The sequence below is a fragment of the Anastrepha obliqua genome, chromosome 5 (assembly GCF_027943255.1).
Source record: "Anastrepha obliqua isolate idAnaObli1 chromosome 5, idAnaObli1_1.0, whole genome shotgun sequence".
In the NCBI taxonomy this organism is placed as follows: domain Eukaryota; kingdom Metazoa; phylum Arthropoda; class Insecta; order Diptera; family Tephritidae; genus Anastrepha; species Anastrepha obliqua.
The window spans coordinates 83,688,868-83,932,660 of record NC_072896.1 but is presented as its reverse complement, the minus strand read 5'-3'; the positions used below and the strand labels follow the sequence as shown (position 1 = coordinate 83,932,660).

General features: G+C 36.3%; 8 protein-coding genes across 15 annotated transcripts; 5 read left to right on the top strand and 3 right to left on the bottom strand.

Moving 5' to 3' along the window:
- Positions 1-292: 292 nt before the first annotated feature.
- Positions 293-62,037, top strand: LOC129247490 (ATP-binding cassette subfamily G member 4). Of its 3 annotated transcripts, none has more exons than XM_054886629.1 (10): positions 293-613; positions 42,169-42,854; positions 48,479-48,596; positions 48,717-48,906; positions 48,977-49,122; positions 54,682-54,923; positions 55,039-55,322; positions 55,385-55,553; positions 60,836-61,092; positions 61,165-62,037. In XM_054886629.1, the coding sequence occupies exons 2-10, from the start codon at positions 42,611-42,613 to the stop codon at positions 61,594-61,596; spliced, it is 2,082 nt and encodes a 693-aa protein (XP_054742604.1). In that variant the 5' UTR covers positions 293-613; positions 42,169-42,610; the 3' UTR covers positions 61,597-62,037. The 3 variants fall into 3 exon arrangements, with proteins under 3 accessions (XP_054742604.1, XP_054742605.1, XP_054742606.1); XM_054886630.1 differs by having other exon boundaries at positions 293-665; XM_054886631.1 differs by lacking the exon at positions 293-613 and adding an exon at positions 702-1,028.
- An 11,626-nt stretch (positions 62,038-73,663) lies between these two features.
- Positions 73,664-86,535, top strand: LOC129248854 (phospholipase A1-like). Its single transcript, XM_054888466.1, has 3 exons — positions 73,664-73,841; positions 85,249-85,498; positions 85,740-86,535. The coding sequence occupies exons 1-3, from the start codon at positions 73,664-73,666 to the stop codon at positions 86,533-86,535; spliced, it is 1,224 nt and encodes a 407-aa protein (XP_054744441.1).
- Positions 86,536-95,053: 8,518 nt separating this feature from the next.
- LOC129247908 (sodium/hydrogen exchanger 8) lies at positions 95,054-98,469 on the bottom strand. Its single transcript, XM_054887273.1, has 2 exons — positions 97,475-98,469; positions 95,054-97,383 (listed from the first exon to the last, which is right to left on the bottom strand). The coding sequence occupies exons 1-2, from the start codon at positions 98,302-98,304 to the stop codon at positions 96,090-96,092; spliced, it is 2,124 nt and encodes a 707-aa protein (XP_054743248.1). The 5' UTR covers positions 98,305-98,469; the 3' UTR covers positions 95,054-96,089.
- Positions 98,470-107,855: 9,386 nt separating this feature from the next.
- On the top strand, positions 107,856-131,440 carry LOC129249485 (S-adenosylmethionine synthase). Of its 4 annotated transcripts, none has more exons than XM_054889332.1 (8): positions 107,856-108,181; positions 108,559-108,736; positions 119,119-119,196; positions 122,002-122,124; positions 122,277-122,389; positions 126,801-126,944; positions 129,715-130,250; positions 130,344-131,440. In XM_054889332.1, the coding sequence occupies exons 2-8, from the start codon at positions 108,604-108,606 to the stop codon at positions 130,447-130,449; spliced, it is 1,233 nt and encodes a 410-aa protein (XP_054745307.1). In that variant the 5' UTR covers positions 107,856-108,181; positions 108,559-108,603; the 3' UTR covers positions 130,450-131,440. The 4 variants fall into 4 exon arrangements, with proteins under 4 accessions (XP_054745307.1, XP_054745308.1, XP_054745306.1 ...); XM_054889333.1 differs by lacking the exon at positions 122,277-122,389 and adding an exon at positions 125,822-125,934 and having other exon boundaries at positions 107,869-108,181; positions 108,515-108,736; XM_054889331.1 differs by lacking the exon at positions 122,277-122,389 and adding an exon at positions 125,822-125,934 and having other exon boundaries at positions 107,871-108,181.
- A 4,779-nt stretch (positions 131,441-136,219) lies between these two features.
- On the top strand, positions 136,220-144,329 carry LOC129249484 (cyclic GMP-AMP synthase-like receptor). The gene is made up of 4 exons (XM_054889330.1): positions 136,220-136,473; positions 137,297-138,003; positions 138,076-138,280; positions 143,809-144,329. The coding sequence occupies exons 1-4, from the start codon at positions 136,302-136,304 to the stop codon at positions 144,141-144,143; spliced, it is 1,419 nt and encodes a 472-aa protein (XP_054745305.1). The 5' UTR covers positions 136,220-136,301; the 3' UTR covers positions 144,144-144,329.
- A 5,658-nt stretch (positions 144,330-149,987) lies between these two features.
- On the top strand, positions 149,988-157,808 carry LOC129249483 (cysteine-rich with EGF-like domain protein 2). 3 transcript variants are annotated; one of them, XM_054889327.1, is made up of 6 exons: positions 149,988-150,309; positions 150,399-150,717; positions 150,861-151,049; positions 151,197-151,433; positions 151,739-152,245; positions 157,384-157,808. In XM_054889327.1, exons 1-5 carry the CDS (start codon positions 150,142-150,144, stop codon positions 151,981-151,983), a joined length of 1,158 nt encoding a protein of 385 aa, XP_054745302.1. In that variant the 5' UTR covers positions 149,988-150,141; the 3' UTR covers positions 151,984-152,245; positions 157,384-157,808. The 3 variants fall into 3 exon arrangements, with proteins under 3 accessions (XP_054745302.1, XP_054745303.1, XP_054745304.1); XM_054889328.1 differs by having other exon boundaries at positions 151,739-152,101; positions 157,384-157,438; XM_054889329.1 differs by lacking the exon at positions 151,739-152,245.
- A 19-nt stretch (positions 157,809-157,827) lies between these two features.
- Positions 157,828-163,331, bottom strand: LOC129248853 (ionotropic receptor 21a). Its single transcript, XM_054888465.1, has 7 exons — positions 162,888-163,331; positions 162,546-162,827; positions 160,865-161,199; positions 160,632-160,793; positions 160,181-160,563; positions 158,949-159,141; positions 157,828-158,875 (listed from the first exon to the last, which is right to left on the bottom strand). The coding sequence occupies exons 1-7, from the start codon at positions 163,329-163,331 to the stop codon at positions 157,828-157,830; spliced, it is 2,847 nt and encodes a 948-aa protein (XP_054744440.1).
- A 6,290-nt stretch (positions 163,332-169,621) lies between these two features.
- Positions 169,622-207,509, bottom strand: LOC129249482 (mucin-4). The gene is made up of 13 exons (XM_054889326.1): positions 206,923-207,509; positions 203,796-203,992; positions 200,292-203,444; positions 198,411-199,074; positions 195,978-196,024; positions 194,744-195,262; positions 185,873-189,193; positions 178,480-178,581; positions 178,209-178,402; positions 177,748-177,976; positions 172,634-173,071; positions 171,794-171,992; positions 169,622-171,719 (listed from the first exon to the last, which is right to left on the bottom strand). The coding sequence occupies exons 1-13, from the start codon at positions 207,298-207,300 to the stop codon at positions 171,552-171,554; spliced, it is 9,609 nt and encodes a 3,202-aa protein (XP_054745301.1). The 5' UTR covers positions 207,301-207,509; the 3' UTR covers positions 169,622-171,551.
- Positions 207,510-243,793: the final 36,284 nt, after the last annotated feature.

Below are 243,793 nucleotides of genomic sequence, written 5' to 3'. Positions count from 1 at the left end.
TTAAATAAATAAAAATATAAATAAAAAATAAAAGGTAGTTTTTTATTGCTTCTTTTCATAAGTCCCAGCTGTTCAGGAAAATACCTACAAGGTATGACAATTTTGTTTCTGTTTTTTTTTACACATAAAACTTAAACTCAAAAGTTAATGTCACAAAAGCCTCCCTTCGGCTTGCTGGGTAATTGTGATTACTCATTCCCGTTGATTTTGTTGCTGCCATTACGGTTCCCATTGCTGTTGCCGCTGCTGCCGCTTCAATTGGCAGTTGGAAAAGATACTAAATAAGCGAGCTTTTCAGTTTGATTTTTCAACGCGCAACGAGTGAACGCGCTTGACAAGGCACTGCGTCACCAATCGACCCACCGACCGACTAACTGTTAGCATTTAGTTTTGTGACTTAGCTGACCGATAATAAATTGATACGCGCCACAGTCAATATTTTATTCGCGTCTGTATCTCCAGAGTGTAGCGTCCACAAAGCGCGCTTTTTTCGGGTACAAATGAACTCAACTCTTGCCTGCTGGTTACATATTTATTTACTTCCGTAATATGAAGATAAGCAGAATTCAGTGTTGAGTGATAAGAACGATGGAGTGAACAAAACTTGATAAAGGTAAAAAATGGATCATCACTTGACATCTGCACATGCATACATACATACATATGTAAGCGCGTATAGTACATACAAATGTTTATGAAACAAAGAAAACACTCAACTCTTATTATGTCTGTGCCTTTTTATTATCAGCAAGTCTGCCTAAGCTGAACTCAGTGTTCTCAATAGTGCAAAAATAAGTTAAAAAAAACACAGTCATGCATATATGGTCTCCAATTGCTGTTCCCCTAAGCTACACAATAGTTTATTTGAATACAAAAGGTTTCTTATAGAATTGCAAAAAACAACAACACTCCAAGTGCGCTTATGACATATGTAAATTTCGTAGTGAAATATCTCAAATCAAACAAAAACATAAACGGAACTGCAATTTCTATGCAGACCCTTTCGTGCTGTTCTTTCTCTGTGTCGAGTAAGTAAAGCAGCGAATTTTTTTATTTTATGTATTTAATTAATTTAAAGAGGCCACTTTTCGTATTAAATTATCTTACTGCGAAAGTGGTGTTCAATTAAATGAGAAATGAAAATAATAAAATAATATTACAAAATGTTAATAATAAAAAAAATAGTTAAAATAAAAAAAAATATCCAGTCAATATTTAAAATATAAAAATAAATAATTAAGTAATTAAAATAATTGGAAAAAATTATTGAAATAAATAAAATTATATTTTAAAATGTTAATAATAACAAATAAATAATAAGATAAAAAATAAATAATTAAATATTAAAAATAAAATAAAATATTAAATAATATTTTAAAATGTTAATAATAAAAAGCAAATAATTAAACACAAAATATTAAATAAAAAATTAATATAAGAAGAAATAATTAAATAATTGAAATAAAAATATATAATAAATACTAAAAATAAAAAATAAATAAAATAATACTTTAAAATGTTAATAATAAAAACTAAATAATTAAAATAAATAAATCAATCAAATTAATTAAAAAAAATTTTAAAATGTTAACAACAAGACATAAATAATTAAACTAAAAAATAAATACTTAAATATTTAAAATGTAAATAATAAAAAATAAATGTCTAAGATACAAAATAAATAATTACAATATATAAAATGAATAAAATAATGTTTTAAAATATTAATAATTAAAAAATGTATAAAAATAAGTGAAATATAAATTAAATCAATCATAACTGTAAAGTGAAGTTTAAATTTTTTATATATCACATTATTTTATTTTAGCGAAAACACAATGCACATTAAACAAATGTTTTTTAAGAAAATAATTTTAGAAAAATATGTAATTGAATAAAAATATTGAGACTTTTTTTTTAATAAGATATAAAAAATAACATTTCTGAAAAGTTTCGGCACAACATAAATTAAAAAAAAGTTGTTAAGGAAAAAGGTTTGCCTGAAAATATTAGCGAAAAATGTGTTGAAATAAAAAACACAAATCAAAAAAAAAATTTTAAGGCAAAAAGGTTTGCCTGAAAATATTAGCGAAAAATGTGTTGAAATAAAAAATACCAATTAAAAAAAAGAAGTTTAACAAAACATGTTTTGAAAAAAAAAAACATTAAATTTTTTTTACTAAGGAATTTCGACAAAAAATATAATTGAACAAAAACAAAAATGCTTAAAAAAACTAAAAACTTTTGAAAAAAAAACAATTTAAATTAAGTTACAAGAATGCTTTTCTGAAAAATTACAAAAAAACACATTTTAAGGAGAAATTTTTCTCTAACGAAATTAGCGAAAATGTGTTGAAATAAAAAATGCAAATTAAAAAACAAAATTTGTTAAGCAAAACATGTTTTGAAAAAAAAACGTTATAAAAAACTTTTTCGACTAAGGAACTTCGGCAAAAAATATAATTGAATAAAAATATTAAGAAAATTTGTTCAATAAAATATAAAAAATAACACAAAAAAAGTTTTGGCAGAAAATATTAGTGAGCGGAAATGTTTGAAAACATTAAAAAAAAAATTTAAAAAAAAAGTATAAAATTCTTACAAAACTTACAAAAATCGATTCAATTATAAGCCAAAAAAAACATATTTTTACCAAAAATGGTTTGCCAAAAGGTGTTGTCGAAAAAAAGTAAAACGATAAAAAAAAATTACTTTATTAAAAAATATAATTAATGTTAATATTTTCATTAAGAATACTTGTTTAAGAAAGCATAAAAAATAACATTTTTTGTTAAGAAGTTTTGGCAAAAAAAGAAAAAATAAGCAAAAATATCTGGAAAAGTTACATATTATTGAAAGAAACATTTATATTATATAAAAAAAATTACAAAAAACCATTACAGTATGAACAAAAAGAAACAAATATTTTTGAGAAAAGTTGTTTGCCAAAGGTACTAGCGATAATGGTTTGAAAAAAACCAAGCAACAAACGAAGCAAATAAAAAAAATTTTTTGGACAAAAAATGCTTTAAAAACAATGTTTCGAAAAAAGGTATTCGCGATAAATTTTTTGAAAAAAAAAAACAAACACGCAACAAATAAAAGAAAAATTGTTTTTTACAAAAGGATATTTTGAAAAAACAAAATTGTGTTAAAAAAAACGTTTTCAATAAAATTTTTTTTAAATTACAAAACAAATTTTAAGATGACAACATTTTTCGAAAATGCTGAACACTTATCGAATTGGTCATTCATTATACGAGTATCGTTCACTTCGTTCCTTCCACTAATCCTCTCTCGCTAATATTTTATAGCGCGCAAGGTATTCTTTTCATGAACAAACAAACGATATTTCAGATGTCGAAAAAAAAATACTCCAGTGCACAATATACATACATATACGCACATGTGCATGTAGTGGCATACCAATTTCGTTAGCATTTCACAAGGAAAATATGCCAAGTATGACAAAGCACATTTATGTACATATATGTGTGTGTATGTAATAGTTTTCAAATGTATAACACAAAAAAGGCATTTATGTTCTCAAAATAACTATTTCACTTTTAGTGGAGTGCCCGGGGGTTTTGACCTCGGATCTCTGAGGGACTGAATGAATTGCCATGTAACCATCAGGATTTTCTTTTGTATGCTCTAAATTGTAACTTCTACCAATATTATATTGTGCAATTAATTTTTTCATTGTTTAAACAAAAAAATATGAAAAATTAATATATTGGAGCATAATATAATATTTAGTTGGAAATAATTTTTTTTAGTTCTACGTTAAATTTTACTTAAATAGATAAAGAAATACATCTTCCCAACGTTATATATTATTGGTTATATTATGGCTGGAAGTGGGATAAAAGAAGTTCTTTCTACCATTTATGCAGAAAATACGATTGATCACATAACGTCAGGACGTGCCTATGCTAGAGCAATACGTGCTCATACCTTATTGCAGCAGGCTTTATCACAATTAATTTTTGAAGATCTTAAGGAAAATAATGCGGATTTTTTAAATGTATTGAATGACGAATAAATATCGATGATTTTTGAAATGTTCAATTACAATGAAATTACAGAAAATCAAGGATTTCAAATGCTGAGTAGAATTTTTGAAGATAAGTTAGTTGAGCTTGAAAATAAAGATAAAACATCAAAACTATGTATTACGTATTTTCGAATGGTAACAATATTGAAAGACTTCATTGCTGCCGACCTTATGGGGGATTGGAATTTACACCTACATAGTACTGAGCTGATGATTCCACTATTCGACGCATCAGGACATTTTCCCTATGCGAAGGCTGCACAAATTTATCTGCAAGATATGAAGGAATTACAGTGTAAAATGGATCCAGCAGAGTTCGAAAAATATACAACAGGATATTTCACATCTAGGCGATCAGATATTTTTTTTCTGGTATTGCAAGTGATCAGACTTTAATGAAAGGAATAAGCGTCGAAGGGGGTCCTTTTGAACGAGGTGCCACTGAAAGTGTAGTTTATAAATGGATCAGAGGAGTTATTTATAGAAAAGATATTATTGAAAGCATAGTAAATTTTTGTGACATATCTTTCAATAAAAGTCATCAACGCAGTGATTCTACAGATGCTAGAATTGAAAGGGATGGTATCGATGTAAAAAGATTGGTAGACTTTTTCAAAGAACACAGTCCTTTTCCTGATACAGATGCAATTATGTCAATTGCCACTGGAATTACCGGTAATAAAAGTATAAATTGTTACAATGCTTTTGAAGAAGGTTTAAAAGTTATGAAGAAAATCGAAGGGAAAAATGTACGCGAATTGAAGTTATTAAGGAAAGATAAAATAAATTCTCTATTGGCTAAAAATAATAAAATAAAAATTCATGACAATGTTATTCCCGTTGATCCATTGTTGCTGTTTCAACGTATTTGTGTGTTGAAAAAAACAGATTATGAACTAAAAACTTATATGAATTATGAACTGGCACCATATCCACTTGCTCTGTTTGAAGATGGCCAACTGCGAAAAACAAAAAAATCAACTTTCTACGAATTATTCCCAGAAATTCAGATTAATTTGAAAAGCTTAGAAAATGTTCATTATGTTATTGATGGAGGCATGTTGTTATATCGTTGCAAATGGCAATTAAATGAAACATTCAAAATGATATGCGAACATTACGTAAGATATTTGAGGAATAATTATAATAACGCATACGTAGTATTTGATGGATATAAGAAGCACGGTATTAAATCTGCTGAAAGGAATCGTCGCGCACTAAAAAATATAAGTACAGATATTGAATTTGATGAAAATATGCCGTTAAAAATCGCTCAAGATAAATTTCTAACGAATAAAAAACATAAATCTCGCTTAATCGAAATGTTAAGTATAAAATTAGCTGATAACAATATTTTTACATGCCAAGCGGAAAGCGATGCAGATAAAATAAATGTTGATACAGCAATTAGTTTAGAATCTCAAAATATTGTTGTAATTTCTGAAGACATTGACGTCTTGGTTGTGTTAACGTTATTGGCGCCTACTGATCGTGAAATATATTTTTTAAAACCATCCCGAGGCAAAGTTAACCAACAAATATTTTCATTGAAAAGTTTAGAAAAATCTCTACCAGCATCTAAAGAACATGTTCTATTTTTACATGCTTTCACGGGCTGTGATACTACTTCTGCGTTTTACAATAAAGGAAAAATTAAGTTTATCAAAAATTTTGAGAAGCGGAATGATCTACATGACTCAGCAGCAGTATTTAAAAATGTACATGAAGATGCAAATAATATATTTCAAGCTGGTATTACATGTATTTTGGGACTGTATGGTGGTTCGGCAAAAATTACAGATTTGAATACATTCAGGTTCAATTATTTCATCAAAGCAACTGCCAAAGACACAAGTGTTCTTTTATCTTCGTTACCTCCCACATCTGATGCAGCATTTGAACACTTTAAAAGGGTTTACCTACAAATTCAGATGTGGTTAGGGAATGATTTCATCATCGAAAATTGGGGATGGAACTATTCCAATAATACCTATCATCCAATATTTACGAATCAATTACCTGCTCCGGAAAATTTATTATTATAAATGTTATTTTGCAATTGCAAAAAAGGATGTGGAGCTGCATGCGGATGCCGAAAAAGTGGATTATACTGCAGTGTAGCATGCCTACAGTGCAACGACGACAGCTGTCTAAATGTAGCGCCTATGATTAACATCAGTGGAATTGAAGATGATATTTGAAAAAATGTAAATTTTTCAATAGACAAATTTTTTTGTTAATTCATTTTTTTCTTTTAAATAGTCATAATTTTTTTGTTTTCAATAATTAATTCGATTTTACTTTTATGCTATAATAACAGAAAACAATTATTTATTTTTTTTTTGTATGCTAATTATTTAAATAAACGAATAGTTTACATAATATTTTTTTTTTAACATTTATTTATCCATAATCTATTTATTTTTTCATTTGCTTCCACTTCTGTTACAAAAACAACAAATTCTACAACGTTATTTGCATTATAGCACATAAGTTATTGCAATCATAAATTTTTGCTATTTAAAAATCAAATGCACAACTTTTAAATAGGTAGAGATTATTATTTATGTTATTCACAACACATTTTCGCAAAGATAATTTAATTTCATCTAGTCCCTGAGACATCCTAGGTTTTAACGTTTTTATCGCTCCAGACACTCCACTATTTACTAGAAAGAACGCACTCCGAGGCCAAAAGGTGCGAATTGGATGCTCAAATTTACATAGACAGTTCAGCGTGGAGGAGAATTCATTTATTACATTTTCGTGTTCATTTAATTGAATTTACAAATATTTTTACTTCAAAATTGCGTATAAACACAAATCGAACAAAGATTACTAATCTTAATGATCAGTAGTCATTTCATGCGCCAAAAGGGGTTCACCAGAAGAATGAGCAGGCATTTCGTGGTACTCTAGGAAATGGAGGAATCACTGCCAAACCTTTGCATTTTGAATTAAGGGAATTTTTATACAACAGGCACATATTTGTAGCCACGTCTAGATTTACATATATAGAAGAGTAGTGACGCCATAGACAATCAGCAGCCAATGATTTATAAGTAAATATATGCAAATTTATATAAACAAACTACAACAGAGCTAAACTTCCGACAAACAACGTTGACGCGAAAGTAAAGAAAAAAGTGTTAAAATCACGTTCCTTTATGCTAAGTTTCCACCGCAGCCGCTATCGTGTTCTCTGCCGCTATCGTGTTCTTAGCGCAAACACGAAACAAAACTCCTGTCAAATCCCATACAAAATTAAAACACAACTCCATACCTAAACTCACTTTCAAAGCGTGTTTTGTGGGTTTGCGTCTAATTTAAAGCGTGTTTTGTTGGGTTTGCGTCTAATTTAATTATTAAGTGGTGGCAATGTTGCTCATTTTCCTCATTTATTATTGCATTCTTATCGAAACATGGCAACAATGATCACCATTCGGAATTCACAGAGAGGTCGTTGGTTCGAATCTCGGTGAAAGCAAAATTAATAAAAACATTTTTCTAATAGCGGTCGCCCCTCGGCAGGCAATGGCAAACCTCCGAGTGTATTTCTGCCATGAAAAAAATCTGCTCATAAACATATCATAAAACAAAATGAAATAAATGTATAAAAAAAAAAAAATTTTTTTGTGATTCGAACCAAGGATTTCGGATCGGAAGCCCACATTGCTAGCCGCTGGGCTATCGCGCTGTGCTGTCGCCGCAAAATAATGTATCATAAATCTGCTTACCATACCAAAGACCATACACTTTGCAAACACATTTCGGTGGAAACAGTTGACAGTTCTCCCAAACACAACTCCTGCAAACACGGTGTTTGCTTTTGGTGGAAACGTAATATTACATTGAAATCTTGGCAAGCAAAAACTACCAAAATCAACAGCAATTAAAAATTGCGAAACGGGTATTGGAAAATACTACGGCTAAGAACACCCGTTTGAAAACTAAAAATATTAGCACTTAAGTGTTTTTTTGTGATTTGTGATTTGTGGTAACAGCCAATTAAAGTATCGGGTCAGCCCATAAGTTCGTGCGTTTTTTAAAGGTGGTTTTAAAATTAATAAAAAAGATGTTTAAAGTATTTATTAATCAATCATATATTTTGCTTCATTATTTACAATGTCTTCCCAACGTTTAGGCACATTTTTAATTCCCTGCTCAAAAAATTTGTTGTCCTTGGAACCAAAATACGCTTCGATATCCCTTTTTATAGCTTCTTTTGAGGAGTAGGTCTTGCTACTCATATGGGATTAAAGTCCACGGAAAAGATGATAATCACAAGGTGCAATATCCGGAGAGTATAGTGGATGCGGCATTAGCTCCCATCCGAGGTCGTTGAGCTTGCCTAATGTTTGCCTTGCGGTATGAGTTTTTGCGTTGGCGTGGTGAAACAAAACTTTGCGTCTATTCACTAAAGACGGTCGATTTTTTTTTAAGTGCCTCATTCAGATTTGACAGCTGATGGAATTATAATCAGCAGTTATCGTCTGTTTTGGTTCCAGAAGTTCATAATAAACAATACCGGCCATATCCCACCAAATAAACAGGCGAATCTTCTTGGGGTGAAGGCCATCTGGGGGACCATGAGGGGTCGGTTCTGGTGTTTCATCTTTATCTAACCATTGGCGTTTGCGAACAGGATTATTGTAAAGGACCCATTTTTCAACACCAGTAACAATACGGTTCAAAAAACTTTCACTTTCAAGCCGTTGCAGCAGCTGAGAACACACATTCACTCTCTGCTAAAGGTTGGCGACGGAATGTCTATGCGGAACCCATTTTCCCAGGTTTGAAACCTTTCCCAACTTAACCAGGTGCCTGTGAACGGTTCCATGCGATGAATCTAACCTCTGAGCTTTCATATCGACTGTCAAATTTGGCTCTGCGTCCACGAGTTCGAGCAAGGCGTCGGAGTTAAAGACTTCAGAACGACCAGCGCGCGGGGCATCCTCCACGTCGCAGTTACCACTTCGGAATTTGAAAACCTCTTTTGCGCAGTCTTTACACACACGGTATCCTCTCCGTGAGCAGCGTATATTTCTGCAGCAGCAGTTGTTGCATTTTTACCACTTTTATAAAAAATATACAAAATATGCCTCTTATACGCGTTCGAAGATTCCATTTTATTTTTTAACAACAAGTGCTTCTATCCGCGATTAAAATCACTTGTTGAATGCACAATATTTCAAAGAAAATATAAATAGTTCCGTTATATTATATTCCACGAATAATTTTTTGTATGCAAAAATCGTACAAAAGTGAAATTATGGGTAAAATGCGCACGAACTTATGGACTGACCTGATATTTCCAGTACTCAGTTAAACCAAGCATTTTTATACATTTTATAAATTTTACGTAAATATTTTATATTATATATATTTTCTTCAAAAAAAATTAGGTAACTAAGTGAATAAAAACTCTTGCATTTAACTGCGCAAAATTAGCAGCCAGGTGGTAAGGCAAAAAATCGAGTTGAGGAATATCTAAACAAAAACAAAATAAAACTTAAAGTTATGAACTAACTAGGAGAAATTATGAAATAAAAAATATATAAATTTACATAAACACTACTGCTAAATAAACTAATCGGACAACGAACTTTATATACCTAAGCTAAGCGTCGATTTTCAGTGAAATTTAAGTAGGGCAGAGTCATAAAAGAACATTTCTAGCTTGAAGATTAATTTTTATACGAATATATAAGTGCACGCGTTATCTGTATAAACAAGGGCAGACTGATAAGTTGATTAAATAATTTTTTGGTAAATTGATTTTTATTTTTCATCGACGTCTTTCGGCGCTATACATTTGTACCAGTGTTCAATTTTTGAGTGCGTTCCAAAAAAATTTTTTTTTGTTTAGATCTCCATTTATTTCATATTTACTGTCATAACAATAACAATAAGTACTATTTTTACCTACAATTAAAAGAACAATAAAAAATTAACAAAATAAATTTAAAAAATTATATTTTTTTCATCTATCCAAAATATGCTTCAGTTCCCATGTGTTACCACCGAGTAGTTTTTTCATGAAAAATAATTTTTTTTTTTTTAAATAAATTTTCGCCAAAAAACCCGAAGGTCTTAGCTGTTAGTACCAGCTTTTTTAAATTTATTTGTAAAATTTTACAAATTTTGGCGACAGACAATAATTGCAAGAGGCCAACTCTGGAGACTACGCTGGATGAGGAGGCGTTTATGTGTTTGGTCCACAATGAGCAAACGTCTTACCCACATAGTGGATGGGTAGCTTCTTCATATAAAATTTTTGAATGTAACGCGTTCTCACACGTTCTCTTAACAAATTTATTGAGGAAAATGGGCTCAGAGAAATGCCCTAAGTCCAGGAGGAGCGCACAATAGTTCTCTCAGGTCTCAGTTCTAAATCTCCTCATAATAACAATAATAATAATGTTGCATTGGTGCCATGAACTTTACCCAACCACACTTTGGTTTTTTCGGTTTTTCACCTTTTATTAGTTGTTGTTGTGCAATCATAAACATTGCCCATACATATACGAAGAATGCTGCTAGACTGACAGTCCTTGGCCGGATATAAGCCCAAGTCGTTCCGGTAATGTAGAACCGACTGTCGTGGGAACGATTCAAAGATTCGATTACTACATGAAATTCTTCTTTTTTTATTTTCACTCAAACTGAAAAGTTGTTTTCTTTATACGATTGCTACAAAAAAGTGAAATAGAAGAGTATAAATAGAGTAAAAAACGGAGCATCACACTTCGACCTTAACATAGCGTTTACACGGGACAGTTTTGCAAAGGCAATGCCAATCCATTCACACTTTTTACTAATACATTCACAATTATTCACAAAGTCTTCGTCCCTGTCTCTAATTTTTGGAAGGCAGTAAATTTGGCAAATGATTTGGCGTAACTCGCCAAATCGGTGACGTAATTCGTGAAAGAGAAACGACACTAATGGCGATTGCTTAAAAGTGTATTGCCGCTACAACGCAATTGAGATCCCCCTGACTACCTGCAGTCTGCTCCTGGAAAGATCGGCATCGCGCCAACTCAGCGAGCGTTGGGCAAGTACAAAAACTTATAAGGTCGCGAAATCCTTCTGGTCACGTGTGGACTGTGGGCGCTCGGGCGAGCTTCTGAGGTTGACAAAATATCAGCTCTCGAATCTCGTGGGGTTTTCTCACAGATCACTATGCGCGAGGAATGCATGCTGTGAGGCTTGGAACTACCTTAAGTCCCTTTTGCGACGGATATATGGAGGATGAGGTGGAATCATCTCTGCACCTACTCCTTAGCTGCCCTGCTCTGGCGGGGCTAAGATCCAGGCATCTTGGTTCTTACTTCTTTGCTACGCCTGCTGATATAGCTGGCGTTGACATTAAAAATCCACACACTCTAAACCCACCCTCCTAACCATCCCAGCGCCACCTCTCCGCGCTCTCTCCCTGCATCCTATCGGTCTTCCTCTTTCACCTCACCTCCTTAATAATGGTATCACAAAGGACGAAACCGTTTTTTTCTTCGTCCAATTATGCTCATTCCTTGGGCAACCATACCAACCTAACCTATAAAGCAAACAATTGTTTTCCTTTTTGGCGTATTTTCAATTGTCTTCGGAGTAGTGCTTTGTGTAAACCCTAGGTAAGATCTTTTGTATTCGCAAGGTGTTGCCCCTAAAGCAGCCGATTTTTTTTTACGATTTGATGGTTTGAATGTCGAAATGCTCTGGTACTTGTTGTTGCTTTGTTTGTTTGTTCACATTCCAGTTGAAATTCTAACATTCAAACCTCCAAATTTTAAAAACAAAATATATGTGAATGTTGTTGTTACTCTTGTGGATTTCCCTTATACGAGTATATATTCGCCTTGTAGTGCAAATAATATGGCTCAAACTCTGGCAGCTGGCTGACACATAAAAAATGCAGTTTAGAAGGAAACTAAAACTTCTATTTTAATAATAGCATCTCAGCCCGCTTCGATGGTGGTTGTTAATTCTAAAAAATAATCAAAAAACTATTTCTGAGGTGATTTCTGTATGCCAAAGAAGTATTTTTTTATACAAAGCAAAGCGAGTAAGATATGAAAATAAATCGCATAACCACTGCTCGCCTTTCTAGTGTTAATCACGACAGTGTTTTCCAATAAAGTTATAAAGAACTGTTGATTTTTCTTAAACCAATTTTACTTATTTTCGAAGCGCCCTTTAAGCTCCTATAAGTCATTACCAAAACTCAGCTCGCTAGCAATTTTTTCGCTAAACCTTTTTTTATAATTTCTGGTCCTGCGCATTAAAATACGCCTGTAAACAGAAGAAGCAATTAAAGCATTAAGTCAAAATAATGACTTCATATTTTACGAAAAATATCTTTTGTTCAAGTTTTAAGATATTTTTAGCTACTCTTGTAAGACATAAAAAAGTGCATTAGGGCTTTTGTGCGTTTTTGGCATTAAACTGACTTATGCAACTGGTTCGTTTTGAATATAAATTTCAATTATTGTCTAGAATTGTAACAATAATTAAAAATACGCATTATTACAGAAAAAAAACTTTCGAAATCCTGTTTCTCGGTGATTTACATTGAAATTTTTAATACAAATTTATTAGCACAAGATTTTTTTATTGTCACCCAACCAGTATTTTATAATATTTTAATTGCGCTAATGGCAAAGTTAGACGTTTTTTGTAAGAAAACTTTTCGGCATTAGCTGGCCTTGATATTTAATTGCATTTGAAAATTAAAAAATATTACTTTATAAGGTTCATACCCAATTTAAATATACGAGTAAGTGCACTCCCATATCGAATAATTGTTAATAATAAAATTTTATTTTACATTTATTTAAGAACCATCAGTTAAGATTCGTAAACTTGTTGCTTGCAAATGGTAGCCAATTTGTTTGATTAAATTTTCTCCTTTGAAAATTTCGTATACGACAACCAAAAGCTGTCAACGAGGGATTTTACTTATTTACCTATGAAATGAAACTTTTTTTTGAATTTCAAACGTTTATTAAAAAAAATTGTTACAAATTTAATCTTCAAAACGCCATCGCTAGCGGCACATTTTTCCCAACTCTCAGGCAATTTGTGGATGCCGCGCCAAAAAAATTGGCCATCTTTGGCCGCAAACCAATCAGCGAGCCATTTTTTGGCTTCTTCGTGAGAATTGAAGCGCTGCTCGGAAAGTGCGTGGCCCATCGATGTAAACAAATAATTATTTATTATAATAATAATCGGAAGGCGCCAAGTCTGGCGAGTAAACCGCATGCACCAGCGGTTCCCAATCGTACGTCTCCACCAATTCCCGGGTCGCTCTTGTTCGTTGTGGCGGTGCATTGTCATCAAGAAAAATTACTTTGTGACGCACTGTTCAAATTATTCAACTGTCAAATTAGTCAACTGTTTCACCTGGTTTTAATAGCTCGTACCAAATCATACCACCCTGATCACAGAAAACACACAGCATTGCCTTGCGGCCGAAGCGATTTGGTTTGGCCGTTGTTTTTGGCTTGTGGCCGGGCGGACCATACGATCGTTTACGCTTGGGATTGGAGAAATACACCCAGTTTTCATCACCCATAACGATTCGATGCGATTCGAGACTTCCTTTTGAACCGGGAGAGCAGCATTTCACAAGTGGTTTTTCGGTCCTCTTGTTGCCTTTCAGTGAGTTCATGCGGCACCCATCTTCCGGCCTTTAAAATCATGTCCGTGTCTTTCAAACGTTTGGGAATGGTTTTTTGGGTCACTCCCAACTGCTCTGCCATCATTTCTTGCGTTTGACCATCATCTTCATCCAACAATGCTTGCAATTCGACGTCCTCAAACTTTTTCGGTGGCCGGCAACGGTCCTCGTTCTCCACGCTAAAATCACCATTTTTCAAACCAACTGAAGCACTGTGCTCTACTTAGAGCATGCCCACCATAAGCTTCTATAAGCATTTGATAAGCTTGAGAAGCGTTTGTCTTCAATTGATAACAGAAAATCAGGGATGTCCGCAAATCGTAGTTTGAAGGCAAGAAATTCGACATTTTTAAGAGCGACAAAAATGCATTTTTGTATGAAACTTAAGAAACAATGAACTGAATATTATTGACAAATGACAGACGAAAAAAACAAGACATTTGGGAAGGTTTAAAAATACTCCTAGCGACATCTGTGGACTAATAGCTGAAAGTCTCATTTCATAGGTATTTCCGAGGCTGTGAATTTGACGGTTCATTAGCAATTTTTTTACATCGGTGCAGTCAATAGTGACTGATATTGCATCGTATATAAAGTGGCTCACCACTTATTTCATGCAGGCGAACTACTAAAATGCTTTATTTTGAAAGCTAAAACTTAAAAAAAAAAATTTAAGTATCAAATAAGCTTTTTAAGCTTTAAATAAAAAATATAAAAAACAGAAACACAGAACGGTTCAAAATTTTATGCCACAGCTTATTTCTTGCAGTATTCATTTTTTCTTAAATTTAAGTTAAATTAAGCTAATGATTTAAAAATGATTCAGTACTTTGTGTGGTATCCCTTGGGTTTATTAACAGCTTTTAACCGTTCCGATTTTATTCCACTCCTCCAAAATTACGGTTTTTATCTGATCTCTATTGCTTATGTGAGGTGTGCGGATTTTTGTTTCCAATAATGACTATACATTGATTTTCATGTCAGGTGATTGAGCCGGGAGTTGCATTAAATGTGGACAGTTTCATATGAGCCATGCCTGCACGATTGCCGCTTTATGTTTAGGGTCATTGTCCTGGTAGAAACGGAAATCTTGAGGTATTCCAAGTTTCGCAGCACTTTGGAGTAGATTATTTTTTAGAATATTGAGGTACATTGTTTTGTCCATAATACCCTCGACAAACACTAAATTTACTACTCCGACTGCTGACATACATGCCCATACCATTACACTGCCACCACCATGTTTCACAGTCGGTTTTACGTTGCTTTTGTGGAGCTCTGTATTAGGTTTCCGCCAGACGTAAGACATTCCATCTGAACCGAATAGGTTGAATTTGGACGCGTCAGAAAATATTACCGTTTTCAGAAATCAAAATCTTTAATTTCGAGCTCTCTGGTGAAGTCAACTCGGCGCAATTGATTTTTTTTTATTTATGAATGGCTTCTTTCGGCCTACTCGACCATCAAAGTCCTTTTCACGTGGTACCCGTCGCACTGTTTTGACGCAACATGATTTGCCCACTTCCTGCTGAATTTCGTTTAGCAGTTTTGAAGCCGATAGCATTGGGTTTTCTTTATTTTTCGAGCAATTAAACGGTCATCACGTTCGTTTTATTTGGGGCACATCAGCCTTTATTTTGCACCCGATTTTCATGAACGAAGCGTTGAATGATACTTTGTACTGTAGCACTACTCAAACAAACTATTTCCGCAATTTTTCGCTACGACACTCCGCTTTGAAAATGCTTGATGACCAGTTCTCGCTGTTCAATCATAGTACGTCGGCCCATTTTTTATATATTTTTATATTGGCCACTTGGCGATCACAAACATACTAAAAATTGCATAGAACAATAAATATCGTTAACCAAGCAACTAGCCGCCGCCACAACATAAACAGGTGCTTGCATGAAATAAGCTGTGAGCAAAGATACCGAGTGGGACTATATTTCCACGAAAACTGCTCTACTCATTATGTTAGCAAATCATTTAACTAAATATTTACATTAAAATTTAAATTGCGACAATTTTTCATTCTGCAATAATTTAAATTCCTGAACTGAAACTGCATGAAATAGCTATGAGCCACGGTATGTAAACATTAAGCTTTGAACAAGTCGTCGGATCGCAACTGATAAAGCATTGATAAGCATACACCACTGTACGATGGCAAGGGACTGTGAAAATGCAAGGGGGGAAAAACAAAAAGTTTTATCCCACCTACCCTGCATACATATTTGCCCTATCAGCTACCTGGTGGAATTGATTCCTTATATTGAAAAATACTTTGCTGCAAAAATAACACAAACGCATTTGTATGTCACGTCCTTCATTTCAAATCAATCAACTTTATTTTGTGAGGTTAGGTTGGTATGGTTGCCCAAGGAATGAGCACACTTGGACGAGGAAAAAACGGATTCATCCTTTGTGATAGCATTATGAAGGAGGTGAGTTGAGAGAGGAAGACCGATGGGATGCGGGGGAGGTGGTGCTGGGATGGTTAGGAGGGTGGGTTTAGAGTGTATGGACTGCGAACGATGACTGTCCCACATTTGCGTCAACCGCTTTGTGCTACTCATGAAATTCATCAGATTTCTAATGTCAACGCCAGCTATATCAGCAGGCGTAGCAAAGAAGTAAGAGCCAAGATGTCTGGCTCCGTCAGAGCAGGGCAGCTAAGGAGTAAGTGCAGAGCTGATTCCACCTCATCCTCCGTACATCCATCGCAAAAGGGACTTGAGGTAGTTCCAAGTCTCACAGCATGCATTCCTCGCGCATAGTGATCTGTGAGAAAACCCAAGAGATTCGAGAGTTGATATTTTGTCAACCTCAGAAGCTCGCCCGAGCGCCCCCGGTTCACACGTGGCCAGAAGGATTTCGCGACCTTACAAGTTTGTGTACTTGCTCAACGCTCGCTGAGTTGGTGCGATGCCCATCTTTCCAGGAGCAGACCACAGGTAGTCAGGGGGATCCCAATTCTCTCCTTTCGCGGGGAGATCACCTCACATGTAACTTGTCTGGCCAACTCATCCGCCTCGCAGTTTCTCGCAATTTCGCTGTGACCAGGAACCCAAATGAGGCTAATGTGAAATAATTCGAACGCAGTCGAAAGTGAGGTCAGGCATTCCCTGACCAGTTTCGAGTGCACCGTCACTGGCCCGAGGACCCTTATTGCCGCTTGGCTGTCGGAGTAAATATTTACTTTCCTGACTGTTAGTACGCATGTGAGCAGCCAATCTGCTGCCTCCTTGATTGCGGCTACCTCTGCCTGGAACACACTACAGTGGTCCGGCAACCTGAATTTGGATCTGATGGGTAGCTCCTCGCAGAAAACTCCTCCGCCAACCTTTCCTTCCAACATCGATCCATCCGTGAACAAGTTCACCAGACCTAGCCTCCGGTCCACTCTTCCCTTGATGGAATATGAGTGGAGAAGGTTCCGATTGGACTAAGCGAGGGTATACACTGATCCATTGATGGAATATGAGTGGAGAAGGTTCCGATTGGACTAAGCGAGAGTATACACTGATCCGTTGACAGGGGGATGAACTCGAAGTTTCCCTGATTCCAATGAGTGCCGACCTCTGAACTCTCTCCAGCTTCTTGACCAATGTCGTCCTCTCTAGTGAGTTCCACCAGACTATGACTCCATACAACAATATAGGCTTTACACTATTTTGTGAGAGTTTAGCTTAAAGCTGCTAACACCAAATAAAATCTATAATATTCTAATCGATCTTGAGGACTTTGAAGAAATTATGTATTTTTAAAGGACATTTACTTTGTCCCTGAACCAAGGCAGGTCTCAAAGAACTCTAGAAGCTTTCATCTCCTCTAATGTCAATTCTTCTCGAGACATGATTGGTCACGTAAAACAGTAAACATAGATGCGAATAAATGAACTTAATCAGTTGTACTGAAAATATTCTGCCAACAAACACAAGTATCAGGTCAGTCCATAAGTTCGTGGGTTTTTTAAAGGTGGTTTTAAAATTAATAAAAAAGATGTTTAAAGTTTTTTTTAATCAATAATACATTTTCCTTCATTATCTACAATGTATTCACAACGTCTAGGCAAATTTTTAATTCCCTGCTCAAACAATTGTTTGTCCTTGGAGCCAAAATACGCTTCGATATCCCTTTTTATAGCTTCTTTTGAGGAGTAGTTCTTGTTACTCATATGGGATTGAAGTCCACGGAAAACGTGATAATCACAAGGTGCAATATCCGAAGAGTATGGTGGATGCGGCATTAGCTCCCATCCGAGCTCGTTCAGCTTGCCTAATATTTGCCTTCCGGTATGAGTTTTTGCGTTGGCGTGGTGAAACAAAACTTTGCGTCTATTCACTAAAGACGGTCGATTTTTGTTAAATGCCTCATTGAGATTTGACAGCTGATGGAATTATAATCAGCAGTTATCGTCTGTTTTGGTTCCAGAAGTTCATAATAAACAATACCGGCCATATCCCACCAAATAAACAGGAGAATCTTCTTGGGGTGAAGGCCATCTGGGGGACCATGAGGGGTCGGTTCTGGCGTTTCATCTTTATCTAACCATTGGCGTTTGCGAACAGGATTATTGTAAAGGACCCATTTTTTATCCCCAGTAACGATACGGTACAAAAAACTTTCATTTTCAAGCCGTTGCAGTAGCTGAGAACACACATTCACTCTCTGCTGAAGATTGGCGACGGAAAATCTATGCTGTTATTTCGCGCATTGGCTACTCCAAAGCGCGAGCGTATCAACTCCTTGGCTGTACGAATTTCTTGCTCACATTTACATGTTTGCTTGGATTCTGTTTTTTTTATTAAGAATGAGTACAAAGTGTATTATTCATACATATATAGGGTGGGCCATGTAAAATTTGCTTTTTGAATCGGCTATAAAAAAAACACTAATCAATATTTTTTCCAACTTTTTATTTTGATGATTGAACATTGTCATTTATGAATAATAAATAATATCGTTATATAATATAATATGATTGCCACGACTGGCTTTACAGTATGCCTTTCGATCAACCCAATTTTTAAGCACATTTTCGATTTTTTGGCCTCCAATTTTATGAATAGCAACTTCGATTTCGTGTTTTAAAACATCAATCGTCTCTGGATGGTTCGCATAGCATTCGTCCTTAACAATTTTGCTTAATGACGTAGCCACCGATGTGAAAATGAGCTTCATCAGAAAAGATGATTTTTCGGTAAAAATGCTCATCTTCGGTCACACGATTTTCTGCCCATTGAGCGAACCAAAAACGCATGGGAATGTCATTAGGCTTCAGTTCTTGCACCAATTGAACTTTGTAAGCCTTCATACCGAGGTCTTTATGCAAAATTCTCTTGAAAGAAGTGCGTGAAATGTTCAATTCTTGAGAACGATGACGAGTTGAGGTTGTTGGATGTTCACGCACATTTTCGGCTACAGCAGCAATGTTTTCGGGTGTACGCACTATAGGAGCACGTTCACGAGTTGTTTTATCCATTAACGATCCACTTTCAAGAACTCGATTAACAAATTGATCCACAAACTGTCTTCTTGGCAAATCTTTTTTTTGGAATTCTTTTTTTTCAAATTTCTCACAGTTTTAGTATAAGACTCACCACTTTGGAAATAGGTTTTCAATATTTCCCAATTTTGTTCAATCGTATAGCGTCCCATTTCGTAAATGTCAAACCTTTAAGTAAATTATGAATACATTTGACATGTCATTTGTGTTACCATTCTCAAAAAAATAGGTGGTTCAAAAAGCAAACGCTATATGGCCCACTCTGTATTAATAAAGTTTTTCATAATCTATAATAATTTGTGAAATGTCTTAAAATTATATTTAGAAATGATAGGGTATCAAGATTTATGCTGTGCACTGTATGTATTATATATATGTACTGGTATGTCCATGCGCAGATTGAATAAGTGATTTTATTTCGCTTTTTATGATTAGTAATGACACTTAGCATATTTCAGCACGAATTTCTACACTGCAATTTTTTATTCGTTATCGCTATTTCTTCGCTATAACTAAGTTAATTTATTCTGTTATTCTATTATTCTTTTTTATTAACTCTAATAAGTTCCTTGCCCCTTTCTAATCACGTATGCATGTACACGCTCATAAGAGTACATATGTATGGGTGCATTTGAAATGTGTCTAAAGCGGCATAAATGACAGTAATTAGTGTAAAGCATGGAAGTACTTATTATGTATCATACCTACACACACTATGACAACTACATGACACTACGACAACTTGTGCATTTAACAGCATTTACGCCGATTTGTCATGCAGTCAGGCAAATGCACTTTTTCACACGAGTTTGCTAGTTTTTTCCTTAATCTGTAATTTTGCAGTAGCTGTTCACCTCCGAGCGCTTAAATTAGTGAGTCTATCGAGTATTTCAAGAGCTTACAGCTGGAATGCTTATTTGCTTGTCTCTGTTAAGTTTCTCTATTGACTTATAAGTCATAAGATACGTACGTGTCGGCTGGTAGGAGTGAGAGAAGGAGTGTTAGACGTCCTATAAGTCAAAATTGACAAATATTTCTATAAATCAAATGACACGAGTATGCAAACTTGACACTGCCTCAATTGTTTACTGATGATTCGAACTAACTTTTGACAAAATTGCAAGATTGACTCATGTCAACTCGTAAAGTTAGCACCTCGCTCTGAGGATAATGTTAACTTGTTTTTAGTTTCATATTTTTGTGGCACTTATCATTATTAAACTTAGCGTTTGATTCTTGACTCACCAGGCTGAGGTGAAATTCATATGCAACATCAAGAAGTCAAATTTAAGGGTAAAAAAGAGTAAGAAAAGATTTAATATTTTTAGAAAACAAATCAAACTACGTGGAAAAAATACAAAATAAAAAAATATTCATTGTGCTTCACATTTCTCAAACAAATTGAAGCGAGTTTGTGGTCAAATTGACGCAAGGCACTGATGTGTGTTAAGGGATAAGCGCATCACCTGGATATTCACAAAACTGAGATAGGGAGTAAACTATGAAATCGGTTTCAGTATACGTAAGAAGAAAGTATGAAAGCAAACATTTAATCCATACAATCAACAACCACTTTTTACTGCATGCAATTGATAAAAATCTTTCTTAAAGCCTCTTACTTTTCATTACTTGAGGCTGACCATTGTTTAAAAATTTCCCAGCAGAGTCATTGCAAAGATTTAAATATCCATTTAATTATATTTTGGCATTAAAAATAAATTACACCGCCACTCAAAAACTTTATTTGAAATTACAGTTATTTTATTTGGAAAGAAATTAGCAATAAACATCGCCGTTAATTGTTTTGAAAGAAATTAACTGCAAAAGTTGGCTAAGCAATACATAAATGAATGAATCAGCAATTAGTATTAAAACGTCATTAAGCAGTTTTTATAAGTACAAGGTGGCGCAAAATTAATCATCTATTTTGTTTGTATTATTTTTATTTATTAGAATAATATAAAATATTACACTAACTTAAAAAAAGAGCAGACTAGCTGCTTGGGCCTTCGGTGCCCTTTTTTACTAAATAAAACACTTATTTGTGTGATGGAAATTTTTATATTAGACCTTTACGCGCTCCATTGCTTGTCTGTTTATATACTCCAGCTGCTCTAGTTCAAAAGTGTCAAATAGGATTGCATGCGACACCATTTGCAAAAATTATAAATCTTCCGATAGGGCGATTAATTTTGTGCCACCTTGTGCAAGTAGGTATATGCACAGCATTTTTGACATCTGAAGTATAATATGATTATTTAAAAAAAAATTGAATATTTTTTCCAGGGTTACTGGAAACTATACAAAATTGAAAAAAAAAAAATATTTTTAAATTTTTGGACATTTGTGAAGGGAAATTAAAAGAGGGCATGAAAAATAGAAACAAAATTTTTTTAAATTATTTTTTTTTTCTTTTAGTATCATTTTGTAGACATGTGGATATTAATTAATATCGATCTGTAAATATTTTATACAAAAGTGAGTTTTACGGAAAAGTGAATTTTTCCCATGGAAATGCAATTATAATTTCCAAGGTGTTGACGGTCAGGTAAATATTACAAAACAAAAATACAAAAATATAGGTCACTCATTTTGTGTCATTAAAATTAAATTTAGTGTATAGCATCAAGAAAAAAACAAACATTTTTTTTGACTAGCCTAAGTAATCCAAAAATCTACTCTACTGAGCGAAAATAGTTTGAAGTAGTTTCTCTGTTTGGCGTTAGGAGTTGTTTCGCTTGTCGTTGATCGATACAATCTCGCCAGTGTTCAGTGAATTTATTCTCCTCCCGTTTTCTAAGGCATTCTCCACATAAGACTCAGAGCCAATTAGAGGCCTGTTTCCCCCTTTCTTAGCCAGATGGTCCGCTATTTCATTTCCCTCATATGCCTCATATCCAGGAACTCAAGAGCCGGTAATTCTGTGTTTAAGTTCCCTAATGAAATTCATTTACCATTTTTGAGGTTATCGCAGTGGATAGAAGGGCTTTCAAAGTCGTCGGACTATGAGAAAGTACGTAAATGTGGGTTGCTCTCATTTTTCTATGCAGACTTTCCCTCGCACATATCTCGATGGCATGTTTTTCTGTCTGAAAGATTGTTGGGTAAAAACCCATTTGAATGGATTTTCCAATTTTTTCATTGCAGCCGCTTCCATTCCATTAAGGCTTATCCAGGAGCTAAGCATAGAGGGAAGAATAAGGCACCCTGGTGGTCACCCAAGTCTGCTCAACCTATAGGGTATATTCAGAAGCCAGACTCCAGCTGGACAGAATCCAGCGAAAAATCATTATACTTATTACTAAATGCTCACTTTGCAGGTAATTTAGAGGAAGCGATAACCGCCAATATTCCAACTTCCGATGCGGTACTAGGTGCCGATATCCTCAACATTGTCACAGAACTCAAGATAACCTGGGCTGTAGAAAACTTCCAATCATATAAAACAACAGGACCAGATGGAATAATCCCTGCGCAACTACAACAAACATTGGGCAACGATATGAAATGGCTGATAACCATATTCAGAGCAACATTACGACTAAATTACGTCCCCCTAAGGGGGAGGGAAGTCAGGATGTGTTTCATACCAAAGGCTGGTAGGAGCTCGCATACGAAACCTAAAGGCTTCAGACCTATTAGCCTTTCCTCATTTCTATTAAAGACGTTAGACCGATTAATAGACGCCTTTATAAGGGAAAACTTGACACAGCGAAATCGGCACTTACGTTAAAAGAATCTTCTAACTTAGCCACTAACAGAAGGGGTCACGGAAGAATACTAGACGAATACCCCTTTCTACATCAAACGACATACTTTTGTGGCTCAATAGAGTCGCATTTAAACACATCCTTTACCCCAACTTTCCCAACGAGAGAAGGTTGGTACAATGGGGTAATGGACAGCATCTACACTGATGGTTCCAAGCTAAATGATCAAGTAGAAGGAATGAATGCCAACATCTTATTCCGGTTACGGGATTACTGCAGTGTATTTCAAGCTGAAATTGTGTTGTGTGTCCTGACCACAAGAGATATAATCATATATTCAAATAGCCAATCGGCCTTGAAAGCTTTAAAATCACCTAATATTAACTCGAAGACAGTAAAATAATGTATCGACGTTTTGACAGAACTATCACAGTACTTGTAATAAACCTGCTCTCGGTGCCGGGTCATAGAGACATAGAAGGCAACTGCAAAGCAGATGAACTAGCGAGATTGGGTACCACATTACCGATCCAACCAGACAAAGCGAACATACCTACACCTTTAACAACTTGTAAGATGTTTATAGATAAACACACTATCAGTGCTGCCAACAGGTTATGGTCTCAGTCCCTGACCTGTGCAGCTAGTAGAATGACGTGGCCGGATTGGAACATGTTCCGCACAAACCGACTGTTGAAACTAAACAGGAAAAACATGAGAAATCTTCTCGGGGTCCTAACAGGACATTGTCTGATTGGTAGGGAGCGCCCTATAACGATGCAGAAGCTGTAACGACATTGAAGAAGAAGAGACATAGAACACTTTCTAAGCGGGTGCATAGATGAAAAAGTTCCCTGAGTAACTTGGCAGAAGTAGCCAACATAAAAATAACAAGTCTTGTTAGATTATTAAAGCCACAGGTTGGTTCAATGAGGACAATGTAGAGTGAGGAGAGTGGACAGCCCTGGTGGTATCACAATGGGCCTACAACAGATCTAGGTGTGTCAACCGACAATCACTATACCGACCTACCTACCCTTCCATTCCATTACACTTGCAATGTTTGCTGAAGTTGCCATTCACACAGCTTCAAAGTTCTCGTAATAAATTATAACTGTTTTTTTTAGTAATTTATTGATTTTCTAACTCGGAGATATCAAGAGAGACATCATCGAAAGGCTGTCTAAAAAAAATTTGTTTAAGATAAATCAAACTTGAAAGGCTTTGTACGTGCATTTTACACTTTTATTTAACGCAAATGCTGCATTTTAATCGTGTCCAATCAAATAAAATTTATCGATTATAGAAATAAAAAAATTTGCAAGTTCACTGAATTTGCGTTAATTTACTTGTAAAATTACAAGTGCACACGTGCGCATTTATTTAGTATAAATTATTAGACTGCGCCTAGAAGAAGAAAAAATTGAAACAAGCAGAATCACGACTAAAAAATTTTCGCAATGTTAATTTTTCACCATTTTCTACTTCCACTTGTTTTTTAATTTTACATTTTTTGACAATTTATCCCCTAAAATTTAAGAGTAACTTACCGAAATCATTTGAAGTTGATGCTTTCCTTGTCAAGAGCGATAATTCTATCACGCAAATCGATGAAGAATTTTAAGAGTATCTTTACCGTGATGCCATTTTAGAGGGCTAATAGAAAGAAGTGGAAAAGGAAAGTGTGAAATAAGGATCAGTTTGTGAACAGCAAAGAAAATTTAGTTATGTTAATGTAAACATTGGATGTAATGGAAGTGAAAATAGAAGAGCAAGATATCAACAGCTGACTCTGTCAAATTCAATGAGGAGCCTTTAGCCAGACCGTGAGATGCTTAAACTTTTGCCCTTTTGCCAATTTCGTGCTTGTAGTTTTGTAGCCCATTGAATTTTTATTTAATAAAGTGTAATTTAGAAGTGGCGTTTGATTTGAGCGTAATCGCGGAAACCGACAGAAGGTGGCCTCTGACTACTAACAGCAGAATCTCCAAAGCGCTCTGGCCAAAACTGAATCTTAAAAGGACAAAATGTCTGCTTGAATTCAACAGATCAACTACGAGCGTCCTCAAAGGTATTATAACGGGTCAGTGCACCGTTGGCACCTTAGCCTGTAGAATGAGTGTGCCTCACAATGACTTTTGCAGGAATTGTGGAGATGAAGAAGTATTTGAGTCGGTACAACACCTCCTCAGTGAATGTTCTGCACTTCAAAAAAGCTGTGGAAAATATCTTGGCGATTATTTCTTTGAAGACCTGAGAAATTTATAAAATGTATCACTGGAGGAACTGGTCACCTTCCTAAAAAAATCTAAGTGCTTTAAGCAACTTAGTTAGAAGATGGAAATCAAATGCAGGTATCACAAAAAGCCCTAAGGACTTAAGTTGGAAGTGGATCAAAATAGTTTTGATTTGTGACACCTCTTTTTGGCTGCATTTTCTCAATATAAAAAAACTTTGAACATTAAATGAAAGAAGTGCAAAAAAAAATTATCAAGAATCAAAGCTAATTTGAGACACTTAAACTGAATTTATGCCAAAATTGAATGAGCTGCAAAACTGCACCACCTATTGCACTTATTTAAGATGGGATTGCTTAAATAAAACTCGATTTGTTTATCCTCGTCCCACGTGACGGTTGCCAGAGAAAAAGGAAAAGAGACCGAGAAGATGGCCGACTTGATACATGTAGCAGAGTACTTCATATATCTTAAAATTTAATTACTTATACGAACACCCAGATAACCTAGAGTTATATTAATATTTACAAAACAGTTTTTTTTCTGACTAAAATGTTTAAAATTTTTATAATATTTGGATGCCAATTATTTATATTTTTTTTACTTTTTACCAAGTTTGAAAATTTGCGTTGTATGACTTTTGTTGTAGTATGCACTATACTTTTTTCAAAAAAATTAAAAATAAAAAAATAGCTAAAATTTTGCAATATGTCACGCTGCTATTTTTATGAACTCAGGTGTACGTTTTAAAATAAAAAAATATATTTTACATTCACTTTTTAAAGCAACAAAGCAATTTGTATGCAATGTGACTTGAATAAAAAATCCAAAGGGCAGCAGTTAACGCTTTCATTCAAGTTAACTGAATACAGTGGAGACCCTAATTGATTTTATTTAGTTGTCATTCATATATTTCAAACATTTGTTTTATTATTATTAAACTGAATATCAACTAGCTACTTTTTTATAATAATAGGTGAATTAATTTAATAGCAGCTTTGAACTTTTCATTTATGAGCCAGAAGGCTGTAAAAATGTATATAGCAAAGGAAAAAAATGATAAAAAATCAACGGGATTTTGCAGTAACTTCAAATTTTCGCTTTATTTATTAAAATTTAATAAGCTATTAAACTACATAACAAAATTTTTTTTAAAATCCAATTAAAAACCATGGGATTGGAATGAAAAGTTTGTAGAATTTCGCAAATTTTTTTTTTAAATGTTTGAAGTTTGGATTTGTATAGTTTTTGTTAGACAATGAGCTATAATTAAAAAAAAAAACTTAATATTAAAAATAAAACAAAACCATTGTCAAAATTGGTCAAATTATTGATGTCCTATCGGTTATTGCGAGCTGATGCAGCCGATATGGCGGCTTGCCTCTGTTTTCAAGCAATGGAAGATTAGTACCCTTTCTGGTTAGCTCATCGACCTTGTAATTTTCTTCAATATTTTCAATATTTCTATATCCCGGAATCCATATAAAGCTGACCTTTAAGACGGTGCTAATATCATTTAGAGCTGACATTCATTCCTGAGCCTTTTGATCTTTGTATAACTGTCTCCCTTGATTTTATGGCCGCCTGGCGGTCCGAAAAGATATTAATCATAGTTTTTATTACGGGGTGTGTGTTAAGGTACAGTTACCTACTTTATGGCTAAGATTTTTGCCTGGTAGACGCTTCAGTAATCCGGTAATCGGACAATAATTCTAATCCCAATTCTTTTGAAAAAAACTCCATAGCCTACTTTTTTGCTAGCTTAGACTCATCCGTGGGAAAATGTATGCTATTTCCCCCTCTCGATATTCTTTGAGTTTGCCACTCTCTTCTTGACAGGGACGCCTGTCGAAAATGGGTTTAGGGAAAGAGTAGTCGATTTCTTGATTAGAACTAGTCATAAAATGTAGTATAGAAGCGTGGCCGAACCGCCGAGTATTCCATAGCGCCATACTAATAAGTCTAAGCGCTGAAGCGGCGGCCACCAGTTTTCCTACCAGATTTAGAACAGGCAGGTTGACTAGCACCTCGAGCGCTTTATTAGGGGTGATGCTTAAAGCGCCGGTGACTCTTAAACCAACATCCAACGGCCCGTACTATATATTAATATTTTTATTCATTCCATTTGATAAGTTTTTAGAAATTGTGTGACACATTTTTCTCAGTGTGATGTTTATTCTGCATCCTGCAATTGACAACTGATTGATATGTAATTAACAGTACTCGTAACTGCATACTTACTTTACGAGTAAATTAGAATAAAATATGTTGCACTTAATTTATTTGAATTCTTAAGTGAAAGGGCGTAGTTAAATTTATAAATGTAATTGCTTCGAATTACAATCTCTGTATAGAATCTATTGAATAATCACTTCAAATTTGCATGCTAATCAGAGTAACTACTGGATATATCGCGAGTGCAAGAAAGCAATAGCGAAGTTCACAATTGAGTGCAAATAGTCTGGCAGGATGGCGCGTGTGAACATAATTGTTGGCTGCGATGTCAATTTATTTGCATTTGAGTGTGCTCTCCGAGCTGTTTCATACCAAACGAGATTTCATACAGGGTGACTCGCTGTCGTGTGACTTCTTTAACCTGATGTTGGAGAGGATCGTATGAGCCGCAGAACTTAATCGCTCAGACACAATTTTTTATAAGAGCGTATAATTGTTGGCGTATGCCGATGATATTGACATCATCGGCCTTAACAACCGCGCTGTTAGTTCTGCCTTCTCCAAACTGAATAAAGAGGCAAAGCGAATGGGTCTGGTGGTGAACGAGGACAAAACGAAGTATCTCCTGTCATCAAACATACAGGCGGCGCACTCGCGTATCGGCACCCACGTCACTGTAGACAGTTATAATTTTGAGGTTGTAAAAGACTTCGATTATTTAGGAACCAACATTAACACCGATAACAATGTCAGCCTTGAAATCCAACGTAGAATATCTCTTGCCAACAAGTGCTACTTTGGACTAAGTAGGCAATTGAGCAGTAAAGTCCTCTCTCGACGAACAAAACTAACACTCTACAAGACTCTCATCATGCCCGTCCTAACGTATGGCGCAGAAGCTTGGACGATGACAATGATGACATCCGATGAAGCGACGCTTGGAGTGTTTGAGCGAAAGATTCTGCGAAAGATTTTTGGATCTTTGCACGTTGGCAACGACGAATATCGCAGGCGATGGAACGATGAGCTGTATGAACTTTACGAAAACATAGACATAGCGCAGCGAATAAAGATCCAGCGGCTACGTTGGCTGGGTCATGTCGTCCAAATGGATACAAACGCTCCGGCTCTGAAAGTATTCGATGCGGTACCAGCTGGTGGTAATAGAAGAAGAGGAAGGCCTCCTCTGCGTTGGAAAGACCAGGTGGAGAAGGACTTGGCTTCACTTGGTGTGTCCAATTGGCGCCGATTAGCACGAGAAAGAAACGACTGGCGCGCTTTGTTAAACTCGACCAAAATCGCGTAAGCGATTTTTGCGCCAATCAAGAAGAAGAAGTGTGAACTGCGCTATTAGTCGTGTACAGTAACATATGAATGTAAATGAGAATTAAAATGGTATGCCTATGAGTACTGCAAAATTCTGAAATGAAAGAAACAAAAAATTCCTGTTCGTAAAATTTTGACATTTTTTCGCTCTCAAAGTTATAGTTTCATAACTGTTACACAGGGACTTATTGAAAACTTTGAACTATTTATTTTCTTAATTAATTTAAATAATTTCTTTATGAAAACTAGGTTCATTCTCCTAGAAAAACTTCAAACATCAGGTTTGAAACCTGTACAAAAAAAATTAAAAAAAAATTCATCAATCAGAATTTGTAGAAAAATTTTGAGTTTGCAGTTTTATAGCTATTTACTTGAGTTTTGGCATAATGAAGTGCACGTTTGATTTTGATTCGCTTTGATTTTTTATAATTTTTTTTGCTCATGTTATTGGGTGCTTTCCTCCATATAACGAATGCTTGACTTTTTGCTCTTCAACTGATGTTAAGATTCTTTGAAGTATAAATTTGGTCATTTCCAAAAATCATGGATGGTCCTTTTGCTTTTTGACGCTTTTTGGAGTCTTGAAGGAATACATATGCCTATTTAGAGTGAGTATTTCGATCAACAACAGACCAAATCTTTATGCTATAGCAAAATCTTGAAAAGTGTTGAATGCAACTTAGACGTGCACATCCTGTTTGTCGATTTTAAGCTAGCGTTCGATGTTGCTATTGCTAAAGCTCATCCTGAGCTGTTATCGCTACTCGATGATGATGATGACGATGTATAAGTATGTACGTAATGCTCAATTATCGGGTGTTTTTTTATGAGCTTGAAAACTTAAAATGATAATACAAAACTGAACTTATGTTGGTGTGAATTTTTTATTACGGCTAAATAAAGAAAGAAGAAAGAAAGAAATGTCGCGGCAGGCTAATCACCTACCCTATCAGAAAGCAAAATTGATTAACAAAACCAACGCAAGACTGAGTCTTGTCGAGGCCCTATGCTCCCGAGTAGAGTTAACAAGGTAAAAATATAAAAATAAAGAAGCAGGGCCGCCATTGGCTCTATGAACTTCGCGAACAGACATAATTATTTCCAATTTTCACAATAAATTTCCACATTTGAAGCGTTTTTCTGCACAGGAATATCAGAACATTTTGCCATTGTTAACTCGGTAGTTATAGATAGTATATCGATAGTTCTCATGCAGCTAAAAAACAACCGATAGAAGAAAGTTATGAAGTGTTTTTGAGCTTTATTTGTGATTATACATAAGAGGAATTAGAAAGTGTTTTAGTTGAAATAGTTTAAAAGTAGTTAGAAAATAGAAATAGTTAGAAAAGTTGAAATAGTTAAAAGTAATAAAGGGGTTTCTAATAACAGGTGTTACACGTGAATGAATGGATTGCACTATCGAGAGATGATTAATGATTTTTTATGGCCGGAGTTGGATGGTATTGATCTGGACAACGTTTATTTTCAACAAGACAGCGCTACGTGCCACACAAGCAACGACTTGTGACTTTTTCCTTTGAGGCCACGTGAAACCGAAGGTCTACGCTAATAGCCCAGGATCGATTCAAGACCTCAAAGATGGAATTCGTGAGGCTATCGAAGACATAGGGCAGCCACTTTGCAATTCGGTTATGGAAAATTTCATGAAAAGGTTATTGTCCTGTAAGCGTGGTCGTGGTGGTCATTTGCCTGATGTTATTTTCCACTATTAACGGCTTACCTTCCTCTTTATAATGAAATGAACATCCGATCATTTATATTAAAAAAAATAGCATTTTTCCTTGAATATCAAAATGACACCTCTTATTAAAAACTCCTTTATCATGCGATAAATAACCCAAAATGCGATAAGCCAACAAGTAAATATTCAAAGATTTTTTCTTAAAAAAATGTTTACATATTTTTCCCCATAGAAAAGTTAAATATTTTGGCCACAAATATTTATACATAAATATGTCTTCTTCATATATTTTTCAATAAATTACTAAAAAATTAAAATTCAGTCACTAAAGAAACGTTTTATGCCATTAATAAAGGGCTTCTAAAGAAACATAAAAACCCGATAAAATTCTAAAATGATTCACCAAAGCACCAAAGATTACTCAACTAGAGTCAAGTAATAAAATGCTCTAAATGTAGCGGATTTAGGGGAGTATTTTTGGAACAATTTGCTAGATTTATTACAGTGTGGACGCGTATAAAACAAATAACCTGCTTATGACCAAAAAAAAGAAGCTTTTATGAATTTTTAATAGGAAAATATTTTAGAATCTTTTTGGTTAGACAAAAATTTTTATGGCTTCATCTTCATTTGTACGTAAAATCCATAGAACGTCACGAAGGCATATCTTCAACAATCGACACTTAATGTGCACCATAAATCAAAAATTTACCCGTCATTAGCGATGGCGATACTTTTTCCACGTGTCTGTCAAACTTTTTCCAGAATACAGAATGATGATTTTTTAAACGGAAAACTCGATTTAGAATAGTAATTTCCAGTTGAAAGTCATCGTTTGCGTTTCGTTTAATTGGCAGCTACAATGTTGCATAAAATATGGACAATTCACGCGACGCCAATTTGATGTATATAATCATAATCGACAGAGAAAGAGAGATAGAGAGAGAAAGGGAGGGAGATTTCGAAGTTATTAAAATTCTTAAACGAGTTGACTTAGCAATTACAATGAAACGTACGTAATTAGTATATGCGAACTTTCGATTCTTACACCACTTTAGTAATAAATTAGTAAAGTAGAAAAAAACAAGCATTCACGTGCATTTAAAATGCAGTACGACTGGTAATCAGCGATGCAAAGGTATATACAACAGTACTGTATTTCTCGTAATTTTGCCATTTATAAGGCACTTTAGAAGCAATACATTAATATCAGCTGGAATTTCTGAACGATTTTTTTAAGAGGTACAGGGTGTTTTTATTGAATTTGAATTGTGTTTCATTTTTCTGCTCAAGTTACTTAATACTCGTAATACAAAAAAATTGGCTGGTTTTCAAAACTGTTTTGTCTACTTTTTCGCGCTTCTCATAAATATTTTGAATAAGAAAATTTAAAATAAGTTAATAGTATAAACTTAAAAATACAAAGAATAATTGGCGGATATAACTTCGTTCGAATGCCTGTTCCTTGGGCACATTGAACTCTCGTGGCATCCAATTAAAATTATCAAACGGCTATTAAGATGAGTCTATGCAATAGACTTCGAACATCGTTCGTTTTTAATGAAAACCTACCCTTCAGTGATGGTTGATATTGCTGCCAAAGGGCTGAACGGCTTGCTAAAACTCGCGAAGACGTGCATTAAGAATTGCATAAAAGAATATCTTCAACTCCAATACGTAACGCTGTTAACAGAATGGACCCTAGAGATGTTTTTACAGATGAGCCAACACTATTTAACCTGACCTGCCGTTCATTGAAATAATTTTGAAATTCAATAAAAAAAATGAAATAAGCATCATGGAACACCCTGTCTGCTCCAATTTTTTTTCGGGGAAAATTTTTGGTAGTTTAATATTATTCTTAATTTCGTAAAATAACTTTAGAACTCAGATATGAATCATATTAATAGCAATAAAATAAAATAGAAATAAAATGTTCTTATAAACATTTTTAAAAAATATTTTTTATGCTAAATACGAAAATATTTTTTGCTGTAAAAAATTTGCAAAAAATTTCAACATTGAATAAATCTCAATTTAAAAAAATAATTTTTTTTTTTATAGTCCCCATTTATTTTATACATCTGTCCATTGACATAAAGTATGTTGTTTAACAATTTGGTCAGGATTTATATATTATACATCGCTTAATGGCCAGTGTCAAAAGCGATAAAATTAAAATAAACGAAATAATATAATATACAATAATACAATTCAAGTTTCACTTTACATGATTACATTTTACAACTATTTTAACTATTGTTAATTATTTATTTTTACATATTTATGGTTTTTTAGCATTTATCATACTAGGTCGCTTGGTCGGGTTGTCTTTAAACGCTTTTTTGCGTTTCTTTCCCTTTCAAGAAAGTTGTTGATTTCTGCATTACTGTATGTGTGTATTTTTTCAAAGTGCCTTGTTGTTATCTTTTTGATTTCTTCGTCTACTCTTGTTATATTAAAAGTCCTGTGGATGTCATCATTTTTCGTGTACCTGTCAGACATGGTCAAAATTCGAAGAATCTTAGATTGCTGTCGTTAGATTTTTTCTATATGAGTTTTTTTAGCCGTAGTCCTGTAGTCCATATAGCCAAATTGGCTTAATCATAGTTTTGTACACTAACAGCTTGTTCTGTATAGTGAGTCTGGATTTAGAGCAGACTAACCAATGAAGTTGTCGAAGTTTTTCTTTTATTGGTTTGACCTTTTGCTTTATGTGGTGATTCTAATTTAGTTTGGAGTCCAAGTGAATTCCCAGATATTTAGTAGTTGATTCTAATGCAATTGCTTTATCATTTATTTTAATTGGAGCTGCAGTAAATTTTGTTTTATTAGTAAATATAACCTGTACGGTTTTGTCTTCATTTATTTTTAGGCACCAATTATCGAACCATTCCTTAACTGCGTTTGTGTATCGCTGCAGTTTTTCAGTAGCGATAATTAAGCTTTTGTCTGATGCTAATAGTATTGTATCGTCTGCGAACGTAGCAATTGAAGAATTAGTTTCGTCAGGAGGTGGTATATCTGCGGTGAATAAAACATATAGTAGAGGGCCAAGAATGCTTCCTTGCAGAACTCCAGCAGTTATTTGATGAATATCTGAACATTGCTTGTCATATTTAATATAGAAGCTTCGGTCGGTTAGGTAGATTTTTATGATGAGATAGTAGTCAAAAGGTAGCATTCTTTTTATTTTGTGGAGTAAGCTTTATTGCCACACTTTGTCAAACGCTTTAGCTACGTCCAAAAATACTGCGGCACAGTATCGATTGTTTTCAAGGTCTGATTGGAATTTATTTGTAATTCTATGGATCTGTTGAATAGTCGAATGCTTTTTTCTAAATCCAAATTGATGATCCGGTACTATACGTTGTTGGTCTAGAAATTAGCTATTTCGATCATTCAAAAATTAATAAACGAAGATATATTTTACTTTAAAAAAATTTTCAAAAAATGTCAACATTGAATAAATATCAATTTTATAAAAAAAAATAATTTTTTTAAATTTATTCGGCTTATATATTGATTGTATATATATTTTTACAGTATATTTATGCTAAAAAATTTGAAAAATGTAAATGCTAAAAAAGAAGATATTTTGCTTTAAAAAAATTTTCGAAAAGTTTTTACATTAAATAATTCTCAAATTTATAAAAAAAAAATTTTAATTTTTCAAAAATGCTTCTTTTTACTTCTTTTACATAAATTCACAAATACACTAGTTTACAGAAAAATTAACGACGAGTTCTATAATATTTGGATTTCTTGCCATGAAATCGTTCATATTCCTTTCTACTTTTTTGGGAGTTTTCTTAGAGATTTTTTGTTGTTGTAGTGAGCCACTTAGACAGATTCAGCTTGTTTTATTATAGTACAGTATTATAGCATTGCAACATTAATGAATATGAAAATCGAATTTAAAAAACTGATTAATCTCTATGACGTAGGTGGTCGGTTCAAAAATGCTTCCCTTACACTTTCTGGGAATGAAATAATCACTTCCCTGTCCGCATATAATGCGTTTTGTGTTTCTGTTTTTTTTCTGATACGCTAGAAAAGATCCATTTATGTCATAATATATAATTTTCGTAAATTATTTTGTATAGATTTATATTATTTTGGTTACAGAGAAACGAGTCAAATATGGCTCATGAACTTATTTCAAAACGCTCTCGTGAATCACATATGACTCATTGGACAGGGCAGTTGATAAAATACAATCGGAAAAGAAGAACTATCAAAGTCACAATATACTTGTATATTCATTTTTTAGTTTTCCGCATTTGTTTATAAATTTTATTAAACAATGGGTGAGTATTTCAGGCCGATAAAAAATTGTGTATAAATGCGTAAAAACGAATCGGCAACTGCGGCTTTTAACCAAATATATGAAATATGATCCAGTCAAACTTGTGTTTAACGGAATTCTGCATTACAGGGTTTTATGTATGTATTACGAATCAACCTTTACCCTGCATAGCACTTATTATTTTTATATGCTAAGCCTCATCTTCGTTGATTAGAGGACGCCTATTTCAGTTTAATGAGCAGTGCTTCCGGTGTAAAATAAATTTGGACTTTTTTATAAGTTTAATTATGTAATTGATTTATTTTTGTATATATTAATAGATTTTTTCGGTGTTTATACGAATTTTTTAATGCATAGATTAAATAAGCAAATAAATCCTTTTTTGACCAACTTTAACTTACAAACTCGCGTCCTCGATTTGACAAAGAAGTGCAATCTAGGGTTGCGAAAGCTGTCAGTTTAATTTGCTTTTAGTTTGTGTTTTTATTGCTGTATCGATCTGTTTGCTTCTTAGAAAAAAGGTGAAAACGTGTTGTTCACTTCAAAATAACTGATCACTTCAAATAACAGATTTATGGAATGTATTGTTTTTCTTCTTTTTCTCTATAGTTTTCTCCATATTATTATTATTTTCACGATTTCTCGAACTATTTTTTCGTTACAAGGAAGTTTAACTGTAGTACACCATCAGTATAAAATTTAAAAATTGTAAAAATTTCAAAATAAAAGGGAGAGTTTAAGAATTAATCGAAGCTTCGTAGTTAGTTCATATATTTTTTTTTATTTTAAAAAGATATTTATATATATACAATGGGTACTTTTGAGTACAAGAACATATGACTATAATGTTGATATGTAGTCAGTCGGAATAAATTACATTAAGTATATGAGGGCTCATTTTTCTTCCTCTTTAATTCAAAGGGTTCAGGTTCAAAAGTTTTATTATAAAAATAACTAAAACTTCAGTAGGCACTAATTATTTTCAGACTCGAGAGAGTACTTATGAAAATTCATTTAAAAGCATTTCCCTATATTTGAGACAACAGGATAAATATTTATATAAAGCTCTATAATTACAGTCATTCTAGATATAATATTTATAATATTAAATAGATCTAACGTCTTTTCACCAAAATGCTTTAAACGAAAATTTTTATAAATTGAGCAGATGCCTATGACGTTTTGGATGTTCTCAGGGACACCCAAGTTACAAACTGTGCAGGCGGTCGAAAGAAGACTTCGTCTTGCATGAAAAATTAAGCTAATAGCGTCACTGAAATATTTAATATCTCTAAGTTTTAAGTGGTGTGATTCCGACTTAACAGCGCAGAGTCCAGAAAAGCAAAAAGTTGTTTATTCTTAAGTTTGTCTAAAAACGAAGGTATAAAGGCAGACAAGGACTCAGTAGTAAAAACATTAAAAAGCTCTATATTTAACATTATGCTGGATTATTTGAATATTGATAAACTGTGATATATATTATAAACTATCTGTCTTAGCGGCAATTTCCAACAAACCTCTACTATAACCCATTGGAAAGTACGCTGCATACAGCACACTTTTAAGCATATTTTCTGCTTAAAAAAAATACGGACGCATATTTCACAACTCTAGCCTGCACCACAAAAATTTACTACATTTTTTTTTTCCTGACTAAATAATAAAAACTCACAGTTTATAATTTGTATATTAACACCAGCCCATTGTTAGTCGTGTCGCGTGTGCTACGTGGCGTATGCGTAACCGAAGGAAGATTGCTGCATAGAATATTTGAAATTGCGAGCGTTAAGCAACAAATATCTATCAAAATACAATTAAAATTGGTATGAAAATAGAAGAAAAGTACTCACCGACAGTAGTTTATTGACCTCTGAGCAGCGCCAGAGCAAATTGCACGTACACCACTACAGAGCTCGCTTAGAAATGTGTATACGTTTTATTACAGCAATTATTTCGCTTTTTATTAGCAAATCAACACGCAAATTTTAATTGTCATACCAAATATATATGTTTGTGTGTATTACATGGAGTAGTATGAAATGCATTTCCGCTCGACAATTGACTTGCTCATACATAGTTATGGTTGTTTGTTTATATTGACGAAGTGCAATTTTACAATAGGGTGGGACGATTTTTGGTTGTTAAGGCAAAAAGCAGTTGAAGAAATCAAGTGAAAGTATTAATATCGTGCACGCTGAGTTTTGAAACTCAAAATACTCTTCACAGTGTGAAAGCGAAATTTCTCAATTATACCATACAATAGGGTGGTTCGATTTTTGAGTGGCATGGTATAATGCATATAACATTTCTGAACGCGAGATATCCTTCACAGAATAAAATAACCTCAAAATCACAATTCTGCTTTAACATTTTTATGTTAACTTAAAAAATTTTAGTTTTAAATTAAAATCATTTTTAATACATCTATTTTGGATTGAGGTAACTCGCTGATAGAAAGATTTTTTTTTTTTTTGTTTTTTTGAAAATCCACATTCTCAAAGAGGTTTTTCGGTCTGTAGTTTCATTGTGATTTGAAATTATATACGTATTTTTTTCTTTTTTTTTTGCTTAACAACTATTTGCAACATACAAAACGAGTCGCCTTAATGGACTCATACAAAGGGTCATTAATTTAGAGGTATCGCATTTTAAGTTGAAGTACAAAAACGAAAATTGATTGGGCAATTTTTAATATTTTTGTCTAGCACCATTCATGACACTTATTTTTTAAAGAGGATCCCTTTCAAATGTTCACCGCAACTGCACCGTATTTCGACCATCCGTAAACATCAATTTGAATGACTCGCTGGAGATCTTCGGTCGGTATCTCGTGGATAACTTTACTAATGTTGACTCCCAATGCCTCAATCGAGGCATTTACACTTCACATACACCCACAAATAGGAGTCCAAAAGTGTAATATCACACAAACTTGGTTGCCAATCCACTGATCCGAGACGAGCGATAAATTCCTCACCGAAACGACAACGCAGTAAATCCATTGATCCATTGTGTCACGGGTCGAATGGCAAGTAGTGCCCCCCGTCTTGTTGGCACCAATGCACCAAATGTTGTTAAGATCACGGGCTACAATTTCCGACATCAAAAAGTCGTTTATCATGGCGCGATTGCGTTCGCCATTCACTATTACATTGGCAGCAGCCTCGCTTTTGAAGAAATATGGGCCGATGGATTGGAGGAATCCATTGGCATACCAAAGGGTTATTTTCAATGGATATAATAGCTGTTCTTGAATGGCTCTTCAACTCTAATACGACAATTTTGCTTACTGACATAGCCATCAAACCAAAAACACTGTGCGACAATTTTGGGGTCATCAAAATCAAACCACACCGGACCTTTTTTTTCTGAAAATATACCTATTCAATAGCAAAACCCTCGCTGTGTTTTTAAAAGTTAGCTCGATTTTTTTTTTTATAGCGTTTTGAAGTTTTATATTTTCATGAGATTTTGGAGTTTTACCTGTACGCTAAATTTGACTTATAAATCGACCTTTGTTTGATTTAATTGATTTATTTTGTCATAGGTTGATGCAGAAATTTCGTACATGTACAAATAAACTTATTTTGAGAAGAACCTATATCTCAATACGCAATTTTGAATACCAAAATTTCGAAAAATTGTATGTTTTTACCATTTTTTACTGTAATTATGAAAATAATTTTATACGTAACCACCCGTTATACACATTTTCAGATTTTTCTATTTTTGCTAGTATTTTTCCAGATACGGTTTTCCAATGAATATTGGATGTAACAAAATGTGGTCGTGAGTAGTGAAAAGCAAGATTGGTCTCACAAGACTTTTAGCCTGTTAAGTACATAGAAAAGTGGCTAGCACACATTCCAAAATAAAAAGTATAAAGAAGGTTGTAGTCTGTCTTATCAGGAAATGTTTGTTTTAGAAATTCCAAAATTTGTTCCCAACGATTTTACCTGTTCTAAGATCGCAGCAGTCTTGCGAGATCAGGTTCGTGCATAACAACTCCTAAAACACATTTGACGCGCTAAATATTTTGTGAACAATACGTCTCTAAGGTTTTAGTACGTAAAAATTCTTTATTTTAATAAAAAAAAATAAAAAAAAATTATAAGCATTCAAGTCTATATTCTTTTTACTTAATCTATTAAATATTTTTACCTACAGAGTTTTTAGATATTTAAAAAAAAAATTTAAAGAAGAGTATAAAAAAATTATTTTTATGAAGAAAAATCTTGTTAAAAATTTATTCTTTTAGAAAATAACAAACTTAAAGTTCAGTTTTATGTTTTTATCTTATAAATGACTTTTTTAGTACATTTTGCAACATTTTTGCTAGAAGAAATTGTGAGAAATTTTAATTATTTTCATAATTACAGTAAAAAATGATAAAAACATACAATTTTTCGAAATTTTGGTATTCAAAATTGCGTATTGAGATATAGGTTCTTCTCAAAATAAGTTTATTTGTACATGTACGAAATTTCTGCATCAAGCTATGACAAAATAAATCGATTAAATCAAACAAAGGTCGATTTATAAGTCAAATTTAGCGTACAGGTAAAACTCCAAAATCTCATGAAAATATAAAACTTCAAAACGCTATAAAAAAAAAAATCGAGCTAACTTTTAAAAACCCAGCGAGGGTTTTGCTATTGAATAGGTATATTTTCAGAAAAAAAAAAGGTCCGGTGCGGTTTGATTTTTGATGTCGCACTGTGAAATAGGCCTCATCGCTGAACAAAATTCGGCGAGTTTTTCAAGAGACCAGCGACTGAAATTATGACACTTGGGAAAAATCAGCCAACTTCAAATCTGGGACTACCTAGATTTTATACCCTTTCAAACCAAGATCTTTGGTAAAATCGCCCAAGTAGTGCCATAAGTTAGGACAAGTTGTTGAGATCGGCGATGAATTGATTCTTCCGGATCTTCGGCAAAACTCTGATTTACAGCGGCAATATTCTTTTCACTTCTGACTGTACGTGGTCTTATCAGTCTAGTGTCATTCAGTAATGCAAAATTATTCTCAATTTGGCCGCTGGTTTGCCGAATAGTGCGTTCGGTAGGACGATTAGGTCGTCAGCAACGTCGATTTTCGTAGTAAAAGTCTTTCCCTAATGAAATGTCAATCAATACTGAAAAAAATAATGTATTTAGTTTGATAGTAAGAAGAAGAAACCCTAGGCCGGATCGATTTGTGGGGAGGCAAAAAAATCGCCCATTGCTCTGTGAAAATCATGTTCTAAGGATCAAAATAAATGTTTTCTGATGCCCCCCAATTTGGGTCGAACTTTTTAGTTTCTTTTCTCATGTTAAGGCCAAAACTGGTGATATTTTGAAATGATTGTATGGGAAACCCCCCAGGGGAGTTCCAGGGGGTGTGCCACTGGCATGGGTGGATCGGCCGTCCAAAGTTAGTGGGGGTCGGTCATAAATTTGGACTCGATTGGAGCACTCTAAATAGGTCAAAGTGTGATTTTTTGTTCGACCCAAATTGGGGGACATCAGAATTCGTTTTAGAGGTTTGGTTCCTTCGGCAAAGTTTCTTATTTTGATCCCTAGAATACGATTTTCACAGAGCAATGAGCGATTTTTAAATCGACCCGCCCTACTGATCACTCTTTACATGTATGCCAAAAGCACTGGTTTGCAATCTTTCACTTCCACAGATATTTATTTATTTATTTATTTATTTATTTATTTATTTAAGTCTATGAATTACAATCCTTACAGACTATGATACAAAAGTTGCTTAGATTAAGCTACAAATATATTATATGTATTTAAAAACTATACTAGCTACTAACTAACTATAATATAGAATTCAAAAGATTTAAAAGTGCTGTTCTTGAAAGCGAGAAATCAAGAAGAACATCATTATGAACGGCATTTAATTCCCGTAAAGCACGAGTAATGGGAGCATTGCTGGCATACGTAGTTTTAAAGTTACCCCCATAATAAGGGTAGAAGTTCCTAAGAGATCGCTGGGGAACATTAAATCGAATTCTTTCCAATAAGTAGGGACTATCAATTACTCCAGTAATAATATTATGAGTAAAAGACAGACACAGTATAGTGCTACGAATCTCTAAGGACTTGAGACTTATAAGCATGAGACGAGCAGAATATGATGGCATGGGATCAGTAAAATTCAGGGACCGAAGGGCATATTTGAGAAATATTTTTTGCACACGTTCGATTCTATTAATAGCTTGCTGACTACAAGGTCTCCATATAAAAGCAGCATATTCTAAGTGAGATCTAACAAAAGATGTATACAGTAACTTAATGGTATAGGGATCAGAGAACTTAGTGGCGTTCCGTCTGACGAAGCCCAGCATCGAAAAAGATTTAGAAGTAATATAATTTATATGGTTATTAAAAGAGAATTTGTTATCGAAGATGACGCCAAGGTCCTTAAACTCACTAACACACTGCAGGACACATGCCGAGATCCTGTACTTAGTGCACAAAATATTAGATGTTTTAGAGTAAGATATTTGGAAGCACTTCAGCGAAAGTCGTGAATTCTGGCACCAGAAATAAAGCCTATTCATATCGGCTTGAAGTTTAATGGCATCCTCTTGCGTCTTGATCGCTGAGAAGATCTTAAGGTCATCAGCATAAAGTAAAAATTTAGCAAATGTGAAACAACTTTTGATGTCATTAATAAATAACACAAATAAAAGCGGTCCCAAGATACTTCCTTGCGGAACACCTGAGATGGCAGCAAAGGAAGTAGATGAAATACCATCGATTGTTACAACACAGCGTCTATTGCTCAAATAAAAGTTTATCCATTGCAGAAATGTAGAATGAAAGCCAAGACTAGCTAATTTTTTAACTAAGATTCTATGAGAAACTTTGTCGAAGGCTTTCGAAAAGTCGGTGTAAATACAGTCGACCTGGAAGCCAGCGGAGAAAGAATCAATGCAGTATTCACTAAAAACGGCCAGATTAGATACTGTAGATCTGTTAGCAATAAACCCATGCTGATTAGGGTAAATTAAAGATTTAACGGCAAAACTCAGCTTTGCATAGACCGCATGCTCAAAAATTTTGGAGATAGTCGACAGCTTAGAGAGAGGTCTATAATTTCTAACGTCATTTTTATTGCCACTCTTAAAGAAGGGCGTAATGAAAGAGAGTTTCCATGCGTCAATGAAACACCCCGACGATAAAGATTTGTTGAAAATAATTTTCAGGGGATAGACGAAGGCCGGACAGTTTTTTATCAAAACTGCTGAAAGTCCATCAGCATCAGTTTGAGAGGATGATTTCAATTTAGTTAAAGCATTACTAATATCCTCAGAAGAGAGGCAAAGACCTCCATTTACACTAAATGACTGCAATTAGAAAAGTAATATAAATGCATGAGAACTCAATTTCCTTCAACAGCGAATAGCATTTTTCCTGTTTTCAATACAGAATTGTTTCTTCTGCTTCTTCTTTTTTTAGCACATAAGCAATTACAACAAAAGAGGTCACTTCGAAGCGAAACTAGCAGGGTGCTGCAATCCATTCGCGCTGCAATCGACGTTGCTGTAGGAAATTATGACAAGGCATTGAAAAGTGTCGGCAACTATCAATAAGCAACAAAAGTCACATATGTAAATGTGTGTGAGTGTGTGTATAAGCATACATATGTGCTCGTACTCAATCATATCAAGCGCAATAGTGCAACAATCAACAGGCATATCAGCAGTGTGCAAGCTGGTTTAGAAGAAGTCGCGTATTAAAGTGCAATCATAGCTATCAAACAACAGCAACAACTACAATAACAATACCAAACCACAATAGCGTAGTCATAAAAGCGTTCGCCACCTTAACGCTTGCGGCGTTACAGTCACTTCAACCTTAAATCACAGCCACCGACAAGTCACAGCCAAGCGACAATAAGATGGATTCAACAACGGACACCGGGTGCAGTGATTCCTATAACAGCTATGGCAAATCACACTCCAGCGGCACTTCGCTCAACTACAGCAGCGACATAAATGCGATTTGTGTCGATTTGGGCGATAATAACGGTTGCGACGGTGATAATATTTCATGCAATGGCCTAAAGTATCTGCCAACTTGGCCGGCGATTAATTTGGAGTTTCGCGACTTAACGTACGAAGTGCCAGATGTCCACACAAAGGGTGAGTAGGCGAAGTATTTAATGTGCAGTTAGTTAATGTGAAAATTATTAGTATGCGCCTATGTGTAGAGTAGTCAAAGGCAAGGCAGCAAATCTGGAGATAATAATTGGTTTTTTTTATAATTTTATTATATATATTTTTTTTAATTTTTTTTTATTATAGACATACAAGTCTCTGCTGGAAATTTTCCTAATTTCTATTGTTTGTAAGGACTTTTTGTTTTCAATGGAAATTTTTGCAAAACGGTGATGCGAAATGTGAATTAAATAAATTTTTGTTTAACATTTGCTGCTTAAAAAAATTTCTAAATATTAAATCTTAACAAATAAACTTCTTTTTATATTTTCATTTATATCTGAGAAAGCAAATATATTTTAAAAGAGGAAAAACTCGAATCTAATCAGATTAGCCCTTCATTTGAAGTGTCCAACTGGAGCCGGTTAGCTCGAATAAGAAACGACTGGCGCGCTTTGTTAAACTCGGCCAATCAAGAACATGAATCGTCAGATTATCGTAAAAAATATCACTACATATAAAATTAGTTCTTCTGAGTAAATAAAAATACAAAGGAAGCAGTTTACTCTCAGAAAAAAAATTGTATTTTAACTTCCTTTACCTGTTTATGTCAGGCCATCAATTAGTAAGATTATTAGCAAATGTGGAGCGACTCAATGTCAACTGATCCAAGTATTTTGGGTATTGTAATCAATTCTTTTAAAAATTTCTTCATTTGTAAACCTGAGAATAACAGGAATTATACTGGAAAACTTTTTGCAAAAGTTCTACATTCTTGAGATTTATGTATTATTGAAAATTTTGATATAGAGTTTTTTCAAGTAAAATATCTTCGATTCTTTTTAACATTTTCATAATTTTTTTATTTTGCGATAATTTGAAAAAAAATGTTTAGGAAAAAAACTTTAGGTAAAAAAAATTTTTTTTTTGGCAACTAAAAAAAATTTGGCATAACAAAAAAAATTTGTTTGTAAATTTTTATTTTGGGAAATTTACTTTTGAAAATTGTTATATTGTATATTATTATAATTTGTGACTATTTTGTTTGTTAATAATAACTTTTTTTTGGAAATTAAAAACAAAGTTTAGAAATTAAAAAAATTTAGAAGTTCAAAACAGTTTTTTTTGGAAACTATTTTTTTCCAATTCGTGATAATTTTTAGAAATTTAAAAAAAAATTTTTGTAAATTTTTATTTAGGTCAATTTCTTTTTGGAAATTTTTTTTTCTAATTTATGACAATTTTGTTTCTTAATAATAATTTTTTTTTGTAAATTAAAAATGTTTTAGAAGAAAAAATTTTTTGGGAATTGGTTTCTGGTTCCTTTTAGGAAATTTTATTTTGGAAATTGTTTTTTTCTTTTTAATTTTTTTTTTTCAATATTTATTTTGGGAGCTTTCCTTTTGGATATTGCCATATTGTAGTTTTTGAAAATTTCGTTTGTTAATAAAATTTTTGTTTGGAGATTTAAAACAAAATTAAGAAATTAAAAAAACAATTTTTGGAAAGAAAAAATTGTTATGGAAATTTTTTTGGATTTTTTTATTTTTGAAATAATTGGTTAGAAATTTTACTATTAATTAGGGTACTTTACACAGAATTCTCCTCAGACTAGTGCAGCTTCAGCGACTGAGTGCTAATGTTTTAATGTTCTAGGTTCATGCGGTAAACGGTGTTTAGGCTAAGATTCTTTTCTTATTAGCTGCATCCGCGGCAATTTTGTTACTAATAGAGATCGAACGGAGGACTTAGCAACACAGTCCGCCATAGTGTGAGTCCAATAATTAATTTTACGCTTTATTTATGGACTATTTTTAATTTAAATTTTTTTTTACATTTATTTCATGTTATTTTTTGAATTATTCTTTTAAAGCCCGAACCCACAACTATTGCTGATAGAACACTCGCAATAGGAATAATAATAATCTCTTATAAATTATTACAGTACCTTCCCACTTACTACTATCCGAAGTTCAAGTATTTATATAAAGATTGCACAGTAAGTCGTCCTATTATTGACTATTTGCTGACATCACTAGATGATCTAAGTACGGTGTTGATTTGGATTTGAGAATATTTCCTTTCTCCACCCAGCAATTTGTTTATTTTCACTATTATTGGCAGTCTAAGGTACTCAAAACGCTTTACAGCGATTTTATCTTTGAGGAACGTACAATTATTCCACAATTACGAATATAAATGAATAACCAGTCATTAGTCAGCCTGTTTGTGCAGTCTTTGTTCATGACGTTCCATTTCTAGCAAAAAAAAAAGTTAACAAAAATGTTTCAACTATAGCCGTACATTTGAGTTGAGGCGATTACTAATGTAGCGACAGCAAAAGTAACGCCTACATACATATGCTCATAAGCACGTGTTCATATGGCAATGGCTATGCATTGACAGAATGTATGTATGTAGAGCACGAAATGCTTCAGATATACTTGGAATGACCATCAGTACTAGTGCTCCACTTACTGCTGATTTGCACCTGTAATAACTACCGACACATTTATTGTGGATTACGCCCAGTCAGTCTACTTGCATAGTTTTATTTAGATATCATACCAGATGCTATCCACTGCTCCGTCCGCGGTACATTATTTCATTTCACATAACACTAACACCTTTTTGTCCAAAATTGTTTTCCCTTTATCCCCATCGGCCGCCGTAGCCGAATGGGTTGGTGCGTGACTACCATTCGGAATCCACAGAGAGAACGTAGGTTCGAATCTCGGTGAAAATCAAAATAAAGAAACACATTTTTCTAATTGCGGTCGCCCCTCTGCAGGCAATGGCAAACCTCCGAGTGTATTTCTGCCATGAGAAAGCTCCTCATATAAATATCTGGCGTTCGGAGTCGGATTAAAAGTCTAGGTCCCTCCATTTTGTGGAACAATATCAAGACGAACACCACAAATAGGAGGAGGAGCTCGGCCAAACATCCAAACAAGGTGTACGCGCCAATTATATATATATAATATATATATATATACATATATATCCCCAAATAAAATGAATTCAAGCCTTGTTTAGTGTGTTTCTTAAATTTTTTTTTAAATTTTCAAGCAAAAAAATTATTTTAAGTATACTTTTTTCCTAAAAAATAAACTTTAACGAACAAATTTGTCCAAAAAATATGAATAAAAAAATTTCCAAATATTTTTTTTTTTTTTATTAACATTCAAACATTATTCAATAAATTTCAAAATTTTAAAATTTTTTAATGCCATATATTCGGATAAAGTACATTTTTAGCAAATAAAAATGACCCGAATTACAAAAAAAAAATAGTTCTAAAAATTAAAAAACTCCAAATAATATATTCGGATAAGATGCAGTTTTATATCAGCGAATAGTTTAGTAAACAAAACTAGACTTGTCACAAATAACAAATAAAATAATTTTAAAAATGTTGAAAAAAAATATATAAAAAATTCAAGAAAACATTTGTTTTGAGTAAATATATTTTATCCTAAAACAAAATTGTTACAAATCACAAAAAAAACAATTTCCAAGCATAAATCCTCCGAAAAGAAATTTCCCAAAAAAAAAAACTTCCAAAAAAAAATTCTGAAAAATTTCCAAAAAACTTTTTAATTTCTAATTTCAAAAAATTCTGAAAAATGTCCAAAAAAATTTTTAATTTTCAATTTCAATTTTTTTTTTTTATTTCAAAATTTTTTTTAACCTAAAAATTTTTTTTAACGTTCCAAAAAAAATTAATATAAGTGTTTTTTTTCCAAATAACAATAAATTTCTACAAAACGGAATGTCCCAATTTACAAAAAACAAAAATTTTTAGTATAATAATAAAAAAAAATTTAAGTAAACTTTATCCAAAATTATTAAATTTTTTAAAACCATAGATGCATTTTTACCTCAGCGATTATTTTAACAAACCAAATTGTTACAAATTAGAAAAAATTTTGAAAAATAAAATAAAAAGGTTTTCATACAAAGTTGTCAAACAAAATATTTTTTTTTGTAAATATATTTTATCATCAAAAAAAAATTCTGAAAAATTTCCAAAAAAATTTTTCATTTTCAAATTCAAAAAATTCTGAAAAATTTCCACAAAAATTTTTAATTTTCAATTTCATTTTTTTTATTTCAAATTTTTTTTTAATATATTTAAAAATTTTTTTTAAAGTTCCAAAAAAATAAATTTAGGTATCCATTTTTCCAAATAACAATAACTTTCTACAAACGAAATTGTCCCAGTTTAAAAAAACAAAAATCTATACTAATATTATAAAGAGGAAAACTTTGTTTGTTTGTTTGGTTGTATTTAATATAATAATAAAAAAAAATTTTAAATAAATTTTAGCCAAAATTATTAAATTTTTTAAAACCATAAATTCAGATAAGATGCATTTTTACCTCAGCGATTACTCTAATAAACCAAATTGTTACAAATTAGAAACATTTTGAAAAATAAAATAAAAAAAGTTTTCAAACAAAACATTTTTTTAAGTATATTAAATATATATTTTATCATAAAAAATAAACTCTAATAAACGAAATTGTCACAAATTACAGAAAACAAAAGATTTGTCCAAACATATTGAATAAAAGAAAGTTTACAAAAAAAATTTTTTTTGAAAAATTAAACAAAAGTTCCAAAACAATTTTTTTTTTAATTTTTGAAAATTAAAAAACTTTCCGAAAAATTCTTTTAAATTATGTTTTATCCTAAAAAAATAAAAATTAAAATGCTAAAAACATTTATTAAAGTATTTGACTTTAAAAATCTCAAAATTGTAAAATTTCTTCAAAATACTATCAGTTTGCTTCTTTTTATGCTTAAGCTTACAAATAAATCTATTTCAGCAGAATTTACGACAATGTCCCACATGACATGGAACCGCTCATATGTATTTCTGAAATATCATAGGTAACGGTTGAGCTGCTCCAGCGCTAGCCAAGGTAGCCATTTGAATTAAGTTTATTTCACATTGAATCGGAAGGTTTAATAATAATAATACCAATTGGCACCTACACCCTTTATAAGGTGCTTGGCACAGCTTTTCCTCTTACACGTGATGTGCAACTTGATATTTTCCCACAAATGGGATGGAAAGGTTTACTCTTTCTAATGAAGTAAAAGCCATTGAAAACTGTCGAGCAGAGTTTTGTACAGCGTTTAAAAAAACTAGTAGGCAGTTGTTCCACTTTACGCCGCAATATATGAAATTGTCCAATTCGTGGAACTTATTAGCAAATCAGCATTCAGCTTAGGTATAATTTATTATTACCATAAAATTAACTATAAACTTATAAGCCTAATGCACTTCCACCTTCGGCTATTGCTAAGAAAATTCTCAGAACTATTATATTTATGCGGAATTGCGGAATATGAATGGCAAATTTATTTTATCAGTTTTATCAACGTAAAATTTTGCCCTGCCACGTAAATGAAAAAAGGTTAATTTTATAGCTAACCGCCCCTTAATTACACGCTTTACTACTTATTGTTATTATCCCTTGCAACAATGCAACAGCATTGCAATTAGCATATTTCAATAAATTATTTTTCGATATTTCATATTCACATCGATTGACTTTGTAAAAACAACAACAACAACAACAACACATGCAACACAAAGGTCGTAAACAGTTGCTGCGCAGCATCAACGGGCAATTTCGTGCGCACGAGCTAACTGCCATTATGGGACCATCGGGGGCGGGGAAGACAACACTATTGAATCTGCTAGCCGGCTATGGGTATGTAACAGGCAATGTTAACTTAATTACATAGCATGATTTCACCTGCCACACATACATTTGCATTCTGCTTTATTGGGTACTAATTTGTAAATTAATAATTTATGTATTTATCGGCAGCGCAAAGAAAACATCGGGTGAAATACTTGTCAATAATAGTCCACGCGACATGAAAGTTTTCCGCAAAATGTCACGCTATATCATGCAAAACGACATACTGGATCCACATTTCACTGTGTTGGAGGCGATGTTGTTGGCCGCCAATCTGAAGTTGGGCAACGAATTGAATAACGAGCAAAAACTGGAAGTGGTGAGTTGGAGATGATTATAACTTTTGCATCAAATAAATATAAATATATAGTGAATGGAATCACTTTCAGATCGATGAAATACTCAGAATGTTGGGTTTAAAGAAAGCGGAAAATACCAGTACAATGCGGCTGTCAGGTGGCGAAAAGAAACGTTTATGCATAGCATTGGAATTGGTGAATAATCCACCGGTATTATTTCTCGATGAGCCCACGACGTAAGTTGATCAGTTTTTAATTTAATATTTAATACACGAATGCAGTGGTGAAAGACGCTGGTACATAATAAGTGCCTTCGATTCGCCACGTCTCTGCTCCCTATGTTTTGGCTCCGCTCGCTTGACGAAAAATTTGCATGTAAAAGCAACAACAAAGTAATCGAACAAGATTTGCCCCAACGAGTATGGTTATACCTAAATTTTTTGTTTTTTTTTTGTTTGGCGGTGAGGTTGGTTTAAATTCTTTCGCAGCGATGTTTTAAGAAACCTATGCTCAATACTCTTCAACATAAGTTTCCATTTCACGCTTCTTTTTTCGGATAGTATCCTCCACGAAACTCGCGACGGAATTCCATTTTTCTTCGCCTATCACGATCACTTCTTCAGGTGTAAATACACCAATAGCTCGTTGTAGAGCTGTTCTCTCTATGTTCCACCTCTCGCATTTAAAGAAGGTGTGGGCCGCATCATCATACTCAATATCTCTATATATGCAATTTGGTAGGCTCACTTTTCCCATTCGCCACAAATACTTGCGAAAGGACCCATGTCCGGACAAAACTGTGTGAGGTAATAGTTAACCTCACCGTGATTTCTTTTTACCCACTTTTTTAGATTGGGTATTAGTCTCGCCGTCCATCTACCGTACCGCTCAGAGCTCCATTTTGACTGACTAATATCAGAGAAGCATGGTACTGGGATTCCTGTGTTTTTTGCCTCCCATCTTCGTTTGCGCTCTTGTGTTAGAATATCTATAGGGATGGTTCCGCTTATAACTAAAACCGCTGCTTCAGATACTGTTCTGAATGACGAAGACACTCTGAGAGCGCAGGTGCGTTGCACAGATTACAGAGTTTTCCGCCGGCATTGCACCCTTAGCGAATCTGCCCATATTACGCATCCGTATAAAAGAACCGAGTTCGTCGTCTCCATGAAAAGTGTTCACTTGTTCTGCGTTGGATCTCCATGGTTTGCCATGAGCTTACTTAACATGCCGCTGCAAGGTTTGGCAGCTCTAATTGCACTCCTATGTATTTGACCACTCTTTTTGTTGATAAAGTGGCATCGAGTACTTGAATATCTACTTCTAATGGGATACATCTGTTGGCTCTGTTTTTTCTGTGGCCAGCTTTAATCCATGGTCCTCTAGCCATGTCTGAACTCGAATCATCACCTGATTTACCTTCCTTTTGGCTTCGTCGGTGTTTCGAGCGATTATTACAGCTGCGATGCCATCTGCGTACCCCACTAAGTGCACACCTTCAGGAATCTTAATGCGAAGGATTTCATCGTAGCTTATATTCCAAAGTTCAGGTCCGAGTATTGATCCTTGGGCCGCACCTGCTGTAATTTGTTTAGTCTACATCCTTCTCGCGTTTCGTATAAGAGCATGTGGTTGCTCAGATAGCTACGAATAATCTTCAGTAGATTATTCGGGATCTAGAATTTTACCTTTAGGGCTTCAATTGCATCTTCCCAGCTTAGACTGTTAAAAGCATTTCTAATGTCTAGAGTGGCTAGTACTACTAAGCGTTTGGAGTATCAATTACCTGCCTGGACATGTTCTACGCTAGCTATTACATCTTAGATGGCTCCTAAGGTAGATCTGCCACTTCTAAAACCATGTTGCCTGTCAGACAGGCCACCACTAATCTCTACGGATTCGCTAAGCCTAAGGTTATACCTCATAGAACGGATACATATTAAATCACTATCTTTGCCAACTCTTTTTGAAGAAAGTTTCATTAGACCGAGTTGCAGAAACAAATGTTTCCGTATATGAACGCGGTCTTACTAACACTCATTAAGTGCTTCTAAACAGTTTGACATTTTCGAGATAGATGAAAACCAATAAATACTAAGGTATTCAGAATGACGGGAGGAATCGATTTGCCTATCCATCCATGAGTTCATGTGTAAGATAGTCCGAGTGAAAAGTGCGATAAGTAAACAAAACTTGATAGACAATTTGCTCTTGGCGTAAAGTAAATTATTAAAGAAGATGAACCAAATTGGACACTAACCATGCCCTGCTTCCGTGTAACGATAATTTTCAATCATGCAAAAAAGGAAACATCCTTTATCGTCTCCGCCTTTTGATCTTGATTATCTATTGTCAATTAAATTGGGGGCAACTAAATAGAAATTCTGATCCGTGGTTACTAATCTGATCTTTACAATGACGTGCACGGATCATATTAGCCAATGCATATCAAATGTACGTATACGTTGGGTATAACGTCTATTGGCGTAACTGAAACTGTTAATTTCAAAATGTCATAAGTTTTTTTTAAAAAATCGTACAATAATTTAAAAAAATGGGTTTTAAAGCTAAAGAGTTGTACTATGCGACCTTTTCGTCGAAAATTGAAAAAAAAAATTTCTATCCCAAAAAAAATTATCAAAAATGGCTAAAATGGCCATTTTTTGACCTTTTAGGCTTCATTTACCAAAAATCCTGACTTTATGGAGCATTTTGAAGGTCAGATTCGTTTTCAGCGCACAAAAAACTACAAGAAACAAGTACAGCCATTCTAGAAACTGAAAAAAGTTAAATTTCGCAGGCCTGTGTAATTAAGCAAACAAAATTGTCACAAATTAAAAAACCCAACAAATTTTCCAAAAACTATGGAACCCGTAAATAAAAAAAATGTAGGCTGGAAAATACTACGATTTTCCCAAAAATCTAATATAGTAAACAAAATTCCAAATAAAAATTCCAAAACAAATTTACAAAACCAATTGTTTTAATTGTACTTTTTTTCTAAAAAATATACTTTAACAAACAGAATTGTCGAATTACAAAAACAAATTTCCAAAACACATTTCCAAAAAAAACATTTTTAAGAAAAATTTTTCACAAAACAAAAATAAACTTTAACAAAGAAAATTTCACAAATTACAAAACCCAACAAATTTTCCAATAATTCTGAACCCGTAAATAAAACAAATGTTCTTCTTCTTCTTAATTGGCGCGATAACCGCTTACGCGATTTTGGCCGATATTAACAAAGCGCGCCAGTCGTTTCTTTCTCGTGCTAACTGGCGCCAATTGGACACACCAAGTGAAGCCAAGTCCTTCTCCGCCTGATCTTTCCATCGCAAAGGAGGCCTTCCTCTTTCTCTGCTACCACCAGCTGGTACCGCATCGAATACTTTCAAAGCCGGAGCGTTTGTATCCATTCGGACGACATGACCCAGCCAACGAAGCCGCTGGATCTTTATTCGCTGCGCTATGTCTATGTCGTCGTAAAGCTCATACAGCTCATCGTTCCATCGTCTACGATATTCGCCGTTGCCAACGTGCAAAGGTCCAAAAATCTTACGCAGAAACTTTCTCTCTAACACTCCAAGCGTCGCTTCATCGGATGTTGTCATCGTCCAAGCTTCTGCGCCATACGTTAGGACGGGCATGATGAGCGTCTTGTAGAGTGTTAGTTTTGTTCGTCGAGAGAGGACTTTACTGCTCAATTGCCTACTTAGTCCAAAGTAGCACTTGTTGGCAAGAGAGATTCTACGTTGGATTTCAAGGCTGACATTGTTATCGGTGTTAATGCTGGTTCCTAAATACACGAAGTCTTTTACAACCTCAAAATTATAACTGTCAACAGTGACGTAGGTGCCGATACGCGAGTGCGCCGACTGTTTGTTTGAAGACAGGAGGTACTTCGTTTTGTCCTCGTTCACCACCAAACCCATTCGCTTTGCCTCTTTATCCAGTTTGGAGAAGGCAGAACTAACAGCGCGGTTGTTAAGGCCGATGATGTCAATATCATCGGCATACGCCAGCAATTGTACGCTCTTATAAAAAATTGTGCCTGAGCGATTAAGTTCTGCGGCTCGTAAGGTGCTCTCCAACATCAGGTTAAAGAAGTCACACGACAGCGAGTCACCCTGTCTGAAACCTCGTTTGGTATCAAACGGCTCGGAGAGGTCCTTCCCAATTCTGACGGCGCTGCTGGTGTTGAGCAACGTCATCTTACATAGCCGTATTAGTTTTGCGGGGATACCAAATTCAGACATAGCGGCATACAGGTAACTCCTTTCCGTACTGTCGAATGCAGCTTTGAAGTCGACGAAAAGTTGGTGTGTGTCGATTCTCCTTTCATGGGTCTTTTCCAAGATTTGGCGTATTGTGAATATTTGGTCGATGGTAGACTTTCCAGGTCTGAAGCCACACTGATAAGGTCCAATCAGTTGGTTGACGAAAAAAAATGTTAAGCTGGAAAATACTACGAATTTCTCAAAAACCCTGGAAAAAAAATTTACAAAAACAATTTTTTTAATCATACTTTTTTTCTAAAAAATATACTTTAACAAACAGAATTGTCAAATTACAAAAACAAATTTCAAAAAAAACATTTTTAAGGAAAATTTTTCACAAAAAAAATAAGCTTTAACAAATAAAATTGTCACAAATTACCAAAGCAAAAATTTTCCAAAAATGTTTAATAAAAATATTTAAAATGGAAAATACTGCGATTTTACTAAAAAAAACAGTAAAAACCAAATTCCAAAAAAAGGTCCAAAAACACTTTTTTCGTGTGTATACTTTTTTTCTAGAAAATATACTTCAATAAACGGTATTGTCAAATAACAAAAAAACATCCAAAAAACATTTCCAAAACAAAAACTTTTTAAAGGATACTTTTTTCTAAAAAATAAACTTTTACAAACAAAATTGTCACAAATTGCAAAAACCAAAAATTGTCAATCAGAAAATAAAATTCGAAACAAATTTTTTTAAGATAAAAACACCTTCCCAAAATATTCAACATTGAATAAATATCAAAAGCTGGCGCAGTAACTTATAGTTCCTCATATGTATATCTACCCGGTAATTCATTCACCAGGGAGACGAGCAGGAGGAGCCAGAAAAGTGAAAGAAAACCTCAAACTGAATAATCGAATATGTCTACTCATCGACTGCAAGCAACTAATCGATTATGAATGCGTAGCCTATTAATGATATCCGCTTCACTTTAGAAACAAATTTTGCTATTCGATTTACCGATTGATCGGTAAGTAGGGAAATCGCAGGTAGTGATCACATCCGAATAGGTTCAGCATGATTCGGTAGGTTCAAAAGGCAAGGTAGGTTTTCGGTAGGTTTGCTAAGCAAAGCAAAACTGTAAGAGTCACTTCAGCTGCCACGTCATAGGAAGCTCAGCAGAAGAATTGCGCTAGCTCATTAACTTAACTTAAGCTCTTCTAACCAGTCGTTCCTCAAAAGGCAAGGAAGTAATGTGAGCGCTGGTTGTGTTGAATTTTTTTTTTATATCAGCAACACAATCGCAGTTTGAAGCGACCTCTGTTGTAAGCACATCCCCTCTTACGTCAGCAAATCAGTTGATTTCTTAAAAATCGTCAAGTAGTCCAAAGATGGTCACACCTTCTGAATTTTCTGCACAGTGTTCAAAACCTACTACGTACATAAGATCATCAATTAACAGAAGAAGTTGCTTTAGATTTATTACAATTTTTAGCCGGGTATTTAAAACAAGATTTCGCTCGAGGCTCTTCTACACTTGTTTAATATTATTTTTCCTCTCTTTCCAGTGGTCTCGACGACATCTCCAGTTCTCAGTGCATAACACTCCTTCGCGGCATTGCACATCGCACTGGACGTACAGTTATTTGCTCGATTCACACTCCGTCCGCCAAAGTGTTCGATATGTTCGACAAGGTTTACATATTAGCCGAGGGGCAATGCATTTATCAGGGAGCGGGCGCAAATATTGTGCCTTACATGAAACAAATTGGACTGACATGTCCGCGTACTTATAATCCTGCCGACTTTGGTGAGTTTCAAAGCATACTTTAATCTGGAGCGCTAAGAATAAGAGTGCCCATACAAATTATTAAATAATTTTTAAATTCTAAGTTAATAATATTTTCATTCCTTCTCTTTTGCAGTTATCGAAGTTGCCTGCCATGAATATGGAAACCAATACCATGAGCCAATGGTTGCCGCTGTGAAAAATGGCAAGGTTTATCGTTGGTCGCCACATCAGGAATGCCGGCAACTCACATCGAATGCCACCAATAAATCAGATACCACCTCCGGTGCCTCGTCCTTCGATGAGTTGGAACAATTCGAAGAGGAAATCAATCCGAAGCTATTGAAGCAAAAAGCCTCGTGGTGGATGCAATACCGGCTGCTGCTGGTGCGCATGATGGTGCAGATGTGGCGCGATAAGGTATGTAAAGGGAAGTGATAGCTGTTAGCTTTCAATTATTAACTATTCTCTACTCATTCCAGTCCTACATGAAGCTGAAATTCTACATGAATATCGTCTTGGGGCTGATTGTTGGTGGCATTTACAAAGGCATTGGCGATGATGCCTCTAAGGCGTTCTTCAATTTTGGATTTGTCTTTACGATAATTATTGCGTATTTATATCTGCCGATGATGCCTGTATTGTTACAATGTAGGTGACATCTTTTAAGCTAGAAAGTTAGCATAGTCTGTATATAGTGTGAACTTAAAAGTAACATCATCAAGCTTGCGAAGGGCGGCAAAAAATGTTGGGGAATGAGGTGGAAAGGGGAGGGATAGTTAAGTTGAAGATGAATACAGATCTCAGATCAGACAGATCTCAGATCAGTCAACCATACTTCGGTAAGACAGGCTTCGCAACATGATTATTGGAAATGGGCGGGTTACCTTTTTTCCTTAGATGATGTGTTCTTTTGTCCTACTGCATGGACTTCTGCTTCGGAAACCTGAGTTTCATCTTCGGTCCCAAACCAATTCATAAATCGCTCACCTTTGTTTATCTTCCAGAACAAGTTTCTCTGTTTTTTCCATATCGACTGAGAGCGCCGCCACAATCGAACGACCTGGGCGCTGATCGACTTCAGTTGCGTGTCAGCCTTGCTTGAATGATTTGTGTCAGTTATGAATCAATGTATTTCCTGGGTAAGGGTCCCCGTACCGTCCTCAAACAAACAGTCGACGCTCTCGCGTTTCGGCACCCACAACAGTTATGATTTCGAGGTTGTAAGAGACTTTGTGTATCTAGAAACCATTACCACCACCGATAACAGTGTCAGCCTTGAAATCTAAAGGAGAATCTCTCTTACCAACAAGTGCTACTTTGCACTGAGTAGCCAATAGTAAAGTCCTCTCTCGACGAACAAAAGTAATACGCTACAAGGCTCACATCATGCCGATCCTAACGTAAGACGCAAAATCTGGGAAGATGGCAATTTCCGATGAGGCGTCTCTTTGAGTGTTCGAGAGAAAGGTTCAGCGGAAGATTATTGGAACTTTGCACGTTGGCAACGGCGAATATCGCAGGCAATAGAACGATGAACTGTATGAGCTTTACGACGACATAGACATAGCACAGCGAATAAAGATCCAGTGACTTTGTTGGCTGGGTCATGTTGTCCGAATGGATACAAATGCTCCGATTTTGCATGTATTCGATGCGGTACCAGCTGGTGGTAGCAGAGGAAGAGGGAGGCCTCCTCTGCGTTGGAAAGATCAGGTAGAGAAGGACTTGGCTTCACTTGGTGTTTCCAACGGCGCCGGTTAGCGCAAGAAACAAATGGCTGGCGCGCTTTATCGAAGTCGGCCAAAATCGCGTAAGCGGCTATCGCGCAAATCAAGAAGAAAAAGAAGAAGGGTAATACAGGGTGGCTGATGAATTTTGCTACATTAAGAAACTCAAATAACTTTTTTTTTAGTGTATGGAATTCATTTATTTTTTTTTCAAGTTGAAGGTCATTAAATTTTATTAAATGTAACTTAACTAGTTTTAAAAATAATTGAATTTAAATGCCCCCATGCTCGTTGACACAAGTGCGGCATCTTAGTAAAAAGTTGTTCATTGCTGCTTTGAGAGTTGCGACAGGAATAGCCGCAATTGTTGCCCGAATGGATTGTTTTAGTTCATCCAAATTTGTTGGCTTTGTTTTATAAACTTCTTGTTTACATAAACCCCACAAGAAAAAGTCAGGTGCAGTAAGGTCAGGCGACCTGGGGGGCCAACGAAATTCGGAGTTTCTTGAAATCAGTTTATTGGGAAATTTTCGTCGCAACTCTGTCATAACAGTCTGGGCTATGTGAGACGTTGCCCCATCTTGTTGAAACCACACAGAGTTGAAAGGAATTCTCTTTCGGCGTAGTAGGTAGGTAGGTAGGTAAGATGGCAAGAGTACCCCAGGTACACTACAAGTAGCACTTACGTGCCGTTTTGATACCATAAAGTGGACCACTACCTGTGAAAGGATTAAGGTAGGAGATAAGCCCGTCTACAGCCATCCAGTGCTGTTGATGTAGCGAAGGAGAGAAAAGGGATCTAGGCTGGAGAATTTCATCAAGTCATCCCCAAAGGGGACGCTGAGGAATCTCAAGCGCCTAGCCGCCAAGGCCGGACATCTGCAGAGAAAATGTTCCACAGTCTCTTTCTCTGCAGGATCCCCACAGCTTCTGCAATGGGGGTTGTACGGAATTCCAAGCTTCTCCGCGTGAGTGCCGATCACCCAGTGGCCAGTGATCACCGCAATGAGTTTGGAAATTGAATGGCGGGGAGTTCCCATCACCTTAAGCGTTCTGTTTATGTCATATTGAGGCCATAGTGCTTTTGAAATGGCACACGATGAGACAGACCTCCATCTGTCTTGCGCCTTTCTTAGAAAGAAGTTGTGTAGTTTCCCTTTAACGACGGCCAAGGGGATGCCGATGTCTGAGAAGAGGGCAGCTGGATTTGGTTCTGCCGCCCCCTTCCTGGCAAGCTCATCGGCAATTTCATTTCCCTCTATATTCCTGTGCCCAGGAACCCAGATGAGGGAAATGTTTCCTGCACGTTCGAGGCGTTTAAGTTCCTCCTTGCAGGAGTTCACGAGAATAGAGCTGCAATTCGGCGACGACAGTGCCTTGATTGCAGCTTGGCTATCGGAAAAAATTTTAATGTCTCCCTCCCAGCAGCGATCCCGAAGCATTTTGCATGCCTGCAGGATCGCGAAGACCTCTGCTTGAAAGACGCTGCTTGTCTCCGGCAGTTTATAGGAGACCGAAATGCTGGCTGATTTGGAGTAGACCCCCGCTCCCACTCCAGATTCCATTTTGGATCCGTCAGTGAAAACAGAGGCATCTATATCCGCAACAACTCTCCCCTCTTTCCAATCTTGCCTGCTCGGAAAGATAGCCCTAGCACAACCCTCAAAGCACAGTTTGCGGATGGAGAGGTCGGTGCGAATATCAGAGAGGGAAGGGGAGATCTGCTTCAAGATGCTGCTATGCCCTACCGGGAGTTGTCTCCAAAGGCCAAACTCCTTCAGTCTAATAGCACTCTGAGCAGCAATGGACTTAACCTGCAGATCCACAGGAATTAAGTGGAGAATAACGTTGAGCGCAGCGGTGGGACATGTCCTACAGGCACCAGTGATGCCTACACATGCAGTTCTCTGCACTCTCTCTAATTTAGTGAAGTTGTAGCCCTTCTGAAGAGCTACCCACCAAACTAGGCAACCGTATGTTAAAATTGGCAGAACCACTAAGTTGTACATCCAGAGTACGACACGTGGCTTGAGGCCCCATTTTTTGCCGAACATAGATTTACAGGCGTAGAGGGCTATATTAGCCTTCTTAACTCGATTCTCTATGTGCGGCTTCCAGTGGAGCTTGGGGTCAAGTATTACACCAAGATACTTGACTTCCGATGAAAGTGTAAGACACTGGTTGTTAAGTCTAGGAAGCTTAAAGGGTAGAGGCTTGTATTTTCTGGTGAATAGCATCAACTCTGTTTTGTCAGAGTTGACCCTGAGACCGCAACTGGCGGCCCATCTGCTGAGTGTAGCCAGTGCTCCTTCCAGAATTTCAGCCATTACTGATGGGAAGGGACCTGAGACCATCAGGACCAAGTCATCGGCATATGCTACCACCTTTACCCCCCCCCCCCCCCCCTGTTTAAGCGAGTTAAGGCTTCATCTACAGCTACTAGCCAAAGGAGAGGCGAGAGGACGCCGCCCTGCGGTGTGCCCCTATGTACGAATCTGGTGATTCTTGCCCCTCCTGCCACCGCATTAATTTCCCTACTACCAAGCAGGGACGAGATCCAGCGGTAGATAGGTCTTTCCACCCCTAGCCTGTTTAGAGCCGTGACAATTGACTCCGCCGTAATATTATTAAAGGCGCCCTCTATGTCTATAAAGGCCGCCAAAGTGAATTGTTTCCCCTCCAGAGATTTCTCTACAGTCCCTACTACCTCATGTAAGGCTGACTCGGTGGATTTCCCTTTCAGGTAAGCGTGTTGGGCTGGAGAAAGTCTGGTTTCACAGTGCTCTCGGATGTGACAGTCGATCACTCTTTCAAACACCTTGAGAATAAAGGAGGTAAGACTTATAGGTCTGAAGTCCTTGGCCAGGACGTGGCCCCTCCTTCCTGCCTTAGGAATGAAGACCACTTTGGTTTTCTTCCAGCTAGCAGGGACGTGGTTCAGCGAGATACACGCCGAGAAGATCTTTTGAAGAACGGGAACCACCACGGTCTTAGTTCGGCGTAGTTCTGGATAGAAAAATTCTTTCAGCATTTTCAAATAACGGTCTCCAGTAACCGTAACGGTGTGACCATTTTCTTCAAAAAAATAAGGCCCGACAATACAGCGTGAAGAAACCGCACACCACACGGTCACGCGAAGAGGATGCAATTCCGTCTCGTGGAGTATGTGTGGGTTAGAAGTACTCCATATTCGACAATTTTGTTTGTTCACATTGCCGTTTAAGTCTAAATGGGCCTCATCAGACATGAAAAGGCAGTTTAACATGTTTTGGTCTTCTTCCACCATTTGCAGGATCTTCTGGCAAAATTCCAAGCGAATCGGCAAGTCTGCTGCATTCAGTTTGTTAACCATTTGAATTTTGTAGGGAAATAAGTCTAAATCTTTGTGCATTATTGTTTGCAAAGACTGTCGGCTGACACCAAGTTGAGCAGATAAGCTTCTTGTTGAAACCCTTGGATTGCTTTGTATAGCTGCAGCTACAGCAGCGATCGTTTCCTCCGTCCGAACTGGTGGGTTTCGATGATAAGGCCTTCTTGCGACTGTTTCTTGCTCAGCAAAATTATTCACCAGTCTCATTATGGTCCATCTGCTCGGGGGATCGCCGCCAAACATCCGCCTGTACTCTCTCTGTACCAAAACTACGGACTCCAGTGCGTGATAGCGGCGGACTATCCAAATTCTTGTTTGCGTGTCCCAGTTATCCATTTTAATAAATTTTAAAGATCAATCTGCAAATTAAAATAAAAATGGAACAGATAACTTAAAAAGAAAAAAAGTTATTCAATTTTTTTTTGGTAGCGGCTTTCATCAGCCACCCTGTAGATAGCACCTCTTTCGGAATGATTTGTCTTATTTTCCTCGCACGAAAGGCCATTTTTTCCATAGTTAATGTTTTATTTTCGCTTGAGTTGTTAAACAGGTGATATCTCAAAGTTGAAGGCGTCAATTTGACTGAAACTTAGTAGCTATAATAGAATTTAGTCGCCAAGTAGCGTCAAGCATGAAAAACCCAGTCATTATCCCTCCAAAGCCTCCACTACGTGAACTTTTTAACCTCTCCTTCTATACACCTCTCCTCCAACACATAATTTTATGAAATAAACTCAACATGGTGTTACTTTAAAGTCGACCTTCTTTGTGACTTGACTACGACTATTCGTTCGTCTTTACCTCAAACTAAGCCGCTCTTCTCTTTTCTCCAGTTCCCACAGAGATGAAATTTCTAAAACGCGAATACTTCAATCAGTGGTATAATCTCAGTTCGTATTATGCCGCTTTGATCTGTTCCAAATTGCCTTTTATGTTCTTGCTGGCCACCATCTACCTCATCATGGTGTATCTAATGTCCGGTCAACCATTAGAGCTGTTCCGTTTTTGTATGCTTTTCTTAATCGCTTTTCTAACCGCCATGACTTCGGAGAGCTTGGGTCTACTAATATCGTCGCGTCTAAGTTTGGTGGTAAGTAACTTCGCCGCTACATTTCTTCATCATTCAAATTATCAATCCATATCACACACACTTCTCTTTCAGAACGCCATGTTCATGGGTCCAGTAGTTGCGGTGCCACTCATTCTACTCTCCTGCTATGGCATTGGTTATGGCAAAGCTGTCTATATACATCCTTTGATGCGCTATCTGATGCAACTGAGCTATTTGCGTCACGGCATGGAAGGCCTGGTAGTCGCTCTGTATGGTTACGATCGTGAGGATCTACATTGTCCAGATACCGAAGTATTTTGTATGTTTAGGAAATCGCAATTCTTGCTTATGATTCTTGGCTTCGAGAATCTCAACTACCTGTTCTCGGTGTGCTGTTTGGTGATTTTTTATATAATTTTTACGCTCGCCGCATATCTTATGATACGTCATCGTCTCTCGCTGCGATCCTCCAACAATGTGATCATCCAATATGCGAGTCAATTCTTGGTGAAGCATTTCAATTTTGCTTCTTATAATTACTAACGGCGCATAAATACGTATTTAATTTTTTTTTTCTTAAATGCTGTACAAAGAATATTTATTATGTTATTGACTATATGACCATTTAGGGAATGCTTGAGAGGGAGTAGTTAGCATAGGGTAAAAAAAAAGAATATTTCTGATAAAATACTACTTAAGTATTTAGAATAGTTATTTTGCCATAAAAACTAAATCTTCGACTTGTGATCAATTTGAATAACTTTTTAAAGTTTTTTATAACTACTTGTGTGTATGCGCATACATATTTTATGTATGTATTAATGATCTTTAATAATTTTAAGCTGATGTACTTTACGATTGCTTAACCCGGTGGATTACAGTGATATTAGAATTAATTAAAAATTACTAATAAAATGTAACATTTTTAATTCGAAGAAAAGTGTTTAAGTAAATTTTGTGGAATATTTGAAGTAAGAAAGCCATTTTTATACAAATTATGGATTATTTTAAAATAGAAAAGTCTGGCATTAGCAGATTTTTACTATATTTTTATTATATTAGGTGTGCAACTAAGTTCTTGCTGTTTTTTTTTTTTTGATGAAAATATAACTTTATTCTGAAAAAATGGTTACAAGTGAATCATTGAAAGTATTGCCCATCGTTGGTTACTACTTTTCCCCATCTTTCTGGTAGATCTCGTATATCGTCGTGGTAAAACTGTACATCTTTCGAGGCTATCCACGGATCAAGCCATTTTTTGATGTCTTCATATGAATGGAACTGTGAAACTGCTGGTCAGCTAGACCATGTGCCATCGATAGGAACAGGTGATAATATCTGGAGATTTGGAAAATATGGCGGGTGGGGTAGGATTTCACATTTCAGTGTTTCCAGGTAGGTTTTAACGGGTTTGGCAACGTGACGCCGAGCATTGTCAAGCTGTAGGATCAGTTTTTCATGCCTCCCCGCGAGTTGCGGGCGCTTCTCGCGCAGTGCTCGGCTCAATCGCAACAATTGAAGTCGATACCGATTCCCAGTGATGGCTTCGCTCGGTTTTAACAGTTCATAATAAATAACACCAAGTTGGTCCCACAAAATACATAGCATTCGCAGCGTGAATATTCGGCCGAGGTGACGACGTAGAAGCATTACCGGGCAGTCCTCATGACTTTCTTTTCTTTGGACTGCTGTAATGAAACCAATTTTCATCACCCGTTACGATGCGATGAAGAAAACCCTTCCTTTTTTGCCGCTGAAGCAGTTGTTCACAGGCGAAAAAACGACTTTCAACATCCCTTGGTTTTAACTTATAAGGAACCCAAGTCCCCTGTTTCTGAATCATTCCCAAAGCACCAAATCATGCAATCGCTTGGAAATGGATTGGCGGGTAACTCTTAATACTGAAGCAAGCTCTTCTTGCGTTTGACACGAATCCTCATCCAGCAATGCCTTCAATTCAGCGTCTTCGAAGGTTTTTGGCCTCCCTTCACGAGGACGGTCGTTTAACACTAAAATCACCGTCTTTGAACCGACGGAACCAATCTCGGCACATTCTTTCACTTAAAGCAGCGTCTCCATAAACTTTTTGTAGCTCTCGATGCGTTTCAGCCGCCGCATTTTTTCGAATGAAAGAAGAAAATCAAGACTTCTCGCAAATGACGATTATTCGGCACAAAATCAGACATTTTCACAAAACCAAAAGTGTATAATACCAACACAAAATCTCTAATGTGTCGAAGCAGTTTGTTTACCATATATCTAAGCTTGGTTTATGATGTTTAGGTAATGTTAGAATCGACTAGCACACACTTCTGGCGACTTCGTTGCGCACCTAATTTAAATGTAAAGCAAGATTCAATAGGGGCAATTTGTATTTAATTAAAATGCACACTGACATTTTTTAATGATCTGGCAATATCATTCAGAGCGGATATTTTTAACAAGGGGCGTACCAAATTAAGAAAGACATTTTTTTAAATTATTATTCACAGGCCCTTCGAAGGAATTCGTAGAAGGGAGGAGATTTCTCTGTTCACATTGTGTAGAATTTTGTGTAAATATCTTGACCAAACTAAGTGAAGTCTCTTGACCATGTAAGTTATGTTAGGTTATGGTGGTAGTCGGTTTGTACGACCGAGACACTACCGATCCGATACTACTGTGCGACACGGGAACCTCACATTTAGTTTTTGTTACGGCATGCGTATTTGGCTACGTAGACACTTCTTTTATAGCTGGTTGAAGCGCTCGTTTTGGAAGTATCTACTTCTGAGTGGCAAAAGTGCTTTAAAAAATGATTCAAGTGAATGCAGAAGTGTATTGACCTCCAGGGAGAACATTTTGAAAAACAATATTATTTTACTGTATTTTTATAATTGAGCGCAAAATGTAAAAGATAACCCTCATACCATCGTTGCCCTTATGTATGGAAAAGTGGCAGAAAATTTTTGCCAAAGAATAAATCAAACAAACAAATCTACATCTGCAAAAAATTCTCAGCCCGATATCTCAATTATTCTGTATTTGCCCTATTGAAACTCCGGATAAATGTATGCGATGCGAATTATGTATACAAAATAATTAATCTTTGCTCGATGATTTGAACTCAAACAAGGATTTATTGACAGATCAGAGGAATGACTAGTAAAACTTTGCAATATCTTTGCTCTAACTTTTAACCATATCATAGGTCTTATAATAGCAATAGGAATTAAACGAATTTAAAAAGTTATTTAGGAAGCCATTTGAATTGCAATTTCGAACGGAATTTGAAAGGCAAATGGAGTGAATTGCAATATATGAACGACCACTAATTTTTTAAGGGAAGCTCTTTCATAACAGTAAAGCAGTGGAAGGTGTGACAAGCAACTCGGCGAGACAGCAGTTGTTTCAAATAACTTAATGAGCACTTACTGTTCATAATGATGATCAAGTCAAGAACTTACTGCCTTTAATTCAAAGAGAAAGCATAACTGAACACATAACAAAGGATATCCGCAACAATTATGTACATACATACATATATGTATATTAGGGTGGGTCAATTTTTATGGAACGACTTTTTCGACATCGTTCCTAGCAGATCAGGATTCCATAGAAAATTATGAGAAAAAAATGTATTAGAGCAAGCATGTAAAATAAATTTCGAGTCCCCAACTTATAAAAGAATTTGTAGCATACTTATATTTTGTAATTTATTAATGTATTTATTTTTATAAGGCAATACCTTCAACGGGGTAAGATTTAATTTGAAGTTTTCTTATATGGCAATGTCCTAAAATTGTAATGACTACTAGATGTTTCTTTGTTTTTTCAAACTCTAAATATGAATTTATGCGCGCTTTTGGAAAGGGCGCATTCCGTTTGGTAATCGGCGGTGAGCAGAGCTAGGGTGCTTGCTCGCGCAGCTTAGCTTACTAAACGCATTTGTTTTAATTTTCCGGCGTTTTTGTGACGTTTGTTAAAATACAAGAGTTATATTTTATAATAAAATAAAATTACATTCTATAATAAGATAAAAAACAGCTTTACCCATTCCGTGTAAATTATATTTTATAATAAAATAAATACAAATACAAATTTATATTTCATTAATAATATATGATACAAAAATTGAGAGCGAAGTACGGCTATAAAGATTTTAAATTGAAAAAAATATTTAATTGTTTTTGGTTTTTTAGAAATTTCGGTTTGATTTACGAATGCAAAGAAATTACATACGGTCACCTGTTACAATATTAAAAATTACATGTAATTTACTTTGTGCTGCCATCTTTAAATAAAAAGTCTCAAAAATAAACTCTTCGTACCAAAAGTTCTCCGTGCGTCGTTGTTGTTCCACAAAAGGAGGCACTTGTTTCAAGCCGACTCCGAACGGCAGATATTTTTTTATGAGGAGCTTTTTCATGGCAGAAATACACTCGGTGGTTTGTCGTTGCCTGGCGAGGGGCGACCGCTATTAGAAACATGTGCTTCACCGAGATTCGAAACTACGTTCTCTCTGAACTCCGAATGGTAGTCCCGCACCAAGCCATTAGCATTTATAATGATTTAGTAAATATTAATCTTCATAATAACTTCGTATTTATTATTGGACTCCTGCGCACTGCCACCAAAAGAAATCTAGAGATCTCAAAGCCGGCTTAGGTACCTTATATTTTAAGGCTTTTTGAAAAATTTAGCAAATTCTGGGGCTTATTACTCCATAATTTATAATAGGTCTATGAATAAGTTCGTGCGGTTTTTTTTCGAAATTTGAATTTCGGATCATTCCCATGGCTTTTAAACGTTTGGAAATGGTTGATTGATCAACTCCCAAAGTTTTTGCAACCTCTTCTTGCGTTTGAGCCGGATCTTGATCGAGCAATTCCTCCAATTCGGTATCCATGAACTTTGGCGGCGCGGCCAAAATCACCACTTTTAAAGCGTGCAAACCACTTCTGGCACGTTCGCTCAGCTAGAGCATGCTCACCATAAACTTCCACCAAGATACGATGACTTTCGGCTGCTTTTTTCTTCATATTAAAGAATTCCCCGCAAAAACACATTATTTGGCACGAAATTCGACATTTTCAAGTGTGGTAAAAATATTGTTGTTTACGCTTCAAATAAAAAACTTATACTGACGTTTGTGCCTTACGACAGTAGCTCACCAATGAATGTTTGGAAATGTGGATCGATGGAATAATAATCAAGTTACGCCATCTGTTGTAAAACCGCACGAACTTATTCATATACATACCAGCAAGTTATTGTAGTCTTTTTCTGCTTAGTGCAGGACATTCACAAGGAATTTGTTCGGAATTTTCAGTGACCATTTCACGGAATAGACAGGTGATAGTCTCAGAGAGACCAATTTTGTTTAAGTGCTATATTAATTACTTCGTATTAATTAAAGACAATTTCTTTTTAAATTTGGCGGGTTCGATATTGAATTTAGGGTTTTTATCTTATATTTAGGGTTTATATCTTATATTGATATTGACTTTAAGGTTTTTATCTTATAATTTTCAGAATCCAAATATCCTCTGCGATGAAAAGATCAGGTGGAGAAGGACTCGGCTTCGCTTGGTATATCCAATTGGCGCCAGTTAGCACGAGAAAGAAATAACTGGCGCGCTTTGTTAAACTCGGCCAAAATCGCGTAAGCTGATATCGCGCCAATTAAGAAGAAGAAAAATATATTGGCATCTGACAAACGTGTCCATTTCCTAAATAATGGCTATGTTCAGAAACGTATTATAATACGCAGTACTTGCAGCGCTGGCAGCACTGTCAATGTGACAATTCATGCAACTGATAGATTTGTTGAAAAATTGCAAATAGATTTGTTGCATTTATGAACGCGCTGTGTAGTAAAATGGAATTGTTACTAAGTTTGGTCATGGACGATGTATGTGAGGAAAAAACCGATAGTCCTTTATTGAATTTAAGAAAAAAACCCGTGTAAAGCTTAAAAGAAGGACATATCTTGTCATAAGTTTAATATCAAAATGGAAAATACCCAAAAATAAGTCTTTTTTTGAAGCCATGATGTTGATTCTCTACCGGATGTATAGTTTCTTTTTTTTATTCGCTTATATGTGATGAGTAAATTAAAAAAATTTCGCTGGGCGATGTTTCTATCTATTTTTAAATCTTTATTAACTTTTTTTACTTCATCTACGACCTTAGCCCAGAGCATGCTCTTTTTCCTCCTTCCCGACGTAAACTCGTTCTCCATGCTCAGTCGGACTCTGAGCAGTAATTTTATCTCCGATGTACTAAAGTAATCACTAAAACCAAGAAAAGTATAATAAAATAAAGTTTAAATATCGTATTTTTCATCAATTTTTGTATTAAAAGCTAAAATAAATAATTAAATACCCACTTTTGATCAGACATTGTACTAGCGTATTTATTGGCAGTGTAAAAATTTTTGCTGCAAATAATGCACGACTTTTGATACAAAAATGACGTTTAAGAACGCGTTGCATTTGCAGTACTGCCATATTTGCATTTTTGAACGCACTGCTGATCTCTGAAATGGTATGTTGCGCATTATAATGCATTGTTGAACATACCCAATTTCTTGCAGGTGAAATCTTTTCTTCAATAATGTACGTATATGAGTGGAGAGAAACGGTGACACCTAAACACATAAGAAAATCCATTTACTCTTAAGAAACGTCGACAAAACTTCGAAAGGTATCGCCTTCGCCTCGCAAGCCTCTTATTAGCAGTTCCCAGAAAATTTTTCCCCAAACTGACTTATTTACCCATGAATAATTTTATTCTACTTTTTGTGTCATAACCGCAAACATCTTCAGCAGTAACAGTTTATTTTCCATTATAATTCCAGCGTTTATTTATTCATTATGCATTCAAAACATAATAGAAAGAATAAATCGTGGTTCTCCTCGAATGCAATAAATAAAGAAACTTTTTTTTTTTTTTTTTTTTTTATTTCTTCCATAAAATATTACACCTGTCGTTAGACAATAAGTAATTTGATTTACAAAAAGATGGAATGAGAGTGATATTGAAGGGCCAATGCCCCCAAGCTCATTTAGAAGAAATATATACATATTATTTAAAAACAAGTGGTTAACAATGACATATACAATTAGTTGACAATTGATTACATGTATTTTGCAAGATCTGTTGGTGTTTGACGGTTAAGCCGACTTTGGGTAGATTTTTCTTTATTTGGTAGTCTTCTCATCATAGGATTTGTGTGCGTTAATAATCTATTTATGTGTCTTCTGCTAGCGCTTTGTATTGTTTCATCAATAGTATCGATGTCAAGGTCGCGATGAATATCTGCGTTAGGTATGTACCAAGGTGCATTAGTTATGGTCCTAAGTATTTTAGACTGGACTCGTTGAAGTATACTTAGATTACTTTTTGCAGCAGTGCCCCAAATCTCAATTCCATATTTCCAGATTGGAGCAATTATCGTTCGATAAATAAGTACTTTATTTTGCAATGATAGATTGGACTGAGGTCCAAGTAGCCAGTACAATTTCTTAAAACGATTTTTAACTTCATTTCGCTTTTTCTTTATATGCTCCTGCCAGTTTAATTTCGAGTCGATCGTAATACCCAGGTATTTCGCTTTGGTGTCAATATTCACGTCAGAATTACCAACGCTAACTGGTTCAATGGTTGTCCTTCGGTTTGTGTAGTTTACTTGTATTGTTTTGTCAGCGTTAATTTCGATGTTCCATTTTTTGAACCAGTTTAATGTCACATTTAATTCGCTTTGTAAATTTTGTTTTGCGACTTTTGTATCTTTATGAGATACCATGAGGACTGTGTCATCTGCAAATGTTGCAATCATGCTGTTTTCTGACTTCGGTTCCGGTAGGTCAGCCGTGTACAATAAATACAATGTTGGTCCTAAGACACTGCCTTGAGGAATGCCTGCGTTCATAGGTTGAATGTCTGAACATGCGTCATTATATTTAACATAGAATTTCCTGCCTTGGATGTAACTCTTAAGCATAAGGTAAAAGTCATTAGGTAGTTGTGTTTTTAATTTATGGAGTAACCCAGGGTGCCACACTTTGTCAAAAGCTTTAGCTACGTCGAGGTATATGGACATGCACACTCTTTTTTTATTCAGGTCGTCATTAATTTTGTGAACTACTCTATGAATCTGTTGGATTGTTGAATGGTTTTTCCTAAATCCAAATTGGTGTTGGGGTATCAGATTCATGCTTGTTATAATAGGATTTATCTGGTCAAATAATATTTTCTCGAAAATTTTTGATATTGTCGGTAGTAGGCTGATTGGTCGATATGATGTCGCTAGTGTAGCGTTTTTGTTAGGTTTCGGGATCGCTATAATTTCAGCTACTTTCCAGGTACTAGGGAAATATTTGAGACTTATAGCAGCGTTGAAAATATTTCTTAGATAAATTATTGCCTTGTCAGGCATATGCTTCATAATTGTTCCCGAAATTTGATCGTATCCAGGCGATTTATTGTTCTTTAGAGTTTTTATTAATTGTTTTATCTCCGTAAGTGTGATTTTTTTAATTTGCTGCTTATTCTCGTTTGCTGCATAAGTAAGATTTATGTCGTTATTATTATTTTCAAAAGTATCTTTAAAATGTTGAGCTAAGACCGTTGCTTTTTCTGAAGAGGTTCGGGCCCATTTCTCTTTAGTTGTTTTTATTGGTGGTAAATGTATTGTGGCGCCCACCACTTTTTTCGTCGCCTTCCAAAGTGTGTAGTTTGAGGATTTTGTTGCGTCAATATTTTTGAGATAATTGCTAAGTTGTTTGTCTTTTTCCTTTTGAAGTAGGTCTCTTATATCTTTTCCCAATTTGTTTAGCTTTTTCTTGTCGTCTGGAAATCTTGTTGTCTGCCATTTCTTCCTTAGCTTTCTCTTTTGTTTTAGTTTCTTTTTTATCGTATCAGGTATGTAGTCATTTTTTACTTTAGTTGGTGGAGAGGGTGTAGATTTACTAACTGCCTTAATAGTTTTGTCGTTAAAAAAAGCTATAGCTGTCTCAATTTCATCGCCTGTTTTCAAAGATACTTTTGTGTCTAAATATGATTCCAAAAGCTCAGTAAACGCATTCCAGTCTGTACGATAATTGTAAAGTGGTGGATTTAAGTTTTGTTGCGGTGGTTGTTGGGTTCTTAGTATAATTGGCGAGTGATCAGAAGAGAGCTCAAGACAAGATTCAATTGCCAGTACGTTTGAATTAATTGATTTTATGATAAAAAAGTCAAGTAAGTCAGGTACTTTCTTAATGTCAGAGGGCCAATAAGTGGGTTCTCCGGTACTTATATAATTACAATTACGCGCTCTGATGGCGTTAAGTAATGCTTTTCCTTTCGTGTTTGTTAATCTTGAACCCCACATCATATTTTTTGCGTTATAATCTCCTCCGGCAATAAATCTACTTCCAAGTGTTTCAAGGTATATTAGTTAGCGTATTGTGTTGTTTTGTTGTTGTGTTTCGGAGGGCAGTAAGCAACTGATATGGTAAGCTGGCCTAGAGTGTCATTTATTTGTATCGTCGTTGCTTGCAGATGGTCCATTTGATATTCTTCCATTTTGTTAAAACATTTGGAATGAAAAAAATTAATTATAAATAATAATATAAAATATAATAGAAATGAAAATGAAAATAAAAATTAAATAAATGTGCATAATATACAATCATTCTCAATTATTCAAAAAAGAAACGGAAAAAGTTGGCTTTTAAAAAAAGTTTGTCACTTTCACAAAATAACTACTTTACATGCATAGCCACACTAAGCTCCTGCAACTACTTTTCCAAAACCTTCATCTTAACAGACTTGCTGAAAGTATATTGTTGGCCCTGTCTGGAGGCTACTTTACTTTATCGCTACAAGCTTTAAGCTTATGAATTAGAAAAAGCTTTAATACTGTTCACAAAGCACACATTTTTAGCCGTTATTATTTTTTTTTTTTTCAAGCGCTTGAGTAGAAAAATTCTTATGACGAAATGGGATGGGTTGGTAATCACTTAATCTTCGGAGAATGTTGGGAGTTCAAGAGACTTTTTAATCGGTATAGCAAAAGCGTAGTGTCTTGGCTTTATTTAGTATGTAATTGTATGCTTGTAAAAAAAAAAAATACAGCTACCTTGCGAAAACATGAACTAAATAAAACAAAGACTGGTTACGTTTGCTAAATTATTCACATTTACGAGAGTTCAAATTCAATGCAAAAGTTTTTTTTCATTTTGGGATTTTACATAGATACAACTTTTTATATAAGAACTACAATTACGTAATGTGATTGACAAAAAAAAAAAATTTAATAATACAGTGTATACAAAAATATAGTATACAATACCAAACATATTTCTATATAATAAGCAAATAAAATAAATTTAATATATCATACTAAACAAAAATTGAGAAAAATTTGTGTATATTAGGGGTTACGTACGTCCAGCAGCGCCAAAAATGCGCTTAAAGAAAAACTGTTTTTAGAAGGAATAACAATAGAAATAAATATAAAAAAAATTGTATACATTGTTTATTAGTACTTAAACTTTATAAAAAAATGCATTTTAATTTTTCTTTACAAAAATTGGTATGTAAAAAATCACGTAACCCAAAGTACAATGAAAAAACATTTCTCCACGGTCTGCATCATTTCTCCTTGAAATGTTGCTGGATCTGTAAAAAGTAAAAAAAATTATTGTAAAATGAAGTTGTAGTTATAGTCTGTCGAGCCGGATTTTTGATTGTCGAAAAACTTTGCAATTTACGGTATTTAAAAAGAAAAAGTATGCGTTTTACGCCACTTTACACTTTAATTATGTTTAAAAAAATTTTTTACAAAAAAACAAAAATCCGGTTCGACAGACTATGGAGAAAACTCTTTCGAATATTAAAAAAAAACTGCATCAAAAAGTATTAAAAACTGTATGAGTTATCCTGCAAACCGTGTCGGAAAAAGTACTTTCGAGAAAATCGAGTTTAAACTTTCAAGTGCATTTCGCTCGAGTTTGCGAGCATTTAAAGCAAGAACTTTCAATGCATTTTTTAATTTATTTTGTTAACTTATATCTAATCTCCCATTCCAGCTTCAAATTGTATGCCTTCCTGATCAGTAAGCAATTGTTGCTGCTTATTTTTTCCAGTCGACGAGATGTTCTGGCCTCTTTTGTTGCTTTCGTAGCGAAGAACGGCACTGTGCACATCAAACTCTCGTCGGGCAGTTACATTTTCAACCATAACTTTGTATCTATCGGGAATTTTTACATTCGACTTCCACATATATATACCTAAAACTATAAAAAATAATGATCTGCAAAAAAAATCGAGTTTTTGAAAATTCTGGTCGTATGTAACCCATTAAGACCATTCCACATTGAATTATAACTTTTGTAATCAGTTGAACAATTGAATTTTTTAAAACGCCTAAATAAATGACACCGTAGCCGAATGGGTTGGTGCGTGACTACCATTGGGAGTGCAGAGAGAACATAGGTTTAAATCTCGAAACATCAAAATGCAGAAAAAAATGTTTCTAATAGCGGTCGCCCCTCGGCAGGCAATGGCAAACCTCCGAGTGTATTTCTGCCATGAAAAAGCTCCTCATAAAAAATATCTGCCGTTCGGAGTCGGCTTGAAACTAGAGATCCCTCCATTAATGGAACAACATCAAGACGCACACCACAAAAAGGAGGACGAGCTCGGCCAAAGACCTGACAGAAGTGTAAGCTCCAATTATATATATACATATATAAATAAATGTAAGGATAATGAAATGTACGAATAAACATTTATAATAACTTTTAAGCTACAGATGGAGTTCAGGAAATTCCCTAAATTCATAAAGATTGATATTCAATAATGGCCTTGATCAAAAAGTTCATGGAACAACTGGCAGGTGACGCTATAAGTTAGCTGATACTGTTTTTTTTTTGTTTGTTTTGGTAGGTGATTGACATTCCTACCAAATCTGTGATTAACATTCCTGCCAAAATTTTATCGCCATTGCTTGACATTTATAAAAGTTAAGCTATCTTGATTTAAATTGTTTGTATTAAATTTTGCATTAAAAATGGATTTAATGGTGAGAAAATCTTAGAAATTTTGGTAAGCTGTTTCGATAATAACATTCTAAAGATAGCACTGGCATGAAAACTTTAGTAGAGATCGTAAGTCTATAAAGAATGAAGAAATTCATCGAAAACTGATGAAAATTGATAAAAATCAATCAATAAAGTGACAGAAACGTTGATCAATTATCACAAACTAACCATCAGTGAGCTCGCAGAGTATTTAAATATTGCTTATGGATCCCTTCAGGACATTGTGGTTAATGATTTGAGTTTGCGCCGTGTTGCTGCAAAGTTGATACTGAAAGATCTGAATTTCGTGCAAAAAAGGTGCCGCGTTGATATCACCAAGACATGATTGCCAAGGTTTACCAACATTTAGGAGACCAGGATGGGAACACACCACACCGGATATCACCCTAGTGACTGATAGCTTGGCTGGGGCAATCAACGGGTGGGAAGTTCTGGAAGAAAATGCTGGAAGTGACCATCAGTATATCACATTCCATATCAGTGCAAAAACTGATCCTACCCCAACACTTAAAACAAAGGGCACACGCAAATGGAACATGACTCAAGTGTACACTGAATTGTTTCTAGCTCACTTTGATGCAAATTTCATGCCGCACATAAGTGGTGAAGCTGGCTCCCTTGCAAGCGCCATGATGAAGCACGTTGCCAAAAGCTGCGACGCATCGGCGTCCCGCGCGGGGTTGCGCTCAAGAAGACGACCTGTAATAGAAGAAGGTACACTAGAGCCAAACGAAACAGAGAAGCAGAGACGGAAGCTGCTGATTTCAGACAATCCCGTAAAGACCTGAAGCAAGCAATCATCGCCAGTGAGAAGGCAAAATGGGAGGAACTTCGAAGAGATCTAAATAGCAACCCTTGGGGTCTGGGTTATAAAATTGTATCGGGGAAGCTAAATGCCAACTCCACAGCCGTACATCTACATATATAGTGATGCTATGAGCAAAATAGTGGACAGACTGTTCCCCACGCACTCTATGCTGTGCGAGGACCGAGACCCCCAAGGTGACGAGATGCTCCCACCCTTCACTGAAGAAAGATTAAAACCGCGGCAAGAAGCCTCAAAAGAAACAAAGCTCCAGGCTCAGATGGCATCCCAACATTCAGCAAACGCATTATTGCTATTACTGGAGATGAGATGTGGGTTTATAACATGCAATTTGGTATCAGGCAAGTGAGTGGAGAGCTCCCACTTCCACTTCGTTTTCAGTGAAAAAAGAAAGCAATGCATGAAGGAAATATAATTTGGGCTTTATGAGACTTTTACGAAAAGCAATTCGCCAAAAAAGAGAGGATTTTTGTGAAAAGAGTTCCTGGATTTTGCTCTATGATAACGCACCGTGACCAGTACCATCGTTTTCTGTGAATTTTGGACCAAGAACGAAACCATCCAACAGCAATTGAATTCATCTGATATGGCTCCCTGTGATTTTTTTCTGTTTCATCGATCAAACACGTTTTAACAGGTGAAATAGTCGAAAGGAAGTAATGCAAAAATCCAAGACGATTCTGATGGCCATACCGAAAATATTCGTCTTCTTCTTCTCTTCTTCTTCTTCTTCTTCTTCTTCTTCTTATTCTTATTCTCTTCTTCTTCTTCTTCTTCTTCTTTTTTTCTTCTTCTTCTTCTTAGCATCACAGCCTCTCGCCATCGATCTAGATTTACAGCCACTTCCCTCCAACATTTCCCTCGCATTTTCCTAAGATCCCACATCTTCTAGCAACCTTTTCCTCGGGCGTCCCCTTTTTCTTTCTCCAAATGCGCGAAAATGTACTGCCTTTCCCGTTGATCAATCCCTTAGCATTCTAGCCACATATAGTTCTAGCCGAAAATATAGTTCCAGAAATGTTTCGAGAGCTCGATCAAACGCCGGCATAAGTTCGGTGCAGTTGATGAAAAGTACTTTGAAAACGATAATAACACTTTTGAAGAATCAGCTTCCGTTTTGAATTATCTAAATATATTCCGGGAATTTTTTGATCAAGGTGGTATTTTCAATATTGTGAATAGCAAAGACATCGGTCACGTTACAAAGCTTCCTAAGCTTAGTGTTCACATTATAGACTATTCCAAGTCAAATAGCAGTGTTAACGTTAAGCGGCGCACTTGTTATCGCGAGTGCACTGTACATAAAAAAAAATTTTATTGAAAAAGGACAATAAGAATTAAGCTGGTAATTGCAGAAGCGCGCATTAAGGTGCATATATTTAAATATGAAATGAAAAACTGGTCCAGCAACTTGAAATTGAGATTCGCCTTAAGGGCAGCATGCGCTCTGAATTCATTTATATGTTTGTTTTTTTAAGACTCATAAATACTTCAAGGACATTTTTGAGTTACTGGTATTTACAAATTTGTATATGTCTGTGCTAAAATATATATATATATATATATGCATATACACTCAAGAAAATATTAGTGGGTAAGTAATATAGTTTCATTCAATACATTTCGACTTATAATACAAAAACAGAAAAAAAACAGCGAATATCAGTCAAATCGCACACAATGTAGATTTCCTCAAAATGTATTAATATAAACAAGTGGCTAAATGATGAGTTGCGTTGGTAAACTAGAGTGAGAAAAATTAATTTTAATGGAGAAACACCCCAAAAAATTTTGCAAACCATAAAAAAACAAGGTGAGCCGTGAGACTTTGCAACATTGATTTTTTTTCTATTAAGAAAAGTTGATTGGTATTGATAGATATTTAATTTTAATTAAAAAAAATGTTATGCCTAATCACTATTTAGAGAAAATGTTGCAAATCTCGTAATTTTTCAAAACTAAGAACAGATAAAAAAAAATGTCGCTGCAAATTTAAGATTTGTTGAAAATTTAAGCTAACATTTTGCACATCCAGTTAGTTTTATTTAGCTGAAATTTGTTCGCAAGCGCTATAACCAGAGAATGTTAATGCATTAACATTCTCTGCTATAACAGCGCCATAAGCAGTTAACAGCAAATGTTAGCATAAATCTGTAAACTTACAAACAAGTCTGTAAACTTGAGAACAAGCGCAATAAGCCGACCAATATGGCTGAAACTTGAAATAACGATCACTATTTGAAAGTCTGAAAAGGGATCCTTCAACTAACTAAATAGGCAAAGCTTTACTGCGTTTGTATTAATTTTTTTTTTTTGCACACACCTGTTTATTCTCATTCCTGACTTCAAATTTATTTTTGGGCAGTTTTCTTAAACCTCAAAGATTATTTAAAAAATTTTGAGCTGTGAAATGGTTGAAGTGCCAGTCTGGCAATCCTCAAGTAGCACTAAAGCGCATTTTTGATGCCATTATAAGACCTCCAACAGGCAGATATCTACAGCCAGTCGTAGCTGTTGACATAATGGAGAAAATTGATGGGATTTAGGTTGGCGCACTGCCCCAGGCTGTCGAAGAAAGGAGCACCCAGTGATCTTAATCGCCTAAATGCCAAACCCGGGCATTTACAGAGAAAATGCTCAACAGTCTCCTTCTCTGAAAGGTCCCCACAGCTTCTGCGATGGAGGTTAAATGGAAGTCCTAGCTTTTCCGTGTATGTGCCGATCGTTCAGCGACCGGTAACCACGGCTACAAATTTGGAAATTGAATGGCGAGGAGTCCAAAAGACTTTCTGAGTCCTCCCTATATTGTACTTGAGCCAAAGGGTTTTCGAAATAGCACAGGAAGAAATGAAGCTGCATCTTTTCTGCGCTTTCATGAGAATTAATTTGTGCAGTTCCCCTTTAACAACTGTCAGGGGGAAGTCGGCACCCGGGTAGGAATTCTCTGAAGCCAATTCAGTCCCCTTCCTGGCAAGCTCATCAGCAATTTCTTTTCCCTCTATGTTCCTATATCATGGAACCCAGATTAGTGAAATGTTACCTGCACACCCAAGAGATTTGATCTCCTCCTTACAGCAGTTGACTAGTTTCGTCTGTACCATGGCGTCGTCAGAGCCTTGATCGCGGCTTAACTATCAGAGAAAATGTTATTCGGTAGTTTAAAGGGGAATTGGCTGATTTAGGTACCTACTTATCCCATTAAAATTTCGAATCGCCAAATAAAATAAAAAATATTTATCCTTTCGTTCCTTTTTAAACATACAAAAAAAGCAGATTGTGACAATCCCCGACCTAAGCAAGAAATCTTCCACGAATTGTACACCCCAAAAAGCGTCTAAAGTCCTCAAAAAGTGAATCTCGAAGACATGCGTCTTTTTCTCACGTCAGCCGGGTCTGCATCAGTGCAGAGTTCCGAATTTATATCTGACAAAAGGCTGTCATATCAGAGAGATACTTTCTAGAAGCTTATTTGGAGCTTTTAATGCTGGTATAACTTCAAAAACAACAACTACTACTACTAGAGCATAATCGAGTTCAGCGCACTAGACAGGGCTAGTTTACTGTGGCGGCAGCACTTGCTCACGAAAAACCCGAGTCATTCCGGTACGTAAATCCAGCTGCCATGAGATGATAACGTTCCAAAGTGAATGTCTATCTTGCCAAAAATCTCCAACGTTCCCCCACTAAATTCACTGCAATTCTCTTTATAACCTGGACGAAGGAGGTCAAGCTGCAGCTAAAGGTAATAGACGATGACACCATCAAAAACCCCAAAATTTTGGATGTTACCTTCAATAGTTGGCTCTCCTGCTCAACGCATACAACCGCATTTGCTTTTAAGGTGCTCAGATCGCTAGCCGGCAGCTATTGGGGCAAAGACAAAAAATATCGCTGGCAACATTAAAAGCAATTGACCGACCGCTACTAAATTACGCTACGCTCGTCTGGTCGCCTGGTGTTTGTGATTCGCAGTGGACAAAACCCAGACATGTCAAAATACTGCCATTAGGACAGCCACGGGATCCCTCCAGATGTCTTACCTACAACACCTTCACAACCAGGCTTCCATGCTCCCGGTCTAGGAGCACAGCAAAATTCTCAGCAAGCAAATTTCTGCTGGGATGCTACCGTAGTAATTAAGCCTGCAGACATTTGTTGCAACCTGAGCCACCTCCCAGGCGAATCATCTCTTTGAATACACCGACGAGATCCAGAGCCACACACAAATGCAACTACTGGACCGGACAGTATATAGACAGGCATTAAACGACATTCATCAAGAGACTCTCACAACCTTCTTAAACGCGCAACCCACAAATGCCGTTATCGGCGAGCAAGCCCCACCTATTCAGATGAAGAGCTTCAGCTGCCTCGTGAGACCCGCATAAATTTGGCTGAATTACGGTCTGAATATTGTATCAGATTAAAATCCTACCTATCCAGAATCGATTTCGACATGCTCAATATATATCCGGGATGTAAAAGTACCCCGCGATACTAACCATCTATTCACATGCCCCATTAAGCCCACTAACCTAACACCTCTCACCGCTCTCCCTCGGCACCCAACCTGTCAAAGCAGCACGTTTCATGGACCTACCGTTAGATGAGTTAGACGATGAGGATCGATGACTACACCGCACTCGCAGCGCCTAGTGAACTGTTACAACAACAATAACAACAACTAGAGACATACATCAGGCGTTCTCTAAATGCTTCGAATTCGCATGGTAGTTCCATAAAAAATAAACTTGCTTTTGGAACACCCTGTGTAAACGCCCCTCTGATCTTGAATGAAAAGGACTCTCATAAATAAACAAAACAATGAGCTATAAAATTAAAGCAAGCGAATGTAAAGTGGAAAATAACAACAAACACTGCGAAGCAAAAAACGCTACCATAGCTTCAGCTAAGCGTAGAACAAATATTTTGGTTTTGTGGTAAAAAAGGTAAATCAATTACGCGGTTACGAATCGTTTATTTTTCACCATCGATGAAGATGCGATATCAAAAACAATTAAACTTGTTCTTAAGGGTAAACTGTTGGTAAGTGAATACGTTAATTTTTGCTTCGCTACTCCCGCTTTTGACATGCCCATCTGCCTTGCGCTGCAAGTGCACGTAGGAATGTTGGCCAATGGTTTTTTAAATAGTGCAAAAGTGCAGTTTCTGCGATCAGTAGTGCGCAGGACATTCAACGATTCAGTGCGTGGAGTAAAAGACTGGTGCAATTTTAAATGCAGAAGAGTTTTGGAAATTGCTTACATTTCTTGCGAATGTAGAATATTTGCTTAGTTGATTGTGTTTAATTGTGACGTTTCTCAAAATGAAATTTTTTGTTTGCTACTTTTTTTATACCGCCGGTGTGTTTGGTTAGTATGAAGATTTTTTGGAAAATTATGGAAAGAAAATATTATGCGGTTCGAGTTATAAAATTTATCAGAAATTTTAACAAATTATTAAGTCAATTCTCTTGAACAACGAATGATAATAACCCAAAAAGAAAGGAAATTAATTTTATGGTTATAACGAGGCCAATGCGAGTTTCAGCTAATTCCAGTCGAACTGAATATTGTGAAGAGCCCAAGTAATAAACAAACAATAATCTTTTCAACATTCCAGTATTTCCATTAATAAAAAAGCAAAAAAGCTACATAAGTCTCAATCTTTTTCTTCTTGATTGGCGCATTAACCGCTTATGCTATTTTGGCCGAGTTTAACAAATCGCGCCAGTCATTTCTTTCTCATGATAACCGGCACCAGTTGGAAACACAAGCCAAGTCCTTCTCCACGCACACTTTCCAACGCAGAAGAGGCCTTCCTCTTCCTCTGCTTCCACCAGCTGGTACTGCATCGAATAGTTCAGAGCCGGGGCGTTTGTATCCATTCGGACGACATGACCCAGCCAACGTAGCCGCTGGATCTTTATTTGCTGCGCTATGTCTATGTCGTCGTAAAACTCATGGTTGTTTCATCACCTACGATACTCGCAGTCGCTAACATGCAAAGGTCCAAAAATCTTCCGCATAATCTTTCTCTCAAACACTCCACGGGACGCCTCATCGAATGTTTTCATCGGCCAAGCTTCTGCGCCATACGTTAGGACGGACATGATGGGACCCTTATAGAGTGTTAGTTTTGTTCGTTGAGAGAGGACTTTACTACTCAATTGCCTACTTAGTCGAAAGTAGCACTTGTTGGCATGAAAGTTTCACCGTTCTAAGTCTCAATCACTTATAACTAAATTTCAGCTAATAAGTTAATTTTGACTTTGTAAAGGTAGACACACTCAGGCTCATAATCGATTTTAATACCGTCTGCAGTACTTATCCCTTATGAACTTTTCAAAAGTTTCAGAATGCTGAGATCTACCAACTCATTAAAAAGTTGTCTACCCAAAGTGTCTTCGTCTGGATAGAGCCAGCAGCACAGAAGGTGTGAGATGTGTCTACGCGCCTAGCCTCTGAGCGTGTCTGCCTATAAGACAGTGTATTTTCGTCTGGAGAATTGGAACAGTATGTTTTAAGCAGACGTTTTCCGGATTGTGAGAGCTTGCAGAATAATTAGAAACCATCCACGAGAACTATCGGAAGCAGGTATTTTTTTTCCGATAGTCAAGCAGCCATCTTAGCTTTAAACCTATAACCCATTTAAAAATCGTCAGACAATGCCAAGAAGAACTTAATGCTTTAGCATGCAAATCATCACTCCCATCGACACCCATCACTCTTATCTGTGGGCTTGGCCATAGCACATAGAAGAAAATGAGAAAGCTGATGACAAGACAGGGGGCATTCTATAACCAATCCGAAGCGGTAGAAATAGACTGTCCCCAAGGCATGAGCAGAAGGGACATCTTCTCGCTATTCCAGAAGCAGGCTGTTGACAGATGGACTAACAACCTGCAAAATAACTAAACAACCGTGGCCCAATTTCAACAAATCCAGAGCTGACGAGTTGTTAGGAAAGCCACGAGCAGACATATTCAGAATTATGTCAACAATAACCGGCCACTGGTCTTTTGGAGACATGCCTGGAAGATGAGGTGGCCGTTCAGTGATAGATGTAGAAGCTGCAATCAAGAAGAATCTAAGTAAACAGTCTTTCACAATTGTATGAGTGCCTTCCTGGGGCTTATGCGGCCGGCTTAAAGGCCTAGACTATGCGGACGACATTTGTTTACTATCGCACAAATACTCAGATGCATCAGCTAAACTACAGCTAACTAAAATAGCAAAGACCAAAGTAATGCGGATTAACACCACCGAAACACAAGTCCTTCAAATTGCCGACTCGCCACTTGAAGATGTAGATGAATTTTGCTACCTTGGGAGCATAATATCAAAAAACGGCGGATCAACAACTGACATACGCAACCGAATATCTAAGGGACGCGTTGCATTTGGCATGCTAGACAAGGTATGGAGATCAACCCACATCCCCAAGCACACAAAACTGAAAATATTTGATGCCAACTTGAAGTCGGTAGTTCTGTATGGATGTGATACATGGTACTTAACAACAAGCATATCACAATCATTGCAATCCTTCCTAAACCATTGCCTACGAAAGATAATGTGGATATTCTGGCCTGATATTATAAGCAACGATGATCTTTGGGCGGCTACCGGACAAGCACCAGCTCACATAGAAATTATGCGTCACAAGTGAAAATGGTTCGGACACACATTGCGCAAACCATAGGATGGCATCGCAAGGACAGCGCCAGACTGAAGTCCCCAAGGAAGCCGTAAGTGCGGAAGACCAGCCAACACATGGCGGCGACAAGTAGCAGCAGAGACGGACAGATCAGGCCTTTCCTGGAGTCAAATTAAACATCTAGCGAAACGAAACAAACGAAATTATAACTTGTTTATTGAGGTCCTATGGGAAAATATGAGTGCCTTAGTCTGAGTGCTCTACGGCATAGAATGCTGGGGAAATTCTCGATGGTTAGCTTGCAAGAAATTGCAGAAAAGCAAATAGATGGCATAGGCAGATTCATAGTCAAATCAAGATGCTTCGGTCAACAAAAACCAGTGGTTCTACAAGTGGTGTATCAAAATGCCATCTTTTTATGCTAATTGAGACTGGGATATGTCACTCACACAGCAAATTTTTTTGTGTTTTTAAATAATCTTTAGAATCGAAATCAAAAACGGTTAAATTTTTTTAGTTAAGAAAATGAATCAAGAATGTGATAAATATTAATGTTTTAAATATCTAGAACGACTTTCCCGGTAACCTGGTAGCCTTGCAGCGCGAGTCACATTTTTTCTCTATTTATATTCGGCGACTAAAGTATTCTACTTGGAATTTTATACAAAGCATAGCTCTAAAATGGCCATCGAATCAATTTAAATTTATTTTCAGTTATTAATCCTCAATAACGTTTTTTTTTTTTGTAATATTTTGTTAGTTAATTACTAAACTTACAAGCAAAGAGGCTTGAAATCCATTTTAGAGCGATGCTTCCAAGAACTTTTTTGTTCAGAATTTGAAGTGGAATACTTCAGTCGCAGAAGCAAAGGTGGTTATAAAGGCTATTTGAAAAGTGACGCCCAGATATTAGTAGTCAATCATTCCTAGATGGTACCTTTGTTATGCTATCTCTGACATTTGTCAAGCAGCAGATGCACAATTTTACACGATAGAACAACGAGTTAAAATTATTGAAAATTATTTGAAAATGGTCGATCTTCAACACGTTGATCGCGATACCGAGATTTCAAAATGCTGCCCCTCTCTAAGTATGGGATAATGTAGTATATTACGCACTGCGTGGCGCCCAACTCACTTTTGCAGTCATATTCGAGATAAGGAAAGGTCGTGTTCCTTCTCTTTGAGTGAGACAGTGGAACAGGCAATGCAGGCGCACCTTTAAGAAACTTTCAGTTGGCCGAAAGTCACAGAAGTATACAAATCGTTTGAGAGTACAAAATTTAGTTTGTTCCTGAGAATACTTATCGCCCTTAAACCGAAAAAGTTGGAAGGAGAAGAGAGTGGATGCATCAAGCGAAATTTTCTTATCGTTCAGATGTCGGCGGATATTACAGATATAATCATCAGAAGATGATATTTTAGTAGGCCAGAAAATGGAAATGGAGAGAAGAAGAGTAGGGAAGTAGCACAGGTGCTAATGAGGTCTGTGACGGAAATGAATGGGTTGATCCAAAAGGGAATCAGCCGAGTACCTCCGGACTGACGCAGCGAGTAGATGAACCAATTCCAGTTCAGGTAGGAAAAATTGTTCATAAATTACAGAAAAAGGAAGGAGACGTGTTATAAGCTCCCACGAATACCTACGACCGAACGCGCGCAAAACGAAAAAGACAACCGGTGTCAGTTACAGAATTTATTTAAGTGATCGCTTAGTTCCAACATTTATTATGTCAAGTCATTATAAAGGTCAAAAAGGAGAGAATGGCAAAAGATAGATAATTAAAAATGCGTTTGGATTGTTGAGTTGCCAAATCGACACTATTCAAAAAGACGTCCATAAAGTTCGAAAATACTCCACTGGTTGTTATGATAGAAATTCTAGATTATACAGTAGGTTCTGTTTTTATGCGGCTTTTTTTTATGCGGTTTTGAAATAGTGCGGTTTTTTTTTAAATTACAAAATGCATGTCGACCTATGGGGAATTGTACATATAAACAAGATTCTAAACCAGCTAAGCAAAAACTCATCACAGATTGCATCAGAAATGCTAACCCTACAAGTATGGAAGATATATAAAGATATAATTTTCAAAGATACAATATTTTGTTTATGCGATTTTATTTAATTATTTCAGATTCATGCGGTCTATGGAACGTATCTATAGTAATAATATGGAACTAGTGCCCTTTTTTATGCGATTATTTCAGATTTATGCGGTTTTAGCATTTGAAACGTATCTATAGTTTTACTATAGAACTAGTAGCTTTTTTTATGCTGTTTTTTCTTTATGCTGTTTCTTGCGGAACGTATCTACCGCATAAAAACAGAACCTACTGTATGGGTCTAAGAAAGCCAAAAATTAAAAAAAAAAGTTGCGAAACGAGTAAATTCCAGCAACACTTTTGCTTAGAATGCTTCAATAAAGCCGGTACCAGAGCCGGCCACGAGGAAAGATCAGTGCCGGACCGAAACATATCGCAAAATGCGTTATTTTTTTATGGAAAAATCATCCGAATGATTCGACAATTCAAAGGTTAATGAAAAATTTTCAAGAAACTGGTCCTGCCAAGAATAGAAAAAGGACTGGCAAACCAAAAACTTATCGTTGCTGCTGTAGCGCAAATTATTGGTTGAATAGCCTTCGATATCTCGGCGTTCTCAACAATTAGCCATTCATGAAACGACTGTTTGGCGGATTTGATCTGTGGACATACTCATGGTGGGCATTCAAATGCTACCTTTGAATGCAAGTGGTGAACCTGAAAGAATCTAAATTTTTGCATGTCTTGTTTTAAGGGGTTATATACAGTTAGAAGGCCGAAAAAAACGAGTTTTCCAGAATTTTTTCTGCGAAAACTTTTAAAATTATTTATTTAAAAATTTATGCAGATATTATGTTATCTTTTAACTGTATTTTAAGACTTAGTATTAGCAAAAATATTTATTTTGAAAGGAACTACAGCTGATCTCCGGAAGCTTCTCTCTAAAAAGCCAAAGAGATTTCGTTAAAGTATTGTTAAATCTAGTAATTAATCGAAGGAATAAGCAAAATAAAATTAGTTGACCAAATGGCGGTTTCTCAAAACAAAAAATCGATTTTTGACCACAATTTCGGGCTTAAATTGTTGATAAAAAAAATATTTATCGTTGAGAAAAAGTCTTCGATTAATTGCTAAAAAAATATATTAAAGAAGCTAGTGTTAAAATTTGAGACTAATCGGTTTAGCCGTTTTCGAGTAATGTTAGTCACCGACTTTGAAAACACCATTTTGAGAAAAACGCGTCTAAAGTTCGAAAAACACTTTATTAGCACCCTTTTCAAATTTGCGTTAACTTCGAAAATATTCACCGAAACGATATTAAATTTTCTGTGCGTATTCTTACATATATAAAAAATAAATACATTAAGAAAATAAAATAAAAATAATCGATCGTGTTTTGAAAGACCCTTTATTTAGTTTAAGAAGCAATTGGCGCGTCCTAGTGCACATATAAATTTATTTTTAAATACATTTTTCCCCAAAAACATTTCGTATGCGCTTTGTGTGTTTCACATTAATCTTCTTGCATGCAAATTTATTTCCATTTATTGCCTTTCCCGCCCTATTGACTCACTCGCCCACCACTTGCAGCGCTCTATCAATATAACGCTCCGAAATTCCAAAACCGGTTGGGCGATTGTGAGCCATTTACTGTCGATTTCATAGCGGGACTCGTTTCGAAGGAGGCACGTCAACTACTCGATCCAGGATCACGTCCACGTCAAAAGCAATTGCGATACGATCTGTTTACACGTCTGAATCCACACAAACGACAAGTACTGTTAACTGGCGACCGCAACCGGCTGCTGACCTCGAACTTTAATGCCAGCTGGCCAGTCAGGTGAGTTGCATGCGAAAACAATAAAATTAACTGGATGAATGATGCGTCATTTTGTGAACTTGAACTTGTTGCATGATTCCTTACGATTGCAAAACAAAACGAAAAAAAAAACGGTATTATATTTTTTCCACTCATTTACATTAACATTTTTACGTCCACACATATTTTTTGTCCACTACTACTTCTTGTCCACTTTTTTGTCAACTCAAACCTTCGCCTTTTTTTCTTTTTTGTCTTCTAGATTCTCCATTCACGGCTGGAATGGCCAAACGACTACCTGCTCGAATGCCGCCATCAAAGATGCCTACCTCGCCGTGCACGATTACAATGTCATTTTGGTCGACTGGACAGATTACTCATTGGACATAAATTATATACGCGTGGTTGCGGAAATTTTCGAAATCGCACGCAAATTCAACGAGTTCACTCGTTTCCTGCACAACCATACCGCCATCCCGTTCAGTGAAATGTACTTAATAGCGCACAGCGCCGGCTGTCACATAGCTGGTGTGGCTGGAAAATTACTGCAACCAGACAAATATGGCGTCATCTATGCGCTCGATACTTCCGGACCCATTCACCGAAGGTTTGACGCGAAATGGCGTCTCGCCTCAACGGATGCCATTTATGTGGAGTCCGTACAAAGTGACGTATCATTATTTGGCTTTCCCGCCGACAATCTCGCACACGCTTCTTTCTATCCCAACTGGGGTCTGGGACAAGCGCATTGTCCGAATGCAACGACAATGGAACCAGACTTTACATGCGATCATTTCGGTGCTTTGTATTACTTTGTGGAGTCGTTGCAGAATCCGTGGGCTTTTGGTGCAATAAAGTGCAAGAATTATAAGAGCATAGAAAACTACACATGCGGCTGCGGTGCGCCGCATTGTAGGGCGAGTGATTTTATGGGTGGTGATCCAGCGGTGCCGAAGAAAGGCGTCTTTTACTTTAGCACGCGTAAGACAATGCCCTACGGATACGGCGAGATATGTCGAATGAAAAGACCGATCAAACCGACTATAGCGAGGATATAATTGCGGATAGGAATATTCGAAACTTCATACCTCGAACTAAGTCTTGCATCAATGAAGGAAGAAGTTTGTAGATCTGGAGTTTTATTGATTTGATTAGGGGTTTTTGAGTTAAATTTTTTTCTTCGGGATCTCTCAGCCAAAAACTTAAATTAAGTATGCAGTGGGCGTAGAGGATCAGTTAAAAAATCAAACAAGAAATTACTTAAAAATATTCAACAACTATAATAAAAGCTGGATGAATCAACACTTAAACCAATAAAAAAAGCATTTTAAGCCGCATGAACTGTAAAGCACTTCAGTTTACTTGGTTACTGGTAGAACAAAGTAAAATTGGTTACGACAGGCTGATTTCATAAGCCCGCAATTTTTTTTTTTTTTTTAACAAAACAACCAAATTTAGGGACCCTCTTTGGGTGTTTGGCCGCGCTCCGCCTCCTATTTGTGTGCGTCTTGATGTTGTTCCACAAATGGAGGGACCTACAGTTTCAAGTCGACTCCGAAAGTGCAAATATTTTTTATGAGGAGATTTTTCATGGCAGAAATACACTCGGACGCTTGTCAGGGCCTGCCGAAGGGCGACCGCTTTTAGAAAAACTTTTTCTTCATTTTGGTGTTTCAACGAGATTCGAGTCACGCACCAACCCATTCGGCTACGGCGGCCGCCGAATATGATATGTACAACTGTATAATCATAAAACTGTATTGCAAAAAAATTAAAAAAAATTCTGGTTAAAAAGTTGAAGATTTTAAAAAATTTTTAAGGTATTTTGAATTTTTTTTACAAAGTTGAAAACTTTGCGTTATATGGTTTTCATTGTAGTATTAAATATATTTTTATAAAAACAAAATTGTGGCGGTTTTATAATTTTTCAACGGGGTGTATATGAGCAGAAATCGTAGGGGTGCGAATTAAAAGTGGTTAAGCAACACAGGATGCGTATACAAAAACTTGCCAAATCTTTTCAGCGTACAGTGACTCACAGCTTATTCGATGCAGGTAATACTTTTTTAGAAAAAAACAAAAAAAAGGATACGACTTGCAATGTGATATGTATGTACTGTTTACCACTGCAGAGAGAACAATAACAAAAACAAAGATTGGTGAAAAAATATAGAAACAAATAGTTTTCTCATCAAAATATGCTCACAGCTTACCATAAATGATGCAGTGTATTTTATGTTTTCTCTGAAAATGCAATAATGGTGAAATGAATTTTTTTCTGTTTAGCTTGGCGTCTTAAGTCATTCTCAAAAAAGTTTTGTAAAGAAAAGTTGAAAAAATTTAAATTTTTTAAAATGGGAAAACGGACCTCACTTGAAAAAAGGGAAGACATTATTCGTCATTATAAAGAGGGCAAAAGCCAACGAAAAATTGCAGAAATTGTTGCTATCAGTTCCTCAACTGTCCAGCACATTATAGAAAGGTTTCGCAGCGAAAACAGCATAGAAGATAAGGGCAGATCTGCGCCAAATAAAATATTTAATGATGCAGATAAGAAGTGGATTGTTCGCAAAGTTAAAGAAAACCCCGATTTAAGCGATTCAAAATTAACGAACGAAGTCGAAAAATACTTAGCCAAGATCTATAACCCTGAAACTGTTCGTAGAGTTATGCGCGAACAAAATTGACCTGGAAAGACTGCCCGAAATAAGCCGTGGATTAATGTTCGTAATGGAAAACAAGGAATAAAGTTTTGCAGACAACATTTCAACAAAGACATTAAGTTCTGGAAGTCCGTTGTTTTTGCGGATGAAAGCAAATTAAACCTGTTCCGGTCTGATGGGAAGTCCTGCCTTTGGAGAAAACCAAACACCGCGCTTCAACCATGTAATTTGCGCTCTACAGTAAGACACGGCGGGGCAGTGTGATGGTATGGGGTTGCATGTCCTATTCAAGCGTCGGAAATTTAACAATTATCGAAGGAAACATGAATAAAGGGATGTATCGGGATCTGCTAAAAGATAATTTAATACAAAGTGCGGATAAAATGGGTATTAGGGATTCGTTTAGGTTCTACCAAGACAACGATCTCAAGCATACGTCTGGTATTGTAAGAACTTGGCTTATCTGGAACTGCTCACATGTAGTACAGACACCTGCACAGAGTCCAGATCTCAACGTTATTGAGAATTTGTGGTCAGTGCTGGAATATTAAATAAGAAACCAGAACATTTCTAATGCTTCTGATCTGAAACGGGCACTACAGGAAGAATGGGATAAAATTAGTTCCTATTATACAACAAAACTTGCAGAATCTATGAATTCCCGATTAAAAGCTGTTCTGAATCAAAAGGGATACCCCACTAAGTATTAGCCGTAATCATGAAATGGAAATATTAATGTATTTATGTTTTTTGAATACTTTTAATTTAGTGCATCATTTAAGCTGTGACCTCAAAATTGTAACTGAATTATTTTAATTTGCCATATCTTTCCTATGAAGACACATTTTTTGTTATTTTTTGTTATTAAATAAAGAGTGTTATTGTAATGGAAATACCATAAAATATATTTGATATTTTAATAATTGTTTTTTGGCTGCATCAAATAAGCTGTGAGTCACTGTAGATCGGGCAGTATTTATTTATAACGCGTATGCTTTCATTATTCAGGTCTGAAATCATCACAGACTTCTTCTTCCTCTACTCCCATCAGCTGGTACTGTATCATATCACGATAACATTTACAATTCTTGTAACAGCTTTGCCGACATCATTTTACGGTCCGATGATGGGAATTTGTAGTGACAGTCAAGCTGCACTGAAAGCTCTTGCTAACCCACGCTGCTCTTCGAAGTTAGTCGGTGAATGTAAGACAAAACTGAACAGTGTTGCAAAACACAACAAAGTTAGTCTTATTTGGGTGCCTGGACATTGTGGTATTGCAGGGAACGAGTTAGCTGATAAATTGGAAAATGAAGGCTCTGCAAGTAGGCCACTAGGCCCTGAACCCTTTCTAGGTGCCAATTCCGCATCGATTCATCTATGGATTGAGGACTTCATGAGGTCTACTCACAGAGGTCGTTGATCTGAGTTGAACTCGTGCAGAGTTGCCAAGTGCTTTGTGAAACCAGAACCAAAAATGGAAAACAGCGACCTTTCTCCTAAAACTCAGCAGGAAGGGCCTGAGAGTACTGGTGGGTGTAATCACAGGGCACAACGTCTGTGGTCAGCATATGGCTACCATGGGGGTCGTGGACATCCCGATATGCCTATCCTGTCTTGAAGATGACGACACTGCAGAGCATTTTCTCTGTAGCTGTCCTACATTTTCCAGAATCAGATTTAGGATATTGGGTTGCGATACACTGAGTATGGACAAAGTTCATACTCTTCCTCTTCCGGATCTCTTAAAATTCATCAATGAATCCAAGAGATTTGTGGAAGAGTGACCTCAACTAATTTATTCGTTTTTTACCATCCACCTTTTATCTTTACTATCTCTATTCCTTCTACTGATATCTATTCGGGTGTAGTACAATGGTCTACTGACTGAGTGCCAGCCCCCCACAAATCTAATCTAATGTAATCTAAACGGTCCGATGACTCAGCCAATCCAAAAATCATACCAAAGTTTTTTCTTTAATGACCTGTGGATTTTCAATGCCTCAAATACGGCATTTTGAGGGTAGAATGCGTTGATACGTGACTACCATCCGGAAGTGCCCGGGTTCGAATCTCCGTGCATGAAACACCAAATTATAGAAAAGTTTGTTCTAATACCGATCGCCCCTCGACAAGCAATACCAAAAGTCCGACAAAGTATCTACTGTGAAAAAAGCTCCTCATAAGAGACCATATGCCATTCGGAGTCGGCTAATCGAGATGCAAACCCCACAAATAGTTGTAGAAGCTCGACCAAATGCCCAAAAAGTACACCAACTCATAAATAAATAGATGTAGAAATAAATGCGAGATTTTTGCTTTTTAACGTATGCGTTTCGGCGAAAATGTGCCTTATACGTTGAGCATTTCTTGCAGAACGACTATTTTTATAAATCGTTTGAATCACTTTTATCCACTGTACAACTAAGTTTGGCCTAGACAGTAGTCCCAATTGCTTGAAAAAATTGTAATAAATAAAAATTAAATTACATATCAGTAATAAGAGCTTTCAAGGATCTGCATCACCCTTGAATCACTCTATATCTTTCCCAAAATTAGAACAGGTTTTAAAACGGCTCCATCCCATGCAGAAGGTGTATCTAATCAAAGTTGAGTTCGGATGGAGTGGACATTGGTAAACACAACAGAAATATCTGGTGTTGTGTCAAGTTAAATACCTGCTCATATCCAAAGAATACGTGGCAACTATGCTGATCTAGACAGGAATCGTTCCCCCGACAGTCGGTTCTACGTTACCGAAACGAACCGGACTTATATCCGGCCAATGTTCGTGAGCATTCCCAGTTTATGCTTGGTGGGGATTATGAGTTTTTCAAACCTCGCTTTGTTGTACCTTCCTAAATGTACCTTCCTACGCGTAAGCCCCATAGTTTGAAGCCAGCAAACTTTCCTTAGCCTTAGCTCTTCACTCTTAAGCTTCTTCTGGATGGTGTGTTGTCCCATAGAAACGAGGGGCTCGGACCCTACTAATGGCGAGGCCACAGCCTCCTTCGTTCGCTACTTCGTTCCCAGTTATACCCCTGGGCCCTGGGACCCAAATTAGCCGGATGCGATTGTGCGTTCCTAGAAGATTCAGTTTCTCGATACACTCAGGAACCAGTGAGGACTTAATCTCACAGAACGATAGAGCCTTGAGTGCAATCTGACTGTCGCTGAAAGATGGTTAGAAAATATTTTAACTCATTGGCACATAAGTATGTTAACGCTTGGTTCTGGGGCCATACATTGCAACGCCTTCTGGGGTCTTCGAGCTATCTGTGTACCAGTGCATGGCACACTCCTAAAGCTTCCTTCCAGTTCAATTCTGAACTTCTTTTCGAATTTGATGACTTAAATGATATCAAGGAGATCAAGGCCGATGATTAGTTAGGAAGTCTCTGAGACCAATTCAGTCCCCTTTCTGGCAAGCTAGCTCATCAGCAATTTCATTTCTCTCTATGTCCTGGAACCCAGATCAAAGCATTGTGACCTACACACCCAAGATATTTCATCTCCTCCTTACAGGAGATGACTAGTGTGGGCATGCACCATGACGTCGTCAGAGCTTTGAGCGCGACTTGACTATCGGAAAAAATCCCTCGTTCCCATGTTTCCTAAGCATCTTGCGTTCCTGCAGGATCGCAAATATCTTCTGCTTTGAAGACTCTTCTTGGCCAAAAATGCAGCAAATAAAACTAAACCTAAGACATTTGTTGATAAACGTTTGAAGGGGTATGCTTATGTGCTCAGGGATGAGCCAAGCCTCCATCCAGTTCAGTATAGGAGGACCGATTTTACGCTAGTATTGAAAATTCTAAGTTTTGATCATAGTGACACGATACAAGAGCGCCACAGTCGGGTGGGTATATAGAACGCAGTGCGTGCACTCTTTAACAAGTTAACTATGTACATCCACATCGTTCCCACTACAGTCGGTTCTACGTAACCGGAATGGCCCGTAGTTATATCCGGCCAAGGACAGTCACTTCAGCAGACTTTACCGCATATTTATATATATGAAAGTTCCTCTGGTTCCGCAAGGGCACAAAGGGCCTCAACAAGCTTGCTCCATTCGCTTTTGTCGGACATCAACCTCTTTAGTTCGTTCCAAAATTTGTTTGTCCTTGCTATGTCCGTTTCGAAGGTTCTTCTCCAGGTTAGTGATGGTCTGCCTCCACGTCGTTTACCTTGCGGGTTCCAATCAATCGTATTACGGGTAATGTCGTTCGGATCTCTTCTTAAAATGAGTCCAAGCCAACCCTATTTTCTTTTGAGTATTCCCATTTGCATTGTAGTTCGTCATAGCCCATAAGTTTTGGTTGGATATGGTGTGAGGCCAAAAGATGCGAAGTACTGTGTGGAGGCAAGGGTTCACAAATACCCGAGTTTCGCAGCCGTACAAGAGGGTGGGCTTGACATTAGAGTTGAATATTTTAAGGTCTTCAGACATCTTTAAGAGAGCCAAAAGCCTGTTTCGCTTTACTTATACGATTGGTAATATCTCAGCTTGAAGATATAACGAGTTTAAATGCATTACCTTGCTTTTACCGATACTTATTTCGAGGCCTACTTTCGCTGCTGTTTCTTTTACTATCGTTAGTTTTTTCGACAGTAAAGGTGTGTCAGTAGCATACGCCGATGACTTGGTCCGGATGGTATCGGGACCGTTTTCCTCAGTCATGGCTGATATTCTGGAAAGGCCACTGGCTGTACTCAGTCGCTGGGCTGCCACTTGCGACCTCCGAGTCAACTCTGACAAAACGGAGCTGGTGCTATTTACTAGAAAATATAAGCCTCCACCATTTAGACTTTCCAAATTAAACAACCATGTTATCCCACTCTCATCGGAAGTTAGGTATATTGGAGAGATACTTGACTCCAAACTCCATTGGAAGCAACACATTGAAAATCGGATAAAGAAGGCCAGTATAGCCTTCTACTCCTGCAAATCTATGTTCAGTAAAAAATTGGGACTCAAGCCACAGATCGTGCTGTGGATGTACAATGCAGTGGTTTTGCCAATTTTAACGTAAAGATGGATGCCTGGTTTGGTGAGAAGCTCTTCGGAAGGGCTATAACATAACTAAACTGGGGAGGGTGCAAGGGACCGGAGCATGTAAAACTTGCCACAGTGCCGTCCTGAATGTCCTTTTGCACTTACTTCCCATCGACTTTTACGTTATTTCCATCGCAGCTCAAAGTGCAATCAGGTTAAAAAAGGTTGGCCTCTGGAGACAATCTCTCAAGGGACATGGTAGCATTTTCGGGCAGTCAACACCGTATTTCTCCGAACTTCGAATAGATCTCTCTGTCCGCAAACTAGACTTTGAGGGTCGTACTAGGGCAATCTTTCGAAATAGGCGGGACTGGATCGAAGGGAAAATCTGCACCGAAGCTTGCACCTCTGTAAGTTGTAATAGCTTCGCGGGAGTGTAATCGTAACTCGGGGGGTGAGGGATGCGTGGTGTTGTCTACGTTGGTCCTGCTGTGCGTTCCCCAAACCGCGCCACTGGGGACGGTTGCGGGTGCAGATGTCTGCAGCAGGGGGCAACGAAGTCGCGTGTCCACTCACAGGAGGTGTGCAGGCCGGAGCACCTCCGAAAATGGCACCAGCCACTGCAAGAATTGCATTGGACAGTTGTCAAGTTCCGAGGAACTACGGTCTGACACACGGAGCAGACTGTGCGGGGGACCAAGAGCTGCTGGTTTGTCCCCGCACAGGGGTAGGAGCAGGAGGGTTGGGGCAAAAGGGCGCCTGAGGGCGGGAGCAACATGTGGCCACATACCTTGTGGACCACTCCCTGTGAGTCTTAAGGCCTGAGCAGGTCTTAAGATGGCACCACCCGTTGCACTTATTACACCTAACCGAGGTGGAGTTCGGGTGGAGACGTTTGTGGCAGATGCAGCAGTAAAATACTTCTGGTCCGGGGTTGGGTTCGACGCCAGTCCGGGAGAGAAGTATTTGGAGCAAACGTGCTGCCATGGATTGCTCCTGTGACGAAAGATTGGGGGTGAGATACGGTACACTAGACAGGGCTAGTTTACTGGGGCGGCAGCCCTTGGTCGGGAAAAACCCGAGTCATTCCGGTAATATAGGACCGGCTGCCATGGGAATGGACCTCTGTCTTCACTGACGGTTCCAAGATGGAATTCAGCGTTAGAGCAGGTGTTTTCACAAATATCTTGGGTGTGCAGGTAACATTTCTCTAATCGGGATTACAGGACATAGAGGGAAATGAAATTGGTTCCAGTACAATGTACGGTGGACTGAGAAAGTCCTTTGGACTTCTCGCCATTCAATTTACAAATTCGTAGCTGTGTTTACCGGCCACTGGACTATCGGCACACACGCGGAAAAACTAGGGTTACCATTTAACCCCCATTGCAGAAGCTGTGGGGTCCTTTCAGAGAAGGAGACTGTTGAGCACTTTCTCTGTAAATATCCGGGTTTGACAGTTAGACGATTAAGATCACTGGGTGATCCTTTCTTCGACAGCCTGGGGTAATGCGCCAACCTAAATCCCTTCAATCTTCTCCACTATATCAACAGCTATGGTTGACTGTAGATATCTGCCTGTTGGAGGTATCTTAATGGTATCAAAACGGCGCTTTAGTGCTACTTAAGGAGTGCCAGTCTGGCACTTCAACCATTTCACCTAGCCACCTAAAGGCATATGTCGTCGGCATAATGGGGATCTTCGAGACTCCGCATCCACATCTTCTCAATAAATGCTTGCAAAGTGCTTTAGTTTTGTGCGATACTGTATGCACGCAATTGGCATACAGTTGCTGGAATCTAAATAGAAATACATATGAAAATGCAAAAGAAATAAAACCAAGATGAATTTGCTAGTGCTTATCACATTTATTTGCTGTTAATTTTATTATTTATACATATTTAGTTAATTATATATTAATATTTAGTTAATTTATGTATTACATACACCTTTTTGGTTTTCGATTCACTTAAGTTGCAAAAAATCACAAAATATATATCTTATCACTAAATACATACATTTAAATACAAACATATAACAGTACGTTCGTTCTTTGGCGTAGAACTTTGCGTTCAAACTGATTCTTGCATAAATGACATGCAGCAAATGACACGAATTGTTGGACTTTTGCTTAAATAAGGACACATTTTTAAGTCTGAATATGGCTGCATTCAAGCTTAAATGTAACTGCCTAAATATTTCAAGGCGTTGGTAAACAAACAAAAACGCATTAATAAATTCATACAAAAGCAAACAGAGCAGCTTTTGTGACATTTGCAAATACTGAAAAGTTCATAACCTAAAATAAAAATGTTAAACTTTTTAAGGGAAATCAAAAAATTACTTTGTGCTTAGCACAGCTCAAAAGTGTACACCGAATTTGTATATAAATACCTAAACTTATGTATGTATGTATGCAATATATGAATAGACATATTAAAAAAAAGAAAAAACCCGCCACCGATTTAACGAAACCCACTTGGATTTTAAAGCAAAATAAGAATATAAAGAATGCAAGCAACAGCTTCCTTCAGCAGCTATAAGCCTAACGAAGCGTTTGCACATACGCATACATATATAAATGCCTGCCACAGTATATACTTGCTTAGGTAATAACTTAAAATATAACTTTTTTCTTAAAAATACTCGTTCTAAGGTTTTGAGCTATGCAAAAAATCCCGGTTTTCTTTAGGCAAATACAACTTTCTTGAACTCTCACTCCGGCATTCACAGCACAAAGTACTTAAACATACATACTTGCATATGTATAAGTAGCCTATGTACACATATACATGTATATGTTTTACTATTGCGACTAATTCACGACACTGGAAATGTGCAGTTAAGTGAAAGATTTTAAACTTTACCAAATAAGAAATAAACTTTTTCCACAATTCTTATCAACCACTGCACATCTCCACTCTAATGCTCCTTTTTTAGCTCGGCTCACACTTAAGAACGAGGCGCAGTTAATGTGCTTTGGCTCGTGCTCGCTGACATGCCCAACTCCTCGTCCGACTCGTCCGAATCCAGCGGACTAATGCGTATCGCTTGATACCATTTGTTGGTCAAATCGGCCATTTGTGACTTGCACTCATGCAGCTCTTGGCTGTTGAAGCGACGAGTGAAAAATGGTATGAAAAATTTACGATCCATACGACCGAATCCACCGACACGAGTTTGTGCAAAGGACACATCTTCCTCCTCCGTCAATTCGGATAAGTGTTCAGAATCAATGGCTTGTCCCCATTCACGAGTCTTCGAAAGCGATATAGATTTTGTACGTTTTCGTACACGCGAGGCCCCATTGCGTACTACGCTCGTAGAGTTGGCAGTACGTCCGGAGCGTGTGCGGCGCTTTTTCCCAGGTTTGAGGTATTTCAGTAGCGGCATAGTTGAGCCGCCGAAGAAAAGCGTAGTGAAGAGCACAATAATTAGCGTTGTGGTGATGAGCACACGCCGTGTTTCATCATTGGGCAAATCCAAATGCAAGGATAGTGCATATGAAATGGCTCCACGTAAGCCTGAGAACCACATGATGAATTGCATTTTGTTGGTAATTTTGTGTTCCCGGAATTTATTCACCAAGAAAGCCAATGGAAATATGTTACACGCGCGACCAATCAGGCACAACACAATCGACCAGATCACAAAGGAGAGTTCTACCTGATGCTTGAATGAGAATATGGCCAATCCCAAGTATGCGAAAACGCAGGTTTCAGCAATAAAGGAGAGTGTACGCATTGTTTGTTGCATTGTAATCTGTGTGACGGTGGAGAGATTGAAATGTGTGTAGTGCGACATGACGATGCCGCAGAATAATATGGCCATAATGCCGCTCAAATGTATACCCTCAGCCAGTACATAAGGTGCGTAGGTGAACATCAGCATCATGGCGAACTCCAGCGACGGATGCTTACGCAAATCAACATACTTCAGCAGCAGCGCCGATATAAGCGCGAAAATTACACCAATGCCAGCGGAGGCGAAAAACATTTCACAGAATGTTCGGAGTGCGGAAAAGATTTCCTCACCTGTAGTGGCCTGTGTGTTAGCGGGCGTATTGGCCGATTGGGTGATCGATGTGGTAAGCACAATCGAAATGGCGTCGTTTAATATGCTTTCGCCAAACACCAACATGTTGAGAATGGGATCTACGTCCAGCGCGTGGAATATGGCCACAGTGGCTACTGGATCCACAGCCGATATTAGCGAACCAAATGCGAAAGATTCAGAGAAGTCAAGCCTGAAATATAAATAAAAGTTTTATTGTTTAAATTTAAGCTATTCCTTTCTTTTCATCAGATAATACACTTAATTCAACAATAATTACTCACCTATATGCAACCTCCGCCACACCTAGCAAATAACAGCCAGCCCCAATAACCAACGCCGAGATGGTCGTGCCAAATATGGCAAATACTAAAATCGAACCAATGTTTTGGAAAAAGTTGCCTTTGTGCAAATTGTAACCAGATTCGAATATAATTGGCGGTAATAGCACCAAAAAGAATCCCGTCGGTGAAAAAACTTCTTCACGCTTCCAGCTCGCATTTTCACCTGACATCACTTTGAGTAGAAGCCCAATTAGCGCACCCAGGAATACAACTACAATGCTTTCGGGTAAATACTGGAAGCCGGTTTGCAGCATTGAGTGTATGAGCAAAATACCCAACATAATAACACAAATGACGAAGAAGAGCGAAAGTGATGAATTGTGTTCCTGCTCCACGGCATGTTGATCTGGTAGTGGCGGATCAGCGGTAGGTGTTGTGGCATTCTGCGTACTGTTTGCCGCCGTTGGCGTTATAGTCGTAGTCGTGTTTGTTGGAACGCCGCTTGTAGTATTTGAATTCGCGATCGGTACTCCTGATATGGATGTGTTCGTTGCAGATGTAACATTTAATTGGCTGGCTGTGGTATTTGCTTGTATGCTATTCTGTATCTCCTTGGATGCGCCACCACTTTCTGCTACATTCTGGTTGCCTGTTGGCGAATGCTCAGCTGCTGAGTCATTTGGGAATATCGTATCATTTATGTTGTCACTATTTGCCACTGCTCCCTCACTGCCATTAACATCGCTTGAACTTGTGCCCACAATAGAATTGCCCAACAAAAGGCAAACAACCAACGCAAGGTTATATACAATCAGCTTTTGCCTAGACATTGTTAATGATTATTCAAACTATGTCCGCATAAGAGTCACACTGGGTGGCACTAAATTTAAGCCATTAAAATTAATTTGTTTAGCTGTTTTTTCTTCGATTTTTTCGCGATTTTGCTACGTTCAAGAAAATTCCACCATTTCCAATTTTACAAGTACAAGTGCACACGTCACTTTGTAAATGTCAACGGAATCACCTGTGTAGCTTTGTTTGTTTTGTACATTTGTTGATGAATCGATTGTTTTTATTAGTAGCAGTGGCTCACAAACGTCTTTATTAACGAGATTTTGTTTTTTTTTTGTAATTGCATTCGTATCGAAACATAGCAGCAATGTTTTGCAGTCTGTCAATATCGAGACAATTTGATTGGTTGCCGCGTCTAAAATTTAGATGTAAACCTAATTCTCTTTTAGCACTAATTTGATTTAACACGAGTTAAAAAGAAAAAACACGAACTGTTTTGTTTCAACATGATTTGCAATATCTTATGAATATTTCTTGAATCTAATAGAGCAAATAGAGTGAGATTTTTCGACGCATTTACGAAGTGTTACAATTAGTCTCAGAAACGTCTCTGAGGCTCGGAAGATTTTGCTCTTGCCGTTTAATAATTTATTTCTTATAATACATTTAATGAATAAAAATGTGTAAGCACGAAAAAGTCAACTCCAAAATGATTTTTTTATATTTTGCCACCTAATTCTCTTTTTACGCGTACTTTTTATTTTACACGAATTTTGTGAAAACGTATCTATCGTGTAAAATAAGAATTAGGCGGAAAAATATTAAAAAAATCTTTTTAGAGTTGACTTTCTTCAAACACGCAATGGAAACGATTTACGACTGCGGCATGTAACATCATTTTTTTATATATTTCTCAAGTATTTATTAATTATTTATTACTGATACACAACTTAAAGTCAGTTATATATATATATATTAGGCCGGGTCGATTTGTGGGGAGGCAAAAACTCGGCCATTGCTCCCTGAAAATCATATTCTAGGGATCAAATTAAGAAACTTTGCCGAAGGAAACATACCTCTAAAACGGATTCTGATGTCCCCCAATTTGGGTCGAACTTTTTAGTTTATTTTCAGGGACATCAGAATTCGTTTTAGAGGTATGGTTCCTTCGGCAAATTTTCTTATTTTGATCCCTAGAATACGATTTTCACAGAGCAATGAGCGATTTTTAAATCGACCCGCCCTAATATATACTCTATATATATATAATTGGCGCGTACACCCTTTCTGGGTGTTTGGCCGAGCTCCTCCTCCTATTTGTGGTGTGCGGCTTGATGTTGTTCCACAAATGGAGGGACCTACAGTTTTAAGCCGACTCCGAACCGCAGATATTTTTATGAGAAGCTTTTTCATGGCAGAAATACATTCGGAGGTTTGCCATTGCCTGCCGAGGGGCGACCGCTATTAGAAAAATGTTTTTATTAATTTTGGTTTCACCGATATTCGAACCAACGTTCTATCTGTGAATTCCAAATGGTAATCACGCACCAACCCATTCGGCTACGGCGGCCGCCTGACCGCCCTTCGTGCTGAACTCCCAATACGTAATTATAAAGCGAGATTACCCATAAACTATTTCTCTCCCGAAATTCGAAATTATAAACATACTTTTTTCTATTGCAGGATTGCTGTGTTTTCTGTGTTATCGATCATTATTATTGCAAATGTAAAAACTAAATAAAATGAACGCCGGCAACGAAAATAGGTTTGTAGACATAATTCTAATCAAATTTTTGTTAAATATTATTACATTATTATTACAGCAAAAACCGTATGTCCATAGGCGCTTTGTGCTGTCATTGCTTATTATGAAATGTAATATCGAATTTCGCACGCGTTTGCCGCCATAATTTTTTGTAACCTCACTAGACGTCACTTACGGATTTCTTCCAACTTTCTTTTACTACAGCAAAATGCACAATTAAATTAACTACTCTTAACTTTACTTAACTCTTTGCCTTGTTCTAACAAACCAGAAACACCAAAATATTCCACCAAACCAATTTATATGAAGAAAAGCCTTTCAAAACAGTTTTCACAGTTGGTTGTCAATATTGCAGTTAATCTGCCATTTGTTAACGAATGGATACATTTTTGTGGATTTATTGCTAATCACTGCATAGTCCCGATTTACACACAGACATCTGGAAGGGAGTCACTGGAAATTCTCTTTTGATGTTTCACTCACGGACACACGGACAAAATTGTTTTCGGTAACATTCATTGCTTTTGACGTTTACATCTTTAAGTTCGACAATACGAATAAGAAGCACAAAGCGTGTTGTTGTTGTAGCAGCATAAACATTCCCCGCGCATATACGAGGAATGCTGCTAAAGTGATAATCCTTGGCCGGACATATGTAAATCCCGGTCGTTCCGGTTACGTAGAACCGACTGTCGTTAGAACAAAGCTTGTTGCTAGTACGGGAAACAAAAACCTCTCTCTCTTCCTCGTCCTTCTTCCACGAACAAAATGTTCACACTTCCAAATATTTACCCAGTGTAAGTGCGGGCATTTGCAATATGTTATAATATTATGAGATTTATATGCAGCTTAACACTTCTTACTTGATATCGATATATTTAACGCAATTCGAATGGTGATTCACACTTTAAATGGAGAATTACGTATTTCTATTCCTCATTTTTTCATGAACTATTGCCTAATGCTGCTGCAAAATGCTACTGAAATTACTGTGAGCTAAAAACTGCGATTACTTAAACATAAATATCATTTTCTCAATTTCCGTATGCCCCTCCCATGTCAAGCCCTTTCAGTTGAAACGATGGATGCATCACGTAATTACTGTTCATTCACTTGGCGATACGTTCAAGAATGTCGGGATTCGCTCCCTGAAAGCTGCATAGCCGAATATATAAATAATCTGATGAGTTAAAGCAATATTACAAACATATCAATTGGTTTTTACATCAGTTACGTAAAAGCAAACAATTAAAAGTTATTTTCCGAATTTTGTTTTACGTTTAAGTTGCTGATAAGTGAAGGAAATCTTTTGGATCTCCTTTCCATTTGAAAGCGAACAGAAATTTAAATTAGTCATTCCCAGATATCTGGTGTGGTAAGGCTTAGATAGAGCTCTGCTCCGGAGCCAAATCGCGTAAATAAGTATTCACAAACTTTGCTTATTTTTCTTGTTCTATTTAAAATGTACAAAGCGACTAAACGAATGTTGCAGTTTTGATGTTTTGCAGTTACTAATAAATTTTCACTAAAACATCTGTAAAAAAATCTCTATCACGTTTCTTTTTCTTTTCTTGATAACGGATTAATTACGGGATTATTTCAAGTATGTATTTGTTTAAAATTAAATTTAATTGTTATGCAGCTCCGTTTGTATTTCGAATTAATTGGGTACGTGCTTGATAAGAGTACATGTAAGTTGTTGGGGAAATATCGAAAATATATTTTCAAATTTTTGAATTCATATTATGCAAGTCATTCATATTGAAAATATTTAGACATTATCAGTACTCATAATCGTTCACGTACGTCATTACGTCATTAATAATTGAAAACGTACAAATGTACATCTACAGCATCTTCAAGTAACATCCGCGCTCAAGCTCAAAAAAAAAAACACAATTTGAAATGGTGGCGTATGGCTGGAGATTCTCAAATGTGTAGATTAAGATAAGGCATTAGGCAATACGTTTGCATTCTGTATGATTTAGCTGTATTCTGTTATTAAAATTTTTGTGTATATGCCACAAAATAAGCTGAAAACTGCCCTCCTTGACCCTGAAAGACCTTGGTTATCTGAAATCTTCAACTAAGAGAAATACGTAAGCGCAGTATCGTAGAACACATCTCAAATAAGATCAAAGAGCAGAAGAAATAAGGCACACGAGAATAAATACATATTTATGTTCTTTTAAATAAATAATATTATTATACTCGTATACAGTTGTTTTTCTGAAAAGGTGCGGAACTACGATAACAATTTGTTTTGTTTTTATGTTATTCAAATTTACAAAATCACCTCCGGTTTTTTATTGTTTCAAAACAAGTCTAACAAAAATTATACATTATATCCCCAATATTCGCACCGTTGGATAACACTATAGTGGAAACTATCAGAACTTTCCCACGGCTAGAACAAAAATGTGTAGTTGGATGATGATAGTGATGATGATAATATGAGTGCTAATATGATAGTCAGCTGTCTTGTAGGGTACGATCCGATATATTTTCTAAAAGTATGTGCACATATGCAGGGATTAACAAAAAATCCGGAATAAATTAATTTCCTAATCCATTCACATATAGCAGATTAACTGCAAAATTGACAATCACCTGTCAGGACTGTTTTGAAAGGCTTCTCTTTTTCATAGAAATTGGTTTGATGGAATATTTTAGTGTTTTTAGTTTGTTAATTTATTATTAACGATGTGCGGAAAAGTTAAAGAGAAGCAGTAGTTAATTTAAGTGCGCAATTTCCTGCTAGTAATAGACAGTTGGAGACAATACGTAAACGACGTCCACTGAGGTTGAAAAATTATAGCAGCAAACACATGCGAAATTCGAAATAGCATTTTATAATGAGCAATAGCAGGCTAAAGCGCCTACAGAGCCCACGCACGTTCCCACGAAAGTCGGTTCTACGTTGACGGAACGACCGAATTTATATCGGGCCAAGGACTGTCACTTCAGCAGCTTTCCCCGTACATGCATGGGAAATGTTCATGCTGCTGCAACAACAACATGTTTTTGACGTGATAACGTCTTATAATTCGATTTAACAGGCTGCACGCACGAAAAAATGTGTCGTTACCTTGCTCATTGCCGTTACCTTGCTCATTAGTGTTACCTTGCTCATTGCCGTTACCTTGAATGAACGGCAAGCGAAAGCGCGGAGCGAACGACAAAGCAAACAAAGCAAACGAACGGCAACGTTCGACATCTTGCTCTCTCCTACTTAAGTGAGCACTTGATTTACTTGAAGAATTTAAAATAAAACCAAGTTTGTTAATAATACCTGTTGTTTTAATGTTATTATTATTTTTTGACGTGATAACGTCTTATAATTCTATGTAGCCGGCTGCACGCACCAAAAAATGCGTCGTTACCTTGCTTGAACAGCATGTTATATTATGTTATGTTATGTTATGTTATGTTATGTTATGTTATGTTATGTTATGTTATGTTATGTTATGTTATGTTATGTTAAAGTATATTATGTTATGTTAATGTTGACTCATTTTCTATATCCATACAAAATATCTAACAAACAAATAAAATTAAAATTTTCTTTTGAAACATGCAAACATTCAATCAGTATTTTCTTATGACGTTATCACGTTAAACTATCGTCAGTAAACCGACTTTATAGACAACCTCTTTTTTTTCTGTAATATGAATGAATAATTAATAATATATAACAAAAATTTTATTCGAATTTTTTCTACAAACCTCCTTTCTTTGCCGGCGTTCATTTTATTTAGTTTTTACGTTGACGTTACTCCTTACATTCGTAATAATAATTATCGACAACATAGAAAATACAGGGGTTGACCTACAAAAGAATCTTCATAATCTAAGGTTATTTTATGATCTCGGATCTCGCTTCTTAATTACGGATTAAGAGTTAAGCTCGAATAAGTAAATAATCTGGTTATATGTGAACCTATTATAAGTCTGAACGCAAAACTAAGTTTTGATCTGATTTGCAAGATCTCGTTGCAGTTTTAGAGAAAAGAACAAGTAGATGAAGGGAATGTCAGCTTTAAACAATTGATGTAATACTGAGTTGCTGTACAATCTTAGTGCCCATTTACATAGGGAAACATTTTGTTCGTTGAATAAGGCCAGCCGCGGAAGAGCGACGGGAATTTCTCTCCCGTACTGGCGACATGCTTTGTGCTTCTTATTCGTATTTCCAATCTTAAAACAATTTTTGGCAGTTGCTTCATTTGTTTTCTTCTTTTGTGGGCGAAAGTTCTGAGTTATGTCTTGGTTTTCAATCAAACGGAAGATATCAACGATGACAAACATCCGAACGCTGCTTAGGAAATGCAGGATTATTTTTGCTAAAAGTTATGGGGCATGTTAACGTTGAATTCTAATTTTTCTCCTATTTCTAGATATTCAAGTTCATTTTAAGTTAATTATTTATATATGAAGTATTTTTAATTTAATTTTATTTTTCTTATTCACATTTATACATATATGTAAATAAAAAAAACAACAAATTATTTATTATTTAACCTCATTGAAATATTTAAAAAACTGTTGACGAACGTTCTCCGCTTTACATGTTAGCGGGCTGTAGAATATATCCGAACCAGAAGATGCTGAAGTAGTAAACGTCAAAATGTTGCCGAAAACAATTTTGCCCGTGTGACCGCGAATGAAACATGAGAAGAGAATTTCCAGTATCTCCCTTCCTGATGTTTCCGTGTGTAAGTCCGGTGTAAGTCGGCACTTATCAGACGTGAATACTTAGAAAGTATTCTCTAATGCTAATTGTAACTTTACTGAGCTTAATCTGCTCTGAAATTCACATGAAGTATTTTTACAATTAAATTGAATGATCGCATAAAATTCATGTATAATCGTACATACTGGAAAAAGTGTACGGTTATATTTTTCTAAGTTAGTATACAAGTACAGCGTCACAGATTATTCATAATTACAAGATTATGTTCCTCTAGTTATGGGTTTTCATTTTAATTGGGTTTCATTGAATATAAAAATAAAAAATTACAAGAAAAACATAGTTTGATGATAATTTATGACACCAACTGCTCCATTTACTCCACATTTACACTGTTCATCATTCGCGTCTTAACATTTATTATTTTCGCGGCATAATTTTTCCACTATTTTCCCATGTTGGCACTTGCCATTGTAATATTAAAAATAATTTTCAAAATTGCTCGCCATGGTGATTTCAAAAGTACATTCACACCGTTGTTGTTGTTGTTGTTGTTGTAGTTAATCTGCCAATTTCAGCCTAATAAAGTGTTACTATGTCCAAATCTAGGATCAATTAACTGTTGCTAATTTATTCTGAAAAATTTTGTGAGTCGAACTTAATTTCAAATATATTTAAAAATTCTGCCTTCTGTATGTTTGTGTTCATAATAGACTTAAAGGCGAACTGATAATTAAAATGCAAATTTACTTATATGGAAAGTATATAAACGAGAGCATGTGAAGCGTTGTGTTTTAGTATGTTTTGGAACTAACACAGAGTAAGTTCATTTTAGAAAAAGTTGTGATTTAAAACAAAAATCATTTTGAAAAAAAAGTAAAAGCAAAAATGTGAGACAAAATAAATGGAATGGAACTGGGAATGGGGCGACTGATTGAATGGTTCTCAGCTTTACCAACATCATAATGCAGATGCGACGATTTATGATTTTTAATAAATTAAATTTTAAATTTTTAGAAAAAGTAGGCAAACATTAAACGGAAATTAGAAATAAAAACTCTGCTTATGTAAATTAATCGAAATAACTTAAATTTTGCTTGATATTCATTTACAAAAGCGAATAGTGCTTAAAATTTTGGTGTTCAAAAAAATGTTCTACTGGATTGAAATCCTAATAGAGTCAATCCGATTGCTATCTCGTTCAGTATTTGTTGCGAACTTCTAAGAATTCGAATTACAATTAAAATATAATAATATATGTGTATAATAATTATTTTTATAATGGACTGAAAACTAAAAAGTATTAATAGAAATCACGCTGTTGATAAGAGTTCAATGGACAACTATGAAACAGTTATCAACTGTGAGTAAAAATGTGATTACTTGAATGCGTATACAGTTCGTAGATTCCATATTCGTTGTGTCCAAAGTTATACTCGTATTAGAGATATACTAAGAAATAGTGAATGAAAATAGGACTATTCGTTGTTGAATATAAGGCAAGTCAATACAACTTGAAAACAAGCACATTTTTTGTTAATTATCAAGAGCCGTCATTTTGGGATTAGCTTACGCAAAGTAGGGTATGTTGAAAAAGAAAAGTGACATATCGTTTTACGAAGAATATCATAGGGGCTACTGCAAAAATTTTGATTACAATTTATGGAAATCAGAAAATTAGATCAAGCGTTAGAGTAAGTAAATATTAAAGAATTTCGATATGGAAGAAGTAGGTAAGCTTTGGATTCTACGGAATGTGATTGTGTGATACATTATGTCCAGCATTTTTGAATTTTCCATATTTCTCATGTCACTTATACCATTTTCAATTCTCAATGTAAATAAATTATCAGCTGATCATGGAGCTTGCAAATATTTACATACTAAAAAGTTTTCTGCTAGGCACAGCAACACGATCGAAACAATAGAGTGTAAAATCGATTTTCTTATAATTTTATTATATCTCTCTAAATTGTCAAACTTTTTTTCTTTTACCTTTGTTGATGGCTAGAGACTTTAAACAACAACAAAATATACGCCATTGCAAAAATTTGACATTCTAGAGATAAAAGACATGCCATTGTTGTTTTTGCTCTACTAATGCTACCTTATAGATATGCCCAAGGCAAGCATTCGAGCAATAACAACATTTTTTATATTGGAACTGTCAAGGGAAAGATAATAGAAGAATGGGATGAATGATAAATAGATAAAATTAGTTTATCGCGCATTCAGAACACAGCAATAACTTTCCGTCATCCCGTTTTAGTGACATTTTAAAATTAAAGGCGAGTTGAAGAACAAGCAATCAACTACTCTAGTTTCACCACCTTCTACAGGTACGCCTTGGATGTGTCTTTGCTTCTTGTTCGTTTAATATAATATTTTAAATATTTTTCTCTCTGAGAGAGATCAGTTGACAATTCACCAAAAATTTCCCTGCTGGATAATATTTACCAGTCGCACTCTGTTGACGCTCAATAGAGACAATGCTTATTTTGGAGATAAATTAAACACTAATTTTGTTTTAAATAAATATTTGTATTTAAAGTGTATTAAAAAAAGTGAAGTAAGTGCATGGCATTTATTTTTTAAATTTTTAATGCAAAATTTCAAGCTCGAAATTGAGAGTTAATTAATTTTTTAAAAGCGATTTTATTTGGTAAACAAAAATTAACCCTTGTTGAAATAATTATTATTTACTATCTTACAGTACTAACATTCATGTGTACACATGTGAAGCAAGTGGTTTTTAATACCTCAGGTTCGAAAAATACGAACGGGTAATGTTTGTACGGTGTCATTAAATACTTATTTCACTTTGTTTGAGTCAAAGAAAATTAAAGGCGAGCTAGGTTAATTTTTCACAGAGAATTTTTTTATTTCATTTCTATTCGATATTCAATAACAGAAAGAAGAGTCTTTATAAATAAACTTTTATTTTAGAATTTCAACGGGACTTGTAGCACTAATTTTATATCGGTTTATCTATCTAGAATCCCTGAGTAATCGACTTTCAATATTAGCCACAAAATATTTCATCATCTGCAGCACATTGCTTAGCAGTTTTTGTTATTTTTTTTAGAAAAGAAATTGCCAAAAGTATACGCCGACGAAAAGCACGAATAAAAACAAAGTGGATGAATGAGTTCATATAGCCACCACCATCGAAAAAGCAATATATTTCTTATAACCTCCACCGGCGAGACCGCCGTCCACAGCAACGCATCGTTAGACAGCGACACTCGCAAGAGGAGCGATAACGAACACAGTTGCCGTCGTCGCCGCCGCTCCTGCTGGTGTAGATTTGGTGTACTATTCGTTGTATAAATTCTGAGAGTACCAGATTGGTTTCGCTCTTTTTCTACCCAACCGTCGAGAAGTGTGGACGTGTTTCTGCTTCTGGCCGAATTTTTCGCATTTTGTGTTGAGAATTGTGTGTGTGCTCAACTAACTAAAAGTAAGCAGCTAGTCAGTCACAATCAAAGGTTCAATTGAAAATACAAAAAAAATATATAGAAAACAGCCAAGTGATTTTACGGGTGCCAACATAGTGTGCATTTGGGAATCTCCACGGCGAATTCACGCAAAATATTGTGTTACATAAATAAATACGGAGGACAGCAGATTGTGATCTACAAATTACTTTTTCAAACGCTTTGTGTAAAATTGACATCCGCATTTGGTGCTGGTACTGGTACTGATTCTGCTGTCGCTGCCGCCAACTTCATTCCGCTACAAAAATATTTCTTCCCTTGCGAAAAATCAATTAGCTTCTCACTGCTTTTTACAGCTGCTACAACAACACGAACTACATCATTTGTTAATCTTCAACAGCATTTCCAATTATACAATCGTTATACGCAACTAAAAAACTACAAGATGCCACAATCATCAGCTGCTGCAACAAACGGCCACGCTAATGGCTGCAATGGAAGGATAACCGATTCCTATGATATGGAAGATGGACAGACATTCCTTTTTACTTCTGAATCAGTCGGCGAGGGACATCCCGGTAAGTGTCAATTCGTTAATTTAATATATGTACTTTATATAATTAATTAATGTGTATATGTGCTCGTATATTTAAGATGCATTGTGTGTGTAAAAGTATTTGGTTTTTGTGTATGCAGTCTACCCTCGAAAAAAGTGACGGTCTGCGCGGCGCTGGTAGGCAATGAATACCTACGAATACCTGGCTATCTAAATGCTAATCGTAGTGATCAGTCTGGCTGCTTTGCATTATTGTAGGAAATACAGCAAAATAAATGCGGCATTTTAAAAAGTGACTACGGTGCTCATCGGTACTACCTCATATGAAAACAAAAACTTCCGGCTACCTTAACGAAATACACGTTAAAAATTTTCCATAAATATCTACCAATTTTTCGCTATTCGACCTGACTTATTGCTCAAAAAGGTTTGCTTATTTTCTTCGTCGCTCACATGGAGCGCCGACAAAATGGCGGCGTTTCATTCTTCTCTAGAGACCGAGCATGTATTCGCTATTTCTAACCGCTCAGCACGTTCTGTTATATGGTTCCTCAAATGTATACATTCCTCTAACTCTTGACTTACCGAATAGACACTGCTGTGATACCTGCGGGTTTTGTGCTGGATCATATGAGCACTCCATATGCTAACTTCATGACCAGCTCATTATTTGTCTCTTCCTAATACCTAAAATGACTGAACGAGCCTAATTTTATTGATATTTCAATAAAATGTGTCGCCGTTTGCTGATTTGTACATCGCTGTCGTTTTGCTTTGCCGCGGGGAGAATTTTTATTTTCCCTTCTTTGATATATTTCGTATTCCCGAGAAACGCATGTTTCACATCGCACACAAACGCAAAGTGTGAACCAAAAAGAATATTCACATTTAGAGTGACCAGGTAACCGGTAGCGCCATGTACATTTGTCGGCTATATTGTTGTTACCTGCAAATTGGAGTTGGTGGCAATGGGCTTTGACACAGCTAAACAAATATCATTAGTTTTATATTATATCTTTGGTATTTGTTTACATCGTTTGCTGCAAAATAGCCATTACTATCATAATAATGAATGAATTAACATAATAATGCATCTACCAACAGCTGGTCACACGAGTGGATGATGAAACTCAAGCGATAGCAAGTTTGTGTTATTCATGCGCACCATGTGCTTGCCTTACCTAAAGACACTTTGAATGCCTCTCAGTGCTCTCTGGCACAACTTTGAATACCTTTAATGTGTATGCTTGTGTTTGTCGTTGGTGTATTTGTATTGCGTTGGACGATATGCTAGTTCCCACACGCATATGTAAATAGTGACTCACTCTCCCTACATCTGTTTGCCTCTGTGCTTGTGCTCGTATTATGCTCCTAAAAACCCCATCGATTGACTCTGCTTCCATTTTCTGTTGCGCTCACTCTCCGTCTCTTGTTTTTATTCCCACTTCTGTATTTTCGTTACCTCGTTGTTATGGATTCTGATTATATTTTGTAGCGCACATATACGCTGATCTTTAATCAGTAAAGTTGAATAAAACTAAAAAAGTCTCTCAACGGCGCCATTAACCTGCACGTGCTAATGTATTTTCTAGATTGTTACGCTCTCCATATGCCAAGCTAAGCTTTGTAAATTTACTAAAAACCACGTGGTCGAAATCATCTCAACCGGAGCGCCAATGATTTCCTACAGTTTTAAATTGGATTGTTGCTGTGTTATGTTGTCAGTTTTTGATAGTATTTCTTGCTAAGCTATTTCCGATATTTTGATAATTCTGAGACCTAAAATGATGTAAATACTAAATATAAGGAAGTAAGCGCTGATAAGGGAATGTGCGCCCATTCCAATACTGTTAAAAATGAGATGATCACGAGTGAATAAGGTTACCATAATTTTTGTCGTTTTTATATATTTTTTCAAGTGTTATTTATTTTTTATTTTTTACTTTATTGATCATTAATCTGATGCGTATTTTGTACTTTGAACTGGTATAAAGCACACTTTTAGGGTGAACTGGATTTATGCCTCAGCCGTATTTGACCTCAGCGGTTTGCGCTCAAAAGAAGAAGGAGTTGAGAAGTTTTGTTTTTACTATAAAAAACACTGAACGCTTATTTTAATTACTGATTATTAAGTGCGAATAGAGATCTGAAGATGTGCCGAAAATTGCTTAAAATGATGCTAGCCTCTGTATCAATGTATGTATGTATGTATGTGCATGCGTACTGAGATGCATTCTAGCCATATTTCTACACCGGCACATTTGTAGTAGATGAAAGAAAAGGTCAAAATGGTGAATAATATTTTTTAAAACTATGTTAGAAACATTAAAAATTCTAGCATATAAGTCGCAGATAAAATTTATTAAAAAAAAAAAAAAAATTAACCCTTGTCGAAATAACTATTATTCGCTATTAGTTCATTTAGTATTGAGTTCGCCCACACAAATCTAATCTAATTGAGTTCACTTCGCTCTTCATGGTAGTTTCCTCAAAATAAGCGCCCTTTATCATGTTTTGAAACATAATCATAAAAAACCTAACTGTTTTATAGAAAACATATTAACGTGGAAATTTTTAATTTGTGATTTGAGCCACACTCCCTTGAGTTCTAATATTACGCCGCTTTGTTTATGTTGTTATTAAAAAACCGTTGGCTCAACTTGTTTTTCAAAATCTGTTTCCGTGCATAAAAATGATAACGCAATTCTATGCTATCAGTTGCACCCTCGTTGGGTTCATTGTATCAGGAAAGGGTGGCATTACATTTCATTCCGTCATAATAAAATTTTGTAAATCGATACCGTTTAATATACATACTATACATATGTATGTACATCCGTGACACTTTTTCATTCAATAATATGCACAACAATCAATGCTTTCCATTTAATTTTTATTTTTATTGTTGTGTCTAGCGTCAAAGAAATGCAAACTCTCTCAAAAATATTGTAATACAATAAAATTTTGTCTTCTTTTTTTTGCATGCGCCTAAACTTTGTTTTATAAAAATTATATGAGCGCCTTACTTCGTAGCGATGGTGTCATATCACACACTTGTGTTGAGACTGCACGCGCCAACTTGATCCGCGGGGCATTACTCGAAACGTGTGCAAGGATCGCATACATACATAAGTGCATGCGCCTCGATCTTATTTTGCATGGCTTGTGTGTGAATATTTAGTTGTCGCTCTTTTTTGCTTGCATTTGTCACATTTATGCTGCATAGACAGTTTGGCATTGAATTTCGCTGGCTGAGCGTAAAATTTTATTTCGGCAAGTTTTTTGTTTTTTATTCTTTGACAATTTTCTAGCTAGCGATTGTTTATAATGTGATTGGGCGTGCGATGGTGGACAGGCGGCATTGATATTTTATATAAATATACATATATTTGTGTGTATAAATGCAGCTACTACAAAATGTATTCGCTTTGAATTTTATGCAACACACAAAAGTTTGTCGCCTGGTTCGTTTTTTGTTTTTAGTTTGTTCTCACGTCTTGCCTTGATTTTCACTTTTCTATTTGCTTTGCTTGTTCCTCTGGCATCTCTATGTTTGTACCACGCGCATTTGTTGCTACCCGTTAGCAGATTTATTTCTATTATAGAACAAAAAAAAAAAAACAAAATAAAAAAAAACTAATTTCAGTATACATTTGTGTATACATACGTACATACATACATACATATAAATTTGTTTGGATGAACATAAAGTGAACTAAAAACAAAAAAAAATTGAACACCAAAGGGTTTTACCTTAGATAGGCTCTCTCTCTCTCTCTGGAACCATTTACACTTCAAAATTGCAAGCAACAGTAACTAAAAGGCTATATTATAACCGGAACAACTCCGACTTATATCCGGCTAAGGACTGTTCCTTCAGCAGCATTCCCCGTATACATATGTATGGAGAATGTTTATGTTGCTATAACAACAACAAGGTTATTTTTTTTTTTTCAATAAGTAGAAACGATTTATTTTGTATTATTTATTTTATTCGCCAAAATTTCAAAAACTAAAACAACTCTTGCGAGAGCAAAAAAAAATGCATTAAGAATAATACAATCATTAGTGTGTGGCTACCTTTAGTGCCCTTGGTGGGTAGCAGGACTGTTCATAGAACGTACTAGGTTTTTTGTGACATCGAGGGACATATTTCCCAAATATCTCGAAGCATCTCCAGACTAAATTTTAGATTGTTTTCAATGCTCAATTTTATGGAAATTGGCAATCGAGAGAGCAAAATAAATAAATTTGGCAGTGCATATCATGAAATATTTTAAGGGGTTAGGGGTAGTAAGAGGCTCGAAAAAATTAAGATTTTCAATAATTTTGTTTTGCAAGTCAATTGCTTTATTTTACAAAAACAAAAATATAGCATTAATACATCATGTTTCGACTTGCCTTTAGCAAAAATTCAAAAAAAAAAATTATAATTGTAAAAGTTATCGCTGTGTGAGTGGAACCCGTTTCTCCAGAAGTCCCTTGCGGTGATCATCACAAATCCTTGGAGATTCATCTAAAATCAATCGGGCAAGAGAAATTAGTTTTATTAATAGATAATCTTGTGCCTGACCGGAGCTTTTTTTCAAAATTAACAATATGGCGGCCTTAGGAAATATTTTTCAGATTTTCAAGAAAAAAACTGACAATTAATTGTTTAAAAGAATCGAAATTTTTGAAAAAAAATCCTTCGATCAGGCATGTTTATGTTTTTCAAAAGCACTATAATTTTTCTTGAAATCTACCAAGCGGCTTTTAAGTGACAGTGATCATCAGTTCAAAAAACATAGTTTAAAAAAAAAACGCATTTAAAGTTTTGCTATCGATTACCGGAGCGCCCGAGCGCCCTTTGTTAATTGTGGAATAACTCCAAAAGTATTTGTCGGATTCACTAAAAATTTTCACACAATATTTTTAAGATATTATATTTTAATAAAATCCAAAAAAAATCCATTTTTTTTTTTCTGACTACCCCTAACCACTTAAGTCATATATTGTCAACTTCTGTGAAGCAATGGCTGTCATTTTGCATGCTTGACAACCAATTGGTATTTTTTTGTGACGCTCAACCTGGCAGCATTTTTGATAATTTTGTTTGCCAGACTGTGTATGTCTCTTCTTTGCAAAAAGGATTCACCCAGAATCTGGACATCATTATTTCTTATTCATCGTATAATCATAATCAAATAATGCTTTCGATAACATAACATGGCAATCATCACCATCGTTTGGCGCTACAGCTTCTTGTGAACTTTGACCTGCTGAACAGTAAACTTCCATGCTGCTCTCCGTTGCCGCTTTTTCCAGTCCTTTAGATTAAGCTGTTCCAGGCCTTTCACTTCATCTATTCAACGCAATCTTGGTCTTCCTCTTGCTTTATTTGTGTATGCATTCCGCTCCAAAATATTCTATGGGCTCTTGAACTGTCCATTCTCATAACGTTTTTTTCTTACCTTTTCCGCTTAACGTCTATTTTTTAGTTCCACTGCTATGCCCACACTTAAAATACTGCCATTGAGTGTCGAGATGTTGAGTTAATCTCATTTTTAATATTTACATGACGCCGCCATAATTTGGACCCCATGTACGCCCGCAGGTGCTCAATGGGTTTAAGGTCTGCACTCTGTGAAGGTTGCGGCAGTACTTTTTTAAAGTTGTACAACAACCACTCTTTAATTATGACGGTGGAGTGTGTTGGGTCGATATCTTGCACTGGGGAGTAATCATCACTAATATCCAATTTTGCAGCAGATGGAGTCAAATATTTTTTTTAAATTTCTAGGTAGTCCAATTTGTTCCTTATTCCATCGATGAAAATTAAATTACCCATATAGCCCTTTGTGCCTATTGCTTTGCACACCCTGATACTACTTCCTCACAGACCTCCTTTTATTATCTTTTTAATATGGCGCGTTCCTAAGGCAGGCGGGTCTACGTTACTCGAACGAGCCCTAAAATCTAGGGAATGTAAAAAATTTCGCACACTTTGAGAATGAACTTCTGTAATACCTGCAGCGAAAACAACACAGGAAGGTTTCGAGTTCTTAATATAACGCTACATTTTTCTTTCAGACTGGGGTGTGCAAATTTTGTTGGACCTTTTGATCTCACCTGGTCTTCCTACGCCAACGCAAATGCACAATTTTTTTAGCCTTCAAAAGGGAAGTTCCATTCCTGTAACGCATTTGCGGACCATTCTCCCATCTTGGCCTACACCAACTTCGATTGCAGCATGTGTTTATGCGTCCACCTCCATTTTGTCGCTAGGTTCCAGCGATTTTGCCACTCATTTATGCTCCGTTCTCTTCCGCCGTTAGTCGCCTGTTTAGACTTTTGGCTTTGTTGAAGACTCTACCCAGTTCAGAGGCCATTGTATCAGGTGGCATGATACCCGATGTGACACATACTGCTTCATACGACACCGTCTTGAAAGCACAGGTATTTCTAAGAGCACTTAGTCTTAAAAATTATTGTATGTTTTTTTGTATCAGGGCTTTACCCCATACGGGTGCTGCATACATAAGTGTAGACTGGGTAACTTTAGCACATACGTGTGTATGTGTGCAAGTGTGTGTGCAATGTAAAGCGGAAAATTTGACAGCTGCAAGAATAAAAAAGACTATTTAAACATATAAAACTCATATAACCACATAATTTATGTGTTTACGTATACGCATAATAAAGGGTGATCAATTTAGAGGCGTCGGATTTTAAAATGAAATAAAACAACGAAATTTCAAATTGATTGGACAATCATAGAACCATTCATGACATTTATTTTTAAAGATACTACCTTTCAAATGATGCGCCGTAATTCGGCCATCTGTAAACACTAATTTTGAATGACTTGGAGGGCTTCGGTAATAACACTGGATCACAAATTTCAACTTTTTTTCTGCACCAGAGACGCCGTTATGAAATTCCTATGTAAAATCACCGTTTGATTCCGAAAATCAAGGTTATTTTTTATTCTATGGTAACGTTTTTGAGATATTTACGAATTACCGTTATTTCAAAAAAAAAAAAATTGGGCCCACTTAATCATATATATCTCGAAAACGAATTGAGCGATTCCAAAACCGTTTAAAGCTTTTAAAAGGTAATAAAATTTCCTATAAACTGTGTGTAAAACACTTTTTGCTAGGCCCTGCAGATTCAAAGATAACGAACTATCATAACGGATTTTTTAAATTTTTTTAGTAAAAATATAAAAAAATTTGTACTTTGAGAGAAAGGATCTCGAAAACTTTTTACTTTTTCGTGTATTTTTTGTTTTCACTCTAAGCTCTGTTTTATTACAAACAAAATAAACTTTGATTAAACAAATTCGATGAACTAATACAAAAGTTACAAGCATTCAAGTAAATATATCCATATAGTAAAACTTAAGTACCCTACAAATAGTAGCATATGTACATATGATTCTGTCATATGTACATATGATTCTTAAACTATCTATTTAGGCGACATATGAAATTTATTACACCAATGAAGAGGAGGGAACCAACTTGCCATTCAACGGACTGCTATATTTGTACTACAAAAGTATTTGGGGTTGGAAAGTCAAGAAAAGTAACCTATGCGAGCGTATCTACAGTGTCATTACCAGAACTAAATTCAACGGAAGCTACATTGCCAGAATCAAATTTAACTTTAGTTTCGGCTCCAGTTTCATTGTCAACAGCAGTATCTGATTACGCGGCATCATGTTGTACTGAATTGCAAACGGAAAACGAAAGAAACCCTTTGTCACAAGCACAACTCAATGATTGGATAAGGGATTTGGAATTGTCAAAAGAAAAGGCCAAACTACACGCCTCTCGTATGCAACAATTTAAATTTGTTTCATCCGGTGTTAAGGTAACATATTATATGACTCGTCACGAACAATTCTCCCAGTACTATACGAAGAAGGACAGTGTTTGTTATTGCAAAAACATTGCTGGTCTATTTAAACAGTTTGGTGAACCATATGATTCAAAAGAGTGGCGATTGTTCATAGACGGCAATTAATTAAGTTTAAAGGCCGTATTATTGCATATTGGCAATCAAAAGCCATCTATCCCGATCGCGCATGCAGTAAATGCGAAGGAAACATATGAGACAATGCAAAAATTGCTTGAATTAATTAAATACGAAGAACATGATTGGAAAATATGTACCGATCTAAAAGTCGTTGGAAAGCTATGTGGTCTACAACCTGGATACACAAAATACTGTTGCTTTCTATGCAAATGAGATAGCCGAGCACGTCAAGACCACTACATCATAAAGGATTGGCCAGAACGAATCGCGTTTCAAGTTGGGGTGCATAACATAAAATACTCATACTCCGCTCCACATCAAGCTCGGCCTTATCAAAAACTTTGTCAAGGCTTTGGACAAAGAAGGCGAAGCTTTTCATTATTTGAAAACAATCTTTCCACAGATTTCAGAAGCAAAAATAAAGGAAGGGATTTTTGTGGGGCCGCAAATAAGGAAAATAATGGTCAATACCCATTTCAAAGAACTATTGTCACCAGTGGAGGCAGCGGCGTGGGACTCTTTTGAAAAGGTCGTTACTTCTTTTTTAGGCAAACACAAAAGTCCTTCGAGCTGATAGAGAACGATTTAATAAAAAACAATGCGGAAATGGGTAAATAAAAAACACATATAAGACCGTTATATATACAATATATATATATATGTATATAAGACCGTTTTCTCAGTTAACTTTAAAACTAAACAAAAAATTTTAAAGCAAATTTTTAAATTTACATGAGAATATATAGCTCTTAATCTAAATTTATTGCCCTGCTCCGAACAAACAAGAACGACCAAAATTTGTTCTGAATTGGAAGATTAACCCAGCCTAAGAAAATTATATGCTAATGTGTCACTTACGTATTTATCTAATTCCTTTTTTAATTTTCTTTCAGGAGTAAATATGTCTTTAAAAATTCATTTTATGCACTCCCATTTAAATTTTTTCCCGCAAAATCTTGGCGACGAAAGTGACGAGCATGGCGAAAGGTTTCACCAGCAAATGAAAATGATTGAAAGTCGGTATCAAGGATTCTGGGATGTCGCTATGATGGGTGACTACTGTTGGTTTCTCATAAGAGAAACCGATCCTTATATAAATAAGCGTCAAAACAAGACACATAACTTTTTCAATTATAAAATAAGATCATAGAGTTAAGACAGAATACATACAGTACATATGCTATTATTTGTAGGATACTTAAGTTTTACTATATGGATATATTTACTTGAATGCTTGTAACTTTTGTATTAGTTCATCGATTTTGTTTAATCAAAGTTTATTTTTTTTGTAATAAAACAGAGCTTAGAGTGAAAACAAAAAATACACGAAAAAGTAAAAAGTTTTCGAGATCCTTTCTCTCAAAGTACAATTTTTTTTATATTTTTACTAAAAAAATTTAAAAAATCCGTTATGATAGTTCGTTATCTTTGAATCTGCAGGGCCTAGCAAAAAGTGTTTTACACATAGTTTATAGGAAATTTTATTACCTTTTAAAAGCTTTAAACGGTTTTGGAATCGCTCAATTCGTTTTCGAGATATATATGATTAAGTGGGCCCAATTTTTTGTTTTTTTGAAATAACGGTAATTCGTAAATATCTCAAAAACGTTACCATAGAATAAAAAATAACCTTGATTTTCGGAATCAGACGGTGATTTTACATAGGAATTTCATAACGGCGTCTCTGGTGCATTTTGGCTGTAAACCAGTGTAATTGCTTGAGCTTGTAAAGCATAACACGAGTATAACCGGAGTTTTCAGAATTAAAAAAAAAATTGTCAGAAATGACATGAAAATATTTGTTTCAATTAAATTTTTCAATAAATACTTACTTATAATAATTTGCACTTCAATGGTATCACAAAATACAGAAATAATTAAATTAAATTAAATTGATGTGCGCTGTAACTAACTCAAGGCCAAGTGAGAATAGTGATCGACAACTTTCCAATTCATTTGGTTATAGAAACCCTAGAATGGAACATGTCAGTTGACTGCCACGGCTGTCAACCAATTCGACTAATTTTTTTAAACAAACGCTACAAGAGAGAGTGACGTCATTGTGACGTCAAGTCGATAACTTCATTCAAGAACATACAACTAAAAATGTGTGCAAACAAAAAACTTAAAAAATATTTTCATTGTCTGAAATTGAAATTTCAGTTCTTAAATTCTGTTTTTATTGCTCTAAATGTTCACTATAAACAAACAAACAATTCACTGACTAAGTATTTTCTTTAAGTTCTTCAACCAAGTGTGGGCAGCACATACATGCGTACATATTTAAATATACTTATATATATATATGACTACAACAATACCTATACAAATTTGAAACCTAAAATTTTACTATTCATTGCTTTTATTTTCTATTTTTAGATAAAATGTGTGATCAAATCAGTGACGCTATTTTGGATGCACACTTGAAGCAGGATCCCAACGCGAAAGTAGCGTGCGGTAATGATTTTTAATATTATATTTTTTAAATTATTATGGTCTACAATAATTCTTGTATTATGTCAAAACAGATGAATAATATTTTTAGGTTTTTTTTATTATTATTTAGTATTTTTTTATTTATTTTTATATATTTTTTTTTTTGTATAGTTTTTTATATTTTTTATATGTACATACATCTATTAAAAAAAATTTAAAATTTTTTTAGTTAAAAATTAGTTAAACATTTTTTTAGTTAATTTTTTTTTTATTTTTAATTTTTTATTTCTTTAGTTTTGTTTTTTGTAAAAGGGTGCTCTTTGTGAAATAGCGCCGTTATATTGAAAAAATATTTTGTATTTCAGCATTGAGATAATTTTTGTGCGCATACTTCCAAGGCGAATCTATTAAAGGTGGTGTTGGTAAATCAGCTGCTTTGTTTTTTTCTTTCGCTGTGTGCATGTGGCTGTCAGCTCAGAATGAAACAAAGCAAATTCATCACTTCTTCTCTAGTTTCCCCAATACTTTGCTTTGACAATCAAACGTACAGAACATTGTTGTTGGTCTAGTGTCACCACCTTTAATGAATGCGTCTTGCATACTTGCATAGACAGAAATATTTCTATTCGCACATAAGCAAATTCGAATTTGAATTTCCCTTTTTATTTTCACAACAAAAATTCTTATCTTTAAAATACTCAATGAATTTAATTATTAATTCTGTAATAACTATTAATTATAAAATATTACAAAAAGCGTACGTTGGCGCTAAAAAATTTGCCAGTCCAAAGTTACAGTTCGATTTGAGAGAAATGTCTATTTTGCATAGAAAATATTTCCAGCTGCAAGAATTAAATATTAATCACGCAAATATATGGCTCATTTACTTTACGATCAGCTGTTTTGTTTTCTTGCAAATTCTTACAAGTAAAAATGTATCCAGTAAAAACTTGCAACTACCCCTCAAAATAAGACGTCGCTTTGCTCTCTCACTTTCCCTACTTTGCAAGTTATCAAAACTTGATAATTTGTCATCCATTTCATTTATTTGCTTTATGAACAGACCTACGAAAATTAAAAGTGATAAAAGAAGAGAGAAAAATTCAAAAAGGCTTTACAGCACATTTCGTAGTGGTTTACTTTTTTATCTCCTTGTTTCACTCCTCTTGGGAGCATAAAACCTCTACAAGGCTTCAATATTTAAGCTATTTTTCTTGTCACTGTTACGCTCTCGATTTTTAGTTTCTCTTGCAACGTTTTGGCTTGCGCGAAATATCAAACACTATCAGGCATGCACGGATGCTAGGTTTACCTATGGTGAGAAACAAAATTGTGAGAGAAACTTCGGCTGCCAAGTCACAGGGGATTCGCCGACCGAATTCGAAGTGTCATTGGCTGATTTTTTTCGTTCACAAACACAATCATAATTTTTTCGTAAACAAACCGCTTTATGACCCCAGTTACCTTAGCCCCTCAGCAGATTTTGTCAAATTCGCTGAGAGTCTGTTCTTGGTCACACCTCAATTTTTTCCACTAGGTCAGGTATGCGAGTTGAATTTTTACTTGCAAAGAAGTGGAAATTGAGAGAGTAAAGAGCAAACAAATTTTGAGCGGAAGTTGCAAATGATGGATAATTGGATGAATAATTCGAAATTAAGTTGATCGTCATTTTACAAGTAACACAGCAAGAATCAACGTCAGATTAGTTCAGGCACTAAAATCTTTCGGACTACAAGAATAGAGGGCCTAGTTGCTTATGTGTAAGCAGTAATCATGCAACATAGCTGGCAAAAAATTGTTCTTATCAAGCGCAAGGGATTAAGACCCATCTGCGCGATGCGAATTCAGTTCCAATAAGGAATCAGTTTTTGTGATGCTCGTACCAGCCTTCAGCGGCGTTTCACATTGCAAGTTGAGTAAATATACTTTCAGTTCAACCACTACAATATGAAAAACTCATATCAAAAGCTTAGCCCTGTATGTCTGTTTTATTATAATAATAATTCCAGTGGAGTTAATTCCCTAAAGGGGGTTTAGGCCCATTTTTTCCTCCTATTTGGGGGGGTTTCACAAATGCAGGAATTTTAAGTTTTATAAATTCAATGTCGAATTTCAATCGAATGCGGGCGCTCTTCTCTGCACGCCACGCACAAACACACTCGGCTACAGCGGTCGCGTATTTACTATGTTTACTTTTTTAGCATTTCCAGTCATCTGATATCGCAGATTAGTAAACAAATAAAGCCGCCATAAAACCAACTGTGTGGCAAGCGCGCAACAGACATTAATACAATGGCACTGAAGTACGCTGCCTTTGCAATGCCCATCGCAAAACCATTTGGATGTTAGCCGTGTTTTTATGGTGGCGCAAAACGCGAAATTCACGCGTGCGCAAAGTTTCCCGGCGACAATGCGACAATAAACAAAATGCAGGTTAAACTTATTTTTACTTTTTATGTATGCGTCGCTTCGGCTATACTTAATTTGTAAAATGAGTAGTGGGAAATTAAACAAAGCTGAAAGGAGACGGCGCGGAATAAGGAGACCAAGAGTAAAGCGTTTGTAATTACATTGCTGCGCGATGCCATTAACGTCTTGTAAATATTTACGGACGTGAATGTGAAACCTTTTTTAAAAGTACGCGCTTAATAATTTTATTTATGAATTTATGTAATTTGTATTTATGGATTTATGTAATTTGTATTTATGGATTTATCTAATTTGTATTTATGGATTTATCTAATTTGTATTTATGCATTTATTTATGAATTTGTCATGCCTGTGAATTCACTGATTTTAATTCCATTTCATTGTGAATGTTTGCAGAAACGGTTGCCAAGACAGGTATGATTTTGCTATGTGGTGAAATTACATCGCAGGCTGTGGTCGATTATCAAAAGGTCGTGCGGGACACAGTTAAACACATTGGCTATGATGACTCATCGAAAGGTAAGCCAATTTTTCAGTTAAAGGAAGACTCCCAGTTGCCCTTGGCTTAATGAAATCTTAAAATTTCCAAACAAAAAAAAAAAATTGGCTATTATTATCAAAAAAAAAAAATTTTAATTAAACCAAAATCCCTTCATTGTAAAATTGTCAAGGTTTCGATTGGAAAACATGTAATTTGCTAGTTGCGATCGAGCAACAATCGCCCGATATTGCCAATGGTGTACATGTCAATCGCGACGAAGAAGATGTAGGCGCTGGTGATCAGGTATTGGAAATTAACCAATTTTTCTACAAAAAAAAAATCGGAATTTGTTTTATTGTTGTTTAACTGGCTGGCCTATCATACATACTGCCCATTACAATAAATGACAAGAAGTAGAAAGAGAGAGAGAGAGCGAGAATAATAAATACTAAATAGTTAGTTAGTAAAAAAAAAAATAATATTCGAAAAAAATTAGAATTACAACTGAGAATAATGCATGTCCAAGAGTAAAAAAAAGTATAGAAAAAAAATTTTAGAAAGTAATTAAAAATTTGTACCACATTTTATAAAGCCAGTTCAGTGAGCGTAGTTTCTCAAAGTGTCCTTTATGTGCCTGCAAATTCGTTTATCATTCTTCACTGAATTTACAATAAAATTAAACAAAGCGGCGCATGTCTACTACTCGGTTTCGCTCTATACATCTTAATTAGCATGAAAGCGTTTTGCTTTCATCTGGGTTAATGTTGTGTTGTCCAACTCGCTGGGAAATTCCATTCAAATCACCTTATTATTAATATAAAAACCATATATTTCTATGCTATTAAGTATTTATAGATAAGTGGCAGGCGTTGATTAAATAAGTCATGATTTTTCATAGTTTATTTAATATTTGTAAACAACATTTAATTAAAAGAAGACTAAACGTGCATAAATAATCGATTGAAATTTCTATTAGAACCAATGCACAGTGAACAGGTATTGACAGTAGAGCAAACCACAACTAGAGCAATGCATTTTGTTCGTGTTTTTGACCCCTGCAATGTTTAAATCTATAAAAAAAGATTACAGATTAAAAGATTAAATTACACTAAACTAATTTAAAGAACATTTTATAATTTAAATTCCAAATAAATTGAAAAAAAAACCAAAAATATATCAGATGCTTTACTGCTATCAACTGTTCAGTGTGCCTTGATTAAGGGGAGGTTATAGTCCAAAGGCCTGAAAATGTGCGTAATTTCATGATTTTTTTTTGAGGGTACATGCGTATTTTTTTTAACTTTTGTGGCATTTATTTATCTATATTTTAAAAAGTTTATAAAAATTTTTCGAGTAAAAATAATATAAAATGTCAGCTCCAGCCCTCACTGACGACGGTCGTGCGCGGCGGTGGACAGTGTGCGCGAGGCACTCTACAGCCCTGCCAAATGAACCGAAACGAAAAAATCAGAAAAAAATCTTAAAGTAGATGAAATTTGTGGGGGGCCTTATAAATTTCCAATTTTTAAAAAACCCTTTAAAAAAAATGGGGACCCTTTGAAAAAAACACACCTTTTTTGCCTCTTTTTAATTGTTTTAACGTTAAAAGAACTTATACTAAAAATTTTTTTTTCACAACAAACGCTTCCTGAAGGCCCCTTAATTGAATAAGCTTTAATTTCAGCCGCTAAACGTCGAAATCGGTGTAGTCGTTGAAGCGGAATCACGCCTCGCGCGCAAAAAAAGGTGTTTCGAGAAAAAACCCATTTAAAGCGGCTTCGAGCGCGCGCTTCTACCTGTTTTTCGGCCGACGCGCCCTCTCGTATTTACGCTATAACTCGTAAGTTCAGTTAGATAGGGAAATATCCTCTTGCCTACACATTTTTACGACCTTAAAAATGAAAATAAAGCAACACAAAATATAAGTTTTTTTTGGTTGATTTTGACTAGAACCTTCCCTTACACCAAAGGAGGTAGCAGTAGACCAGCTGATTTCTTTTTTTCTTTCGCTGTATACATTCGGTTGTCATTTGTAATTTGAAAAGTGAAATTTCTAAGGGAATCTATTAAAAGCGGTAGCAGTAAATCAGCTGAATTGTTTTTTTTTTTCTTTCGCCGTGCCATGCACTGTCAACTCAGAAGGAAACAAGGCGAATTCATTCTTTGTTTTCTACTTTGCCCATACTTTGCTTGACAATTAAACGTACAAAACATTGTTGTTGGTCTAGTGCCACCACCTTTAATAAATGCGCTTTGCAAATTTCGTAATTAATTTAAATTCAAAAGGCTTTTTATAAATAAATAAAAATGTTAGAAAGTACGCAATTTGTTTTAAAAATGGATCCTTTTTTTCTATTTTGCCTTCACAATTAAATCACTTCTTTGTTCTCTACTTTGACGTAACATTCTCAAGTTCAAAAAGTTGTTGTTGGTCTAGTGCCATCATCTGTAATAAATTCGCCTTGGCTAGATCCAAGTAATTGAGCGCTGATAGTAAAAACAAGTAAAATCGACTTGGGGACTTTTTTACAAAAGGTTCACAGGCCTTGTTTGGCTTTAAAAGCAATTATTTTTCGTTCAATAAAACAAGATTTTTCATAGGAAAATTAATTAAAATTGATATTGATATGAATGATTAAAATAAAATCATCGACTTTTGGGTAAACTTTCCTCCAAAATTTTAAGCTGCAGCTCAATGCATTGCTTGAAATTTGTTTTTCTTTATAAGCCTGACTAAAGGTGCCAATTAATACATTCAGATTAGAATTTAGGTATACTTTGACGATTGTGTGCTGATTTTTTAACACTTTCCGCGTACTTTTGCTGAAAAATTTTGCACCATTGCACTACTGCAGCACTCATAGAAAATGTCGTTTATAGTATCCATAGTAAGATAAGCTTTTTCATATTATTATGTGCAAACATCCGCGTTTAATTGGTCCTTTGAATTAGTTGAGGATCGTATGCCTCATGTCACCCACATTATGGTCGTCATTGGAATCCAAGCACCACTCATTACGAAGAGACGAAGAGCTTCACCTACCGCAGGTATCACCTCTGGCGACATTTGTTTGAGCCCGAGCCGCCTGCCAGAGACGAGACCCACACACAACTGCAACTACTGGACCGGACAGACAGACATAAAACAACAACCTAAACAACATTAATTCGGGCTTGAGAACTCTGCTCACCACCTATTCACAAGCCCTCTCAGACCCACTCACCTAACAACCCTCTTCCTGTGCACAAAACCTGTCGATATAGCACGCATCCTGGGCCTACCGTTAGCTAAGTTATATGATGACGATCGGTAACCATATCCCACTGTTACAACAACAACAATGCGCTTTATTGTAAAAATATATTGTCACCTAAAACTATTTTGTAAGCAATGGGAAATCCACGGCCGTGGCGCTATTTTTCGGGGGCATTTTATGTACAACACAGCTGATTTATTATAAACTCAATCGTAGTTATTACATTCTGAATAAATTTTAATAAAATAAAAGCGGGAAGAGTCCTTATAAAGTTATTTTTGTGTCCCTCATTTATGTTTAAAATCTTCGCCTAATTTAAGTATAGTTAAAAAATATTAAAAAAATCATTTATAAAACCACTATTTCTATTTTGTGTGCATTTCTCTCTTTTCGTTTCAAAAAAAAAACCCAAAAAAAAAAAACAAAAATCGAAAATTAATATCAAAAAAAAAAAATAACTCATTAAAACTAATCCCAGGCTTCGACTATAAGACGTGCAACGTTTTGTTAGCATTGGACCAACAATCGCCGGAAATCGCTGCTGGAGTACATATAAATCGCGCCGACGAAGAAATCGGTGCCGGAGATCAGGTGTGCACGTGTAAACGACTCATTTCAATGCGTTTCTTCTGTTGCTTATGATTTACTTTGTTTCTATTGTATTTTAACAAAAGTAGTAATCGAGAGTGTTTGAAAATGATTTTCCTACATGTAAATTTTTATAAATAATTTTGCTAAAAAAATGATCGAAATTGTAGTGCATAGTTCCATATTTAATGCAGCGCCATCAGACAAGTTTTTTTTACGCGCAAAAGCATACACATACACACACATACCCACACGGAATTTGGAGAAGTAGTTTGATTTCGCATACATACATACGCTAACGGGGTTGGTTGTTTGACTGCAAAAGCACTTTGGAATATTTTTGTACTAAAATTTTATGATATTCTTACATGCATACATTCGTATACGCTAACAGTCGTGACAACTTGCCTCTTCTGCACACGCACACATACACATGAAAATATTTAATCTGGCATTGGTGCACGGACACTCTGTTTGTTTTTAATTAAAAAAAGTCGTAAATTTCGCAAATCATTTAGAAGTTTTTGCATTTTTATTTATTTTGTGTAACGGATCTGAAAAAAAAAAATAAAAAAAAAAATTCTGCGTATTGGGCCAAATTTTTAGTCTTAGTGAAAGTTTTCGAATCTCTGACTTCTTGTATAGCCTCATAGTTCATTAATTCATTGAAAAATTATGCTTTGCTTTGTTTCTTTACTTCTTGCTTCCTTATTTACCTACTAACATCGAAATTATTTATTGTATTTTGCTTTCTCTAATTATTTGTTACTTTCTATGCGTTTCCTTGCATGTTCACTTGTAGTTGGTTGTTGTTGTTACATATAAAATTTATATAAAATGTTTACTGATGTTGAATTGTACATTTGCAGGGCATTATGTTCGGCTATGCCACCGATGAGACCGAAGAATGCATGCCATTGACTGTCGTTTTGGCACACAAATTGAATGAGAAACTGGCTGAACTACGTCGCTCTGGCGAATTCAGTTGGGCGCGTCCCGATTCAAAGACACAGGTGCGTAACGCTATTTACGAATTTTATTTATTGTATTTACTAATACACCTACATCCACATATACGAGTATGTGCACACTAAGGACCTCTGCTAAACTCAGTTTGAATGCGAAGTCAAATTTAGTTTAGAATTCACCACAGTTCAACTGCCACTGTAAAACTGGTCCTAAAGTAACCATAATTGGTGTGGAGGGGAAAATATATAAATTTTTTGCATTACAAAATATGAAATTTTAAGCCAATCAAAGAAGAAACGGAAAACTTCTGACTAAATTTTAAGGTGATTGGAAAATATTTTGAAATTCTGACTGGAGTCTAAAGTTTGAAAAATCCTGAAAAATATATTTTACAAACTGCAAACTGAAGTCGCAAGCTGAAATTCTCTTCCGATTGACTGGACATTTCATATTTGATAGTTTTTTTGTTTTTTTTTTTTTTGGGAAATTTCACATTTCCAAAACTTCTCGAAGAATATCTACTGCTTTCGTGGCCAGCTTACACACATACACACATACAGAGGCACTTACAATAATAGCTGTGCGACATTTAACAAAGTTTTGACTTTTTATGTTTTTACTTCTATGTAAAGAATGTTTGAATTATTTTTATATGGAGGAAAATATTGAATATAGTAAAAAAAAAATAATAGCGCTCATTTTGAGGCACTTTAAACTTGCCCAACACGACACCAAAATTAAACGGCCTACAAAGCTGAATACTGAAATTTTTGAATTTGAAAACATATTGAATTTTTTGAAATTTTGTAAAAAATTTGAAATTTGGCGCTAAATGATTTTTGTTGTAGTATGGGCCAATAAAAAATTATAAATAAAATAAAAATAAATAAATAATATACAAAAAATAAATTTAAAAAAATGAATACAATAAAACAAAAATTAAATAAAAAAAAAATTAAATAAAAAAAAATTAAATAAAAAAAAAATTAAATATAAAAAATATTAAATAAAAAAATAATTAAATAAAAAAAAAATTTATAAAAAAATTAATTAATATAAAAAAAATGAAATAAATTAAAAAAACTTAAGTAAATCAAATTTAATAAAATCAAAGAAATAAAAACAAAAAAAAATTAAATAAAAGAAAAAATTAATTAAAATAAAAAAATTAAATACAATACAAAAATTAATTAAAATAAAAAAAAGTTAAGTATAATTAACAACTTAAATAAAATATAATAACAAAATTTAATAAAAGAAAAAAATTAAATAAAATTAAAAAAATTAATAAATTAAAAAATTAAAAAAATTAAATAAAATAGAAAAGTAATTAAAATAAAAAAATTTAATACAACACAAAAATTTAATAAAATAAAAAAAATTAAATAAAATTAAAAAAATTAAATAAAATTAAAAAAAAATTAATAAAATAAATTAAAAACATTTAAAAAATAAAAAAATTAAATAAAATAAAAAGAAAATAATATGGACAAAACAAAGGTTACAAAAATCAGCGTTAATTTTGAGGCACTGTAAACTTTTTCAACATTATACCCAAATTGAACGGGCTACAAAACATGATACCGCGATTTTAGCTTGAAATTCTGACAAAAAAATTGAAATTTGTGAATTTGAAAATATATTGAATTTTTTGTAAATTTTGTAGAAATAAAAAGAAAAAAAAAATAAAAAAAGAAAAAAAAACAAAAGATAAAAAAAATAAAAAACAAAAAAAAAAAATAAAAAAAGAAAAAAAGAAAAAAAAGAAAAAAAGAAAAAAAGAAAAAAAAGAAAAATAAAAAAATAAGAAAAAAAGAAAAAGAAAAAAAAAAATAAATAAAGAAACAAAAATAAAGCAAGAAAAAAAATTACTAAAATAAATTAAATAAAAATAAAAAAAATTTAAAAGTAATAAAACTAAAATTAAATGTTAATTAAAAAAAAGCAAATAAATAAATAATAAAAAAGAGTAAAAATATTAAAAAAAAAATAAAATGAAATAAAAAAAGATAAAAAAATTAATAAAAAATAAATAAGAAAAAGAGAAAAAATTAAAATAAAATAAAAATAAATAATTGGCGCGTACACTTCTGCTAGGTGTTTGGCCGAGCTCCTCCTCTTATTTGTGGTGTGCGTCTTGATGTTGTTCCACAAATGGAGGGACCTACAGTTTCAAGCCGACTCCGAACGGCAGATATTTTTATGAAGAGCTTTTTCATGGCAGAAATACACTCGGAGGTTTGCCATTGCCTGCCGAGGGACGACCGCTATTAGAAAAATGTTTTTATTAATTTTGCTTTCACCGAGATTCGAACCAACGACCTCTCTGTGAATTCCGAATGGTAATCACGCACCAACCCATTCGGCTACGGCAATTAAAAAAAACTATTAAAAATACAACCAAAAAAAAAAAAAGATTATTAAAAATACAAAAAAAAAGTAAAGAAAAAATAGAAATATTAAAAAATATAAAAAACATGTGCAGTGAAACCTCCCTTCGGCGGGCACCCATAGTCATTCAACTTTTGTCCGCCCTAGAGAGATGTCCGCTTAAGAGAGGGTAATTTATTCCGTTACCGAAAACTTTGCTGAAGGAAACAATGTTCGCTCAAAGGAAGTGTCCGTCTGATAGAGATTTTCGTTAGGAAAAGTTACACTCTATAAATAGTTAAAACTTTGCAACTTCTTGTTGCTCTCCTATTATTGTGTCCGCCTCTGTATTTACATATCTACATACATATACATATATACGTCAAGTAATCAGCAACCGTTTGCAATAAATATCTCAAAATTCAATTTTCTCTCTATCCATAGGTCACTTGTGAGTACCTCTTCAATCAAGGTGCCGCTGTGCCAAAGCGTGTTCACACCATTGTCGTTTCCATGCAGCATTCGGAAAAGATCAGCTTGGAGGACTTACGCAAAGAAGTTATGAATAAGGTCATAAAAGAAGTCATTCCAGCCAAATATTTCGACGCCAACACAATTGTACACATAAATCCATGCGGATTGTTCGTCATCGGCGGTCCAATGGGTGATGCAGGTTTGACCGGACGCAAAATTATCGTCGACACTTATGGTGGTTGGGGCGCCCACGGCGGTGGCGCATTTTCGGGCAAAGACTTTACTAAAGTGGACAGATCGGCCGCGTACGCTGCACGTTGGGTGGCCAAATCACTGGTGAAAGCAGGCCTTTGTAGGCGTTGCTTGGTGCAGGTCTCGTATGCCATCGGCTTGGCTGAACCACTTTCCATCACCGTCTTCGATTATGGTACCTCACACAAGACACAAAAAGAATTACTCGACATTGTTAAGCGTAATTTCGATTTGCGGCCGGGCATGATTGTCAAGTAAGTCAAGCATTGAATTGAAAAGTTGCGCCAAATATATATTAACAAAATTTAACCAATATTTGTATTTGCATTTGTTTTTGCGCGCTACAGAGACTTGAACCTCAGACAGCCAATCTACCAGCGCACAAGTACTTATGGACACTTTGGACGCAACGGTTTCGCGTGGGAGCAAGCAAAGCCGCTACAGATCAATTGACTAGACGCCGACGGAGATCAGCTAACACAGCCACCGTGTGCTAAAAAGTGTAAAGTTGCGTAATTATTAGTTGTTAATTTAATTATTTTCATTTTAATTGGCTTTTTCCTTGTTTCTTGAGTGTGCAAACCATGCAAGAAAATAATTGCAAATAATTATAATAGAGGAAAACGAAAAAGCAACTTATTAGTGAAAAGCGAATGAAAATCACAAAAATAAAGTGATTTTTTGTAATCATTTTCGTTCCTCTTTACTACCAATAAATATAATTTAGTTTTAGTTGTTTAAAAATAACAGAAATACGAAACAAAATATCCCAATTCAAGTTCTGTACAAAAACGTGTCAACTATTTTGTTGTAATTTGTCCATCAAAATTTTATATTCATGTTTAGAAAATTGTTCATTTGTATTAGTGTGATGCAAGCGTGATGCGTCTGTGAGAGGTATCAAAAATTATAAATAAAAGCATGTATATGTCAGCCCCCTGCAATTTGTACTCATACCAACAATGATTGTTAGAAATTTTTGAGAGAAAACAAAAAAATGGAAATCAAATACAAAATTATAAATATATTTAAATGCAATAATGTGACGCTAGTTAGTTATTTTTAAACTGAAGCAAGAGATCTATCAAATATATCTTATTTATTCAAATTCATAGTCTTAATAAAGCTTCAACTTATTGATATCAACAAAATTGTATTGTCTCTGTACACTAATTGTAACTTCCCAATTCAAACATTAAAGCAAGAAAGTAAAATTAAGAAGTAACATAAAATTATGACAAGTAATCCCTAAAAAGTGTTGAAACGCGCAACTATGATAAATTAATACTTTTTTGAAGATAGTTCCACTTGACCATTTTTTCACTGAAAATCTATGTTGGGAGACGCGTAGTATTGCCACCGTTAAGCGAGCGAATATGCGGGTATTGACTTTTTATAAAAATTTAAAATAAATTTGGCGCCTGACGGCTGCAGTTTCAATGAATACTAAATGGGTTAATTCTTTTGAATTAAATATTAACAAAAATGCATTACTTGCTAAATTTCCTATGCTAGTTCTTGTTGTTGTAGCATCATAAAAATAACCCCTTGCATGTACAGGGAATGCTGCTGGAGTGACAGTCCTTGGTTGAGTATAAATCCGGCTCGTTCCGGTAATGCAGAACCAACTGTCGTGGGAACGTTAGCGGAGAGAGTTTGGGGAGACCACTCGGTTGAAGTGCCAAAGCGCAAAAGTGTTGATTTGCGTCGACAGCCGTAACCGAATGGGTTGGTGCGTCACTTGTTTCGAATCTCGGTGAAAGATCAAAAAATTAAGAAAAACATTTTTCTAATAGTGGTCGCCCCTCGGCAGCCAACGGCAAACCTCTGAGTGTATTTCTGCCATGAAAAAGCTCCTCATAAAAATAGCTGCCGTTCGGAGTCGGCTTGAAACTGTAGGTCCCCCCATTTGTGGAACAACATCAAGACGCACATCACAAATAGGAGGATGAGCTTCGGCCAAACACCCGAAAAGGGTGTACGCGCCAATTATATACATATATATAAAAGTGTAAATACACTAAAACTACAACAACAGCACTATAACTTAAAAAATTTGAAAAAAAGCGTGCCTTTTGTGATAGAAAGTTTCTCTGCTTTTAAGTATCTCCAGGAAAATGAAATGCTGAAAATTTTCTTCACAAAAATATTTTGTAAAATCTCTTCATCAGTTAATGTGATGTTAATGTTAATGTTTGCCAATACTTAATTGCTCTAATACAGGGTGGGCCATATAGCGTTTGCTTTTTGAACCACCTATTTTTTTGACATGTCAAATGTGTTTATAATCAGTTAAAGGTTTGACATTTACGAAATGGGACGCTATACGCTTGAACAAAATTGGAAAATATTGAAAACCTATTTCCAAAGTGGTGAGTCTTCTTCTTCTTCCGCGGTTACAGTAAATGGCAAGCGTTACCGTGACATGCTCAACGAGTTTTTGTTTCCAAAAACTGAAGAGGATGACATGGACGACATTTGGTTTCAACAGGACGGTGCAACTTGTCACACTGCCAAAGTTACCTTCGAACTTTTGGCTACTGTTTTTGAATTCCGATATCAATTGGCCGCCTCGGAGCTGTGATTTAAGCCCGTTGGACTATTTTTTGTGGGGTGCCGTTAAGGACAAATGCTATGCGAACCTTCCAGAGACGATTGATGCTTTAAAACACGAAATCGAAGTTGCCATTCATGAATATCACGATATTATTGAATAAATATTGATTAGTTTTGTTTTTTATAGCCGATTCAAAAAGCAAATTTTACATGGCCCACCCCCATATTATTTGGCATCTCAGCTAAATTTAAATTTTTACAAAATAACAATAACAATAAATATAATAACAAATAAAAAAATTATTTCGATCGGTTGTATGCAAAGTCGTCAAGTTCAGCATCATTTTAGAATTGCTGCACTTTGCAAAAGCTTATAATCCCACAAATTCCATATTATTTTTAACAAATAGAAAATCTGCTCCGATCTTACCATACGCTTGTTGAACTATGTAATTTGAGTTGAAGAAAAAATTTCATAAAAAAGAAATACAAAATTCAGTTTATTTTTATATCGGCGGCCCCAAGACCTCAAACGAGCCGGATTTATATCCCATGAAGGTCTGGTAGTCAATTCAGCATCATTTCCCAACAATTTTTGGCGCGTGTTTTATGTTGTTACAACAACAACAAAAAGAAATTCATCTAAGTCGAAATATTTTTGACTCTCGAGATTTTCAGTGCCGACTATTTGCCTGTGGCCCGCACGTTGCATAAAATATATCCAAGTCACACTGGATAGAAGAATTGCATCTTAAGTTAGAACTGTGGAGCCAAGACATGTAAAGTGATGAATAATCAGAAAATTCAGAATTATACCGCAAGCAAACGAAATTTTTTGGATATCTTCTTCTTTTTCTTATTTATTTTTAAATTGTAAAGAGCTGGAATTTGTTTTACACAAACCAGTTATAAGAAACCAAGTTGCCGCCAAACAATGAATATCGCGTCTGGGGAGAAGCCGTGGAACTACCTTCTAAACGTAATTTTATCATGCGCTCCACCATCGTAATTATTGCAATACAGTGACGAAAATCAAGTAGTAATTTACATAAAAATCGAATGAAACAATAAAATTGCGCGCGACTGCGTATACAAAAAAAAATCATATTTTAATATTCTTATTATTTACCTCAGGCAAGTTGAGACTGGGGATTGTGAAAGAGCTTACAGGATTCATTAACTGCATTCAAGCCAATAAATGAAAATTGATTAGAAAATTGCCAACTCGTGCAAGATTACAAAATAGTGATTAAAAACTTTGATAAAAGTTTGAAAAAAAGCTTATTTTTGTGGAATTTCGGGAAAACATGGACTTTGTCATTAGTTGTGATGTTTTTACATAGAAAGTTTTCGTTATTTTTAAATTAAAATTTTTTTTAACTATATTAACAAAAACCAGAAGTGAGCAGAGACAGAGTAGATTTAGGGCGGGCATGGGCAGTAAGCAGAAGTGAAGAATAAAAATAAGCGGAAGTGAGCGGAAACGAGGTTGACGGGAATCGGAAATTACCAGAGATGGGCCAGATTTAGAGGGGATATGATCGAGGTGCGAAAGTGATTAAAAGTGAGATCCAAATTGGAGGAAGTAACAGGAAACGGGATTGATGCGAACCGGAACTGACCAGAGACAGGGCAGATTTAAGACGGATATGGTCAGGGAGCAGAAGTGGAGATTCTCAACAAGCGGAAATGACTGGAAATGGAATTAACAAGAACCGGAAGTGACCGGAAACAGGGCGAATATGGTCAGGAAGCAGAAGTGACTAGAAGTGGAGATTCAAAATAGAAGGAATTGACCGGAAACAGGGATTACGGGAAACGAAAGTGACCAGAGACAGGGCAGATTAAGGCGGATATGGTAAAGAAGCAGAAGTGGAGATTCACAACAAGCGGAAATGACTGGAAATGGAATTGAAAGAACCGGACGTGACCGGAAACAGGGCGGATATGGTCAGGAAGCAGAAGCGATTAGAAGTGGAGATTCAAAACAGGAGGAATTGATCGGAAACGGGGCTGATGGGAAGCGGAAGTGACCAGAGACAGAGCAGATTTAAGACGAATATGGTCAGGAATCAGAAGTGGAGATTCACAACAAGCGGAAATGACTGGACACGGAATTGACGAGAACCGGAAGTAACCGGAAACAGGGCAGATATGGTCAGAAAGCAGAAGTGATTAGAAGTGGAGATTCAAAATAGGAGTAATTGACCGGAAACGGGGATAACGGGAAGCGGCAGTGGTCAAAGACGGAGTAGATTTAGGGCGGATATGGTCGAGAAGCGAAAGTGATTAGAAATGGACATTAACAACAATCGGATCAGACCGAAATTCGATCTGACGGAGGCCGGAAATGTCCAGAGAAGCAACGTAGCTGAGATGGTGGTCGGACAAGGAAGAGAAATGACGGGAAACGGGGATGGCAAGAACCCGAAGTGATCTGAAATAGGGTAAATTATAGACTGGATGGAGCTAGCAACGGATATCATGCGAAACAGTAGCGAAAATGAGAGGCAAGGCAGATTTAAGCGGAATATTGTCAGGAAGCGGAGCGGGTATATATCCACCTCTACTCTTTTCTGCTCAGGTGGCCCTGCCGTAGCCGATTGGGTAGGTGCGTGACGACCATTCGGAAGTGCACAGGTTCGAATCTGTGTGCACGAGATACCAAATTATAAAAAAAGTGTTTTCTAATAGCGGTCCCGAGGGGCATTTACCATCCAACAAAATTTCAAAATTTTTAATTACAATTTTTCTAAACTGTTTGGGTACGCAGTTTTATAGCCCATTGAGTTTTAGTACAGCAAAAGTCAAGTTTGAAGTCGCTGAACATTTTTGTTGATTTTTTATAATTTTTTTCCCCCGATATTTCGCATTTTCGCCGAATTAGCAAAAATTTGCTTTCATTGAAATGGCTTACAATTCACTTTAATTTTTTAATACTCTTCCCCGTACCGGTGTTTCCGTATAAAAAAAAAACTTGTGCATTCGTTACATGGGAAAAGTGCGCAACATCTTCATGGGAGAAGTTGATCGAAAATAAGCAAGAAATGTGAGCGACTTGGGCTATAAAACTGCGTATCCATTTTTTTCAAAACTTCTAACTAAAAGTTTGAGGTTTTGATAAAATTAAATTGCATTTAAACCCAGCAATCTGGCGCTTGACAAGTACAAATACAGTAGCGCCTTAATGTTAAAAAAAAACATTTAAGTGGATATCTGGGTAATCTAAAAAGCTCTCAATTCTAGTCAGTATTCCCAGCGTATTGCGAATCGTCGCAATGCTTCAGAATTTTAAATGCGATCAACATTTGTTGACTCACTAAAAATATGCACTAAATTTATAAGTTTCTGATCAAAACAATAATAAAAGCGCGATTCCGTGAAATTTATCCCACACAGAGTAACTGACGCAAGTCGATTACATGAGAGTGCTGATAACTTGCATGCGATATTTTTGCATTTTAGCGCTAAGCAAAAATATCCGCTCTTTGCAAGTGCAAGTAAAATGTGATGAAAAAGCTCAAATTTTCAAGCGGCGCTCACTTCAATGCCGAAGAGAAGTTGTTGCTGCGTCAAGCGCTCTCTTGCTTGCTCATTTCATTATATTGCATGAGCGACACTAAACTTAATGTAAATTTGCCAAAGCACTGCTTAGTTGTCGCAAGCAGTCACTTCAATTGGACGCGTTCGATGCTTAAACTTGTTGGTATTTTTGTTTATTATTAGTGTAACTGCCGTTTGCCTTAGCAATGTCGATCAATTTTGAAGATATTTTAAAAGTCATAAACCAATTCATAAATATAAAGACTGAAAGACGTATGTTTATGTTGCACTATCAGGCATTGCGGGACAAACTTTTCGAAAATCTAAAACTGCAAGATCCGGTGTTTAAAAAGCTTTTCAATGGGCATCAATTGCAAGGTAGGCGTCAAATGCTTGCCATGGTGGTGTTTCTAAAAAAGTTAGAAATTTGGTTTTCTAATTAAAAAAAGTTCATCAAATTTATCAATATATGTTTTTGAATTTTATGCACAAAAACATTTAATCATTTGAGGCAAAAAAACACTCAAAACACATGAAAAAGCAAATCAGTGTTGAAATTTTTTTGTAAAAAAGCAGTTATTACAATAGAATTTTATCATTCTGAATTACATTAAGTCTATTGCTGTATTGTTTGCTGTTGCATAAGCAACCTGTCGCAGTGGGACTCCCCGGAGAAGTGAATGCATAATAAGTGTTTGTGCAATGCGAATTGGAACATATTTTATAACTACATATATATGTATAGGGTGTTTTTTTTAGCTACATGAGAACTATCGATGCCGATAACTATGGTTTCACAGCTGAAAATGGCAACTATTGGGTTGGCAACTAAGTAATCGCTCATAGATCGCTTCAGTTGAATTTTTAGGTTTGCAGACGTAGTACAAATGTACGTAAAAGAAGGATCCAAAATCCAGAGTTGCACTTATTGATTGGGTATAAATCCATATCGGGGAATTAGAAAACAATATTTTCTCATTTTAAAAGTTTTACATTTTGGTGTCTGTTGTTGTTGTGGCATTATGAAGCATTCCTCATATATTTTGGGAAGACTGATTCTTTGTCTGATGTAAGTCTAGATCTTTCGGGTGCCGCAGACAACGTGTAATGGGAATCAAGAACTGTTGGCTTGCAGACTCATGCAGTACCTCTGCAATTACAATGGCAATAAAAAACTGTTTAACTCTTTGTTTCAATGCAGGAAGCTATGGCGACAATGTCAAGGTGAACCACGCCGACGAATATGACTTGGTGTTTTTCTTAAATTTTCCTGCAAGTGACGAAATACTTGTCACAGAGGATCCTGATATGCCAGGCAATTTCTTTATTGATATGAAAAACGTTTTGGAAGCAATAAGAAATCAAAAACAAAATGCACTGGTTTATGAAAAACTGCAAACAATGACTGTGAAAGAGAACGACTGTGAATATTTGGATGTAGAAAAACTGCATTCTTGGCTGAAAAGTTGTTTCGACAAGGCACTGTTGGTGATGAAAAGCGACGGGGAAGGAGTACCGTTTAATTTAAAATTCGCATATCAACGTTGTGGCCCTGCGCATACAGTTACCGTTAGTGAACCGTGTACATTTTCGGTGGATTTTGTGCCAGGCATAGTTTTGGGACCGAAACACATTATAATGGCGATGAGCACAGCCGAATGGCATGGTATACCTAAGCCCATAACGAATACAAAATCATTTCGTGCCTCATATTATGCGATGGAGCAGGAACTTATGAAGAATAAGAATAATTTGAAAAATGCATTGAGAATAATGAAAAAGTTTCGTGATAGCCATCCAAATATGAACAATTTGAAGAGTTACTACATTAAAACGTTGTTTTTATGGAAAAGCTCGCAGGTGGAGAATCACTATTGGGAACGCAGGCTTTGTGACTCCATTAAAGATGTGGGTAGTTCTTGCGCAATATAATTGCTTGTAGATATTTTTGAGAATAAGTAATCAATTTCCCTTCCGCAGATGTTTTGTCTATTGAAGTGCAGCTTAGATGAAGGTCACTTGGGCTTTTTTTGGAACAAAAAGCTAAATCTATTCAACGCATTGGATGGCAAACAGCTCAGAGAGATGCGTTGCTACATAAATTGTGTTTATGAGGAAATCTTGGTTGCACACGACAACATGCACTTATGCCAACCACGTGCGGAAAAGATTATCAATTTGTTCTGTAAGTATGCCATTTATAGGGTGTAGACATTCTGTCAAAAAAATATTAGGAATTGTTCATTTAAAAAGCTCGCGTTATACACATTTATTTTGCTGAAATATTGGTACAACTATCTTCTATAGTGTCGCAGAGTTTGAGCGTGATCTGTCAATTACCTTGTTTTTGGCATTTAATTATACCAGTCTATCGCAGGTGTGCTCTTATTCACGATTTTCACTATTGATAAAAATATCGAACAAAGAATTTGTCTTAAATTTTGTGTTTTGAATTGGATTTCGTGTGCCAAATCGTTGAAAATGTTGCAGAAAGCCTATGGCGAGCGTGCTTTATCACAAACATGGGTCTATGAGTGGGATAAGGCTTTTGCAGAGGGCCAAGAGTCGTGCAAGGTTTGCCCCGATCAATGTCTTCAACGGTTGAAAACGTCGACAAACCAAAAGAAGGTGACTGAAGACATACTTGAGCAAGTGAATTCGGACTCAACATTTATCCAGCGCATCATAACAGGTGATGAGACGTGGGTATTTGAGTTTCACATGCAAAAAGGCGGCTGAATGGCGCTATCCACATGAGACGAAACTCAAATAACCACGTCAAAGTCGGTCAGGAGTGAAAGTCATGCTATTCGTTTTCTTTGATTATCATGGAATTGTGCAATCGGAACTCTTTCCAAATGGTTCTACGGTAAATAAAGAATATTATTTGGAAGTTATGCGACGTTTGAGAGAGAATGTGCGTAGGAAACGGCCCAATATCAACGATCAATCACCGCATTCACCGGATTTAGCTCTCTGTAACTTTTTCCTTTTCCCCAACCTTGAATTGCCACTCCGCGGACGCCGCTTTGAGTCGATAGGGGCCATTAAGGGGAATTCGCTGAAGGAGCTGAAGAAAATCTCTTCAAACGCGTTTAAAAGGTGGTTTGATGATTGGACTAATCGTTGGCATATGTGTATTGCCTCGAATGGAGCCTATTTTTAAGGCGACAAAATAAATTTTGATGATTAAATAATTATTTTGCGTTTTATTGAACAATTCCCGGTATTTTTTTGACAGAATGTAGAAGTATTGGAAACTTTGAACTATTTACTCACTGATGAGGTATAGCTTGCAGCTTTCATTTTATTCAGCATTTTGTTTCAATGAATCGATTTCTTTTTCAAATCAAACTAATTTAATCTTTAATCTTGAAATTGAAATTTGAAATTTGAAAAATCGAGCCAAGAAGCACCAACTAGTAACTTGCTGACTCCTAAAACACACAGGCTAAAAAGCCCATTGTATTTAAAGCTTTGGAAAGTGAAAGGGCAGATAGTCAAGGAGGAAAGGAGAGAACTAACAGAAAAGAGGATTGAATAAAGAAATAAAGGTAGCTAAACTTGTGAGAATTTTCCACATTCTTTAGTAAATCTGAAAATATTCTCAAGTTTGGGAGAACGAATTTTTCTCATTCTCATGACATCGGAACCCCAAGGTCAAGCTTTGTACCGGTTCGAGCAAGTTCATCTGCCTTGCAGTTCACTGCTACATTTCTGTGTCCTGGCACCCAAATAAGGTGTAAGGTGTAAGTAGTATTTAGATACGTCATTTAGAAGTTTAAAACATTCTATAACAGTTTTTGACGAGTGTGTTTTAGATTCCAGCGCTTTTATTGCTGCTTAACTGTCCGAGTATAATGAAGACTTCATTTGTGAATAATACTCTCGTTTTTATTACCATAAGTCCCTCTTTTATGGCAGTGACTTCCGCCTGAAATACACTGCAATGATCAGGTAGGGGAAATGATTGGCTAACTCCGAGTTTATCGGAGTAAACCCCTCCATTTACGCTAGTTGTCTAGTTTTGAGCCATCTGTATAGATGTTTATATCATTTTCCCTAACAATAAGCCGTTATCCCATTGCTCTTTGGAAGGAAATACTGTGACGAAGGATTTATTTAAGTTGACATCCTTAGTCTTACAGAATTTCGTTGTAACAGGAATGCAGGGGATTTTTTCTAAAATTGGAGAGTGCCCACTCGGGTTCGTTCTAAGTAGATCGATTTCTCTTAGTCTGAGAGCTGCCTTGGCAGTTGTTTGCTTACCGAATTAGTAATAGGTTAAGAATAATATTTAGTACCTCTGTGGGTGTAGTCCAAAGGGCACCGCTGATGCAAAGGCTGGCCATTCTTTGTACATGTACCATCATTTTTTGTTATGTATAACTTATCTAAAGCCGGCCACCATACACAATTGCTGTGTAAAGCCAATATACGATAGGTGGGGAAAGGCCCCAACCCCATATAAGTCCATATAAATCTGTTTTGCAACAGAATTAAGCTTTTCCTTACATTCTTGAACATCCTATGAGGTACGCTTTGCATTTTCCAGAACCTTTAGTGTAGCCTGACTGTCACTAAAGACTCCAATCTGTTTCCTGCTCCATCTTCTCTCAGTTATCCATTCTGCTACTTTAGAACGCCAAAAATTTCCGTTTGGAAAACAGCAACTATTCTTCCATAGCGCAATGATACTTATTACTGTCGTATAAGTACCGTCTGGCTCCACAACCTATTTCATTCTTGAACTCATCAGTAAAGAAAATATCCGTCAAACCTCTTTGAATGCATTTTGGATTACTCCATTGCTCGCGCAGTGGAAATTTGGCATTGTTACTACTTAGTTCCAGTCGAGTTTAGGGGTTACATACTTCCAGCAGCGGCAAAAAAGCGCTAAAGGAAAAACTGTTTTTAGAAGGAACTTTATAAGCAAACTAGCGTACCCTCGCCCGCTTCGCTAGACGATGAATTCAATGATTTGCTGAAAGAGAATAAAATTAATACGAAACAAAGCAAATTCTTTGATACAATTTCATTCGAACTTTATTGTAACACTTTTTGGTAGACAACGTTTTTGGTTTTTTCATCTTTCGCGTGAATAATGACGATGGTTTGCCAACTCGTGAGCAAGCTACATACAATTGTCCATGAGAAAAAATTGGGTATTCTAAATTAATACCGCACATTTGTAGAGACTGTCCTTGCGCCTTATTAATTGTCATAGCGAAGGCAAGGCGAATAGGGAACGGCAAACGTTTGAAATCGAATGGTAAATCCGCCGGAATCAGTGGAATTCAGGGTATCAAAATGTCTTCTCCTTTGTACTTCCCTTTCAAAATTGTTGCTTCGATAATGTTACCCATTAGCTTCTTCACAGCGAGTCAGGTACCGTTGCAAAGTCGGGGCACATTACTATTGCACAGCATAATAATCGGTGCTCCCATTTTTAATCGTAAATTATGAGGTGGTAAGCCTGGCAAATCGAGTGAGTTTAAGAATTCAGTTGGATAATTTACGACCTCATCTTGATCAGTAATAGTGTCCATTGACTTATACGCAACTATGTCACCAGGTATTTGATCTAAAATAGCTGAATTTATATCATTGACGTCCTTACTTTTTCCAGCTAAAATTGCTCTTTCGCTGAGTCAATCATGGTTTTTGTAATGTTGAACTATGTTTGGAAATACACTCTGTATCAATGCCTCTTTAGACTGTGCAAAAGTGCAGAAATTGTTAGGCAATGTTATCATTCCTGTTGTTTTTGAAAAAAGATTTATTTTTGGTTAAAAAGTGTTTTTTGAAGTTTTGAAAAACACTTCGCTCTAACAAATTTCTTCTCAGTTAATTGCTGAAAATTAAATATTTTGAAAAAACTATTTTTTTTTAATTTAACGTTTTTGAGAAAATTTTGTTCTTGAAAAAATTTCATACTTTTGTAAAAGTTTAAATTGATTTGTTAAAAAAGATTTTTTTCCGCTTTGAAAAACACCCCCTCAAAAAAATGTATTCTCTATTAATAGTGGAATATGAAATGCTTTGAAAACACCATTTTTTTTTAATTTTTTTTGGTATTCAGAAAATTTTGTTTTGAAAAAATTTCATACCCTTGAAAAAGTTGTATTTTATTTTATTTGTTTAAAATTTTTGAAATTTTTTTTTGTAATTTTAGAAAAACACCTCTTCGAAGAAATTTCTTTTATATTTTTGAGGAAAATTTGGTTTTGAAAATATTTCATGCTTTCGAAATTTTTTTATTTTACTTTATTTCTTCAAAATTTTGAAAACAATTTTTTTTATAATTTTCGAAAAACACCCCTTTGAAAAAATGTTTTCTATGTGTCATAGTGGTATTCCATTAACTTTTAGGATTATAGTCAAATACTTACAAATATCTACGCTTTCACAAATAGCAACAATAAACAAATTTCCTCAAAACCAAAAAATTTACTTTTTTTCTAAAAAAATTCTAAACAAACAACGTAATAAATTTAGAATTTTGTGTTCACGAAAAAACAGTATTGTTTTTATTGTATTAACTGAAAACCAAAATGTTGCAAAAAATCAAAACAAAACTAAATTATTTTTTTGTGTTCATTTGGTCCATATGTTCCATAAAAAGTTGATATGGTAAATAATATGCAGGGTCTGATACACGCAAATTTCCATTGACCATTATAGTGACAAAATTATCGATCACCAATTCCAACAGGATTTCAAAATCAGAGTTGGAATGAGTTGTTGTGTGGTGTACTTCTGAAAAAATGAGAAATAAACAAAATAAATCTAAAAATTCGAATTCTAACTTTATCTTGTGTATGTTCTTATTACCTTTGAATTTTTCCAATGAAGCACCATTCATTTTAAATTTTCCAAGAATTTTTTTTATCGCATCCTAAAGTATTAAAAACTGTATGAGTTGTTATGCATAGCGTGCCGGAAAAAAATAGTTTCGAGAAAAACGAGTTTAAAATTTGAGGTACAGGAGGGCGCGGACCGCTCTCTACCTAGTTAATAGGCTGTAGATGCTATAATATTGGGAATTTTCGCATGAAAATTTCACAGTATATTCTTAAGATACCATACTTTTTAAATATTGAAAAAATTCTGGATGTATGTAACCCTTTAATTTTCTTATAAAAACCATAATTGAATTATATTCAATAATAAAATATTCTATATTAGTATTTATTATAAAGTTTGCTTACTTTGCGATTTCCTCCTTAAATGCGTAGTGAAATTTTACGTAATGCGTTTGTTTTGCTAGTAAGGAGCAATTTTCAATTTTCAATTCTTAATTTTAATTTGTATTCTTTATTTTTTACCATGTGTGACCTGGTCTACGAAAAGGTACCTTACGTGCGAAAATAAGTTTTCGAGAAAACAGCAGTTAAAGTTTAAACTTTTCAGTCTTTTTCGTATTTGTACTTTCCACAAACAAACTTTTAAACAAATTATGACTTTCTGGTTTTCACCATTTTAAAGAGCCTTTCACACACTATTCGAATCAATAAAAAAGTGAAAAATGATTTTTTGACACGTAAGGTACCTTTTCATAGACCAGGTCACATGTAATGTTTCTTATATTGCCGGCATTTTCGCTTAGATATTGGCGCTATCTCATAAGAAGTAACACTGCCGTTATTATTTGAAGCTTGAACACACGCCATGCATTTGGTAAACAAATTTTATTTTCTCCTCCAATTTTAGTGAACAGAGACGAGCGAAAGGAGTGTTTACCGTTAATAGGTCGCCACATCAAAACTAAACGTCATCGTTTAGTCCCTGCTGCTTCACGCTTTAGAGTACCACCACCATATAAGTTCCCGATGCCACATTCTTTAATCGGAGCTCCACAATACTTTAGTTCAGAGGCTATAACAGTACCTGATGGACCTCTCTCGTTTGAATTTTATAATTTGAAGGAACGTCCTACTTATATTTCTGATGATGGCGAACTCTTTTTGACGGATTTACCTGAGGAGTACTTAAAAAGTTTATATGAACTCTTTGAATACGAAGACCCTCTAACACACATCGAGTAGAAGGTTTACCAAAACAACAACTTTTAGTCATTAAATTATATTCGTTGTATGTTAATAATTTGTGCTGCACGTTGGAATATTTTTCATGTCGCACATCGAGAAGAAAATTCTGTGAAAATGTTGCTGTATCCAATGTAAAGGCACACAATATAAATTAATATACACTAAATTTACGGCAAACACTCAGATTAGTAATTGGTAAAATACAGGGTCCGACACTCGAACTGTAACCAACTTCAGACCGGTCGCGCAGCTGATGCACGGGCATCTACTGTCTGTTAGTTGGCTAAATGACAGTCTAGAGTATTGTTTACAAGCGCCCGGAAGCATTTTGCCGAGAGTAAACGCGAAAAAAGAAAAGCAGTAATGGATTTCAAACGTCATAGTGTGGATTGACTTATATTTGGCTGGAAAATCACAACCAGCGATTGCTCGAGAGCTCGAGCACCTTAAAGTAAGTATGGTTTTTGTTTATCGCACCATTACTCGTTACAATGACTCTGGTAGCATCGCCAAACATGATGGAGGTGGTCATCAAGAGACCGCAACGTCACGTGAAATGGTTCAAAAAGTGAAGAAGCGACTCGAGTGGAATTCCCGACGAAGTGCAAATCAAATGGCGAAAGGACTGAAAATATCTGACCGTAGCATCCGCCGTATACTGAAAAATGATCTCAAAGTCAAGCCTTACAAGATCCAAAAGGCGCATGATCTCACACCAAAGCAGCAACAAGTCAGACTTGAGAGAGTGACGGAGTTGCTTCGCTTGGCCGAAAGCGGTCAATTTCCGAATATTGTGTTTTCTGACGAGAAAATTTTTCAAATTGAGCAATTCGTAAACACCCAAAACGATAGGATTTATTTGACCGACCGTTCATACGAGATTTTGAGTCATCGTTTGGCCACCAGGAGGCAGCCCCCACCACAGGTAGTGGTTTGGGCCGCACGAAACCGTAGATGTGTGTTTTTATCGAGCCTGGCGTCAAGTTAAATGCGAAATATTATCGGGAAAGTATTCTGAAGGTTGTTTTGAAGCCTTAAGTAGACAAACATTTCGGTGGCAGACCATGGACGTTTCAACAGGACTCGGCACCATCTCAGAAAGTTCGAGTGAACCAAGAATGGCTAAAAAACAACGTTCCGAATTTCATAATGTCCACACAATGGCTCTCAAATTCACTAGATGCGAATCCGATGGATTATTCTCTTCTGGCTATCTTGGAGAGACGGGTCCGAACTAAAAGACCAGTCACAAGGGGCTGAAAAAAGCCATTATCCGCGAGTGGTCCAAAATACCTACGAGCCGAATTCGGGCAGCTTGCGATTTGTTTCTGGACCGTATCAAGGCCATAGTCAAAACAAAAGATGGTCATACAGAGTAAAAGTAAATTGATTCTTAATTTTGTATTATTTTCATATAAAGGGTGGGCCATGTAAAATTTGCTTTTTGAATCGGCTATAAAATATTAAATATATATGTATGTATATAAAATATCAATATTTTTTTCAAAATTTCTTTTTATTTTGAAGATTGAACATTGTCATTTATGAATGAAAAATAATATCGTTCAAATGACTGCCACGACTGGCTTTACAGTAGGCCATTCCATCAACCCAATTTTTAAGCAAATTTTCGATTGTTTGGGCTCCAATTTCATGAATGGCAACTTCGATTTCGCGTTTCAAAGCATTAATCGTCTCTGGATGGTTCGCAAAGCATTTGTCCTTAACGGCAAATCCGACATTTTTGCTTATTGACGTAGCCACCGATGTGAAAATGAGCTTCATCAGAAAGATGATTTTTCGGTAAAAATGCTCATATTCGGTCACACGATTTTCTGCCCATTGAGCGAACCAAAAACGCATTGGAATGTCATTAGGCTTCAGTTCTTGCACCAATTGAACTTTGTAAGCCTTCATACCGAGGTCTTTATGCAAAATTATCTTCAAAGAAGTGCGTGAAATGTTCAATTCTTGAGAACGATGACGAGTTGAGGTTGTTGGATGTTCACGCACATTTTCGGCTACAGCAGCAATGTTTTCGGGTGTACGCACTGTAGGAGCACGTTCACGTGTTGTTTTATCCATTAACGATCCACTTTCACGAACACGATTAACAAATTGATCCACAAACTGTCTTGTTGGCAAATCTTTGTTTTTGGATTTTTTTTTTTCAAATTTCTCACAGTTTGAGTAGAAGACTCCCCACTTTGGAAATAGGTTTTCAATATTTCCCAATTTTGTTCAAGCGTATAGCGTCCCATTTCGTAAATGTCAGGCCTTTAAATAAATTATGAACACATTTGACATGTCATTTGTGTTACCAATCTCAAAAAAATGGGTGGTTCAAAAAGCAAACCCTGTATATTTTACTTTGAATTGAATAGAAGTAATTTTCCAAGCTAAATTTAAAGTCTTTTTAATATATTACACTTCGAGCGCCGGATCCCATAGCAGTAGAGCAAAAAAAAAACAAAAGATATTTTATTGTGCTGACAAATTACAAGTTGCTCTCTGTTTTTTTTTTTTGTATTGTCGTTTACGAGCTGTTCTCTAATTTTTTGTGTTACAAATGAACTCATACATTATTTTGCACACTAAATTGCTAATATACACGTACATATATAGGTTCTTCTAATGCTTCCTTGTTCTTTTACTACATCCACTTTTTACAGCCTACTAAAGGGTGATTTTTTAGCTATTATCTTTTTAAACATTTGGTTTAAACAGCTGACGCACGTTTCGTGTTTTGTTTCACTGTCAAACATCTTCAGTTTGGCCTATAACTTAACCATGAATCGTCTTACAAAGGAACAACTCTTGCAAATCATTGAATTTTATTATAAAAATGCGTGTTCTGTTAAGAAAGTTTAAAATCGAAAAATTGTGTTCAGCGACGATGCTCATTTTTGGATCAATCGATTTTGGAGTGAAGATAAGCCAGAAGAATTGCAAGAGCTACCAATGTAGCCAGAAAAGGTGACAGTTTGGTGTGGTTTATGGGCTGGAGGTATCACCGGACCGTACTTCTTCAAAGATGATGTGAATCGTAACGTAACTGTGAATGGTGAGCGCTACCGTGCAATGATATCCAACTTTTTTTGCCCAAAATTCAAGAGCTTGACTTGCATGACATCTGGTTTCAGAAAGACGGTGACACATGCCACCTATCACGCGCAACATTGGACTTGTGGAGAGGCGAGTTCGGTGAACATTTTATTTCACGTCGAGACCTGCCAATTGGCCACCCATATCGTCCGATATAAAGCCTTTAGATTATTTTTAGTGGGGCTATGTTAAAGCTCATGTCTATTCAGACAAGCCTCCTTCAACACATTGGCAGACAACATTAGAGCATTTATATGTGAGATACCGGCCGAAATATTGGAAAGAGTATGCCAAAATTGGACTAAGCGGATGGACCATTTGAAGCGCAGTCGCGGTCAACATTTGCATGAAATAATCTTCAAACATTAAATTATATGGACTGTACTATCGATTTAAATAAAACTTTCATGAATTTTTCTGAATTTTACGTGTTTTTTTTGAAAAACATTCCTATAGCTCTTAAAAAATTACCCTTTGTTTCCCCTTCTCCAATCCTTTTCTCGAAAACACCACAATTTTAAATCTTTCGGAATTAAGCTCAAACACTGTAAAATAACTTATGGTCTTGTGTTTGATTAATAAATAAATAATTAAAAAATAAATATATATGTATGTACACTAGGGCGGGTCGCTTATTGCTCTGTGAAAATCGTATTCTAGGGATCAAAATAAGAAACTTTCCCATTCCTCTAAAACGAATTCTGATGTCCCCCAATGTGGGTCGAACGAAAAATCCCACTTTGACCCATTTAGAGTGCTCCAATCGAGTTCAAATTTATGACCGACCCCCACTAACTTTGGACGGCCGATCCACCCATGCCAGTGGTACACCCTCTGGAACTCCCCTGGGGGGTTTCCCATACAATCATTTCAAAATATCACCATTTTTGGCCTTTACATGAGAAAAGAAACTAAAAAGTTCGACCCAAATTGGGGGGCATCAGAATTCGTTTTAGAGGTATGGTTCCTTCGGCAAAGTTTCTTATTTTGATCCCTAGAATATGATTTTCACAGAGCAATGGGCGATTTTTTTGCCTCCCCACAAATCGACCCGGCCTAATGTACACATAAGCAAATATTTTATAATTTACTAGCAAACCCGGCCCCCTTCGCTGGGCACACTAAAATAGAATAGATATGGTTTAGAACAGAAAATATATGGTTTTCATATTATTTATTTCTTTATTCTTTATTCAAGCGCTTTGGCATAAACAATATTTTTTGTTTTTCTTTTTGTTTTTGAGTAAATATAAAATATATATAAAATATAAATTGAAAACAGGAAAAAAGAAGATTGTTTTTAAATTTCAAATCAACGCATATGAATAAACAATCGTCTTTTTTCCTGATCATCCATGAATTTTTCGTTTCAATTTATATGTTTTATTAAGCATTGGAGCTTTTTTAACCATTATCCATTTATATTTTTCAAAAAAAAAAAAAACGAAAAAAATTTCATTCACACATAATTTCATTCGGATTTCACATTAAATTCTCAAATTTCGTAAGAAGTTATTCACTGTTCCAAAATCCACTCCAAAAAAATTCACAAACAATTTTTACATGTTGCACTTACGTTTTTTCCTTATGGCATCCAAATCAGAAAGCGTTAAAAAAGTAAGCGACATTCATTATGGCTGGTTCAAAAGAACGCTGTACCCGTTGCCAGTGCTCCGAATTACAACCAAACTTTACGAAACCCATTTTCAATACTTACTTAACAATGTGCGTAAGTTTGGTTTAATTCGGTGCAAAGACACGGCGGGTCCACGTTTTGTCATATATATTTTGAGACCCTAGTCATCAATAGGTATGAAAATTATCAATAGGTATTAAAGCACTTATCAACAGCTTTCATTTGATACCCATATTGTACATACACAACCAAAGGTTACCCGGGTCCACGTTTTGACCTATATCTCGAGACCCCAGTTACGGAGTGGCATGAAAAATACTCTGTACTAAAGCATTCACCAACAGCTTCAATTTGATATCCATATTGTACAAACACATTCTAGGGTCCACGTTTTGGTCTCTACCTCGAGACCCTAGTTACGGAGCGGCATGAAAAATACTCTGAACTAAAGCATTCACCAACAGCTTCCATTTGATACCCATATGGTACATACACGTCCGAAGGTTACCCGGGTCCACGTTTTGACCTATATCTTTATTCGAATTTTTCTCACCTTTTAAACCTTCCCTAGATCTTCACGGACATTTTAAGACCAAGATAAGATAAATCCGTTCAGCCGTTCTCGAGTTTTAGCTAGACTAACGAACAGCAATTGATTTTTATATATATATAGTAGATTCACATTATTGAGTGATTGGCTTCATTCGAATTCGACTACAGTTTAATTGTTGCGTGCGTTACTTCCACTTCCGCTTGACATTTGCTTGTCAGTATTGTAAAGCGTTAACACTCTTGCCATAGCGGAACTTAGCACAACAACAACAAGGAGTGTTATACCTTTGATAGATGTGTTAATACAACTTAATTTTGCTTGTTTACTGTGGTACATTGAAAGCATGGGAAATTTGTTGTTACTTTACTTTGCTATGTGTTAGTATTTTAAGATATTAACATTGCCATATATAGCAACTCATTTTAGGAAAATGCCCTGTACCTAATTCGGTACAACAATTTTCAATTTATTTTAATACCCAAAGTTCTTACACTATCAATGCAACCCTGTGTAACATCTGTGTTGTACACGTCAGATAGACCAGCTGTCAGAAAAGCCGATAAGTCTGGAAAAATGTTTATTAGATTTGTGCACAATAACTAATAGTGATAAGTAAATTCCACGTAAACTCTCGGATAACGGTCACATTTCGAAAACTAAGTCCAGTGTCGGCTGTTTCATTAAACATATTTTTATTGAAAATGTGGGGTTTTAAGGTGTTTCTGTCGCTTATATGCGTGACAATGCAGCTGACAGCGAGTTGTGAAGCAGTGGAAGCCTTTGAGAAATCGCCTAAGGAGCTAAAAGAAAAATCAACCAAGCTTCCACCTTGCAAATCGTGTACTGTTCTTGTCGAGTCCTTTAAGCTGGTGAGTGAGTTATAGTGCAAACGAATTCATGTTATGTACAAATTAGTATTATTTGCATATAGCAGTACTAATGCAAATTGTGTATTTAGGGTTTGGAAAAAACCAGCCGCGGCAAGCATGCCGGTGGTGACGCAGCTTGGGAAGAGGAAAAACTACGTTCGTATAAAACTAGTGAAGTGCGTTTGGTAGAAGTGCAAGAGCATTTGTGCAGCGACGTTAAACGTGGACAGGACCAATGCCATACTATGGCCAACGATCACGAGCATTTTCTAGAAGACTGGTTCTTGCATAAACAAAACGAGTCGCCAGACTTGAATGCATGGCTGTGCATTGAAAAACTGCAAGTATGCTGTCCTGATGGTCATTATGGACCGGAGTGCAAACAGTGCACAGATTGTAACGGCAATGGTGAGTTGAATTTGAGGCAACAGAAGACGAGCATTAAGAGAAATATGCGCGTGCAAAGAAGGCAATTAAAGTGAATACAAGAAATGTGTAGTTTTTTGTTGGTTTGTTATCAAAAGTGTGAGTTATTATTATTTTTTACACAGGTAAATGTAAGGGATCTGGCACACGCAAAGGCAATGGAAAATGTGCATGTGATGCTGGATTTACTGGGGATAATTGTAATATGTGCGCTGATAATTACTATGAAGCCTACAATGACGGCAAAAAGATGCTTTGCTCCACATGTCACAAGTCTTGCGGCGAAAAAGGGTGTACTGGCGCTGGACCCAAAGGTATGCTTCAAGCTTTAGCTTTTAAGGAACTTAAAGGATGTGATGAAAATCAGTAGTAGTGTTAATGAAGACTTGCAGAGGTTTTATGTTTAGTTGTATACATATTTATGTATGTATATTTTATATGTATATTATATTTTGTTTTAGCCTGTCGAAACTGCAAAGATGGTTGGACAATGGGCACCGACCCCGCAGGATGTTTGGATATTAACGAATGTATAGTGCAGAAACGCCCATGCCGGCCTAATCAGTTTTGCGTAAACGACGAAGGTACCTTTTCGTGCTTGGAATGTGATCGTTCGTGTGAGGGTTGTGACGGTGATGGGCCTGATATGTGTAAAAAGTGTGCAACTGGCTATGCGTTGAAGGATGGAAAATGTCAAGGTGAGAGTACAACAGCTTTATACCTAAGTGGGCAAACATTTTTATTTTATTTTATTTTATATATTATTTAAAAATATGAAATTTCTTAGCAAATTTTTCTTTTATGAAATCGAAAATTGCCTATTTATATGTACTCATACATACATACCTATTCTATATAACCGTTTTCTTATGTGTTAAGCATAGGCGAAATTCAAGTACTGATGCCTTGTATTTTTGTATTTCTTTCTTGTATATTCACTGGCAAATCTGTTATGAACATATTTTTTCAAATACACACTTCGTTTCTGCGTAACAAACAATAGATGAGTCGTCTGAGCAACGCGATCAATTCGTGAACATAACACGCTTACTCACCTACTTTGGCCTCTGCATTGCCACTTGCGTGATTTTCCAAAGCTCAACACACATCGCCTACATAGTGGGTGCAGCTGTAGCCATTTACATAGCAGCATCCGAATATTGGCTGAACTCGTCGGCATCGTCAGGAGCAGCTAAGCCACAGTTTGATACCAAACAATTAGAAGATTTAATTATGAAATCACTTTAATAATATAAAAAATGTTCACATCAAATATTTACATGGAATGCAAAGCAAGTCAAAAGTGCATCAAAGTATTAACTAGAGAAATTTAAATTTATTCTGTGAATAAAAGTTGGCAACGTGTGTATGTAGTTATATGAAAATGATTTGTAAAAACATGATTTGAAATTGCATAACCAACTTTAAAGTGAAACACACGAAACGCACAAGCAAAGCATACGCACTTTATACTACAAACAACCAATTTCCAGAGCACCAAAGTATTGTAGTTAGTTTTTGAATACATTTGAACAGAAGACATCTTTATTTTTAGCCACTTGTATGTACACTAAGCGAAATTGAAATATGGGACAAAATAATTTCATAATTTTTCTTCTAAAATAACGGCATAATATTTTCTTGAATTGCCTTAGTTTTAAATTATTTTGTCTTTTGCTTCAAGCCTCGTTGCTTGAAATTCGAGTTTCTTGAAGGAAATAGTTGCAAGGGATAAGATTTTATTTCTTGTTGTGGCAATTGCACGATACTTTTATACACATTTCACAATTTAAAAAATTCCTTAAGGTAAGTTTACTAGTCTAATGTAGTTTAATGTCTCTCGGGGTTAGAGCTGCAGAGCTTACTTAGGTTCGCAAAAGACGCAGGCTTATTACAAGAAGCTTACTACAAGGAAACGTAAGGGTCAAGCTCCATTTGGTACCACTAAGAACCAATAGGTCTAAGTGATTGCTTTCAACCTAATCTAACATAAGTTTAGTGGCTTTCATTAGCAATTAAATAATTTTCATGCGGGGAAAATAACTTTTTAGGACACTATACCAAGAGGAACGTAGCTATCTACCGATGAGGGTGCTAGTTGTTGTTGTTGTAGCAGCAGCATAAACACTCCTCATACATGCACCCAGAATGCTGCTGAGGTGACAGTCCTTGGACGGATATAAATCTGGGTCGTTGCGGTTACGTAGAACCGACTGTCGTGGGAACGGGCGCTAGTATTCTTGCTTATAGCGAATCCGGAGTCTTGGTACGCAAAATAGTGCTAAAAGTAAATCGAAGTAAAAATTCTATTCACAAAATTTTGAAAACTTCTATTAGATATGCAAAAATTAAAAGAACTGGTCCGAAGCCTAAGACTGACGACAAGTGTAGCAGAGATATGCTGCTGTTGTTATTGTAGCAGCAAAAACATTTCCCATACATGTACGTGGAGCTCTGCTAGAGTGACAGCTCTTGGCTGGATATAGTAAATTTGGGTCGTATCGGTAACGTAGAACCGGCTGTCGTGGGGAACGTAACAGAGAGATAAGCCAATTGGCTGTCAATAAAAACACCAGCCCTAACCAAATTAGATGTGAACTTTCTCGCAATGTTACGAAAAGAAGAATACAGCCTATTTTGAGTGAAGATTCGAATTCAAAAAATATCAAAATACACTGGCTGAATCGAAGCTTACACTAGGCCACAAAGAGCTCGAGTTGAATTCGCTTATAATCATAAGTTCTGGGATGATAAATGGCCATCCATCTTTTTTATTTGCCTGATAGTCATCAGAAGTATTAGAGAGATATTCGCGGCTACCGAATTTTGTCGCTGTTTGTGTGGAGCCCTTTTCTCTAGAAGTCCCTTGCAGTGATCATCACAAGTCCTTGGAGATTCATCTAAAATCAATCGGAGAAGAGAAATTAGTTTCATTAATAGGTAATCTTGTGTCTGATCGAAGTTTTTTTTTCAAAATTAACAATATGGCGGGAATATATTTTTATTTCAGGAAATATTTTTAAGATTTTCGAGAAAAAAACCGACAATTAATTGTTAAAAAAAATTGAAATTTTGAAAAATACCCCAATTTGTTTTATTTCGCATAAGATGAACGCAGAAAAATACGTATAGTTCTTGGATAATGTTTTATAGAATTTTGCCGAAGAATTTCACGGTGAGTCTTGGACGTATAATAGGGCGATGCTCCAATCAATATGCACGCTCAGCGTACAAAGGAGTTTTTCGCGTCGAAGTGGCGCCTGTGCTGAAGCGGCGCGCAGTTAGATATGATCTTCAATGGAGAACCTCTGGAGCATTCTTAGCAAGCCAGTTTATAAGAGTTTATTAGCCTATTGCACCCGAAAAAAAGCCATTCAATAGGTCAGGTTAGGTTTTACGGGCTGGCCGAGGCCGCGCAGATACCATTTAGCTGCATTGTAGTCATTTAAATTTTTTTGTTTTTTAGCGAAAATATGCATCACTCGCGAATTTTAGTAGTCTAGTATTTTAAAACTGAGAGCACCCAGGTTGGTTGGGTTAGGTTAGACTTGGTTGATCCTCTAGATTGCACATAGAGCAGAAATTGATGCAGAAGTGATACCAAGTGTTAGTATGGGAAATTTATTTTATATTTTTCCTTTAATGCACAGTTTGGATAATTTAAGTAGGCTGCTAATTTTTTGATCTGCGCCACTTTCTAATGTTGAAAATGATGCAGAACCTAAGTAGTTTATTCGTGTTTTGCTAAGTGCACGGCAGTGGCAGATTAGGTGTTCCAGAGTCTTCATAGTTTAGTTTTCGAGAGAACTGGACCGTAGCATAGCAGATGCTCCAGGGTTTGTCTTGTACCCGGTTCATTAAATTTCCTACAAGCACCGTTAAGAGTTAGATTTAGGTTGTAAGCATGCGCTTATTCAATAAGAATGGGCAAAATTCGACCTTAGTGTCTTTCAGTCACTCCTAAATTCCATGCCACAACGACTTATATCAGAAACGGGGGAAATTTTTCCTTTTACGCCCTTGAAAATTAATAAATTTTAGCAATAAAAGGCTGAAATAAATCCTTTAACAGCTTTATACTTTTGTGATGATAAACGGTTCATTAGACAGGTCTAGTTTACTGGGGCGGCAGCCCTTGGTCGGGTAAAATCCGAGTCATTTCGGTAACGTAGAACCATGGAAATGTACTTACTTTTGTTTTCTTCCCTTATGCCGAAGGGAAAAACGATTTAACCTCTGATTACTTTATTAAAAAAATGAAAAATTAAAAATAAGAAATGTTTGTTCAGTGTCGCATATAGCTATTTCGCTTAGTGTATTTGATGTATATTTATAAATATTTTATTTTGCACCAGTTTTTGTTTTCTTTATATTTTGCATTTAACGAATGACCTTCAACTTAGTCCTGCCATAAGTTCTGTTACAAGTTAAGTTCGTTATAGGTATGAAATTATAATACGTTTTTTAAGAAGTTAGTTTTATTTAATTTTAAAAAATTTTAATTTTCATTCGAAATGGTTACCATTTGCTTTTACACAAGCCTTCAGGGGTTAGGGGTAGTCAGATGCTCGAAAAAATGATGATTTTCAATAATTTTTTTTTTTGCGTCAATTGCTTTAATTTACAAAAACAAAAACATAGCATTAATACATCATGTTTGGACTTGACTTTAGCAAAATTTCAAAAGAAAAAATTTGTCGCTGCTTGTGTGGAGCCCGCTTCTCCAGAAGTCCCTTGCAGTGATCATCACAAGTCCTTGGAGATTCATATAAATCAATCGGAGAAGAGAAATTAGTTTCATTAATAGATAATCTTGTGTCTGATCGAAGCTTTTTTTTTCAAAATTAACAATATGGCGGCCTCAGGAAATATATTAGATAATATATTTGACAGATTTTCGTGAAAAAACCTCACAATTAATTATTAAAAAAAAATCGAAATTTTGAAAAAAACCCTTTGATCAGGCACGAGTTCTTTATGCTTTTCAAACGCAGTATACATTTTATTGAAATGTTCCAAGCGCTTTTTAAGTTATCACCAGTTCAAAACACATAGTTTTGAGAAAAACGCATTTAAAGTTTTGCTATCGATTACCGGAGCGCCCGAGCGCCCTTTGTTAATTGTGGAATAATTCGAAAATTATTTGTCGGATTCACTACAAATTTTCACACAATATTTTTAAGATATTATAATTAAAGAAAATGCAAAAAAAATCCACTTTTTTGAAAAAACTTGACTACTCCTAACCCCTTCAAACGATTAGGTCATTCAGCTATTGCAACACGCACGGTTTCCATAGAAATTGACGTTGCTTTCCAGACCAACGATTGTTCGAGACTCTCCAAATTTCTGTGAGATCTTGTATAGGCCATTTCCTCCAATTCTGACCACAAACTGTAGTCCAATGGATTTACATCTGGACTTCCAGACGTCCAATCTTCTGCTGGGTGGTTTTTGTCTTATGGGCTGGAGATGAGTCTTGCTGGAAGAGAGCCAATGCTCTCCATTGAAGAGAGTACTGCGTAACCACGCCTTCTAAGACATCCTCCTGGTACACTTTTGCCACGGTCTTAACCATTTTTTTCGAAGAAATTAACAGATGTAACGTCTTTACAAGACACTCTCCACCAAATCATTACGACGGAGGCTGGATGGTGGCCACGCTGAATCCTTGGAACAACATCTTTTGCGTCTTTAGAATTTTCAGCACAGACTTTGTCGTTTTGCTTATTAACAATTTCTTCATCTTTGAAAGGAATATTTTCATAGCCGTTGACCGCGTGCCAGCTGAAGAAGAAGCTGCTTGCATCTGTCGAGCCTAATTTTCTTTAAGTGCGTTGTCAAAAGATGGCCAGTAGAGCGACGGAAGGCTTTCTCCCCATGAATTAGTCCCCATCTCTAATTAGTCGAATCATTCTTGACATGGATCTGGCCGATACATTCATTTCCCAGTACATGATTTTCTGCTTTCTAAGAGGATTTCTGCGAATTCTTTCTCAAACGGCTTTTATGGCTGCACTGGTTCGAACCACGCGAGAATGACCACTTCTTTTTCTGTCTGTCGCTTCAGACGCCTGGGAAAAACGTGCGGTAAAAAAAACCTTCTCTAAGTATTAAGTTTTTTAGCAATTCGTAACAAAAGCAAAAATAACGGAGCTTTTTTATGCGAATTCGTTCTCGTCGTATGTTATTGTAAAATTTGTCACAGAATTTATGGCGAGACTAAGTATATTTATAAGTATTTTATTTCATTGCACCAGTTTTTTTCCTTATATTTTGCATTTAACCCTACGTTGGACACCTTTTGGGCATCCGGTAGCCTTTTTTTGTGCTGTTCGAGGATCGTTTTTAAAAGTTTATATCTTTAAATCGATAGAATTTTAAATTTTTGGAAGCTACCGGGAAGCTCAAGTCGGTCGCTGTAATAGAAATATTTTAAATTCACGTCCAAAATCGAAAAACTGGCCAGACCCGGGTGGCCAACGAAGGGTTTTAATCGATGACATTCCTTTAAGATTTATAAAAAAATTATACTAATTATAATTTACAGTTTTATCTGAATACTCTGCTTGGTTTTTGTCCTTCACTAAAATTTTTCCTTTTTATTTATTTTGCATGATTTTCTACCGAAATGTTTTGATTTTGCAGATGAGGAAGTTGGTGAAGACAATGAAACGGTCAGCGATAGCACAAGAACCGAACTGTAATTTAAGTTAAATGGTAGCCATATTAAAACCACTGTGTTAGATGTTTCAAACAGAAAGTTTTTTATTACAAATACTAAAACCAAATACGACTGTAAGTATGCGACGAATTTTCATGAACGCACACCAACCGAAACGACGCTAAATTAATTTATTGTAATTGCTTTAAATTATAATTAGTTCTCTATTTATTATGAAATGGGAGGCATAAAAGCCAATAGCACTAATACACACATATATAAGCCCACGTTTAGTTCATAAGGTGAATATTGAATGTAACTGATTGACAAATGAATGCACGCAACTGCCATTTTAAGCGATGGAGATGTGCGCAATAGTGGAATAAAACTGCTGTCTCTCATGAAACAATCGATTTGTCTTTTATCTTTTAACTTTGTTCATCAATTTTCGGCTCGTCCTCTAGCTGTTTTAGCATAGCAGTGGCGTCATTAAATAAATTTAGTTCATTCAATTTGGTGGCCAACGGCCCTTCGGTCTCTACCAAACTGCCGAATAATTTGAAATCATCTACCCCCTCCGCGTCCTCGCTACCCTCACTGCTATCGCCACCATTGTGCACCTTAAGACATTCATCTAACGCCGCTAAGGACTCCTCAGCTGCTGCTGCTATTAGCGCATGCTCGCGCTCTCTTTCCAGATACTTTTGACGCTCCACCTCCGCCACTAGTATCGCCTCTTTTTTGCTATGCAGATGCGGTAACATCACGGCGGGTAAGTCGCCACTCGATTGGCGTGATTCGCAATCAGCCGAGCTGGCGGATAGCGCCTCCGTTTCCAGCAGCAATTTACCATCCTTCAGCACGTAATGCGGTTCCGGTTTGTAATAGTTGCCGTACAACTCTTTCAGTGTTTTCTTGGTGAGATTGAATTCGCGCACTCCAAAACCTTGCCTGGCATCGTACTCTCGCTCTTTCTCTTTGCGCCGAGCTGCCCGCTGCTGATTGTGTGCCAACTGTTCGGCTGCAGTGCGTAATCCGTTTTCATCGTCTTCCGAGTTGCGTCTCGATGACCAAGCGCTCGAAATGGACTTGCGCGAACGTTTCATTATCTGACGGCACTTGTTTGTTATGCCGCCCACGATTTCGGAAATGAGCGCTATCGCACCCAAGAGATAACCAACACCCATGAGGAGGAACATGCCCTCTGTATCGGCTGTGGTTAATTGGCGTTCCTCTTGTATGCGCTCACGCAGTGCACTGGATGAGCTGGCTTGTAGCAATTTGCCGCTGGCGGAACGTTGCATGGACCATTTGACTTCGGTGAGGATTTTGTTCATTAGTCCACTTTGTTGCGCAAGCAGAATCATTGAATCGATTTTGCGCTTATAAACAGAATCGCGTGGAAACACGAAGCCGACTTGGAACAATGCAAAGCACTCCTCGCTGAGGTGAAGTGCCGATCGACGCGAAATGTTGCTGAATTAGGAAAAAGGGAGGTTTGAGAGACATACTTTAATATTAATGCTCGCTAAAAGCTGGCCACGCTTACTCATCGGAGAAGTTTTTCTGCACCAAAAATTCCAGTTGCGCTGCAGAACCCAGAAAAGCGTAATTCCAGAAGAAACTCTGTGTTACATTGCCCACACCCTCCTCCAATGTAGAAACGAACTCCATTTTCTTATACAGCTTAGATGTTGGAACATGCGTGGAGTTCTGGAACCAAGTCTCCCAGCCGCTGTTGTCTGAAATTGGTATTAAAATATTTGGTATTGAAGAACGGAAATGGGACCAATGCCGATATGGAAAGATCTCCAGTAAACATACATCGACGATTCGATTTTCGCTTCAGTACTAAAATCTTAGGGTAGTCCAAAGATTTGTAGGTTACACTACTATGACGGAGAAAGTCTATTTTACTATGTTAGGTTTCGGGCGAGCTTCTCCTCTTCCGATTTTTGATCTGCGTCTTAAAGTAGGGAGGACAGTCCGGAAACATGTAGGTTACGGAAGAAATCTATTATGATGGAGGAAGTCTATATTGCTATGTTAGTTTCGGCCGAGCTTCTCCTTTTCCAATTTGTACTCTGAGTCTTAATGCTGTCCCAAAAATGGAGTGACCTATAGATCATCAGATGGTTTTTATAGCAGAAATGCATTCCGAAGATCGACTATGCATGTCAGGGGAATCCGAAGGTATTGCTACGCGAGTACCATTCGGGAGTACGTAGGTTCGAATCTCCGTAAAACACCAAAATGAAGAAAAAGTTGTTTCTAATAGCGGTCGCTCCTCGGCAGGCAATGGCAAACCTCCATGTGTATTCTGCTTAGAAAAAGCTCCTTATAAAATCCATTTGCCGTACGGAGTCGGCTTAAAACTGTAGGTCCCTTCCTTTGTGGAACAACATCCAGACGCACACCACAAATAGGAGGAGGAGAAGTGTGAGCGCCAATTATTCATTTTATTTTTTTCGTGTTTCTAGTGGGCATCCAACCTGTGACCGACCGAAGCACTCACCAGTCTTCGGTAGCCGGGCTCGCATAGAGAATTTATTGTGTTGGCTTTTTCGAACCTCTCGTTTCTGGAATGCTGTTCTATAGACACCCTGCCTTCCAAGTCTACATTAAGCCCAGCCTAAGCCAAACACGGGTTTAAAAAGAACCCTCATGTTCGCTGTCTTCCGTAGAGAGTCCGTCTCTAGTTTTTATGTTTAATCATTTAACTACCAAACTGGCTTATAAAAACATTCTTCGTGTGATATGCATCCACTCTACTCTACTTACCCAAAGTTCCCACGCGAAAGAAGAGACCCAACAGATCATTGACTGAATCCACGGTACTAGGAAACGCTGGCAGTGTAACAAATGCAATAATTGAGCCCGTATAGCAGGCGGTAATAATTATCGTAAATAACCAATAGGAGCCTATCAGCAAACGTGTGGATGACTTTTGTGTGCTGGTCCATGAATATTTGCCCGAGAAGGTTAAGCTATTCGTAAACATTCCGAAGACATACCAAAACATATTCTCCATTTCACCCCAATTTCCAATCACGTGACGCAAGGTCATCCGATCACTGTACGCAATAGGAAATATAGCGCCCAAGTAAATGAAAACAATACAAACCCAAACGGGCCACTGAAATGGGCCCATAATAGCGCGATATCTGAAACGGCATAGCGAAAAAGTGAAGTTCCGGACTATAGCTAAAGTTTGCTGTTTCACTGAACTCACTTGGGCAATGCTTTGGAAGCAAGTGTTATAAAACTGGCACAATCGCGCGAATGTCCAACCGACATATCCATTTCTGTGATGCGATCCTCGGTGATGTATAGTCCACACATGCCGACGTCCGCTGCCTTTTTGGCGATTTGAACACTTATGCCATCAATGACGCTGAACAGGGGAAAGAACATTCAGAGTTTAGGTAATCGAGTTAATTCAGATAAATGGATTTCTAGATTTACCTTTTTCCACCTGAACGTGGCGGAGGCTCAATTATGTCGATGGTAAAGTTCAGTTTCGAAGCGATCATATTGAGCAAACGATATTCGACTCCATCCCAAACGGCGGCCGCCGTGCCGCTGGTCGATAGTTGTTGTGTACGAAATATAAACGGGGGTTGATTGGCTGCTGACACTCGGAAACTGTGCCCAGCAAAACCTTTGAAAAATTTCGGCGGAAAGAGATTGACATGTGGACGAGAGAGTGCACCTCGAATCCAACTAGTCAGCACAACAGGCGTATTCGAGCCCAGACCGTCCGTATATAGTTTGTGCGTGTAGAGAACGTAGGGGCTTTCCTGAAGATTTTAAATTATAGATTTGTGAAAACATTAGTATGCGAGTGTTGTTTGGAATGAGAAAAACGAAGTTCATGGAAAAAAACAGTAGAACTTCATCTCTGGTAACATTTCGGTGTGGTAATAATGCGATAGGAGAGATTGTAAAGCACAAAAGAGGCCCGTTGGCCGCCATAGCCGAATGAGTTGGTGCGTGACTACGATTCGGTGTAGAAAAGATCGAGTCTCCGTGCATAAAACACTACATGAAAGAAAGAACAAAATTTTTCTAATAGCGGTGGCTCATCGGCAGGCAATGGCAAACCTTCTAGTATATTTCTACCATGACAAAGCTCGTCATAAAAACCATTTGTCTTTCGGAGTCGGCTTGGAAATGTTCATCCCTCTATTTGTAGAACACCATCAAGGCGCACACCACAAATAGGAGAAGGAGCTCGGTCAAAAAGGGTCGAAAAAGGTTGTAAGCACCAATAATAATCCTGCCCGTCCTATCGTAAGCCCCAGAAGCTTGGACGATAATAATATCCGATGATGCGCCCCTTGGAGTGTATGAGAGAAAGTTTCTGTGGAAATGTTTTGTATATTTGCACGTTGGCAATGGCGAGTATTGTAGCTGAGGGAACTACGAGCTGTATGAGCTCTACGATGACACAGACATAGCGCAGCGAATAAAGATTTAGCGGCTTCGTTGGCAGGGTAATCTCGTCCGAATGGATACAAACGCTCCGGCTCTGCTAGTACTCGATGCGGTACCAACTGGTGGTAGCAGAGGTACAGAAAGGTCTCCTCTGCGTTGGAAAGATCAAGTAGAGAAGAACTTGGCTTCACTTGGGGCGTCCAACTCCCACGCTTTGTTAAACTCGGCCAAAATCGCCGCGCCGATCCAGATGAAGAAGAATAATGCGATATCAAACTTAACCCTCCGTTAGACACCTTTTTTAAAACCCTCGGTTGGGCAACCGGGTTTAGCCTTTTTATCGTCCTGTTCGAGGATTCTTTTTTAAAGGTTATATCTACAAATCGATAGAAGATTAAATTTTAGAAGACTACTTGGAAGCTCAAGTTATAAGCTATAAAAGAAATATCTTAAATGCACGTCCAAAGTCGAAAAAGTCTGGCTAGACCCGGGTGCCCAACGGAAGATTAATCAGATGTGAGATTATGAAAAGTTCGATTGAAACTATGTTGAAACCTCGACTTACACCAACTTTTCAAGTAATCTTACCAGGTAGGTTGATTTGCAGGCCCATTTTCAACCTTCAGAGTTCCACTGAATTTTCGCAAAACCATTTGCAGTTGCTTTAGGTTGAATATTCATCTAAACACAAATATATTCCAAAACTCACCCCCTGCGGACCCTTTGTCAGTGATACGCCTACGACCAACAAATTCACAATGTTCGAAGAGGCTTCGGATGCCAAAAAGTCCCTTAGTTTCCATTGTGTCGAGCGCGCGATTAGCACAACGCGACTCTCAATTTGTGGTCCGATAATTTTGCGCGTCATTTGCGGATCGGAGAGAAAAAGTATATAACTTTTACAGTTGCTGTCAATGCGTTTTTTGAGCCGTGAATTAATAGCCTTGTAATGCTCGTTTATTTCGCCATGATAGAAGGTCATGGGAAAAGTCTAGAAAATATGTATTCAAAACAACATCCAATTAGATCAAATTTAGCTCCTTGGTATTACCTTAAAAAGGCTCTCCAGTATCATAGCGTCTGATTTCTCCACAAAGCTATCGTAATAGATGACTGGCGGACATTTGTATAGATACTCGCTGGCGATTTTATTGATTAGACGCACCAACGAATCAGTTTGATCGTAGTTGTTGACATTCATATGGAACTTATTGGCCAGCACTTCTCCGCGCGGCTTGGGTTTTCCACGAAAAATAGGTCTGATGGCTCGCCGTAACCGTTGTAGCGGTGCTTCTGATGCATTTCGCTGCAGATATTCGCAGTCTTGGTATAGCTGAGTATTTAGGTGGTAACGCTTTATCAAATTTGGACTGACACAGCCAGTGCCTGCCGCGGTCTCAGATAAAAGCTCACAAGTTGTCGATTCCAAGCACACCAGTATCACACCCACTGACGCAATAAAGCGTGACCAATTAGTCGTGCTGACAATGACCATGACAATTCGTTTGGTGTTGACACGTCGCTGACGGATTCACTTCTGCTGCTCTTGGTTCGCTAGGTGGTGATTTTTATCTGTATGCTAACTTTTATTGCTCACGCCGGACAAGGCTAACGCGTTATTTATTAGTCCTACTTGTGCGGCATTATTACTATTATTATTATTGTTGTTGTTGCATCGTAGTTTAGTGCAGTTTGTGTTGTTTGTAGCACGCAACGGGTCATCACCTGCAAATTAAAGTTGATGTTGTTTATGATTTCCTGCATTTGATTGAGTTTCGATTTGGAAAACACCTGCGCATAATTGAGTTCCAATATCTGATAGTGCAGTGCCACTATCTCTGGCGCAGTTAAAAAAATGTTAACCTAAGCAAGTGTGGATGGTCTGAATGTGAAATGGGTCGGAAGTTGAAAAATGAAAATAAATGAAGACATAAAAATGTGTTTAAAAACGAAAATGAAACATGACTTCAGATTCAGCAGTGTGACCGATCGGTCTTCGCTTACGCTTCCTGACTCAACTTTGGTGAAATAAAATGCTCTGGGTATGAAATTCACTTAGTTAGGTTTATCCAACTTATACACTTTTTTATTGCTAATCTTCATTTTCTATGTAATGAAGAACTAAGCGATCACTTGTCGGTCTAATTCGACAATTTCCATGACTCTATCAACATTGCCGACGATTGTTCTACCTCATCTTCGTCGTCTATATTACCGGAACAAAATCTTTAGAACCGCCGCTTTACTGTTACATTCCATTCCATATTCCTACTTGCATAGGGCCCGTAAAGAGTACACATTTTTTTGGCCATTTGCTCCGTCTTGTGAAGTTACATACTTGGCATTCTTGCCTTCTGATGGAAATCTCTGAAATCACTCTTATCCGTTCAAAAACTACAAGAACTCGTGAAGACATCATTATAGAACTACTGTCTCCCATATAACCCAGGTAAGTGGGAGTTCTATTTCTTCCAGTAGAGGGCACAAAATACCATGAGGTCGAAGTGCAAACCTCATAGAGAATCTATCTAATCTACAATATTTCTTCCACTATTGGTTGTCGTGGCCAAACTTCTTGAATGCCCGATCCAAAGAGGGGGAAGAGTCCTACTGTTAGAACGACAAGGTCTGCAATTAAGGTATACTCCATTTATAACGAAAAGCTCGTCAGTTTAGAAGAAAGTAGCACAAAATAAAAATCAAATGGTAAACAAATTAGCCGCATCAGTCTGAGGCTACATCGTTTCTCTATGTGTGACTCGAAGTTCAGCAGCAAAAGAGGCTAGAGATAGTTTCATCTCGATTCCTTAAGTTTAATTTAATAAATAAAATTGTAATTTTAGGGGCGGAAAAGCATCGCGTAATCGGAGAGAGCCCGTATGTCGTGAGCGTATGACTGTTTTGTACTGGCTTTTGGATGCCTGCAAATTTGGTCCAACTTTCTTTCAAAATGAAAATACAAACAAGTTTACGGCGAATGGAGGACTTAGTCGCCAACTTTAATTTAACAGCACATTGAAGAATTGGATGTGGTTGAGTCCCGGGTTTGGTAAACTGGCTCCATTAGATTCGCAGAATAAATTATTGCAGGGTCAGCCGAGGCAGTCGTTTGAATTAAAGTTATCGAAAGGTTTACTAATTCGAAAAAAAGACGATTTTTTTTATAAGTTTCATAAAAAGAAACCAGCTAAGTTGTACTACGGTGGTTGTCACTCCTGATGCTTATGTCAAGTCTATCCTCTAATTCCCGATGTGATCAAATCACTTCGTCTCTCTGATAAACGTTGAAATAACTGTTGCGGATGGTTGCAGATTCCAAGTCTGCCAGCCGTTAAAAGAAGAGTGAGTTTAGATAGCGATTTTGCATTCTGATAAGAGCGGCACAGTTGCAGAGAGAGAGAGAGAGAGAGAGGGAGAGATATACTCGACTTTCTCCTCGTTTTTGCAGCTGAGGCAGAAATTATTGGAGGGGCACCCTATACGTTCACCACGTGTATGCATTAGACAGTGCCGGGGATGTTGCCAGCCACTGTACTAATCCGCACTCACTTCTTCTAGGTCACATCTGTTTAGTTACATCACAGGTGGGCTCCGTGGACCATCTATTGTTATTTTTGCGCCATGTAGACCGACCTGATTTAGGGCTTGCTTGAGGATAAAGGGATGCCCACATATTCGGCTGAACAGACTGATTTAAGATCAGTTTCGTTCCTTGCCAGCCCATTTGTGATGCTATTCTCGGGAATGCTCTGTGTCCAGGTACCTGCACAAGGTTCGTGGTGCACGATTTTACTTACTTAATTGGTCGTAACAACCCGCAGCCGAGTTACAGCCTACCGAATAATGTTTCGCTAGGTGTCTCTGTTTCCCGCACATATTTTCCCGTTTCTTAAACCAAGAAAAAAGCGAGGTCATCTTCAATTCGGTCCTTCCACCGGATACGAGGATGTCTTCTTCGCCGTCGATCGTCAATTACCGTCTCAAGCACCTTCTTCGCCGGAACGGTGCCATCCATACGGACGATATGACCCAGCCACCTTGCCGCTTTACCAGTTCATTTATGATAGGCCCACCTTTTCAATTGCTACATTAGATGAAGTATTTTGGCACTGTAGAGATTTTATGGTTGATTCTCTGTCAGAAGAGGTAGTGAGTGAAACAATTCAAAGAAGTGTTTACTTTGCGTCTAATAGGAGGAAGAAAAAGAGGCCAACCAAGAAAGAAATGGCTTTATGACGTCGCAGAATTAAAAGTGGTGAGCGTTCGTAATTGGAAAAATGTAGCAAGAGAGAGAGAGATAGTGAACTGGAGGAAGATTGCGGATGAAGCTATGGTCCATCACAGACTGTGCAGCTAAGAAGAAGAAGAAGAAGAAGAAGAAGAAGAAGAAGAAGAAGAAGAAGAAGAAGAAGAAGAAGAAGAAGGAACAAAACTGTGCACCCAGAAAACGTTAAAAAAATTTAATGATAATTTTTTGAAATTCGTAAAATTTTTGAGAATTTCTATGCTTTGGTCCACCACAGACTGTGAAGCTAAAAACAAGAAGAAGAAGAAGAAGTTGAAGTAAACGGTTTGCTGCAGCGTATGAGTTACTGACCCAAGACACAGCCTCTTTTTTTAGCTGCTAATTCAGCTTGCAACACAAGAGAGAATTTTGAATTATTTAAAACCAGTTCGCGTTTATCGCCTACACAGCTTGCAAATAATATTCCAGGATTCAAAATTAATAGACCTTTTTTTAATATAAAATTTTAAAATTTTTTTTAAATAAAATAAAATCTTTATATATTCATAATTTTTTCTTTATTTGTAATATTCATTGATTTCGATTCGTTTGACATGTCATTAGCACAAAATATTTGATTCACTCGTTGTATAAAATTTGAATTGGTCGCTTGAAATGCTTAATGTTAAAAGATTTAAATATGTTCTACAAACAAATATATTTGTAGGGATGTATAATTTTCTACTTTCGAATTAATACGTGTTTGCATATTTAATGCTGAATTTCACAATTTCCATAACATAAAATATTTAATACTTTCGATGTCAGCTGGATGTAGTTTTGTTGCAAATTACAATTTTGTTTAAAAAGTAATTAAAATATGCTTTAATAATTACAAATACAAGAAAAATAATATAAACTATGCTACGTATAATAGTTTAAATCGTTATTTTAAATTATTTAGTGCGCGCTTGGCATGCGATTTATTTTTCTTAAAAAAATTGCAGTGCATTCGATTTTTTTTTTAATATTTAAAAATTCTTTTAATATTTGTTAATATTAAATTTTTAAATATTTTATTTTATTTACGCTAGAAATCCATTTTCTTTTTTATTGCATGCGATTTTGCGATATCGATAGCTTGGCAACAACAACGACGTCATAGGAAAAAAGAAAGTAATAGAGCTTGGCATGGGACATTTTATACAGTTAATACTCGCACTTATGAATATTTAGTTTTTGTTTGTTTTTTCATTGTATTATTATTAATATTTATTACTTATTTTAATTGAATTAGCTTAAATTTCTTAGTTTCGTTAGGTGGTGTATTCACGCAGGTGCATATAGCAATATTGTCAAGTAATAAATTTTTCAAAAGTTTACAATTTTAGTGAAATTTTGTGGTATGATTTTTTGGAATTTGTATTTTTTTTCATTGGAGAGTTCTGTCATTAAAGAAAAGCGTAAAACGCTGATAAAAAATTATTAAAAATCATTAAAAAATAAAAAAAAATCAGAGTAAAAAATGATCCGCCTTAAAAAATGAATAAAAAAAAGATAAAAAAATTTCACAGTAAAAAATAATTCGCCGTAAGCAATTCACATGGAACCGGTAGTGGAAGTAGTGCAAAAACAACAAAAATTACATATTTTGTTTTTGTTTTTATGTTTTCATTAAATGTCAAAAACTATAAAGAAAAATTAAAAGTTTAGAATAATTTAAAAAAAATTCGACAAATAGAGACCAATGTTCAATGTGCCTTGGACTTAAGTAATAAAAAAAAATCGAAAATATTTAACATTACTGACCGTTCGTCCGAAATCTCACCAAATTTAATTTAAAAACAGAAATATGAAAAAACAGCAATCAGCTGCTACCAACTGTTCAATGTGAATTGGCCTTAAGTAATAAATAAAAATTTGAAAATATCTTAATAATTTTATAAAAATAAAAATTTTAGCAGAAATGAAGACGTATATTTCTCCCAGAAAAGTGCTAAAATGCCAAAAAAAAAAATTATATACATATATGTATATATGTATGTGTATGTATACATTTATTTGTCTTCTGCTTTTTGTTAAATTTTAAAAAAATTTCACACGTTTGACCTTGCTGACCATTTGCCTGTAATCACACCAAATCCTAACATACAATATTTTTCATTTCTATGTTTATATGTATGTGTGTCAGTGTAGCGTAAGTATTTTGAAAAAAATATATGTATGTATGTATAAACTATTAATTTCTAATTGCTATACTCCTTAACTGCTATATTTTTTTTTTGTTTTTTTTTTTTAATCTGCTTACAAAATATTTATTTGCTTTTAACTACAAAAAAAAAATATTTTTCGCTATTTATGGTTGCTGGGCAGTGAATCAACATACGTATGTAAGTATATGCAAAAATATTATGAAAAATTGCGAAAAAATAGAAAAATGTAGTGAATCTTAGTTAAGTAAGCTTAAATAGATGGTTATGATACAGTGGATATCTGCTCATGGTAAAGTGTGATAGAAATACTTGCTGAGCTACAAAAAAAAAAAAAAGAAACCAAAACAAACAAAAAATAAGAATGCACTAAAATTTTAACTGAAATCGATTACTAAAATTTCTATGATACTTTTACCGCTTACACCTTGCGACAGTAAACGAAAAAATGTACTAAAATTTTAACTGAAATCGATAGCCTAAATTTCTGCGATACTTTTTTCATATACACCCTGCGACAGAAAAAGTTATTCAGAAAAATTTCATTTGCACATGAAGCTGAAGCTTTAGATTTTACATAGTAATGCTGCGTACTTAGTTTTTTCGTTTTTGCAACATTTTAATTTTTAAATGACTTGCAAGACTCAATGGACAAAATTTTTAATTTTCAAAAAATTGTTTTAAATACTTTTACTGGCTCTATGATTTATATGGATATCAAACGAAAGACATTATATGCAGCTATTGAAAACAATTTTCAATTTCTCTGTGCCAAGACAAATGTATGACCATAAAGTCGCTTCAAAAATGTATGCTTAAATGTGCTTGAAAATTACAAATTCATTATTTTGAAAAAAAAAAAAAAAATATTTATGTATAAAATTATGTATGACAAAAAACGTATTTTTAAATGTGTGCCTACACTTCGTTCTTCTTGCTTTAAAAAAAAAAACTTAAAAGGCAAAAACTTCGTTCGTTTTGCTGTTGAAAAAAGAGAAAAAATGTTAACTTTCCTCCTATGAAGTAAAGTATACGCAGTGGCTACCACTGTTAGCGTTTTTCCTTCGAAACTTTAAAATCCTTTAAAAATTAACGTTAGGGGGCAGAGAAAAAATTGAGTATGCAGCTTTACTTCATAAAATCTATAGTTTTACGTGCATATGAAATTTTTCTTGAATAACAAAAAAAGTTTATTTTTGTCGCTTAATTTTGATTAAAAATTTGCGTGATTTAGTAATAACTGCGGAATTCATTTAAAATCTCAAATTTGCCTATATGAATTATGGAAATGTACTCGCATTTAAATATTTATGTACATAAAATATAATATTTTTTAATAAAATAAAAAATAATAAAAAATAAATGTATTATTATCAGGGTTGAGCATTTAGCACTGCCACTAAATTGAACTACCACTAACTTTTTAGTTTTTAGTGGTAGTTAAAATAAGAGTTTGAGTAGCAGTAAATCTGCAGTGTTTTAACTATCCGCTTATTGCATTGATTATTTAGTGCCCTATGCCCAATCCTGATTATTATACACTCTGTGGGCATTTGCTATCCACACTTAGTTTTGAAAACTAGAAAACTCAGGGTACAAATAGTGCAGAAAGTGTTGAATTTGAAATTTTTTTTCTTTTTTGATTTGAATCAAGCCCGAAATGCTGTCAAAAATCAAATTTGTGAATATCAAATCGTGAAAACTCAAATTTTCTGTATACAAAAATCGCGGGACAGTGGCATAAATTCATTGCGAATCAGGTGTTTTATTGTAATTTTTATTTTTATTAATTTTTTTATTTGAATCAATCTCGAAATGCTGTGATAAGTTATAACGCCCATGTGCCAGAAAATATTTAAATATCATAAAACATCCAAACATATTTATTTTCAGCTAATTTACTTTTTTTGAAAATTGAAATTATGAACGAAAAATTAGAATCAAGTTCTAAAAATATTTATTTTTACCAATTTATGTTTTTTTTGAAAAATTAACTATTTATTTTATTATATTTTTAGGCTTGAACCAAGATTAGGAGGTCGTAGTATTGTCTAAATATAAATACTAAGAAATTTTGCTACACAAAATTCATTATAACATTTTTTTTTTCAACTTATATGGGTTTTGTAAGCCATAAGCAGCACTGAGATTTTAAGTTGCGTTTTTCAGCGCCAGTTTAACTCTGATTTGCAACTAAATCAAGCTTAAGCGAATACGGTTTATAGAGTGCAGAAATTCACCACAGCGAAACTCGCTTAAAAACATTGGCTCTTAAATGCTCTTACTATTGGTTGCTTATTTCGCACCCTATAAGTATGCAATAAATTTAAGCTAGGTTGGAAATGTCAAAAAAAAAGGATTCATTTACAAATTTAGTTTGACTCGCAAAAGTAGTTCTTGACGGACTGGAAAGTTTTCTATGAACCATAAATTCTAAAATCAGCTTAGCTTTTGCTTCTGCCTCTTATGCAGAAATTTAGAAAAATGCAGCAAAACTACAAAAAAAATGCAAGTATTTTGTCAGCAAATCGAATTCTCGCATCTTTGTACCTACACTCGCTTCAAAACTTATCGCTGTCACGCACGCAGGCGTCAAAAATTATAGCAAACATTTATCACATATCATAATAATAGCCTAAATTACTACGTACATACTGAGCTTACAAGCTACAAAAAAAAAAATCTTAAAATTATTTTTTTCATTTGAAACTTTTTATTTTAAAGCCTTCTGCATTTTCGTGTTCACATTTTCTAGTAATTTATTTCGTAGAAAGCTGCAAAAAATTGCTTAGCCTACAATGAAAAAAATCTACAACTAGTATTGCGCGCATGCGTGGCCAGTTTGCTTTCATTTTGTTACTTTTAAAACTAACAAAAATGTAATACTAAAATTTCGTCAAAAATTAAAATAAAATAAATATTTTTTTTATAAATACCAAAATAAATTTAAATAAACAAAAAGTGTTTGATTTCCAGTTTTTTAACAGCTTACAGCCATTGTTTCAACAAATTTTGTGTTTTCTTTTTTCATAATTTTTTAAATAGTTTTTCGATAGTTTTTCGATAATCTTGTCTTTGCTAACGAGTGAATTGCATATTTTGTGCATCTATAGATGTATGTATGTGTGTAATTCGCCGTTTCTCCCATTGATACTTGTGCGTATTTACAAATTGCGCATCAACGGCAGCTAAGTTTGCTCCGCTCTGCTAACACTTCTCCTTCCACAGTCACACATACACTTATACCACTTATCTATTGTCCACATACACACTTTGTAATTTACGCTGTCGAATCTTCAATTTCGTTGTCGATGCGCGATGAACGAATACCAGATTTGCCGGTCCATGGATAGATGTCGGGGCAGGGTTGGCATGTCTTCATGTACCGTACGCCGGATTTGTGCCAGAGATTACAAACCTTGGGATTGTTGCAACGCTTCGGACGGTCCTATGTGTATGAAAAAGCAAAATTTTTTCAATTATCGGCATTTATCGGTGATTATCGGCCTTTGGTACACCTACCGAGTAGTCACACTGGAATGGCTGGAAGGAATTGATGCGCGAAATGGGTGTGGGATCGCGAACCCATTGTAACATTTGCCAATTGGTTACAATCCAAACGTCGGGCATTTGATTGATGGCGTCCAAAAATTTAATGAAACCTTCCTTGTGATGAGGCTGTGTGAACCAGGCGGCGTGGTAGAAAAGTCCAAATGGAGCTCTGGAAATGATGAAAAAAATGGGTAAGGAGATTTAGACAGAGCAATGGATAGAGAGAATATAGTCTGTGACCCCATTACCCCCTTAGACAGTTTCAGTGAATTCACAGTGTTGATCGAGCAATGAAATTTTTAGGTGAGGTCTAGAAGTGAGGAAGAGAGGGGTTGAGAAAAAGTGCAAAATTTAAATAAAATAGCGAATTTCCACTCTCATTGATCAGTCAGAGTCGCGATTGAGAGCTTACACTAAATTGCTTATACCGTTATAACTTCTTACTCAGCGCTCGGCGAATCTAACGGAATCAGTTGTTGAGCTAATGCCATTTTATATGTTTGTAAATTTTTTTTTGTCTAGCAAACAACTCTTTTCTCTCAATGCTCTTCCATGTTCACAATAAGCTAACCTCACCTTTTATTTTTGTTTACAAAAGTTCCTTACTTTGACCCTTTTCCTCTGCTCTCTTTCACGGCTCATCAGAAAGAACGACAACACGAGATTATTCTCAAATTCTATTTTAATCACTGTGATATTTTATGCTGTCATTCTTGAATCAAAAACTCATTTTGCAATATCATAAATTTTTTCTACTGTTTGCTTGCTGAAAAGCATAATTAAGGATCTCTTTTTTTTGCGTTTCCTCACCTGTTTGTCGTGTAGTGTCTTTCGAAGTTCTTCATGATCATCTTGTACACACCATCCGACTCGCTTGGGTTCGAACACGCGTCACCCATTGAACAGCGGCCACCATTCAAGTCTTGCCACATAACCATAGGCACTTGCCATACACCAGGATAGCTGCGCGTTGGACAGGGTGGTATCATGCAGTCGTGGAAGATTTTGTAGTCGAAAGTGTAGGGCCATGATGGTGGGCGATTTTCGTAGACCGGCAGTGACGAATCGTAGGTGAAGTTGGAATCGTAAAGCATTTTGTACATTTTATTGCCACCGACTGAGAGGAATGGAGCGCGCATGCCACGCACATCGGAGAGTTTCACACCACCGTAAGCGGCGAGAATTTCACGTTGACCGGCAATCTCACGCGTCCATTTCTTCTGCGAAAATTGTTCGCCGAAGCTGTGACTATAGTTTTTTTTTTAGTTGTTGGAAGAAGAAGAGGAATATATTAGTTGATTGTTTGGAGTTGGATTTAGAAATAAAAACTTTAAGTTTATTATTTTGGATTAAAAAATTTATAGTGTTTTTTCCATTATAAAAGCAACTTTATTTATTACTACCATTAACTAAACCCTTTACTGCGTTGGAAGAGAAGTATTATAAATAATATTAGATTTTTTGAAGACATGTAAAGAGTTAATACTTTAGTTAAAGCAAACATAAGAAATGGTTTTAATAGACAGAAAATTGAACAAAAGACAAAAAATCAAAGCTTGAAACTTTCGGTTGAAATTGATTTTTACAAAGGCTAAAAAATAATATTAAATTGCATGGTTTTTTACTTCCATTTTGGAAAGCACCAAAAAAAACATTTAATATTGGAAATAGAAAAAAAATTAAAAAAAAATGTATATTATTTTATAAAAAATTTATGCTTCGTTTATTTCCGTCAAAGCAAAAAACTACTTTTAATATCAAGAAAATTAAACAAAACGCAAAATTTAGTAAATTTAGGCACTATATTGTATTGGAAAAATAAAAAATAATGTTGAAATGAAGAACTGGAAAACATTAAAAAAAGTACTTAAAGCACTAAATAAGAAAAATATAAACAAAAATAAAGAAAATAAAAAGCTTTAAAAAAGCAAATTTCGTCACACAATATTTTATCAAAAAAGCAAAACTTGAAATTCGGTCCAAACTGTATAAAGTAAAAAATTACAACAAAAAAAAATTAAAAAATTACTTAATACACAAAAAAACAAAAAAACAAGAAAAAAACGAAGAAAAAACGGTTTAATAAAAAGTTTTCATTAAAGTATTTTTTTATAAAACTAAGTAAATTTAACCGGCGGCCGCCGTAGCCGAATGGGTTGGTGCGTGATCACCATTCGGAATTCACTGAGAGGTCGTTGGTTCGAATCTCGGTGAAAGCAAAATTAATAAAAATATTTTTCTAATAGCGGTCGCCCCTCGGCAGGCAATGGCAAACCTCCGAGTGCATTTCTGCCATGAAAAAGCTCCTCATAAAAATATCTGCCGTTCGGAGTCGGCTTGAAACTGTAGGTCCCTCCATTTGTGGAACAACACCAAGACGCACACCACAAATAGGAGGAGGAGCTCGGCCAAACACCTAACAGAAGTGTACGCGCCAATTATTTATTTATTTTTAAGTAAATTTAACCACAAATATTTTATACAAAGAAGTATAACCAGAAATACGGTCCAAACAGCATAAATTAAAAAATGACAACAAAAAAAAAAAAATGAAAATAAAAAAATAAAATGTTTTAATAAAAACTAAGCAAATCTCATGAGATTTACTGCTGCCTGCTGAGCGGCATCCGGTATTAAAAAGTACCCGATTTCGAACCTGGGGCCTGTTTTTTATACCACATTAAAAACGTACACTCGGTGATGGGCAAGCGATCACTGGCACTATTAATTTTCTGCTTTTTATAATAAGGAGACGAAAATTTATTTAATTTTTGTATCACCCTTTATAGTTATGTCCTAATTTTCCTTAGACACACAATTTTGTTTTTTTTGGACCACCCTTTATAGTGTTTTATCTAATAATGAAACATAAAAATTTATTTCATTATTGGACCACCCTTTAGAGTGCTTTTTCTTATAATGAGACAGAAAAATTTATTTAATTTTTGGACCATCCTTTATACAGGGTTTTTCAGTAAGAGCGCTTCAACTTTTGAACTTTTTTGAATAAAACACAAACGGTTTGACTTTTTTAACTAATTTTTTTTTTATTATCGAGTTTGAACATATATATTTAAGTATGAAATTCGATTTCTTTTGCATGACCACCGCGTGCACGTTTTACGAAGTCCAATCGTTGAACCCAATTTTCGACCACTCTTTTGCATAAATCGGCCGAAATTCCAGCAATTTCGCGTTCAATATTGGCTCTGAGCTCACAAAACGTCGCCGGCTTGTTACTGTAGACCAATGACTTTACATAACCCCAAAACGCGACGGCTTGTTAAATGGACCGTAAAATGGCCGTAATGCTCTTAAAGTAGCAGCAACAGAACGATTATTTTCATAAAAAATTTGCACGATTTGCAATCGTTGCTCAAGTGTGTAGCGTTCCATGATGAAATGTATACTAATAAAGTTTACAAATGACAAGTGAAAAATAAAAAATATTGCGTCGTTCGCCCTCCCTATCGGAAAAAAGTTGAAGCGCACCTATTGAATAACCCTATAGTATTTTTTTTAATAATGAGAGATACAATTTTATTGAATTTTTGGACCAGCCTTTATAGTGCTTTTTTTAATAATCAGATGCAATAATTTATTTCATTTATGGACCACCCTTTATAGTGCTTTTTCTTATAATGAGACGCAAACATTTATTTCATTTTTGGACTACCCTTTATGTTGTTTCATCTAATAATGAGAAACACAATTTTTTTTCATTTTTGGACCACCCTTTATAGTGCTTTTTCTAATAATGAAGCACAAAAATTTATTTCATGTATTGTATTGTATAGTGCAAAATTTATTTCATTTTTGGATCATCCTCTATAGCGCGTTTTCTAATAATGATACAAAAAAATTTCTTTCATTTTTGGACTACCCTTTATAGTGCTTTTTCTAATAATGATACACAAAAATTTCTTTCATTTTTGGACTACCCTTTATGTTGTTTTATCTAATAATAAGACACAAAAATTTATTTTATTTTTGGACCACCCTTTATAGTACATTTTCCAATAATGAGAGACAAAATTTTATTTAATTTTTGGACCACCCAGAGCTACATATATAAACTCTTGTTTTTAAATATTTCAGTTTTTGTTCAATTATCTGTTATTACCCTTTGCTAAATTTAGGACTACCATTTCCAGGACTAGTAAAATAAAGTTTTTTATGTAAAGTAAATGTAAGGTTTACAGTTGCATGAAGGATTATATTATATGTATATATGTAGTGGTGCGAAAAAGTATACAGCCTTAGCAGGAATTCCATATGAATAAATTGTTTGCCTGAATTACAATATTATAAAATACAAAAACAAATTTGGGCATTTTTTCCATATCGCTCATGTACCGCGTTGCCATTCACATGTAATTCGAGCTAAGGCTGATTTGCTACTATATATAATATTTAATCAAAGTGAGGTTAAGTGACGTTTATGGACTAGTTATTATTCAAATTAACTTGTGCCCTTTTCAAACAACAAAAGTGTGTAGTTTTACTCATATAGAATAACTTCGTTTGAAGAAATCCAGCTTGGCTGCTTTCAAATATGCTTTTGGCATTTTCCAACAGGCGTCAACAGGTGCTTCACTGTTAGGCGTCAAATTCTTAGGTTTTAGATAAGTGTGTGCGTGTCAGTGTTTTATTACTTTTATTACTTAGTAAGTGCTTCATCGTCATGTTTATTGCTGTGCATTTTTATTTTTTTTGTATTGTAATTTTTTTCTACTTACGATACAGTGTGGGAGGCCATCTCATGCCCATCGGCATACAAATTTTGCACTTGACTGTAGTCAGTCCACTCGTGTGATACGTAGAAAGTAGCCGTTATTGGGCAACCATTCGGATTGACACGCCCCTTTTCGAATAAATCGGTATACAGTTGCTTATTCAGATCATTAACGGAATCATCAAAGGTGATTAGCACAATTTGTGGCACTGTTTCAACCGGTAAATCGGCTACAGTAGCGCACGCGGGTAGATTTTTTGTGAATGTTTGGTTTTTTTTTTTGGTTTTCATGAGATGATCAATTGATGGTTTTTGACAACGGGGGACGGGTCCATAACACATTTTTATGCGTAAATTATGTATGTTTATATGTATAGAAGGAGCGGTAATTGACGAAATGACACCAAAAGAAGAGATGCATGATTTGTAAAATAAAAATACAAATTATGGCATGTAAATAAATAAAGAAATAAATAAATAAATAAGAAAATCTGTGAAATATGTAAATGGAAAGCGAAAACGCAAGTAATGGAAATAAAAATTCAATTAACAAAAAATTTATATCTGCCTGCATATCTGTGGACTTTTGAGAACACAACTTAAGTCGACTTAGCGCTTTTTACCAGCGAAGCACAATAATTTTGAGCTCCAATGTAATATTTAAACTTTCGAACACGCCTAGCTTTAGCTAAGAATTCATTTTGATAAAATTTAAAATGAAATACTAAATTTTTCCAACGTAAAATTAAGATTTATGGGTGTAAAAGCAAAGTCTGCTAAAGCCGCATAGGCTTTTTTCCTTTCAAAAGGCCACATATGTGCATTAAGTATACCAAAAAAAAAAATATACATATATAAAGAAAATATAATTAAAGTAAAATTCACGCACACAAATGACAGCGCAGAAATGAAACATTTCCACCAAGAATATTTATAAAAGATAAATGAACTGATGCACTGCTTGACTGCTGGGGAGAAAACTTGGTATTAATAAAACTTGGGAATGAGGGTCACCACATGCTAGGCCACACAATGAACGCACATATTTGTCTATATTATACAATTACATATAAACACTGCTCCCGTTATTTTTTTTTTTTTCTTTTTCTCTTTTTGCATGTTCGTACAACAACGAAATCCACACATAAAGCGCGCATAAGCTTTCAAAGCTTAGCAACGCCCAACTTACGAGACTGTGTGCGAAGCCATCTCGTGTCCATCCGCATAGAGATCCTGCACCATGCCATAATCGGTCCACTCGTGCGAGACATAGAAGGTGCCGCGCAACGGACAACCATTGGGATTGAAGCGCGACTGGTTGTTGAAGAGCTCCTCGTAAAGATCGATATTTAAAGTGCTGATCGCGTCATCGAAAGTAATCAACAACATTTGTGGCACCTCATTGACATTCAAACCGCCTAATTGGGTGTGCGAATGAGCATCGAATATATTGTGAGTGTGTATTGTATGTAAGTATAAGTGTATTTGTATTTGTACACAAACATATAAGTGGACTATGAAAACTCTGAATGGTGTGAAATGAGCGCAACTGCGTAATCGCAGTGTGCATCCATTAAGAGCGCACGCACGATTTACGAGTGCGGCCTTTTAAAGCAGCACGCACACACACACACACTTGCACACACTTACCGGGTATGTCCTTGCCACCGCAGGCGCAATCGGGCAGTAGACAAACATCCTTGCGGCATTTGGCTGCGGTCTTGTCTGGTACTGGTTGCGGGTAAAGCGGTTCGGGTCGTGTTGGTGGGTATCTGTAGATATCAACAAATTCCTGTGCCTTCGATACGATCGTGCCTGAGGGCTTCAATGTGGGGCGTGTGCGACTGTGTGGAATATTGAGTGAGAGAATTAATATTGAGAGAATATTTTGTTTTTGCTTCTAGCTTTGCTAGACACTTACGGTGGATGTGTGCCACGATTGCTGGTCACTGCTGTGGGTGCATCACGATCCTGGCCGGTGTAGGTGGAGCTACCACGATTACGATTGTTATTCGAATTTGTTCTATACAAAAATTTAATTGAATAGTGTAATGTTAGCGACATCTGTAGTTAATGACTGTTGTAGGGGAAATTTCATAGCACTTACAACACATATGTATGTATTTATGTGTTTTTTATTGTAGTGATTTTATAGCTATGTAGGAATTTATTTTTTTATATTACTTTTTGTTTGTTTTTGCTTAACAGCGGTAATAAAAGTTAGCTACTTTGCTGTTAAGCAGTTACCAATGTAAAGTAGTAAAATAAACACACACTGCTACGCTGAACGGGAAATCTATATATATTACACAGTAAGCACAAACGCACAACACTCTAACATTTACAAATACGTATGTATGTAAGAAATTAATTTGTATTAGTAATGAAAGCGAAAACCAATTCAACAAGTGGAACAAATGTTAGCAGAAGACATTAATGTTAATTACAGCAAAATTACAGTGAAACCACAGTTGGCTATGTTAGGGAAAGAGGTTTATTTACAGAATGTCTCTCCAATGTATTAGTAGCGCTCAAACAGTGCAAGCAATTCCGTTATATGCGCTTAAAGCCAAAACAACCGAAATTTTTACAAAATTTACAAGCTGAAAATGATGTAAAGGATATATTGATATATGAGAACCGAAAAGATGAGTTGTTTAATTTTTTTTCATAAAAAATGCTGCTGCAAAGAAAATGTGTTTAGTCAATTCAATTTGTTAGGCTTTGTAGTCGGGCATGAGTCAGGCTGGCATGTTGGTGGGTGGGGAAAGGAATGGAGTGTGAGAGTGAGAGTAGCGTTGGTAGATTAAGGATGTGAAATTATCTTAGGAAAGAGAGACTGGAAGAGAGAAAGAGAGAGTGAGAGAGAGAAAGAGAGAGAGAACGTGTTAAGCAGCTTCTCTCTTGGGTTTGCGGAGTATCAGCACTTGCCAAGTGTAAGTGAAATATTCAGGGTACAAATTCCTACTTTTGGACTGGAAAATTATCACTTCAACTACATATCAACTACAAATGGAATATTCGCAGTGCAGTTTTAACAAAATACACAGAGTTACTAGTTACCTCAGTTTAGATTAAGTGCTGGCCAGGGAGTTGGAAGCAAAGAACATATAAAGACACGCAGCTCGAATTGTGATCAAAATTCAGCTGGAAAATTTCAAGACACAAAAACAAACATAAAATATAGAAGAGATTTGATATGACTCGGAGTTTTGTGTAGTGAAATTTCCTGAGTTAGCGTAAACGTTCACGATTGCAGCTGCTTGTCTGCTTACGTTCTTTGTGGGAAGTTCAGTTTTTCGAAAGAGATAAGTGAAAAAATTTGGATTAACTGAAAGAAAGTTTTAAGTTGAACGAAAAGTTTTAAATGTACGCTGAATAATTAATTCCTCTTTTTTTCATTACATTATACCTAATTATAGTAGAAAATACGCAAACATGTTACTTTACGTCTAAAGACCTACTTAACGTACTTAGTTAGGAATGATGGATAAATGGCTGAGCGATGTGGAAACATAAATATCATTTTTTTATTTTTTATTTATAAAAACGGCATTCTCACATAAATGACACTGGACACAAATGTTTCTATTTTTAAATTGCTTAAACTGCGTGTGTTAATATGAGCTACTAAAATGAGGTGATGCAGTTGAGAACAGTTCGTCGAATCGATTCGCGCTTTGCCCCAAAGAGATAATAAAACATTACACCGAGCAAAGAGCGCCAAGAAATTTGTAGCGATAGTGAAAATAAATTAGAGAGTGTGGCGAGGATCAGACCGTTAAGTGGCTCTCAGTGAAATTTAGAGAATCAGCTGATTGGCTGACGTCCCAGCGCTCATGCTAGACTGGGTTTGTTTATGGAAAAACTGAAATTGTGTTGGGCATATACAAAAAAAGAAAAGAAAAAAAACAAATTAACGCTGTCTTCGCTCATGTTGTTTTGTTGTCGTCTGAACGGCGAGTGTGTGATTACATGTGAAATGAGAGCGCATAATTCGACAGCCGAGTACACGGTGAGGTGGCAGCCGAAGTTGCTTGCGCTATTTTGTTTTTGCCCATAGCAGATTGGTTAACCCGGGTAGTCTTTCATCCTTGTTTGTAGAGGGCACTTAATCGGGAAACCTACGCTCAAGTGGCTTATTCAACATACTTAATTCAATTTTATTATCATTTGGTTTTCCCAATGGAGTGCGCACTTGTAGAGCATTCAAATTAAAGAAAAATTACGTGTTGCGAAATTTCAAAATACTGGTTTCATAAGTATACGCCTGGTATGTTAACATATAATAGGTCTTCTGATATCGTAGTTTTCTATTTACATATTTTTTGAATATTTATGAACTCGCAATTGTGAAACGTCATTTAAGGTTTAAATTTACGAGTAACGTTTAAAAATTATTGGAAATTACTAACTGAGATAGCGGCCTCAAATGTTTATGGCGAATTCCATGGAAAAATCATTTTAAGCATAGAATCTCATTTTTGGCCTAACGACTTTGTGAATGAGTAAAATAAGCCAACATGAAATGAGCCAATAAGCCAAAAAAAACCCAGATGCGCTTCAATGGACTGTATTGAATCCACAAATCCGCTTGATGGCGTCATACTTTTTAATTCGAATTTTTAGAAAAATTTCGAAAATGCAGTTTTAAAGCTCATTGAATTCTAGTATTTTAAGATGCCAGTTTACAGTGACTCAAAAATTGTGTTAATTTTTGAAAATTTTTTGATTGCTGGCAGTCTTGTGTATATTTGCCATTTAGTGAATGCTCGACATTTTTAAAAGGGTAAAAGGCACTTAACACCGTAAAGAAAAAAAAATAGAAATAGAAATTGTCAAAAATCAACGCAAAACACTTCAAATTTGCTCGAAGTCAATCTAAATTAAATTGAGGGATATCAGGTTTTTACTTTCTTGCTGATCCAAAAATATGCCTCCTTTAACGAATTTTATTTCACTTCATATTTTGATTCTATTCTACGAGTATTACTTCTGTACTATTTTTTTGGGCATTTCGTCATCGTTTGTGCCAAGAGACAATAATTTATTGAGTTGTTGAACTAATGCCCGGAAAAGTGATATTGGCCGAACAGGAGTTTATTGAAGGTTTTACCATTTATTTATTTAAGTTTATTTATTTATTTACGTGACACTTATTATTAATAAAAAAATTTAAAATTATTATTAAATTACTATCTTCTAAATAATTAATAACTATATTGCATAACTGAAGGCACGAGCTGCTAAAACTATCGGCATTTATTAAATCAAGACAGTCGCGAAGTATCGATTTATCGATTACTTATTAATTTGGTTTAATCACTAGCAAAAAAGAATTTGGTATAAAAAACTTCTATGAAATCACTTTGAAATTTTATTTACATCGGTCACTTAGGTTGCGTACTGAGTACTCAGCAAACCTAACCTTACAGTTTTATTCTATCTACCAACCGGAGCTGATTTTTATGGGAAACTTTTCATTACAGCAGGATCGACTATTGGGAAAAATGCTTCAATGCTTAATGTTCACAGTGGTCATCGAAATCAGGGCCTGCTTTTTTATGCATAATGCATTCTCAGGGTGGTTTTGTGGATACCATTTAAAGCAGAAATTGGGTGATCGTATTTATTACAAATTTATGGGCCACTGAAGATGACTCCAAATTTTATATATATATTTTTTTTATTTGTCTCTTTCCTATCAAAAGAGGAAATATTCGCCAAAGATTGGTAAACAACTTATTTGTTAAGCAGATTTTGTTATTTTCCGAATTAATGTGATGCCTAAAAAAGCTGCCGCAATGGGCAGCCCGTTTTCGCTTTGCAAGTTTCGTTATTATATAAAATTTGCTCAAGTCGGTCAGTCACCAATCAATGAAATATTTAGTCAATGAAATTATGAAAATTTTTAGGAGAACTTACATATGAGTACCCAAAAATCCACAAGCAAAGAGTTTTGGGCCACATTAAAATAGCCGAATAGAAAAATCAGCTCGATTTGTGGATGCCACATGAATTGTCAATGAAGTAATAGCGAATTAAAAATGAAATTTTAATGAACCAAATTTCCATTAACGAAACTCTGTTGAATGGCACAAAACCAAGCTATTTTGAAAGCGAATGATTGCTGATTATGAAAATGTATTAGTTTACTGCCAGTTGGCAACGAGTTGAGTTGAATACAAGGCAAATCTTATAAAGGTGGTAGCTGTAAATCAGTTGGTTTGATTTTTTTCTCTCGCCGCGTCCATGTGGCTGTCAGCCCAGAATGAAACAAGGCGAATTCAGTCTTTGTTTTCTACTTTGCCAATATTTTGCTTTGACAAACAAAAGTACAAACCTTTATTGTTGATTTAGTGCCACCATCAACCAAGGGATGAAAAATAATATTTAAAAATCTATGGCAAATTTTGATTTCTAGGGCTAGTAGGGTTCTTCTTATTAGACTTTAAATTTCTTTTTCAATTTTTTTTCACATGCTATACTTTTATTATAAGGCATAGAAAGAGGTGAACTATCTTTTGCTCATTTTTAAAGAAATATTTAGGCGACGCTACGAGAAATGGAAAATTTAAAATTGGTATTATTTTTAAGGTTTTTATTAATTAAAAAAAAGTAAAGAGTAAAGTAAGATAAATGAAACAATAAGTAAAATTAAATTCTAGTATTTTATGCTAATATCGTAGATTACTTTTCATTAGGGTAAATTTGTCTCTAATTTTTCAAAATCAGGTCGTGAAACTTAATGCTTGCAAAACAAATTTCATGTGCACTCTTTACCACGGCGCCTACGTAAATCTTTGTCAATGTAAGACAGAAAAAAGTGACGCATTGGTTATTTAGATGAAAAGGTGAGGTCATTGTTTTCTTAAATTGCAAAATGAGAACCACCCTAATGGCTGGCTATTTTATTGCTATTTTAGTATTTCAAAACTTTAATATTTTTTCGCATGCTTTTTCATTTTTTTATTTATTTTTTATTTGTACTAAATCATTTACTTTGTTTTAAGAAAAGTTTTTACTTTATTCTAAGAAAATATTATTTATTTATTCATTTTTTTTTGTACTGAAGTTTTTACTTTATTCTAAGAAAAATTTATTTATTTATTCATTTTTATTTGTACTGAAGTTTTCACTTTTTTCTAAGAAATTTTTATCTCCTAAATTTCTAAGAAATATTTATGAATTCACTTATGTTTATTTGTACTAAATTTAATATTTATTTATTTATTTATTTATAGTTTTACTAAATTTTTTTTTTGGTTTCTTTTTTATGTATTTAATTATTTTTTATTTTTTTTTGTATGAAACTTTTTATTTATTTATTTGTTTTTATTTGTATTAAACTTCTTATTTATTTATTTTTTGTTTATATTTAATTATTTTAGTTTTTATTAAAATTTATATTTAGTTATTTATTTTTATTTTTATTAAATTTTTTATTTATTTTTATTTGTATCAAACTTTTCATTTATTTATTTAATAATAATAATATTTAATATATATTTAATAATAATATTTAATTTTATTTTTATTAAACATTTTATTTATTAATTTATTTTTTTTTTTAATTGAAATTTTTATTTATTTATTTATTTATTTATTTATTGTTATTTATATTAAACTTTTTATTTATTGATTTATTTTTTTATATTAAACTTTTTATTTATTTAAGATTTTTAAATTGTATTAAAATTTTTATTCATTCATTTATTTTTATTTTTATGTCCTTTTTGTTCGTTATTATATCTATTGAACTTTTTATATATTTATGTAAATATTTTTATTTGTATTAAAATTTTTATATATTTATTTATTTCTATTTGAATTAAAATTTTTGTTTATTTACTTATTTTTATTTGCATCACACCTTTTATTAATTTTTTTTTTTTTAATTGTAGAAAACTTTTTATTTATTGTTATTTTTATGGACTTTTTTATCTCAACTTTTTAATTATTTATTTATTTTTATTTACATTAAATTTTTTACTTTATTCTAAGAAATATTTATTTCCTCCAGTTCTAAGAATCATTTACCTTCTCATCTTTTTTTATATTCATATATTATGAACTTATTTACTAACGATATACACCAAAAAAATACATCTTTTCTGTTTTCTGCTCTTTCCGCACCTTAAAAAAGTTCTATAGAAAATTTTTTTAAAAAAATCTCATCTAGAAAACTTTTCCTCAAAAATTTCATTCGATAATCTCCAAAATCAAGCTCCTAGAAAAGCTTTTGGCTATTGGAAAAAGCTTTCGTCTATTTGAAATAGCTTTTCTTAAAAATTTCGCTCGATAATCTCCAAAATTAAGCACCTAGAAAAGCTTTCGGCTATTGATAAAAGTTTTCCTCCAAATTTTCATTCGATAATATCCTACAATCAAGCACCTAGAAAAGCTTTCACTCATACAGAAAAGCTTTACCGAAAGTTTCATAAAATCAAGATCGGATTTTGCCGTTGCCGAATGTCCGTAAATAAATATTTGTACTTAAAAATTATATAAAAATATTCAGTATTTATGACAGAAAAGTGGTACTGAAAACGTGGTAAATGGATCGATTAGGTGGTAAAGTAGTGCAAAAAGCTAACTAGTAAGTGCAGATTGGTTAAACAAACAAAAACCCTTTTCGGTTCTCAATTGATACTAAAAATGTCTAATAAATATATTTTAAGAAAAAAAGAGAGTTTGTATTGGCGCAATGCAGTGCTCCAGCTACTAAGAATTTAGTAGTAAAATTCAAAGCAAAAGTTTTTGTTTTTTAATACAATTCTCAGATTAGAAACTAAAATATCAAATCAGCTAACCACCACCTTTTCGATAAAATCATAAAAGAAAATGGACTAATATTCTATAGTAAAATTACTAAAAAAAATTTTTTTTTTGAATTTTTCTTAATTATTCAGCGTACACCAAAACGAAAGTTGTTGTAAATTTTCTTAATAAAACATTTTGCTTTACGCAACTAAATAACAAATTGCAAGTGAACAAGGAAAATGAACAACCAACAACTACATACAGTACAGTAGGCTGTGGATATTAGGATTTGCTCTTATTCTTGCAAATTTTATAGGTTTTCGAACCAGCTGGCAATATCGTATTTTTTTCGCTACCAGTGGCCGTTGTGAGGTTTTTTATTTACGTTCTTTATACGTTTTCACGCTATAACTAAATATACATTTTTTTAGGAATTTTTGCACAGTTACGTATTTTCTTCTAACTAATTAAAGTGGGATAGTTGATAAGAGTGAGTTGATTTTTTCTTTATAAAATTGTAGTTGTTTTGGTTGTTTTTGTTGGCTAAGTACCTCGAGGGAATTTCGTTGCACTTGGCATTCGATGTAGTGTCGGAACATTTGACCGCTGCACCGGCATTCGTGACGTAAGCACTGGCCTTAAGACTGTTACCTCTGGCCGTCTTGGCGGAGCCCACAGCAGAAGACGCCTGAGAAGCAGAGTTCGTTGAGGCGGAGACGGAGGTGGAAGCGGAGGGCGAAGAAGCGGAGTAAGCGGCAGCGGCAATCGACGACTTGATGGCATTATTGACTCTTGAAGCACGCATGGGCGTTAACAAGGACTTGGCAGTGCTCGCTGGTGTGCTGCTGGCAGATGAGTGGGAGGAGGGCGTGTTGGCAGGGGAGGAGGTGACATCGGCGGTGGAGGATCTTTGTGTAGGACTTGGGAGTTTCGTTTGTGTGTGTGTGCTTTGTGTGGAGGAACGGTTTGTGGTGGTGGTGGTTGTGGCAGTGGCGGTGGTTGGTGTTGAATGTGTAGCGCCTGTTGTGCGGTAAACTGTAGTAGGCGGGCTGGCAGTGGTAGTCGGGCGCAGTGTTGTCGTTGTCGTTGTGGTCGGTGGTCTACGTGTCGTTGTCGTCGTTGTAGTCGTGCTCGTAGATGTTGTGGTCGTAGCTCTTGCTCGCGGCGTAGTGTACAGATTTTTGATCTCTTTCACTGCAGCATTGATCTCACGCTCTGAAAAATCATCCACGAATTGTTGAGCGCTACTTTCGTCGCTATCGCCTGCGAGAAAGAGTTGCAGTTGTTCAAGTACCGCAGCCGACTCGAATTTCGTGCGACCAGTGCTAGATGTTATATAACCGGCATTCTGCAGACTCTCAGCCAAAGTGCGATCTTTTGTTTGTTGCCGATATTTGTTCGAGAACAAGTACTTCAGCGGACGATCAGTGTTTGCATCGCCCTGCTGTTGTTCGGTGGATGAAGATGAGCTAGCGCTGCCCGCTGACTCAATGCTATTGTCCTGCTTTGTATCGATGGGCAGCCGCACCAAAGCTTCGGCGCGTGGACCATCATCCACAGCCGATTCGTTTTCAATCGGCTTGCGATTCACTGTTTTCTGCGGCGTTTGTCCATACGCGGACACCGAAGCCTGTTTTTCTTGCTTCTCCGCCTTGTAGTTCTCATATTTTTCACGAGATTTGAGTGGCGTGGCACCCAGTGTATTGCGTGGTCCCTGTATGGCTACGATGCGTGCGCGTTGAAGCTTTCTCCTTTTGGGCGTGGCTTCGTTTGGCGAAGACGTAACAGATTCATAACTGGCTGCGTTAGCACCAGGGTAACGCACTCTCGGTGCATATGTCGTTGGTTCGTCGGCCGAATTCACTGTTGCCGCTGAGTATCGCGAGCGTCCGCGCGGACGTGGCGTTTCTGAGTTGTTTGGACCATAATCGCTTAAGGCTTGATTTCTCAATATGTTTTGGCTCGAAACTGCTTGAGACACACGTATGGGTGCAGTAACGATGACTGTGGATATCGTAGTCGGTGTTGTGCTCTCGGTTGTAGTCTCGGTCGTTGGCGCTTCGGTAGTAGTGGTGGTCGTCGTTGTTGTACTTGTCGTAGATTGCGCTGAGACTGCAGCTCTGAGTGGTACGTTCGAAAAGGTGTTGAGTATGGTATCGCTCACACTGAAATTGCGTGTGCCTGTCGACGCTGTAGCAAAAATAGCATCGCTCAGGTTCCGCTGAGGCGTGGTGATGAGGAAGTAGCTACGCACAGGCTTACTCGTGCTATGCGTAACTGTGGAAGGAGTTGTTGGGTAAGTGTAACGCGGCTTAACAGTACTGCGTAGTGCATTGAAACCCACATAGCGATCATCTTTTTCTTGCAGTATAGTTTCTAGACTTTTGTAGGGTGAGACAAAGCGCTGCGCTGGTAGGCCAGTAGTCTTAATGAGGTTGTCTTTGAAGTTGAGGGCGCGTGGTGTGTAACTCTGTGCCGTGCGTTCTGTGCTGGTGACTACAAACGCCGTTGTGGGTGCGGGAGTTGTAGTCGTAGTTGTGGTTGTAGTTGTAGTCGTTGTGGTAGTAGTAGTGGTGGTACGTGGAGTTGTAGTCGTTGAGGTAGTGGTGCTGCTTGTCGTTGGGCGCGCAGTGCTGGTTTCCTTTAATGTCGTCACTACGCTTTGCTCGCTGCCCGAACTCGAGACATGATCGTCCTCTACAACGGTTTCCAAAACAATATGTTGTAAAGGTCGAGCACTGGTACGACCCAAGCGCCACGCGCTACGTAGTGGAGGCGCATATGTTGTTGGCACAATTTCATCCTCGTAAGAAGCATCGGAAAACGGTACTTTCTGTACTGCCAGACTGACAGCAGCGGTGCTTGTAGATGGAGTCAAGACTGCACGGTTTGTTGTCGAAAGTGTCTGCACAGCCACATTTGGTTTGCGCTCATAAATGGGCTTTTCAGTTTCATCGGAGCTTTGCGCGCGCAAGCTGAACCCATTTGCACCGGTTTGCAGATTATACTTGAACGGCTTCGGCTCGTAAACGATGTTGGTGGGATAACGCAGCGTTGTGCTGGATGCAGAATTATCGCCACTTATCAGCTCTAAAACAGGCTCGGGCTCAGCAGGTGGTGATACCACCAATTTAGCGGTCGGCACAGGTTTGAAACTCTGCGGCGCAACATCGGATACAACATAACTCTGGAATCGGCTCTTCTTATTATCTGCATCAAAACGCTGGTGCTGTCGTGGCTTGTCCTCCGATGTTTTACCAAAATACTCTTCCACATGCTTACCGCTCCCATAAGAATTCTCATTAGCTGAATACTTTGCATGCGCAATGGCTTTTTCGGTAATCGCGCGCACCGAGTTGCTACGCGCACTCTCGTCGTAATCTTCCACTTTGTCAATTGCGGCCAGAAATTTCGCTCGACCATTAAGTGCCGAAGACGTTGTCGAGCTGGAGTCGAAGAGACGTCCAGCGCTCCTTAAGGGCGCAACCGTTTGCACTCGCACATTCTGGCTGGCGTCCGAGATGGTCTCAATGTCTGGTTCCGTTTGGAAATTAAACAGCGACGACTGAGCTTGTGGTGGATTCTGTGTATTTGAGGGATGTTTTGTTTGTTGTGTGTTCGAGCCGTGTAGGGCTTGACTGTGTGGCTTGACAACAACCGCGACAAGTGTGTCCTGTGTATCAAGGTATTGTGGACTAGGAAACGATTGGGTTGAATGTGTAGTTGTTCGGGTTATAGGTGGTGGTAGTGTTGTTGTTCTAGGTATTGGCGGAGGAGGGGAAGATATATTTGGCAGGTTGATTGCGGAATTTTGTTGTGGATTTAATTGTGAACGTTGGTTCTTTTGGTATTTGTTTGCATGCGTTTTAGATCTGTAGGAGAAATCCACATTTGCGGTTAATGTTAGTGTTGTTGTTGCTTAAGATTTGGTAATTGGAATAGTGGTGCTTGTGGTGGAGGTAGTAGTAATAGTAGTAGTAGTAGTGGTGGCAGTTGTGATTGTTGGTACGTCAGTTGTTTGTTGTTGGTAGGCATTCAACGATTTTGAACCGAACATTTTTTTTTATTTTTTATTGATGTGTTATTGGTAAACGATTTTGGGTTATTTCTGTTGCTATTATTATTTAAGGTGGTAGTAAAACTATTGATGTACTCAATGCAGTGTCAATCACGGCTTTGGGAAATATTCTAAATTCGAATTAATCACCGTAAATGGAAGATAGTGGCGATGAATTTGTTACTGATGAGTTGCCTGGTGTGCTGTGAGTTGATTAAGAAAGTCGAATAGTGAGAACTAAAAGTTTGCTTTACTCGAGTCGACTATACGCGCCCATTTTTCGGAAATACTTCTTAGAAGAAGCAATAAAAACAAAGTTTATTTTATTTGGTAGAACCTTTTTTGTTGCTTCAAGAAAACAAAGCCTCTACTCCTGCGAATTGGTGCCTTCACAAACTGATATGCCTTTCATGCACCTATGAAATTAATCTTGGATACCTCCTTGGATTAGCTATAAAGCACCGGAATTACTAAATATCTTTCCAAATTCACATTCTCATGCAATTAGCGAAAGGCACTGAAAGCTCAAAAAATAAAAAGTTTAAATCATGCAAATTTTTATGCACAAGAGTCTCATTGTTTCATGCAAACAAAAAAATTATCAACCGACTTTAAGCTTTAATCATCGAAATACAAAATACGTTGGTTGGAGCCGTAAGGGCCCTAAATTATACTTTACAAACTTTCGATCCCTCACTTTGTGAGAAGTTCAGACCCATTATATTTTTACTGCCTCGTAGATTTTTATTAAAAAATATATGCTAGCTATTGGGAGCAACGAAAAAATTACCCGAAAAGTAGACAGACTAAGCCACAAAAGGAGTTTTGCCAAAAGAGATCTTGGTGCTGAATTTTGTGACAAAAATAGTTGGGGAAGCACACCTGAAACCAACCAGATGGACTATGCTTTTGTGGCCTACAGATACCTCTCTAAGTGGTAAGTGTATCTGGAGTGAGAATTAGATATTCTGCGCCTATGGATAATTTTCTTTCGAGCCTAACAATCAGGCTGACCAAAATCCCCTACTGAACCCTCTACCACGTGGCGGCTGGTAATAGGTACCACAGTTGTCCTGGATCGGGAGGTACTTAGCTAAGGTAAATATACTCGGATTGGTGTTTGATACTCCTCAGTAGTACATAATTTCTCAGCGTATTTTCAACCCGAGTCGGGGTGAAGAGCTGGTTCAAGGTGTGATGCGACACATCAGAGCTATGCACAGGTGGACATCCTTCCTCCGATACTCGAGGATTAAAAAATGTTCACAAGCATAAAAATAAACAAAACCAACAAAATCAAGGAGTCCGGTCCGCTGTTAAGCAGACTGAGAGGGTCTACATGACCAATAATTGGAGCAGCGGTGCTTCCGATCTCGAATTCGGCCACTACAAAGCCAACGGCTGAGTCTCGCCCGAGTAGTGCTTCCATAGGCATTGGTGCGGAAGAAAAGGCTTGCCTCCATTATGCACATTAGTGCCCTCTAAGGCCCCGGAACAAGCAAAAATGTCGTTAGCCAACTTTTGACCGCTTGCGACGGGGGTAGGGCAAAGGAAGCGCTGTAACCAGTAGTAGTGGCAGTAAATGGCCGAAAGTAAAGTTATCTGAACGGCAACCAAGTTGTGAAGATATGGGGGGATCAGGATCATATCAAAATTATAGCCTGTGGCGCGATAACAGATCGGCAGAACTGTACAAAGCTGTCATCTTGGAAGTAGGTGAGGAATATCCTGCCGCCAAACTGTGATAGAGATCATATCTTTTCCCGAACGAAGGCGAGGGTTTGAATTCCGTCTACACCCAAAGAGTCCGCTGAGAGTATGAAAATATTCTAGATAAGCAGCCCTGTACTCACCATGAATGAATGGAAGCTTTTAAAATCGAAGGACCTGCTGCTAACGTGGAAATGAAACGTGTCACCATGCAAGTCCCTTTTCTTTTCACTAAGGAATGACTAAAGCCATTGGCGAAGGTATATGGTGTCGTACACTATATAGTAGCCTATCTCAATAGAAATAAAGAAAGAAATAGCAGAAAAATATGCGAAACAAACGGTTAGATGTCTGGCCAAGCTCCTACTGCTCTTCCGTTTTTGCGCTTGAGTCTTGCTGTTGCTTCTCAAATGGACGGGCCTACACTTTTTCGCCGCCACTGAATGAAATGTGGTTTTTATTAGAAGCTTTTTTTATGAAAGTAATACTCAGTGGTTTGCTATTGTCTGTCTAGGGTCGATCGAATTTGATGCTTCATGTCCATAGTGAGTTGTGAACCCGAGCTCTACCGAATGGGAGCCACCAGCTGCTCAGAATGCTTATAAAATTCCAAATTAGTTTTGGATGGATAAACAGTAATGGATTCTGTGGCAATTGGGACAGATATTTTCCATAGTTTAAGAAGCGAAGCATCTTAAGGAAGTGTATTGGGATAATCAAGCAAGCCTTCGTAGTCTTTCAAGACAGCTAATGATTGAAAGTGAATCTGAGTCATCCCGAGAATAATCCATCACTATTAACAAAAGTTAACTGAGTGACTATCAAGTCAATTTATAATAAAGGGTGTTTTTTTTAGAGGTTAGGTTTTCAAGTTGGCACTACTTTTTTCGTAGATGGTCTTTTTGACAGCTGTCACTTGATTTATGCTCAGTTTGGTTTGCCATTTCATAATGAATAGACTTACACCTGAACAACGTTTGCAAATCGTGCAAATTTATTATGAAAATAATGGTTCGGTTCGCGCGGTTCGAAAATAAAGGTTTTTGTTCAGCGATGAAGCTCACTTTTGGTTGCATGGGTATGTCAATAAGCAAAATTGTCGCATTTGGAGTGAACATAATCCACAAGCCATTGCTGAGACGCCGTTACATTCTCAAAAAGTCACTGTTTGGTGTGCTCTATGGGCAGAGGGAATCATTGGTCCATATTTCTTTAAAAATGAAGCCGGCCATAATGTTACAGTCAATGGAGAGCGCTATAGAGCCATGATTAATGACTTTTTCGTGCCTGAATTGGACGATGTTTATGTGGACGACCTTTGGTTCCAACAAGACGGTGCTACATGCCATACAGCCAACGCAACAATCGATTTATTGAAGGAAACTTTTGGTGAGCGCATTATCTCGTGCCGTGGACCTGTGGCGTGGTCTCCAAGATCGTGCGATATAACACCGCTGGACTATTTCTTGTGGGGCTATGTGAAGTCGTTTGTCTACGCAGATAAGCCCGAGACGATTGATGCCTTGGAAGAGAATATTCGACGCGTTATTGCTGACATACGGCCACAATTGCTGCAAAAAGTGGTCAAAAATTGGGCCTCTCGGCTGGAATTTATTCGAGCCAGCCGCGGCGACCACTTGCCCGAAATCCTTTTTAAAACATAATGGCAAACCCTTATCTTTATAATAAAGCTAAATTGTCTTGAAAACCTAACCTCTAAAAAAACACCCTTTAGAGAAAACACGGATTGGCGCGCTTCTCAAATACTCTAGCATAGTTAGGCCTGGCACTAGTTTCTCTGGACATAGGCTGATAGAAGCTCATGCAAAATGGTCTAGAAATAAAAAAATCAGTAGGAGTTGGAGTAGCAGACTAACGTAATAGTTGTTTTCAACTAAATTTCAGGTCACTTTTTGATAGAAAAATATGCGACTAAAATTAAGAAGAACTCCAACAACTGGCCAACTGCGGATCAGCGTTTACCTCCCAAGGACCAGAGCCAATAATCGGATTCAGTTCTATAGAAATCATGAATTGGATCAGCGATTATGTTTGCAATTTACATAAAGAACGATGGCTCAGTCTAGAGCGCTACAGAACTGCAACGTGTCTTGTGACAAGCCCGAACAGAAAACTGTCGAAACTTGGTAGAAAAAACGCTCGATTGATGATCGGTACTATTACAGGACACAACAACAGCATTTGACCACCATTGGAGTCATTGAGGACCCGATTTGCCTGGCTTGCATAGAGGATGCAGATAGCACTGAGCATTTCCTTTGTGAGTGCCCTATCTTTGCTAGAATAAGGTTAATTTTGGGTTCCGATGTCATGAGAATGAGTAAAATTCGTTATCTTAAACTGAAGGATATTTTCAGATTTGCCAAAGTAAATGGAAAATTTTCAAAGGACTAGCCATCATCCATGAGACAGCGGACCACTTTCTGTACGTCTGCCCGGACTTCGCTCGAATCAGGCTTAAAGTCTTTGTCACTGTTGTGTTAAGAAGCGACCACCTTGGCTCCTTGGCACCACAAGATCCACTCAGGAAGAAGATTAAAAAGAGAACCTGAGTGCAATACAATGCACTTAACGTTGTCTGAGTGCTGTACTGGCTAGTTTGTCCTGAAAAAAAAAGAAGCTATCTCTGTCTCTATTCCATCCTATCTCTTTCTCTCTGTCACTTCTCGCCTTTCCTCCTTGACTATCAACTCTTTTACATTCCAGAGAATCTGGAAAATTCGTGCAGTATTAGCTATCTCTGTCTCTGTCTCTGACTCTACTCAATTCTATCTCTTTCTCTTTGTCATTTCTCTCCTTGACTATCACCCCTTTTACTTTCCAGAGCTTCGAATACATTGGCTTTTTTAGTCTGTAACAGTTACCATTCGCTTGGTGCTTCTTGGCACGCCTTTTTCAAATTTCAATCAGTACTTGCGAGTTACCTAACATAGAAGGTGGCGAGGTAGCGTCTGAATTTCCACAAAAGAATTTTAGTTACTAGTCTAGCGAAAGCTTTTCTAAGGCATTTCTTATCCGTCATTTAATTCTTGAAGGAGCCTTCGAAGCACGGACTGCTTTTTTGATTTTTGGTCTCACATAATACTCGCTTTCCTGGCTACTCTCTAATGCAGCTGTAATTATTAACATGTTCATGATGTTTGAAAGTGAAATGTATACGTCTGTGTGTGTTTTAATTGTGTGCGTTTCAGATGAGCAGCTACAGTCCCACATGAAAAACTATGAATGTTCGCATGGAAATGATTTTTATTCACTAACGAGTAAAACCACAAATTAAATTAGATCTAACAAAATCACAGAATACAAAAATTTCTGCTTGCTTGTATTGATGTATGTATGTATGTATGCTTGCGTGTGTATGTATAACTAAGTAGATATGCATTGGCGATAGCTGGGTGAATGGCTGCGCTGATGATTGTGGGTGTTGTCAATAATTCAATTATCCAATCAATTAACTAAAACAAAAGCCAAAAACATCACGCAATGTCTAAACGCAGTTACTTAAAATGATTCAAAGAATCTAACGCTTTTTCGAATGAATGCATTTCTGCAGAAAGTTCCCTTAGCATGGATGATGTGCGTGCGAGTAGAGAATATTTACTGACGCGATTAGCGTGGCAAAGACTGACTATACCTTATCGATTTCGTTGCTGTAGCCGGCTGCGTGGTGCGCACTATTTGTGTGGTGCTTCTAGGTGGTGTCACCGTGGTACGCGCCACTGTCCTTGGCGTAGAAGTCGTCGTCGTCGTTGTGGTCGTCGTTGTTGTGGGGTTTCGACGTTGTGCGTTTGTAGTGGCTTTGGTAACGCCACCACGTGCCGGTTTTGCGACTCCTCTACTCGTTGGTAGTTCAACAAAGTTTGTTGCAGTGGGATTGAATATTTTTTTAACATCCTGATCGTAGAGTGTCGAACCGACCACATTATATTCGTCAAAATCTTGTGTGGGTACCAGCTTGGGTGCGTAGGTCGTGTACCGTGCGGGCTGTTCGTATAGGGCACGATCGTTATTTAGACCATACGATGGCACATCATCATATAGTTCGGCGCTATTCTCGTAGGCGGACTCATATATGGGCGCGTCATCAATTGCTGGCTGTCGCAGTGGGCGGGGCGTTGTTGATGGTGGTAGTGTTTCAATGGTGACGCGCTCACTGTTTCATATTTTGTATGTGTGTGTGTATTGAATTTTTTCAAAGTTAAAGTAGAGTAGAGCAAAAATTTTGGAACGGTATTGTAATGCAGGCAATGATCAATTTTGAGTTGAATAAAATAAAAACTAGGAAACAAAAATTTTGATGTTCTCATAAATACTTGTATGTAGTTGTGCATGTGGATGAGAGGGTGCTTGTGCTTGTTGTTGTGGTTGCTGTTGTTGATGTTATTGTGTGATTTGTGAGACCTACATTGTTTAGCCCTTCAAAACATACCCCGGGGGTATACTTTTAGTATTTAGTGCGAGTATTACCTCTGCTTCAGGCTTTACCTGTGAGGGTCAACTTGTAATTTTTGGGATGGTTTATGAATTTAAATGCTTTGGTTTTACGTTGCAAAATGATTTTTCGCCGACCTAAACATTTTCGGGTGAAGAAAATTGTATGTATCTGATCATATTTGTAAACCTGGGCATGTATATGGGCTTATGGGTACATACTTGCAGTTATAAACTTGGAATAATTTATTATACTTATGCTTGTACGTATTTATGTATGTATATGACAGGCAGCTCTCGCTATGTAAGTCGGTTAAGTTGTTAATCATAAATTAAATGCTTTGGTTAAGAAACAAAAAACGTTTTTAATGCCTTTTAATGGTTATTTGTTGTTGTTTTTGTGAATGACTTGTGCAAGAAAGCAGTGGTGTACTTACCGCAATGGCGGACGTGTTGGCTGATCATACACATTATCTTGTTCGATCTGTCGGAAGAGGAATATTGAGGTTTGGAAAAGTTAATGTGGATTTTTGTAAATTCAAAAGTAAATTTATGTAAGAATATCAAAAATAAATATAATTTGCACTCAAAAATATACAAGCTACGTGGGTGTCTCCTGATGGATAAACGCGAAACCAGATCGATCATGCTGCGATAGATGGAAGACACGCTTCTAGTGTTTTGGATGTACCTACGATCCGAGGACCCAACATCGACTCGGATCATTACCTTGTTGCAGCCAAACTGCGCACATGCCTCTGTGCAGCAAAAAAAGTACTTCTTCTTCCTACGCAAAGGATGTTCGACATCGAAATGCTGCAATCACAACAGACAACCAGAAGATGCACCACTCGACTCTCACTCCTGCTCTTAGAGAGTACTGCCCAACAAACCGGCATGCACGAGTAATGGAACAACATTTATCGCTCTCTACGTACCGCCGCCAAAGAAGAAATCGGATTACTGCGAACCCGAAAAAACAGTTGATACGACGAGAAATTTCAAGCTGCCGCAGAAAGAAAAGATGCTGCCTATAGAGCGACGCTGCGAACGGGCGCAACTTTCTACCAGAAAATTCGGCGGCTTACAGAAGTTTTCAAAACCGAGGCGTTTTCCTGTAAGACCAAAGACGGCGATCTGGTGATTGACATACAGAGCATGCTTGAATTATGGAGGCAACACTTTTCAAACCTGTGACAACTGCCCATGTCGCAGAGAATGTGAAGATCCCGATACCCCAATTGTTGAGGACGGGACCGTTGTTCCCTTGCCCGACCATGACGAGGTGAGAATGGCGATAACGCGGCTAAAGAGCAACAAAGCCGCGTGCGCCGACGGACTGCCGGCTGAGCTATTCAAACACGGCGGCGAGGAGATGGTAAAGTGCATGCATCAGCTCCTAAGCAAAATATGACGATTGGAAGTTAAGTGTGCTCTGCCCAGTCCACAAGAAGCGTGATACTGCAATCTGTACGCGATGCCGCAGGATTAGTCTTCTAAATATCGCCTATAAGGTTCTAGCGAGCGTATTGTGAGAAAGGCTGATGCCCACCATCAACCAACTGATTGGACCTTATCAGTGCGGCTTTAGACCTGGAAAGTCTACCATCGACCAAATATTAACAATACGCCAAATCTTGGAAAAGACACATGAAAGGACACACAATATTTTTTTGTCTACTTCAAAGCTGCATTCTGCAAGTTTCAGATAGGGTGACTCGCTGTCGTGTGACTTCTTTAACTTGATGTTGGAGAGGACCGCACGAGTCGCAGAACTTAATCGCTCAGACAGAATATTTTATAAGAGCGCACAATTGTTGGCGTATGCCGATGAAATTGACATCATCGGCAAAGAGGCAAAGCGATTGGGTCTGGTGGTGAACGAGGACAAAACGAAGTACGTTCTGTCATCCTAGCGTCCTAGCGTATGGCGCAGAAGCTTGAACAATGGAAATATCCGATAAGGCATCGCTTGGAGTGTTTGAGAGAAAGATTCAGCGGAAGATTTTTTGATCGTTGCACGTTGGCAACGGCGAATATCACAGGCGATGGAACGATGACCTGTACGAGCTTTACGAGGAAATAGACCTAGCGCAGTGAATAAAGATCCAGTGTCTACGTTGGCTGAGTCATGTCGTCCAAATGGATACAATGGCTACACTTCGGCCTTGAAAGTATTTGAGGCGGTACCGCTGGTAGTCTCGTCAGCTTTGGAAAGATTAGGTGGAGAAGGACTTGGCTTCACTTGGTGTCTTCAACTGGCGCCGGTTAGCACGAGAAAGAAATGAGTGGCGCGCTTTGTTAAACTCGGCAAAAATCGTGTAAGTGGTTATCGCGACAATCAAGAAGAGGAGAAAGATGGTTCCGTGTGTGAGGAAAATACCTGATTACCATTCATTTGGTAATGGCCAGGACGATTTTTCAGCATGCACCAACTGCTGCGCTTCGCCCAAGTATTCTCTGCGCAGCTCCCGAACATCCGTTTGAGAGCGAGCTAAGGTGAGAAGACGAATCAACTACGATATCTGGTTGTACGCTGGGTTTGGGACATACCACGTCAAAATCCTTTCCCAATGAATAATAAAACGAAGCCTCGGAGGAGAGGCTCTTTTTTGGTTCTGAAGAAGAACTGCTATAATCCGAAATATGAGCTACTAAAACTCATATTGCAGGTCAAGATTAAAGGAAGATAGTGTATCGGGTGTAAACGGCTTTTTTTGGAAGAGATAAATGAGGCAGTGGACTGGTATACAATGTGTGGCTCACCTCGAGATACCGTGATTTATTTTCAAATATTGCTTACATTTCTATTTTTTTACTAATTTGATCGAAAAATATTTCTATGCAGTAAATGTTTTTATTTCACTCACCTGTGCAATCAGATCCTCGTCGTAGTCTGTATTATAAATCAATGATTGTTGATCGTTGTACGCAGGCTTCTCCTGTTGCTTATAAGTCTCTCGTAAGGGTGCCTGAGGCGCTGGTGTTGTCAGAATCTCCAATGGCCGATAGGTCGATTGTTGGACGGGTTGTTGGCGCAAAGGCTGCTGTGGCTGATATTGTTGCTGTGGCTGCTGTTGTTGTTGCTGTTGCTGCTGTTGCTCCTGCTGTTGCTGATATTCTATATCCCTATACAAATCAAGATCATCATCATAAACTGAATAATATTGTTCATAGGAGCTTTGCTCCTGGTTGGATTGTTGCGGTGCTTGTTGCTGTTGCTGCTGTTGTTGTTGCTGCTGTTGCTGTTGATGTTGCAACGCAATTTGCTGTTGCTGTTCAGCCTGTTGCTGTTGATGCAATTGATGTTGGTGGTGTATGTTTGCTTGTGACTCATAGCCCGCATGATTTAATAATGCCGATGTGTTATAATAATTACGATTTTGCAAATTCTGATTCTGATTGTGATTGAGATTTTGATTTTGTATGGATGGTATCGCCTCCACAATCACGCCAGTCGGCTGACGTTGTTGCTGTACATAATGACTGGCCGGCGGTTGCGATTGTGGTGATGATGGCGATGATGATTCGGGTCTGCGATGAGTGTGATGCATATTTTTGTTTTTTTTTTGTTGATTTTTTTTTTTAGTTTGTTTTGTTTTGATTGATTGTTGATTGTACACCGTGAATTTGTGTTTGTTTTTGTTTTGTAGATTGATGAATTAGCGGTTTATTATTAATATATAAATATTTACAAATACAAAACGATGTTATGTAATAATCGAGTAGTTTTTGTTGTGTAAGTAGACCAATGGGGATGGCATAATATATAGTATAAGTAAGTATATATGTAAGTATATTTACAAAAGAGAATATGAGAACGAAAAGAAATCGATTATTTTCGGATTAGCTATAAAATAACGACTAAGAACAAGTGGAGAGCTGCACAGCTGGGTTAATCGATGAACGGAGTTTGAGAGATGGTGTGAGTGTGTGTCGGTGCTTGTGAGAGAGAGAGAGGCGGGCGCATATATTTATACTTATTTGTGGAGCATGCAAAGTGAGTATATACGAGTATAGGTAATAGAGAGATTTGGAAGATTTACAGCAAAGGTGAAAGGATGAGTGCAGGCACTGAGGTGAGAACAGAGTCGGTATGGAATTTTGACGTTTGGGTCCACATTTAGTCAAGTTGAACGGTTTGGATTTTTCGAGACTCTTTTTCTTTTTACTCTTTTAAAAATTGTACTGTTACAAGAGCACCGTAAAACCGTTTGTATGTACATTTGGTAGGTATTAGTGACATTTAGTAGTAAAATGTAGTAAAGTATGTATGTAGGTAAAACGTTCATTGTTTGGGCGACACCGTACGTTGCACCGCAAGTAATTGAGTAAGTAAGTAGGTACAAATATGTATAAACAGTTATTTACAGATTTACATTCGGTAGAGTGTTGGTTGAGTGTGCGCGTATGTCTTGCTTTATCGCTGGGAGCGATACTGGGGAAAGTAGCAACAATTTATGAGCCTTGCAGCGCCAAACAGGCAGACTCACCGCTGGAGTCTTAGTGTTTAGCTTGCCGGTTTGGCACATTCATTCATATTTGTCGCACTCTACGCCCCCAAACGCTCAAATGCGACCTTTGCCACTGTAGTGGCTATGAATTTGTTTGTCAACCAGTCTAGCGTTGCTGTGGCTTCAAGGACACAACAACATAATTGCGCACGCAACAAGCGCACATTTCTCAACCGCAGCAAAATTGTGTTTATATGTATACTCATTCATTTTGTTGTTGATTCTCTTGAAGTATACCTTTGTCCATTGTCCGCGGCGTCCAAGTGCATGTTAACGTTCAATTGCAGCGAACCCAATGCTGAGGACGCCGGCGTGGCTGCGGGCCGCTTGCGAAAACTTTGCGTACCAAAATCAGTTTTGTTGCTTTTGCTGCCGTTATTGTTGCTGTTGGTACCCTGCACAACGTTGTTCAGCTCTTTGTTGCTGCCGCCGCTGGTTTGCCACTTACTTTGACCGCGGTGGCGATTCGGACGCACCGTGTAGCGCATGCGCTGTGTTGTTGCTGTTGTTGTTGTTTCTGCCATTGTGCTGGTTGTCGCGGCAGTTGTTGATGTTGTATGTGGTGTTTGCGTCGTTGTCGTCCTAACGGTCGTCATGCGTATATTGTTCAAATTATTTGTCAAAGTCGGTGCAGTCGAACCCAATTGCGGTTTTGGTGGCAGACGTTGCTTGATCTCTTGGAATATGTCGCTGGGGAAGTTTATGAACGAGGGTATCTGATTATTTTGCTTCGTACCCTGATTGTTCGTTGCTGTTTGATAGAATTGTTGGAATTGCACGTTAGCAAACGGGCCACGTGTGGTGGTCGCCTCAAAGAAGCCCGTCTGGAAATTGGATTTCGCGGGCTGGTTGCCGACCACTGTCGTGGGTGTAGGTGGCATAAATTGTGGCCGTGGTGGTGCCATGGTCTCCGACATAGGCATATAAGGTGGCATTTGCGAGGGTGGCATTATGTCATCATCGGTGTCGGTACCTAGCGGCTCCTCTTCTTCTTCGTATTCATCATAGTAATCGGGTGCCGCCGTGCTGGTGGTGCTTGTAAATGGTTTACCCTGTTGTATACTGTGTGCATTGAATCTGTGCGCTTGATTCGGTATGCTCTTCAGAAAGTCTTCGTAACCCTTCACCGGACGCTTCGTTGGCGCCACCGTTGGTCGCTGCCGGTTCTGCTCGGTTGTAGCTTCGATCTGCTCTTCGTACGGTTCCACGGGATTAGTGCCCGGATTTGTTTTGACACTCGTGCCGACTGGCTTACGTCTTGCGTGTGGCGTATTTAGCTGCTTAAAATATTTGATCATATTCACCACTTGCGGATTCATATTAGTCAAATCGGACGATTGCAGACTTGCAACGAACTCGGGCATGTTGAATTGCAAAGTCAAAGCGGGCTTACGGGAGGCCTGAGGTGTGTGCGTGCTGCTAAGTGTTGAGCTGTTGGGTCTGGAGAGCTTCAACTGCGGTGAGATAGTTGTGGTATGCACCTTGCTGAAAACCTGATAGGATTCCGGCATTTGTGCTGAGTTGTTTGCGAACGTAAGCGTATCGGAGGGATACCTCGAGAATGTATTGTATTTTGGCAGTTTAGTTGTCGTTGTGGGGTAGAAAGGTGTTAAGTTGGGTGCTGAGACTATGTCAATATTCGACGTGGGTGGTGGCGTTGTCGTGTATCTGGTCACGGTTGGACCCGATTGGAACACGTTTTCGTGAATTGAGGGCTTACTTGTGCTGTAGTAGCTCTTATTTTTTTGGTTGGCCAAAACATTGTACTTGAAATAGTTTCCCTCAGTCGTAGTGGGTATATAATTGTCAACTATGCTGTATTGCGAGACCAGTTTGGAGGGATACTTTGCGGTGGACTTGTAATCATTTAACTCCGCTTGCTGCTGACTACTGGGCTGGTTGTTGTAGAAGCCACCCATTGTGCTGAACTGTGCGAAATGGGAGTTGGATGTGCTCTTAAATGGCGTCTTGGTTGTCTGGTAGTATGACGTTTGTGGCACCGTGGTAGTGTGCAACGCTCCACCGTTACCATCTGCAACCGCTGTTGACTGATTCTCTAAGTGAAAGTATTGGTAGTTCTCTCGCTGCAACTTCTTGCGCTGCTCCTGGTACTCGCGCAGTGACTGCAAAATGTAAGGTATCAATTCGGGATTATTAAAGAGATTCGGACGCTTGGGTGAAGTTGAGGGGCGCAGCGTGGTGGTGGTGCGATAATAATTCGCCGCCATAGGGCGGAAGTCATCTTCAATCAATGCTTGTGGAGGCGGTGGCGGTGGCGGATTCAATGCTGCCATATAGCTGAATTTCTGCTTTTGGCCACCAAATGACTGCAGACGCTGCTGCTGCTGGGGAAACACTTGATACCCCGGACTCAGTTGGTTGTAGTTGGCCGAGGTTGTGGGTGGCGATAAATATGGATTGTATTGGCCAAAGCTATAACTCGATTGTTGCTGTTGATAGGGCCCAGCATCAAGGGAGCGATAATGTGTGCCGGGCACATTTTGTATTTCATAGCGCGCACGTCCATTGAAATATTGACGCAATTGGCGTGTGCCACGTTGGCGCGATTGCGCGGCTGTCGTGTCATTTGCATCGGTATCGTAGTCCATATCGAGTAGCGCAGCAATATTGTTAAGTGTCTCCAAAATAGGATCTGCAGCTGACTCAGGTATTTGACTTACAGTGGTTGCATTGATGTCGCCGTGAGTGTTGACCTCATTAATGAGTTTGCTGCTGGTGGCGGCCTCAGTGGACGTACCATTTGCTTGCATCAATTCCTTTTCGGCACCATTTTTCTCGATAGGCTCTGCGCTGCCTCTTAGTTCTTCTAAGATCTTCGTTACAATTTCCATCACAGAGTCTTGCATATTTTCTTCAGATTCCGAAACTGTTTGTGCGTGCTCCGCACTTGAGTTTTCGACAGTCGCGTCTTCGTTGTGCGGAAAGTCTTGTTCGGGTTTGTTGTCTACTTTGGATTGCGCGTATTTGACTTCGTCAAGGTGCTCAAGTGGTGTCATAACCTTCAATGTTTCCAGTTGTTTTTCGTCAGCCTTTAGGTAAGCAACGATCTTTGGTCTTTCTAGCGTCCTTTGGTGTGCCTCAGTCTTTAAAATTTCGCCAGTATTATACTCCAGTGCGGGCGGTTCGCCTAATGTCTTTGGGTTTTTATCAGTCTTTAAAATCTCACCGATGTTGTATACGATTTTGGTGTTGTCATTGTTTTGATAACTCAAGTCCCGTTTGACGCGTTTGTGCGCCATCTGTTCGCTGCCCAAGTCTCTGTTCAACACTCCATACACTTCCCAGTCAATATTACTCAAATCGTTTGCTTCAACTAAATTATCGATATCAAGATCGTTGTTGCTTAAGTTGAGGTCTATGTGGTTTCGACTTCATTTGTCACAAGTTAGCGGTATTATTTTGCGGTCATTTTCCAATAATTTTTTAGGTCATAGGTGCGAAAGCGTTTAGCGTTTATCATTTCGTCGAGTTCAGAGTCGTAGTGCAATAGTAAATGCAGTTATGAGTTGAGAAAATTTCATTTGCGATTATGTAAATTGATTTTTGAGTAGTTTCGAATGTTCGATTAATTTGAAAATAGCAATTGAAAGAAGATTGATTAAGCATTAAATATGAATAAAAAAGCGCATTAAATTGAATGACAGATGAATTCAGTTCAGTACAGTTTAGTTCAGCTAAGAAGCAGAAGCGGCTGTTAAGGAGCCTACAACGACCACTTACCTAAATTGGGAGCCAAAAGTGTAGGAACCGATTTTACCATGATTCGGTATGGCATTGATGCTGGCCTGATGTATGATGCCGTCACGATCGCGCTGCACCTGGCTGACGGTGCTCGGTTGGCCACGATATACGCGCTGCTGACGGTCGCTCTCCTCCTCTTCGACGGGAGGCAGTGAATCATGCGCGTCGGCGTAAAGCTGCATGAATAAAACAAAAAAAAAAACGTTAATTATAATTAAAAATAACGCAAAATTCTACACATCGCTTATCTGCTGCAAGAGGGGGATAATCCGAAACAAATTCTTTTGATAAGCCTGCAGAAATAATAAGCAGCCCTTCTTTTATTCAAATTGTTAACAGTATTTCGTTAGATGTAAATGTATCGTTACTTTTATTAAGGGTGGTATAGCAAATTCAAAGTTTTGAAGCATTTGTTTTGTGGAAGTTTTGATTTTTTTATTTACGATGTTCTTCCAGCAAAGGAGCGATGTGTACTAAATTTTTTTAGAAAAGCGCATAACTTCTCAAATACTAGACTGGTTTTAATATTTTCAATTTATTTGGAAGCCTCTTGGTATCAGACAACTTAAGCAAAAAATAATGTTTTTAGCAGAGCGTTGCCACCCCTTTTCAATTCAAAAACATTAATTTAATAAAAATATAAACAAATATGACAACAATTGATATCCACACACTTAAGTAAACCTTATTCCAAAAACATACTATTCATAGTGTTGCCACCTAGTTTTTACAATAATGGCACATTAAACGACTCAGTACTAAAATACTAAGATAGAGATGTCAGACAGGAGTTTTTGAAAAAAAAGATTAAAAAATATTTTAAGCTGACGTTGCTTCGCCAAATGGGAGGCTAAGTTACAAAATATAATTTGGAAAAAACTTTAGTTTAACGAAATCTAAAAGCATTTTTAACATTGCTATTCAAATTTTATTGCAAATTTAGATTTTTAAGCCAAGCCAAATTAAATGCTAATATGAAGGGCGTGCAAGAGAAGTGTTTAACAAAATGTTGAATTTAAAATATTTGATATATGAAAAATGGTGTTGCCACATAAAATAGAATTTAACATAACGTAAAATTTAATATTAGAAAAAAACGAACATAATCAAACGAAAAGTGTTCATATGAAAGAGAAAAACTTAAATTTTAAAAATAGTTTTATTTGGTGATGCCACCTAATTTTGCATTCGAAAATAAAGTTTAAAATAAATTTAAATTAACTAATGAGTTTTATAAATCAGACGAGTGGTGCTTTATTAAATAGATTTTATCAAACAAATTTTTCGAGTAGCGTTACCACGTAAAACAGAATTTAATTACAAAATTTAACATAAAATAAAATTAAGTATAAGAAAATGGTTATTAAACGAAAATTGTTCAAGAGAGGTGCTTAAAAGTATTTTAACAAGAATGTTAAAGTATAAAGATTTTAGTAACATACGGTTTTAGTAAAAAGGTCGTTGCCAACTAATTTTCAATTCGAAAATAAAGCTTAAAATAAACTTGAATTCATTACTGAGTTATATAAATCAGACGAGAGGTGCTTTAAAAAACAAGTTATGAAATTTTTTTTTTCAAGTGGCGTTGCCATGTAATTACAAAATTTAACATGACATAAAATTAAGCATAAAAAAATGGGTATTAAATGAAAAGTTTTGAAAAGAAAATGGGAAAATTTAGTTTAAAAATAATTTTGTATGGTGTTGCCACCTAATTTTCAATTCTAAGCCTAAAATAAATTTCAATTAAATACTGAGTTATGTAAATGAGACTAGTAGGGCTCAAAAAGTTTTTAGCAGCAATATATTCGAGTGGTGTTGCCTCGTAAAATAGAATTCAATTATAAAATGTAACATGAAATAAAATTAAATATTATAAAATGATTTTCAAACGAAAAGTTTTCAAAAGTAAATGGAAAATTTTAGTTTAAAAATGACTTTTATGAAAATGATTTAAAAAATGATTAAATGATTTAAGATGAATTTTAATTTATTACTGAGTTATTAGATGCGCAACTAAGTTCCCACTGTTTGTCAATAGATGCCGCCAGCAGTGTGTGCTAAAGGCAAAAAGGAAGGGGTTTCTTCATCGCATCGTGACGGGTGATAAAAATGGATTCATTACAGCAATCCAAAGAAATGAAAGTCATGGGGACTGTCCGATCCTGCTTCTACGTCGTCGCCTCAGCCGAATTTTCAGGCTGCGAAGGTTATGCTATGTATTTGGTGGGACCAACTTGGTGTTATTTATTATGAACTGTAAAGCGAAACCATCACTGGGGATCGGTATCGACTTCAATTGATGCGATTGAGCCGAGCACTGCGCCAGAAGCGGCCGCAATACGCGGAGAGCCATAAAAATGTAGTTCTACAGCATGACAACGCTCGGCCTAAAGTTGCCAAACCCGTTAAAACCTACCTGGAAGCACTGAAATCCCACCCCACCTGCCATATTCTCCAGATATTGCGCCGTCCAATTATCACCTGTTCCGATCGATGGCACATGGTCTAGCTGACCAGCAGTTCCATTCATATGAAGACATCAAAAAATGGCTTGATCCGTGGATAGCCTCAAAAGAAAAAATGAAACTGTGACGGTATACGAGATCAACCAGAAGGATGGGAAAAAGTAGTAGTCAGCGATGGGCAATACTTTCAATGATTGACTTGTAACCATTTTTTCAGAATAAAGTTGTATTTTCATCAAAAAAACAGCGAGAACTTAATTGCGCACCTAATATTTAAAACAGACGAGAGGTGCTTAAAAAGATTTTATCAAAAATATTTTTGTGTGGCGATGCCACCTAATTTTAAATTTGAAAACAATAATAAATGTAATAGTAAATAAATTTAAATTAATTACTGAGTTTTGTATATAGATCAGATGAGACGAGCTGAAAAAGAGTTTAGTAGAAATATGAAGATTTTAGTAAGTCCACTAAGTTAAAAACAAATTTATTAACAGACCCTAGCAGCTGCTACTCGTAACGTTTCCACTTAGTTTTGGTATTGCATATAAAAGTTAATAAATAATAACAATAAATTTGTTAATTTGTCAAAATTAAACTTAATTACTCTACCCACGAAATTACGCTGAGTCACTCACCTTAGCAATATCCTCCTGTGTATCGAATGGCTTAGGCTGTCCACGCGTTCCAATCACCGTACCCGCATGCTGTGGCAACGACTGCACCTGCGCCTGTATGACCTGCGGCGGCTGACGATGATACTGTGGTGGCACTGTCGCCTTGGGAGCCGGTGTAGTCCCCGCCGCACTGCTGAAGGCCGAACCGAACCGTATGCGACTTGGCACATGCTGACTGTTAATTGACTGCTGCTGCTGCTGTTGTTGCTGCTGTGAATGTTGCTTACCCGAGCGTGTGCTACCGCTGCCAGTGCTGCCTATGGCTGCTGCGCTGCTGTCCACAACTTCGCAACCCACATTTCGTGGCCAATCACAGGTTTGTAGCTCATGCGAGTACATCAAACCGCCGGTGCAGCTCTCGAGCAATGCGCCACCAAACACACACACGTAGTACTGTGTGCAATCGGTTGGATGTGGATAGTAGCCAAACTCTTCGGGGCAATCGAAATTAACACCATTCGAGGCGGACGCTTTGACATTGGTGCCGAAGCTGCGCGAGCTGGTGATGCGCGATGAACGTTTCTGCTGCGACTGCGCCAGCACAGTGGTAGCTGAAATGGAAGAGAGTGGGCGCAAATTGTTAGCACAATGATTGTTGTAAGTTTTCGATAAACAAAAGCAATAAAACGACACATGAAAATATGTAGATATGTTTAAGAATATAAATAAATTTTATGAGTGCAGTACGTCTTTAATTGATTTAATGCTAATTGTAATTCATTTTCTGGAATGGAGTAGCAGAGTAGCTTAGTGGCAGTTTACAGTTTGTCGCCAACAAATCAAAAGCTTAAGCCGTTAATGTGCAGCTTGACCTTCACACAAAGTGCAGCGAACAACAATCCATTTATGGTAGACGCAGTAATAAATTAATTTTTTGTTGTGTTTTTATGCTTATTTGTCGTGCATCTTGATGGAAGATTCGAGCTCCATATTAGTATTTAAATACAAAATTCCATGCCCGGTGTGTGTATGTGTGTGTGTGAAAATATGTTTCAGAGGTTAGTGTATGTTCACATGTCATTGTCTATTTCAACGGTGCACTCCAGTTGTTGAAAAGGTCAACATTGGCGATCGCCGTTCAAACATAGTTGACTTTTTTCATTTGGCTGGCAACGTTGGCGTTGACATGCGAGGCAACTAAGACTGCAATGCTACGGCCACGAATATAGAACAGCGATAGTTGAATTCGCTGTAAGCTTAAGCTCTTGATCGAGTTTTACAAACTAATTAGTCCGTAGAGCAACCGAAAACAAAAAAAAATAAAAAGATGCTTCGGAGGTGATTGCCGTTCATTTGTAAGTTTTCAGCAAAGAATCTTTCACTTACGATTTAGGCAGCTCATAACCTTTGACTTCGCGCAAATATTCTCTGCGTAGCAATCAAATATCACTTTGGGAGCGAGCTGAGTGAGAAGTCAAACACTGTTGGAGCCGCTCCGACGTATTTCCCTTAAGCGCTCACCAGTGTCCGCAGGGTACTTCCACTATTTATTTTTGTCTTGGGAAAGGGGGGGCATGCGCACACTAAAACAAACCTCCTCTCTTTGGCTGACCTCCACCCCAGCACCGCATTTGCATTACACCGAGGGTGGAGCCGTGGTTGTGTCTATCAACCACCTACGTCGCTGATGGTCTACATTACTTTCGTTATGAAGCAGAGAGAGCTTCGAAAGGGTGCGACACTGTCATGTGCGTTACCATCTTGTCTGCGTATGAGTCATTAACTCAAGCGTCTGTAATTGTCGTCGGCACATCTGAATCAATCTCCTTTGGTACACTATCTCTTGTTTAATTCAGCTGTTGTTTTCAAGCTCGGTTGTGCCGCTGCTGAAACAGCTCTCTTGTTCGCTTTTCTTCATCCTGCTTGCGTAGCGTACACAACACTTGCTTGACAAACTTGCATTTAGCATCCCAGAAATGTTTTGAGTTGGCCATACTGCCACTTAAATTTGTGTCATTTGGCTGTCTTCCAAAGATCGTGGCTAACTCTTCACTTTCTCTTGCGAACCTGGGACAGTAGAAGAGTAAGTGTTGAGCGTCTTTAAACTCTTCTGGGTAGGTTGAACAGTTTGGTAAAGCAGGGAGACTAAACCTATGCAGATAACACTGGAAACAGTCGTGCCCGCTTAGCATGAAAGAGAGGAAGTAATCCACTTATCCCTGTCTTCGTCGTAACCACGTAACAAGGTTAGGGATGTATTCGTGTGTCCAGCGGTAAATAGGAGCAAGATCCTATCTTCGTAAGTGATGCAACTATTAGTCATGCGGTTAACAGAGGCGATGTGTCTCAGGGCAAGAAATTCCCGTCTTTAAAAGAAACATTTCAACGCGCTGGATGCATGTTTGGCTTGGAAGACCAACTTCTAATGAAAAACTAAACAAAGGTCCGGTATGGCTTTTTCATTGACGACCCCACGCAACGTTTTACAGACTATGATTAGAGAGAATGCACCTTACATGCGTGGTTGGTTTCCTCGCAAAGAGGAGGTGGAGCATGAGAAATGGTAAGTAGACTATAGGGCCTACGGCGACTACTCAACTCGCGTGTAGAAGTGAAGAAATTCAGTAAAATCATATATTTGTGGCGGGAGGGAGACTTCAACAGCATGTATCTTCGTTTACTCCGACGAACGTGGGCCTCACTACAATCCGTATCAACATCTCCACCAACATTTATGCCCACGTCCAAGGGAAGAGAAGCACGGCACCACCAAATATTGCTTCTATAAGCACTTAAAGCGCACTAAAGAATGGATGAGCCACTTAGAGCACACTTAGGAAAGGTTCTTAAAAATCATGCTTGAGGATTTCAACGCCAGGCTGGATGAGAATAGGATCTTTGGTATCAGGACTAAACGTTCGCTGAGGGAAAAGATTGAATGACTTCTTTGGCTGCCCGAAACATGATAGCCTATTGCTCTAGGTTCTAACACAAAAATTGTCAGTCGTCATCGTCCATGTCATCTAATATTAGGCCCAGCAAACGTGCTGTTTCGACGAGGTTTACCCAAAGGGAAAGGGATGTTAGGTGAGTCGGCTTAAGTGGACCCGTACGTGGTGCCTTCATATGTCGGACATATGTTGAGGGTCGTTTCTGGAGGAGTTTAACCTGCTACAGTATCCGACACGTAATTGGGCTAAAGTAACGCGGGTCTGACGGTGCAGCTGAGGATCTTCGTTTGCAATAAATGGCGGTAAGACGCTGACGACGGCATTCCGGGAGCGAGAGTTCATAAAAGTAGTGAGGGACTTTCGACGAATGTTATTTATGGTCTGCCGGTGTATTGAGAGGCTCAGTGATTGTCGAGTATGGTAAGGGTTCTCGTCAGTCGAGTAATGGAGATGTCTCCTCATGTGCCTTTAAGATGCTTCAATCTCCAACAAGTGTTGGTAAGGGTGGTTCCTAAGGTTGCACCCCAACAGGAACTGCTTGCTGAGCATAGTATTTTGCTTCTTAACTGAGAGCATACATGCACATTCCCGAGTCGGGTCTAGATATCCGAATGAGGCAGGGTATTCCCCGAATAGGCCGCTTCAGTGCACTAAAGTATTAGATATATTCACCAAACTACAAGGCTATCTATGGTTCGGAAAACTCGAAAACGAATAAAGGATGTCGCGATAGACGGAAGTTAAGATGTATGTCAAAAAGTATGATCCTCGAATTTTATGTCGTCTCCGAAGCACACATGGTTTTTCAGAGAAGTATGTCACCCGTGAGTAAGTTGCGGCTGCCATAGCCGAATGGGTGGCGCGTGACTACCATTCGAAATTTGGATAAAGTCGGTTCGAATCTCCGTGAAACACCAATATGAAAAAAATTGATTCTAATAGCGGTCGCAGCTCGGTAGCTAATGCCAAACCTCCGAGTGCATTTCTGCCATGAAAAAGCTCCTCATAACAAATTATTTGAGGAACAACATCAGACGTACACTACAAATAGGGGCAGGACCTCGGTTAAACGCCTAACTGAAGTGTACGCGGCAAATATTTATTTTATACATTTTAATGTCAGAGATAAACTCATAAATTTGCCAATACTTGATGAGAGGCAGTCCCTACCGAAAAATCTTTTTCTCTCACTTGGTGTTTCATTGTTACGATGAGCTTCGACCGCGAACTTAACGTGAAGTGGACCTATATAAGCAATGCTGATTTCGCGATATTTGGCGAAGAATGAGGAGTCTCTCTTTTTGTTAAATTGGGCAGGACTTATTTAGTTTGCAGTCGGCAGTGATCCACTCATCCGGTCGTATTCTGCATAGGAGGAGATATTCCTGGCATCTGCCTCTTGGTACCGTAAACCCACTGAACGTTAGAATAGAATGTTTGCTAATTTACGAGGCAACAGGGAAGTTATTGCAGGTGTATTTTTTAAGCCTGCCTATTTTTTTCTGCAACTGTTGAGGCATTCTGCTATGGGTTATAGCGCGTGATTTTGTCTTTCGATTGAACTTAGCGCATCTTCGAATGCTAAATTTGTATGCCTCTATTAAACTTGCTTCAGTATATTTTCATTTCTTGAGCTCTTTCAGCAGTTTAATAGAAGCAAATCCAATTTTTGAGGTGCATCAAATCGTAAAAAATTCTTTGTCTGACATTTTCGCTAAGGTCAATTCGGCAAATACCGATGCCGCAACCAAAATAACAATCATACACACAGCAAGGAACCTTTTGTGTCAACATAGAGCAACTATAAAAAAAGCAGCAGAATAAAAATATACAAGCGCATACAAACAAAAACAACGTTAAAAACAAATACAACGTTAACGTCGAAAAAAGTTAGACAAATGAGCGCAACTGACTTGGCAAACTGGCTCGCAATAAAAATATCCGAACAAAGTTCACACCGAAACATGTAAAGCTGTTACAAAGTAACCCAAGCATAAACGAAAAAATGTTGTTCGAAGCAACAAAAGCAACAACAAACCGACACATCCACAAAAGCGAAGAAGACACCAGCAATCACTTCAATCACCAAGAAGCGAGGCCAACACTTAAGCAGGAGATGCAAAAAACCAGCTGAGGCTGCTGTGGCACGGACGAGCTGCCGAAACCGTCAACAAACATTTAATGCTTCACCCGTTGCCATTGGCGCGATCGATGGTGGCATCGAGCAAATACAAGAAAAAAAACAAGGAAAGAAAAAAAAAACACTGAAGATGCCTGCCACTTAGTGCTGCTGATGGCTTCGCAATGAATGAATGTTTCACGGTTATGCAGTGTTATTGCCGCATGTGGCATCCACTGACCCGTGGCTGTAGCTACTTGTACAACTGCAGACGTAGGCACTGTAGCAGCAGCGGCAGCAGCAGCTAGTCGATGAGCTGATGACGTCGGCAAATTCAATTTTCCACTTTTGAACTCTCGACTGTATGTGTGTGTGTTTACGTTTTTGTTTACGATGCCTTTAGTGAGTCTACTTATGTGTGTGTGCACTAATATCTGCTCACATGTGGGAATATGTGCGATAGATATTTATGTGTTTGCAATGCCGCTTTAAATTAATTTTTATTAGTAGTTTTTTACGTATCTGTGTATAATTTCATATGTATCTGCATGTGTGTGCTGCTTTGAAATCCCAACATTGGTTTGCTGCCAGCAGATGCAAAACCATGCAACGACTTACGATTTTTATTTCTATTTTTTGCTCAACCTCTTTGCTCTAATGGATGGATCTCTTTGCCTGCCTGCTATTGCCATTGCAGTTGTTGTGGTTGCCGCTTCCCATTTTTCCTGTGGCAAGCGTCTCGCATTCACCGCTTTACGCGCACCAAGTCGAGTTAATGACCGAAAAAGTGCTGCTTTATTTTTATTTTTATAACCACTGTTGTTGTTGTTGTTGTGATATAAAAAAGTTGCTACTCGCTTCAGCTGTACAAGTTCAGCGACGTATATGCAGCTTGGCGTCGATGAAGATCCAATGTTGTTGAGCCACCTCAAAATACTTAGGCAATTTTGTGGCATCATCGTTAAAGTAGAGTCTGGTGGTCATGGTTGTCTTATTTGCTAAACTTGTTATTGTATTTGCTATACGATTTATTTTTTTGCGCACATTTTTGGGCATTTCAACTATTCGGGCAGCACTTGTTGCTGCCGCTTACTATGCTGCTGGCGCTTGACCTTTTTCAATCGGAGTGACTTGATTTTTACCAAATATTCAGGTCAGCTATGTGTGTTGTAGTTGGTGTAAAAATTAAAAAAAAAACATTCTGGTGAATTTTCTTTATTTTATTATTTATTATTTATTTTTATATTTTATTTTTTCAAAAAACGTGATCTAGGTGAGGCATTGCGCTGCGCAGATATATTGGGATGAAAAAGAGTAAAGAAATGTCTAAGCGCTAACGAGAATTTTATGGAGGACACAGGCGAATTTAGAAGACGATCGTAGTTGTAGTTGTGTGAACGAGTATAGGGATAATACTTTTATTTCACTTTATTTCATTTGCATTACTTAAGGCTACGGTTAGGAACCCATACAGGGTAGAGTTAAAAAATGGCTTGAAGATAAGACCTAAAAGTTATGAGATTCCAGCTTAGATAAAAATAAGAACTCTGAGAAGAACGAAATCAAGGTCCGGATTATTAAAAAGTACATTAATTTCATAATGGGGCCCGGTGAATAGTTTTAGTAATTTGAGTTAAAAATTTCAACATGCAATGCAAAGGGAAAACGTTGAAGCCTTTGGGGAATATTGAAGCTTATCTGCTCCAGTAAATTTGTTTTTGTTTTTTGTGCTTTAGATCTGTACACCAGTAGATCTAAACAATCAATGATACCACACAAAATATCTTAGACTCACATTTTTCACCACTGCTCTGTTCTTCTCCCTTTATTTTTTGCTCTGCCTGGTATCACATTGGCCAGATTTGATTCTATGTCCAAGTGGGCTCTTACATGAGCAATCATTTGAGCTAGCCTGCCTTCTAATAGAGCAGTCACTCACTCCCATGGTAGCCGGTTCTACGTACCGGAATGTTTCGGATTTATCAGTCTATGGGTTGTTCCTGTGCCTCCGTCAATATTGACAAATATGAAACGAGGGGATGCCTTCAGCCTCATAACAACAATAGCTAGCTTATGGCCAACCGGGGAACAAACGGCCAAAATGGGCACAGCACAGTGGTAAACAACCAGAGAAAAAAGAAACGATTTACCATTTCCTCTGTGAATGCCCTGTCTTTTTGAAGGAGAGAATGTCAACTTTTGTACCTAAATCACTATTTGAGAGTCTCGAACAACTGTCAGGTTTAGAAGTCAACAACCTAATTTGGCCCTTACTATATGGCATAGACTGGATATGGTCATGCTGGAAACAATCATTAAACAAGTTTGTAGCAAGGGTTACTACTCATTTATTACTAGAGGAGCTCAGTGCGGCAAGGCAGCTCATGGTACTTCTTATGGTTAGCATTGAGCCTATCACGGGATCCGAAGTTCATTTCTGCTGCGCTTGCCAAACACGCTTGCTCCTGAGTGTATTTATACTTCTTCAGCTTCTCATAAAAAAAGCCATCTGCCGTTCCACCGAAGAAATCTGAGTAGATTTTGTTGCGCATAGGAGCCAAAGTGGCCGCTTCTAACACATCAGTGTCAAAGATCTCAAACCTGATTCGAACGAAGACTGGGCAGACGCACAGAAAGTGGTTCGCCATCTCATCCTCCTCTCCAAATACTGGGCAGAGAGCACTGCCTGAGATGCCCACCTTTTGCATGTGCTTTGCCCATAGAAAGTGGTCCGTCATCAGTCCAACCAACTGCCCAATCTACTTAGTGACAGGAGGAACTGTGACAGTCTGCAGCCTCTCTTGGTCTGCCAAGTTCGCTTGTGGGTTGAAGTAACCGTTTGCTAACCGCGGGTTTGATGGCTGTCGAAGGGAGTGGTAGGACCGGCTCCGGGCTAAAGAAGTTGGCCTCAGAGCCCATTTTAGCAAGGATTGGAAGATCTCGTTACCTGCGGTACTCACGTGTCCCATGTTAGCATCAGGATATTATGTCTACCGACATAGTTCAGCCTGGATTTATAGCACTCAATTACCCATGAATGAAGCTTTACTGCAGCTGCAGATACACACAGATCTACCTTTCCATCTGTTTTCCACAACAAAGTTCATTGCTTTTTGAACAGCAACAGCTTCGCTCGAAGCACAGATGCGTACATTCCAAGAGCAAAGTGTGGTTTTATACCGCTGGATTCCACGTAGACACCAGAGCAAGAATCGTGTTCGGTTCTAGAGCCATCAGTGAAAATGCGAAAGCAGTGTTTGCCGGACTCATTATCAGAGTTTGACTGCAATTGAGCCTCTGGAAGCAGGGGAGCCGTAGCAATTCCTCTTGTGTTTCAGCCTGCAGATGACCTTCAAGGCCTCTCCTTGGATGAAATCATGAGGTGGCATTCGACTAACCAAAGCATTTAATGCCGGATCTGAAGTAGTCGGAAAAGGTCCGATGCAACAGATGGCCACAGTGTTTTGTAGTCTCCATAAGGTCTTTTTGACTTTCGCGGGAGAGAGTTTACTCATCCAGACCACTGATGACCAGGTCTTATCACAGCTGTGTAGATTCATAAGATCTTGGTTGCACAAAGACCCCAAGATTTCCCAAAGACACCTTTGCGCTGCCAGAAGGCTGTCCGTGCTTTGGATATATTTGCTTCAACGTGTGACTTCCAAAGGAGTTTACTATCGAGGATTAATCCAAGATATTTCATCTCATTGGATGGGTGGATTGTGACTTCTTTTAGCTTAGGCAGAACGAAATAACAGGAGGAGTTGGATCAAATTCCCAAAACGAGTGTATGCGCCAGGTATATATATACAATATATATTTATATATATAGTGCAGAAACATATCTGTGTTGTAAAATATGAGAAGCACAAAATTTTAATTTTCCACAAAACTAATAAAAAAGTAAAAAAAAACTTCTTTCATTATGTTTTGAAAAGGAATTTTGAAAGAAACTTTACTCGCCAGCTAAATTTCAATTTCTATTCAAAAAATTTCATTTTAATTTTCCCTTTTTGTATGTTGGATCTGTAAATTTTCATTATATGCAAATAATACATTTTGTAAGATTATGCAAATCCAGTATTTTAGATGAATTGCATTTATTTCTTTTATATTTCTTGTTGAGTTACATCATTCGAATGTTGCAAGTAGCTGCTGCGAGCTCATGTAATTTGAACGTACATGAATGTAGGTGCACTTAGTTACATTTGGTATTTCCCAACTGGCGCGATTAGATTACCCATCGGACAAAAGACTCAAGCGACGAACCTGCGTGCAGCGGTGACATAAACCAAATGCAATGGATACTTGCGCGCTTGTGGAAATACTTCAAGTGAATTCTTATGCATTTGCATGCAGTGGCTGGCAAAATAACGGTTTCACACGTTTACATACTTAATCAATGTAGCGATACAACGAGAAAAAAATAACAAAAAACAAACACCTTGAAACAACCTTTCGTTGCATTCTTGCGAATGTTGCTGAGTGAGGCTGCGAGAAACCACCAAAATAAAAGGTAAAAAATATGTAAATAAAAGTGTAGGCTTAAGAATGGGCAGTAACAACTGCCACAAGCAGCCACACTAATTGCAACAACAATAGCAACAAAAAGAATAACCGCTTAAGTCGTTAACAAAATTTATTTGCAGTGCTTGAAATTCTTGAACTGCGAGAGATAACATTTGTAGGACTTCTGGGCGGACGGACAGACAAATTACTTCCCTTTGTTAGTGATTGTGCGCGATGTGATTTTCGTCGTTTTCACAGACACTTCATTTGTTGTTGCTTGTGCATTTATGTGATTATTTGCCTGTGCGTGTGTTTGTGTTTATGTGTATTTATGTGATTGCTGGTTTGTGTCTGTGTGTGTGCGGCGCACTTGTCACGCTCTAATTTCCATTCCCATGACATGACGAGTGCACGAGTGCCACCAACAACTGACACAAAAAGATATTGAAAATAACAAAAAACAAAAATTTACAAACTAAAAAAATTTATAAAAATTACAAGAAAAATAGCAACAAAAACTTACACAAACATACATATAAGTTCTAACCAAGCAAATCAAGTTCTTCGAGTGCTCACAACAAAAATGCCGACTGACAAGTGAGGGTGTGTTGAAGTAGCAGCAACAGCAACAGTTGGCAACCAGGTTGCGGGTAGGTTCATTAGCAGTTGCAAGCCGACAAGAAGCCACAAGAAAACGACAGCAACGTTAATATTGATTCTAAATTCGCGCAAATACAATCACAATTGCTGTTGATGCGGTTGCTGCTATAATAAAAAAGCAAAACCAAGAAAAAAATGTTCAAGTAGCTGGTGATGCTGCAGCAATCACAAAGTCATGTCACCTCAATCAGATGCCATCAAGTGCAGCGCCCCAACACTTAATCCGCCAGTGATGGCAGGTGCAGAAAAAACTTCTAACACAAAGTATTTAACCTGAAAGTGTGGTAAAGGAAGCCCCAAAAGCAGTCTCAGTTCAGGTGGTACTAAAATATTCCAATCTAACGCTTGCATAAGTATTTACTAGCCAAGAGTTAAGCTTTTTAGTAAAGAATATCAATTTGGATAACCGTTATAGCAGTATAGTGAGCAGTTATGTATTCAGAATGATGATCTTGGAAACTTCAGGGTTCCTGCGGTACAATCTCATAATTAGAACAACTTGTTTCAGCAAAAGTTCGTATAAAACGTCACATAAATATCATCCGATGTTCCAGTAGTAAGTATTGTAAATCTACATCTCAGGTCGTTACAGTAGCTGCCTCTCAAAGCATAAAGCAAAAATTACATAAGGCAATTTGTGTGTTGCTAAAAAATTTGAAAAAAACAGGCGTAATACCTCAGCAAAAAAAAAAAATATAAAAATTAACCGTATTTTGTGGTCCGCTGAAACTTTATTATATTAAAATTTAGTGACTCATAAAACTGCATACTCCGAAAAATTCTAAAAATTCTGGTTAAAAAGTTGAATGTTTTAATGAGAAATCTAAAAATTTTGTGCCAAATTTGAAGCTTTGAGTTTGTTATAGTTTTGTTTATAAAAAATAGTGGTGGGTTAACGACTCTGCAACAGGGTATATATAAGCACAAATCGCAGTGGTACTTATTAGTAGTGATTAGGGCAAGTAACAGGAAAGTAAAGAAAAGCAGAGATTGAGGCTTCCATAAATTTGTGGACCTTTGAGTTTATTTTCTTGTATCTGTATTAAAGTGGAATAAAGTAAATTTTGCAGCTGACAGCATGCAGAATAGATAAATCAAAAATTATTATGAAAAATTTATACAATTTTGAATTAGACGTTTTTAGTTCATTAAGTTTTTCTTATTTAAGCTCAAGCTTTTTTACACTTTTTTTCCATACGAAATTTCTCTCCCATAATTCGAAATTATAAGGTAATTAAAGATTATAAATATACGTTTTGCTATACAGGCCTGTGTTTTTTGTGCTATCCATAATTATTTTTTCCTAATGTAAGGAGAAACGTCAAAGTAAAAACTAAATAAATTGGTTGCCGGCAAAGAAAACAGGGGTTTTATAGACACAATTCTAATAAAATTTTTGTTAGATATTATTAATTAAATAAATGCTTTGGCCTATTATTGCTTATTCTAAAGTATAAAATCAAATTTCGCATGCGTTTGCTGTTATACAATACTTTTTTGCAACCTCAGTAGATCGACTCAGTTTACGGACTTCCTCCAACTGTCTTTTACTAGCAGCAAATTGTGCAATTAAATTAACTACTGTCTCCTTTACCCTTTCTGCATATCGTTGGTAACAATTAACCAAACGAAAAATACTAAAATACTCCCACAAAACCGATTTCTCGAAAGAAAAAAGAAAAGAGAAGAATCACAAGCACTCAGACAAATGTAATTCTCTTATGAAATCTAAGAGGATACTAGGTTGTAGTTATTGTACGCGCTCTCCAGGTGTTTTCTCCGTCTTTGAGAGCTGATATTTCACTTGAGGAGCAGGGTTTTTTTTGGCTCTGGGAGTAAAAAAAGAAGCATTAGTCCGTCAATTATATATCTGACCTAAGCAGTTGCTTCTCAGCGCAGTTCGCTTCAGTGGGATGCCTGTACGTAACCTGAGTTTGTTCTTTGAGAGGTTAGTGAGGTGCTTAGATCTTATGAAGTTAAGTGCACACTCCTGGTATGAAATTTATCTACATTTGTTCGACTGGTTGTTGCCAGTATAGTTCTTTATTCTCTATTTCTCTAAACTAAGCACATCGTTAACCCTGTCTTTTCCTACAGCCAAGAAAGGCCCTGTTGATTTACTTGCTGCAGGCATTTTAGTCATTCTTGCCCTTTTTTATTTTCATTGATACTTTTGTGAAACCATGGTCCCGAGCACCTGATTTTGATTAGGTAATTTAAAATCTTTAAATAGTTTAAAATTAATTTTAAAATTTTTCCAAATAATGACAGAGCCTTGAGTGCATCTTGGCTGTCACTTAAGATGGCGATATTTCCGTGTTGTGGCTTAAGATCACTGCCCCTATGATACCTTCTGGTATCTTCGAGTTGTCTGTGTAGGCATTTGTTTAGATATGCCTCTAAAGAGACGCATTTTTTGTCTACCTTTCTGCTTAGCTCCAACTGTGATCATTACCTGAAATTGGTCGAATTTTCAACATCATTTTCTTAAGAATCAAATAAGGGCAACCACGAAAAATATGGTTAGATGATGTTGAGGATGATCTAAAAAGGATAGGAGGGACCAACTACCGAAGTATGGCTATGGACCGAGATGCAAGGAGAAAAATTGTCGAGGAAGCTAAGGGTCACACCGAGCTTTAGTGCATCAATACTATCGAAAGCTTTCAGAAAATCTATAAAGGAGGTATGTAGGTTGATTTTATACTCACAAACTTTTCAAAATTTTGGCAAACTACAAAGCTTTGATCAGTCGTCGACGTCCACTCCTATATAAGAAGCTTTACTGCGGTATTAATATATATGAATACTTTCTTAGGATAGTTGCGCGGAGAGAAAATGCATCAAGTTTGAATCAAATGCTTGAGTTATTATACGAGCACAATTCGCACTCGCGTTAAGTTATCCTACTTTTATGTATGCATTTACTTGCAACTCTACAGCACCTCAAATGTGACCTTACCACATCTAGCTTGTTACAATAACCTTATTTTTCCAACTGTAGGCATTTAATGTCCGCTACAAACAAGCTGCTAAAGAGTCAGCTAAGTCAAGAGACTTGAGAAAAGTCCAAGGAGGGAAGTCGCCTCTTTACAACTCGCCTCTTTACACCTCTTTACATTTCTATTGTCAGCAACTAGCAGCGCTGCCACTTAAGTGCGATGAAGTGTGTTTTCTCAACAGACCAACAGCTTAGCTGACTGATTGCATTACGGCTTAATCCATGACAATGCTCTTGTTGTTGTTTATGTTGCTGATTGACAGCTTAATTTGAGCAGCATGACAATTGCAAGTTCGACGTTTGTTGTGAACTCTTTAATTTAAGAACAACAACATAAATTGATTTTGTGTCACTCAGAGCAACACACATACATATACACAAAAGTTTAATACTCAAAATACTTCTCTTTTTCTACTTTTCATTACTTATACTGCCGATTTGTGGTGACAATTAAAACATTGTAGGTGCCACGGCGTATACGTAATATTATATTTATCTAATTACTGCGGCGAGTAATAAATGAAAATTGCAAAAGCACAAAAACAACTTCCAAGCTGTTGATATACCCGCGAAAAAACACAAATTTTCTGCAGTCAACGCCAATTGAAATTAAAATCAAATATGATTTCGAGTTTTTGCGCTAGCACATATACCCGTTTATATCTGCGTTTGCATGTGTGTGTGTGCACACATATTTCTAGTTTTATTACTAATTCATAAAATTTTTATGAGTACTTCATCAAAAAAACTAATGCAAGTGGTTTTTAGCTAATGAATTGCACTTTTTTTGCAATTTGGACATGAATTTGAAAATAAAACTTCTTTACGAGCACAACTAAAAATCATCTCGTCAAGCGTAGAAGCATTTCATTATTTTTATTGTGCTTACAATCTGTTAATATCAGTGAACATATAATTTTGTCATAGGTATATCAGTTGAGAATGTGACCAGTAGCTATGCACTCAGCGGTTGACATCAATGAAGCGCTGCTGGCACAGCTGCAGCATCCGGTTCTATGAAAACTTTTGGTTTTCTTCTTCGTGGTTTCTGATGCGCGCTCTTTAAATTATGTTGTTCTTCCATAATTTTTTAAATTTATTTTGTATTTGCTTTATCACCTCTATGCGCTTTAATAGCCACTTATAGTCGTGAAAATTTGATGACTTTGAATTTCAGGCAGGCAGCTTATTTTTGCATTGAGTGGCTGAAATTTGTGATTAAAAATGATTGATATTCAACTTCATTATGACGAATAAATTGAAAGCGCTAAATAAGAATGATATCCTGGTTAAAATTAGCTTCATTGGACATTAATGTCTGCTATGGACTGATTGTGAGTTAATGGGTTGGATAAAGTAATTAATGAAAGTAGAATTTCTTGAGAATTATTTAATTGCTGAAAATTTATTAAAGAAAAAACTAACGATGTCCTGGCTAGTGCTATTTCTGCAGCCTTCCCTACCGCAAAAACTTCTGCTTGAAAAATACTGCAATGGTCCGTTGATGTCCAGCTCTGCGCAGTAAATTCCTGCACCTATTCCGTCTATCATTTTCGAGCCGTCAGTAAATATATTAAGCGTATTGGGCCTAGGTTTCATATCTCTATTCCACCCCTCTTTTTCTATTATTGTTCGGAATCTTTTCACCCCATTGTATTTCGGAGCTGTGTCCGAATATTTTACAGGTAAATTCACTCGTTGCTTTCAGTTTTGCGTTAAGTGCTGCTGTGGGAGTAGTTTTAATTGCCCCTGTCGTGCAGAGTGCACTAAGACGTTGAATACTTTTTTTGAACTCTCCACTGCTTTTCTGTGTGCATACTGCAGCTGTCCAGTTCACAAATGTCAAATCTGATTGATGTGGGACGGCTATTTGGAAAAATTATAAATCTTCCGATAGTGTGATTAATTTTGCGCCACCCTGCATTAAATATTTCTATAAAATCACATATTCTTGTATATTTGTATGTATGTATAAAAATCACATATAGTAGTTTTCCTTGTACAATACCTGCATACTTCTGAATTTTTGCACTGGCCATCTTACATACAAATATCATCATCACTAATTATAGGTTTGTGTTCTTGCCGAAACTGTGTCGCTTTTTATTTTTATACAATTTTAGAAAACTTGTTTCAATACTTGCATATCTGTCTGTATGTATTGCGCATTAAACTCAACTTTCAAATCCTTATGGTCATTGTTTTCTTTTATTTTTTAGTGTATTTAATAATTATTTATTATAAATGAGTTTTTGGCACATAAAAGTCAGAGTTAAAACTAATTAATTTTGGTGAAAGAATTTTGAAAGCTTTTTTAACTATTTAGGTATAAACTATTAGCGCTTAATTAAGATGTTTGTGCTAACTCATTCTAATTATTTATTACTGCATTAATGCCGGTATTCAACTAGCAAATACTAGTCGCTATTATTCACTTCTTAGTTACTCTAAGCAAAGTGGTGACTGCTGCGCAGATTAGTGTGTAAATATCTTAAGCCTTTACATACAATATATATATATATAATTGGCACGTACACCTTTTTTTGGGTGTTTGGCCGAGCACCTCCTCCTATTTGTGGTGTGCGTCTTGATGTTGTTCCACAAATGGAGAAATGGACCCATAGTTTCAAGCCGACTCCGAAAGGCAGATATTTTTTTGAGGAGCTTTTTCATGGCAGAAATACACTCGGAGGTTTGCCATTGCCTGCCGAGGGGCGACCGCTACTAGGAAAATGTTTGGTGTTTCACTGAGATTCGAACCAACGTTCTCTCTGTGAATTGCGTATGGTAATCAGGCACCAACCCATTCGGCCATAATGCGGCCTTTAATATTTCTAAAAAAAAAATGCAAAAAATAATATAAAATATAATTCATAAGATAGTAAAGTTTTAAAAATGTCTTAAATGAAAAACTCTTAATTCACTCGGTTAGAAAAAAAGTTTTGTTTTGAGATTCGCGCTCATATCAAACATATAAAACGACGCCGATGAAACGATAGGTACTCCGAAAGTAGGATAGGTTGGGCTGGTTAACCCTGGTTGTCTAAGGCAAAACACTCGGCGGCTCTAAGGCCCATTGTGATACCTGAATTTGATTTCCAACCCCTACTGCGAAAGCTATTATGGCATAAACTATTATCGATTATCTCAAGTAGAAAAGATTTTCTGCTAGGAGGTTGTCCTGAATTGAATGTATGATCACTTCTATTACATATATTTTTATATGTTACATATTTTTTAATTTTATTTATTTATTAAGACTTAAAATGAGTTCAAAAAATAACAATTTAGTTACATTTGTTATATTTTTGGTATAATTTGGTAAATTTTTACAACTTTAATGTACGAGGTGTGTTCAAAAAGTATCGCGAATTTTGAATTTTCGCAGGTTACGTATATTTGAATTTCGAGTTTTTTGTGGCGATATGTTGGTACTCATGCCGACGAGTTCGGCCATTTTTAATGTTCAGGTAATTGTTGACAGCTGCTTTGCTTGCACGTGTTTCGGCTCGTCTTCGATTTTTACCTATTCAAAAAGACGGATCAAAGAACCTGTATAAAATTTTGTGTGAAAAACAAAATTAAGTGCGCAGATGCATTCCGAATGTTGACTGTGTCATACCGGGAAGCTACTTTGGACCAACTCAACGTTTATCGGTGGTACAAAATGTTCTCAGAAGGCCGAGAAGATGTGAACGACGAAAAGCATGCCGGACGCCCGAGCACTTCAACAACAGACGAAAAAATGTATGAAGTGAAGAAAATCGTATTGGCCAATCGTCGAATCACCGTTAGAGAAGTTGCTGGGGACCTATACATGTCAATTGGGTCGTGCCATTCGATTTTTTTCAATGATTTGGGCATGAGACGGGTCGCCGCAAAATTCGTACCAAAACTGCTCAATTTCAACCAAAAGCAGCATCGCATGAAAATTGCTAATGAGATGTTGGACTCTGTCCGCGATGACCCAAATTTGCTCTAGAGGGTCATAACTGGTGACGAAGCGTGGGTTTATGGGTTTGACGTGGAAACCAAAACTCAATCATCTTAATGGAAGCTGCCGCACGAACCAAGACCGCAGGGTAAAACGGTCAATAAGGAATATTACCTGCAAGTTATGCGCAATTTGCGTGAAGAAATCCGCCGGAAACGCCCGGATTTGTGGAAGAACAAAAATTGGCTCTTGCATCACAATAACGCCCCTGCTCCCACATCGTTGCTTGTGCGTGACTTTTTGGCCGAAAACAACCACTAGTGACTTTTTCTTGTTCCCGAAACTGAAGAGGCCCTTGAAAGGACGATGCTACGCTATGATTGACGAGATAAAGACGGCATCGAAGGAGAAGCTGAACAAGATAAAAAATGTTTTTTTGAAGTGCTTCGAAGATTGGAAAAAATGTTGGCACAAGTGCATAATATCTCATGGGGATCACGAAATGAACTTGTAATAATTGAAGTTTTGAAGTCTCCAATCCAAAATAAAGACGACATAGTACGTCGTATGCTATTGATTTAAAAGCTATATCTTCTATTATTATTGAACCAAAAAATAAACAAAATGTGCAGAAAAAACGAGTTGTTCCAGCTTGATTCAGTATATGTGTGCCACATGTCAAGTATACCAGAAAAAAATTGCATCGCCTCAATTTCGAGCGCTCTAGGTTTAATATAAAAGCTCAGTCATGAATTTTTTGTTCTCCATAAAAATTAGAGAATCATTTAAAAAGAAAAATTAAATACATTATTCTCTTGGTAAATTGTTGTAGTCACCGATAACTCGCGAAGTATCGATCAAAAAATATAAAATTTATGCTCACTGCTTTTTATTGTTTGTGAGTTACAGGGTATTAATAATGGAAGTTAACGAAGAGAATATTCGGTACATTTTACAGTTTTTCTTTGATAAAGCCGAAAATGCAAGCCAGGCCGCTGAAATTGTGAATGGTGAATGATGTTTATGGCCCCGGTACTGTAGCAGCTCATTACGCGCAATTTGGTTTCATCGATTCTTTTCAGGCATTTTGGATGTTAAAGAAAATGTCGATAATATCGGAAATGTCGATAAAATCTCAAAAATAATCGAAGTTGACCCGTTAAGTCGATTTTAGTAGTCGCAGCTTCGCCCAGGAGCTGAAGATCGATCATAAAACAGTTTTAACCATTTGTGCAAAAATTTTACGCAAAAATAATAGATTTTTTTCTCGCCAAACTAATATTTTTAATTTTATTAGTACAAAATATGCCTTAAAATATTTGGAAAAAATTACATCTTTGTTAAAAATTTTTGGAAACATTTTTTTTTGAAAACTTATATCTGTGGGAACATTTTTTTGGAAAAAATTTGGAAAAAAAATTCGAAAACAATTTTTTTTAAATTTGGAAAAAATTACATCTTGTTTGTTAATTTTTGTTGGTTTTTTCTGGAAATTAATATCTTTGTGAAAATTATTTTGGAAAAAATTGTTGGGAAAAATGTTTTTGGAAAAAAATTTAGATCAAAATTTCGAAAAAAAACTTTTGTGGAAAAAATTTTGAAAAACAGTTTTTTGTTCATTTTTTGAAAACACTTTAAGAAATCACTTACAAATAATGTAAAAATGGGCTACTTAGGCTAAGCAACCCTAACATATCAAACCGCAAGCTAGTACATACATCTGCAGAACTAATTTCGAATGAATGCCAGATGACCTCCTAAAAAGCAGCTTACAGCGCAATTTTTACTCTCTGCAAAATGAGTTTGCCAGTTGGTATTTAATGTCATTTTGTATTTAATTTTAATACAAATTCGCTGCTAAACGTTTTTTGATTTAATTACATCAGAACTTTTGCAATCAGATGGGCCTTTCATCTCATGGGTTGATATTTTAATGATATAATCCATACCTTAATTGATGTCAAGGGACTCTTAGCGCAAATTTTTCAATGGGAAGGTAAGCAGAAAAGTTGTGTATGCTATATAGAGTTACTCCAGAAGCTTGGATGTGATATGGAAGATGAAATAATTTCGCAACGTCCTTGTAACTCTTTCAACTTGAAGTGCACCACGCGTTAATCTCCCACAATGCAAATAAGGATATGAAAGATTAAATGAGCATATCAAACTGTTGCTTTAATCAAGGGTATCAACACTTACCTTACATCAAATCAGCGGTAATACTTTTGTTCAGAAAATATCTTAAACTCATAAGTGGCGTAATAGCAAAGCCCATTTAAGTAAGAATTTTGTTGCTAGACAATGAGCAGCTTTGCCAGTTTTACACCTTTTTTAATTTAAGAGCTTAAAAAAATCATGCGTTTATATTCATGAATATATTAGCTAAAATATTTATATAAAAACCGTCTACTATTACTTATTTATTAACATTTTCACAAACACACGTTTTTACAAAGCCAAGGGCAATTAATCTTGCTTTTTAAACATAAGTCATATTTTTTTCCGCTCAAGTAGTTATTTGAGAATTTTTTCACATATATTTTATGTTTTGAGTCATTACCGCCAAAGTTGTCATTAGATATGCAAATTTGATTTAGTATGTGTTTATGTATTATTATTTAAAAAACAAGAAAAAAATTACAAGCAAAAAATATTTTATTGAAATCAAAAAGATGAGCTTGACCAGGTTTTATGATTTGATTAATGTTGTTAGTTCGTTAATTTTTTATGTTTCACTAGAAAAAAAAATAATGAAAAATAATATTCGATTAATGTTTTTGTGTACAAATAACTTGTTTTCAATTTCATTTAACGCTGCTCAACACTTACAAATGTATTTATTTACAAAGCAGCGTTAATTGAGGAGGATGGCCGTTTTGAGTTTTTGGCCGTTTATGTTTTTACATATGTGTGTGGTGAATACACAAAATGTAGAAGATATGTACATATATTACATATACATATACATATGGAGTGGAGTTGCTTGATCTCCTATAGGGCGCGTCCGAGGTGGTGGATAGGGAAGCCTTGGCATCACAATAGTGGCCTTCCGAGTTGGGTTAGGTTCCAACAGTCGTGTGATGACTGAAAGTTGGCATAGAAGCAGGATGCTATCCGCGAACCAAACTGGCCAGGGAGGAGTTCCGAAGAAAAACCTGATAAAGGTAATGGAAAGCGAAGGATTGATTATTCTAGCTGGAACCCACACAAGAGGCAATCCAACCGCTTCGGCGGCAAAACCCAAGTCTCTCGTCTTTATGAGCGAGAGCACATCCTGGTGGAGTCGGCGGTTGCTATCGTCATCTCCTCTCTTTCAGAGACAGAGAATCGTACCCCGGTTTCGGAGGGCTTGCGTTGTGAAGACACTGTGGTGGTGGCACGACCCCCTAAGGAAGCTGGGAAACCGAAGAGTAAAGCGAGGAGGGAAAGGAAAATGCGGCTGGCGACGTTCATGCGGGAGAAATCCTTATGTGGCTCTGTCGGCCCTTCTGCATCTGTGTCTGCCAAAATAACTCGATCGGCGGAAGTGATACCCATAGAAGCCATCGAGTCCTCGACAATTACTGATTTTGTGTTTGTCCATGAAGATCTCCTATTTATTTCAGATACTCCTCTTTCTTACTTTAGATACTTCGGAAAATTAAATTTGACTGACGAAGACGTCATTGTTGGTATTATTCAGCATAACCCACCCACTCGTGCTGATGTTGATGGTCTAATTCAAAATTTTCCTGCTTTGAGTACACATTAAAAGTATATTTTAAATGTTACACTTTCTGCTGCAGTCGTTCTTAACTATAGCAGAGAGACTTATTGACAGCTTTTGATAATTTCTTTGTTTATTATTTAATTGTAATTATTTTTTTATTAAAATATCGTTCATTCTCCTACAAAAGTCATATAAATCAAATTTTCAAACTTTATGCAAATTCAAAAGAAGACAGCAAATTGGCCACAAAATTTAACATTTTTTAATCAGAATGTATAGAAAAAGAAAAATTCGAGAGTGAAGTTTTATAGTTACTTGAATTTCTGTTTAGTATAGCGCAGATTTCAATTAGCTCAAGCGATTTTTGCCAATTTTGTTCGTTGACGATGTTAGATGTTTTTTCGTGCAAACAAATTTCAAGTATTCAGACCATCAAAAAAATGCCAAAAATCAACGCGCTTCTTGAGCAACCTGAAACTTGCACTTTCTTATGCCAAAATTTAATGGGTTATAAAATCGCACACTCAAAATTTTAATAAAAAAATTCTTTTTTGATTTATAAGTTTTAAATTTTTTTGGATTTTTACGCGGGGAAAGATCACAAGACCGCCAAAAAAATTGCCAAAAATTAACGCGATTTTTGAGGCATTTCAATCATCAGTTTATTGAATCAAAATTTAATGGACTGTGAAATCGAATACCCGAAATTTTTCAAAAAATTCTTCTTAAAAAGTTTTAAATATTTGTGGATTTTTACATGGGGAAAATGAACAAAGCCATTCGAATTTTTTTGGATATTTACATGGAAAAAATGCACAAAGCCATTAAAAAAAATTGTCAAAAATAGTGAGGTTTTTGAGCCAGTTGAAAGTTGAACTTTGTTATACAAAAATTGAATGACCTATGAAATTGCATATCCAAAATTTTTCAAAAAATTTTTTTGAATTTTCTTTTAAATTTGCACAAAGTTTGAAATCAGGACTTATATGGTTTTTGTAGAAGATTGAATAGTGTTTTCATAAAAAAATATTAAAATTAAATAAGAAACAAGCAAATATCAAAACCTGTCAAATATTTGCAATAAAAGTTAGTTATAAATTCGGCTTTGGCTGATTATGTTGTTGCAATATAATTGATTTGCCATGCAAATGCCATAATAAGCTATTGAGTGGCACAAACAAACAATGGAAGGACAAAATAAAATTGAAGCATTTGATAGCATCAAAAGTGACAGAAACACCAAAAATATGAATGCGGTTAGACAATAAAAGCTGCTTAAGTGAACACAGCAAAAGAATATAGCAAATGTAATTTACAAGTGAGGCAATCGATAAGAAATTATAAGCAAATAATGCGCACAAAATTGAGTAATAAAAATTGCTTGCAATTCGAAAAGTTGGTCAGAAGAGATCGAAAGTGTGTTGGCGGACAAGAAGAAAGAGTTAGACACAAGAAGCTAGCGGCAAATGACGTATGCTGATTTGTGGTCAATGAAGTCGGATAAAAAGCCAACGGCCTGCGAGGAAATTCATACGAATTTCTCAATAGCAAAATAGTGAAAAAAAAAGTAAAAGATATGAATGACCAGCGTCGATTAAAGAAACAAACTAACAAATGTAAGCAGAATTTTAATTTGTTGGCAGCAAAAGCCATTTGCAGAAAATGAGACCCAAGATGAGGCGAAAAAAAAGTTGGAGCTACACAGCTACATAAACAGCCAGACACTCGTTTGGCCGTAGCCACATCCAGCCAATCACGCGGCCAAGCCAAATGTGGCATATGCAACATCCACGGCTACGAGTAATCAGTTTTTCATATCTACAACCCATAGGCGAAGCATAGTGTGCTTAAGAAGTCTGGGCAACTTAGACTAGACTTTGATTGGAATAGACTAAATGGGAGAGAAAAAAAATTGAAAATAGTCTTTGTGGAGCAGCGAAAACTAGCACGGCCGGCGGCAACATTCGCTATGATTTCGCAATCGCCTAAATAGTTATACTTTTGCACATTTTCGTATGATTTTCGATATACTTTTGCTAAGATTTTATGTCTGCAGAGCACTGCATAGCTCCGGTTTTTGCACGCCAGACACTGACTGACTGGCTAACAGACTGACTAATGTTGCTGCAATATGGCTTTAGTGTAATAAAAAACATTTGACCGCAGCTCAGCTGATTTTATTAATGGAAAGTATAATTTTTATTGGCTCAGATCAATTTCTGGCCAATGTGGAGTTACTAAAGCGCATTATGGGGGAACAATAGTGGCATTTCTGTGGCAAGCTTAGCGTAAATGCATATTTATATTGAGCTAATTTTTTCCCATTGTTGCTGGTGGCGTAGGCTGCAATTGCCACATGCCGTCGCAATCGAATTTAATGATTTCAAATTTATTTGAATTTGAGGTCAAGCCATAGGTGCAGCAATAGCTGAGTAATTGAGGCCTTAATTGCGGCTTAGATGTAGGTTTTTGGGTGATTTGCATTTGAGGCACACAAAACGAAGTTGCCGCATACAAGCGCAAAGCGTTAAATTGGAGCAAACTCGAACAGGCCACTAAAAAGTGAATTCATAAAAAGCGCTTCAAGTGCTGGGGAGTGAGTCATGCGCTTAAGCACTTTTTTTAAGTAAATAAATAAATTATTATTATGCATTAAAAATACAAAAATGATAAAAAATAAATTATGTAAATAAAAAAGTGCTGATTTATGTGCTTTGCTGGCAATCCAAAATCGATGCAATCTGTCAAATGACAACCATTTAAATTTTCCAATTGCTTTAAGTGTCATTTAGTTTACAATTTTTGACAGTCGTTTTAAAAGTACATAAATAAAAAAAAACTCTTAATTGGCTATGTGCCGTTACACATACATACATATTTGATCTATCTGCATTAGCAAGATTTTTTGGGCGCCAATGTTTGTTGTTTTTATGCAGTGCGCATTGCGTGAAAGGCTTCCCAGCCGCACGTTTTTTGTCTTTGAGGTCTTTGGGTGTGTGCAAAGGGGCTGTGTTGTTTTTGTTGTTCGGGTGTTTGTTGCTGCTGCTGCTGCTGTTGTCACGCTGGCCTAATAGCCAGTTATGCCAGCGAAAGGTAATTTAAAGGCGTGTTTCTGTACTGATTTTAGGCTCCCATGTTTTCGTTTTTTTTGTATGTTTGCAAATGTCAGTGGAAGTCGAGCCTGTGCTGTGGTTACGCCATTTACTTAGTAGCTTTAATTAAAGTTATTGACAATTAACAGAGTTCGTTAAACAAATTAGATTGGGTCCTCGATATTCTTTTACCTTTCAAAATGAGTTGTGAACAGCGGCTCAGGTTTAGCCAGATCGGTGGCAAGCTTTCGTTATTAAAACTGTGATCTTCTGTAAGATTAAATATTATGACACTTGCGAAATTGTGGCAAATAGTGAATTTATTGGGTGGTATAACTAGTTCGATAATTCTTGTGAAGTGCAAATTTAGGATTTTATCGGGTGGTCTTACAAGTTTGATAACAAATTTGTGGAAATTTAATAATTTTTTTGCGCATTTTTGGGAATTAATTGAGGCAAATGGTTGTAAAATACTTTGTTTATTTAGGAACCAGCATTAACACCGAAAACAATGTCAGCCTTGAAATCCAACGTAGAATCTCTCTTGCCAACAAGTGCTACTTTGGACTAAGTAGTCAACTGAGCAGTAAAGTCCTCTCTCGACGAACACAACTAACACTTTACAAGACTCTCATCATGCCCGTCCTAACGTATGGCGCAGAAGCTTGGACGATGACAACATCCGATGAAGCGACGCTTGGAGTGTTTGAGAGAAAGATTCTGCGTAAGATTTTTGGACCTTTGCACGTTGGCAACGGCGAATATCGCAGACGATGGAACGATGAGCTGTATGAGCTTTACGACGACATAGACATAGCGCAGCAAATAAAGATGCAGCGGCTACGTTGGCTGAGTCATGTCGTCCGAATGGATACAAACGCTTCGGCTTTGAAAGTATTCGATGCGGTATCAGCTGGTGGTAGCAGAGGAAGGCCTCCTCTGCGTTGGAAAGATCAGGTGGAGAAGGACTTGGCTTCACTTGGTGTGTCCAACTGACGCCGGTTAGCACGAGAAAGAAACGACTGGCGCGCTTTGTTAAACTCGGCCAAAATCGCGTAGCGGTTATAGTGCCAGTTAAGAAGAAGAATTGAGGCAAATTTATGACATTTTGATCAATCAGCTTTTGTCACTTTTTACTCTAGATTTATTGGAGGTTTGCACTACGATCTAGTGTGACCATTTTTCTCTTTACTTTTGCCATAACCCCATCAGTGTTAAAGTTTTGAGCTCTTTGAGTAGAAATCTAAATTAAAGTACCTTCAGCTATCATTCAATAAACTCAACGTTGCTGCTTCAAAAGTTTGTTTACAGGGTAAAAAATAAATAAGAATGTATTATAATTGGGATAGATTCATTACGTTTATAGGTTCTTCTGCTTCTTTATAGTTATATGAGGCTTAAAAATGCCATGATAGAACAATTTCCAGAGTTTCCATTGGTTGTCAATAATTTAAGATCATTTCAATAAAATTTCCGACTTGAATTTCTGTTCAAGAATTGTTGAGACTTAGCTTCAGCGTCAATGGTTTGGCCAGGCGACTTTGCTGCTAATTAAGGAACTTCAGTTTTACTTTGTTTTTTACTTCAAACGGCATTAAAACTTTTCCAAGCGTGCCGGCAATATATCCGCTTGTACTTAAGGTCGAGGGAGAGGATTTAAAGTACAGGCAGAGACAGTTGAATTGGCAATTCATTGCTACTCTGCAAACTTCCGCCGGATTTCTAGCACCTTAGCTAGGCAAAGAGAATGGAGCTTGTCCATACGCAATTCATTTGAATCAAAAAAATTTAACATCTTTTATTATTATGAATGGCTTCAGCACCGCGGCTTTAATTATTAGTTTGAGGAAAAATAAATCCAAATTATTTTCTGGGTAGATGGCTGTAGTGATCGATATCTCGTAAAGTATCTATCAAACAATATAAAGATGAAGTCTGGCAAAGCCGGATAGCGGCCGAGAAAACGCGCTACAAGTAGACTAGCCGCTGCTGCCTGTGGTGTGACCATATGCCATTCCCATGAATTGTGCCCTCTACCGACATTAGTATACTGTGTCATCCTCTTTTCATCAACAATAATACTGTGTGAGACCAAAAAACAAAATCAAAGATAATGCAAGAAAAAAAAAAAAAATAGAAAATATAATACATCGTTTTCTATGTTTGTACATATTAAAATGTTCTTAGTCAAGTAAACACACTGCATACTAAGATATTTGAATTGTCCCTCAAAATCTAGACCTCTTTAGTATATTAAATTTATTAAAATTAATATACATTTATTTACTTGGTGAATAAGTTTTATAGGCAATCATAAGAAGGCATTTAACTGCTTATAAATCTGTATAAAAAGTGCAGGAATGCCGGAGTGGTCTAATTTTTTAAATGTTCCCAAATGTTTTCATTTTGAATAGTGTTTTAAACTACTATTGTGCTTATCAGTGTAAGTAGAGGATTATATGATAATGAATCATCTTGAACTCTATTTTTGATGAACTATAAACTATCAAAATCCATTAAGCATCGGCTACGACATCTGACACTTTATTTCATGACAAAAAAATCATTGTAATTTTTGAAAATATGGGACACAGTGGTACACAGAATGAAGCGTTGAATAGTACGATTGTCTATTTTTTTATTTCTTTATAGTTATAAAAATGTAAGATATCACATTTCAAACGTGCTGTAATATTATCAGATGCAGTGTATATATATTGCATGAGGTATGCGAGTATACTAATTTATTTATTCATTAAGCCAATGAATTTAACAGATTCTTATAGGCTAAGTAGACATATATTTAAGGTTAGTAAGCACTAAAAAAATTAGCCACAATTAACCTACTTATAATAAATACTCAAAAGTTTTAATAGGCGGTCTTGAGAAAATGAAAAATCTATCTCAACAAATTCAGAGATTTTATTAAACTCAATTGAGGTTTAGTAGTAGCAGCATTTTGAGCATAAAGACGGTTTGAGAGACCAGGAACCAAGAACGCCGAACTGCAAAGAGCTCTAGCCGAAAAGAAGAAAAAGAAAGCAAGAAAAGAAAAACCTCTCAGGCAGCACCTGACAGTCAACAGCAACACGGACCAAATCAAAAATAAAAGGCAAAGATAAGATTTTTCTCCTGTTCTGCAATGATTTTAAGTGACCGAACTTCTTTGACTAAGCTATATAAAATCAACTATAACAACTATTAACTATAACTTATGTAACATTTTAATAAAACACAATTTTCAGCAAGCTAAATTTACATGAGAATATATATTTTCTCCATTCCTTGTTTTCAACAAAAGACTTAAGGCGCGAACTTGGAATAATAAATGAAGGCATGGGTCACAGCAGCTTTAAAACTACCGCTAATTAGTCAAAAAAATCCTAAAATTCTCATAAAAATGAGCTGTCAATAAAGCTGAAAAAAATTGTTTGCCAATTTAAAAAAAAAATGAGTGGAGCGACAGGATTCGAAATTAGATACGTTAGATACAGTGTAATCCCTCTTAAGCGGACACCTAAGGGACTGAAAAACTTGTTCGCTTTAAGAAATTGAAAAATTTTTATTATCTCATGTTCGTCACTCCCTCTACAGAGTCCAATGTTTTCATTTATGCATTCGCAGCGAATAATATTTAAATGCGTAGCTTATTTTTTTTAACAAAATTAAACTAACTCAGCAAACACATTCTTCTTTCCATCTACGGAATATTCAGTTATAAAATACAGAGCAACAAAGTTGCAAGACAGACAACAAGATTAGAAATAGTAAAAATATCTCATGCTGCTATTTATACTCTACTCACTTCATTCGTTTTTTTTTTAGAGTGAGCCTTTTTCATCGCCACCACTATATCATTCATTATGCCAGTCGAAATTTGCGCGTGCGTGCTCTGCATGCGAAACGGGTATTTAATGCATTTTTTTTAATATAAAAGTACATTTTTTAACAATTTATGATTGGCAACCCAAACCGGTTATTATTATGATGTTGGGAATGCATACGCCTAGGCTCTTATGATACTTTATTCTGTCTATCGACGTTCAACCGATTTCAGTTCAACAAGTGTCAAAAAGTAAAAGCACGAAAAGGTGGTTGCCATTGATTTAGTTTTATATCGTTTACGAGCGCTTCTACTCACACGCATGGTAGTTACTTTTTTGTTCTTAATTAATATAATTACAACTACACTGCCATACATACGCACATACATACATGCATACACACACGCACATTTTACTTGTTATACGCAAAAAATCAGTAGGCCAAAAGAAACAGGTGGGCGATTGACGTCTATTATCTCCTCATAATGCATTTCACATTAATTGTTGCTCCAGTTCATTAATTTTTGCCTGTGGCTATATTTTCATTGTCTGCTAAAGCTAACTGTTTCAACAGCTCTAGCGTTTTTGGGTGTTCAAATTTTAATGTTCACGCGGATTACGATAAAAGAAACGCAATACACCAGTGGTATTAATTCACTTGTCTGTAGATATGCAAATCTTATTTTTTCTACTTTATGCGTTTATGTAACCGGCTCATTGGATATATTTGGGAAGGCTTTTGTAATGAGAACCGATATAATAGCAAATTAAGTGTTAAGTGCTTTTAGAGTTAATAAAAAATAGAGTGCGAAAGGCCTCAGTTTATTATTGAAAAAAATTTATATGAAAATTAAAATGGCAAATTTCACAAGGCTGATAATTAAGTACTCGTAAATGAAAGAATAGCTTTCAAAGGATTAGGGGTAGTCAGAAATTTAAAAAAAATTGGATGTGTTTTTTCATTATCTTAAAATATAATACCTTAGAAATAATTGTCGGGGTTTTTCTCGAACATCTGAAAAATATTTTCTGCGTCCGCCATATTGTTAATTTTGAGAACAAACAGCTTCGATCAGACACAAGATTATCTATTAATAAAATTAATTTCTCTTCTCCAATTGATTTTAGATGAATCACCAAGGACTTGTGATGATCACCGCAAGGGATTTCTCGATAAACGGGCTCCACGCAAATAACGATAAGTTTTACAATTTTACTTTTTTTGAAATTTTGCTAAAGTCAAGTCGAAACATAATGTATTAATGCTATGTTTTTATTTTTGTAAAATAAAGCAATTGACTAAGAAAAAAGTGCGTGTAGTACACATAACAGAAGTGAAATTACAAGGGAGACAAAGAAAGAGGTAGAGACCCGAGAGAGAATGAGAGTGAGAGAGAGAGAGAAAGGATTTATATCTAAATAAATTCACAACATTTGCAGAGAATACAAATAGATAAAATTTACAAAAAACGGAGAAGGGTCGACCGGTGTAGGTAAACGCCGGACACAAACCGTCGCAACAACGCGCACTACTCGACGCGTTTATCTCCCGCACAAACACAGCGATTCCAGGACCGCAGCGACGGCACAAATTACCGCCAGGCAATATCAATAAATCCGACGCCGGAATGGATAGCACTTTATAGTACGCACAAGCACTATCCAGGAAACGGAAATAAGCGCCAAAAAGTAGGCACCAAAAAATATATCGCCAAAAACTAGACACCAAAAATATATTTCCTACAAGTTTGCACCAACAAACAAGCGCCAAAAAGTAGGCAGTGTTATTTCTCACTAGGAATTGGCAATCACAAGGAAAAACTCAGGAAAAATAGCCTAAAGTGTATCTAAGATATATTAAGGTATACATCTCTCTCTCCTTTTCGTTTGGATTATATCTTTTTTCTCTCTCGCGGAACGAAAATGCTCAAAATGTTGCATGGCCTTGAAATTTTACTCTCCATTCTCGCTGGTCCATCGCCGCCTAAGAAGTTTCACTTCACAAAAAAAAAACAAGTTCTTGAAAATAAGCATTTTTTCTGAATTTACCTCACACCTTCTAAAATATATGTTTTTACATAGTCCAATATGTGATTTCCACATACAAATATATGGTTGACGTACACATCTTCTTTTAGGCATTGGAAATAATCTCATCCGCTTCATCTTCAATTCAAGGTCTGCGTTTTGATGTTATGCTAAAAATGGTGGCACAACACCAAATGTTTTGGTAGCATATTTTTCATAGCAAAAATAGACTCGGAGGCTTACATTTTGAAAATAAGAATTTTTTACTACTTATGTAAAATTCTGCATTAATTTTATCACTGGATTTTGTGAGCAACAGTACAGCTCCTTCGTTAGAAAATTCGAATTACCTAGCAAAGTCGGTGAATTTATTAGACTTTCGCCTATACTTGAATTTGCAAAACTTACTTTTTACGTATTCGTATATATACATATATTTAAAGTTACTTTTTTTAATTTTCTCGTTAATTTTTATAAACACGTTGCAATTCTCGATTACTATTTCCCACGACAGAACCTTTCTGTCGGCGATTGTCAAAAGGTTACTATTTTATGGTCGTCATATGGTAATTTTAATTTCCCGTTCCCACAAAATTTGTTAAGACACAAATTCAGATTTGCTTATGCCTCGCATTTTTATAACCTTTGCAATTTTAAATCATTTATTCATTTCCTCTCTTCAGATGTTGACAAATTTGCGCTTTAAATTTTTATAGCCACTTATGATTTTGTTTTTAACTGCTTTGATACCGTTTTAACGGTCATTTTCACCTAGCTAAACAGCTCATTTAAATTCCAAACATCTGCTGGTGAGTTAAAAGTTAAGCTACCACACCTTTCATGCCTACAAAGGCAATGAACTTTAGAAATTTTAATTTTTTATGCGTTATGCCAGCATTAATGGCATCTGTTCTATTCTATCCCTGGGCGAAAAAATCTGAACTAGTAAAACGAGTTACTGGTTGAAAACGAATAGGGTTGACAGAGGTGGCAAAAACTTCGCTACTCAAAAATTTTGGGAAGAGGCAGTTTTTCTACAATATTCGCAAAGTTTCAAGCCAAATTTTTTTTCTTTGGTTTGTATAAAAATATAGTTCATGCTACTACAGCGGCCGACGTAGCGGAATGGGTTGGTGCGTGACAACCATTAGGAATTCAGGGAAAACGAAGGTTCGAATCTCGGTGAAAGACCAAAAATTAAGAAAAAGTTTTTTGTAATAGCGGTCGCGCCTCGGTAGGCAATGGCAAACCTCCGAGTGTATTTCGGTCATGAAAAAGCTCCTCATAAAAAATATCAGCCATTCGGAGTCAATTTGAAACTGTAGGTCTTTCCATTTGTGGAACAACATCAAGACGCTCACCACAAATAGGAGAAGGAGCTCGATCAAACACCCGAAAAGGGTGTACGCGCCAATTATATATATATTTATAACATTAAAAAAATTCATAAAATTAAAAAAAAATCGAATTTTTTACTCAATATTTAAATTTTTTTTCTGGCATGGCATTTTAAGCTGCTGGAACCTACCGCTGATTTTTAACATTTCTTTTTTGATATTCCTACATATCCTTCTATGCAACTCATGAACGCTAAAAGAGAAACAAAATGCAGCGAAAAATGTCAGTAGAAAAAATGTAGAGGAAAAACATTTTGAATATTGTAAATAAATCACTATGATAAAATTGTTTTGACTAACTGTATATAGAAAAGTAACAGCATTCTAACTATTCATGGTTCTAAATTCACTAGAAACGAACCGGTTTCCTGCGGGGACTACATTTATACATATAATAAAAAAAGCGTCACACTGATTGTTAGATACAATGTAGATTTGCTACCAAGCCTTCTGCACATACCCTATATTGTTATATACATACACATATACACACCTACACTATATAACAGATTTAAACTGCCAAGTATCTAAATACAATTAAAAAAGCACTAGAAGTTCACACATTTCAAAAAATCTTAACAAACGTGCCAATAACCCAAATATAAAATTTATTAGCGCACCGACTTCCTGCTGCTCGGGTAAGCAATTTCCGCATAGTATCACTTTGAACGAGTGGCATGAAATTAATAAAAATTGAGCAACTTTTTACAGCCCAAAATTTCAACATAGTTGCAAGTGAATGCAAGTTCGCAAAAAAAACTAAAATAAAGTAATAACCACAACAATAACAATTACAAGTGCTACGTGTAACCTTTTACGCCTTTGCTGACTGGCTGACTCGCCAGCTAGCGGGATAGCCATAAGCTCCTTGCTCGCTCGCCTGTTCGTTGTGGACATGTTCGGCTGGTGTACATTCACTTCTTACGAACTTTTTCACACACATTCAGCAACTGAGGCAGTGAAAACAAAAAACTGAAGTAATAACTGCTATAAAAACCATTGTAATGCAATTTGGTCTAAGCAGGCGCCGCGTCGAATATGAAACATCCAAACTAATCCCAATTCGTGCGGGGTCAAATGCTGTTACGGTCATTCTCTGCTTAGCTTGCGCCACTACATACCTGGATTTGAAGTTGTTATAATTGGCCATGAATGAATTGTTAATTCGATTTGGTTTAGATTATGCGGTAAACAAAAACGAAAACAAAAAAAATTTGCGGACGACTGAAAAACGGAAAATTAATAAAAATGTAGGCTGGATTAGCAACGCCTTATATTTTGAGTTGCAGTCGCGCCCACTTTGAACCCGCTTTAATTGTAAGCTTTGAGGGAGTCAACTGGGAAAACAAAGAGACTTTTCATGCGTTTTGGAGTTTACTGTTATATAACAAAAGGATTAACGTAGCCGCTGAACCGTGTTTTTTTATTAAATGTTCGTTGCGGGCATATAATTGTAGAGGTTTTCTAGAAAGATTTTTGTTTTTATTCTTTTAGAGAAAAAAATTAAAAAAAAACTATGCATTTTTTTACGTTTTTTAATTTTTTTAAGAAAAAAGTTTTAAAGAAAATTATGTGCTTATTTTAGTAAAAAACTAAACAAATTAACGTTAAACTGTAAAGCAAAATATTTAAAAGACATTTAATGCACTTATTCTAGTTTTTTTCCAATACCAAAATTTACGTTTATTTCAGAAGCGCAGGTTTTTGTTTTCAAATATAAAAGTATGTTTTTAAAGATTTGAAGAAAGAAAGTTAAAAGTAAAATAATGCATTTATTTGATGTTGTTTGAAATTATTATAATATTATTTAAAAAAAAATATGTAAACAAAAATTTTGTGTTTATCTCAAGTCTGTCCAAAAACTTTATTTATTTAAATTTAAAACATATTTATTTACTTTATGTTTTTTCAAAAACTGAATTTATGAACTTTTTGAAAGCCAAATATTGAAATAAAATTATGCATTTTTCTCACGTTTAAAAAAAAACTAATTTGTTTAAAGTTTTAAAGCAAAATAAAAAAAAAAATTAAAGAAAAATTATGCATTTGGCATACGTTTTTTAAATATTTTTAAGCAAAATGTTTAAAAAAAAATTTGCAAAGTTGTGATGAATTTATTCCACAAGTTTTTTTTGTTCAAAAACTGTTTATGAAAGAAAAATGATGCTTTTATTTGTTGTATGCAAAATGTTAATGGATTGTTGTTGTTTCAGGGTTTTTTTTTTCAAAAACAAAAATTTTTATTTTTTAATGCAAATTTTTTGAGGTTTTTTAATGAGCAATTTTTTTTTGTTTTTTAAGAAAAATATTTATTTCACGTTTTTGCAGAAACTAAATTAAAAAAATTTTTTAAAACGTAATTTCTAAAGAAATGAAGTATTTATTTCATTTTTTTTATTTTTTAAAGTTGACGTTTTTAAGTTTATTCTAAATTTTAAATGATTTGTTTTAATAAATATTTAAATAAAAAAATTTTTTAACATTTTTTTATACTACATTTTCTTTTCAGGTTTTTTAATGTTTTTTAATAATTTTAAATATTTTTCAAAAGAAAAAAAAATTTTTTTTCAACTAAATTTTCAAAGATTTCCGCTTTTTGTTTTTTTTGCTTAATTGTTTTAAAGGAAAATATAAAATAAATCTATAATTTCTTTTTAAAGAAAAATTACGAATTTATTTTGTGTTGTTTGAATGCTTGGTTAATTTTTGAAAGCAAAATATTTAAAGAAAATTGAAGCATTTTCACGTTTTATCAAAAACATTTTTTTTATTATTTGTTAATGCAAAATGAGGCATTTCTTTTTTCGAGAAGGCCTAAAACTCAATTAGTGCTGGAGACTCCATTTGGATATGCTTTCTTTTGGAACCTTAGGTATCGTCTGCTACCATGATTTACTATTAGCTTTAATCCACCTAGATTTGTCAGTGAGTCAGTGAGTGTTCTTATGTTTATAATCAAGGAGCACTTGGAAATCTCCAATAGAAAATGCTTCGATAAGCTGCCATTATCTAGTGTTTATTGTGAACCCTTGCAGAGATGCTGAATATTTAAATGATATTAAGATCTTTTATATTTTCAAATACTTTTATTTTACTTTATAAACAATTAAAATGTTATTAATTAATATTCATAACTCTTGTAGTTTTTTGGTAATTTCAATAAACTCAATCTAAGCACGCATTTTACATCGTACCACACATAAACAATTTATATATAATATAATTTTTGTTGTTTTTATTTGCGTTCACTTGTCTAACATTTGTTTGACTTTTTCTTTTTGTGAAATATTTGCGACAACTATGTCAAGGCTTTGCTCAGCTCTGCTTTCGGCTGTGCAGCACGTCTTTGTACATACTTATGTACTTATGTCTGTATGTGCATGCACACGTTTGAAAAAATGTCGCCTTTAATTTATTAGTCTTTGCTTCAAATTCCAAGCGATTTAGTGCAAAAGGCACGTGTTTTAGTATTCCATCTGCATTTGGTAGCTTTGACAAAATATTTTTACGCAGTTAGGTGAACAAGGCGACAAATGTCGAACTACTCAAATGTATTGTATGTACTTACATCTGCATGTAGATATGGAAACGTCCTATTTTAAGTACCATAGTATTTGAAATAATAGAAGGCAAATGTGGAAGAATCAAAATGGTGTAACTGAAACAATGACCTTTACTGTGGTACAAAGAAATAAAGATTTATCAAAAATTATTACTATTAATTTTTTATTGGAGTAGGGATAAACGGGAATTATTTTTCCCATTGCAGCTGCTAGCCCTGAAAATTACAATTAACTTAATGTAGAACAGCTGAATGTTCGCCTATGGTGAGATGAGGAGGAGGAGCTTTTTTCAACTTTATCCGATTGCGGAAGGTTCGTAACAAATGTGACGAATGGGACCAAGATTTTGTGAGTCCCTTCACTTTCTTTCATTTCATTCACAAATTTCGATAGTAGGGCTAGAGAACTTCTTGATTAGTACAGTTTATTTCAGGAGAGGTATTGAAAATTAAATTTGGGTTCATTGGTGAGTGACTTATTTTCAATGGCTGGAAAAAGTTCTCACTAAGCCCGCCACGAGGGTGCCGGCTGCTATTAGGTACAGTTGTCCTGAATAAGGAGGAACCCAGCTAAGCTAATTATATAAGGTGTAGTGTTTGTTACTATTTAATAGTAAAATACACGCATCATTCGGAGTATCTTTAGTACGGTCCGGGATAGGAGAGTAAACTCTTCGCAAATCCCAATCCCAGGTGGTACAGCATATACCGATAGATGAGTGGCTAAGTAGGTTAGTTGCTAATATGCAACTTGGAGTGCCTAGGCAAGGCTCCATTTCAATAAGTGCCTTACTGGTGGCACAGCGGACCAACCTTTCCCTTTTACTCATGGGAACAAAAGCAAACCAGTAGACGCTTTAGTATCTCAATCAAGGAGGGATGAGCAGACCTCAAAGGGCGCGAGCCAAAGGGCTGCTACACTAAACCAAAAAGACAAGATCGCCGAGGTAGATTTGCTTCGGGTGAACAGCATAAGTGTGGCCTGATGAGCTGAAATGCCTAAAAAGAACCCCATGGCCCAAGAATAGCCGGGAAATCTAACAAATTAAGTAGAGCAAGTAAAATGAGGTTTAATTACCTTCTTAAGAAAGGTTTCAGTAGAAACAAGGCATATGCTAAAGCTCTGCACGCTATGCCCACAAACAAAACTAATGGCGTCAAGCCAGGTGCAAAACGGCAAAGGTCATGGGAACAGACACCTTCAGAGGCTATCTCTAAGAAGCGGGATAAATACGATAAACCATCTACCTTTTAGGTAGTAAAGTAGCTGTAAAACAAACAGCAAGCAGAGCCACCACATCCTACAAGGATGTAGTAACAGGAGATAAAAAGGCAGTGCTCTCAAGGGACTATCTTAGCGCCCCTAACAACTGAGCGTCCAGAATCTCAAAAATAGTGGCGGGGAAAGACCAGGACATAAAACCGTCATTTTTTGGCGTGGTCTATAAAGCAGGATACATGGTTCTCCTCTGCAAGGATAGTACTTCCTTTGCCCTTTAATTTACAATTTGTCTTCTCTTTATTGCTGCAATAGCCACCTAAGTGATTTTCGCTTTCAATTGTTTTAAACAACAAAAAATTCGAGAAAATCTTGAAAAAATTGTTTTACTATTCCCAAATAACAGCATGAATACTCTTTACCTTGAATAAAATTTGTTTATTTACTTTTGGTTATTTTCTTTGCGTTCAAAGATCAGTGTTAACGCGTGCCAATTATACCATTTCAAACAAAACGGTGACACTTGTCATTCAAGCACAGACATGTCTACATACGTGCCCTAACACGTTCGATATTTGGGCTACACCTAGTTTCTTCGATTACCTCAAAATTATAGAAGCATTTTTTTCCTTTTGCTTTCGAATGTTTACTGAAGCATTGCATATTGGCTGCCTGATTGCTTTGTTTAAGTTAGCTGATTTTTTTTTGTTTGTTCATAGTAAAAATATTCAAACAATTTATTTATATTAATGTAGCCGCATATGTATGTATTATGGATACAAATATTAGCGGGAATTGCTGATCCCGGGATTTCGGGATTCGTGCGCGTTGAAACTATTTTATGACATTAAAAAGTTATAAAAATTTCATTTTCATATTTACATTTA

What these genes read in the sequence shown, in the direction of transcription:
- LOC129247490 (XM_054886629.1), top strand. Translation starts at nt 42,611, where the DNA reads ATGGATTCAACAACGGACACCGGGTGCAGTGATTCCTATAACAGCTAT. An exon ending in ACGAGCAAAAACTGGAAGTG is followed by an intron (nt 48,907 to 48,976) that starts GTGAGTTGGAGA and finishes AATCACTTTCAG; the next exon opens with ATCGATGAAATACTCAGAAT. An exon ending in TTTCTCGATGAGCCCACGAC is followed by an intron (nt 49,123 to 54,681) that starts GTAAGTTGATCA and finishes CTCTCTTTCCAG; the next exon opens with TGGTCTCGACGACATCTCCA.
- LOC129248854 (XM_054888466.1), top strand. Translation starts at nt 73,664, where the DNA reads ATGACTCAAGTGTACACTGAATTGTTTCTAGCTCACTTTGATGCAAAT. An exon ending in ACGACCTGTAATAGAAGAAG is followed by an intron (nt 73,842 to 85,248) that starts GTACACTAGAGC and finishes CACCACTTGCAG; the next exon opens with CGCTCTATCAATATAACGCT. An exon ending in AATGCCAGCTGGCCAGTCAG is followed by an intron (nt 85,499 to 85,739) that starts GTGAGTTGCATG and finishes TTTGTCTTCTAG; the next exon opens with ATTCTCCATTCACGGCTGGA.
- LOC129247908 (XM_054887273.1), bottom strand. Translation starts at nt 98,304, where the DNA reads ATGTCTAGGCAAAAGCTGATTGTATATAACCTTGCGTTGGTTGTTTGC. An exon ending in GTGGCGGAGGTTGCATATAG is followed by an intron (nt 97,384 to 97,474) that starts GTGAGTAATTAT and finishes TTTATATTTCAG; the next exon opens with GCTTGACTTCTCTGAATCTT.
- LOC129249485 (XM_054889332.1), top strand. Translation starts at nt 108,604, where the DNA reads ATGCCACAATCATCAGCTGCTGCAACAAACGGCCACGCTAATGGCTGC. An exon ending in CTATGATGACTCATCGAAAG is followed by an intron (nt 122,125 to 122,276) that starts GTAAGCCAATTT and finishes AAAATTGTCAAG; the next exon opens with GTTTCGATTGGAAAACATGT. An exon ending in CGGCCGGGCATGATTGTCAA is followed by an intron (nt 130,251 to 130,343) that starts GTAAGTCAAGCA and finishes TGCGCGCTACAG; the next exon opens with AGACTTGAACCTCAGACAGC.
- LOC129249484 (XM_054889330.1), top strand. Translation starts at nt 136,302, where the DNA reads ATGTCGATCAATTTTGAAGATATTTTAAAAGTCATAAACCAATTCATA. An exon ending in CAATGGGCATCAATTGCAAG is followed by an intron (nt 136,474 to 137,296) that starts GTAGGCGTCAAA and finishes GTTTCAATGCAG; the next exon opens with GAAGCTATGGCGACAATGTC. An exon ending in AAAGATTATCAATTTGTTCT is followed by an intron (nt 138,281 to 143,808) that starts GTAAGTATGCCA and finishes CTCCAATTTTAG; the next exon opens with TGAACAGAGACGAGCGAAAG.
- LOC129249483 (XM_054889327.1), top strand. Translation starts at nt 150,142, where the DNA reads ATGTGGGGTTTTAAGGTGTTTCTGTCGCTTATATGCGTGACAATGCAG. An exon ending in TACTGGCGCTGGACCCAAAG is followed by an intron (nt 151,050 to 151,196) that starts GTATGCTTCAAG and finishes ATTTTGTTTTAG; the next exon opens with CCTGTCGAAACTGCAAAGAT. An exon ending in GAAGGATGGAAAATGTCAAG is followed by an intron (nt 151,434 to 151,738) that starts GTGAGAGTACAA and finishes AACAAACAATAG; the next exon opens with ATGAGTCGTCTGAGCAACGC.
- LOC129248853 (XM_054888465.1), bottom strand. Translation starts at nt 163,331, where the DNA reads ATGGTCATTGTCAGCACGACTAATTGGTCACGCTTTATTGCGTCAGTG. An exon ending in CCACGTTCAGGTGGAAAAAG is followed by an intron (nt 160,794 to 160,864) that starts GTAAATCTAGAA and finishes TCCCCTGTTCAG; the next exon opens with CGTCATTGATGGCATAAGTG. An exon ending in GCTTCCAAAGCATTGCCCAA is followed by an intron (nt 160,564 to 160,631) that starts GTGAGTTCAGTG and finishes ATGCCGTTTCAG; the next exon opens with ATATCGCGCTATTATGGGCC.
- LOC129249482 (XM_054889326.1), bottom strand. Translation starts at nt 207,300, where the DNA reads ATGTACTCGCATGAGCTACAAACCTGTGATTGGCCACGAAATGTGGGT. An exon ending in TGCAACGAAATTCCCTCGAG is followed by an intron (nt 178,582 to 185,872) that starts GTACTTAGCCAA and finishes ATTTTTGTATAG; the next exon opens with AACAAATTCGAATAACAATC. An exon ending in AGACACTACACGACAAACAG is followed by an intron (nt 171,993 to 172,633) that starts GTGAGGAAACGC and finishes CATCATTTCCAG; the next exon opens with AGCTCCATTTGGACTTTTCT.